Source organism: Amblyomma mixtum, chromosome 5 (assembly GCF_055824585.1).
Source record: "Amblyomma mixtum isolate Tamu chromosome 5, ASM5582458v1, whole genome shotgun sequence".
Lineage (NCBI taxonomy): Eukaryota > Metazoa > Arthropoda > Arachnida > Ixodida > Ixodidae > Amblyomma > Amblyomma mixtum.
Genome location: NC_143016.1, coordinates 159,697,555 through 159,985,912, shown reverse-complemented (window position 1 = coordinate 159,985,912; position 288,358 = coordinate 159,697,555). Strand labels below are relative to the sequence as shown.

At 45.8% G+C, this 288,358-nt stretch overlaps 2 protein-coding genes, 1 long non-coding RNA gene, 1 other non-coding gene and 2 pseudogenes across 4 annotated transcripts; 2 read left to right on the top strand and 4 right to left on the bottom strand.

The window, feature by feature from the left end:
• Positions 1-10,114: 10,114 nt before the first annotated feature.
• Positions 10,115-11,146, bottom strand: LOC149344298 (uncharacterized; annotated as a pseudogene).
• A 28,361-nt stretch (positions 11,147-39,507) lies between these two features.
• Positions 39,508-40,832, top strand: LOC149344297 (uncharacterized). Its single transcript, XR_016282763.1, has 3 exons — positions 39,508-39,684; positions 40,108-40,203; positions 40,599-40,832. It is a non-coding gene; the product is annotated as an uncharacterized LOC149344297 (long non-coding RNA).
• Positions 40,833-43,056: 2,224 nt separating this feature from the next.
• LOC149344296 (uncharacterized) lies at positions 43,057-45,546 on the bottom strand. The gene is made up of 2 exons (XM_089547203.1): positions 45,241-45,546; positions 43,057-44,229 (listed from the first exon to the last, which is right to left on the bottom strand). Exons 1-2 carry the CDS (start codon positions 45,445-45,447, stop codon positions 43,057-43,059), a joined length of 1,380 nt encoding a protein of 459 aa, XP_089403329.1. The 5' UTR covers positions 45,448-45,546.
• Positions 45,547-56,764: 11,218 nt separating this feature from the next.
• LOC149344293 (calcitonin gene-related peptide type 1 receptor-like) lies at positions 56,765-180,107 on the bottom strand. The gene is made up of 19 exons (XM_089542588.1): positions 179,651-180,107; positions 87,275-87,330; positions 81,760-81,898; positions 79,939-80,049; positions 77,841-77,926; positions 75,166-75,328; positions 74,028-74,147; positions 72,535-72,641; positions 66,685-66,776; positions 65,579-65,705; positions 65,295-65,448; positions 65,050-65,116; positions 63,083-63,149; positions 62,377-62,462; positions 61,879-62,011; positions 61,238-61,279; positions 60,461-60,550; positions 58,993-59,056; positions 56,765-57,340 (listed from the first exon to the last, which is right to left on the bottom strand). Exons 2-19 carry the CDS (start codon positions 87,305-87,307, stop codon positions 57,318-57,320), a joined length of 1,704 nt encoding a protein of 567 aa, XP_089398714.1. The 5' UTR covers positions 87,308-87,330; positions 179,651-180,107; the 3' UTR covers positions 56,765-57,317.
• TRNAQ-CUG (transfer RNA glutamine (anticodon CUG)) lies at positions 93,630-93,701 on the top strand. Its single transcript has one exon. It is a non-coding gene; the product is annotated as a tRNA-Gln (tRNA).
• On the bottom strand, positions 106,770-112,221 carry LOC149344294 (uncharacterized; annotated as a pseudogene).
• Positions 180,108-288,358: the final 108,251 nt, after the last annotated feature.

The following is a 288,358-nucleotide window of genomic DNA, read 5'->3' as shown; positions in this document are numbered from 1 at the left end:
GTGTTATGCACGCCTAGTTTGAGGAATTTGCTGGTGGGGGTTGAATTCGGGAGGTGAAGGGCAGCCTTATATATACCCCTGATCATTCTATCTATCTGCTCCTGCTCTGTCCGAGTGAGATACAGATAGGGGAGAGTATAAATGAGTTTGCTGATACAGAAGGCTTGAACGAGACGTCGCGTGTCTGCCTCCCTCATGCCTCGGTGTTTATTATTAATTCTACGAATGATCGCAGTCGTATTCTGTACAGTGTGGCGGAGTGATTTAATGGTGGTCGTGTTGGAGCCGTCATTCGTGATGAGCATACCCAAGACCCTAATGACGGGTTTAATTGGAATTGGAATGTCTTCAAGTTTGATAACAATTTGTGGCGGATCAGGATCCGGGTATCGGGGTCTGATTAGAAGGAGTTCTGATTTGGCAGGGGAACATGCCAGGCCTATACTTTGTGCATATTGTTGGACCGCGTTTGTTGCATTTTGTAATGTTTCCTCTATTTCACCGCAGTTTCCTGCGCTCGTCCAGACGGTGGTATCTGCATAGATGGAGTGATAGAGGTGGGGAATTTTAGACAAGATTTGAGCAAGAGGGATGAGCGTGATGTTGAACAAAAATGGTGAGAGAACTGCACCTTGTGGCGTACCACGGCTGCCTAGTGGGAAGGTAGGAGATGTGACTGATCCGATTTGGAACTCCGCGGTCCTGCCCGTAAGGAAAGCTCTCACATATGCATAGGTGCGTTCTCCCACGTGCAGGGAGCTCAAAGCTTGTAAAATGGCTGAATGTTGCACATTATCGAATGCTTTGGTTAAATCTAAAGCAAGAAGTGCTTTGGTGAGGTGAGGAATCGAAGGATCAAGTATGTCTTCCTTGATCTGTAGCATGACATCCTGTGTTGAAAGGTGGGATCTGAAACCGAACATGGTATGGGGGTAGATGTTGTTCTCTTCCATGTGTCGGATGAGACGGTTTAGGACAACATGCTCCATGAGCTTGCCCGCACATGAAGTTAGAGATATGGGCCGAAGATTTTGCAGGTCTAGCGGTTTGCCTGGTTTAGGTATAAAGGTAATTCTGGCATGCTTCCACTGTTCTGGGAGCGTGCCAGCTTCCCAATGCTGATTCATAAATTCTGTGAAGGCCGCGACAGTTTTGCCATCCAGATTTCTCAGAGCCTTATTGGTGACTTGATCTGCACCTGGTGCTGAAGTGGTCCTGAGCTGCTGTAAAGCTGCCCAAACCTCTGCCTCGGCTATAGGGGCATCGAGTTGAGAGTTACAAGATCCCTCATATTGTACAGGGGTTAGTTGAGGGGTGTCTGGGAAGTATTTATCTCTAAGGATTTGAATAATGTCCTGACCTTGTTGTTGTGCGGAATGAACTAAGCGTATAATTGCTTTGGAGGTCTCTGATCTAGGTGAGCTGGGGTCTAATAGAAATCTGAGGAAATGCCATGTGTTCTTAAATTTGAGATTGCCGTCCAGTCTATTACATATCTGAGACCATTGCTGAGTGGTTAACCAGGCAGCGTGTTCCGTAATTTGCTCTAGAATTTTGGCCAAGGTACGTTTAAGTTTGCGATTATGTTTTTGCCGCAACCATCGCTTTTTCACCCCTTGATAGGCTTGCCACAGATGTTGTAGTCGGCTATCTACTTGATTCGACTCCTGAGTAGTTGCTGCTTCCTTGGTAGAAGCTTCAATTTCTTTGTTTAATTGGGTAACCCAAGAGGAGTAGTCCTCTATTTTTTGAGTGGCAGTGGACTCTCGCCTTTTCCTGAAAAGGTCCCAGTCCACTATGCGTTTAATCTTGACTGGCAGGGTGAGGTTTTTCGCGTAACACGTGAGTGAAAGAATAAAGTGATCACTTCCGAGGTTTTGGCCTGTATTTGTCCAAGTAACATGCTTTAGATGTTTTCCAAGGGTGAGGTCTGGGCAGGTATTTCTGCTTACACTGTTGCCTATTCTAGTTGCCTGATTGGGATCTGTATAGAGAGTCATGTGATTTTGGTGGATGAATTCCCAGAGATGTTTCCCTTTGGGTTGAGTATATTTATATCCCCAGTCCGTGTGCGAGGCGTTAAAATCCCCGACAACAATTAGTGGTGAGTGCGCCGCAACAGAAAGGGCTTTTCGTAAGGCCCTGAGAAGCTGTGAATGTTTATCCTTCGGGTGGCTGTAGATATTCAGGACAAAGTATGTAGGTTGACCTGATTTGCGGGGGAGGATTTCAATGTACTGGCAGTCATGGAGCACGTCTGTCATGTCATGAATGATGTAGGTGATATTGCGATGCACGAATGTAGTGACACATTGGTGTGATGCATCAGAGGGGTGGATAGCTTGATAGCCTGGTAACTTATACGTATTGTTAGGTTCCTGGATTGCTATAATGTCTGGGATTTGAGAGGCTTGCTGAATATGAAGAAGTGGTGGTGGTGAAAAACATTTATGGGAAATTAAGTTTTTTACAGAAAGATGATTGGGGTAGGACCCTATTGGCCCTTTCCCCTTACAATACTGGGTGGAGCCCCTATTCCGGTGCCCCATTGGCAAGCAACGCCGCCCGCGTCCGTTGAACCAAAGCCTGTTGGCTTTTTAGGTCTTGACAGCCGAGCAGGGCCGCCTCCCAGTCCTCTCTGGTGGGGTTGAGGTTGGGGGGGATAGATGGGTTTGACTGACACGCCCAAACCATGTGGAAGGTGTCAGCCACCTCCCCACAGAACTGGCACGCGCCATCAAAGGATGTATTGAAGTGTTTAAGCACCGCCGGGCACAGCACAGTGTTAGTAAGAATTTTGATGAGGAGGCGCTCGTCAGCGCGATCCAGACCCTTACAAGGGGCCGGGTAGCGCCGGTGCTCCTCCTTGTAGTAATCGGTGATTTGTTTGAATGTAAGGGCCAGATTGTCTGATTGGGAGTACCCTTCTAAGGACAGGGAGATAGCCCGGGGAGAGAGTGCGCGGGCGGCCTGATCGGCCTGTTCGTTTCCCTGGAGTCCCTGGTGACCGGGGGCCCAAATCAGGTTGCGTGGAGTTGGATCTTCGCATCGACAGCTATATTCCAGTATGCGCCAGGCAAGCGGGGGAGCCCAGCCCAACTCGTAGTTCCGACAGGCCCCTCGCGAGTCGGTGATGATGTGTTTTGACTTGGGATTCGTGAGAGCCAGAGCAATGGCAATCTCCTCCGCATGTGTTGCGTTGTAGGCTTTGAAAGTGAGCCCGTTAACTGTGTTTGTGTTGTGTACGACTGCGGCCGTGTACCACCCCCCGTGGTGTGGGCCGGTAACGTCCACGTAATACACGTGTTCTTGGTTACCATAGTATCGCGCCAACGCTTCCGCGCGCGCCTGGCGACGACCGCTATGGTCTTCTCTGGACATGTTGCGGGGAAGGGGTCGGACCCGGAGGGCGCGTCTCCAGGGTTCTGGCACTCTCTCCCTTTCCTCAATGTGGTAGTCATGTTTGATGTGTAGCCGGTCCAAGAGGCGGCGACCGGACGTGGTCTGTGAAAGACGCGTGTATTGGTTGACTAAGTGGGCTTCTCGAAGCTCCCTAAATGTGTTCACCACGCCCAAAGCCAGAAGCCTCTGGTTGGACGTGGTGACCGGGAGATCGAGAGACCGCTTGATGACTTTCCGCAGGATGACCTCCAGTTGGTCATCATCGTGTTTGCGCAGGTGCAAGTAGGGAGTTGAGTAGAGGATTCTACTCGTTACGAAAGCATGGGCAAGCCGCAGTGCATCCTTGCTTCGTAATCCGCCCCGCTTGTTGGAGACCCGGCGGACCATGCGGCCCACCTGGTCTCCCACCGTGCGAAGTTTGGCTAGGGTGGTGTCGACTCTGCGTTGGTGGTGTATGAAGAGGCCAAGGACGCGGATCTCCTTGGCCTCCCGGATCGGTCCCGAGGGGAGACTGATGCGAAGCGGTGTTGTGTCCCGAGGGGAGGGACGTAAGTGCACAAATTCTGATTTAGCTGGGGCGCACTGGAGTCCGCAGTAGGCCGCGTAGTCGTCGACTAGGGTTGCCGCTGCTTGCAGGCAGGACTCCATGTGGCCCAGGTTACCTTGCGTGGCCCAGATTGTAATGTCATCCGCATAAAGAGCGTGATGTATCCCGGGCAGAGAAGACAATTTGGAGGGAAGACGAAGCATTGCCAAATTGAAGAGCAGGGGAGACAGGACCGCGCCTTGAGGTGTTCCCCTCGAGCCGATGGTGTATGGCCCGTGTTCCGCATCTTGTATGCGTATATAGGCTTGACGGTCTGTAAGAAATTGTCTTATGTAATGGAATGTTTTGTGGCCACAGTTGGTGTTACTGAGGTGGTCCAGGATTACTTCATGTTTGACGTTGTCGAATGCGCCTTTAAGATCCAAGGCCAGGACCACCTTGTCGTTGTGGGGACATTCTACAGGATCTAAAATGTCGTGGTGGAGCTGCAGAAGTATATCCTGTGCTGACTTGTGAGGACGAAAACCGAACATAGTGTCCGCGAAAATGTGCTGTGTTTCGAGATAATCGGAGAGTCTGTCACGCACCATCGTCTCCATCAGCTTGCCGACACAAGACGTGAGGGAGATGGGGCGAAGGTTCTCCACATCAATAGGTTTGCCGGCCTTCGGAATGAAGGTCACGAGAGCCGATTTCCAATCGAGAGGGAGAGGAGTCTCTCCGTCCCAAATGCTATTGATGTATTTGAGGAGCGCGGCGTAGGCTGCGTCGGGAAGGTTGGCCAAGAGCTTGACCGTAACCTTGTCGCGCCCGGGTGCAGTGCCCCGCTTCATCTTGCTTAAGGCCGCCCGGAGGTCGTGGAGCTGGAACGGAGTGTCCAGCTCCATGTTCTCTTCGCCTGCATAAGAGTACGCCGCCGGCCGGGGGTCCTTAGTGGTGCACAGGTATCGATCCCTGAGCGTGTGCGCTAGCTGTGTTGACGATCCTTTAAAGTTGTACAAGGCCCTATGTAAACTTTTTAAGGCCTCTGCAGTTCCATTGCCAAATATGGAGGGAAGGATTTTGACGGGGGGTTGGCGTGGAAGAGGTAGCCATTTCTATGCTGGTTGGGAGGAAGGGTTAGACGGCGGGCTGCTAAGTTTCTTAACAATATCATCAAGTACTTGCTCCAGGTGAGTAAATCGTTCAGCGATCTGAGTGAAGCCCACCTCGACTTTTTTTTCAGTGTTGTTGGCTTTTTCCTCGATCTCCCGAAGTTGTTGGATTGTTACTACTTGCGTTCCCTCATCAACCAGCGGACGTTTTTTACGAGGAGTGAGGTCTGACTGGTGAAAAGAGGTTTGCTCCAATTGCTGAGAGTTATCTGTAGGGTTGGATTCGTCTGTCTTAGGAGGAGGTGAATTGTGGGTTGTGGAGGGGGCGGTGGGACTCGTAAGGGTATTTAATCGAGCGAGAATCTGCGCCATCTGCTGTTTAAGGATTCGATTCTCTTCCATTAGGTTCTGTATGATTTTTTGCTCTTGGGATTTTTGAGACTCTGATCGATCATGCGAAAGATGGGAGGCCCTGTCCACCCAGCTCACCTGTTTGGATGTTCCGGCCCTGGACGAGGCGCTGGAGTCTCCGCTTCTTGTTGGACTTTTGCTGGAGGATCTGGAACCCTTCAGCCTGGGGAATGAGTCGGACCTGGAGCGTGTGGTCGAGTCGCTGCCCTTGGAGCTTGGTCTTGAAGGTCGGTCCTTGGCCCACGAGGATCCCGATGCTTTTTTGGTCGTGCGTTCGAAACGATGCCTGCATCTTGCGTCTCCCGTTCTGTGGTCGCCTCCACATATGATGCAGACTGGGGTGCAGACTTGCTCTGATGGATGCTGAACACCGCACCATTGACAGTGATCTTGTACTGGCATTGGGCACACGTCACGCCTGTGTCCAACTGTGCGACAGTTCGTGCATGATTCTACTTTCGGACGGAAGGGGTAAACCGCATGCAGGACTCCGAAGTACCTGATGGATTGGGGCAGCCTCTCCGCCGCGAAGTGGATTAGAAGGGATGTTGACGTCTTTCCTAGAGAACGTGCCTGCACTATGGGAAGGAGTGGATTTGCTCTTCTCAGTTCATCAAAGATTTCCGTTGGAGACTCATTCCCGTAGGCCTTGTATATGATTCCCTGGATTGCAGTGTCAGGGGGGGCAATGTAGGCCGACACTGCCACCTTGAGTCCTTGCACAGTGATGGATTTTAGTTTGACGTACTGAAGAGCGCGTTCCTTGCTGGGTGTCGCCATTGTGAGAATGTTTTTGACTGGGTTATTGCGCACTAGGTCCTCTTAAGCAGCCGCGACTGGTACCGCGCTGCCGTTCAGTATGGCTGCTCGAAGCTCACGCTCTGAGAACGCTGTGACATCAAAACCGCCGCCCGTTGGCCTAAAGACAATCTTGTAGTCGTCGCGCGGCAAGGGAGGTAAAGGCCGTGAATTTTTGTAGCGAGGTGAAGCGGGAGGCAATTTGTCTTGTTTTTTAGCTGAACCACATGCCGCGTCTCCGGTTTGGGATGTTGGCGTCTCTGCGTTGGCTGCTTGAGTTGAATGCGCTATGTGGGCTTCATTTTCTTTTCGAGAATGTCGATCTCGCACGGCGAGGACATGCTTCCAGTCGGGAGTTTGAACCTCGTGCGGTGAAATGGGCTCACCTTGCACGGTGTACTCCATGGCGAGAGATGTGGCAGATGCGAGCCAAGCCGCCGCTGTTGCTGCGGCGTTCGGCTGAACGCGGCCGCCGGCCGCCGGCCACGTTGGGTCTCGAACTTGCCGAAATGATGGTGAAGGGGACAAATACGGTGTCCAACGATGCGGAACAATCTTCTGTAAGTCTCGTGGGGCTGGAGTGCGATGTAAGCGGCAAAACTTTCTCAAAAACCGTGTAAAACACGGAGCCCATTCGGCGAGCGTCCGCTCCCGTTGGCCCCCTGGCGGTGGAATCCCTGGAGGATTGTGAAGGCAACGAGGATAGAGAGCGAGGCGATGGAGAGCACGCGGCAGCGGCGGCGGCCCCTGCACGCTAGCTATTTATTTATTTATTTATTTATTTCGCGTACCCTCAGGGCCAGAGGCATTATAGAGGGGAGTGGTTACAAAAATTTAAGAAAAAAAAATGTACAGTGCAGCAAACTAATTAGTAATACAAAAATGATTGCTCCTAGTTATACATTATTAGCTGTTGGATTCTTGGTGTGCTGGTTAATAGTATATAATGCACAAAATACACAAAATACAGCGCAGCAAAACAGTGAAAAACAAACAAACAAAACGCTCGTACAAAAAACAACAAGAATATAGAATTAAAAAAAAAGATGATGCTCCTACTTATACAAAGTTTTCTAATGCTGTTTTGAAGCGTTGGTTGTCAGTAATGGTAGCGGTAGATGCAGGAAGGTGATTCCACTCAGCAGCTGTGCGCGGAAGAAATCACTGAAACATGGCATTGGTTTTGCAAAATGGAATTCCGACTTTGTTATTGTGATCTAGCCTTGATGAAATGTATTGGGGACGGGAGATCAGTTCGTGGCAAAGTGAAGGATGATAAAATATCTTGTGAAAAAGTGAGAGTCTAAGGGCTTTACGGCGAGATGCTAAAGATGGCAGGCTGAGATTTAATTTCATTGCAGAGATGCTGGCAGTTCGGTTATAATTACATACAATAAAACGAGCAGAATTATTCTGGACAATTTCTAATGAGTGAATTAGGTTTTGTTGAAAGGGATCCCACACTGCTGCAGCATACTCTAGCTTTGAGCGGACCAGTGTCTTATATAGAAGTAGTTTTAGGGAAGAAGGTGCCTTAGAGAAATTACGTTTTAGATATCCCAGCATGCGATTAGCATTATTAATTACGTAAGAAGTGTGAATGGACCAAGTGAGGTTGCTAGTAATATGGATACCAAGATATTTGTAAGAAGAAACAGGATCTAGAGGGACATTATTAAGGTGATAGGAAGGTAGCTGGCCGAATGTTCTTGATACACGCAGAAATTTACATTTTTTGATGTTTAATTCCATTGACCATGATTGGCACCAAATACAGATAGCGTTAAGGTCTGATTGAAGAGAAGATATGTCATCGTCGCAAATTATTTCCCTGTAGATGACGCAATCATCGGCGAATAAATGAATGTTAGAGGAAACACAAGAGGGTAGATCATTAATGTAAATTAAAAAAAGTAGAGGACCAAGTACCGACCCTTGAGGTACGCCGGACTGTACTTTACTTGGCTGCGAGGTTGAGTCATTAGCAGAAACAAATTGCGAACGGTTAAAAAGAAAGCATTCGATCCAAGCAAGCAGTTTGGGATCAATGTTAAGTTGATGTAACTTAAACATTAGAAGGTTATGGCATACTTTATCAAATGCTTTCGAGAAATCTAAAAATATACAGTCGGCAAGTGAACAGCGGTCAAGGATGACGTTTAGCTGATGCGTGAATGATACTAGTTGTGTTTCACATGAATAAGTCTTGCGGAAGCCATGTTGCGATGGTGAGAAAAATGAATTAGATTCGAGAAAGCTAGCTAGATTTGAGGCAAGGACATGTTCTAGAATTTTACATGGCATGCAAGTGAGCGAGATAGGCCGGTAGTTAAAAGGACAATGCTTGTCACCTGATTTATGGAGTGGGATCACCTTCCCTACCTTCCATTCAGCCGGCAACGAACTTTTTTCGAGCGACTGCTGGAATATCTTTGTTAGAAAAATGGAAGAATAACAGCTAGTGTTTCTCAAAAATTTCGCGTTGATTAAATCGTGCCCAGGAGCGGAAGATGGTTTTAGAGATGAAATTATTGATTCGACGCCTTCTGCTTCAATGGTTATGGGAAACATTGCTGGATAAACATTGTTGTGCGTAGATTGGGGCGTAATATTGGTAGTTAAAGAAAAGTTGCGCAGGAAAACTTCGTTAAGTACAGACGCACATTCGTTAGCTGGAATAACATTGGAAGAGCTGTCAATCAAGGTTATCATGTCATCCGCTTTGGGGTTAATCACACGCCAGAATTTTTTTATGTCGGTTTTAAGCATTGATGGCAGGGTATTATGAAGAAAGTTATTCTTTGCTTGTTTAAGCGCGGTTAAATACTCATGGGCTGCCAGTTTGTATTTAGTCCACCATGTTATGCTAACAGAACCTTTCGCAGATTTGTAGAGACGCTTTTTTTTATTAGACAAGCGCTTGAGACAGGTGCTGTACCATGGAGCGTTATGGTTACAGACAAGGGTGCGAAGTGGGATGTATTTGTTTGTTAATTCAGCAATTTTGGAAGAAAACATATTCCAGTTAGACTGAACACTACGGCAGTCAAAGCCTTGTAGAAAGACGTCAAGGAAGACTGATAATTCAGTATTAATGGCTTCAAAATTAGCTTTTGCATAATTTCGAAACGGTTTGAATTTTTTAACGGTTTTTGGTCGCAAGATATTCAAGTTGAATGAAAGGGCCGAATGGTCGCTCAAGCCGGGTAAGTACGTGATGTCGGAAACAAGATCAGGTTGCGCTGTTAATACAAGGTCCAGTGTGTTTGCGACAGATTCCATAATTCTTGTAGGCTGCGTAACAAGTTGTGAAAACGAAAAAACAGAGCACATTTCTAAGAACTCATTGGCTAATGAAGAAAAAGGCTGTAAGGTTGGAGATCCAGTGTTCCATACTATATTTGGTAGGTTAAAATCGCCAAGCAGAAATAAAGGTAACGTGGGATAACGGCATGTAACGATGTTAATGATATCATGTAGCTCATTTACGAAGTTAGATGAATGGTTTGGGGGGCGGTAACAAACACCAATGATTATCTTCTGGTGGTTTAGTTCAACGATGGCCCAAACCATTTCTAAGTCAGTAGATACATGAATACACTGGGATGCAAGATCTTTCGAAATGGCTAAGAGCACGCCGCCTCCCTGTCGCATTGTTCGGTCACAACGATAGAGTGAAAAACGATGAGCGGTCGTGATCTTGAACCTGTGAATGCAGCCACGTTTCTGTAAGCACTAAAATATCGGTATTGCAAGTATCTAAGACAGAAGTTAAGGAAGCGCGTTTATTCATGATGCTACGAATATTAGTAAAAAAAATTGATACGTGGGACGCGTCTTGTCCACTTCCCCTCGCGCTTTCCTAACTTGGGACGTGTTCACAATCAACATGCTCGCCGCTATCTCGTGGTTCGTACGCGGCATTTTCGCTGATGGTGTCTGTTGTCGGGTCATAGACGAACTGTTTTTTATTCATGACTAGTTTAGTGTATCTTAACTGGAAAGTACATGGTTGGGGCTGGCTTTTAGCGTAATCAATGAGTTTTTTTCGGGCATGGCGTGTGGCGGGCGAAAAATCTTCGGAAATAGAGACATCATTTTCTTTTAGCTTTGCTCGCGCAGAAAGTGCTTTGTCTTTTGTTTTCGTGCTGGCGAACTTGACAACAATTGGGCGACACTTATCGGGCGTGTAGCGACCTATGCGATGGGCGCGTTCTATTGCTGTGTCGGGTAGGCTGTCGATTGCTTCGGCTAGTGCTGCCCTTACGTTCGACTCTGACTGTTCCCATGACTCGCGAGAATCAGGGATTCCATGAAAAATTAAATTATTGCGTCGAGATCTATCCTCAAGTTCGTCAACACGCAGTTTTAAAGAGTCGAGCCGATTTGTCTGGACTTGTGCTGACACTTGAATTCCAGCAATGTCATCATCGAGACGGTCTAATACCTTTGTTTTTTCTTCAAGATTGTCTAACCTCGTCTGGATTGCCTCAATTTTGGTCTCGATGTTCTTTTGACCAACCTTAATTGCCTTAACGTCGCTAACCAACTCGGCCTGGCCCTTAGCGGATTCTACAGATCGTGCCTGGAGGTCCTTTAATAGCCGAAAAAGAACTTCCATCTGCTCCGAAGGATTGGCGGGCAAATGTTGCAGTTCAAGTAATGCTTCAGTATTACGCGTGGTGGGCCCCGGATTAGTCTCTACATCACCGGAGCGCAGTATGAGCATCGCCATTGAGAAACAATCGCAGACAATTAACACAAAGCACTTGTTGGCACGGAAGCAATAGCAAGAACGGGTCGTCACTTTTCTTAGCATAAAGCGAAACGTTTTTACACACCTGCGAAGGGTAAAGATGCGCTGCATGAGCCATGGTGTTCCAAATGCTGCTTCCGTGCCAACTAAACGGACTGTCGCTCAGACAGCCGCTACTGCGCTACTGCGCGTGTGCAACTGGCGAGCGCGGTGGCGGCACCTCTTAGCCACTCTCGCAGCGACTGCGGCGGCGTGCGAGCTGTGCGCCGTGTGACGTCACTGCTCCTCGCGCATGCGCAGTATGGTCCGTCAGCTCCGCCAAATGGCTCGGCGACTCGGGTAGTGTTGCTTTCGCAACAAAACGCTTTCTTCCCCGCGGCGGTGGCTCAGTGGTTACGGCGCTCCGCTGCTGACCCAAAGGACTCGAGTTCGATCCCTGCCGCGGCGGCTGAATTTCGATTAAGGCGAAATTCTAGAGGCCTGTGCAATGTGCGATGACAGTGCACGTTAAAGGACCCCAAGCGGTCGAAATTTCAGGAGCCCTCCACTACGGCGTCCTTCATAGCCTGAGTTGCTTGGGACGTTAAACCCTAATAAAGCAATAAATCAACCAACAAAACACTTTCGCCTCTACACACCTAAGACAGTCAAAGTGCCCCTGAATTTAATTCAAAATATTTTCAGCTAAGAGGCACTTTTTGATTAGAATTCGTACTTGCGGTGCTAAATCAAACTGTATCCTTATTTTGCAATAAGATGTTGAGAGAAAAGAGACGAAAAGAACTGTAAATAAGAACTCACGATCTCTCAACCTGTTTAATTAACAGCACTGATGGTTTGGTTTGGTTTATGGGGTTTAACGTCCCAAAGCGACTAAGGCTATGAGAGACGCCATAGTGGAGGGCTCCGGAAATTTCGACCACCTGGGGTTCTTTAACGTGCACTGACATCGCACAGTACACGGGCCTCTAGAATTTCTCCTCCAAAGAAATTCAAACCCCGCGGCCGGGATCTAACCCGCGTCTTTCGGGTCAGCAGCCGAGCGCCGTAACCATTGAGCCACCGCGGCGGGGTTTACGGGGATTAACTTCCCAAATCGACTCAGGTCATGAGGGATGACGTAGTGAAGCGCTACGGAAAGGTAGACCAGCTGGGGTTAAAGCGGTAAATTGGTTTTTGAGTAAACAAAATGGCGCAAGATCTGTCTCATATCTCGATGGACGCCTGGGGTTCTTTAACGTGCACTGGCATCGCACAGTATACGGGCCTCTAGAATTTTTTGGCTGGTTGGGTTCACCTCCATCGGGGCCTCCATGGCCGGGATAGAACCCGCATCTTTTGAGTCAGCAGCCGAGCGCCATAACCACTGAGCCACCGTGGCGGCAGTTTTACAACTTGCGTCCTTGCAGCACCGCACAGGAGAAATTTTTCCTCGAATGTGCCGGCGCAGCTCACCTCGACTGATGACGCCACCGCTGTCTTCGGCACCGCTTCCATCGAGGGCGATCGGACGTCGACGCTCTTGGAGGGCTGCTTTTGCGTACCCGTCGTAGAGCCTGCCGCGGTGGACGCTTTCTTGAGCGAGGAGCGTCGCACCGTAGGAGAGGTGGCTGCCAGAACGGGGCCCGGTGCCTTGCCTTCAGATGCCGCTTGCTTGCTGCTAGCGACTGCGGCCTCGGATGTCGGTGAAGACTTGGCGGGAGCGTTGTCAAGGCTCTTGCTCGTGGTGCCGCTTTTGAAGTCGCCAGTCTTTCGGAAGAGGCGCATGATGCTGTTGCTACGTACGAACGGGATGCCGGCCTTGCCGTCATTTGCTTCAACCTGAGGTGAGGCTGCTGACAGTACGGGCGTGTGGGCTGAAAACAAATAAGTAGGCTTAGCTTGTGCGCCTGGGTAATGGTAATCTGGCGGGAACTGGGCAGATGAAAGTGGCGACTGAACTATTCCAAACTAGGATGCTTGGTTTTGATGCGGTAATGTTCGCAAACTACGTACAATTCTTTAGATAGGTCTGCAACCTGTCTTGTGCAGTCACTAAAGATATATGCGAATTTCAACCGTCCTCTCCAGTACCTTCATTTCCAAGCCAAGGATGACGCACAGCGAGAGATGTTACCCTCAAAAGAACGGCTTTCATGCTCTCACAAAGGCGATGAAGACGGCACCATGAGCGCACGACCGGTTCCTCATGTGTCCTGTCCTATCCATTGTTGCTAAACAAAGGTGTCGCAATGCTAACCCTAACTTCTCAGCAAAATGGTCAGTGCGCGTCACAAGACTCACCTTCCACCTCCTCGGAACTTCCAGCGCCACTGGAGATGGGCGAATCGACGGGAGGCGGCTGCTCACGGGTCAATCGCCGAGCAAGGCGGCGATGAGTACGCTTCTTGCCCGGAACACCGTTTTGGACGGTCCCTTTGCGCGCCGTCGGGGACGGAGCACGGGACGAGCGGGTGGACGCAGCACGCGACGAGCGCATAGACGAGCGGTTGGACGGAGTCTTCTTGCGTGGAGAATGCCCCGCGGACACCCTTTTCGCTAGCTCGCTGCCATCCTCCATGAGGAGACGCCTTAGAGTCGGTGGATTCCCTGCGAGAGAAAATTTCCTAATCTCCGAAGAACGCTAGAGCCGATCTGGAACGGTTAAGCTTGCAAGCGCAGCACGAGATTGCACGCACGATGGAGGCAGTTTCTTCTTCTACTGTTTCATTTCGTCGGTCAAGCGCGGTCAGCGTTTAATTTGCTTTAAATTGAAAAATAATGAAAGGTTGAATGTTGAAGAGTTCAGTTTTGTTTTGTGCTCGTGTTGGCGTGTAAAATATATTTGTTAGTATATTCATTGCGTACTTTAATGCAGTTCAGAAGAATCTGAACATTTCAAGCAGTGCTTTCCGCTGAATCGTTAATTCTTGGGATCATAGCTTTCTGTGAAACCTAACTGGGGCAGTGCCATCGGCATTCCGTTGCTTCTTGTGTGTTTGTCATGCTTGATTCCCCACGTTATTTTGTTTATAGCAGTAAAGAAAATGCGGTATGTATTACTTGCAAAGCACCTTCCTTTACGTATGAATATAGTCTGTACATATGCAAAAATTGTTAGTGATAATTCTTTGTTTTCGAAAATTAGCCCTTCTTGTAATAACTCATTTTTCATTATTCATTCCTTTTCAACTATACTGCATGGCTTTGGTATTGCAAACATGAATATGGACTTCACCATGTTAAACAGAATGCATATCCTCTCTTCGAACTTCGAAGCCAAAAACAATTCACTATCAAATCATAGTAGGAGACTGATGGCGAAGAAAATGACTGCCATTCTACTGGAGGGAAGCTTTGTGTAAAGTGTTAAGTACCGAAGAAAGCCAGGTGTGTTGTTGCTGGGTAAGGGAGAGGTAGGGGTTTTTGTGAAGTGCCTGCTGGCGTCGGACCAACTCAACGACCAGCGTGCCCTCGTGCTCCACTGCAAGGATCTTTTGAGTGTTTATTATGTCGCTCTTTAATAAAGTGTTCTCTCCCCCTCGTCTTATTGCGCCACAGTGTTTAAGAACAGTGATATGTCGTCGCTTGCACATCCTGCTGGCTCCTGATAGTGCGTAGTAGTGGCGGGTTGTGTCTAACAACGACGAGTCAGCAGTGAGTAAGTGAGTGAGTAAGTGAAAGACTTTATTGTCCAGAGAAGTTCACTTCATCCTATCCTCCAGCTCTCCCTCTCAGTCGAGAGACGAGGGCCAGGAGTGATTGGGGTGGAAAGGGTCGCCGCGTCAGGTGCTGTCCTGGGTTTCTTGAATCCCGGCGGCCTCTGTTGTTGTTGCGACTGAGAGAAGGATGAAAAGGAAATTGCACGGGCCTGCCAACTGGCTCCAGCCGAGCCACCACCGCTGCCACGTGCAGGTAGAGGAGAGTTAAAAGATCAGAGGAAAGAGAAAAAGAAAAGAAAAGACGCGCGCCGCAGCAACAACCGCGTCCGCTGAAGCGGACGCTTGCTAAAAAAAAACAGATAAGCGGCCGTAGCCGCGATTCGTCACAGCCAGTCGGATTGCTAGGAGCTGGTGCACAGGGTCCGGGCTGCGCAGCAAGGTCTCCTGGGCGTCTCGACCGTCTATTTTATTCACCCTGCCTGGAGATTGTATGGACTCCCAAATAATATTGTCTAGGGTCGCTCTCGCCCCACATTTCTTACATTTGTCATCCTCAATGTCCAGTATAATATGTTTAATATTGAGTGCGGGTAGACGCCTGATTGAAGACGTTATTATTGCTGATTATTAAGCGTCACAATAGGCGGGGGAAGTTGCCTGCGGTGTTGTCTGTAGTGCTGAGTTGCTTCTGGATATGATGCTATAGTCGCCCTTCTCTTCCGTGCTTCTCGAGGTGGGGCCCTTCTTGAGCTGCTCATGGGCAGCCTCGTTGCCACGGAGAGATTCGTGCGCGGGGTCCACATTTTGTTAATTGGCCTGTCCAATTTTCATTTTCTTATAATTCTGGCGGTGAGGGGAGAGACCCCCCCCCCTCCCCCCCGCTGCTGAAATTTTGGATTGCAGTTTTGCGGTCGCTTATAATATATTTGGCATTTGATCCGACGCAAGCCAACGCAATCGCAACTTCCTCTGCTGTTTCCATATTTCTCCCCCTTATGGTGGTGGCGGTGATAGGGTTTCCCCGGCCGTCCACCACCACGGCTGTCGTGTATTCAAGGCTCGTACTGTCGTGACCAAGACGTGTTAGCAACTGTGTCCGCGTTCCCGATTGGTTGAAATGGTCGTGACGTCACTGCGCGCGAATTTTGACGGTTGTCCACCGAAATATGTCAGACAGTTACTGCGCAATTTCCTTTCCTCAAATACTATTTTCGACTGGCGTCCACCGAGATATGTGAGACAATTACTGCGTAATTTCCTTTCCTCAAATACAATTTTCATTTTCTTCATTACGGTCCCTTTTTCTTCTTTCTCTCCACTTCCTTCCTTCCTGTACGGTGCGGTTCAGGTGTCCACCGTGATGACAGAGAATTACAGCGCCATCTCCTTTCGTCAAAAAGCGTTGCGTTCAAAGGGCAACGCATCGCGCCGAACGGGTGGCGGCGTTCCGTGGACTCCCTGGCAGCGCTGCAACGCGCTGTCGCGTTCCACTCCTAAAGGCAAAAATTAAGCGTCATTAATTGGCAGTTAATTAATGCACCAACAGAGTGTGAAGTACCCGGGTTCGAACCCGATCGTGGTGCCCCCATTTCGATGGAGGCGATACGCAAGAGGCGCCCGTGTGCTGTGCTATATGAGTGCACGTTAAAGATCCCTAGCCGGTCGAAATTATTCCGGAGACCTCCACTACGGCACCTCTTTCTCTATTTCTTCTTTCACTCCCACCTTCCTCCCTTTCCTTACGGCGCGGTTCAGGTGTCCACCGAGATATGTGAGACAGATACTGCGCCATTTCCATTCCTCAAAAACCAATTTTAATTTCAGTGCACAATCGCGTAGCAGAATGCAGCACTCAGGTATAGTGCCTAGAATATACTGGCGAGTATATTAAAAGTCAGGCTTTCGCCTTTCACCGCTTTAGCCGCTGGAATTCCTCGTAATTTGTTTTTATTTCCATCTCCTGCCACGCCTAAGTAGCTGACTTTTTCTTTTGGTTTTTCGCCTTATATGCGCTCCAGCACTTCGGCTCTCTTTGTCTCTTTTATTTGTCTAGTTCTGGGTGCATGTTTTTTGCGAAAGGGGGAATCCTAGTGCGGCTCCTGTTCTCCTTGTTAATTTCCTCCTTTTCTTCCATTCCCCTGTCTACTTTGAGTTCGATTTTGGCTAGAGCGACTCTGCGCGCTCTAGGCATATTGCCTAGAGCGCAATATGTCTTCTATGTCTTCTATGTCATGTCTTCTATGTCATATATGTCTTCTATGTAGAGAGGAGAATTTTTGTCTTCTATGTCATATATGTCTTCTATGTAGAGAGGAGAATTTTTCCCCCTCCAGACAAAAGACTTACTAAAGAACAAGAGGTTACGTGGCGTCGTCTACAGACGAGATCGATACGCACCCCATCACTCCTCACGCACATTTATCCAGATCTTTACAACCCCAACTGCAAACACTGTGGCCAACGTGCTACCTACGATCACATCCTGTGGGACTGCAAAATAGAGCCACCTCCGGGTGATCTAGTTACAGCTCCTTCTCTCGAGCGGTGGGAGACCGTGCTGGCTAGCTCTGACCCCAGAACGCAAGTTTTGGCGGTTGGGTGGGGCTGACAAAGTCGTCGAGGGCTATGTACTCTCGACCACTTAACGCGACCTCTTGCCAAGCTCTTCCGGGCGAATAAACTGTTTTACAATCAATCTGCGCGCACGTCTTATGCTTAGCCTCTCTACTTGTGATATCTTTACTGCCTCTCCTAGTTCTGCCTAAATATTGTGCTCCCCGAGGGCTAAGAGTTTCTGCGAATATGCGCATAGGGGTAGCCCTAATGCTTTCTTGATACATTTTCTTATGAGGTTGTCAATCTTGTTTCTCTCTGCTGCTCTTAAATTTAAGTATGATGTGGCGTAGCTGATTTTGCTGATTATGAAAGCCTGTATTAGCCTGAATAGGCTTTTCTCTTTTAGGCCTCCTCTCTTGCTTGTTACCCTTTTGATTAGATTGAGCGTCTGCATCGTATGTTCCTCCAGCTTTCTGATGGTGATTGTGTTATGCCCATTCCTCTGCCTGTGTAGGCCTAGGATTCTGATTGTTTCGAGTTCGGGTAACTTACTGTCCCCTACTACGATCTGGAATTTCGAAGGTGGCTTCTTCCTCACTTTCTTGTCGTTGTATGTGAAAATCTCCGATTTTTCCGGCGAGCATTTGAGCCCTCTTTCTGCCACGTAGTTTGCTATATTATCCGCTGCTGGCAACAGAGCTTGTTCTATCTTCGCATCGCTGCGCTGATTTTTTCACATTAATGTCGTCTGCATACATACTGAATTTCAGACTCGAGTTTCCTATGCTTTTTCGTTAATCTGGAAATTCTCTCATGCCCACGGTGAAGAGAAGGGGTGAGAGCACTGCCCCTTGTGAGGCACCCTTGCTTCCCAGTTGTATTCCGTCCGACTGGGTTTCCAGAAAGTTTATACCTGCTGTCCTCTCTGTGAGGAAGTTTTTTATGTAGCAGTAGGTCTTCTGTCCTACCCCAGCCCGGCTGATACATTCTATTACCGCTGCGTGCTTAATATTATCTAAGGCCTTTTTTTTTTAGTTCAAGCCCTAAGATTACCTTCGCGTCTTTGGTTTTAGATTCAATGATGTCATTATTTATTAGTAGCATGACACCCTGTGTGCTGGGGTGAGGGCGGAAACCATACATCTCGTCTAGCCACAGCCGGTTTTCTTCCATATAGTTCAATATTCTCGTTTGGGCGACGTATTTCATGAGTTTGCCTACGCAGGATGTTAGAGGTATGGTCTGGAGAGTTTCTATTTGCGGCTTCTTTCCAGGTTTGGGAATCAGGACCACTTTGGTCGTTTTCTATTAACGGGGAATTTCTCCTTTCTTCCAGTATTCATGCATATACCTCGTTAGGGCTCTTATGGAATTATCGTCTAGGTTTCTTAGTACCCTGTTCATGACCTCGTCCGGGCCGGGGGCTGATCTGGTTTTTAGTCTCACTATTTCCGCCCTCACGTCTGCCTCGGTGATTGGTGCGTCCAGGTTTACATTTGGCGCCCCTTCGCAGCCTGGGAGATCACTCTTACTCGTATCCCCTGTTTAGGTTTACGTCTATTTGCCCATGAAGCTTTCATCGCTAGCCTTTTCGCGTGCGTGCCTAGCATTTGTCATGTCAATCCTCGCCTTCGTCTTCAATTTTTCTGGGTTGATCAAGTGCCTAAGGATATTTGAGGTTTGCGGAGATTCATGTTCCTAGCCATTTCGCCACATTTTCGCCACGAGTCAGCAGAAATTCCCCCACCTGCAGGACAGGACACCAGTCACAAGGTTTCGCACGATAGCTATGATGAAAACTTCAACAGCATATGACTAAACCTCTCACTCTTGCATTTAGGAAATATAGGTTCGTCTGACAGCATCCACGTCAAGCGTAAAAGTATCTGATGAAAGCAGCGCCGCGAAGAAATATATTTGACCTTCGGTGGACAGGTCAGCTGTTCATTTCACCGTCGACAAATGCTCACTGCTGCACTGCCATTTGATGCACAATCCACATAATATGAGGGCAGTATTGCAGTACAACTTCCTTACCGCCAGGCTACTTATAGCGCTACTGTGGAACAGTAAGAATGCTAGAAGCTTGTAGTCGGTTTAAAAAGACAAGATGTGACACTGTTCTCTTCATGGGTAACAAACTAAAGCGAAGTCCTCCCGTTAAAAGCCAACTGGAATAAAATTTTCACCCCGTGAAAGGAATTTTTCTAACGGTGTCTCAAGAGAGAGTATTAACCCCAAAGGTGGTATTCATAATAGAAACGAATGTGTCATGAATCGGTAGCAAGAACTGTCGATTTACCGAACCTAAGTTAGAAATTATGTGAGCTGTTAGCTGTGACGTTTTCTAAGCTCAGTTCTGGCCGTAGAAACCGCGGTGCGGAATAGGCACACGCTACAATCGTGTGCTGTGAGCGACGTTGCCGCCAGTCACATTAATTTGCTGCGCTGCGAACAAACTGGTGCCAAAGGGGAACATTTTCCTCTTTGCGACATCTGCTTTCAGCGAAGAGAGATTTGGATGCTGGTGGACCTTTTGTGAGAATTGCGTTTTTGTCTTCAGTAGCCACAGCAGATGCGAAATTTACATTAATTCCGACCAACCAGATAAAGACATCACCATAAAACCACGTGACGGAAAACAGGTCCGTATGCCGCACTAAGCTCACTGTGGGCCGTACATAGGAAACGTAGGCGGCGTGCACGGTCATGCTCCTGACGACTACACAGCACTCGGACACGATGAGCTCGCCTAATAATTCAAAAAAGTTTTCCCCGGCATCACAACACGTCAGCCAGGCCGCATTTCGCCAACAATCCCTGAAGCACGCTTTCGTTCATTCGCAATGGAGCCGGCCTAAGAAGGGACTCGGTTGCCAATACCCAGTTCTTGTCTCGTAAATTTCATAACTCCGCAATACGGCGCCTGTGGACGCGGCATCTGCTGTGGAGCAATTTAAACGTTTATAAGAACAGAAAAGGCTTTCTAAGAAGATTAGATCATTGTCACGGTTAGTTTTATGATGTCAATACATATTATAAGCTATTCAATAGCTGAAGTAAGATTTCGTTGCAGTTGGCTTTAATAACCAATATCCTATTTCTGTTTAACTCACCCTGGCGCACGTTCCTACGGCTTTCTACACTTAGTCGTTGAGCATCGCACTTCACAGCTCTATCCTGGCATTGCAGAAATTGGGAAATATGGGATTTCTTCTTCATAAGCTACCGCACGTTGGCATAAAACATGGCCGGTACATGTGAAAGAACAGGCGGCTGCTGCTAAACTCACGAATCAACATCCCTTCTATGATCATTCGTCGCGTGACTATTTCATACGCCCTTCGGCAGAGAACAGATCGGTGCACAGTCAACGCTGCAAAATGTTCCAGTGCAAGCTTTACATCTTTCTCGGCTGGACTATGTGCGCGGTCAGGTGATCGAAGCTGCCGTTACCCTTCTGCGACTATTGATGCAAGGTACTTCACCGAGGATATGGCATGGCCCGATGCCTTCCAGGTGCACAAGCTTGAGTGCTGCCTTACGCACCAGCTATCTCGTGACCAACGGTCAGTCGTCTTTGTTCTGCTGCTGGCTGGCAACAGTCCGCTATAACCGCTGGAGCACCTCCGACTTGGCCACATACCGGGTGTTTTTTTTAGAAGGTCCAAAATTTTTTAAAAAAAAGGTAAATTGCTTTAGATTTATGTTAGCACTGGGGCTATACTGGAGGCTACGGCGGGCGCCAGGCAAGAGGAAAACTGCTTTAATTAGTTCGCTGATTAACTAAATATGTTAATTAACTTTTCTAATTTTTGTTTTAGGGGGTATGTTGTATTAGGAGAATTGGAGATCGTCCTCTAAACAGTCCAACCGAGAAAAAAAAATTTAATTAAAAATGTTTCACGCACGTTACGAGGCGCGAAAAAGTCACCCTGTTAGGCATCTTCACACCGTAACTCAGCGGCGGGAGCGCCTCTGACGAAGTTCACTCCGCCCTGCGCTTTGCGTCACGCGTCCCGGACTGGCGGCCTGCGCCATCGCTGCTTATCTCGCTTCGCTCCGCGGCCTCACGGAATGCCCCGTTGGAACAAAAACGCACTGGCACAAAGCGCAGGGCGGAGCGAACTACGTCACAGGCGCTCACAGACGCCGTGTGACAGTGTGAAGCTGCCTAGCAGGGTGACTTTTTCTCGCTTCGTAACGCGCGCAAAAAAATTTTTTCATGAAATTTTTTTTTCTTGGCTGGACTGTTTTTAAGACAATCTCCAATCCTGCAACTACAACATATTCCCTAAAATAAAAATTGTAAGAGTTAATTAACGTATTCAGTTAATCAGCGAACTAATTAAAGTAGTTTTCCTCTTACCTGGCGTCCGCCGTAGCCCTCAGTATAGCCCCAGGGTTAGAATAAATCTAAAAGAATTTACCTGTTATTAAAAATGTTGGACCTTCTAAAAAAAACACCCGGCATACGCGCAGCCTTCCTGGTGAGTGCCCGCTGGCAGCACGTAGGCATACAGCTAGCAGATGACTTTCCCGCCACCTTGTCCGCAATAATGAGCATGGCAGGCACGTGCACGTGTGTGTCGTCGGTGACGCGAAGCACAGCTCCGAGCAGAGCGCATTCGTGGAAACCCAATCCATCAGGTAAGCATCCTTAGAAACCTGTGGTCCCTGCACTTCCGGCGTCCTTGGTCGCCCGGTAATCTGCCTGCGGAGCAGCGTGACTACAGGAAGGGATCTTGGGGGCTAAACATCTGGTTTCAAGGAGTAAGGCTCAGGGGCTGTGTCGGCGTTCGTTATCTCTGATTTATTGCTCACAACGACATTTCAGGTAGCTTTTTGATTGAATACACCTTCCTTCGCCATCCTTGTAGTCGTACCTTACGTGGTGTGCAAGACGCGACTTTATTTAAAATGAATAGCATTAGCGGTTTCTTTCTAAGCCGTCTAATGGGGCTATTCTAGTATTTGCCGAAGTCCTAACTCTCGGAGCGGTGAGGGCTAGGGTTCATATCACCTCCAATAGACTTGGAGCGCTGGTGATAAGTAGCACCACAACATGGCCCAGAAGAAAATTCCTTGGGCTCTGAACTTTTGGCAAAAATTCTACTCATACACCAGGAAGAAGGCTGAAAGCCCGTTACTTGACAATGACCTTCCTCCTTATAGAAGGAGTGAAAAATTATGACAAAAAGAGAGAGATAAATAAATAAGAAAGCACAGTAAAACAGACATCTAATCCGTTTGTGTAATTGTGTCATCAACGACATAACCAACAATATCGATTCTAACATCAAACTCTTCGCCGATGACTGCATTATCTATAAAACAATTAACAGCTACGAATACCACATTTCACTCAGCGATTAATTGAACAAAATAACCGAATGGTGCAAAACATGGCAAATGACGATAAACACGACTAAATCTGTTTGCATGACGGTAACAAGAAAAAGGCAACCTTATGATTTTCCGTACTTTGTTAATGGCAGAATACTGACGAAAGTTCGCCAGCATAAGTACTTAGGCATCACACTAACTTCTGACCTCAGATGGGACGCGCACATTGCTAGCATAACCTCGAAAGCATTACGCAAACTATTTTTTCTTCGAAGATGTCTGCGCCTTGCACCCACATCGATGAAGCTTCTCGCATATACTACTTTCGTTCGACCAGTTTTAGAATACGCTAACACAGTTTGGTTCCCTTATTCAGTGACTGATGTAACAAAACTAGAAAAAGTACAGCGTAAAGCATTGCGGTTTATACACAACAAATATAAGCGCACAGATTCACCAACTAACCTCGCGGCTATTTCGGGTTTAGCGACGCTATCATCAAGAGCGCAACAAGCACGACTAAAATTTTTATTTCACCTGATGCACAACTACTACAACAAGATAGACGTATCAAAATACATATCTTTCTCACAATCACGCCCGTCGAGGCATAAACACGCAAGCGCGATAACAGAATACTCATGCCATAACCACACGTTCATGTATTCGTACTTTCCCCTCGTGATCAGAGAATGGAATCGCCTTGATCCCTCAATCATAACTGTAACCGCATTATCTCAGTTCACGTCACGGGTAGAATCCTTGTCAATTTACTAATAATGCAGTTTCACTGACATACTCAACCGCCTCTCATCACTTCATTAGATTGTTAATTAATCGTGAAGAAAGTCTCTTTTATTTTTTCCGCTGCTGTGTTCCTATGTGCTCTAATTGAATTCCTTATGGCAATACTCCACCCGACTCCTAGACATGTATTTTTCTTTTCCCTTGCTAATGTTTACCTTTTCTTTTATTTTGCTTGTTCCTTTCTGTTCACCTGTGTTTTATCTGTATTCACTTTTTTTTTTAATTCCAGAGTGCACTGCTCAAATTTTTATCATGTTTGTCATTTTTGTTCGCCCACCTGCTATGGTCCCTGATGGGACTGGCAGTATTGTAAATAAATAAATAAATAAATAAATAAATAAATAAATAAATAAATAAATAAATAAATAAATAAATAAATAAATAAATAAATAAATAAATAAATAAAATATTAAATAGGCCAAAAAATGGCCAGATACAATGTAAGAGTTCTTGGCCTTTTTTCTCGCATCCGAAATGAATACTAGGAGGCACAAGAAGCATCGATACTGTTCGAACTGCAGCTGTTTGATTCAAATGAGCTGCGTGCTGCAAGCACAGATATAAAACACTAGATGAAAAATTTCGCACAATCGTGAAAAAATAAATAACCACAAAAGGCAAACTCACACAAGCCGGCGTGTATTTGTGTTTCTGTGTGGTTTTTGAGCACGTCTGTTGATTTGAGCGAGTGCGTAAAAAGTTTATTGAACAAAATAGTAGAGTGGTGGTACGTAGATGATGTCCATACTATGAAGGTCTCGCACCGCATAGGCCCATTCGACTGCCTTGAGTGTCTTGGTCGTCGCTGGCCTTTACTGAAAGCCACGCCTCAGGTTTTGGAGCCGTCATGAGATCTAGGTGTAGAGGATGCGCTTCACAGTCCCAGATTATATGGTCGAAAGTAGCTTTTCCCACGAAAGATTGAGGGTCGAGGGGCATCTTTGTGAATCCATCCTACACATCGCACACATACCGTGAGGGAGAACTTTTCAGTTATGTTCTGAACTGATTGTACCGATAAGTCGGCGATCAGAAAACGCCACAAACTACGGATGGCGCCTGAGGAGTCTGTGAGGATGTCGAGGTGGCTTCGAGATGGCAAGTGGACAGAGGATTCTTAATGCATTCTGAATGGCCAAAAGCTCTGTCTGTGTCGAAGGCCAGGAAAGGTATCAAGCGTATGAGCATGCTGCAACTGTGGTAATCATTAAGGGAAAGCCAAAACCATGGTCACGTGGTCTGCACTCACACTAGCGTCGACATGCGCCACGTGCCGCCGCAGTGATGTTTCAATCGAAGACAAGACGCCATCCTTCCCCACACTAGACTCGCTCAGGTGGCCTCAGTCTATTGGAGACATAGGCTAATTGTCTGTAACTTGCTGGTAAAGTCACGGCGGTCGCAACGGGCAGGAAACGATAGGCAACACAGAGCCCTCTTCCATATACTTTTGAAAGGCTGCGGATTCAGGGATATTGTGGCATTTCCTGCACCGTGCTTAGGGACGTTGGTGGATCAGTTCGTCATTGACACCTTCGTCACTGCACGGTAACCGCCGTCCGAGTAGTTGTCATAGCAGCTCACCTACCGGTTGCGCCGATCACTACGACTGACAACGACATACTACTACGACGCGAAACCCAGGAACAGGTGCTTAACCGCTGTCGCTGCAAAACAGCTTCGTTTTAGTCATTTTTTCATCAACCTTTACACACCTCAGGTAAAAATATTCCGTCTTTTGTGGGAAAACGAATGCGAAAATTGGTCGAGGTGGTTGGAAATTAGCGACGAAAGAAGCAATGGTTTTGTTCGTTTCGGGATATGCCATGCAGACCTACCTACTTAGAAAACAGGAGATTATTTTCTATCCCACCGTCGAAATGCTGCAGTCTCAGTGCATTCTGTGTGATTGCCACTTCTAGCAACTGCACGCTGATCCGGACTGCACATTTTTCATAAAAGTGGTTCTCGGCTCTCGATGTCATACCCGCAGTTGAGGAATGCAGCCGTACCTCCTACTCTCGCATGTGCAAGAATGCAATTCGAAAAAGGGGATCGCTGAAGCAAAATCTATTGTGTCATCCATTAGACGCTACCAGAAAACGGAAGATTTTCTAACGTGAGCTAGCTAGTTGCAACATTTTACAGGGAAAGTGTCTCAGAACGAATTACCTCAGCCTCTTGTCGCCTAAGTGTGCGGCGTCTGCACTTTTAAGAAGCGCCTTTTGTTCTGACTGAATCAATTTCGGTACAGGTTCCTGGACATGTCATTCCATTCAGGGCTCTCTGTTGCTACATTTTCTGGACACGTAAAAACTGAATACAGCAAAGGTCAAACGAAGATTTTGCTCCTCGAGTCCCTCATATCGGAAGTGCAAGCTACTATGTGAAAAGCGTAAGTTATGAGGACATACATGGTCTGTTCTGAAAGTAGTAGGACTCATTTTTTTTAAACATTTATTCATGTTAATAGTACAAATGATTATTATTTTTCAAAGTAACACCCTTCCGCATCTACGCACTGCTGCCAGTGAGTTTTCCAGTTTTCGTACGCCTCTAGGAACGCCTGGACCGGAATGCTGTTTAGCTCCCTCGTCACGGCCTGTTGAACCCCCTCTACCGATCCGTGATGCTTCCCCTTGAGGGTCGATTTTATTCTTGGGAATAGAAAAAGGTCTGACAGGGCCAAGTCGGGGCTGTAGGGGAGCTGAGGCAGCATTGCCACCTTGTGCTGGGCAAGATACTCAACTACTCGGAACGCTGTGTGGCTCGGCGCGTTGTCATGGTGCAGCCGCCAATTGTTTGCGATGGCTGGGCGGACACAAACAATGAGTTTTGCAGACTTTTGAGGACTTTCACATAAAAAACTGCATTAATTATTTGTCCGAGTGGTACGAACTCTTTATGGATGACTCCATGTCGATCAAAAAAGAAAATGAGCACCGACTTTTGCTTGGATTTGCTCATTCGCGCTTTCTTGGGGCGTGGGAAAAAGCGGTGTGCCATTCTGAGCTCTACCACTTGCTCTCAGGGTCGTATTCATACACCCACGTCTCTTCACAAGTCACTACATTGTCCAAAAAATCGGGGTACTCATTCACATGATGAAGAAGATCCTGGCAGATCGCTTTCCGGTTGGCCTTCTGCTCCTTTGACAACACTCACGGCACCAACTTCGCGCACACTTTCCTCATGGCTAAGTTTTCTGTCACAATCTCAAAAACTTGGGTTTGTGGAATGCTCAAGTCACCCGAAATGATTCTGATACTCATCATACGATCACTGTTTAGTAAAATTTTCACTCGCGACACATTTTTGTTGGTCTTGCTGGTCGAAAGGCGTCCGAAGAGGTCGTCATCTTCCACTCTTTCTCTACCTTCTCGGAACAACTTGCGCCACTCAAAAGCATCTGATCTACCCATGGCAGCATCACCGTAGGCCTGCTTAATCATGTCGTGAGTCTCTTTGCCCGTTTTACCAAGTTTTACACAAAATTTTATCGCGTATCGCTGATCTAGTAAACGCTCCATGATTCTGCGTGACGAAGCGCTTCGACAGGGGTCCACACTACAAGCGACCTCCTCTCTTCAACGGCCGAGAGCTGACTGGCGATTTTCCCCAGCATTCCCAATATCCCCCTTCAGCGATCCTGCACGCGCAGACCGCCTTTCGCCCGCCCATTCGCCCAGGAAAAAACCAGTCCTACTACTTTCAAAACAGACCCTGTATTTCGCGCGACGACATGAAATAGCACATATCTCTTCCTTGACTTTGGGATCCCCAACCGATGCTTGAGGAGCTCATTGTGCTCGCAAACTTAAACTGAGCACAGCAGTTTGAAGGGAGGAAGGATTAACTCGGAGATCATTCTTTGCGCAGCCAGCAATCTGGAAGGTCCAATGCGGACTTGCATGCTTCCTAGACAAATTCGAGTTGCTTAAAGTCCACAGAAGAGGGTACGATCTGCAAAACTCCATACACATCTATACAGAGAAAAAGAAGATTCCGCAAGTATGGCAAGTTAAGATCATTGGCATGTGCATGCAGCGTAGCTGTCGTCTGCCAAACACCAAAGCGCAGATCACGAGGTCGATATCAAGAATTTCTTACAGAATACGAAATTTGAAGGGGGAGGACACATTTAGGCTGGTAGAAACTTTCGTGGTAAGTAGGATTCTATACAGTGTCCCCTACCGAACAGCGATCGAGCAGGAGAAGGAACAATTCGAGGCAGTCATTAGGAAAACCTAGAAATGGACTCTCGTACTGCCAGTGAATACTTGACGGAAAAATTTCTTAAATTGGGCATAAACAACACAGTGCAAGAACACATCGAGGCCCACCTCGCGCAGAATATGGCTTATGCAGAGATGAACACTCAAACGCGCAGGAATGCGCTTCGCGTATTGGGGATGAGGAATACTTGTAGTGAAATCAACAGCACGCAACAAGTGCCGAAGGAAATTAGGGTAATCGTTGAGGTCAGCCCGATTCCAAAAAACATGCACCCAAAAATACACAAGGTCAGAAGAAGGGCAAGATAGGAAGCCCACGAAAGTTGTTTCGAAGGGTTAAAAGACGTATTATAGGTCGGCACGGCGACATACAAAGAACAATACGGTGGTTGAAAAGAAGCTCAGGGAAATCAACTTCGCATCGATCAAAAGCAACAACATTCTAGAAGCTGAAGAAATGGTAGTCTCACTCATCACCCACGAGGGCGAGGACACCACTAAACAAATAATTACAGACTCGCAAGAAGCGTTCAGAACGTACAGCACTGGAGGCATATCCACTGCGCCCATGTGCACACCAAAAGCGAGAAATATGTCCTTTACGAGATGCTTTATCAAGTCATGTGGACACCAGGTCATGAAACTGTTAAAGGGAGCCAAAGTGCTAACGCCAACTCCCGAGCACTCACCAACCGGGATCACAACGAAGGGGAACTGGGCACAGTAACTACACGATATGGAACCACCTTAGAACATCAAAAAGCCCTCAGGAGGGCCTACCCCCCTCCCCACAAAGACCTTAGTAGAGAGCAGTCGGTTGCCTGGAGACAACTGCAGAGTGATGCTTAATCTGAGTATGCTCAGAAAAATCTATCCGACAAAATATAAGATGTAATGCCGGCTGTGGGGGGAACACCCAACGCTTTACCACGTTAAATTAGCCTGTCAGGAAACACAGGCAGCGCCAGTAAACACACCAACACCGGAGCAGTGGAAGACTGCACTGTCCAGCTCAAAGACTGAAGAGCAGCTCAAGCTGGTAGAAAGATACCGCAAGACGGCAAAGGCCACTGGAGCCCTGGCTCCACCTTCGCCAGAGAATCCCTTTGCGACAGTACAGTTTTTCTCTCTCTCAGCGTTTTTGGATGGGCTGAGAGCTCTGCTTGAATAAATAAATAGCAGCGCAAGGAGACAAGGACAAGAAGAGACAACAAGGACGGCGCCGTCCTTGTTGTCTCTTCTTGTCCTTGTCTCCTTGCGCTGCTATTTATTTATTCAAGTCATGTACCAACACGCCCAATTTTCCGCGTTAATAGAGCTCTGCTCTTTCGCTGCCATCTTTAGCTTCTGATCCCAAGGTCGCGTGTAAACCTCGGCTTAGGCGACCGTACTTCTATGGAGGCCAAGTACAAAATCTTTTCTGTGCTGCGCAATGTTAGCGCACGTTCGCGAAGCCTATTGTCTTAGAAACCTATTAAGTCTCAATTAACCCAGATCTTGCACTACAGCGTGCTTCATAGCCTGAGTCGCTTCGGGGTGTTCAAAACACCGCTATCCAACTCTTTACTGGTCCCTCCCAATTTTTTTTCCATGGCCGCTAACTGCCTCTTCTCCTATTTCAATTGAATGCTTTGAACAACTACGTAATATCACTTAGACAGGTAGAACATAGACGAGAAAGTCTCGCTACCTTCAGCTAGTTCTCCCCCTTAATTTATCGGATACCAGTACCCTATAAGGCGAGCCCAGAAACCGTTCCAACAAGATTTGATAGAATTCAAGCTGTCGTCAGTATGTGAAAATGGTTCAACAATCTGACGAGTAAAAACACGATGCCGATAATGAAACGTCTTGCTAATAACGGACGATTTTTGCAATGACATTTTCTAATGCAACACTTCCGTAGTGTTAGCGCTACTCGATATAGTGGTTAGCGCAACCAAGTCAGCATATTTCATGTATATTAATGGGATGCTGACAGGTCATGGGTCAACAATTTGACGCGTTAAAAAGCGAGGATAACAGGGAAGTCTCTCAATGAATGTGTCTTTGAATGTGGAGACGCGTTTTCTTAAGATACATTCGAATGCACCGCTGCGCTAGTATTGACGCTGATACAAATAATTGTTATTCCAGCCTCCGACCTTCATCTTTGAGCACTCTCCGTGTGACTGGGCCAGGCAGGAAATGGCTCACAGAGAGGAGATTTCAGGTTGGTGCAGCACATGGTTCATGCAGCACAGTCTTCTGAACTAAACGGGCATGTGCCGCAACACTAGGCATGTCATCGACATCTATGTGAGTGCTCATTTGCTTTACTTTTCCCTATTATTCGGTTACCTTAGTGAGAATATCTTGTTTTGAAATTGCAATTCTGCAATCGTATTCTATCGATAAATCGTTGCCTATCGGCAAAGTGCCTGCTTAGATAATACGCGGCTGAATTCTCAGTGAGTATTCCGTTAAAATACATGGCTTATGGGTATTTGATGGTTATATGATTGTGAAAAGATTGCCATAGGCTTTTTAAAACTGTTCTCGGGGCGAAGTAAGTTGCTGTAGTTGCCCCAATCAAAAATCGAACTAAAGGATACAAACATTTCTAACTCGGCGTTGCGGCCGCTCTAATATAAGTAAGTCTCTTTTTCCTTGAGGTATTTTAGTCGCAGTCAACTCAAGTTTGCTTAAAACTAAGTAAAGTGGGTTGCTTAACGCAGGCGCATGGGCGGAGGCATCGGGTGGGAACAGGGCTTTTCGCGATGGCGCCACAACGGTCCGTAAGCATAGTTAAGTCTCCCTGAGCATGTTATATACACTCCGTAAAAAAGTTATCGCTTTCAGAATGATAGGCGGAAGCAAGAGGCCGGCGTACATAGTAGCTGAAAAAAAGATAAGCTAAAAGCAATCTGTTTCTTCTTTTCCATCTGCTTTTCCTGAACAAAACCTGCACTTTTGCGCCACCTTGATTACATGTTTCAGGAATCGCTGGCTCTTACCGGAGCCGTGCCGAAAACAGGCGCCTGGAACAGCTTGATAGTCGCTAGATGTTTTCGCTGCCACGTTCAGAAACGCCATTGTTTTATTTTCCATTATACCAGCGCCAGCGTAAGCTCGCAATCGCATACCTCACGGTATGTGCTTCCGGCATGCTACTTAGGTTTGCTTTCTCCCAAAGTTTCACTGCGTTTTCAGCGTATAGAGCTCTCTCCGTCTCACTGTTACTTATCGTTGTTGAGGTAGATGAGGCAAGGTCATGTTCATGTTGTAATGCAAATCATTGGGGGGGGGGGGGGGGCATTTTTTCTTTGTTCATTTTGGTGTTGCGACTGAACGCGCGTTTCTTTATGAAGGCGCCGTTGGTAAAAGCGTGAATCTTTTTTGAGGCTGTGCTTCTACTGCTGCGGGGAACATAGTGAGATGGTGAAGCTTTTCGAGGTAAACAACGTTTCATTTCTAAGAAATAGGAGCCTGCTGCGAATGCTTTCCTGGAATTCCACGGGGTTCTCTCTCAATATAAAACGGGCGTTGTTATTTCTTGCGTGTTCTTGTGCGCACTGGCGCTCACCTTGAAGCAGTGCGCTGAGTTCATAAGCTGTTTTTCTTTTCTTCTCTTTTTTACTTCCAAAGCAACGCCTTCCTGTGAAATAGGACTGGAGGCATGCCTTACTAGACAAATTTAGTGTAGGGACTTACCCAGCAATTCTGGGCGAGAGCATTTTTCAACGGGAACGAGTCTATGACCGCAGTTTTTCGTATATTGATTAATGCCACTATCACGAACAATATAACTGCTTATCTCCCCTCGGCAGGTTCGCACTTTTGCTATTAACGTTTTTGCTGTCGGCAAAAACGTTCCCCATTGCTTTTCTATGCACTCTTTCCTACTCGATGGGAGCGACTGAAAAGTCTCTAAAAGGAAGATTTTGATACACAACGAAACAATCTACCATTGCATTTAATGTTTCCATAACAGTACTTGCAATATTCCAATATTCGAAATTTTTTTCCAAGAATGTTTGACTTGAGCTGCTCCTATATCAGATTTGTGTAGCATGAATTGTGAGAAATAGTTTTTAGCCCGTTTAGCTGTAGCTTTCTAAGCTTAATTATTCAGAATAATAAAAACCTTGGGAGGAAGTGTAACTAAACTTGTGCGTTCACACACTCGTGAAATCCGGTACTTCCGGCCACTACTTTCGACCAGATAAGAACGGGGCGGCTAAGGCCCAGGGTACACCAAAAAGCGTGCCTTACTTGAATAGTTACGGGAACGATTGATAATATATTTTAACGTATAGCAAGAAACCTGCAGCGTCGAAGTCTACAACGCTGCTGTGGGTAGGAGGTGGGCAGAGAGCGCGAGCTGGAGGCAACCAATCTGTTCTTTTACTAATTCATGAATCGACGCGATGCGGTGCAGTTCAGCTAGAATGGAAGTCATAGAAAGAGTAGGCACAGTTATGACAGCGCGAGACAGCTACTTTTAAAGATATGGTCAATCATGCAGTTTGTCGTAATATGGCTTGATCACAATCATATGTTCTATTTAAGTACGGGTCGACCGTTTTTATGAGCGATCAGGGCCTGCGAGAGCCTGTGCGTACAACACTTATGTGGCGGACAGCTTTGTATTTGTTGAAGTATCTGCGCAGCAACATTTCAGAAAGTCCGCGGCGGCGAACAAATGTCCAAACGCACATGAAGTCGCCTGGCACGTAGCTGACAGATTTAATTCTGTGGTCATATGAATTTGAACGATGAATTCTTTTCTCTGCCAGTTGCAGCGCCTCTCACCACGCTGAACAAAGGTGTGGACGTGAGGGCAATGCCAGTCTGAGAGAAGTGGTCAACGGGCAACATCGCGTCCAAGTGACTAGTCGCTTAGCGTCTGAAGACAAGCTGGAAGGGGTTCAGTCATGTCTCCCGAAGCGCGGTGTTGTATTCAAGCTTTACATACAAAACTAGATGTTTTATGTTCTATGTTTATCAACACTCATCGAAAGCATGTCAGTTTGCGGTCGGGTGAGTCACTCCCCCAACAAGACGCTCGGCAGGTGTTAAAGCGTCGCGCGTCCATGAGAGGCACCGCGGTCCAGATTATGCGGACCGTGAAACCAGTCCCATGTCTAGTAACAACGACAGGAGGCGCATGATAAGGGACACTGCGTTACGTGATCAGCAGTGCCTTCGACAAGTCACGTGTACGTGCTGTTAAGTGCTGGTCGCTACGATTACCAAGCGTTTGTCCGGCGAAGATGTCGGAAAAGGACCAAGTAGGTCCATGCTCACCGCGTCGAAAGGAGTCTTTGGCAGGTCGGCGGGCTGAACAAATCCGGTCGGATTCAATGCTGGGCACATCAGACATTGGCAGTGAAGTGTTCTTAAGCCGGCCCATAACGTCGGGACGAACCTGAACGAACAGTGCCTTTGCCTAATCCACAGGAGTCTAAGGTTGAATTTCTTGTGCCTGGCGGCCAGTGCATCGTGAGAGGCACTCAAGATATCTGGACGCAACTCTGATGACGAAACAGGTTGGCAAGCTCCTTTCTTGTTGGCAAGTTTTCGCCAGTAGAGGACGTTACATTGCAGAGTGCAGGCCTGAAGCCCATGATAAAAAACACGTTAAGTGAGCGCGTCGATGGATTACAGGTAATGTAGGGGCGGTGCTTACTACGGATGCGTCCTCTGGAGCTACGCCTCTGGGTTTCACTACCAGCACCAGGAAAAGGAAATCATCGCTGGTTTCTACAGGATGCATGGCAAAGGTTGCATGCTAGAAACAATACGCATCCTTAATTTTACGTCCCGATTTGTATACTACTTTACATCGTTTTCTTGCGAGTGAAAGCTCCACTAAACCAACCGTCCTGAAGGATCTTTGAGGCTCGCCATCGAGCATAAGTTGTAGTGGTTGCTTAGTGCGAGAGGGTCTTCCATTGAGCTGCGATCGGAACTTGCTGACGGCCCTTATTAGTGCAAGACATTCTTCACCAGTCATAGAGTAGTAAGTATCGGCGTGCGTAAGTGTTCGGCTGGGCGCAACTGATGACCCGATGCCACACTATCATTACCGCACCAGGTCAAACGCAGCTGGCAAAAGTGTAAACGTTAGTAGCAACGAGTTCATCGAAATGGCCGTATTCGGAGTACTTTGTCGATGGCTGCGAAGCTCGTGAAAAGCGCCCTCTCGTTCACTTCCCAGAGAGAGCGGCGTGTTGTGTATAGTCAGTAATAATAACGTTTCGGCGATTAGTTAGTCGCGGAAAACCACAAACGGCAGCGGTCTTTTCAGGGTCCAGACTAACGCCTTGTGCGTTGACAGTGTGACCTAGGAGACGCAGTTCCTCAAAGCCAAAATGATATTTCGTGGCTTTTATCTTGACTTGCGTATCTTGTAGGGCTTATGGCACACCACGCAAGCGTGTCAAGCGCTGGGGAAAGGTAGTTGAAAATATATGGACGTATTCCCTTTAAATCAGGCACGGCTGCTGCTTCAAATCGGATAGAACTCGGTCCATCACACGTTGAAACGTGGCTGGTACTAAGCACAGACCGAATTGGAGCAGGTTCATAAACTCACTGAAAACTTTGGCGTCTGAGAAGCCGTATTCTCCCTGTCTCTCTCATCTTCTTCTCTGTCGTCTTGTTCTCTCTCGCAGTAACTGCTCTTCATATCCAGTGGCAAGATCTGCCGTCCCGCAGTCATTCTAGTCCGTCATCAATCCTGGGAAGTGGGTCAACGTTCTTTGTGGTCATGTTTTTAAGTTTCCAGTAATCAACATTAACATAGCGTGGGGTCTTTCTTTTTGGCAAGGAACACTGGTGAACCCCATGCGCTGGTAGACTGCTGCATAACGTCATCTGCAAGCACTACGGTGATCTGAGTGTTAATGGCTTCTCGTTCCTTCGAGGAAACTGGGTATGGGCGAGGCAGACAGGTCGCGTAGCCTCATAGGTAATGATCGGTGCTTGGCTACTGGAGTTGGTCCGAACATCGAGTGAGTGGTGAAGCAATCTTCAAAATCTGTTAAGAGGTCGGAAAGGAGATTCTTCCCAACCAATGGCAAGTCTGAGTTTATTTTGAAGGACTGAAGAACGCGACGAGTCCCAGCGTCGTCTTCAAGGGATTGATACGCGGCTCATACACCTTGGAGCTCAGCTACGACTTGGAGGAAGTCTGCAATCGAGCCTTTCATAAGGTGCAGAGACGCGTTTTCAAAGTTTGTGATAAGGACAAGGGTGCGCTGGTCACGTAGTTCGACGACATCTGTGGCAACTGCAAGTCCCTTCTGAAGCAGCAGTGGATCGAATATCACCATTCGTCCTCCATACCATCGTAGTATTGGTATTTTAGTATGCGACACCATGATGCGACAGTGACGTCAATCTCGACGATAAACAGAAATCAATCACAGCGCCGCTCACTTGAAGAGGTCGATCTGCACGATCAATTCTCTCGAGCACTCAGTACGTACAAGTGCCCTGGTGTACGTGTAAGACACATGCTGACCTTAGCTCTGCCCGTGCACACAGGGGGACTTAGTGGCCTCCAGCAGTACGAATGCGGGCCCACTCTACCAGAACCTTCTTCAATTATCGTGTGAATGCACTGCTCAATCATTAAGGAATAATCAGCATCGATATCGAGTAAAACAGTCACCTGAGTTCAGTGTTCCCTTGCTAGGCTGTTGAACATTACTTTGGTTTTCTGCATGTTAATTCTTAGCCCCACCGTTCTGCTCTGCCTGTCTAACTGATTGATCATGTTTTGCAGTTCTTGTCCTGCAAAGCATGATCAACTGACAAAGGACAGGGTTAATTGGAGAGACATGGCAGAGGCCTTTTCCCTGCAGTGGGTGTAGTCAGGCTGATGATGATGATGAATTCAGTGAATGGTCACACCCGAACCGGGCGCAGCGTATCCCATACTCTCGCTACCTTATTCCGTCCAGGTATCGTCGGCTCGGTGATTTCGCTTTGGAAGACTTTGCCTGGTCCCGTGCTGGGCGTCCTTGTCTCGTGAGGTCGAGGATTTTAGTTTTCCGCGTGAGCGCTCGGTGAACGACGGCCAGGGGAGCTGGTCAGGTGGTGGGACCTTGGTGAGCTGTAGCGGATGGACGAAGGCGATCGGGATTCGCGGTTTCCGGAATGAAGGAGGCTCTGGCGCGCCCACGCACACTGTGCAATCTCATCTGGTCATTTGCTTCTCCGAGCACAGCGTGCGTTGGGTCCGAAACCGTGGAGAGCCACTCGGCGGTGCGGACATGCTCGGAGGCTGTGACCGGCCTCCTCACAGGGAACGCAGAGAGGACGGCTGTCCGGCTTACGCCAGAGATCAACCTTCTTATGGAGTGATATAGGTAGAGCAGATGTTTGATAAGGACCGATTTGGTTCACAGCAGACATCGGGTTAGTAGTCGCGTACCAAATAGCCGGATACAGTACAAATGCGTACTTATAACTGTCGTCGGACACCAGACATCGGGAAGAGGACGTTGTTAGGCAGCCTGGCGCACCTAGTTCCTAAAAACGTCGGTCAGTTGTGCAAGATACGGCGTACTCCGAGGCAGAGAGAACCGTTGGAGTTCTTTCCGGGCATTGCAACGAATAAGCTCGCACAAGGCGTCCGCAGTGCCGCCTAGTTGTGATGAAAAAGCATCAAGCGCTAGGCGGCTCACATCCCGATTGTATTACGGGGCCAGTTGGAGAGCTCCTGATTAACACCTCGTCGCGTCTCTTGCTCGCGCTCGTCCCGCCTACCATCTTTTTGTTGTGTCACTTGTGTAGCGCGATGAGGTTATTCAGTAGCCACTTCGCCGAGACAACTTGCTGAGGCTACCTAGGTGCCATGTATTGTACAGAAATGAACAGTATGGCATTAAAGAAACCACAAGAAGAAAGGCGTGGCATCGGTACGCACGCAATCCGAAATATACGTTGATGTTGCTTCGTTTGACGTTCTACATGTGGGCAGCTACAGCACTGCATGGCACACGCGACAGTGCAGTGCCGCTGCCAAAGCATTCGTTTATGAAGGAAAGGGGGCTTCATAATTATTCGGCGACTTCCTATCGAGATTTAATGACATGATTAGCACAAGGAAGCCATTTTTCAAGAATTCGCACTTACCCAGTTTCAGTTCGGCAGTATCACACCAACATGAGTGCTCCATGTCGACTTATGTATAGTGGAGTAATCTTGCGTGAACTTTTCTCAGCTTGGGCATAAACAAAATTGGGCCGAGTAATCTGCGACAAACAACTGAAGTCAAAATTGAAGGCGATAAACTTTATTACACGCTTTTGCTCTTTCTAACACGGCGGATGGCTTGTTTTTTTCTGAAGGTTACACTGGTAATACGCCCCGTCAAAAATAAAAAGCCCAGGTAGGTCGCTCCGTTTGGGTGCATGGCCGCGGAGCGGCTGCAGGGCCGAGTGGTGGCGTCCCTGCCCCGAGCGCGCTTGATGCTAGGGTATAGAGGGGGACGGGCAAAAACTGTGTCTTGCTCTAAGGAGGGCGACGGAGACACAGTCGCGCTGGCTGCGCTATAAGTGCAGCGTTCGTGTTACTTCTTTCTCGGCGCCTGTGCGGAGGCGCTTGCATCGGTCCAAAAGCCCGAGTCATCTTCGGCAGCTGCTCCGAAGCGGGGGTCCGCTGTGCGTGCGGCAAAGCTGCCGGAAGCGCTCGAAGATAAGCCGTGGCGGATCCTTAGACGGTTCAACTTGTTCGCGTAAGCGCGGACTGTGTGTTAAGAAACTGCAGTGGCCAAACAGATGCAGCGCATGCTTCGCCAGTGAAAAAAACAAAAACAAAAACGAAGAGAAGGCCTCATAAAGCCCGCATAGCGCTTGGCAACAAGCCATACGCTGTGTTCGATTTCTTTCGGGCTTGTTTTATGTGTTTGTTGCTAGTTCTTTCGTGACCGTTTCATTTCTATCCGTAACTTCAAGCAGCAGCTCTAAGTAACTTTCTCTGCTGCGCACCTAGTCCGCCGCGGTGGCTCCGTGGTTAGGGCTCACGGCTGATGACCCGAAAGATGGGTCGATCCCTGCCGCTACGGTCGCATTTCGATGAAGGCGAAATTATAGAGGCCCGTGAACTATGGGATGTCAGTGCACGTTGAAAAACCCCAGGTGGTCAAAATTATTCGGTGTGCTCAGCTACGACGTACCTTATAGCTGGAGTCGCTTTGGAACGTTAAACCCTATACGCTCTGAGCATTGCAGAGGTTGCGCCGCCTGTCGGCGGCGTCACGAAAGACAAGCGGGGCTTCCGCCGGGCCTTTCTCGTCTCGTTTTTACGCAGTCGAGGTTCTGGCGCATGAAAATCGCGTTCGTTCGGTGCATATGCTTCTCTTAGAGCCTGGACCATGTCTAAAAACAACTGTTGCGTAGTGGGGTGCTCGAACAGCTACAAAAGCTCCCCGGGAACGCGTTTCTACAAGTTTCCTGGCCGCCCTTACGAACAGGAGCGAAGAAAACAGTGGATCGTCGCCGTCCGGAGAAAAAAGTGAGTGCTAGCTACTCGCGTCTCGTTGCTTTTGTAATATTTACTGCAGCGCTTTCACGGTGCGGGTATGAAATGTTAATGGTGCTATTATGTATGCCCTGTCAAGCATCACCAGTTCATTTTGATTGCTGCTTTCATAGTTGTATGCGAAAGAAAGTTGCTCGCTTTTTCACGTGGCTCAACTGATCGTTTATGGCGCGTCTTGTGCACGGCGCTTTTCATCACAGCGAACGCAGCACGAATCGCATGATGTTTCACGCGTGGCTCTAGATCGTTTCCGAACTCATTATGCACCTGTGTGTTTAGCGACGCGCAAGCTATGAAGCGTTGCTACTGTGTGCATACTACTCGCTCTGGATTTTGCACAGCTGGCTCAAATTTTCGCTTTGTTACGGAATATCATTCGCTGCGTGTATTTGCGGAATTGGCATGCTGCGGCTTTTCGTATCTGCGCAAATATTGCGGTTTATAGCTGGCATGAATTCAGCATATTTGTGCTGTGTAACAGTGTTGTGGTGGTTTGATTCTTACGCGGAAAATATGTCATGATTGTGGCTCTTACTTCAGGCCACCTTGCTTTATCTTTGCATTTGTTTGTATGTAATCGGAAAGCAGCTGGTTGTAAGCTCTTGGACAGTTTTAAATATATAATCGCCTGTATTCGTTTTTGACTAACACTTCTTACAGCTTATTTGTTGACGCACGTTTGCTTTGCTTTCTTTCGAATTTAGCAAAGATGGGAGCCCTTGGGAGCCTACCAAAAACAGCAGGCTCTGCAGCCAGCATTTCGTGAATGGCGAAAAATCAAATGACCCGAGGAGCCCATCATACCTACCTACAGTATTTCCAACTGCTTACAGATGCTCGAACCCAGGGTCATCGGAGAGGTACCAAAGGTAATTCGCTTTCTGGTTGCCTTGCTGCTTTTCATTTCAACCTTGGTAATGCTAGTCAGGTAATTACATGACATAATGTTGTGAAACTTCTCGCATGATGACAGACGAGGCAAAAGTTCTGTGGTGCCAGCCTTTTAATTTAATTTGAGCTTATTGAACCACAGCTGGCTCATAAAGAGGTGAGCAATCAGGCTGGCAGGGTCTCCAGTCTTTACTCAGCTGCTTTGCATTTGTTTACTTGTCACTGAATGCTTCGCACAGGCTGCCGTGGCTCTACTGATAATGGTTTATAAATTTGTTTGGTCCACTTGAGAACGCTTTACACCAGTCTAATATCCCCAAAATCAAAAATTACCATATGTGAGGTTTCTTGTAAGTCGAGATGAAGAGTGAAACAAAGGGGCAACATTAACTACGTTGTGGCTCATTGTCAGTACGGACAAAGGTACACACTGAAATTTCTCCAAGTGTGCTTAAGAGCATGCCAAATTTGCAGGTTTGTCATGGCTAATTAGCTGCTTGCTTATATAAAAAACCCTTAGTAAGGGGCACCTACACCTTGAATCCAATATACCAACTGCAGGTTGCGGTCACGTGAGCTGCAAACAACCAGTGATCCTGCTCCAGCCGACCTTCCGGAGGAAGAATGCTCTGCACACAGTGGTTTGGAGCTCACAAAGAGGAGCGTATGTATCACTGCCCCAACTCTTACAAGCAATCTTTTGTTTTCAGCAAATTAAAAAAAGGGGAGGCATGCTGTCTATATATATTATTCTAATATTAATTGGCATTCCTTCCTCAAGGAAAGTGTTTCACCCATGCTGATCATCGTAACCCACGGCTATATACCTATCAATATTTCTCAGTATCCAGCCTGCTTTAAAGGGTTGTGTAGGGTTCAAGGCAGCTAGGACAGGCCAGAACAGAATGGAGCTCATAGACAGAGTATGAGGCAGTTTGTGAGGGGCGGAGCAGCCAGATCTTTTCTCTCTGTCTCAGTTTATTTTGTCGATGTGAAGCTTGGTTTCACTGCATTGCACTTTTGACTGCAAGTAGCAGGAAAGGTATAATTGTGTGGCAGCTTACACTACGCTCGTATATTTGTGCAGGTGGAAACACAAACAGACCCTTGCACATGGGCTTCAAGCAGTGACTTGCCAAGTATTTTTTTATGCTGTATGACAGGATGCGATGCTGAGACACAGGTAAGTGCCATTTATCTGCCACTGCAACTAATGTGCTTGATGCATTTTCCTCTCCCTGCCGTGCACACCGTGCATGGACAAAAGAGCATATATACGGAGCAATTGGACCAACCAACAGCTTCGTTTACATTGTGGTAGCATATTTATAGCTTCATTTGCATGTGCCAGTGGAGTGCATGCATGATACACCAAGCAAAATAAAATATAGTTTGCTAAATTCTATTATCTCTTTTTCCTGTCTTTCGCTGTCCTCTGTTATATGGTTTTTAAAGTAAATCCTGTTTAATTGCACATTTCTCACAAAAACAAGTACCCCCTTTTTATTTTATTGTTCTTGGTATTTGGAACATGCACGCAAGCAGCACTGAAAACTAATTTTCATCTGTTTCTAACAGGCTGTGCTTCCTTGGAAGAAAAGCTGCAGGGATGCAGCATCAGGCACATCTTTCGAAACTAGGGACTCTGCCTGTGACCCAATGAATGTGGTTGACACAGTGCCTACTTCTGGCTTCACTGGGTACCAGAGTGTGGCAGCTTGTAACCCCCCAAAAAGGGCAGAAGTTCTGACTTCCATTGCTGGCGTCTCTATTCCAGTATTTGACAAGCTGCAAAATATCCTGCTTGCTTCTGTGAATCATCAACGGCATGCTGAAGTTGTGAGCACATCAAACAAGCTTTTACTGTTTTTAATGAAGATTAAGTTAAACTTATCATACTCAGCTCTAGCAGTCTTTTTTAGTATTCATCGAACAACATGTTCCCGTCATTTCTTTCTCGTCCTGAATATTCTACACCAGAAAATGCGACCCCTCATATATTGGCCCTCAAAGGCAACAAATGAACTTGTGATGCCAGACTGCTTCAAGCCACACTACAGCCAGTGTCGAGTCATAATTGATTGCCCTGAGGTCCCTTGCTCTGCGCCAACTACAGTGCATGAAAAAGTTCTCATGTTTTCTAGTTACAAAGGCTGCTATACAGTGAAGTTTCTTGTTGGCATCACGCCAAGTGGAATAATTAGCTTTCTGTCTAGACCTTATGGTGGCCGTGCCACAGATTCCTTAATCACAACAGATAGTGGAATATTACATCTTTTGAACCCAGGTGACATTGTCTTGGCCGACAAGGGGTTTCCGCAAATAAGAAGTCAGCTGGCAGACCGTGGTGTTAAATTTCATATGCCAGTGTTTGCCCGTCCTAATGAACCATTTACTAGAGAAGAAGTTTTTGAAACTTACAAGGTTGCGACTGCTAGGATACATGTTGAGCGATGTATCCAAAGAATGAAGATTTATCGCATACTTTCTGAGAAACTCTCGGCAGACTTGGTTCCACATGCTGCAAAAATAATTGACATGTGTGGTGTGCTCACAAATCTTCAGAAGCCAATTATTAAGCTAAAAGAGCAGCCATAGATGGCAACTTTATGGGTCATCAATGCAGTGCATGTATCATATTGAGACAAGGAATTGAACACATATTTCCAGGGTCCATGCGGGTCCTTGAAAACCTTGAAAACCCTTGAATTTGGAAGAAGTGTTTTTAAGGGCCTTGAGAGTTCAGGAATTTTCATGGGGTCCTCGAAAACCCTTGAATTTTGGTGTGATGAGGGAGACGGCCGTTAAAAAATGCTAGTGTCCTTTAAATTTTTTTTTTTCACAAATTAACCCTTTGGAGATAACTTTACTGGAACTGCACCTCTGTGGCTTTGATCACCGTCCCTTCGGCAAGAGCTCTGCGTAAATGCAGATGAAGCCCCACTGTCTCCGCCCGACGCCACACATGGCTTCCGTCACCCCGTAACCTGCCCCAAGAGCAAGGTTTGGGCACAAAGCGAAAAGAGACACAATCTGAATGTGGTTCGGGCAGGAACCTGGTGCGGCGTAAGCGTAGGGAGCCTACACATGCGACATAAGCAGTTCACGAGCACACAGCAGGCACACGTGCGTCGCTCCGCTAACGCAACGCAGGATGCACCTAAAGCCATTGTGAAAAATTTGTCCACCATAAAAAAGCGAAGTTATAGTGGCTTCGGCGTCATTCACAGCTGCACCTCCATGCAGGGAGTATTCCTTCATGCAGGCAACAGTGATCAAGCACAGATTAGCTCGCTATACATGCATAAAGTTCGCACCAGAACAGTCAAAACAGCTTTGTTATTAGAATGATTTCGAGCAAAGACTGAGCATGCTGGCTCAGGTGCCAATCTTTTCAAAATGATGCCGTGCGCAGGCACGTCTGGCGATGGACTACGCTGCTGCTTGGCTGCCGTAGTCGTTGGTACGCCTAGCCTGTTTCGCACTGAAACCGCAGCCAACGGCACGTCTAAAGTGGCCAGAGCTGAGTGAAAGGTGTGCTTTTCATAAGGCTAGATGTCAAATGCATTAGCTTATAATAAAATAAAGGTGTGGTCAAGTTCCACGACATTTTCAACAGCGAAGCTTGCAGACGCGGGACAGATGTGAGGTACAGCTGCGGGTAGAAACGGCAGAAATTTGTTTTTATCGCAGTTGCCGCTCTTACTAGCAACTCTTTATTGGTAAACGGCCCTCAAGAGAGGTTTATTTGTTACGTTAAAAGTCTCTTGTGCAATAATTGCTAGATACATGAGATGTAAGAAATGTTTCTTTAATAAAATGCTGTGTTGCTAAGTCCTTGAAAGAAATAGTCGGGGGTCCTTGGAAGTCCTTGAAGATCCTTGAATTTCATGGCTGAAAACCAGCATGAACCCTGTATTTCTTGCTTGTAACGAAAAAAAAAAACGAAATCATTGATGTGAACTGTGAAAATGTGTTTATTTAATAAAGGTGATGATAAAACCTTTGACACTAAGCATGCTTCTTTGTGTCCGAATTAACATGCCCCATTGCTTGCTACCCTTGCTAAAACGGGCAGCAACTGTGAGAAATAGAATTTCTCAAGCTTGGGAATAGATGCGCACAGAAAGTCTTTGTCTACAGGAACTTGCACGGTGACTTGCTGATGTTTGGAGTACACATACAAGTAACATAGTTCGAGTCCCAGCACATACAGCGACACTTGAACTTGGGTGAAATACATGTGTGTTTTCTTCAGTTCCAGTATTGCACCACTGAACATCAAGTATGGCACATTGCAAACCTTTTTCTCAAAGTCCACAATCGATTTGTTTTTGCATGTATAAGGGCATTTTACCTCTAGTAAAAATTCCTTTGATTCTTTAGAGGCAATTCCATCAGGTGTGCAGCAGAGCCATGGCTGCTCCAACATTACAGATAGGCCGCACTTGTGAACCTCTGCGCCAGCCTCACTGGCAAATAATGTCACTGCTTCCGCTTCTAAGGCAATACCGTAGGCTGTAGCTGGTGACCAAAAACTTTTCTCTTTCAAAAGCCCTTCAGCCACTTGAGCAGGTTGCCGCCTGGACCTCAGAATGGTGTGTGCCTTGCTGCTAGCAGAAATGCGAGTGGCACGCATATTTTTCCAGAAGCTCACATCCCTTTTGGGTTCTCGTGTTTTCATTTCTATGTCTGCAATTTCTTGTCGTGTTGCCATTACATGCCCCATGTAAAACTCCATTTCGTTGTCAGTGTTGCTCCATGGTTCACTACAACGGTGCAGTGCTGAAGTGCGCACATTGCCTCGAGTGACACTTGGTGTCGGTGAAAGGGCTGCCACTTGCTCTTCAGGTTCTTCGCTCACTCTCACAGAGAGCTCGTGGCCAATTGCTGTAACCAGTGAGCAGTCTTCACCCCACAGTCCATCAAGTAGTGCAGCAACTGCCTTTGCATCCTGCACAGGTGGAGCAGCTGGTGGCAAAGAAACAACTTGCTCCACTGCTCGTCCAAGGAAGCTGTCCAGGCAGGCTCCTTTTTTATAAATGCCCAGACTTTTAACAGACGGCTTTCCCCAGCTTCTTGGGCCACTTGTACACGAGTTGTTTTGTGTGCAATTCACATAGTGCACAACTGCTGCTATATGCTTGCAGCGGCCTCCATTCCCTGCCTTGCAGGTGCACATTGCATCCTCGAGGGCAAGTTCTGGTACCTGTCAATAATAATAAAAAAAACATTTTAAGCTGAATTTGAATCAAAGCATGTTAACTTAGAGCGTTGGCTCTAATTACGCGAAAGCAAACAATCCTGTTGCTTGCAGGTTGAGTTCGTCAGTAACAAATCTATGGTTTATGGGGATTTAACGTGCCAAAGCGACTCTGGCTATGAGGGACGCCGTAGTGAAGGGCTCCGGAAATTTCGACCACCTGGGGTTCCTTAACGTGCACTGGCATCGCACAGTACACGGGCCTCTAGAATTTCGCCTCCATCGAATTTCGACCGCCGCGGACAGGATAGAACTAGCGCCTTTTCAAGTCAGCAGCCGAGCGCCACAACCACTGAGCCAGCGCGGCAGCAATTACTCGATACGATGAAGCGTTATTTTTACGACCAAGCTCGGCTTGTGATGTGACCTACGCGCGTAGGCAGCGCGAAAAAGCAAGGCGAGCAGCAGCTTCGGGAGACAGAATCCGACAACACAAGAAGCTACCTCTTGCAAAAACAATTGTTTACTGTTTACCATACTCATTTCTTCACATAATCCACACATAATGCAGAGAGCCCATCTACAGCATCTCTCAGCCCGTGCGCCGCTTCGAGACTTTGAAATCTACAATTTACAATTTTACTACTCTCAGAACGCAGATCGAGAGGAGACAGCGTGCAGTGAGGCGGGCTCCGCACAAACTAGCGTTACATCAAACATACTTGTAGCTATAAGTGATGCTCTGTCGCTAATTCAACCACACATCACAGCGTTGCCGAATTTAATAAAGGCGACGAAAAACCACTGCCGATCAGCATTATGCATGTTCGCCTGTTTACAAGCGTACCGCCGAAGCGTCTGTCGCGCGCGCCTTCATTGCTGGCCGCTCGATCGGGCGTGCGAGGCAGGCACCACGCAGTTGCAGAAAAATAAAGTGGATTTATGAGACCTTTCTGGAAACACATCGCTTAAGCGTAAACACTGATTTAAAACCAAAAAATGAGGCGATGTACTCACGATCAGCTCCACGTCGTAGCCGGGCTTCGTGACACTTGTTTGCGGCAAGCATTTTGCACGAATGCGGATCGGGTCGTCCCATACAGCTGCGACGTCGGACACATGTCCGCTTTCAAACAGTTTACTTCCTTTTCGGAGGCTGTCTCCGCAGAAATAGTCTTCACGCACCCGCACAAACGGCAAATCACATGCGCGAACTTCGGCCATGCTTGCTGCTTCAATGGGGAAGCCGGGGAAAGTGCCCCGTCTGTGTTTCCTGCGGCGGCCGCGAGGCGGCTTTCAGTGGCGCCCCTATAGGCGGTGCTCGGCGCGTATAGAACCAACAAATTCACTACTGGGCAAAAGAAACCAGAAACTGCTAGAAGTGAGATCTTAGCCACGTGTTACGCGAGCAGCTGGGAGTGCTGTTTTGTAGCGTGAACTACATTGGCCACAGTCTCGCCGTTTCGCGTGCTCCCTCCGTCGACCATACCGCGCATGCGCGAGGAGGGAGTGACGTCACTGCGCAGAGCTGGCGCGCCTCGCCGCGCGCATTTGCTGTCGCCTCGCCGCGCACGCTCTTCGCTGCCGCTCCTTAAAGCCCTGGGATAATTTATCGAGAGACTTTACCGCTGCTGCCGCCGGCGCAGAACCACGCGACATCATTGCGCACAGTTGGCGCGCCCCGCCGCGTGCTCTCGCCGCTGCGCGCTGCTGCGCATGCGCGAGGAGATTACGCCTCGTGTATAAATGTGGAAAATACACAGTCGATGCGCCGTGTTCTATGGAGGGTGAAGAGAGTGAAACCGCTGATAAGCGGCGCAGGAGACTTAAAAATCTCAACCCGTCGAACCCGGAGGTTGTCGCGTGGCAGTTGGCCGTTGAGCGTAGAAATACCGAACGGAAGAATGGGCGTAACAAGGCCCAACGTGCTGCGGAGACGCTATAGCAAAGGGAAGAACGGTTACGCAAGGTTTAACAGGGGGAAACCAAGCTAATAACAACAAGCTTAACCAAGATATGCCAATACCTCACGCGACGTATATCATGGCATAGAAGAGCTAAGCCACTGTCAAATTTTTAGTAAGCAACTAAAGAGAAGCTCAAGGCAATCATGATTGTCACAAAAGTATTCCTTTTAATGCGCGGTAAAGCATAGCAGTATGCGTGACAGTTTTAGCTTGTCTCAATTTAAATAAGCCCACAAGTCTTTCTGACAATACCAAAACATCCTAAAATCTACAGACATAAAAGTTAGTAGGTGGAAGATTCAAGCATTCGTTTCTTTGAAACAGATAGTTGAATACCGTACTCCTCATGCTGCAGCACAGAGTAACCATGGAAGCGTGCCGCGTAAGGAAGGAAGGGAAAACTCTATTTACACTAATGGTCTTTCCTGCGGTTTAGGGGATCTTCAGAGACGTCTTGGTTCTACCCCCAGGAGCCTTCTCTGTCGAAGTCGTCCGCCTCTAAACAATGGTTGGTTGCCCTCAGTCCAGGGCTACGCTGGCCACTGCCGCCCGTTGAGCTCGCTGTACCAGACCTTGTTGGTCTTCACAGCGGTCGCTGGACAGCAGTCTCCCATTGCTCCGCACTCGGGTTTTGTATTTTGGGGACCACGTCTATGTTTTGTGGCAGGCCCATGTGATGTGGTATATAGTAGGTTTTTCGTCGCACCAGGGACATTTGTCCGTGTATATCGTAGGGTGCATTTTGTTTAGTATATGTAGGCTTGGGAAAGAGCCTGTTTGTAATTGTCTCCAAGTGACAGCTTCCTCTCTGCTGAGAGATTTGTGCGGTGGGGGATATCGCATTCTTCTGCCTCTATAGATTTGTAGTATGGCCGAGTATTCCCTGGGTGCTGGCGCGAGTTCCGCGGTCTCGTCGGATGCTCGGAAAGTAATGTATCCTCGAGCTATCCTGTCGGCCTCTTGGTTCCCTGCCACCCCCGTGTGCCCCGGTACCCACACAATTTTGTGTGGAATCTTGTCGTTTTGTTCTGCCTGGTTTTTAATTCTGTCGCTCTCTGTGAGGAGTATACGGAACGCGTGACGACCTATCCTGCCATTCACTTCAATATAACAGTCACAGTTAGGGCACTTGATTAAAGTGTTCGTCATAGCGTAGCCTCTGTGGGGGCCGGGAGGTCCGAGTTGATCTTCTCACGGTGGGCGACGATGGGATGCTCGACGGAGAATTGTATCCACTTGCTGGTCGAGAAGATTCCTCACCGTTTGTAGCAGAGGCCACTCTAGAGGATTGTGCACCTGATTCAGCTGGTGTCGTAGGTTGCTGTGTACGGGGCTGAGAACCTGAACAACTGTCGTCGTCGCTTTCACTGGTGTACTGCTCCGCCGTCCTAAGCAGATGCCGGCGGTTCCGCCGCAGCATACGTTGATGTTTGGTTTGTACCAAGTAGGATCTTGGAGCGCTTTCAGCAACGACCTTCGCTTTACGCGACCAACCAGCAGCGTCCTGAAGTCGCACCGTTGAGCCTCTGTGTAGTGCCGCGCATCAGTGATTGGATCGCGCCGATGCGCAACAGTAATGCGCAGTAGGTACAGCGCTCTTGCTCGTGCCTATAAAAGCTGTGCCTTCAATAAACAGTGGTTCATTCTTGCACTGACCATGCTGCTGTAAGCGTCGTCCCTCCGGCTGGTTACAGCGTCCCGCTCGGCTCGCCCAGAACGCCGGCGCGCGTCCCACTCGGCTGGCCCAGAACGCCGGCAAGCGTCGTCCCTCCGGCTGGTTACATGGTGTCAGAAGTGGCCCTTTGAGGCCTATGGAAATCGACCCTGCGTCCGGCGTGCGATGGACCTGCTGAAGACACCAGAGCCATTGCGGCTGACTGGTAACGTAACAGAAAACTGGAAGCGTTTTAAGCAGAAATTCGAGTTATTTCTGCAGGCGACGGAGACTAAGGACCAGCCCAGATCGGATGCATTCAAGGCGGCACTCCTGTTGAGCATCGCTGGCGACGACGCTTTGGACGTCTTCAACAACTTCCAGTTTGGCGACAATGAAGACAAGACGAACTACAGCACCTTGGTGAGCAAGTTTGATGCTTATTGTGCCGAAGTTAGCAATGAAGTACATGAAAGATACGTATTCCGTTCAAGAAAGCAAGCGGAGGGAGAACCTTTTGAAAAATTTGTTCGTGACTTGAAAAAGCAAGCGGCACAGTGCAACTTTGGCACGCTGCAAGAATCGATGATAAGGGACCAGATTGTATTTGGCACGTGTAATCCTCGACTACGTGAGAAGATGCTGCGGGACAACCAGCTGACGTTGAAAAAAGCAGAGGAAATGTGCAGAGCAGCAGAGACGCTAGCACAGCGGAATGAAGTTTGGCACAGAGGGGACGACAGTGTCGACGCGATTTCGAGGCGCGCGGCTCCCTCGAAAGAGGGGAAAGAAGCAAAAAAACAGTTTCGTTGTCGTAAGTGCAACCGCTGGCACAAACCTAAGCAATGCCCAGCTTTTGGAAAGAAGTGTCGTTTGTGTCACAAGCTGAACCATTTCGCAAATTGCTGCGCGTCAGCCGGGGTCAGTGAAGTGCGAGAACAGCAAGACGCGGACTTTGCCATCCTAGAAGTCACCACGGCAAAGCGCGAGAGGGATTGGATGGTCAAGGCTCAAGTTCGTAACTGTGCGATCCGTTTTAAAGTGGACACCGGATCGCAAGCAAGCTTGTTTCCTATGTCGATTTACCAAAAACTGCGGGGAGCAGAAGAACTGAAGCCGACTAATTCGATCCTGCGGGCGTATAACGGAGGCATCATAACGTGTTTTGGAACGTGTACGCTTGAAGTCCGTCTTGGGAACACTTCTGCCACAGTGAAGTTCTTTGTGGTGAAAAATGGGCGTCAAGCCATACTTGGGCTAGAAGCGAGTGAAGCTCTGGGGCTAGTCCAGCGTAGGGTATGTGCCGTAGACAAGACCGCAACTGATGACCTTCTGAAAAATTTCGGGCACATATTCCAGGGCCTCGGGTGTTTGCAGCAGGCGTACAGTATGGTCTTGTCACCTGAAGCGATACCAGTAGTGCAACCAGCGCGACGAGTTCCGGTGGCGCTAGAAGAACCCCTTAAAAAAGAACTTGACCGAATGGTACGTGCTGGCATCATTGTGAGGGTGAACGAACCTACCGACTGGGTCAGCCCCCTAGTTTTGGCAAAGAAGAAAGATGGCACGCTAAGGGTGTGTATGGATCCCAGGGCTATAAACAAGTACATAAAGAGGCAGCATTTCCCGCTTCCTAGGCGAGAAGATTTGGAAGCCCGTTTAACAAATGCCCAGTACTTCAGCTGCCTTGATGCAAATTCGGGCTATCATCAGATACCGCTTGATGAGCGGACTTCGAGGATCTGCACTTTTTCTTCGCCGTTCGGGAGATACCGTTTTCTCCGGCTGCCCTTTGGCATTTCTTCCGCACCAGAGGTATTTCAACAGAGTATGAGCCAAGTCTTTGATGGCCTACCCGTCGTACTGGTATATATTGACGATATTTTAGTATGGGGTTCCAGTAGACAAGAACACGATGAGCGGTTGATAGCAGCGCTAAAAGCCGCCGAGAAAGCCGGCTTGACTTTCAACATCCAGAAGTGCAAGTTTAGGGTGAAAGAAGTCAGATTCCTTGGCGATATCATAGGCCGAACGGGCATATCGCCTGACCCCAAGCTGATCAAAAACTTGGTGAATATACCAACACCAACGTCCAAGAGTGACGTTCAGCGAATGCTGGGTGTACTTAATTACTTTGGTAAATTTGTCCCACGACTGTCCGAGCGAACAACGCTTCTACGTGAGCTTATCAAGACGCGCTCAGAATTCCAATGGACAGATAACCATGCGCAGGAGTGGAAAAAACTAACACAAATCCTGACCACCGCCCCCCTTCTTGCAATCTTTGATCCGCAACGAAAATCCAAGATTACCTGTGACGCATCAAAAGACGGCGTTGGTGCAGCATTACTGCAAGACTACAGTGGTGAGTGGAGGCCCGTAGCATACGCATCTCGTGTTTTAACGCAAGCCGAGAAGAATTATGCCCAAATTGAGAAGGAAGCACTTGGGATATGTTTTGGCTGCGAAAGGTTTCACGAGTTCGTGTACGGTAGAAACGTGCTTATCGAAACGGACCACAAACCGCTGGTAGCGATAGCACGGAAAGAAATTGCTGACATGCCACCACGAGTGCAACGATTCTTTTTGCGTTTGCTAAAGTACGACTTTGTCTTGCAGTACATTCCAGGAAAACATCTCGTTCTCGCTGACATGTTGTCACGGTCAACAAAGGATCAGGTCGAAGAAAAAGGTGGCACAACACACGACGTTGAGGTTCACGCCGTCCAGTCCTTGGGCTACATGGTCACCTCCGAAACGCTGCGGTCGCTACAGCTGGAAACTGCACGGGACTGCTACCTCCAGACTATGATAGCATGCTTGGTGGACGGGCAGCCAGTGACAGGTGAACTCAAGCCATTTTCGCACGAACTCTCTGTCGTTAATGGAGTAGTGCTGAAAGGCACTAAAGTCGTCATACCGAAAAGTATGCGACGAATCATGTTGGAAAGAATTCATGCGGGCCACCTTGGGATGCAAAAATGTAAGGAGAGGGCTCGGAAACTTATTTTTTGGCCTGGTCTGAATGGCGACATCACTGCCCGTGTGGAAAGCTGTGCAACGTGCAGAAAATACGCGTACAGGCAGCCAGAAGAACCCTTGCTAATGCGACCCGTTCCAAAATGTGCTTGGTACAGGGTTGGAGTAGATATCTTTTCCTATGCGGGCAAGTCGTACGTGGTTGCGTATGATGCATTTTCAAATTTTCCCGAGGTCGCCACGCTCGACAACACAACTGCGGAAACCACGATCGCAGCCCTTAGCGCCATGTTCGCCCGGTATGGTATACCAGTGGAAGTATGCACGGATAACGGACCCCAGTTCTCGAGCCATGAATTTGCCACGTTTGCCAGAGCATATGACTTTCATCATATAACATCGAGCCCCCGTTATCCGCAGTCGAACGGCTTGGCGGAAAAAGGAGTGCAGATCGTGAAGAGGATCCTGAAAAAGACCCTCGACGCCCGGGAGGACTTCTGGCTTGGTCTTCTTGCATATCGCTCTACACCGCTGGAAGATGGGCATTCTTCGGGTGAGCTTCTTCAGCGAAGGCGACTTCGTTCTAACCTTCCCGACTTCGGCAGGGTGACTCGTACTACAGTAAGGAAACGCCACCAAGCCAGGGCTGGACAGCCTTTGGCAGCACTACACAGAGGCTCAACGGTGCGACTTCAGGATGCTGCTGGTTGGTCGCGTAAAGCGAAGGTCGTTGCTGAAAGCGCTCCAAGATCCTACTTGGTACAAACCAAACATCAACGTATGCTGCGGCGGAACCGCCGGCATCTGCTTAGGACGGCGGAGCAGTACACCAGTGAAAGCGACGACGACACTTGTTCGGGTTCTCAGCCCCGTACACAGCAACCTACGACACCAGCTGAATCAGGCGCACAATCCTCTAGAGTGGCCTCTGCTACAAACGGTGAGGAATCTTCTCGACCAGCAAGTGGATACAATTCTCCGTCGAGCATCCCATCGTCGCCCACCGTGAGAAGATCAATTCGGACCTCCCGGCCCCCACAGAGGCTGCGCTATGACGAACACTTTAATCAAGTGCCCTAACTGTGACTGTTATATTGAAGTGTCTCATTGTGTTCTTTCCCGAGGGAGGATGTAACGGACACGTGTCGTGTTCGTATCAGTGCCGCGCATCAGTGATTGCATCGCGCCGATGCGCAACAGTAATGCGCAGTAGGTACAGCGCTCTTGCTCGTGCCTATAAAAGCTGTGCCTTCAATAAACAGTGGTTCATTCTTGCACTGACCATGCTGCTGTAAGCGTCGTCCCTCCGGCTGGTTACAGCGTCCCGCTCGGCTCGCCCAGAACGCCGGCAAGCGTCGTCCCTCCGGCTGGTTACAGTTTGATAGTCCGTGAGTATTGTTAGTGACCGCCCGGTTCTATAGCCCTCCGCCACCGCTAGAGCAACGGCTACTTCCTCGGACTCTGCAGCTGTGCAGCCTCGGAGAGACGCGCTGGTCATTTCGCGTAAAGACGAATCGACCACCGCCGCTACAGCGATTTTGGTATCTCCTCCTCTCCAAGACGCGTCTGCATACACGGTCGTGGCTTGAGGAGCGTATATTTTCTCGATGAATTCGGCCCTCGCTTCTCTTCTGCCTCGATGGAGGTTGGGATCCATGTTTTTTTGGTATTGGCGCCACCTTGAGGGTCTTGCGAAGGTTGTCGGGGACCGTTGCCGTCCTCGACATTTCTTGCATCTGCTCGCGGTATCCGAGCCTCTGCAGCAGCGCTCTTCCAGTCGTTGTTTGCAACAGCCTGAGTTTTTGCGACTCAAGCTGCGCCTCTCGTAGCTCCTCAAAGGTGTTATGTAATCCCAGGTTATGGTTCCCGAAGATTGGAAACACGCCGAAGTAATAATGATACCTAAACCTGGTAAAAAGCTACAAATTGAAAACCTCAGGCCCATATCACTCACGTCGTGTCTTGACAAGCTTTACGAACGGGTTGTAACTTTAAGACTGCAAAATTACATGGAAGATAACGACTGTGTACCACATACCATGTTCGGCTTCAGACCGAAGCTCAACGCGTGTAAAAATATCGTGCGGCCTAAGTTCAGCGTAGGCCTGCTTCCCATGTAATCGTTTGTGTCGAATTCCGCTTCGCTGGATAAATGATAATGGCATGCGACCACTGGATGCAGGATATGTGAAAGTAAGGAGTTTCAGCCTCATACGTTTCATCGAGTTGTCGGTAGTAATGGAGTTATTTTTTGCAACGCAGCAAGATGCACAGTAGTATAAGTTGCTTAGGTTTACTGGCTGAAGCTAAGGATGGAAATGTTGTTGTTGTTGCGACTGTCAGAAGGATGACATGGAAAGTGCACGGGCCTGCCGACTGGCTAAGCCGTTCCACCACCGCTGCCACGTGCAGATAGAGGAGAGTTGAAAGATAAGACTAAATAAAAAAGAGAAAAGACTCTTCACGAAAGGACTCCTAACGAACACATAAAAGGAGCCTGAAAGAAATCGACCACAGCGCATGGCTTGTTACCAAGCGCTATGTGGGCTTGAGGACTTTTATTGTTCGTTTTTTTTTTTCTCACTAAGCATCCGCGGAATCAGTTTTGCCACTAACCGCGAAAAGTCGCCACTGCTTAACCTCGACCACACCCGACAGCTTCGCTGCTGGCACCGCGTGCCGTTACTTCGGAGAAGCTTCTGAAGGTGACCCGGTGTTTTGCATCGATGCTAGCGCCCCCATACAAGCGCCGGGAAAGAAGTAATAACACGAACGCAGCACTTTTTATCTCGCAGCCAGCGCGACTCTGTCTCCCTCGCCCGCCTGAGAGCAAGGCAGCCTCTAACCCTCACCTTCTGTACCCTCACACCTAGCGCGCTTGGGAGACGGGGACACTACCACTTGGCCTTGCAGCCGTTCCCCAGCTATGCGCAGGTTGGCTATATATTTTTGGCGGGTGCTATACATGCCCAACAATTTTGGAAAAAAGAAGTTTTGAGAGGGAAACCGTGTACGGACACATTTTTTTCATATAAAGTAAGATTTCACTATGACAATCAATATATCCGCAGATCACACGGCGACAGTCTTGCATTTTTTTATTAATGTTTTCGCTATCGTCAAAAGCGTACCCGCTCTGATTTTTCATGGCAGTCTTAACTGTTCGATGCGATCGATGGAAACACTTCAAAAAATATTTTTTAACATATCAGAAGAATGCACCATTACCTTCAATAATCCCGCAACAGTATCTTGCACTTTTCAAAAATTTTAAGAATGCTGGACATGGGCGGCAACAAAAGAGGTATATATCTTACGGCTTAAAACGGCAGATAAAATTTTGAGTTTGATTGGGGAGTAGTTATTAGCAATATAAATGTTTTAACAAAATAAAAACAAGAAATGCGGCGCGTTTGTGTGAACGGCTGCCAGTTAACAAGAAACTCTTCGTTTTTAGGTCCCTGTGAGCATTCTATGAGAGAAATGTAAAACGGACTGAGATGCGGGCCATTTATAACCAAATGTTGCATATGCGGTGGGGCTCGAGAGCTGGGCTTTCGTGTTCTTTCTGACTGGACTGGATATAACTTGCGAGTATGTTTTTGCAGGCTAGTTGGTGTCTAAGCATTCTGGGTTTTTTTGCGCAAAAGACACGACACAAAAGAAACGAGGTAGACAGGACAAGCGCTTACTAACAACTCAGGTGTTTATTGACGGAACATTTGCTTAAATACAGCAGCTGCTCTTATCAAACATGAAGAGGGAAAGAAGAGACTTCGCATACATATATATCAGATCAGCACAGATCCCATCATCGCACGAGTGAATGCATGTTTTGAGCTCTAATTTTGCGCAAGATAACTGATTTCTTTTTTTGAGAGCAAAATTGAAGATGCTGCATGACTGCCTTCGCGACACTAACGTTTTAAAGGTTTTTAGATTTGTTGATGATTTCATTGTGTTCGTGGATTGTGACAAAGAATCTTTTTCGGCTAGTGTACATAAGCATCTAAAGACGTTTTCAGAGTGCCTAGCACCATTAGAATTGACGCACGAGTTACCGGAAGATAATTTCATCAGGTTTTTAGATATAGGGCTTCATTTTTCAAGTGAACACGTATGTTGAGCCTTTGAGCCCAGAGGCAACAAGCCCCTGCTTCCCTTCAGCTCGGCACACTCCAAAGCCGTAAAACGAGGCATTGTGAAATCGTGCCTTTCCAACGCTCTGAGCAAGTCCTGCCTGCATTTGGTAGGACGCAGCTTTGACAACCAGTTGCAGCGCCTTTCGAGCGCAGGCTGCCAGCCGGCCTTGCTGGCATCAACTGCCGAGAACCTGCTGAAGAAACCAGCCAGCATACCCGATCAAATTGAGCGGAAGAAAGTGGCGGTTATTCCGTACATTCACGGAATCTCGCATAATATTAAGAAGATTCGTGCTAGGGCTGGTGTTAGAGTGGTTTTTAACGCTCCTGAAAAACTCTCCAGAATATGCAAGAGAGTGAATGCGGAGGATGTGGCCGTCGCTTGTTCGAAGCGGCACCAGCAGCGATTCGTGGCCTGTAAAAAGAGCGTTGTGTACTCGATACCACTTGTCTGTGGTAAGCAGTACATTGGCCAAACTGGCAGGTGCCTTAATGAAAAGCTGAGGGAGCACGCAAGAGATGTCAAGAACAAGTCAGGTAGCAAAATGATTGACCATATTCGGAATTGCCGCAACTGCACTCCCGCGCTCGAAAAAACGTCAGTACTGCGCCGGTGCAAGACACAACTTGGAAGAGAGATAATTGAGGCTAATGAGATAGGAAAATCGGGTAACTCGTGTGTCAGCAATCCTTCAATTTTGCTCTCAAAAATAGAAATCAGTTATCTTGCGCAAAATTAAAGCTCAAAACATGCATTCACTCGTGCGATGATGGGATCTGTGCTGATCTGATTATATGTATGCGAAGTCTCTTCTTTCCCTCTTCATGTTTGATAAGGGCAGCTGCTGTATTTAAGCAAATGTTCCGTCAATAAACACCTGAGTTGTTAGTAAGCGCTTGTCCGGTCTACCTCGTTTCATTTGTGTCGTGTCTTTTGCGCAAAAAAAAAAAAAACCAGAATGAAAGGACTGGATATGTACGACAAAACATACCGAAGAAGTGGTGCGGCATGATAAGGCTGTGCCGAGAAACCAGTATAACGAAGAAAGAAGCATATTCATTTTCACACGGTCTCTAACAAAATATGTTCAAGTGCTCGTGTTGTCTCAGTGTGTCTCTCTTTGTCCCTTGTCTGTTTTTTTGCGCTGAATTCAATTTAACATGCTTCACCAACTAGCCCGGCAGCTTGCTCTCCTGATCACCATATATAGTTCACACAAGATTGCCTTTGAGGCAGAGCACTGCACAGTTCTCTAATTTCCTTCTACTGGGGTTGCCTAAAATGTTGTCACAATTCACGCAATTAATTATGATGGATATAATGAACCAGTCTCGAGAGTAGCACTGAAAAGGCGGCGTTGAAAGAGTGCGTTGCTCTCAAGTAATTGGTCTCGGTTCTGTGATATTGGTACGGCTGCTGACCAACGCACCGCCTTGATGGTTGCTTTCCCTACTTTCTTCTTCGTGAGAGTAACAACATGCTTCCTTTTTTAAAGTTCGCTGATCAGCACTGTATGCAAAAAGTATTGTGATTTATTACGCACAGCTCCATGCTTTTTTTCAAGTCCTCCTGTTGCCGTCAGTCTATAAGCCGATCACCGTCCCGCTGCTTCAAAAGGAGGGCTTGTGGCGCCACCACCATCAATGAAGCGTGCGAATGGTAGTGAAGAATGTACAGTGTTTGCATTTTGTCCATGAAATTTATTCAGAAATGATTCACGCACAACGCCTTCTCATCATCTTCGTCAAATGAGATGGTGGTGCTCCGACAGCTGTCTTCCATTGTCCTTGTTGTACACAACAATATTTCTAAATGCAAATTCAACGCAGCTGGTTTTTTCGTCTATACAGAACAATACATTTTTATATTGTGCTTCTGGCATAAAGTCACAAACTAGTTTCACTTTTTGCCAGACAGGGCCAACATGATGGAAGGGATACAGTTCATAGAACGAGAGCAGGGGATGTCCAGGGAGCGTAACTACATGTCATGCATACGGCTGAACTGATTGCTTTGCTATCAGCTTCTAGGTTACGAAAAGTGCACTCACACTCACTGGTTTCTGGTGCTAACATAGCAATAAAAAAATGGCACGTAGTTTTTGTTCGGAGACATGTAAAGATACTGCGCACAGCTGAAGGTGATATACAACACTTGCACAGGGTGGGTGGACTAGGTTGACGCGCGCATCCTTTCGATTCACACGAGTGTCCCGCACCTAAACGTATTTGAAAGCGACACTGAAGGAGCAACAAACAATAGATTGTTCGGCATCACAAACTTCGGCTTCCGTGTGTTTTTTTCAGAGCATCGTCTGCTGGTGCTTGGGTGAGGCCGAAGGGCTTCGGCCGTCAGGTGAATGCCTTGGCATGAACTGCGAAGAGAGCAGGTAAGGTGTTAGCTCTTGTAATATTGTGAGAAAAAAGTAACCAAATATATTGCCTAGCCACGCATTGTTAATATAGCAGCCGCACTTAATGACGGTCGTCGTATAGTCGTCATCGTCGAGATCTACGCCGGGACAAAGGTCTGTCCCGCGTATGCGGGTGCTTTCCTACTCCGGCCGAGGCTATCCTACCCCATGCAACCTCTTATAATCTCAGCTCGCCTTGTGTTGCTGCATCCCACGCCATTCAGAGTTAGTGGTGTTAACCTGACAGACCGTCGGTCATGGACTCTCCGCAATATATGCCTCGGGGAAATATACTACCTCTTCTTCCGCGCGACTTTCACTTCACTGAGTTGCGGAAGAACACTGTTAACTCCAATATGTTTTGTAATCTATGCTACCCTTTTCTAACTGCAACTGCAACTAATTAACTGCAATAACACTATCAAAATGCACTCTGCCAAAGCCCAAGTATGAAAGCAGTATTCAATACGACTCTATTCTATGTTAACAGAGTTACAACACAAAGTGGTGCGCCATGCAGAATTGAGGAATTGGCTGTTACCACTCCATATCCGCACCATACATTTTTCAAGAGACCACACTTCACAACATCGCCTTCGGTAAAGAATCACAATTAAAAACTGACCAAATTTCACAGACTGGGCAGTCATGCTGCAAGAAAATTCTGCCCCTTCTGAATAGAGACACGTGGAAACCATGCACACAACATATTTTTTTTGGGGGGGGGGCGGGGGGGGGGGCGATCAGAAACTCAAGTTGATGGGTATTTTTGTTTTTACGCAAAAACACATGTTTTCCTGACAGCATACAATCACATCAGATTTTGAGCATTTCCAGCAGGCCATCAGAGTAAATCTTTTGTAAACAGCTCCAGGCGAGGTTATAAAGAGTTACATTTATTGGAGTACCTAGCCGATATGTAAAATTCCAATGTGCAAAAAGGCATGTCATACGGATAATTTCATGTGCAGGCGCATAACAAATGAATTGTGGTCAGTGATACGAAAAGAGCCAATAAAGAGGTTTCGAAACCGGCGATATTGGAGAGCGATATAGCACAGACATTTCTGAAGCGCGATTTGCTTCCTCAAGGCATAAAAGGTAATGGCTCTGCATATCGACATAGGTCCACACCGAACGCAACAATTCTGAGCAGCTAGTTGTCGCCCTATCAAGTTTTTCGAAATTAATCCGTGGGGTAGAGTGTTCATGGTCAGAGAAACAATAGACAAGAACAAGGAATCCAAAGTGCATAACAGTATGTGGTAACGAAAAGAACACTGCAATGCAGCCTTCGAAACTTTCTGCAACGCTCAATTCAGGAAACTTTATAGAAAACCGTAAAACCGTAACCAAGTGAAAACCTGCGTGGCTGCTGTGAACAATTGGCTACAAACATGCTGTGCTTGACAACTGGTTTTTCCATTGAAGTCTACAAAACAAACAACAAAAAGTAATTAAGAAACGCGTTAGAAATATTTTACATTATTTTACACTATTTTACACGCTATTTTACACTATCATTGCGGCCTTGCTGTTGTAAGGCCACTAACAAAAACTTCGTATAAATGTGCTCTGCGCTGTAAATGCGCTTCAAAACGAATGCGCCTCACTTGAATGCGGAAGGGCCTGCACTGGATGTATGGAGAGACTGGAGCGCAAGCTGTGATAACGGCGCTGTAAGAGGAAGCGCCATGGTGATCACCATATTTTCTGTAGCACAGAACCCCACACAGGAATGCAATAAACAGAGTATCAGGATCCTGCGTTTAACCATTACTGTATAATGTCAGCAAAACAAAAAAAAAACGAATAAAATGGTCTCACGTGTACTCATATCTAGTCACTATAAAACAAGCGCACATTCTATAAACTATAAACGTAAGAGAGAAATAGAAGACATGAAAAGATTACTTCTTTTACTTAGTTTAGAACAGAACGACGTCAGCTAGAAAAAAGAGCTGTGCCTCAAAAAGATATCCAGAAACGTTTTATAGACTGTAAGGTCTGTATGAAACAGCAAACTGTTATTCTGCCTCATCAGATTTTTCATATTTGCGCCACCCACTTTCTAGCAAAATATGCGCACACTCTGCGCGCTATGTATGGAAGATGCCACATCTATAAATGTCTGTATTAAAAAGCTTAAATACATCGCCCTCCTCTCGGCTGTCGCTCTATTTCCGACGTTATGTTGATTGTACCATCATTACTTCAAGCAAATCGATGCGAAACATCGAGGAGCAGGTATATTGCTCCCATGCGAGAGATAAATGAAGTAACTTTTATTTAAACATGCAGTCTAGGCCTCCAAGTGTCCGTCTACATTCCGAACACGGCATGAGTTCGCCAGTGCGGGAGATGTACTGGATGCATTGGAGGCAAATTATTCTCTTAAATTCGTACTTCAATTTCAAAGCGCCACATTCACAGGAACGACGGAACACGACCAAGTGAATGTCGATGTCAATGTTGCTCTACGCATTCGGTCTAGCTTCGCACAGAAATTTTCTTTCAGGTTTTGATATAGCAACAATTTGACACACTTCGTTGGTAAAAAACAACGCATCAACTTAACTAGCTGACATCCGCTGCAGAGTATTACGTACTATCGTGGTCAAGATTTGCCGGGACACTCGAGTCGAACATGGGCTCATAGGTTCTACTTCCGACTATATCTCGCCTGTTTTACTACCACCCATTACACCAAGTGAATAAGACTTTCACCTCCGCAAGTGCGTCCCGAGTCATCAGATAATAGCTGTACTATCGGTTTTGAGATGTAGCACTGGCGTCCTGGAGAATTTTCTTGCAACAATATATACATAAATAATACCCGGACAGCGTATAAAGTACGTAGATATAACGTAGGCATGCTTGAAAGCGAGTTCACACATGGCACACCGCAGAATGCAACATTCATGCTCAAAGAGACATTATAGCATGCAAAAATGGCATGCCTTTTGCTCGTCAACGTATTTAGCCGCACATTTGACATTGCACAAACTTAGCTCAACAGGCAGGCATTTGCACACGAGGCAGTCACGATGCTGTGCTGTCAACTTTTTCCACGCAACTTACGCTTATGCTGGTGTTTGCATATGACATCCGCCGGCCCTCGTACGCAAACCATGGAGTTTGTGAAAGGGTTTTCCGAAGGACGCCAAGCACCTGCAAAATAGTGTAGGCACAAGCGGCAACTTTGCACAAGACTGCACTATATAATCGGTATTTGTCTGTGCGTCACTTTGTCATTGTCCTAAATTGCAGATGCGCGTTATATTACTGCAAAAAAGGGACTGAATGTCTTTCCTTTACACAAGCTGCAGATATCTTGTATGAAGAATGTGTTTTGCCTACTCACTTCACGTCGGAAAAACAATTTACATTGAAGAGGTAAAGATGATCACAGCCTCAAGGCCTTTTCCGTGTCGCTTTTCCAAGATCAGTGAAATCATTGAACTAGTAGACATCCTACACTCGTTAAACAGACTCCTTTTTTGAACTTAGAGAAACTCGTCTGCGCTTCTTTTTTATCTAGCGTTCTTGAACGACTGGCCGACAGTACCTTCTTAACATATGCCTAGTCACATACTTCTGGAATAAAAACAACCTGGCCGGTTTAGCTATACCCCAAAAATTTCAAAGGGTATGAAACGGCTCATTAGACGTGGTAAACGTTGCGTGGACAAAACACGCGCGACACAGGGTCAGACAATGAACGCTAAAAAAGGTGCACGTACTTTTGCTCATGCCACTATTCACAAACTGATTGCGGCGCTAAGTTGTTCGCCAAAAAGATAGTTAAGCCCAGTATCGTTCCTGCTAAGATCGAAGAGAATAAGTGCCCTGACTCACCTCTCCGTTGAAGAAGCAGAATAGAAGTGCAACGCAGAGACCCTGTGTGCAAAAATGAAAGCAGGGGCCAGAAAGATTTAGTTCTGAAACTAAATGGAGCGGCTCTTTTTTTACGTATATGGGTAAATCAGGCATGACGACAAGTAGTGACTGTTTAAGTAATATACGGGGACAAAATCCATTATTCAGTGCTTAGACAAAATGCTTTTCGGGCTACACTGACCATTTTATGAACTTTCTTCGTTGTACCTTACTACGCGCATGTCCTGTTTGTGCCGTTAATATCAAAGTAGTTTGCCAAAACGGGGGAAAAATAACTAGAGAAGTGTATGCTGGTAAGTTATGGCGCATTTTAGGCATTGAAAGCTGAACCCGCTAGTATCAAGCACGGAGTCTACCTCAAACTGCAATCGACACGATAACCTGCGAGCCTTATGAAGGTAATTTGCTTATAGACATGTTACCAAAAATGGCACCGAGCTGTTGTACTCCCCGCCATTCGAAATTAATATTGAAATTTCTTTCCGACTAGCAGTGTTACCAGGCTGCATTACCAGTGTTACTGACCGCTGCATTACCACCCATAAAGCAACGATATAATGTACACAACAATCTTCAGTGAAAAACATGAAATTTCGTACCTGTAAGGAAGTAACCAGCGCTGATATGATCTCGTATGCGAGAAATATGGAACCCTTGTCCGGCCTGAAAGGAGTCACAACGTAGTGCAAGCCCAGGAGTGGCAGCAAGATCACAGTGGCACGCACAGCTTTTCTGCAAAAAAAGAAAGGAAATTCTTCAGCAAGAGAGGCAGCCTGCTATTCAAAGGAAACAACATAGTGGTGACTGCTATCACAGTTTTCATGTCAACAACATCAGCGTACCCGTTGTCTTCAAGAAAATTTTATCCCCCTCGCCCCAAACTGTTCCGCCTGTTTACATGGCTTGCATGACAACAGTGTTCGAGAAGTAGTGTCGTTGCGATGTGATCAGCAAAAATGGGTTCAACCGCGCACTTCATTCAATACTGGCTCGTGACCACGAGCCCTAAACAGCCAAAGTATGTGCTTGGCTGTTTCGCATAACTGACGCAACGTAAAGTCTGAACATTCACTTTTAAAACCGATATGAAAGCTTACCGTGTGCTCTCATTGTCTGGAGAATTGACCGCCCGCAGTTTCGTGACCAGGACTCTCACAATGTTCACGAGAAATGCAAAACTGAGCTGCAAAAGTTAAAAGCAGAAAAGAAAAAGTTCTGTGGCACCTTGTGAAAATGCCACAATCATCATGCCTGCAATTTCAGTTTATATTTGTTTTTGATTTCTTTTTTCAAAGAAACCTAAACACGCACATATTTCTTGCCTCACTCGTTTCGTTTTGCCATTACGTCTCACTATAAACCGCCTGTGAGGTAAAAGTGCTTATAGAACACGTTAAAAAAGCAAGTTCTCTCCATATGCAGAAAATCAAATGTCATTTTCTGATATTGCGAACTGCGCAAACCCAGCAAAACGTTTTGTGCAAGATCTACCACCTAAACAAAAAAATTGAACCTAGTGGGCTAATTTTTTCTCCCCAGAAATGAATATTAAGAACGAATTGCCAGATAAAGAAGGCTCATTTCCTGATGATTATTGAACGAATAATTAAGAGCCCTGAAGAACTGGAAACAAATAGATAACAGACAGATTATTTCTACTTATTGTGTAAAAACTGCTTCTCTTTTGAGAAACGAAATTATTTACTCGTCAATGACAAGAATAAATAACATGCGGATATTAAAATTTCTCTGCAAGACATGTGAAAAAACACCTTTCCCATTAGGAAAAAAAAAGATACTTACCAATATTGAGATGCAAACTGGAACGCTGAGTATGTATGTATACCAGACGTCGTGCTCGACCCAGCACCTGGGGGAGTTAAAGTGCATAATTTTAGGTACACCACGACACAATTGCTGGGTTTAGTTGTCCAGCACATACATGTGTGCAGGTTTTCTAGAACAATGATATCTGCATATTCATAGATGTACACCTCGCGTCAAAAGTATACAGCCCAACGGGTTTACTTTCGAGACCTTCAGCGGGCCTCGTTATGCATACTCAGCGACGGTAATCTCTAAACGATAAATGGATTTGGCCCCGCCGCGGTGGCTCAGTGGTTACGGCGCTCGGCTTCTGGCCCGAAAGACGTGGGTTCGATCCCGGCCGCGGCGGCTGAATTTCGATGGAGGCGAAATTCTAGAGGCCCGTGTACTCTGCGCTGTCAATGCATGTTAAAGAACCCAGGTGGTCGAAATTTCCGGAGCCCTTCGCTACGGCGTCCCTCATAGCCTTAGTCCGTTTAGGACATTAAACGCCAGTATACCAATACAAATTCCAATAAATGGATTTGAGTCCTCAGTGCTCCCAACCTTTGGATTGCTGGATGTTCTACGGATCCCCGCTTAGTAGCTTAAAAGCGAATCACTTGGGTTATATACTTTTGCCGGAGACTGTGTGTAGTAAATGCGCGACTGAAGTCAACTATAAAGCAGGGTAATTAAATATTATTATTCGACACAGTAATAAATTTTGATACCCTCGGTATTGATTCAATATTTACATGTACTCACCACCGCCAATACCGCTAAAAAGAATTCATCACTACATTTGTATTGTAGCGCTGCCGCGGTGGCAAAGTGGTTGTTGTGCTCGGCTTCTGGCCAGAAAGACGTGGGTTTGATTCCGGCGGCGGCAGTCGCATTTTGATGAAAGCGAAATGCAAGAGAGCCGTGTACTGTATGATATCAGCGCGCGCTTAATGAACCCCAGGTGGTCGAAATTATCCGGACCTACACTGCGACGTCCCTCGTAGCCTAACTCGTTTTGGGACGATAAACACCGTAAACCATACAAGCAATTTGTGCTGATCTATCATTTTTGTGCACCCGCCAGAGTGACTATCTTGATCCACCGGAAGAAGAAGTGAAAATTTACTGCCGTTGCACAGCTTCTGCCCTGTGGATGGCGCATATAATGTCCGTCGGAAAAAATATGCCTTCAGTCACATTTATTACGGCGGTATGAGTAATTAGGCGAGATTCGCAGCTTACGATTATAAGTGCTGCTTTTCGCGCGCATTTTTATTTTATCGTAGTTGCCAATAAGTCATGAGCACTAATTCACGTTACACAGCATCGCTAGGCGGCATGTGCGCCTGAACCGTTATCTTCAAAGTTGGCATTCCACACTGCTCGCACGGCAACCGGTTGCTGAATGCTCTGCTATCAACGTAGCATAGGCAGTCAGCGCGCTAATGACCGTGCGCGACGCCGTATCTTGACGCGACAGTGCTGGAAAGGGCTTAATCTGCGAACAAGTTGAAAGGAAACAAAACTGGAGAAGCGCCGAGCGGCAAGTACGTGAAACTGAAATGGGCCTCCGGGTGAGCTGGCAGTTTCGATTTCGTAATCGCATCCGTTCAGCCAGTTTTCCGGCTGGTGATGAATACCCAGGCACTCGTTCACGTGGCGAGAACTTCTCGAAATGGACGTGTCTTGCGTAATGGCAGCACGCAACGAGTCAATTTCCACCGGTGCCTGAAACTTTACGACTAGAAAGCTAACTGAAGCATTCATTTTTCGTCGTCGTTACGAGGGTGCTGGAGTGGAACGGAGTATGCGCGTGGCCAATTAGTTAGCCAGAAGAATGAAAAAACAACCATCGCCTCAGTGGCGTTATAATACTCCGGCCCTGACAGATTCAAAATGCTGGTAAAGCAGGAAAAAGAGAGGAACACAACGAGTAAAACCCATATATGGGCGCTTACATTCTCGATGCTTCCCTGTCTAAGCCACGAGTGACTCCATAGCCAATGGTTGGAAGCAGTGGAAAACCTGCGAGAAAAGCAACCTCGTGGATCTCGGCACATGTGGAAAAAGTGATATACATGTAGCTAAATCAGCACGCAATCCCGTAGCAAATAGGATAAACTAGGCTTGGGAAAGCGATCGGATAAACTTTTTTTTTCTGTAAAAGCAGGGCTGGCCCTTGTCCTATACACGTATTACTCACCCCATCCAATAAGCAGGAACCACTTGATGATGTTGTCCTCGGCGATGAATGCCAAAACAAGCAGCGTGTGCAGGTACAACCCTTCACAGAACATCCACAGGTAGTTGCACAGCAAAAAGTACTGCGTCACCACGTGCAAAGCCTGGCACCAGCTCTGCAAAAAAAGGTACAAGTGAAAGCCACACATCTCTTTGTGCTGTCAAACATTAATCAAGATTATTTTTTTTTTTTTTTAAAAAGTAGCTTCGATCGCTATCCGTGGAAGAAAGCAATTAGTTCCTTACCGGATTTTCCTCGATAACATGCGGCTGTGCGATGACATTTATGTACCACATGATCCAACAGAAGTTGTTGATTATGAACGACGTGAACAAGTTCTTGTGGATGGTGATTCTTCTGCAGCGCAGTGATCTGCAACAGTAAAAAAAAAATATCGCTGCCTGAAAGTATCGAAAGATACAGAAACTCGTATGGGTATAATCTACCACCCGACCGCATTCTGGGAGATTGGGCTAAGATATTTAACATGGTATGTCATTTCTTACGGCCAACATAGTGTTGCTTTCTCACTTTCAGAGGAAAGAAAGTTATTTTCGCTTCCTCTTCTGAGACATTATATATTCGCGGAGGAAGGCAGTGGTGACGCAGCTGTTCCTTTTGATTGCTCTGCTTCAGTTCCATATATTTGATGCTGAGAACTTACAAGTTGTGGCGCAAAACACATTTCCTTTACAAAGTAAACTCAGAGCTGAATGAGCGCCAGTTATATATCATCCAGCTACCTAATACAGATTTACAGCTGAGACAACCATAGGCCACCTTGCATGACTTAAAAGATGTGAATGTTTTTAATGTAACTCCTATAACAGCGATCAAGAGCTCTTCTTAATTTGTGCAGGACTTGTTAAGTTCCAGATTAAAAGATCTATTCTGCATTTATACAAGAAGAGATAACCGTCAAACGACCGGAAGACCACGTGTTTCCAAAATGCAATACGATCAGAAAAGTTTGCGTCAGAAGCATAGTGGCGAGGTTCTTTATGACAATGTGAATGACAGCTGTTTGCTAAGCACATTTGCAACTCAATAACCCAGCTGTCTATACTATCTGCCGCACATAGAGATATCTACGTTTTCAATGAACCCTTCTGCATGCGATTTTACTGATGTGCACAATAAGTTACTTATTTACTATCTCTTCTCTCCATCACACCTTAAAACACAAAAAGCGGTCTCGGTCACATGGCCATTCGCCAACAGAGGAATTCGGGAGTACGTGGCTACTCTCTACAATGCCACAGTGTGTTAAACTCATTAGATGATCGGTGCTAAAAATAACTCTACGGGTCTCAGCTCTATACGTGGAACAAATACCCGATTGCCTACTCACCTGAAATAGCAAAATATGAAGAGTGACAGCAGGAGGGCAACCAGTGACACTGAGTATCCTGTCACGTACAGAGAATTCACCAAGTTCCTAAACTGGAATAGAAGAGTAATATATGGAAATTACCATTTCTGAAAAAAATCTCTCCATGAGGGGAACAACACCGAGTGGTTTTGTGGTGAAATATGCGAGAACTTCTTTTTTCATGAAATCAACAAGCGTTTGATCCACTGAAATCCCCCTAGAGTAGGAAGCACGAAGCAGGACCGGCTCAAAGGAGAGATGGAGACAGTGTTTTTTACAACTGAAGTCTTGTTGCGGAGAGGAAACAAGAAAAGGTCCTCTGCGCCCGTTCTATCGGACACGCACGGTGCATTTTCACATTCTCAGCTTATTGTGTTGGAGGCAGATAAAATTTTTCAGGATTGTCTTCGCACTGTCTGTGACCTTAACAGGCCGCTGCAACGTCACCAGTGCCTCTGTTCTGACTGCTGCCGTATTGCTCACTACACCACAAAGTTTCTTTGGGGAAATGAGAATGCTTTACATTTCTCAGGCCTGTTGCTTTGTTTTAGAAGGAGGCGTGTATGCTAGAGCTATCATCCCAGATCCACGCAGAATTTGCTTCATTGGGATTCCGTACACTCAAAAGAAGTAAACAATTTATTTTTTCGTGTCTTGGCTTAGTACTCACAAAATCATTTAAAGGTGGTTCAAATGCTAACTTCAGATCGAAAGAAAATAAACTGACGGCGGCTTGCAAAACGTTAGTTTATGAATTAATGGGCTCTTAACTGAACGTCGTCCGCTTGACAACAAGAAGCGTAACGTTTTGCCTTATGTACAACGGCAGTTTTCGCACGGCATTAGGAATGGGATAACACGCTACTATGTGAACTAAGTATTATCTGCTTTTATTAAGTTTTTGTTAGCGCTGATAGACGTGTTACTAGCAAACACAGAGACTAGGACGACAGAGCCACAAAAGATACAACAACAAGCACGAATGAAAGGGGGTGCGTTGTAAACGTGGATTCATTTATCAGATGACTTTGACGATTGTGACAAAAGTTACGCAGGTGAAGAGATGGTTTTCATTAATGCGAGATAAAGAGAAATCAAAGATAATTTGGGGCTCCCAGACTTATCAGCGCATTGTCGGGAATGCGAAGGGTATGGGACAAATATTCATCACACAATTAACCTATTTGGACAGGCATACATAGCAGTGCCCTCGTGGCATACCGGGAAATGTTGCACAATCGTACATTTCGGCTTTAAATTCTTTGTGAACGCAATTTTTCGCACATCCTAAGACTGCCTCTAACAACAATAACCCTTATATCTGCACATACACCCTCGGGGTACTTGTAGTTTTCTGCTATTTATTGTTTAAACACCCCCATATCTTTTTATGACATTCTTATCTGGTCAGTGCGAGCGCAGGAGATACATTGAAGCCAGGAGTTTGCTATGCACTTGAAGTTTAGGCCATTTGAATTAATATTCTCATAAAGTAAGTTACAATATTCCGCAGTTGCCTCAGATTTAAAACTTATGCTCAAGGAAGCTACATTTGAATCATCGAAGCGTTCTTCATAGCCAGGAAAGGCCCCGATTGGACCTGTCAGCCTTAGGTTATATTGCAAAAAAAAGAGCTTACGCACCTTTGCATTCGCAATCTTCTAGCATCCTGCAGGTTTTTTTCTGTTTTTGGGCTAGGTTACATCAACCTGGGCTTCTAGCACTGTTGTTTGTACTGTTTCTTTCTTCATGTAAAAAATTGTACGTATCCTAATAAAATAATTAAGCTTTGAGAAGCACTTCTGTAGTCGACTTTCTTACCTTTTTGTCCCGTTCTGCACTTCCTACTCAATATAAATACCGTCCGACTCACCCGACCCACTATTTTGCAGAACTCACTCAAACGCTGTCTTAGCTGAGGTGAGCGGTGTATTTCTGTTCAAAGCTAGACAACACTGCAGAATCGCGGATGCTTGCCATTGGCTCCTTCCTACCCGAACTACGCGAAATTAGGAAGTCGTGGTTTCGGATCCCACCGGCAGCTTTGTTGTTTTTCCTTATGCTTTATAATTAATTGTCTGTAAGTGAAAGATTAATCACCGTATTATTCCCTTGAGCAACACCACAAAAAAATAAACGTTCCCTATGCACCTTGGTTTCGGTGGCTGTTTGAAGCCTTCATGTGACTCTCATTGGGATATCCTGAGAATAAATACGTACGTATTTATTCACGTATGGAAGGCGCACGCATAATAAAAGCACGCCCTACTTTTGCTGTTAAAAAGTTCGATTTTTTTCTGCCTCGCGCAACGAACCTATCCTTTCATTTTGGCGTGCGTTCTGCTCATTATGATAGCAATGCTGGCATGCTCAGTATTTTCAACAGCAAAACTACTACTCAGTACTAAAAAGTTCCATCTGCCGAATGTCAAGACAACTATACATCATCCTGAGGAGGAACCGCCAATAAGAATGTTCCGCGAGGAATTCGAGTACCAGCAATAGCCACGCCTCATCAGAAAGTTTTTTTTTCTGATCTCCCGTATTATTGATTGTAGCAACTTGCTGCAGTATGAATCCCCTTTGCACATGTGAGGTCTGCTAGAGTGAATTAACTATTGTTTTGGTTCCTTAGAGCATGGCTTACGCACCACTACATCAGTTACATATGTAAGTTTAAGATGAAGGTTTTAGATTACGCTTTCGAGTGCGGAAATGATACTGAATGGTACGTTTAGTTTTAGAAGGCGGATAACGCTGGATTAAGTATTGATTTCTCAGTTAAGCTTTGGTGCCGTTTTAACCCCTTTAATTGTAATAATTGTTGTTGTTTTGCTAGTTCGTGAATATCTGTAAAAGGTTGAGAACTGTGCAATGAAACACGGCCGGAAAAAAACACGGTCAAGGACTGTCCTTGTTTCTTTCGCCCCCGTCACCTTGAAGTTATTTTAAAATAGTTTACCGCGCGTAATGAGCGCAACCACGAAGCTTTAAATATTTTGGGGGAAAAAGCGCACTCATTTTGCGAGTAAATGCCCCATGACAAATTTTTCGCTTGAAAGGTTTGGTTCGTATGTAGAGTTTAACGTTCTGAAGGTGCCCATGAAGTGAAGGCCTCCGGAATAATTTAGAACATCTGGGGTTCTTTAACATGGGATAATATTGCACATCGCAAGGAAGTTTTCACATTTCGCCTCCATTTAAATGCGGCCGCCGCAGCTGGAATTCGATCCCAGGGTCGATGGTATCCCGGGAACGTGAAGTCAGCAGCCGAACGACAAAGCCACTGAGCTACGGCGGTGGAGTTCCTAATAGGTAGAGGCAAGCTAGAAGGTTCAAAGCAGATGACGTGAGCAATTATCTAGGAGAAAAATCATCCAGTGTATCAGTGAACGAAATAATGTAATGGCCCGCCAACAGATGCTACTGAAGGATTATCTTGAATATCAATCTTGTACATGTGTGCATGGCTCTCTGAGCATTTGCGTATATGCATCCTGGTGTGAATAAGTGTGTGAGGTTTTTGTAAGTGTATGTGCGGGGCTCGAAGCGGGTCATTGAACTGCCTAGAAGTGAAATGAGATGGCGGATATGAAAACAACTCAGAGTCTAGAGTTCATGACAAAAACAAAAGAAAGGAGAAAGGAACGGGTGAAAGATGGGCTGACAGTGGCGTAATGCTATCGCGTACGGCGCCTTCGGCTGCTATGCCCACTTCTCATCTCATAACGGCGGACAGCGTTCGAAAAATTTCGGAGCAAGGATATTATTGCGCCAAGAGGGCACGAATTCTTGCGCCATCGTTCAACTCTATAACTTATGTTTGCTGTGAAAGCTTGAGAGAGCTACAGTAGCGAAGAAAAAGGTATGATATTTTCAATTTTAACGCATAAATTCTAAAATCACAGATATAAAAAACCTATTTGCGATTTCTGAATGTATTATGATGCAATAACTCTCTCTTCCGTCTGGAGTTTTTAGAGGCCTAACTGCTCGCCTTCAGTTCATTTTCTATTTCTGATCTTTCATGGGCGCTTCCTACTGCGTTCATTTTCCGCCTGTTCTAAATTATTATTAATTTGCTTTCACTTTCAGGTGACATATGGTGCGGTTACATGTATTACTGCATACTTTTATGAGCGATGGGTGGATTGTAATGTTAACGTGACGCCATCAGGAGTCCTCAAATAGCAGTTATCTGCGGCATCAACAATGTGATGAAACACCAACAGTTTTTATTAGATTTCAGAGTAGCGCAGTCCACGAGTTCACAAGTTTTAAGAGAGATAGGCTCAGAGTAGCAGGAGACACGCCAGAACAACCAACCAAGTTGACGAGAAAAACATTGTTCGCGCGAATCTAAAGTTATGACTGACTGTTACCGACATTTGAGAAGATATGACCTTGTTATCAGACTCTACAGTAACTGCATGAACTGTGAAAAGTCATGTGCAATGTGCTGAACTAAACGACAGCAGCCGAGCTCAAACTACGCACCACTGTGAAAATAATTGGGTTGCCAGGATGATGTAGGTAAAGGCACATCCGGGGTGGATAGGTCACGAATGGAATATAGTGGTTTAATTAGATCAATCGAAGTTCTTCTCGTCCGGGAATGGTGGGATTCCGATGAATACGCTACCCTAAACGCAATTTATATAGAGCTCGTTGTCTGCTTACCACGTTAAATCACAAAGGTGGGAATGTATTAACACAAGGATGATTCTCCGCTCGTGTAGTTTGTCACCTTGAGTGTAATCAAGGTACCACGAACCACGAGGTTGATAAGGCGTTCTTGAAAAGGTAGGCAAAAAAGTATCCGATATTTCAATATGTGTTTCAGAAGAATTACGACCTGAAGCACTTCTCTAGGCTTGCGAAAGACTGGGTGAAGAAGAAGACGGTGAAGGCTATGGAGTGGATAAGCCACCCTACGGGGTGGCGTCGTCCGTCGTCTGGGCGACAAAAAAGCCTGCAGCGCCTACCATAAAGTCGACAAGCTGCTGCAAGAGTGGGGACCATGGGCTAGACGTTCGCTGGTAGCTTTCTGGAATTCACGCTTCACCGGGATCAACAAGCGATCACCGGATAAGCCTTGTGTGTGAAGTATTGATGCATTAGGTTCTTTTGAAAACGATTCTTGAAACTGTTCCCTTATTCCATAATAAAAAAAAACTTACAATGACCAATGCCTTCACGCAGCGCAGAAATAATTTTTTTAATGACTTTGCTGTGGGCAGAAATTGTCGCCTAATATGATGATGAACATTGGTTGCTACTGTGTAAAAAGTCTTATATTGTCATGCCACCAATGTCCTGAGGAAATGTTACTGCGCTGAAAAATTCAAATTCGAAAAACTGAAATGTCACTTTCTTTTTGACCACTAGTGTATGTCCCGTCACTGCGCACTCATTTTGAAAAAAAAATGAACTCATCCACCTCCTCTCGTTATTTTAACATTTCGCGCATTGGTTAGAAGAAAAACATAATCTTCAAGGCTGATTTCTTGTCAAAAGCTGAGTTCTGACATATATGTCAGTGTCACCACTGTAACGGCTTTTTGGCACCCTAAAGCCGCTTTGACTGTTTAAAAATTCGCGAATACAGGCAACGGTAATCATACCGTTCGCGCTGGCCTCCTAACCCTGAAAAATTCAAAAACCCTTAAATACGTCCTCTTCTAGAAGCTAAATTTCTTCGTTTTACTATACGTGTCTTTTAAAGACGCATTTGTACGGCGAAGTTGTGAGCATGGAATACCCACTCGCGTATTGGGTGGTCTTGTCGTTCCGAGCACTGAGGCAGGCGTGAAAGTAATGTGCACGTACCTGCAGGTCGTGGGTGTCCACACATGCCGTATAGTTGGACCAAACGTGGCCAGTGATCGGGTGGCGGAACCATGTTCCGTTCGCTGTGCACACTTTGTGAGCTTTCCCTAAACGAGAAAATCGCACACGCACACACAAAAGAAAGTTTGATAATACTGCAGCCCAAACTCAAGCATTAGTTCCACGCCAGCCAAGTGAAGAAGTTTATCTTCTTCACTGGTTTCTCATTTTTAATCTAGATTAAGTTATGGAATGTTGGTCTGGGGAACGACCACAGCCTATAGTTATAATAAATTAATTTTCGCAAAAAAAGGTACTAAACTTGTGTGAGAACTATAGAGGCGATGCGAAACTTATGGACCGGGCCGCTTTTCGCTTAATACAAGAAGCTAAAAGCAAACCAGGTTTATTACTTTAAACTGCTGCAGTGTGTCCATCGAAAGAAACTACTTATCCATCCAAGAGAACATTGCAGTACATACCCAATCCGCGATCCTAAACGGATCTTCTGATTCGGTCGAAATTGTGGTCCTCAAATGCTAACTTTTCAGTCTACTAAACTGTTAAATAGCTCTGGAATGCACATGGATTTCAACAAATACTTTTGTGTTTTTAGATGTGAATGCAGACACTTCTTGGTTAATTTAGCAATTTCATACACAACTCAGCGATATGTGTTATTACTAGACAGTTACCAAATCGATTGAATCGCCAATACGTGTTTCGTGGTTTGCACATGAAATATGGTACGTAATGCTTGCCATTGGTTGCAAAATTGTTCTGGTGTTCTATTTTTGCTTTTTTGGTTCACGATGGGGAGATGGCACCGGGTGAGCGCGAAAACGTAAAGGGAATGACGCGTATTCCTTTTGCGCTATTCTTCCATCATGAACGCTATCCGACTCGCCCAACTTTCGGCTTTACTTCTCTTGTGTATTGGTTTTGATGTTTGTAGCGCCGGTTTCGCACTTGATGTTTCGTATTGCCTGTGCCCTTTGTGTGCAAACCGGCATGTGTTAACAGAAGCCGTGTTTTCTTACAACTTTGGATCAATTGAGACGGATTTGTAGGAGGGTAAATTTTTACCTTTTAAGAGTTGCTTACATTGTATAACTACTACTGACCGAAGTATTATGCCTGAGTTCTCTTTGTTGCTGTAAAACTTTGTACAAGAGGCCAAGGCCTCGTCAGGGTCTTAGCCTATAGCCTTGGCCTCCTCTTAGACACTGTCTGAGGAACAAATAAAAGGAAAAAATTGCTTTTTTTATTCAGCCTGATGTGTAAGATAAAAGGTGCACTTTTCTTCAAAACAGAAGAACGGGAAAAACCAACGTCTTCTACCAAGAACTTTATTCAAGAGTCAGCGTTCTCTCTCTTTTAGTTTCAGCCGCAGCTAAATGTCAAAACATTTGAGCGTAAACTACGGTCCCTTGACTGCTATTGGTATAAACGTACAAAAGAAGTGCTTGTGCCGACAGCGCAAATAAACTTACTTGTTGACAGGAATCCGGCCACGAACTGCGGGCAGGGAGCAAACGCAGTCTCGCCGGGAGTAGTATCGTCCCAGCAGCTCCAGCCATCCCATGTTCGGGGACAAAACGATCCGTTGGCTCCTGCGTTTAAAATGCATTGCACGGACTTCGCGGGTGTTCACAGAGACACAGCAGTACACCGCGAGAAGTGTTCAGGCGACACGGTTTGCTTTTCAGCCATTACTGGAGCTCTCAAGGCTTTCGTCCAACTGTAAGGCGAGGAGAACCCTTTTCTTAGCCTGTCGAAGACCTTCGGTATTTAAGATGCCGTGAACACTCCGCAGCGCGGCTCAAAAACAGACCTTGCGGCCCAAAGACATGCTACCAATCCTGCGCGTGGCCAGCCAAACGTGGCGCGCTGTCCAGTGATAACCACCTGCGTTAGCAGCGACGTTAAGTGCATGCATAACTCAAGTGCTGCAGAGGCTGTGGACTGGGTCCATCCGGCTTGTGATTAAAAGTGAGAATTATTCTCGCCGACATCATGGACAAAGCGGCCACCAGCATTAGTGCAAATGGGCGCCACTAATCACGAGGAATGGTTGCGCCCTCGACGCTTGCAGTTTTGGCTGCTCAGCTACGTGAGTGCGTGGGCGGCTACTAACTCAGCTTCCTTCATGGGTCGCGTGCTACTGCTCGTCCAGAACTTCCATCATAGAGACAGTGCTTTCCAAACTTTTAATCGCAAACCTTGACGCCTAATCACTACTTTCCTACCCGTCGACCTCAGAGAGGACCTTAGCGGCAACGCAGGAGCCTACACAAATAGCGCTACCGGTGCTGTTAGGACCGGACTTCGTGTGTTTGCGGGAACATCTCAGTGATCTCTACATACAGAGCTGCTGATAGATGACAAAAAAGACAATCATCGGGTTCCGTCAGCCGTACATTTAGTACGATGGAAACTTCGGTGATTATTCGGTATAGGCGCATATTCGGGGCAAGAGCGCAACCGAACTAAAGACAGTTGTTGGTATCGTTTCTTTCTTCTTTCTGAATTCTGTCGGGTTGCTGTTGTACGAAAGACAGTTTCTGTTCTTTCCTTGTTCTTTTTGTGTTTCGTCTAGTAGCGCTGTTCCACCCAACATGCAGCTCGTACCTTTGTCTGGGACCGGTTTCAGTAGAACGTGTTCGAGGCAGTGCTTGAAGTGGTCAATCTTCTGCTGCCACATCCAGTTCTCCCCTCGTGGCGAGCTTTGTTCCCACGGAACGTACTCTCCTACCTCGTCGGCAATGTCCCACAGAAGATCCAGCTCTGGGTCCTAGAGTGAATGGACAGGCAAGTCAAGACACCAAGTCCTATGCCACCTCAATAATTGCACGCAGCGAGAACTGAGGTAAGTATTATGACACCATCGCTTTCCTGAAGAAATGAGCAGCCAAGGGGAACAGGGATAAACAAACTATAGGTGTCTTGAAAAACTTGGGATTCCAGATCTCCGAAATGCGAGCTCATTACTCCCTCTTGAATAAAATATGGTGTCTGTCTTGTCTGGGAACATTTTAGCACTCGCTTTTAGCACTGTCTGCAACTACATGAGCAGAGAGAGGTTGGGAAATGAGGGGCTCGTTTTGACACACATATGAAGGCTTCAAGGCTGTTCGCTCTTTCTAACCACATATGTTTTTTTTTGTTCGGTGGGAAGTTTCTCTCAATTGAAATATTGGTGAGGAAATCAATTTACCGCGAACTGAAGTTTGACTACACAAATTCAAATTGTAGCCACAAAATTCAGAAGTCCTGAAACTGGAAGCTGCGTTCCTTGTGCATTGTGCAAAAGGTCGCCCTTGCCAGTTCTGCTACAGTGGCGGCGCTTTGATAATTAGATGATACGAAGAAGGACCCGGGTTCTATTTAAGATAGCTGGTGTGCTAATATTTCCACGAATGCTTCTCAAATTGAGTGCAGCGCTGGCAGCTTTGGAGCATGAACCACGTAATTGTCGAAATTAAAATAGCCCACTTTTCTTCTTCATTTATTTTCAAATGAACTAAACTGCAACGGCTTTGTTACATCGACCCGCCAATCATACCCCATTTTTGATAAGTTCTTACGACTTTGATTTTCGCGGTTCTCACTGCAAATAGCTAGTTACTTTAGCTGTGTAAAGTTCCCAACTAAACAGGTTTATGCATTGCAGTGTGCAGTCCTTTGTGAGCTAATCGCTCGCAGATAAATTAATTTGGCGTGTGGCGAGGCGCCCATGGTGACTCTGCCCCGTTAGAAAAAGGTTGGCCCTATGTCGGAAAAAGTTAAGTTCGGCGGACTAAGCTAGCATCCCCCTTTTTTTTCGTAGAACTGTTTCATTTCCAACTTTGTAAACACACTGTATAGACTTTCCAAGATCCTCTACTGAGCCACTCTAGTCCCACACATCCAACAAACACAGGAATAGAGTTGGTCTAAGCTGCCAAATAACTGTCGAAGTATAGCTTCAAAATCGAGACAATTCCCTGATCGCGCAGCATTTTAGACTTTTACTAGGTGGCCGTGTAGCTAAAATTCACAGCAGGATGGATAACTGGCGAGGTGGTAAATATTTAAGATTTAGAAGCCCCTGAACAACACCAGATGAGAAAGCGGAGTCTCCCGAAGTGCTGTTTTAAAACATAGCTTTTGTGGCAATAATTAGAGGAAAAATTAAATGACTAAACAGAGCGCTCGTCCAGCGCAACTTTCCATTATTTTATTCGTTTTCTTCACACTGAGGCCGAGAAATATTTTTTAAATCACGGATTTAGTCGTCCTGGCTCAACAGAATATGCAGCGCCTTCTGAATGGTTATAGCTATTAATTGTCCTCCATCCTAACCAATAGCTTAAATGGCGTCCTGCTCAAACAGGAGAATAACTTTCTCCGTGAGACTAGCGCCCTAGCGCTTCTATTTGCGTGATTAAACATTGAATGTGTTACTCCTGAGTTCGAGACACTGCCAGACACTGCGATACTCTCTTCTCATCCCTGAGTTATGAGGTTCTGCCGGGTTACCAAGCTGTTGAGTCATGTGCAAAAAGACCCCTGCACTGCCTCATCGAACTGCATCAGTCCGCCTTATAAACTACCTATTGAATGCTTGAGGCCCCGGTCTACATGTTCTCAACATTTTGTATTCAGCTAATTTAGTACATACATCATAAGAATTTCTTGTTCCGAACTACTATATGCTGCGACACTTAGTAGTAAGCGTTTAATCTGCTAATCAGGTTTGCAGCACACTGCCGCATATTCAACGCATTTACGAGTCCGTTTGGTGCATTCTTATCTCGTAGTCTGAGTCTCTGCTAGATGACTAATAAAGGTAGCGTTTCAATCACTAATGTGTATCATGGTGTGGTGCCGTAAAATATAGTAGCAAAGAAGGCTCGCACATAATATTACTATACATCAAGCACTGCAGGGTACTTCGTCGAGCGCAACAGGAATAGTGGAGGCTAAAATGCTGAAACAAGTAGCAAAAGTTTTTTTTTCAATTTCTTATGGAACAAGGTTGATACGCTTAGCACACTCATTATAATGTCATATTACCGACAGCGTCAGCAAAACGACCTGAAATGGCACTTACAGAGAGGACAAAAAAAGCGGCGATAGCTTAACTGCAATGAGGAAGCAGTCAAAACGCTCTGAAATGTGAACAAAACGGCGCAGAGCGCCGTGTGCTTTGACTAATTGTAGCCGTTGTAAAACTTCGGATTGCGAAGTCTTTTGAATGTTCTTAAAATCAGCAAAATGAAGTTGAGGCCCCAGTACTGGATGGCATCGAGGTCGAAGCTTACGTAATCTGCAGAGCTTGTGCAAGAGGCGTAATTTCCCAGGGGACCTTTCCAAGCTCCCCGCATGAGACAGTGGTACCACGCGGTTCCTGCAATGGGGCACACAGGACTTGTAAGCAAGAAAGTTGGAATGAATATGGACGATAAGAGCAACAACTAATTTCGTGTTGAGGCGATCAGCACTTGTTTTTACTAAATCCTGTGCAAGACTTAGTTCCTCGGCTGCTATTCTATTCCCTGCTGATTCGATAAAATAAAATTTCTGTAAACGGAATGCATTCAGAGAGGTGAAGCAAGTTTGGGATAGGAGCGTTTGTGTTGAATGCAATCCCACGTTAGTTCGCGAAAACAACGAAGTTTCGCAAAGCATGCTTCGAAACACCGGCGTCATTACGCATAATGAAATCCTCGCGCAGAGAAGTGCAATTTATTTTGCACAGCGACGGCTTCTTGAACCACATGCAAATGTCACAAAGATATACCGCTGTTAAGCGGCTGTTCCTGTTATTCTTTTAACGAAGCTTCGCTAGCGCATTCCCGGAACAGGGTCGAAGAGGATGGTGGGGGTGGGGACGGAACTAAATGCACCACGGGAACTAGAGCGCCACTGCTAATGCGCGCTCGGCAATTCTCTGGGCATCCTGATTCGGTTAGGGTCGTAACTGCCACTTATGGCGTAAATTATGTTTGCACTATGAGCGCCTTCTGCAGGGTAGAGAGGGCAAGGCGAAAACCGAGCGCAGCTTTGGAATACGCGAACAAAAGATCGGGCTTATTCTAATAAATGAGCTGAACGAAGTAATTTGCTGCCGTGGCGTCGGCGGCGAGGCCCCTGCAGCTGGTATCTCGAGCCCCAACACTTCATTTCAGCACTTCGCGGCTCGTTTTCGCACCTTCCAGCTAATGGGCGCGAAACGCATTGAGTGGGGCCCCCCGTGAATCAGAAATGCAAATGTCAGAAACACGTTCTCCTCCTGACGTGACTTCCAGAGACGATTGTTGTACACGCTTTGCTGAATGTTCTCTATTTATTTGTGCCCTTCATCGGTGGCTGGTAAATATGCCTCTTGTGTATGATTTTGTTTGTCGAAATACTTCAGACATGCTCGAATTAATTCAGACCTGGAATGGGAAGGACGAAGTTTCTTTCGTTCCCTCCCAGAATTTGGCTATCAGTGCCTAAAGCGCAGGTAAACAGAGCGTAATCCACGCCACAAGGGAGAAACGACAGCTCTACATTGCCAAACGCACTAGGAACCCTGACTGGTAGTCGCTTTCTGAACTGTAGAGTGATGCAAATTAAAAGAAAAAGTAAAACTTCAGTAATTCTAACAGTAAAGGCAGCAGCGTGATGTGGTGTCCATATAAATTCTCAGAAAAACGCGGCGTTTTTTTATTATTTATAAAAACTTTTCTTGCCATATTTATCACCGCAATGTGGTGGTGCAGTGCCATTGTACCGCAGCCCGCACACGTGTCTATACCGGTAGAATGGCGCACGCTGTTATGCATTTATAACAATCGTCGCCGCCTGCCGGGCCCGATACAGCTTTTAAGGACACGAAGAGTTAAACACGGTCCAGGGGAATGTTCAAGAGCGACACCGTCAGCTTTTGAGTCCTAGGGCACTCAAAGATTACAGAAGTGTACTCTCCTGTGAGCCATTCGAGCGCTCTACGCAGATGTATGGACGACTGTACAAACTGCTAATACAACGAAAAGGCTAAACTACCACCTTTCGGTAATAAATGCAACTATTCGGAAGATAATGTTTTTGCAATTGAGAGAGAAAACAAAACTGCCTACGATCTTTTGTGCACTTCTTCGGGAACAGCATCCCACTACTCTCTCTGCTTTTCGAATTCACCTTCTCTGTGACCTTTGGATCCCCTTCTCTGTGACTTTTGGACCACCCTCTTGCGAACATTCTGCAGCTGATTTGCTTTTAATATCCTGAATCATAAATCTAATAGTAAACTTGATGGAAGTTGATAAACGAAAGGGACTCTGTTGATCGGACTTTATTTTTTGGAATGAATTCCACCATGCTGAATTCATTATTTTCTTCTTTCGCCGAGTGCCACGATGAGCTTGCACTGACCTGTGGAATTCACGACACCCGGTAGGAGATTGGGGCATGGCGCCGAGGCCACGGCTCCCCGCTCTGTGGGTGGCCAGCAGTGCCAGCCGTCAAACCTCCAGTCACATCCCACTGCGTGTCAACAAGACGACGAGCAAGCACTGTAACGAACTGCACTGATTTTTTTAGTTTCATATACTATTTTTTACATCAGCCTTAAACGTAAACCAATGTAACTGGATCGCACTTCTTACTAGTTGGTATAAAAACACTGGCTTGCGTTGTGTTCATCCAAGACACAGAACGTTTACCCGTGGGCATGTATATACAGGCCGCCACAAACTACTGTGTATGTGTGTAATAAATTTACTTGATTCAGGCGTAATTTATTACACGAATCGAAGTATGTTTGAATTGTAGCCAAGCTTTAAAATACTAAAGGCAATGTCCTTACCCTTCGATTGTTGCGACTACGACATGATTGGGTCAAGTCAGAGCATTCTTGACATGGGATAGAGCTTCTGCGGGCATCACGGTGCCAGTTCTTCTGGCAACCTCACTGTTAAGTTTCTTTATGTAGCAGCCTTCACTAAATTGCAGACACCTATCTCTCTCTTCCTACTTCTCTGGTGTTTTGTATTAGAGCTTCGGTTTGCCACTGCGGCTTCATTGCATTAAGCTCATCCCCTTGTGCAGTCGAATGCTACTGTTCGGAGGAAGAAACGCTGGGTAATATCTCTCTTAGTGATGCCTGTGCTTCGCATTAGAGTCAATGGTAACGCGAACTGAACGGTTCCAAACTAGGTTTAGCTTTTATAACACTGGTAGTCTCATGGAACCCGTGTTTATACTTGGTGCAAGATGATAGCTCAATAACATGAAATTCTCTCTGATTATCACGCCAGTAGTTTGTCCTTAAAATGCGGTATCACATCTGGCCAACATGGAATAAGTTACCTATTTACAGAAATAACCGGAAAAAAAATGACGGTCGGTTTAGCCTGGTCAGGTCAAATGCAAATTAGGTGTTCTAACACTTCGGTTTGCACTTCGGCTTCGGTTCGAGGCTCGGTTTTCAAGGTCAAGCAGGCTTGACAGCGCGAGAAACTGGTTGTTCAGCACGAGGGAAGTTTGGCTGCTGCGATGGCGTAGTGGTCTAATGCAGTGGCCAAAGAAGCTAATCTGTTTCAAGCCAAGCAGGCTTCAGAAAAAAATGGGCGAAATCTGTGAGTGGTTACTTAGATCTGGCGCGCCACAAAAAGTGCATATATGAAGTTAGGACCACATTTGCGTGGGGCCACAATGGAATCACTCGCTTCACGGAAAAGAGGGCAGAAGTGCCACACCTTTCATTTCAAGACTTTGTTTAGCTACGTAGCCATCACTCATACAGGAAGGAGGCTTCTCGCCTTCTAAAATTTCTTCGACACTGTGACCTGGACTCCGGTTGGTGATTGCAGTAGTTGGTGGCTATTATGGGGATTGTGCGCATGCCGATGTTGATCGGCCAGGTCACAGATCTGTACCAAAAATTACCGAATTTAGCCACCATCTAAGTGTCGCTGTAGTGTAGCAGTTGCCGGAAGAGGAAATGCAAGTTAATCCCACCAGTATCTAACAACAACATCAACCTCCTCAGCAGTTTAATGCCTTTATTTCTTTTTATTCCAGCTGGCTGCGCCAGTGGAGATCTCGCATAAATCCTACCATATAATGTCGACTGTCGAGGTTCATGACGCATACCTTTATTCTATTTGCATACGTGCTCAGTCACTTACGCACTGCGTTTCATTCGTACAGTTAGTGCCATTTAGTTTAGATCCCGCCAGGGAGTCTTCTCACCAGTCGTATTTCTCTTCCTGGAGTCATAAAAAGCCGTCTGCTCGCAGTCGCGCAGAGCCTTGAGCTGCTCGAACACCCGCTCAGCGCGAGAGCCGTGCACTCCAGCTCTGCACCAGGGCAGCAGACACGTCCACAGCAGCTGCACCATTGCAAGAAACCGAATGTGCGGTCGTGATGGAGTTAGTGCTTTATGCGAAGAAAATATTATTAAAACTTTCGAGGAAGTGCTGCAATCACTTTTGTGCATATTAGCGGCTTGACAGAGGAGTCTTACTGTGCATTGTTCTTGCCCTGTGCAGAACAGTAGATTGTACATTAGTCACTGCTTAGGTCATGTGAATGAGCGTGAAAGCCCGTGGCTGAATTCCAAAAGATATGGATAAAAAGTTAAGGTTTCGATTTACCAGCCAAAGTCCAAGCCAGATGACCAATGAGATTGCAGCCAAGAAGACGGCTCACCTACGCGTGGCCAGAATGTGCGCGAAAATGTGCGTCAATCAGTTTCCAGCAAAATGTAAAACGTCCTGCGTTCAGGTGTGAGACATTTCAATACATACACTCTTAATCATCACGATACTCTAGTCGTTGCGCTGGTTCTTCTCTTCGCAACTTCACACACAACGCTGTTGATGATTTTATATCGGCTGGCATTGTCTATTCCGCCCTCTCATCAATGGCGTGCAACGGATGCTGCCGAGTCAACAAGCGATCCTAACGTCGAAAAGCTTTGGCCTAAAAACATTGCCGGCGGTTGCCACGCGTGTGTAACGCGATATTCTGCGACAGCAGCTTTCGGAACGCTCGCCGTTGCGCCTCAGCTATCAGGGCTAGGTCCTAAGCTTTCCTGCTCTCCTTCCCTCATACTACTCCGGTTTCCTAAGCCAATCCCGCCAGCGCCACAGAATCGACCAACGTGTCCTAAAAGGGTTTGGTTTGGTTTGGTTTGGTTTATTGGGGTTTAACGTCCCAAAGCAACTCAGGCTATGAGGACGCCGAAGTGAAGGGCTCCGGAAATTTCGACCACCTGGGGTTCGTTAACGTGCACTGACATCGCACAGTACACGGAACTCTAGAATTTCGCCTCCATCGAAATTTGACCGCCGCGGGCGGGATAGAACCCGCGCCTTTCGGGTCAGCAGCTGAGCGCCTTAACCACTGAGCCACCGCGGCGGCGCGGTCCAAAAAGGAGTACTGACACAAACTATTTGGGTGTCCGATGTTTGCTTTGAATGAGGCCTAAGGGCGTGATAATTATGAAAATGAGTTCAGAACACGTCGAGAGTGATAATAATTTATTACAAAGAATTTTGTACCGGCAATTTTGGTCTCGCTGAGAGCCAGTGCGTAAGTGCACTTCGACGTCACGGTCGACCGGGCAACCTGGACGTCTACAATTCTCCTGACCTCGGTATCTCCGGGAAGCACTGATTGTTCCTGATAGCAAGAGCTGAAGATCTGTGACGCCATAATTATTGAGGCAAATTCACATTGACTTCATTTGATGCCGGTGGAAATGTCAAGCGGCTCCTTCTCGGAAAACATTCAAAATTATGCTAAATTACGTTCCGCCCAACGCCTCCTACTGAAACTTGCTACAAGCCCTAATTGTTACACTCATGAAACAGATAATACAATTTTTTTTTGTTCGGAATTTTGTGTCTTAACCACTTTAAATGCTGTCGCATTAGATCATGCAGCATTTGGCAATGAACAGGCTGGAGCGTTCTTGAAACCAAAGCCAAATATTAAGTGAGTGCCTTTAAAAACGATGTATGCCCTTTGAAGAAAGCGTTCCGCTGGCCCATCACGTCGTCATAGAACCGCGCTTTGCTCACATCATGTTCTGGCGGGTTTTTGGGAAGCCACTCGACCACAGAGCATTCCAGCAAAATTGGAAGGTTCATAATATTGGTTCAATGCAGAAATGGCGTATCAAGACAATTATTTCTGTCTACAGACCATTACACTGATCTACTTCCTGCAAACTGCTGGAGCATATTATTCACAAGCACTTTATTTCATACTAACTAACAAGAACATCCTTTCACACCATCAGCAGGGTTCCCGCAAGAGTTTTTTTGCAGTTACACAGGTAATCGAATTCACGCACAATATTGCCGCATAGCAATTTTTAACAGGTCGATACCATTTTCAATTAGTATTCTAAAGCTTTCGACAAGGTATGCCACAAAAAGCTTCTCCTTAAACTTCGCACTTTCGTTGCGAGCCCCTATGGTAATTAATTATCTGTAACAAAGCTTGCTGTTGAACTAGCAGCGCAAATCCGTGTCAGCTTCTTACGGTCCTCGTTTTTGTAGCGAGAGCTGCATTGCGCGCAGTCTCGTCGTTTCGCTGTGGGCCTTCGGCGCCACTTGTGCGCATGCGCGAGGAGCCGAGTGACGTCACAGCCGCGCAGCTGGTGCGCAGCACACCGCGCCTCCGACCGAGAGAAGCCGCCGAGTGCTGTCACAGCTGCCGGCGCCGCGCGCCGCTCTCCTCCGACCGATACACCAACGAGGCGGCCGCGAGTTACTGTACGGATCACCGGGCCGTCTTTCTGGCAGTCAGTAAAGTTGAATAACACGTGGCGCCTTCACCACATATCACCTCTTTAATGTCTAACACGAAGCCATGACATTAAGCAAAACAGACGTAACCATGGATATACCGTACCTCTCGCTACGTATACCCTGGAACAGCAGAGCTAAGCCAATGCCAAATTTTTATGCGAAGCATACTACTTTAGCTACCACTTCAGCCCTTCACCGTGGTTATGCGCCTCCAAATCACGTGATACATGACGTCACACCACGTGACACGATGACGTCACGACAGTAGAGAAACGGGGGCCCACCTCGCGCCGTCGCTGTGGTTGTGCGCCTCCAAATCACGTGATACATGACGTCACACCACGTGACACGATGACGTCACGACAGTGGAGAAACCGGGGCCCACCTCGCGCCGTCGCTGTGGTTGTGTGCCCCCAAATTACGCGACACGATGATGCTTCGCATTCTCCAGGCTTAACCAAGTTAAACCTGACATTTTTTTTATTGGCTGTTTCCCACGTAAAGTGATTAATTACTTGGATGGATCACAGGTCACTTGCCACTCAGTACCCACTTTCATAGCTACAATCACGAACAGAGATCACCGGTTCACATTTTCTCGGGCGTTCCCCAAAGTTTTGTTCTGAGACCCCCCTCAGCCTACTTATCGCCGATATAAATGATGCCGTTCAAGTTCTTGCTGATGATCGTGTTCTGCATTCTGAAGTGTATAGTATTAATTATTGAGTTTTACTGAATTATGTGCCGCCACGGTGGCTCAGTGACCATGGCTCTCGGCTCCCGATCTGAAAGGCGCGGGTTCTATCTCGACGACAGCAGTCGAATTTCGATGGACGCCAAATTGTAGAGACCCGTGTGCTGTGCGATGTCAGTGCACGTTGAAGAGTCCAAGGTGGTCGAAATTTCCGAAGTACTTCACTACGGCGTCTCTCATAGCCTGAGTCGCTTTGGAGACGTCAAATCACCATAAAACACAAATCATTTCCTGAATGGTGTGGTTTTTGTTCTTTCTACGACTTGAGCAGAAGCTGGCACACAGAGATTAACATCAAATAGACAATAAAGGGGAATATTAAGACAGGCTATGCTGACAGGTTAGCGTCACGCGATAGCAGATGTGTCAATTTTATTGAAAACAAAACTTTTATAAGCCAGAGCATTGCGTAAAAAGAAAGTGCAAGTGGCACCACTCCTTCGGGATTCCCACAACCGGAGAACGTGACATATTTATTTGTCGACGAACACTATTTGGCCATCAATGGGCTATTGCAGTCAAAATGCCAAGAAATCAGCGCGGCGAGCGTAGCCAAGAATGCGAAGAATCTCACGATTCAAACAGCGCAGTACAGACGACAACAGAGAGAAAGGTTCAATGCAAACACGATTGCTGAAGTTTTCGCCTCATATTCTAAACTCAACGCACCACAATATTCGCAACCTCGCGTAACGCTACGCTTACCAACGGTCGCATTACTACACGCAACTCAGCGATGCTTATTACGCGATGCTTTGCTATTAAGGCCGGGCCGTGCATTATAAAACGTCGCAATGAACGATGAAAAGAAAAAAAAAATAACGTTCAGAATACACATCTTTTCGCAACACGACTGTTTCTTTGCAGGCAACGCCATCCGCTGTATGATGCGAATTCTGCCCTGTTCGACCCATCGTGCCTCGAGATTTCGTGCCTCACCAGAGATCGATCCGGAATGCGACGCATTGGAATGCGCTGCTCCATAGCAGCAGGTTCGTGTCTCCGTGTCTGCGCAACCTATGTGGACGCTCCGTTGAAGCTTGAAGATTCGCATCTATGGATTCCGGTAGCGGTTGTTGCAGCCGAGGGCGGCGTGCTATTGACCTGCACGTGCCCTTTCAAGCACTTGCAACACTCAGAAATTTGAAACTCCATGTCGGCAGCTCGATGCACCTGTTTGAAACGTCTAAGTACGAATTCGTGTAGCCACTTTGCCGCCTGCGAAAGCCAAGTACACGTTTCTATATTCTTCATTGATGACTACTATAGTAGAGCTAGGGCTCAAATAAAAACAAAGTTGCTATTCTATTGTTCATCCCTATGACCACGATTACTTTCCTTCTCCTGCTTTGTCGTTCTTAAGCCTCTCCTGATTGCAGCTTTAATACTGATTACAATGCTAAATAATAAAGAAGCAAATGAACTCAATATTTAGCTGTCTTGTTTTTTTGCGTATTTGTTATAATATCTCGGTAAGTGGATCGCAGCTCACTCTTTGAGCCTTCCTGCTTGCATACTCGAAATGCGGCCTGGAAATGTCATCCCATTGGTAGAAAAATTCAACACAGCAATTATATGAAGCCGGCATCAGTTAGTTATCATTTCCTTATCTAGTGCGAGCATTAGGTGACGACTGAAACTGCGTATGGTTTCGGTTCATTCACGCCGCACTGTCTTTTCCAAGGATGTCTTTCTCTACTCTACTGTCCAGTTAACCTGTTTCCATCATTTATAGCAATGTACGATTCATTTTAAAGCTCATGCAGTTTAGTTTGGATTGTGGAGTTTAACTTGCCAATATACAGCAGTATATTTGTGCATGCAGTGAATAACGTGACTATTTTTACGGTTGTGTGCACAACCAAAGTAAGTCTAATTTTAATTTCCACGAAACAATGGACCGAATGTCAATCAGCAGCGCGTAACTCGGAAGAATATAGTAAGTTTTTTTACCATGGTCCTGCCTGAAACTTAACAAGTGAAATATTCACCTTCGCTTTTCCTCAGCTATGTATTTGACAAATTAAACCGTAAACCGTGAACAGTGTATTAGCTTAGTGGGACACTGAATCGAAACTCCTTTCTTTGCACAAGTGCTACTGACATAAGACGACTGGGACTCCCAGCTTAGAACCGTAATACTGGCGTTATGAGATACCTTAAGGTGCTAAGCAATGGGCAATGAGCTTACCAGAGTGATGGAGACGAGGCAGCGCCTGGTCATAACGGCGGACCACCTTCAAGGACCTGCAGCAGTGGAACAAAATATGCAACACGTTTCCACAAAGTTCGCTGAACAGCAGGTCGTCGTGTCATAGTGCAAGAAAGTCGACACTCAGCCAGTTTTCAGCTTCCTTCGTGTGTCTGTGGTTAAAGTGTAAGAGTTGGTCTGCAAGAAACATTTTTCATTTGTGTATTTATTTATTTTTAATTTTAGGATACTGTGGACCGAAAGATCAGGCTGCTGGGGCATACAAAACGTATGCTAAAATAAATATACAGAAAATAAAAATAATGACAGACGATGCATGCGACAATGCAAGCATGCAATTGCAAAACGAAATAGTGATACCATATTGATTTGCACTTTTTTATCTCCGGAACCGTATGGCATGCCGTATGTTTCGTTGGTCCTGTCATAAGTAGCGGGGACTGTTTTCCACCACCAGACGAGAATACGATTCGGAGGCATCTATACTCTCACTGCCAGCGCACTACCGCGTCATGCTACGTTGTAGAATGGCTCCCATGAGCATGACTAAAATAAAACACTGCGCACACTACGTACAAACTCTATACACATTGCATTACGTCACTTGTGAAGCGTTGAGTCATACTATGTTGCATAAGTGATGGCTATGACTGCGCGTCGTGACTACGCATACTTTGTACAAACTCTGTACACCTTAAATTATGTTACTTGCGAAGTACTAAGTAACGATACATTGTAGAATGAGTATTAGTCATTCCTATGAACTGCCAGTCATGATCTTCATACCTAGTACGTTACTTTCATCGTTCATGACTATAGATATTCGAGGACGTGCGTTGTGACATCGTAAGCCCGCTTTCTGACAGCATTTGAATTTCGCGCCATAGACGGTGAGGGCGGACGCGGTTTTTCCGCCAATCAGACATAAAAGATTTCACTTTAAAAAATAGGTAAGAATCGCACGCGTACAGCAGGTACGGCGCCGGCTGGGCACTTTTATTTGTCCTTCTTTTCCTGGCCCATTCTAACGTATCTGAAATGCCCGCACCACACCAACGACTATAGCTCCTTTAGCGACGCGTCGCGACGCGCGCCTCAGACAGCAACCGGTTCAGCCGCTCCCCGGCCGACGAATGTCTCCGGCGTGGTCCAGTGGGAAGGATATCCGGCTTTCACCAAGGAGGCCCGGGTTCGATTCCCGCCATCGGAACATTTCTTCAGGTCTCATGGTGTAATGGTTAGCACTCTGGACTCTGAATCCAGCGATCGTAGTTCAAATCTCGGTGAGACCTGTCTTTTTTATTTATTTTACTTGGAAGCATTGCTTTGAGGAATGAGGTGTTCGCAATTATTGCAGGTTTTTACTGTCTTGCGAGAGGCCCTGCGTACACATAATCAAGCCATCAATGTTCAACTTTTAACTGTCCTGTTTTTTTTCTTTTTTATTACTGTTTTTTTATTATCTTCTAGACGTAGCGGAGAACACTTGCGCTTCCTATAATTCATGCTAGTTCTTTTTTTTTCATTTTCTCACCACCTGTATGGCACACAGCCACCGCATGCCGTTACTCGACATGAGAATGTTCTCTTTTCTCCATTTGTTATTCGAGAAGTAAAAAAACTTCGCATCGACTCCTAGACCACAGTGCGTGACTGGCAGTACACCGAATGCGCATATACTTCTGTTTTACTCGCTAGGGTTTTTCGAACGTGGAGCGCTGAAGGACACGAGCATTTCAAATACAGAATTTTTAAAGCTATTTACAACGCGCTTTGCACTGAATAAGAAGCTAAGCCTATGATGCTCCAAACGGGAGTTTGAATCGTGTTTTTTGTTAATATAAGTTTAAAAAGTTCGACAGATATTTTAAGACTGCTGACGTGTGACAGTGCAAAAGCATTACTGTTCTTGGGTGCACTGACACCCAGCCACACAGCCACTGCCGACACAAAAACTCGCGCGTATGGCGCAACCCGGAACACTGTACGACGAACGGTTGCATCACAGTTTTAATAAGAAAGCTGGTTTTGATAAAAGGATATGCACAGTAACTGTCTCATATGTTGTTGGAAACCTCAACCGCGCCTCAGGGAAGCCGCAAACAGTTTTGGAAGGCATAGAATTGAAGGTGGTATGTCGTCGGTGCGAATTCCTGTCGCAAGTATAGCCTCCAACTCAACTATCGCATGTATGCTATATGCAACGGGAAACCATATGCAAGGTTGTGTCACAAGTTTGATAAGAGTATTGTTGGGAAAACTGTCTCAACATAAAGTTCGGCCAGCGGGATCTGTATATAGACGAACGATATGTATATGCTTGTCTGAAAACGGTGCCCGGCTTGCTCTGTTCGTCATAAGGCTGCTTGATTATGTCACCGTATCTTTTGCCATGGCTGGGATTTTATGCACCATCTGCTAGCCCACATACTGCACACACCGCCGGCTTTTCTCCTAATGGGACTATAGTTGGATATCGTTTAAGACTGCAGTGAAGTTTTACTCACAGTCAAGACCGTCGCACAGAATTGCTCCACGACAAATTAGTAGCCCGTTGTCAAAACTTTTCTTGTTACTCATTAGGATGCTAATAACAAGAATAAAATTATGAGCTCTAAAATTCTGATACGCGGCTTTTTTAATAAAGTCAAACATTAAAAAGTTGATTTATTTTACTGCTCTGATTGGCTACCGGAGTAATACAGGAAGTCGCAGTCCGTGGCCTAGTGTTAACAACTGCTGTTTTTTTTTTCAAGTAGTATCCTACTATCTCAATGTTTTCGCATTAAAAAGACGGTGGCGCCGATCTTCTCAGTCTCATGCAGCTTAAAAGGTACTGTAAATCCGAACAACAGCTGGAGCTAGCGCCGTGAGGGCAAAAATTCGAATGAATGAAAACCTGCACACCCAGATCGTCTGTATCCCAACCTATGAGAGGCCTATCGTGGAGCCGATTACCTGGTGCCGTTCGTCCCGTTCTTTTGATACGAACACTGTAGCCTATAGCAATGAGAAAAGCGAAAACCTCAGGCTGTTCGATGGATGGAAAACTTTATTAAGCAAGTGAGTTTGGACCGTACAAGGTCTCAGGGCCACCGCACAGCACTCACATTACGCGCATGTGTCCAGGCCACGTAGGGCCATGGCACTGGCACCCCGGTTCACACAGCGAAGTTGCGCGTCCGGGTCCTGCGACGCAAGGAGGGCCTCCCATTCCTCCCATGTACCGATGGCGGGCTGTCCCTGCGGGGGAGGATCGGCAGGGCAGCCGAAGAGGATGTGGTCCAGGGTGGCGTGCGGTTCTCCGCAGAGAGTGCACTCTGGGGGCTGTTCGAGGGTCATTCTTTCCTTGGAAGAGACCCAACACATGCAGTGCGCGTTTCTGGCTGTAGCAGAAAGAAGACAAATGCACGAGGAAATAAAAATTATAGGTTGCTGCACCTGCAGCGGTGCTATTCATGCCTTATTTTCTGGTGGTCTGGTCTTAGAACGTGAGCTCGTCTGGCCGCTTCGTCATTGTATCCCAGTGGTTGCCATGGTAACCGAGATGGTTATAAAGTAGAATAAAATAACAATAGGTGGCCGCGTGATGCCCGACCATCACAACTCGAGGCAAAAACTGGGTCGATCCAGTATATAAATTCTAGTCTGGCAAGCGTCAATGTCAGGCCTCTCATTCCCGACATTCGTGCAAAATTTGTGGCCCGACCCTTTGCCGCAGAATGTTCCGGGTGGTGTAATGCGATTCAGCGTTTCGTACAGCATAAACTTTTAGTTAAGTTAGAGCCTAGCTCGTGGCAGTAGTTTTAACCGGCGACCTAGTTACCCCGAATTCTACGCCTTTGCGAATCTTCATATTAAAATTGCGGCTCAACCGTTCGTCGCAGATTGTTCGGGTTGGTGGCATACGATTTCACGGTACGTGCAGCATAAACTTATCAGTTAAGTTAGAGTCTATCTCACGGCAGGGATTTGAACCGATGACCTATGTTAGGTGGGTTGATATTCGATCACTGCCTCAGCGTCGGCTCATTTTTGTTGTTGTTGTTGTCTGCGTCCCTTTTTTTCTTTTAGCGCTGTAACCGTGATGCTTAGTGCGTAAAGACATTTTCCATCGTTCCATAGGTTACATCAATACTCGCCGTTGCATTCTTAGTACCCATTTCGTGGCAGCATTTTATCTTCGTTTTTTTTTAACCTTTTCCACACTGCTCTCCTTCTGTCTTTATCTCCCAAATTCACCTCCCTACGCAGTGTAGCATGGCAGCGATTTTTAAACGCCGGCTAGACTCTCTGTATTTCCACGGCCGCTTTGCATCAAGCGGCCGTGGTATTTCATTAAAGAGTTTCTCTCTCTCTCTCTCTTCGCGGAGCTTGCGCAGTGTTCACGCAGGCGGCCGTGCGCTATTGATTGTTGAGTTCAGTTGTCCACTAAATATACAATAGCCTCTGAATAGCTCCTTTCCATTGATAAGGCCTCGATCTGCGAATTGATGCAAAAACTATCCCCGTTTAAAAGGACAGACCTATTTTTCGCTTCGATGAACTGCGGTGGATGAGCCGCCGCTTTGCGATAGGCAGAGTGACTGCTGTACCTCTCTGACTGGCTTCGGTCGCACATACATGTCAAGTGTGCATATTATTCGAAGACGAAAGGGAATTTCGGGTTCTGCAAACTCGTACCGGGTAAGCCGATCAACAGTCCAGCCACGCGGCTTTTTAAAGAAACTACAACAAGTAGACAAGTGGAGGAAAGAGAGTGTTTTGGTTTTCATGATTATCTCACCTGATTATCGCCTAGGAGCTCGTTACGATAAATGTCGTGAATAAGCACATAATGCCACCAGTCAGAACGGCTGCCGCAATATTTAAACAAGGCACGGTTTCACCAGCATGGGAGTTTGCCAACCGGCTGCTTGTGCATGACTAACAGCAGGGCTGCCGCCGATTCGGCTTGGCGGTGGCGCCCATTTAGTTTTCTGGCGCGGGTCCAAAAAAGGGCGATATTCATGAACACAATTCTTCGGCACCGGGCTATATTCCATTATATATGCCTACAAGGCACGTTGATTAGCTGGCAGAGTGCTATTTGTGATGCTGATGCAGAGTGCCATGGCCACCGAAGGAGCCATTAATGAAGTGTGACTGCAAAGCTTACGGCCGGTTGCTTTTTTGCCAAACAAGTGTCGAGCACAGAACCATAAAAAACAAAATCGGCAGACACACTTAACACTGATTGCGTGTGAGAATGCAAAAGCACTGAAGTGCAGAGACATGCTGTCTTGCAGAATGACTATGATTCATGACTATGACCACGAAGCATACTTTGTGCAAACTCTATACACCTTACAGGACGTAACTTGTAAACTGCTGCGTCATGCTGCGTTGCAGAAGTAAAGTGTTGACTCATGCTACGTTGCAGAATGATTATAAGTGATGACTGTGACTACGATACTTTGTGCAAACTCTATGCACCTTACATGACGTTACTTGTAAAGTGCCGCTTCATGCTACGTTGCAGAATGGCTGTCATGAATATGACTACGAGGCTTGACTACGCATGCCTTGTACAAACTCTATTCACCTTACAATTACGTTACTTGTAAAGTGCTGAGTCGTGGTATGTTTAAGAATGATTATGAGTGATGACTATGACTGCGCCTCGTGACTACGCATACTTTGTACAAACTCTATACACCTTACATTACGTTACTTGTAAAGTGCTGATTAATGCTATGTTTCAGAATGATTATAACGTATGTCTATGACTGCGCGTCGGGACTGCGCATAATTTGCACAAACTATGTATACCTTAAATGATGTTACTTGCGAAGTACATAGTAATGATACATTGTAGAATGACTACTAATCGTGACTTGGAGCTACCAGTCCTGACTTTCGTGCCTTGTACATTACTTTCATCATTAATGAATATACATATTCGCTGATATGCGTTGTGACATCGTACACCGGCTTTCTGATATCATTCGAATTTCGTACTATAGACGACAAAGGGCGGACGCCGGTTTTTCTGCCAATGGGACATATAAAAATATAACTTAAAAAAAAATAGGGAACAATCGCACGCGCACGGCAGGTGCGGCGCCGGCTGGGCATATTTTCTTTTCCTGGCCCATTCTAACGTACGTCAAATGCCCGCGCCACACCAACGACCATAGCTGCTACAGCGACGCGTCGCGGCGCGCGCCTCAGACAGCAACCGGTTCCGCCGCTCCCCGACCGACGGACGTCTCCGGCGTGGTCTAGTGGGAAGGATATCCGCCTATAACCAAGGAGGCCCGGGTTCGATTCCCGGCGTCGGAACATTTGCTCAGGTCTCATGGTGTAATGGTTAGCACTCTGGACTCTGAATCCAGCGATCCGAGTTCAAATCTCGGTGAGACCTATCTTTTTTTACTTGTTTTACTTGAAAGCTTTGCTTCGAGGAGTGAGGTGTTCGCAATTATTGCAGGTTTTTACTATCTAGCGAGTATCCCCGTGAACCCAAAATCTAGGCATCAGTGCTCAACTCTTAATGAGCCCTGTCCTTTTTTTCTTTTTTATTGCTGTTCATCGAGCCTACCTGTTAGAAGTAGCGGATAATGCACGCGCTCCCTATTATTCGTGCTAGTTCTCTTTTTTTCCTTACCACAGTGTACGGCTTACAGCCACCGTGTGCCGTTACTCACTAGACATGAGAATGTTCTCTTTGCTTCATTTGTTAGACGTGAATAAAAATGGCTGAGGCTTAACTTGGTTAAGCCTGGAGAATGCGAAGCATCATCGTGTCGCGTAATTTGGAGGCGCACAACCACAGCGACGGCGCGAGGTGGGCCCCCGTTTCTCCGCTGTCGTGACGTCATCGTGTCACGTGATTTGGAGGCGCACAACCACAGCGACGGCGCGAGGTGGGCCCCCGCTTCTCCACTGTCGTGACGTCATCGTGTCACGTGGTGCGACGTCATGTATGACGTGATTTGGAGGCGCATAACCACGGTGAAGGGCTGAAGTGGTAGCTAAAGTAGTATGCTTCGCATAAAACTTTACAACGACTCTTAGACTACAGCGCATTCCTAGCAGAGTCCCGAATGCGCATAAACTTCTGTTTTACTCGCTAGGGACTGTCAAACGCACAGTGCTGAAGCACACGAACATTTGAAATACAGAATATTTAAAGTTGTTTATATCGCGTCTAGCAGTAAATAAGAAGCTAAGCCTATCATGCCCCAAACGGTAGTTTGAAACGTGTTTTTATTTTTAATATGGTGCAAGTTTTAAAAATTCTACAGAACTTAACACTGCTAACGTGTGCGAATGCGAAAGCTTTACTATTCCTGGGTGCACTGACACACACCCACACACACATCGTCGACATACACGTGCGCGTATGGCGCCTCCCGGAACTTTGTATGACGAACGGTTGCGTCGCAATTTTGATAAGAAAATGGGTTTTGAAGAAAGGATATGACACAGTAACAGTCTCATATAACGGTGGACACCTCAACCGCGCCTAACGGGAAGCCTTAAACAGCCTGGAAGGCATAGAATTGAAAGTTATATGTCGTGGGTTCGAATCCCTGTCGCCAGTATTGCCTCCAACTCAACTGGCGCATGTAAGCTATATGCAGCGAGAAACCACATGACACCAGCCGGAACACTGTACGACAAAAGGTTGGGTAACAAGTTTGATACGAATGCTGTAGGGAAAACTGGCGCCACATAAAGGTCGGCCAGCGTGGTCTGTATATAGACGAACGATATGTATATGATTGTCTGAAAATGATGCTCGGCTTGCTCTGTTCGTCATAAGGCCACTTGATGACGTCACCGTATTTTTTGCCATCGCTGGGACTTTATGTACCATCTACCAGTACACATACTGACACACACCGCCGGCTTTTCTCCTAATGGGACTATAGTTGGATACAACTTAGGACTGTATTGAAGTTTTACTCACAGTCAAGACCGTCGCACAGAATTGCTCCACGACAAATTAGTAGCCCGTTGTCATAACTTCTCTTGTTACCTCAGCAGGATGCTAATAACAGGAACAAAATTATGAGCTCTAAAATTTTGATACGCGGCTTGTTTAATAAAGTCAAACATTAAAAAGCTGATTTATTTTACTGCTCTGATTGGCTACCGGAGTAGTACAGTACGCCGCAGACCGTGGCCCAGTGCTAACAACTGCTGTTTTTTTTTTCAAGTATTATCCTATTATCTCAATGTTTTCGCATTAAAAAGACAGTGGCGCACATCATCTCAGTCTCATGCAGCTTAAAAGGTACTGTATATCCGAACAGAAGCCAGTAATAGCGCAGTGAGGCCAAAAATTGGAATGAATGAAAACCTGGGCACCTACAGATTGCCTATATCGCAACCTATCAGAGGCGTATCGAAGAGCGGAGTACCTGGCGCCACTCGTTGCGTTCTTTTGATACGATCACTGTAGCCTACAGTATTGAGAAGCCCGAAAACTTCAGGCAGTTTGAGGGTCATTCTTTCCTCAGAAGAGACCCAACACATGGGTTACTGGCTGTAATACCAAGAAGCCCAGTGCATGAGGAAATAAAAATTAGAGGTTGGTACACCTGCAGCGGTGCCATACCCTCCCAACTCTCTGCTCGTCTGGTTTTACAGCGTTAGCTCTACGGGTCGCTTTTCGAGCCTGCGAGTTATGCTGAATCCACGGATACAATCAAAGACGGCCGCCTTCATTAAGAAGACATTGCATCCCAGTGGTTGCCACGGTAATCAAGGTGGCTATAAAATTGAATAAAATAACAATAGGCGGCCGCGTGGTGCCCGAGCATCACAACTCAAGGCCAAAAACTATGTCCACCCAGTATATAATCCCTCTCCGGCAAGCGTCAATGTCAGGCCTCTCAGTACCGACATTCGTGCAAAATTTGTGGGTGAACCGTTTGCCGCAGAATGTTTAGGATGGTGTAAAATGATTCAGCGTTCCGTACAGCATAAAATTAATATTTAAGTGATAGAGCTTAGCTTGCGGCAGCGATTCGAACCGGTGACCTATGTAGCCCCCATTCCAACTTTTTACGAATCTTCATATGAACATTGCGGCTCAAACCATTTGTCGCAGGGTATTCGGGGTGGTGGCATACGATTTCGCGTTTCGTTCAGCACAGACTTGCTAGTTAAGTTAGATTCTAGCTCGCAGCAGGGATTCGAACTGACGACCTATGTTAGGTGTTTTAACGCTCGATATTCCATCACTGCCTCTGCGTCGGCTATTTTTTTGGTGTGGTTGTTTGCGTCCCTTTTCTTTGCGCATTGTAAACGAAGGCGGCCGTGAGCTATAGGTTATTGAGTTAAGTTTTCCACTGAATATGCAATTGCCTCTAAGTAATTCCTTTCCGCTGATAAGTCCTCGATCTCCTAAATGCTACAGAAACTACTTTCTTTTAAAAGGTTGGACCTATTTTTCGCTTCGGTGAACTGTGGCAGGAGAGCCCGCGCTTTGCGGAAGGCAGAGCGGCGTCTGTGCCACTCTGGCTTCGGTCGCACATGCCAAGTGTGCATAGATTTGAAGAGAAAAGGTAGCGTCGTGTTCTGCAAACTCGTACCGGGAAAGCCGATCACCAGTCAAGCACCGCGGCTTTCTAAATATAATACCATAAGTAGGCAAGTGGAGGATAGGAAGTGTTTTGGTTTGTATGATTACCTACCCCCCACCCGCCGTTTCCACAGAAGGGATCTGGTTTACGGAAGTTTAACATCCCAAAGCGCCTCACGCTATGAGGGACGCCGTAGTGATGGACTCCAGAAATTTCGACCACCTGGGGTTCTTTAACGTTTACTGGCATCAAGCAGTACACGGGCCTCTAGAATTTCACCTCCATCGAAATTCGATCGAGCCCGCGTCTTTCGGGTCAGCAGCCGAGCGACATAACCACTGAGACACCGCGGCGGCTCACACAAAAGTGAGAATGATACGTCAGTCGGCATATTTCGCCTAGAAAATTGTTTTTTGGCCAGAGCCTGCGGCGAGTTAGAGAAAACTTGCGCATTGTGCCGATGTCAAGTTTGTAACCGAGAGAGGTAGTGAGCAAAACCATGCATGTCACCGGTAGGAACAAGGTTACTATAATTATGGTTAAAAAAAAGGGTACATTTTGCTTTGGCAGTTCATAGACAGTTTTGAGGCAGTTTATGAGAGATCAATCTAATAGAAAGTGTTAAATCCCTGGAAAGCAGAGATAATAGAGGTTTATCTGCATTTTCTTGGTGCTGCAGATTGGACAGGACAAAGATACCCTTGAGCCTTCACTCTGACCGCCTTAAGGCAAGCAATTCTTTTTTAGTGCTCGTGAAAAGGTCAAGCTTTATTTATTTATTTATTTTACTTAGAAATACTGTCAACCCTCAGTTGAGGGTCATAACAGGGAAGGATGTTACATATTCGTTCATACAAGATACAGCCAGATACAAAAAGAAATATGCACATGTACTACAGTGTCCTACGGATACAACACAAGATACGATATACAGACTGTAAGACATGTATTCAAATGTTCAACCAGCTGCCGCACACACACAAACAGAAAAAAAGGAAAAGGAGAAAAAAATAGAAAGAAAAACACTTTACAATATCCCCATGGCACAGTTTTAGTAAAGAACCTTGATTGCATTTGTAAATAATGCAGTATTAGAACTGCGATCAATTTCTGCAGGCAGCTTATTCCACAGCTCTATTGACTGTGGGAAGAACGAACAACGAAAGGCATTGGTTCCGGAAAAGTACGGTTGAATAGCTTCACTATGATTTAAGCGGGAGCTCAGTCTGCCTGGAGGTTTTAAATACAAATCTTTATTAATTTTTAGTTCGCCGTGAATTATTTGAAATAACGCTTTTACTCTGTGCTTCTTGCATCGATCTTCCAATAATTCAAGACCGCAAGACTTTAACATCGCCGAAACTGAGTTTGTCCTTCTATATTTCGAAGAAATAAAGCGCGCCGCCCGGCGTTGCACCTTCTGTATCGGCTTTGGAGTTTGCCGACATATCAGTACCAGTTTCTTCACTCAGTCGACCCACATCTTAGATCAAGACTCTCACCCAGAATTCCTCAACATCTGGAAACACTTTATCATCGACTTCGTCTTAATGCTGCATATACAAACGGCTTACGATACCGTTTTAGACAAATGGACAGTCCGCACTGTGACAACTGTGCCGCGATAGAAACTGTGGAGCATATCTTGCTTGAGTGCCCTGCATATGCTAACGAGCGTGCGTACTATGAACATTGCATGCAGAAGCTCTGCTCAGTGCCCCTTACAATGGACAAAGTTTTAGGTCCCTTAGCCTGCCTTAGGCAACAGAGACTTGCAATGACTTTTCTATTCACATATTTAAAAGACATTGGACATCTCGATAAGCTTTAAATTCACTTGCACGTCACCTTCATGCATTCTTCATGCAGTGAACTTCGTCAGCCCATTTGACGGACTATGCACTCCATCACTCCATAGGTTACATCAATACTCGCCATTGCATCCTTAGTACCCATTTCATGGCCGCATTTTATCTTCGTTTTTTTTTACCTCTTCCACTCTGCTCTCCTTCTGTCTTTATCTCCCAAATTCCCCTCCCTACGCAGAGTAGCATGCCAGCGATTTTTAAACGCCGGCTAAATTCTCTGCTCTTCATTAAAGAGTCTCTCTCTCTCTCTCTCTCTCTCTCTCTCTCTCTCTCTATTTTGGCCCACATTACCTTTTGATGGGGCGCCCATGCTACTAACGCATATTCTAGGGATGGTCGAATAAGAGATCTGTAAGCCAGCAGTTTAACATCTTTTGTTGACCTCCCCAGTTTTGCTCTTAAAAAACCCAATTTCTTCTGTGCCGCAGAGCACTCTCTTTCTACTTGATTGTGCTATTTTAAATCATGCGAAATAGAAACACCAAGATATTTGAAACAAGACACATTAACTAGATTGTAGCCTTGAATATCGTACTGAAAAGCAAAAATATTCTTTTTTGCAGTGATGTGCGTGTATGTGGTCTTATCAAAATTAATTCGCATTTCCCACTTGTCGCACCAACTACCAAACGCCTGAAGGTTTCGATTGAGCTTAATCTGATCCTCTAAACAAGATACCGGCGCAAAAATCCGCAAAGAGTTTTATCTTAGCAGAACTATCTAAAGCGGTTGCTACATCATTGATGTAAAGCAGAAAAAGTGCTGCCCCTAACACGGACCCCTGTGGTACTCCTGAGTATACATCTACAAAACCAGACTCGAAACCATCAACGCGAACTGCCTGCTTGCGGTTAGTTAAATAATCTTCAATCCATTTTAGAACGTCGCCATTTATACCGGCTTTGTACAGTTCAAAAAGTAATTTATGTCCTCCGTGACTCAAATTTTATAATGAATGAAGACATGAGGCTTAGAAATTTCCGCAAATCTGCAGCGCGACCAGATTGTATTTTTGGATTTGGCCGCGTTGCACAAAACACTTCCAGTTTCACATATGGCCATTTCGCACGGGCCTAGTGAGCTCTAAGCGTTCCTGCCATGGTATTGGCTGCCCACTATAAATCATGCCTGGACAGAAAAGAGGGAGGGGAGGGGGGGCTGGGCTGCACAGAAGTCTTTCTTAGTGCTAGCAGGTTCAAACTGCACTATCTCTAGGACCTGCTAAGGCGCTTGTGAAAGTGCACCGAAATAGATCGCTTTTAGAGGAAGTGATCTCACGTACAAAAAAAAAAAAACTGCCAAGAAAAAGCTGCCTAGTTGGTGCTTAGAAACCAACAGACGCCATAGAAATAGCTAGTGGAGGCCTTTTTGCGTGGGCAAGCTCTTCCCGGCAGGTGGCCAGACTGGCAAAGAAATATTAGCGACATTCTCAGAAGCGTTCGGAAGCAGAATGAATAAAGATAAGTTTCGGGGGTGCTTTCAAAACACAAAGTGCACAGGCCGTTCCCAAGGTCTGCGCTGCGGAGCACGTACAGCGATACGCCTCCTGCAGGGAAAACATGGTACATATAATGACGCCATTGTGTTGCCGCACAGGCATCGGGCAGACTAATAGGTGTGTTAACGTGCGCCTCAGTGAGCACAAGGAAGCCGTCAAGAACAAACTGCCATATTAGATGGCCATTCATTGCAACCAGCTTGCGTGTGTCCCTTGTCTAAACGACGCTGTTCCTTTACTTAACGCATGCTGAGTACAACACAGGAAAGATCGCTGAAGCTTGCACTGCCGCCAAAGACCGCGACACTAGCGTAAGCCAACGAACCACACCGCTTTCGGGCAAAAAAAAAAAAAGTATTGCTCTCAAACGCGACCTGACCTGTAGTGATGTTTACGCTCTGCCGCTCTTCTTGCCCCGCTGGCTGCCGCCATCCTGGAAGGCTGGTTATATATTAGTTTTTCGCTTCAGTAAGCCGCAGCTTCTTGTCAGCGCTGCTTTGTGCATCTTTTATGTTGGGCCTTGTGTCTCGTTCTTTAGAGCTTTGTTGGTCGGCTTGCTTTCTGCTTCGTTCTCGAGAATGTGCCAGCGTGATCGGCGTGCACTTCATATACGACGTTCATTCCGAAAGTAACGTCACTTATATATTTTTTTGGTGACTAAACCAGATAAAAAAGAGAACACTAACAGAAAAATATAGAAAGATTTGCGGTACGTACAGTAAATGCTTGAGACAGTCATAACAGATTGCTTTGCACTTTTGCCAGAAGAGCCTATGTGCCGGGACCGTAAACACCTGTACTTCCAAACAAATACCATATTCTTGCAAACGGTGATGACAGCATCCAAGTCTGGAAAATGGTGCTCACATAACGCATCTTCCTTAGGACCAAACAGTTGGAAGCCTGAAGCACCCAAATCTGAGCTGTAGTGTGCGTCTTGTATGAGAGTTCAGCCAAATTTCACCATGTGCTCTATGGTCGCCCAACTTGTAAGCGATCTGAAGTGATCGTGTTCCGAGCAACATTTCGACCTTCTTCTCGGGCCTGCTTCTGAAAATTTCGCTCATAGGATTTGTGATTACCATACTTTCAAACATATTTTTTTAAGGTTCACCTGTGCACACAGCTCATTTTCGTTCATGAGGCCGTGTTCACTATGAAATACAAGAACATGCAAAAAAAGATGGCAAGTAAATTGCCTTCAAAACATGCACACGTTCATCCTTAGACTATGCTTGTGCTGTCTGGAGTCACCATCAAAAAGTATTAATAGACAAAATTAGAAAGAATTCAAAAAATGGCGGTACGTTATATTTCTTCAAGGTACAGAAAGACGGGCTCCATAATAACAATGCTACGTTCATGTTGGCTTGAATCATTACAAATATAAAAGCAAAAAGCCGTACTAGAACTTCTTTATGATATCCTTCAAGGGCAAGACAATATTTTCAAAAATGCAAGCTATGTTCGTTTCCCAGGAAACGAAGTGCGAAAAAAAATCATGAACAGGCAATAAAGCCATACGACATACATCTTCATGTTTTTCGTCATTCTTCTTTTCTTAGCATTGAGATATACAACATTGTCTTTAATTATATTCAGTATGTTTATGTGCAAAGCGTTAGACGACATGCATCAATCACAGAGAAGGCGATGCTGTTTGCTTGTATTCCTGCTTACCTGTCTCTCGCGTCTTGCAGTCTAGGACTGAAAACGACTTTAACTGGATTAGCGCGCACAGCCTTTTTACTGTAAATGGCGCCATGAGCGGAACAATGCGCCTTTTTCACAAGTTCTGGCACCCTGTGGAGAGTGCGCGGAAGTTTCTTTCGTACGCAGATAGCAGCTGAAAATTAGTTCGTACCAATGCCGAAGCTGCCATCCGCTGCAGTGCTGTGCTAATTGCGCATTTGAAGTGGTATAAGTGCGCGCTTGAAGCTGCAACTTGCCCTTGTCGTCAACAGTAGTTGTACATGGGCAGTGAAGACCGGCGGTTTCTTTTCAAGCAGGCGAGTTCGGAAGGCGAAAGGCAAGAGGTGCATACGCGCATAGCAGCCGCAAGGAAAATGTGGATTGAGCAGGTGTCTATTGATGACGACAAAGCGAAACTCGGTGAATACCCTAAGACCAACCGCGTACGTCCAGGTCTCCCGAAAGCTCACCATAAACGTTTTCCTAATGATGGAGACGTGTATAAAGTCCTCTCTGTTTGCCAAACGCGACCTGACGATGACGGTGGTGAGGGGAAGAGAATGCGGTTGTTGAAGCTTCACAGAGACGCTCACTTTGTCTCCTTGGATCCGGCGAGCCGAAGAGGAGAAGGAAGAGTGGAGGTTATGGGATTGGGATGCACTGATATATCCCGCGAATCTTCGGTTTAGACATCAAAAGTGTCTTTCAAAATGTAAATTAGGCGCTTATTTTAAGTAATTTAGCGATCTCGATATGTGGCCGCCCAAAACTCTACAATTACATTGCAGCCTTCAACTGGAATAGAAAATCGTTGTAACAGATATCAGACCCTACTCTTCCACCTCGCAAGGAAGGGAACAGCAAATGGGCCGGTTATCTCACACACGTTGTTCAACATGTGCACTCGTCCAGCATTAGAGTTAAGCACAGTCAGCAAACCAATGGCATGAATAGTTGTGGTAAAACTTTTTGATTATTTATCTTACTAAGGACGACGCACGTAATGATTACGTTCTTCTGTTCTCGTATATATTCATTTAAACTAAAATAGAAATTAAAACTGGCCATGTCAAGCCGTTCTATCACTCTGTAGTTTACTATCGCAATGAAGCCAATGCCTAGGGAAAGAATGAAGTAGCAAAGTAGCAAAAAAATACAGTACTCAAGTCTAGGCTGTGCATTTCGCGCCGCGATTGCATACCCTGCTAAATTTTCAGTAGGATGCGCCTGTCTTGCCGAGAACACAAGCGCTCTGAATTGACCACATTCACGGGCTCGATGCCTGGTTGAAGGTCTCGTGAGATGCGCCAGACCGATGGACTGCTGCTGTACTACAGACACTTGCCCCTGTTGCATCAACGCACAGAAGGAAGAGACAGCAAGCAATGGCGAAACATATTATAGTTACTGCGAAAGCGAATCAGCGACACTAGCTCCGCTCTTTGACCCTTGCATTATTGAGGCGCTATTCGAAGCGACGTCGAATGAGCGCGCTGTAATGAAGATAGATGTCTCTCGGCATTGCAAGTGAAGATCTATGTGCGCGTTTCAAATATTTCATAATTTAGAAGGGACCTCTTTCGCCTCAGCGTGATTTTTCACCACTTTTCGTTTTCCCTCGAGGCCCCCCTCCAACCGCTCTCCGCTACCTGCTTTCGCAGGAGGAGATGTTGAGTTGACTCCAGATGTGCTCAGGTCTCCCATCGACGTGCAACTCAGCATGTGGTATAAATGTTTGCTTTTTTAGTAACAGAACAGTCGCATCTGCGTCATTAGTGTTATTCAAATTTCTTGCGGATGAAATTGTTGCGTTTTTAGTAACATGCCTGTGGAATCTCCATCATTACTGCCATTCAAGTATCTTGGTGATGTTCCAAGCTTGCCAAATCTGGTGCATATACTATAATTCAGATGTTCAACTTACATGAACTGTACGTTTATGTACAATTTTCTGCGTTATCTTATCATTATCACAATACGCGTTTGCACTTGCATTTCTAAGCCATCTTTTGTGTCATGCCATCATACAAAAAAATTAAAGAAAGCTTCTTCTGCCTTGCTTACACTAGGGACATTTTACATTGCCCAAGTTCAATTTTGTTGTTTCTATCTCACTTGCTCAATAAATGGATGGTCACACTTTTCTGTGGAGACTCATGTAAGCGATTCAGTGATCCCGCAGAGAACATGTTGTGACGTCTACGCATCTACGCTGACAGAAAGCAGTAGCTCCTGAAGTTGTCGGGCAATAGACCACCCAAAAGAGAACAAAATATTGGACACCGCACTGAACGTCATCACAAATCCCAACTGGTGTTTGCTTCCACGCGAAATAAAAGCGAAATGCTTGCTCCGGGGGTTTCCCTGCCCGCTGTGTTTTACGAGTGCGGCAAACGAAAAAGTTTTTCCGCTGCACGTAGCGGCCGTCAGTCGGTCGTTGACTTTTACGACTCCCGCAGGAGCCATCGTCCACGAGCGGTGCTGGTTGCGCGGCCCAGGGGGCGCTGCCGTCGTACGCTGCCGCCATTGTGCCACTAAAGGGCACGACATGTGCACGCTGCCGCGAGAGCGATTCCCGCCCGGGATAATATAACGATTCTTTTCGCTTCATGTGTTGTTATCATGATGTGCAGCGAGTGGGCCAGTAAATGTTGCTTAGATATGCGGTGGAGGTACGAAATGAAAGAAAAACCTTTATATTGTCCAGACCGAGGAACGAGCTCCTCGTGTCAGTGTACCAGGAATGGTTGCTTAATTTATTCATGATTTTTTTATGCCTCTACCGACAGAAATAACCACAACTGAACTAGGATAGTAGGTTCAGCTGTTGTGTGGACTCTTTTTCTGCAGGCGTAGTTAACTATTATGCATTGAGAGCTTTAAGAAAACTTTGTGCCAGTGACAGCGGAAATCACAACTGCTTTAGCTCCTTGTCGATATGAGGAATGATTAATGTAGTTTCTTCAGTTATGTAAATTGTCAAAATGAACCCCTTTCGTATTCACCATAAAATATCCTTGAAAACTTGTTTTCTCGCAAGAACTTTCTTCTCGGAAAAATGATTTTCTAGCAAAGTATGGACTAACCGGGAAATACGGAGTGATCACGCTAGCAAGAAAGCAGGGAAGAATAAAAAAAATTATGGGAAGAGCAAGTAAGAATTTTAAAGATACACGTATTCCTCGGTTCCAAGATATGACGACAGCGACAGTTACCACGTAGCAAGCGCTGTATATGGATACATATATTTATTATGGAAAAAATCCAAGGTCGGCGTCATCTACAGAGCAGTGTTCTCAGAGACCGCTGACATGGAGTCCAACTTAGTTCGGCAGATAGTGTTCTTTTTGCTCATACTAGCTGAGTGCTCTTGAGTGCATCGGAGAGAGTTCAGTAAACTTGTGATGCTTTCCGTTTTCTAGCCGAGTGATAAACATCGGCCACGTGTGTTTTGCATGGCAATGGCTTTGGAGATTTGCGTTCTAGAATTCGAATAGAGCGTTTTTGAAGCAAGAACTAGTAAAGCAAGGCGTGTTCGTATGACAGTGTCTGCCCCATTCCTCGTAGAGCAACGCGCTTGCTTAGTCTCTTGATCCTGCAACTAACACAGATTTGTAGCTATATCGAATATGCCGTTACCCTGACCACACTTTACGCATAAAACGAAAACTTCTCTGCCTGAGCATATGATTATCCGGGATAAAAGAATTACGAGAAAACCTTTCGCTACTACCAGGGAACGTATTTGCGAAGAATCAACTTCCTATGTTACTGTGTATATTCCACTCACTCTCATCGTCATGTGCGTTCTGTGCTTTTGTTCATAGGGCGAAAAACCAAAATTAGTTTTTGCGATGTAAAAATTCGCTTCTATTGGGCTGCCGAAGTTTGCTGAACAAGCTGCGGCCAGCGCGCTTCTCTTGAAGTTGTAGAATGCATCTCTGATGCAGGAAGACCCAAAGGCTATAGGCACTCGATGCGAAGGAGAGCTTCTTTTATTGAAAGAATTCGAAAAACTGACCATTAAAGTGGTGGCAAACATTAAAGCTGGCTGCGAAGAAATTCCACTTTCTATTTGCGTGGACTGCCTAGGCACTTTATACATAAACCTCTGTCAGCCGTCACGATACGTAACGGAAATATAAGCTTGGAATTTCACAATTTGAACAGTTAATCCTCACGCTGCGGTATCGGCATAGCAATGCAGAGTGTCTGAATTCGTGATGTCCAACTGTTCAAAACAGGAAGCGGAAAAGTATAGGTTTTGCATGACACAAAATATAGGAGGCGCTGCTTGCGAGAGAAAGAACTTACTGGGCAACAGAACAAGCACTGTGCAACACGAGATCAACGGCAGTAATTTGCAGGGGTCAATACATTATAGTTTATTCATTGCTTTTGTCTTCACCGTAGAGCGCATGTAACGTCACTCTGCTGTAACTCGGGACGTCACTGAGCTTGCAGAGAGCGTGGCTCCTTCCCATGGCTGTTCCAGTGATGTCATTCTCGCCATAACCGCACGCTGTCCAATCAGTGTGGCATGGTTTCAAATTAAACGACCCCTCCCCTCCAAACCATAGAGACCCCCTCAGTCACGCGACCGAAGATTCGTTTTAAAAGTACAGGCGGCATAAGACCGATATCGCGTATATGAAAGGCTATGGAACGCGGTGGACAATTTCCCTCTACAAAACGAAAACGAAAAAAATTTGACCCGATCCATGAGACTGTTGCGGTGGTGGTGGTGGTGGTGTAAAACATTTATTTATACTATATAGAGAGGTATTGCTTGGACCGTGCCTGAAGGGCCCGGCCCTCACAATCACTAGGAGGAATTTCTAGTCCGGGACCCCTGTGGCCTCCGCGGCGGCCCGGGCTCTTGTGACCAGGGCTCGTTGGTCCTGGAGAGTTGAGCAGCCGAGCAGGGCAGCCTCCCAGTCCTCTCGGGTGGGGTGGGGGTGGGGTGGGAAAGCAGGATTGGCAGGGCATGCCCACATCATGTGATACGTGTCCGCAAACACTTCCCCACAGTGTGGACACTCGCCCGAAAAGGCCGAATTGAAATATTTGAGCACTGCCGGGCACAGTACCGTGTTGGTGTAGAGGCGAAGTAGCCAACACTCCTCTGCCTTATTGAGTCCTTTACAACGGGGTGGGTATCGGCCGTGAGCGTTTTGATACAGGAGAGAGATCTCCCGAAAAGTAATAGCCGGATTAAAATCAGTATCCGGATCAGGCGGCGAAAGAGGCGATGCCCGGTGGTTAAGCGCGCGGGCGGTAGTGTCCGCTACCTTATTTCCCTCTATCCCCGCATGTGCTGGGGCCCAGATGATGGTGCGCCGGGTTGGGAAATCCCGGCACTCACAACTGTGTAAAATTTGGAAAGCACGATCTGGAATTTGGCCCTGTTCAAAATTGCGGCAAGCTTCTCTTGAGTCGGTGATAATGACTCGGGACGCTGGATCCGCAGCTGCAAGTGCGATAGCAACTTCCTCCGCGAATGTAATGTTGGGGGCACGGCAGGTGAGGCCCTGAACTTGGTTGTTTTGGTGGACAACGGCAGCCGTGCACCAACCCCCATGGTGTGGACCTGCCGCGTCCGTGTAAAATACCCCTGGTCGAGCACCGTACTGCTTGGAAATGGCCTCCGCTCGCGCGAGGCGGCGGCCATCATGGGCATCTTTTGTCATGTTATTGGGGATGGGGCGAACCTTTAGTGCGAAGCGCCAGGCCTCGGGCATGGATACCCGCTTCTCCTCTTGGGTTGTGTAATTGATGTGGAGGCGGGTCAGTAGGCGGCTACCCGCACGTGTTTTGCTTAACCGCAAGTATTGATTGCTGAGATGAGCCTCGCGCAGCTTCCCAAAGGTGTTCGTCAACCCCAGGCCGAGGAGACGTTGGTTGGATGTTGCAATTGGGAGGTCGAGAGCTCTCTTATAGATTTTGCGGAGAATCACTTCGAAAGCGTTCTCATCGCATTTGCGCAGGTGGAGGTACGGTGCCGAATACAGGATTCGACTGGTTACGAATGCATTCGCCAGCCGCAGGGCGTCTTTGCATCGCAACCCCCCTCGTTTGTTTGATACCCGGCGGACCATACGGCCCACCTGATCCCCCACCTTGCGGAGTTTCTTCAGCGTGGTGTCAATCTTGCGGTTCTTTTGTATGTAGAGTCCCAATACTCTGATTTCATTGTGTTCAGGTATCGGGCCACTAAGCAGGGAGAGGGCAATTTTGGTTGTGCACCTTGGATTGGGACGTATGTGCACGAATTCCGATTTGTTCGGGGAGCACTCAACGCTTCAGCGGTGTGCATAATCGTCCACAATAGCCGCCGCTTGCTCCAGGTTGGCCTCGATTTCTCCAACCGAATCGTGTGTTGCCCAGAGGGTGATATCGTCCGCGTACAGGGCATGCTGCACACCCGGGACCTCACCCAGCAGGGTAGGGAGCTTCATCATGGCCAGATTGAAGAGAAGAGGCGAGAGGACTGTTCCCTGTGGAGTCCCTCGCGTACCAAGTTGGTACGGGCCATGTTCACTGTCTTGGAGCCGGATATATGTTTGCCGATCTTTGAGGAATTGCTTGATGTATTGGAATGTGTTGTATCCACAGTTCACTTGGGACAGGTGGGAGAGGATGATATCATGAGTAACATTGTCGAACGCCCCTCGCAAGTCTAATGCGAGGACCACCTTGTCATCGCTAGGGTGCTCAACGGGATCAAGAATCTCTCTATGAAGTTGCAGCAGCACATCTTGTGCGGACCGGTGTGGGCGGAACCCGTACATGGTGTCTGCAAAGGCGTTGTGCGTTTCTAGGTAGGTGGATAGTCTGTCACGGACCATGGTCTCCATCAACTTCCCCACACAAGAAGTGAGAGATATGATCCGGAGGTTGTCAGTGTTGAGAGGTTTGCCTGGTTTGGGTATGTATGTGACGAGAGCCGTCTTCCAATCCACTGGGAGAGGCGTACCTCCCGTCCAGATGGCATTGAAGTATTCGAGCAGCCGCTCGTAGGCCGGTTCGGGTAGGTTAGCGAGAAGTTTCACAGTTACCTTGTCCCTGCCCGGGGCTGTCCCTCGTTTCATTTTGGCCAGGGCCGCTTTGAGGTCGTGAAGCAGGAACGTTCGATCCAGCTCTGCGTTCTCAGAACCTGCATAAGAGTACGCCGGACCACGCGAATCCTGGTCTGTGTACAGGTATTTGTCTCGGAGCGCGTCAGCCAGTTTGGCTGTGTCTCCGTTGAAGTTGTGAATTTCTCGTTGAAGATGTTTTTGTGTTTCGGAGCGGGTTTGGGTCGGATCAATGAGGGCGCGGAAAAGGCGCCACGTGCTCTGGCTCGACATTTGCCGAGCAGCGGTGTTGCATCGGTCTACCCAGTTCGAGTCGGCGAGTTGGGCCGCATACTCTGCCGCTTGTTGGGTGAGTTCCGCGATGCGGATTTTGAGTTGCCGATTGTACTTCTGCCGGCGCCATCGGCGGACGTGGCTGTGCCGGGCCTCCCAGAGGTGAAGGAGGTGGTTGTCCACCGCCGGGTTCGCCTCTGAGAGCTGAACGTGGTGTTCGGTATCCTTGAGTTGGCAGATGAGGTGTTGTGACCAGGTAGTGTAACCTTGATCCGCTATAGGGGTAGGGTTAGTGTAGTTGGATCTGAATTTGGTCCAGTCTGGAAGGGTTGCTTTAGTGTGAGGTCTTGTAAGGGGTTTGGTGCGGATTGTGGTCGCAAGAATGCAGTAGTCGCTACCCAGGGTTTCCTCGGTGTTGTGCCATTCTGCATATCTAATTTTTTTGGTAAAGGTGAGATCTGGGCACGTATCGCGTGCCACGGAGTTCCCAATGCGAGTGGGTTGTGCAGGGTCCGTGTGAAGAGTAAGGCCCAACGTTGACGCAAGTTCCGCCAGCTTGCGTCCTCGTTTTTCTTCACGTATGTATCCCCATAAGGGGCTGGGGGCATTAAAGTCCCCAATGATTATGAGGGGGTCCCTGTTCGCCACCTTAAACGCCCGACTGAATAAGTCTGCAAATGTGACGTTTGGAAGTTTGGGAGAGCAGTAAACGTTGAGTACGTGTAATGGGGGGTCCTGTTTGCGTAGCGGAAGGATCGTCACCATCGCATACGAGAAAATCGCCTTGTAATCCAGGTCCACCGGGAAGGCCGTATAATTTTTATGTACGCAGAGGCAGCTCTGCGCATCCTGCTGATACACTGAGTAATTTGTGAGGGTGGCTGCGTCCCCCGGCTCTTAGAGGGCCACTACAGCAGGAGGACTGGGGAACGTTGTTAGGAAAAGCCGTAGGTCGGCCCGCTTAGTACGGGCCTTGAAACCTCTGCAGTTTCACTGTAAAATTTGGACAGGGGCCGAATTGCTGCGTCAGTACCATCGCGGTTTATGAATGTCCGCCATGATTATGATTAGAATTTATGCTTACTAGGAAGGTGCCCGCCTCTGAGCCGGGTGCCCCAATGACAGCAGGTTGCGTCACGCTGGGCAGGTTGAGGGCGGGCTCCTGTTCCTCATGTGCGACTTTTGGTCTACCAGCCTTAATATTGGGGCTCCTTATACGCTTGAGTTGGGCGGAGCGCCTGGCAGTTAGAGTTTGTTTCGTCATATGTGCGGCTATAATGGTAGGAATTTTGTCTAGAGGCGCCTTGATGGTGGTTGCGATTTGCATTTCTAAGGCGGAGAATGCGGAGTTCATCTGGGCCTCCAGTGCGCTAACCCTCGCCTCAAGCGGAGACTGCGCGGTTGCAGTCTGGGCGTTCGCCGGTGTGTCGCTATCCATCTCCTCCACCGCGGGGGGAGTGGGCCTCTGGGTTGGAAAATTTTGGCGCGCCTCAGTGAGGGCAAGACGCTTCTGTAGGTTAGCGATTTCCTCTTTGAGGGCGGAAATTTGGGATTGCTCGGCCGTTTTTGTCGGCGGTTTGGAAGGGGGGAGTATGAGGAGGGGCTGCCCTGCCCTTGCTGCTCACCTGGGATCCCTGGATGACAGCTTGCGCCCATGTCCCTGGATGACGGCTTGCGCCCATGTCCGCGAAAAACCTGGTGGGGGGGTACTCGTTCGTTTCTCCACGTCGGCTTGGGGTGGCGGTGGTACTGCCTTAGGCAACTCCGGCTTGTCGGTAGATGGACCGCCTGCCTTTCCGGGAGATGGTCCGCCTGGCTTGCCGGTAGATGTAACGCCTGGCTTGCCGGTAGACGGACCGCCTGGCTTGCTCGGGGGCTGGTTGGCTCCCTTGTCCTTGGCTTGGCGGGGCCGCCGTTTCCGGCGCTTACGGCGGCCCTTCTTGTGCGTCGGTCCCTGCTCCGGGCGCAGGGGCTGGGGGGTTCGATACTTTGCAACGCACCCGCGCGCCCCCGTGGTATGGGCTCCGCCGCACAGAGAGCATTTTGGAACACACTCGTGAGAGACCCGCACCCCCTCAACGAGCTCGGCTTCTTGGCCGCACACACCACATTTGTCCGGTCTTGGGCCGGGGCAGGCGTCCATACGGTGACCAACAACACCGCAGTGACCGCAGGCCGGGATGGTGCGCTGGTATTCACGGACTTGGATGAGCATGCACTCGTAATGTACGTAGTGCGGCTTCAGCTTTCCGGAAAATGTTATTCGCGCCTTGTATGACGTGCCGAATTTGCGTATCTCCAGAATCTCGCCATGGCGCCACTCGAGACTTGAGCGGAGGGATTCCGCTGTGTCTGTATTTCGTACTGTTACCACGCCGTAACAGACGTTACCACCGTCTTGCCTTAGGTGGCCTGTAAGTTGGACTTTCTTATTTTGCAGATTTATTTTGAAGTCCCCGATAATTTTATCTGCAATTTCAGCTTTTGAAGTGTAAATTAGAATTAAATTTTGGTCGCGTACCGGAAGAATTGTGAAAAATTGCGAGCAGTCCGGTCCGAGGTAGGCTATGAACGCCCGCCCGTATCCGTTCTCCTCGAATACCTCTTGCAATGATACTCGAGTTCGCGGCTTGAGGACTACCACGAAGTCTTCGGGTGTCGGTTTTAGTAATGGCTGCGGCCTCCAGGTCGTAAGAGGCCGGCCCGCTGTGCGTTGAGCGCAGTTGTCGGAGCTGGCGCCGGCGGCGGGAGCGGCAGGTGTGGCCGCGTCGACGGACGCCGCTTTTAGGGCACGGCCCTGCGCTCGGCGAGCTACCGCGGCAGCGAGCGCGGCGCTCTTGAAGCTTGCTGCTGTTGTCTCACCCAGGTTCTGGGGATGAACGGTGGTCCACGACATCGCCTCCGTGTCATATCCCTGGCTGGTGGCTTGTTGGAAGGCCATATTATCGCAGAGCAGGGGCTCCGCCGCGTCGGGCGTTGGCGCCGCTGTCAGGCCTAGCGGCGCCGTCCAGCGTGGTCGAAACTTCGCTTTGCCAGGATTTGTAAAAGGGGATCTCACCTCGGAAAAAAAGATATCCGCCGATCCCCTGTGACTTCCGGAGCACGGTGGTGCAGGTGTTGTTGGCCCGGGGTGGAAAAAATCCGGGGCTCCAGCCGAGAATCGGCAGAGCCGATGCGCACCTGCTGAACGCTCGGCGCGCCGTGGTGTTAAGACCTGTTGCGGAGTGTATACGATTCTTTCACCAGCAAATTTCTTCCGATCTGTCACTGCACAAGCAGGGGCCTGCTTTAAACACAGTCTCCGATGTGACTTGGGAGAACCAATTGCTCTTTAAAACAGTGCGTGAAGGAATCACTCCGGCAAGCCTCACTTTTTGCACAGATTGTTCTTCGGGAAGCTGTCAATTTTGCATGTAGGCCTGCTGTTGTCTGAATCATTTTCTTCCCAGTCATCCCTTAGCGAAAACTAATACGCTTGGAATATACGGTGGGCTATTTAAATTGTACATTAAACATATTTTGTATTCATGAATGCACTAAAAATATTGCAACGGATATTCACAGAAGACGATGAGAAGGAAGTGCCTGACTGGTGTGCGCGCGCTATTGTTCGGTGCCTCCTGTGTTGTTCGCTCTGCGCTCCGGTCGCCCTTGCTTGTGACTAGCCTTTCGGGCAACGTAACACCTTTGGTGGAGGTGCGGGGTATCGTTCCCAGTACCACGGAGCTCCGAAGCGGTCGTCAAACCGGTGCTACTACCATCATGGCCCCACCCAGCGAGTCGCCGACCACTTCTGCTGCTCCTTTCGTGGTCATGGCTTCGTCCCGTGACCCCGGTACATTTTCGGGAAACGACGGCACCGATGTCGACGACTGGTTAAGCCTTTACGAAAGAGTAAGCGCATATAACCGGTGGGATCAAACGTTAATGCTTGCTAACGTAATTTTCTATCTGAATGGAACGGCGAGGGTGTGGTTTGAAACCAACGAAGAAGAACTTACAAGTTGGGATATATTCAAAGAGAAATTGCGAGCACTCTTCGGAAGACCTGACGATAGGCAGATCACTGCGAAAAAACAGCTTGCTTCTCGTGCGCAGTCGTCGACGGAAAGTTACGTGGCCTATATACAGGACGTACTGGCACTTTGCCACAAAGTCGATGCCACCATGAGCGAGTCCGACAAGGTGGGCCACGTGCTGAAAGGCATTGCTGACGATGCCTTTCATCTGCTCGTTTGCAAAGACTGCACAACTGTTGACAGCATTATCAAGGAGTGCCGTCGCTTCGAACAAGTCAAAAGCCGTCGCATTTCTCAGCAGTTTTCCCGACTTCCAAACACAGCCGCTACATCTTCTTGCCAGGACCAACGACTTCAAACTCAAGTGCCCTCAGAGTCTCCTCCTGTCACCGACACTGTGACAAGAATTGTTCGCCGTGAACTCGAAGCCCTAGCCCCTGTGGTAACATCGTCGACCACACCTAATGACACACTGCCTTCCGTGTCGCTTATTCAGGCTGTCGTGCGGCAAGAACTCGCCCATCTCAACCTCCCTCCGGCTTTGTGCGCAATCGGAAACTCGTCCCCACAGCCACCACCTCCAGTCCCTTTCCGACCCACCTATTATTCACCACGGCGTTACCGCGATCCGAATGAGTGGCGCACGCCAGACGACCGCCCAATCTGTTTTCAATGCTCTCGGGTCGGCCACATTGCCCGCCACTGCCGCAGCCCCTGGTCGTCACCCCCGCGAGACACCTCCTACTACCGTCCAAATTACACACGCCGCTTTTCACCCCGCCGCCCATCCGCGACGTCTGAGGCCGCCGATCAACCTCCACGACAGTCCTCCCGTTCGCCTTCGCTGCTAGCCCGCCGCTCACGCTCACCGCAGTCGCCTCGTGTTTCGACTGCTGCGTACTACCGCCCCTCTCATCGGGAAAACTAAGTGATGCAGCTCCCGGAGGTGACGCTGCATCAACGACCCGGACCTCAAACCCTCTACTGACGACTCGACCCAATCTGCTAGACGTTACAGTTGACGGTGTTCCTGTGCAAGCCCTTATTGACACCGGTGCCCATATTTCCGTGATGAGTGCTGCCCTCCGCCGTCGCCTACGCAAAGTCCTTACGCCTGCAACGTCCTGTGTGCGCGTCGCGGACGGTGCTATGCCTGCTGTCGAGGGACTGTGCACCGCTCGCGTGACAATCGGTGACCACAGTACGCCGGTTCAGTTCACCGTCCTTACCACATGCGCCCATGACCTCATTCTCGGTTTAGACTTTTTGTCGGATCATTCTGCCCTCATTGACTGCTCGCAGGGTGTCCTTCACCTTGAGCTTCCCCAACTCAATCCTGACCCCATCGACTCGTCGCTCCGGTTGACCTGCCCCGACTATGCCCACCTGCCCCCTCAAGCCTTATCTTTCGTTTCCCTCACACCTTCTCGCCCTGTTCCCGATGGTGACTACATCGTTGCGCCAGTCCTTGACCTCGCACTGACCCGCAGTGTTGTCCTGCCCCATACCATCGCCACCGTCACAGCCAACAACCTGTCTCTACCTTTCTTGAACTACGGCTTCTCCTCACAGCTGCTTCCAGCCGGCATGTGCGTCGCTACGTTGTCCCCACTCGCCCAGTGCCCTGTGGCTCCATTAGATGCCTCTCCTAATCGCGACCCACCAGACCCACCGCGGTCCACTCCGCTGTCCTCGGACGCATTCACGACCATGATGCCCACCGATCTCCGCCCCGCCTAAACTTCTCAGCTTCGTGACCTTCTCCAGTCGTTCTCCGACATTTTTGACGTCTACAACACCTCATTGGGCCAAACTCTCGCTGTGACGCACCGCATTGACACCGGCGATGCCCCTCCCATTCGCCGCAGGCCCTACCGTGTCTCCCACGCCGAGCGCAAGGTCATAAACAACGAGGTCTCAAAAATGCTTTCCAAGAACATAATCGAACCATCCCACAGTCCCTGGGCCTCTCCAGTGGTACTAGTGAAGAAAAAGGACGGCTCATGGCGGTTTTGCATAGATTATCGACACCTCAACAAGATCACTAAAAAAGACGTCTATCCCCTGCCGCGTATTGACGACGCCCTTGACTGCCTACACGGAGCCAAATTCTTCTCCTCCATAGATCTTCGTTCCGGCTACTGGCAAATTGCCGTCGATGAGAAGGACCGTGAGAAAACCGCTTTTGTGACCCCTGATGGGCTATATCAGTTCAAAGTAATGCCTTTTGGCCTATGCAACGCGCCTGCCACATTTGAGCGCATGATGGACGCCCTTTTGCAGGGATTTAAGTGAACCACTTGTCTGTGTTATCTGGTAGAAAATACGTTCCTGAAATTTCATGCTTGGTATTCAAAATATATTCTTAAAAATGCCAAAAATACCTCACTTAAAGCATACTTCGAGGACCTTGCAAAGACTTGAAAAATTATGTATGCTGTTTTAGCATCTTGTCAATGTATTAAAAGTGTTGTTTCGTAAATTTAAAATTAATTCATCCGAAGTATACTTCAATTCTAACACACGGACAGTCCTTTCAAACGTATCTGCAGCACACTTCTAGCTGCCGTTGAACACTCGAGGCTCGAAATAGCGGTTCGGGAAATGACATTTTCATGTTGTCAATGTAAAGAATACTTAAATTCTAGCATATTTGCAGCACACTTCAAGCTGCCGTTGAACAATCTAATGCTCGAAATCGAGTTTCGAGAAATCGGATTTTGGAGAAATCGGACGCAATAATGGCCTCTTTTTGTCCGTCAAAGTTTGTTGGGTGCGTAACTGTCTCTCTTCAGCGTGCTTATTATTTTCCTCTTTTTATCAGCGCTTTCCATCGCGTTTGTTTCCTGTCTGGAGTAAATTATTATTTACTTGCTGCCATTTTCAAGTGATATATAGCGCGGATCATTATACCGTATTTTTGATAAGCACTGGGCGGAGTTTCAAGTTAACTTCATAAAAACTGCTGAAATGGCAATTATCTGCGGCCACAACTTCGGGATGAAATGCCACCAACTTCTATTGGATTTCAGAGCAGCGCGTGCCTCGGCATTACAAGTTTTGAAGAAATGTAGGTGCAGCTGAAGTTAGGCTTTTAAATCTTCGCAGCACACATGCCACAGCGACCAACCAAGTTGTTGAGAAAGATATTGTTTGCTCGAGCCTAAAAGAATCTAGACTGAGTGTTATGGACATTTGCGAAAATTTGGCCCTGTAATCACGCTCTATGGTAACTCCATGGATCGTGAGTCGCTATGTGCAATGTGCAGAACTAATCGGAAGGAGCCCAAATCCAACCTTGGTCATCTGTGAGAAGAATCGTTTTTCAAAGATGATCTATAGATGAAGGAAGACTTAGTGTGGATTGGTCACAAGTGGAAAATAGGGATTTCATTAGACGAACAGAAGTTTTCGTCGTGCGGGAATGATGAGATTTATTGCATACGTCGACCCCAAAACCAAATATGCAAATTTTAAGGACCTTATAGCGCCCGGCGACGCTATAAAGCGCAGGCGCTGAGATCGGCGGTACCAGCGCGCGCTAGAGGAAAATAAAGATGGACAGCGCGTGCTGGGGGCGCACGCCCGGCACGGGCAGTTCGGAACTAGAAGCCTGCCACGCTGGTCGTCTCTCTCTGGTGCTCCGCTGCGACCCCGCAAATCCTCAACAGTGGTGACTCCGGCCTAGGACATGACCGACCCCAGCAACCTACCGCCCTCAGGCGACCTTCCACCTGACGCTACCTTGCGCCCACGGGACGTCGCAGTTCTCCAGCTCCGCCTCCCAACATTCTGTTCCAAATGCCCGCAGACCTGGTTCGCCCAAGTGGAAGCCATCTTCCATCTGCAGCACGTCACCTCGGAGGCATCTCGGTTTCATCATTTACTCTCCAACCTGCCTCCTGAGGTGGCTCTAGAGGTAGCGGACATCATCGCTGCACCCTTGGGCGATACCCAGTACCAACGACTAAAGCAGGGCATTCTGGACCGCACCACGGCGTCAGAGAGTGTGCGCCTCCAGCAGCTGCTCACCTACGAAGAGCTTGGAGCCCGTCGCCCCTCTCAGCTGCTCAACAGCATGCGGCAGCTCCTGGGCGAAAGCAATGCAGACTCGAACGGCGCACTATTGCGGCAGCTCTTCCTGCAACGCTTGCCGCAGTCCACCCGCCTCGTCTTGGCTGCTGCGGGTGACTTGACCCTTGACCGCCTCGCCCAGCTCGCTGATCGAGTCCACGACGCGACTTCTCCTTGCGTCGCCGCCCTCTCTTCTCTACCGGAGACCTCCGTCATTTCACGTTTAGAGGCCCGGATCGATCAGCTGGCTGCTTCTATCGATGCCCTTCGGACATCCTCTCATGCCCCGCACGGTTTATCCTCAACACCTCGCCGCCGTTCGTCTTCGCCGAGTGGTCCGCAATCAACCAGTCCTCGCCGTCGGCGTCTCTGCTGATATCACCGAGCTTTCCAGCACAACGCTCGCCACTGCACTCCACCATGCAACTGGTCGGGAAACGCGCAGCGAGATCACTGACGGCGGCGTGTGACCTCGCTCTTCAACCTGGCCGCCTTTTCGTAGTCATGGATCGCATTTCTGGACTGCGCTTCCTCGTCGACACTGGTGCCGAAGTCAGCGTACTGCCGTCCTCCCAGGCAGACCGTGCTTCCAAGTCACATGGACCTACTCTTCGTGCGGCCAACTCAACCTCCATCGCAACGTATGGTCTCCGATCCCTCACTCTGGACATTGGCCTGCGGCGCACGTTTCGATGGGTCTTCATCGTCGCCGATGTAAATCAACCCATCCTCGGTTCCGACTTCCTGACGCATTTTGATCTGGACGTCAGCATGCGTCACCATCGTCTCATCGACAGCAAGACGCGCCTTTCCATCACTGGCGTTATATCAGCTGCCGCTTCCACTGGCATCCGAACTCTGCTTCCGTCATGCCCATATGCTCAAGTCCTCGCAGACTTTCCCGAGGTCACGAAGCCTTGTAATCTACATCAGCCACCCAAGCACGGTATCACCCACCACATTGTCACGAGTGGTCCACCTGTCGCAGCTCGCCCGCGCCGGCTCTTCGGTGAGCGTCTGGCTATTGCAAAACGGGAATTCGGCCACATGCTCCAGTTGGGTATTTTTCGCCCTTATACCAACCTCATTATCAACCTCTTAAGTTAAACAACACGAGTTGGAAAAATGGCGTGGGGCTGAATCTCCACTCGTGGCGTTTGTACCCTTCACTGAATTCAAGGGACCACATAGACAGCGCTCTCTGAATGCGTGAGAATGAATTATGTAGCCATATCTTGAACGTTACATACACCGGTGAAAGAGAGAAACTTGGCGAAAGCAGACTTCACTCGACTGGTGTAAGATTCTTGGTCATCCTTTTAATTTTCTTGCAAGCAAACTGCCATAAGAAGATATTAATCATTTGTAACGAACATGTTCCGAACTCTCCACTCAGAATCACTCCTGACTTACCAGAAAACGAGAAATAAAGGTGCACACGTGCTGGATGAGGTCTTGCACAACGGAGTGCCGCTACGTGAGCTGTATCAGGCAGGCAGCGTAGTGGTGATGCCCAGCAAATGACCTTCGCAGAGCAGGGCGGACGCTGGCTGCCGACATCGAAGAGGATAGAATTCCTGCGCAAAGGCAATCACAATTTCGGCTTAATAAACGAGGCGATTTCTTCCCAAAATTATATACGTTCTTTGACGTAACAACATGTGCTGCTTGGTAAGGATTCAGCTTTGCAAAACGGCGCAAACATAAGCACAAAAGCAAAATATACGGAGGCCTGCTTGCGTGGTGTGAATGATAATGACTCATCGTCAGTTTATATGTCCTCGGTTGCAATCCCTGTCCCAAGCTAGCCTCCAACTTGACTAGCAGCTGTATGCTATGTGCAACGAGAAATCGTATGACACCACCTGGAACGCTGAACGTCGAACGGCTGTGTCACAAATACCTCTAAAGGTACCAATGTCGTCGGTTATAATCCCTGTCACAAGGTAACATGCAACTTTACGAAGAGTCGTATGCTATGTGCAAGGAGAAACCGTATGAAATTACCCGGAAAGCTGCACGACGAAGAGATGCGCAACAATATTGATACAAAAGTCGGGAAAACTGGTGCCAGCAAAAGAAGAGCGAGCGCTTCGCGGTTCCTCTTCGGTCGGAGTTTTCCATCCGTTTTGCCGAGATAGAAAATGTTGTGCAGATAGAACAATTGAGTGATTTGTGAACGACACTCTTCCGCCTGCTTAAAGATGTCCGATCAAGGAAATTGAAAGAAGTAATATGAGCATACCTTACAGGTAAACTAAGCTGTACGAGAAAGCTTGTGCAACAGAGCGAGGTCTGTATATCCATGCACAAAATACGACAGTAGGGTAACACTGGTACATTAGAGAATACGCCTGTGGAAGAGCCCGGAACTAGAGAGGAACATCGACCCTGCAGAAAAGAATCAATAGAGCTGGATTATTCTTTGCACGTGTTATTTCTTGCTATTGAAAAAGTGCACCGTTTTAGGGCGGTTGCACTCAGCTGATAACATGCTGCGCCACTTTCTTCAATGGGCTATCTTTCCCAGTGCGGTGCAGGCAGCCGTCGCAAACACACACAAACAAAAATACCGGCACTAACTCTCGACATTTTCGTACAGAAGGAAAGATGCTTGCTCAAAGCGCAGAGATATCTCTCCATGCGAGGATCCTATATACGAATCACAAAACAAGTACCAAATCCAGAGAAAGACGTTTACCATCCTTCTGATTAAAGCGCTCTGCTGCCAAGATGCATGCTCATTGCGATCACATGAAAGCGCCGTCCAACCCTCAGAAGATAGGGAGAAGAAGACGGACAAAAAAGACGGAGCACTTGTGTCGGTATTGCCATACCCTTAGGCGGTGTCTGGTTTTCCGCCGAAGTCATATCGTGAGCTATCATGCTAATTGTGCTACACGAACCATTAATCACGAAGTCTCCGAGGAAGCTTGAAAGAGCTAAGAATGCAGCTAGGCGTTAGGGCACACCGCATTCTCGAATGGAGGAAACCTGAACGGAGCGCATGACTCGGATATGTGTGCGCTAAACTAGGGCTTAATATTATTACGTTGGCGCAGTCTTTGAAGGGAAGCTGGAAGGATTTTTTGAGAATTCAACGAGATACAAAATTCGGAAATATGAAGGTTGTAGATTAAGGTTACCAAGTTGTGTTGAGCTAGCCTATAAAAGAATTAGAGTTGTACGTAGCTGATTACTTATAATCGATTACTTATAATCGATCACAAGTAGTCAGAACAAACAGCTCTATTCGCGGCTCGTCTAATAGAAAATGCGACCACCGCGTCTCTGATTCGATTCCATGTTCTCCTCGCCATCCGAGCGCCATAGAAACACGACAGGACAGCGCGGATATTGAAAGCAGACTGTTGTCATTCTTAAGCTAAAGAAAGAATGCGTAAGGGGAGCAGCGCGGAGGCAACGAGAGAGAAAGAGTGAGCGCCGACGGCTGGGCGTTTGATGATGCCGGCGTAAAGGTGCGAGACAGACCGCTCAGGTGAACGACGAGCGCACATCCAGTGACCGACGTACCACGGCCACCAAAGCGATGGCGTATCGCGTCGCCTTCTCGCATCCTGCACAGGTTATTGCGTAAGAGATGGAGTAGAAAGCGGAATGATGAAAAAGGAGACAAGTATTTGCGAGATCAGAGTTGCAAAGGCAGCAGACTGAAAAGTTAGACACCAAATTGTTCTTTAAGTTTTTGTTTCTTTTAATGATGCCTAAGATCTTAGTACACATGGATCACCATTTGGTGTGCGCCTATGACCGACAAATAATTTTATTAGAATTTATTTTCAAGATGAAAAGTTGATAATTACTTGCCAGAGCAAAACTGCAAAGCCTGCAAGTTACGGGAGTATAGACAGCAAATTTTTTTAGTCCATGTTTTCTTTATTGTTAGCGTGGGTACAGACAGATCACCGTGGGCTGTGCTTCTATGACCACTAAATATTGATAAAAAGCAATTCTTCTCTCATGCCATTTCTGTTTCGGTTTCAATAGGCGAACGTGACATAAGAAGAGAATACTGGTCACGGCAGGAATGAAAAAAAAAAAACTTTATAGCGCACCGAGACTGCTTACGTGCTGTAAAGGCGAAAGCGTTATTACGTCATTGTGAGCGTTCGATTTCGACGCAGGTTGCATAGTGAGAAATGAAACGAAGGCGCATCTCCGAACACTGATTCGACAAGCTCTGAATCCCCAAATGTCGGAGTTAAGCACTCAGGCACTAGGTTCGAAAGCATGTCGCGAGCTAGCCTCCAACCTGAATAAGTGACATATGCTATACACGACGAGAAATCGTATGACACCATCCGCAATGGTGCACAAAGAATGATTGTCTCACTGGATACGAAAATTGGTTTTTGATGAAAGGAAATGCGCAGTGATTGTCACATCTCGGTGGACACCTCAACAGCGGCCTTAAAGAAAGAGGTTAAGAGTCTGGGAAGGCATGCAATTGAAAGTGCATTGGTCGTCGGTTCCAAACCCTGTCGCAAGCTAGCCTTCAACTTGACTGCCACATGTAGGCCACACGAGAAATATTGTGCCACCACCGCAACGCTGTACGACAAACGATTGCGTCACAATTTGATACGAAAGTCGGGAAAACTGCGCCCCATGGAGGTCAGTCAGTGGCGAGTATATAAGACGAACGACAAGTATATGACTGTCGGAAGTGGCAGTGCTAGGCTTGCTGTGCGCGTCATACGGCAGCTGATGACGTCACGTTATTTTTTTTGCTATCGCTGTGATTTTCTGTACCATCTGCGATTACACACACTCTAACGCCACCGGCTTTTCTCATAATGGAACTAGTAATATACTTTCGCATAAAAATCAATGACACAATGTCATGTGCACGGCATATGAAGACAAAAAGGAATATTAAGGCCGAAGCCCTTAATGTCTCATCGTTGTAAGCAGCAGTTGTCGACAGAAAATGTCACGCTTTTCAATTGGTGGAAACGGTCGTGACGTCACAGTGCGCGAATTTCAAACGGGGCCAATTGTACTTTGGCTAGTAACCATGCAACCAATTGAAGGGATCGTATAGTGATGCTCCAAGTAAGTGGGACTGAGCTTAGTTAATTGCTTAATTACCCAATTAGCCTAGTTAGCTTTACTAGTCAGGCCATATAAATAAATAAAACCGATTAAGAAATTGGTCGAGCTCAGGAATCGAACCCCGGTCTTCGGCGTGAGAGACGAGCATGCTATCCACTCCGCCATGCCGGCTTTTTTTTCTTTATTTTCGAGATTGACATGAAAACAATAAGACCACTTCAGCTACACTTGAGCTGATACGGGTGAGGTTAAAATTTCTTAAGTTTCACTAGATCATCTAGTAGTGTTACCCACTGGGGTGGGTCACGCTGCGCCTGGTAACATTCCCGCAGATAAACAGCACTTTCAACAAAGTTCTCACGTGTACTACGAGTGTTTATATCAGCATGCCTTACTTGCATACGCGTTTTCCACAAGCTGTGGAGGCCAAGAAGCATTAATAAGTCATAGGGTACCTCTTTGCGATCAACTGGTAGAAATCTGATCCCATAAGGGTGCAGTGGTAGTTCTTTCTTGATGGTTCTCTGCAGGACATCCCAGAAAAGTATGGCGTCCCAGCAGTCTAGGAAAACATGTTCAATTGTCTCCGGCTGCTTACATAACAGGCAATTTGTTGCCCATGGGACAAAGATTCCTTTTTCATGGAGCCAGATTTTAACGGGTAGTGTATTAGAGTGCAAGTTGAAAAAGAATGTTTTCACTGTCGGCCGGACCGGCATCATTTTCACCCGTTTTAAAATATCCTGCCCTGGGCCTCCACGGTAAGGCGCACGATACAAAGGTGGCGGCAGCATAATGTCAACTCTTCGTCGATCATCTTCAAGATGGTCCGGCAGCGGCGATGTGTGTGTTTGAAAAAAAAAAATCGAGGTTGCTCCTCCGACGTGCTTCCAATCGCCACCGGACGTTACTTTGGGAAGCCGCATGGTCATGCGGACGCTGCGGACCTTCCACCGACGAAAGCCACACCGACCACGGAGGTAGGAACGCGACGGCCAGAAGCGTGTTTTCTCTCTCTATAACACATGGTATTTAAGCTGGACACACCACTTCGTGTAGCCACACTGAATGTCAGAGGGCTTGGAGCAAGAAGGCGGCAGTACTAGCTTCACCGCCTCCTTTTAGACAATGATCTAGACCTGATAGCAGTCCAAGAGCCTAAGATAGAGTCAGAGGAACATGCCGGCCGCATGGTGGTTCCTTTTCAGGCAAATTTTCATGTGTGCGTTTGCCATTCTGTAGGTGCATCTGGTGGATGCCTCTTATTTATACGCAACACTTTGGGTATAGGCGTGGATTCGGTTTTTTCTTGTGAAAGTGGCCGTCTTTTGGTTGTTGATTTCACCTTTTCGAAATTATGTTGGCGTGTTATTTGTGTATATGCTCCGAATGTGGAAAGAGAGCGTCAGAATTTTTTTGAATCCTTGGAGTCATGGTTCAAGTGCGACAAAATTTTGGTTCTTCTTGGGGACTTCAATTGCGTGTGCATGGCTGTTGACAGAGCTAAGTGCAGAAAATTTAGAGATAAGAGTGCTGAAATGCTGACCGCATTTGTTAGTGACTACAGCTTAGAGGATATTGGCAGTGTGTTCTCCACTGGGAGCTGTCCGGAATACACGCACTTTCAGCGCGATAGTCATGCGCGATTGGACAGAGTATATGTGTCAGTTGATCTTGTTCCCTTATTTATTTATTTATTTAACAATACTGTCAACCCTCGTGTGAGGGTCCTTACAGAGAGGGTGTAAACATTTCATAGAAGAACAGCACTATTCACAAGCATTGAATACATCAGCACGAAACGGTACATCATTCAGTCAAACATCAAATGGCACTTTCAAGCAAGTGGTTATCCAGAGATCGTTCGAATTCATGCACATCACTCTGTTCCACAACACTCATTGGCAAATCATTCCACATTTCAACTGCATGAGAGAAGAAGGAATGTTTGAAAGTTTCACTACGGGCGTTGTAAGGCTGGATTATCCGACCATGATTTGTTCTAGAACTGCGTTTGCCTGGTGCTTGTATGTATGTTTCCTTCTGAATATTTATCTGTCCTTGGAGCATCTGGAACAATAACTTCAGCCGATTTTTTTGTCGTCGTGTTTCTAATAAATCCAGTTTACAGGAAGAGAGCATATCCGCAACTGAGTCTGTCCTTCGATATCGGCAGCAAATAAAGCGTACTGCGTACCTCTGAACTCTTTCTAATTGTTTCTTTAAATAATTCTGTTTAGGACTCCATACTACTGACGCATACTCAAGGACTGGCCTCACAAAAGCTTTATATGCAATTAGTCTTACATCCCGTGTAGCAGGCTCCATTTTTTTTCTCAGAAAGTATAACTTCTGGTATGCTTTAGAACAAACCTCTTCTATATGTATGCTCTAGTTATCATGTACAACCAGTGACTTTCAGTGATCATTGTCTTCTGAGTGCCACTTTTGGAAAAAAGAGCAGGAAAGCACGCTTTAACTGGCACTTGTGGAAACTGAATGCCAAACTTTTGGAGGATGAAGAGTTCGTGATGAAAATTAAGGCTGATTTTGAGAACATTCTTATTGCCCAACCAGTTTCTTTTGCAATGGAATGGGAAAGAGTCAAAGAGCAGGTGAAGATTAAAGCAATAGAAAGGAGCAGTGTGATTAGGTAGAAAGAGAAAGAAAAAGAAAGAACCCTGCACGCTGAACTGGAATGCTTGCTGAACATGGAAAGCACAGCCCCTGGAATGTTCACAAAAGAAATCAGAGATGTGAAATGCGAACTGGAACGCAATGACATAGAAAAATATAAAGCTGCTGTCGTACGTGCAAGGTCCGAAAAATTGTGGGCAGGCGAAACGCCTACAAAGCGAGCGCTCGCGGACGAAAAACGGTACGCTTGCCAGAAAGAAATCAGAAAGATAAGATACGGAGACGCAATTACCAGCGATCCAGGAGATATTCAGAACGGCTTTGTGGACCACTTCACAGAACTTTTCAGTAACAAGCGCCAGACTGTAGAAGGTTTTCATGTAAACTTCTTACAATTGATGCCAACACTTGACGATGAAATCAAGCAGCGCCTAGAGCTGCCAATTACCTTGCAGGAGATAGAAAAAGCAATAGACGACCTACCATCTGGGAAAACCCCTGGGCCAGATGGGTTGAGTGCTATATTCTTCAAAACATTCAAACACTACGTCGCTCAACTGATGTTCAAAGTATTAACAGAAGCTTATGGAAATAATCAAGTTCCATTGTCTTTTACTACCTCCCACATTGTTTTAATTCCGAATACTGATGACACGGAGAAACGTATGTTGGTGGGGTCCTATAGACCAATCAGCCTCACAAATGTGGATTACAAGGTGTTCATGAAGATTTTAGCCAGCAGATTGCAAAGTGTAATCACCAAGTTAGTTGGGCCGCATCAAACCTGTGGCATCAAAGGTCGCAGCATTGCCACAAATATACATGTTGCACGAAGCGTATTAGAATGCGTTGACGCGCTTGGCAGTCAAGTAGCTATGATGCAGCTAGATTTAGCAAAAGCTTTCGACCGTGTTTCTCATGACATTCTTTTCTCCATTCTAGAGCATGCCAACCTGGGTAACGTAATAGTAGAAGGGGTAAAAATGGCTTACGCAAATTGTACGACGAGAATTATAGTTAACGGCGAACTTACCAACAGCCTCATAGTACGCTCGTCGGTGAGACAAGGATGCCCGCTCTCTCCCCTGCTTTTTGCAGTATATCTTGAGCCGTTGTGCTTGGCCATTCTTAACAGTGACTGCATTTCTGGATTCAAGCTTCAGGCAGCCGAAGTGAAAATCCTTGCATACGCGGACGACATAGCGGTATTTTGCACAAACAGAGACAGCATTCGTGAAGCTACGAATGTGGTCGAAAAGTTCTGCGACCAAACTGGATGTCAGATAAACTGGGGAAAAAGCTCAGGATATTGGCATGGGGAATGGGATATTTCACCAGATTTTTTTTCTCGACTGCAATGGACTGACTTACCGACGCGGTACCTTGGGGTGCCCCTAAAAAGTTATCGCGATCCCAGCACACACTGGAACGAGGAGACGTTAAAGGCAAGAGAGAAAGCGGATGCGTGGCAAGGAAGGCAGCTGTCAATCTTTTCACGTGCCTTTGTGTGCAATGTTTTCTTGATTTCTAAGATATGGTACGTGATGAATGTGCTCTGTGCGTCGCGCAGCAATATTCAAAAAATCCATCGAGTGTTTGCAGTTTTTCTTTGGGCGTCGACCTGGGGAAAACCAGGCGAACAAACTTGTTTATTTCAGTCAAAAGCGGTGGCGTTGGACTGGTTCATTTGTTTTTGCGTCAAGTGGTGTCGCGCTTTATTTTCCTTCGTGATCAAAATGACATATTTTTGAGAACTGTTATGCAAATGCGGTTGCAAAGGCTGCTCCCCGCAATCACAGTGTCATCGTGTGAAAACATGTGTGGTGCTGTAAAGGGATATTTGCGTGAGGTTGTCCTTTCCTTCAGGTTGTTGGAAGTGCGTTTTTCACTAGAATACCTGTATAACGTTCCCAAAAAGAAGCTGTGTAAGGACTCCGCCATGCCAGCTCGATGGTTTGGAATGAACAAAGGCGCGTCTAGTGAATACGGTGTCTTCACTCACTCTCATCCTCCTCCATTCCCTTCCGGCGAGGTTTAGGTGTCCACCGACAAATAAGAGACAGATACATTTCCTTTCCTGAAAAACCAATTTACCGACGAGCGAGGCGTAGAACCGAATGGGCGATGGCGTTCTATGGACTCCTTGGCAGCGTTGCAAGACGCTGTCGCGTTCCACTCTTAGGGGCGAAGCCTAACATCTTAACCACACATCACTGACCACACTTTAGGTCAAAAAAGTGCCCCCCTGAAGTTTGTGACACAGTTACTGCGTAATTTCCTTTCCTCAAATACAATTTTCATTTTCTTCATGAAAATTTTCACACATTCACACATCAGTGAAAGGCGGATATTATTTTTCCGAATGTATAGCATGCATTATTACAGAAATATATATAACATCATCGGCATCATTCTAACTACGCCTACTACAGGGCGGTCATTTTTCATATCTATCCAATTTATCCTGTGCACGCATAATAGTGTATTAAACATATCCGAAGGGTACATCTCTATACGTTACTACATCTTCTGCGGTTTACATGCCCCATCAAGAAGAGAGCTCTATGAAATGTTTCTTTTTTTTGCCGCAAGCATTCGGTAAGAAAGATATAACCGTGGTCTTGCCTGCTTGCACCGAAGCAATCAGAGTAATACGTGTTCAATGAAATAGCTATCCTCCTACACTCTGGGTGAGCATCGATTTGGGAGAAAACCGCTATGAACGCTGCCATAAAGACGCTCACAACGACACCAGCACAAACACCATTGCAAAAAAAAAACAAAGATTTTACTGAGATCGAAGAGGAGCGCGCTGCATTTTTTCCAGACAGGCATGAAAGAAAAACAGCCCACCACAGACGTTAATGTTCAAGTGGCTGTGTTCTTCAGAAATTCAGTAATCGTTAAAACACTTTTAGCATATATAAAAATCTCTGCCTCTCCCGTAAACGAGAGTAGAGTAAGCATGAAATGTTTACGGGCCTAATGTCATCTCGGTGGATACCCGAACCGCACCGTACAGGAAGGGAGGAACGCCACCACCCGTTCAGCGCGATGCCTTGCCATTTGAACGCAAGGTTTCTTGAGGAAAGGAAATGGCGCAGTAATTCTCTGCCATCTCGGTGGACACCCGACCGCACCGTAAAGGAAGGGAGGAACGCCACCACCCGTTCGGCGCGATGCCTTGCCCTTTGAACGCAGCGCTTCTCCCCCGGATCACGTATGACAACGAAGTGTAACGTGGCATTTATGTGCTTTTTGCACGCCTTATTAGAAATCGGAAATTATAATTCCGTGCATTATCGAACCCACAGCTCCACTGATATCTTGATAAACATTGAGAAGGCACTGGCAGCAGTTATTTTTTGTCTCGTTTGGAGACCAACCGATGCTTGCATGCCGGTCGCGTAGGAGGGCTTAGAGAATCTCGTTAAATCTCGTTAAGTCTCGTACGGTGCCCGGATGTTCTCGTTTCAGAGCCCGGATGACTGGAATTCAGTGCCCGGATGAGTGGATTTCAGTGCCCGGATGAGTGGATTTCAGTGCCCGGATGACTGGAATTCAGTGCCCGGATGACTGGAATTCAGTGCCCGGATGAGTGGATTTCAGTGCCCGGATGAGTGGATTTCAGTGCCCGGATGATGGCTCTCGGTCTCGGCGTGACGTCACCACACTGCCGACAACGGGGGCTAAAAGCATTCCATGCTTAAAAACTGCATTGTGCTTATTCGTTCTGAAGTGTCTAAAGGAATATGTAACCGTGCTAGGTATTGCCGTTTTAAATTAAGTCCTCAAGCAAATGTTAGCATTAACAACCGTTCGAAGACAACACAGCCACGAACCAACAGACTAGCCAGTCTGAGAGCGGCGGAACGAGCTTCACGAAGGCATGCAGTATTAGAGGAGTGGAACGAAACTAAAGGAGCGTTCTGCGCCTTAGGCTATCGACAGAAAAACGATAAGCGAGGGATTTCAAGACTAGCCCTTATTACAACAGGCAGTCGAGAAAGGCGGAGGGGCTAGGAAGGCAGCGGTTAGGGCAAACTTTTTTTGGCAGAATTTCCAATGTGCCCAGCGACAGGGCTAAGATCATCATCATTTTATTCCGACATCAATATTACAGATGCTGAGGACCGTGAACAAAAAGCCTCTAGCTGGCCTTGACGGGGTTCACGGCCCCTAAAAACATGGCATTGGCAACAAAACTAGAATACAAACACAAGGCATCAGACATGGCAGTATGTGGCACAAAATCAAGACATAAGCAGACAGTTACAAAATTACGAGTGTGTTTAATGAAGTATACAATGTACGGTGCAATACAGAAAAAGCTAGAAAGTGCAATTATTGTGGCTATGATATATTTACAAAAAAACTATTGTGGCTATGAAACAATTCGCTTGTTTAGAAGCCACGGGAGAATATTACGTAGCATCTGGTAGCCATAGTTAGTGCGTGCTTGAGGTATTTCCCACAGTTCAGTACTGCGGGTATTCCGTGTTTTTCGTTTAGGTGCGAGGTTTGCTATGCCGCCTAAAATGTTTTTATTCTGTTTAGTTCCGGAGCGAGCCTCCTCCGCCTAAGAGTGGGCAGGAAAGCTTCCGGGAAGGTGAAGTAAGGAAGAATATGAACAGGCTGCAGGACTTGGTAAGAGCGATAGCCTGCAGTGAGCGTTGCCCAAACTGGTGTTCTTTGCACCACCGAAATATTGGATACCGTACGGTCATCTTCAAACGGCTGTCGGGAGCCCATATGGACCATCATAATTCCGAAAATTTCCGCCGGAAGTGGCCATTAAGGAACTGCCAGGAACTAACACCGAGGTCAGCGCAGCGAAATTCAGAATACGACTGCCTTCGCCGGCCTGGACACTTCGCAGCATCGACAGCCTACTGTGTTCGTTGTCTAAACAACTGTTATTTGCACCGCTGGTTGGTGTGACATTTTTTTTTCTGCACTGCGTATTTTTTTTTCTTCAGCTGTCGTTGCGACTGCTTTCTATGTACATGTATGTGTGCATGCTTTTGAAGTACTAAATTGTTGTAAGGCGCTCAATCTCGAACTGGCTCTTGAATGCGCTGCTTTTCACGTTATGCAGCCTAATGCTAGATAGGGATGACCCGCACGAGCTGCGTGACGTTAAAAGAGCTGAAGAAGAGTATACACTTTATCAACACAGATTGTGAAGATATGAAGAAGCTTGAGGAAGCAAGACAATAAAGGGATAGCTTCGAAAAAGAGAATCACTTATGCTCTTCCAAAATAATCTCTTCCGGTGTGCCTTAAGGTAGTGTATTGGGATCCTTTGTGCTTAACATATACTAGAATGACTAGGTTACCCGCGAGGTCATTGAAGCCTTTTCTAACAGCGAACCTTTTCTGGCCTTTTCCGGCAGGGAATTCTGCTATTTGGACAATCGGCTGCACTCTGTTCGTGTTTAATTACCTCTTTCTTGCCACGCGCATCAACTTGTTCTCACGTAGTTTTTTATGTGTGCAGTTTCACATGGTTGCTGTATATATACTTGTTGGTTTCTTCCGTTAAACTTCTGTTCTCTGGTGGTGACTTCCTTCTTATTATTTGTGTTCCGTCAAAGTGTGCGCTATTCTTGTCATGATGAATCAATACCAACTTGCCTAAACCGTGCTCTACTCCAGCAGTACTCTGAAAGGAGCAAGCAATATGGATGTGAATAGGATACTACAATAAAGCATGAAATAAACACAAAAGCATAATACATCCACGCATTCACTAGATGGTTACTCATCTCCGAGCCAATGCTAATATAGCGACAATAGTAGGCTTGAAATTTTTTGTTTGTGATAAATTACTGCTAAGAAAAGTTTTGTAAACAAATTTGGCGCCATATACGCAGCATATGGCAGGCACAAACCAAGAGGTGTAGCTCCAATGATATGTTAACTGGACATCCTTAGTGCATGGGCAGTGCTGAAAACACGTCTGGTACAGCTAGTAGTTTAAATGAGAGTTTCAGAAGGCTTGTCATTTTATATAGCGTCTTTTTGCGGTTCAAATGGCGTTAATCGTTAATTAAATGGCAAATTAAATTTGCCCACGCATCCTAAATTTGCCTCGACAATTCTTTGACAATAAATCGAGCTGCTGTAAATATTTGCAGTGCGACAAACTGAATATTAGAATAGAATAAAATAATTTTATCTCCCACCAAAAACGTTCGAGGAGGCTGCAAGTAAAAGCTCCCCGAAAAAGGCATCTTGACAAAGCCCGCAGCCCCCTCTACAAGGTGACAGCATGCAGGGCGAGAGGAAACTAAATTACCAGTGAAATACATAGACTGTCAAAAATGGACACAAGGTTAACATGGAAAAAGCAATATCAATGAAACTGGGTAGTACGCAGTACGCAGTACGGTCATATGTCATTTCTAGTTGTGTGCAGTGAAGTGAAATTAACAGTGAATACATCGATCGGCATAAAAAAAGACGCATAGAAAGAAAAGGTAAAAACAATGTCAATGAAACATTTCGGTGTGCAGTGCGTAGTATTGCCGCATTTCATTTTTAGTTGTTTTTACTATGTCAATACTACTTTTATTGCAATAATTAAGTAGTGTTGACAGGATGAAAGACAGCATTTCTCTTAATTAATTAGCATGAAGGGTTACGACATTTCATTTTTTGTTGTGACGGGTGTTAGATGCAGGGACATGTCTCGCGAAAAGACATTCTGTTTTCAATTATTTCACGCTTGATGGCTTGAGGTAATTTATAGTTATATAGATTGGGCACCGATATGTTTTTTTTAAACAACTACGCGTATGACAGTTATATGATGTCATAATATATTCGTACAATTTTTTCGTGAAGTACAAAAAATGGCTGAGGCTTAACTTGGTTAAGCCTGGAAAATGCGAAGCATCATCGTGTCGCGTAATTTGGAGGCGCACAACCACAGCGACGGCGCGAGGTGGGCCCCCGTTTCTCCACTGTCGTGACGTCATCGTGTCACGTGGTGTGACGTCATGTATCACGTGATTTGGAGGCGCACAACCACCGCGACAGCGCGAAGTGGGCCCCCGTTTCTCCACTGCCGTGACGTCATCGTGTCACGTGGTGTGACGTCATGTATCACGTGATTTGAAGGCGCATAACCACGGTGAAGGGCTGAAGTGGTAGCTAAAGTAGTATGCTTCGCATAAAAGTTTTTGCAAGTTTGTGTGTGCATTTGAACCCTAAACCAGTAGACAGTAATTTAGGTCTTAGTAGAAAAGAGAATTATAAAAAAAGTTTCACCTGGAATGGCAGATATCTTCTAAGGCGGAATATGCTACCAATTAGACGATATAAATGTGTTGAAACAGTGTCAATGTGGTCCTTCCAAATCATATGTCGCGTGGAAGTTACTCCAAGAATTTTAATCTGATCAGCTATTTTTAGTTTTTCTCATCCACACGTTAAGCTTCTTGGTGTGTTTGTTTTGATTTCGGCCTAAATATTGCCACGCGCCTAACGCGCCGCGCGGCCTCCGCGCTGAATCGAAGACGACGACGAAGCCGCGGTGGACTCTCGCGGCGCGCTTGTTCTGTTTGGTGTCGTGGAAGCTGGCTCTATAATTAAAAGAAGGCTCCCGCTCCCAGTCTTGGGTTCTTGCCGACGCCTACCTTCGCGGCTCCTCTGGTCGTGACACTGGTGGAGGTGACGTGACAGAGTCCTGCGCCGCCTGAACAGCGTCAACTACGAAGTTGTACCCCATGGAACTGTGATCGTCGGCCCTCAGCGTCAACGGCCTGAAATTGTGCATGTAGTGCGCTTAAAGCCGTACTTTTCGCGTGACTGAGCACTGCGTTCACGCTGTGTTTCTTACCTTTTTCCCCTTACCCCACGTGTGACCTTGACTCTCGCCGCATTTCATTTAGCGCACGTTGTATAGTTCACCTCACCCCTATTCTTCTTGTTTTTGCTCCTCCTCCTCTCACTGTACATACCCCATTCCACATCGAGACGATGTTTGCTTTCGCGGGGGGGAATAATGCCACGCGCCTAACGCGCCGCGCGGCCTCCGCGCTGAATCGAAGACGACGACGAAGCGGCGGTGGACTCTCGCGGCGCGCTTGTTCGGTTTGGTGTCGTGGAAGCTGGCTCTATAATTAAAAGAAGGCTCCCGCTCCCAGTCTTGGGTTCTTGCCGACGCCTACCTTCGCGGCTCCTCTGGTTGTGACAATATAAGAGCTTTTGTTTTGTCAACGGTCATTGCGAGCTGGTTTGCTGTTGACCACTTTTAGAGATCTATAAGGAGAGAGCTTGCCACATTTTTGAGTTCATTAAAGTCTAAAGCTGCTAAAAAATACTGGCATCATCCGCATATCGAAGATATTGTGACGGACTAGAAGACGACGAAGCGGGCAGTGGCATGGGCAGGAGCGCTCGTGCTAGGCTCGCAGACATTAAAATCATGTCATCGCCATCGGTCATGCAGTCCTTTCTTCATCGCTTGCCGTCACGTAACAATAATTTAGTTTGGTAAGGATATTTATACGGTCGCTGATATAAATATTAAACAGTAGTGGGCCAGAATAATCACCTGCGGAACCCCTGTTATAATAGGTTTTAATTTAGATTGCTATGAACCGATCTCTACGAACTGCTGCCGGTAATTAAGATATGATTGATTGAGTTCGGGCAAATGTCCACGAATCTATAAATTTCCAGTTTTGTAAGTGATGTACAATGATGAATACAGTCAAAGGCTTTAGAGAAATCGACATGGATGCTAAGTGCCAACATTTGTTTTTCACACTGAGATAAAATGAATTCTTTGCGCCCAAGTAGAGCCAATTCTACAAATTTGTTTTCTAAACCCAAGCTGCGCGTTTGAGAATAGATGGTGTTTATCTAAGAAGTTTTGAAATTCGATTATGAATGAGTTTTTCTAATCTCTTAGAGATTATAGGCAGGACAGAGATAGGCCGATAATTACGCATGCCGTTCAGATAATCCTTCTTAAATAATACAGTCACTTTTGCAATCTGCATTTTTTTCGGAAATGAGGCTGTTGATAAACAGATTTTAGAAATCAAAGTTCGGTAGGGACACAGAATGTTGAGGACGTATCTAATGGGCCGAATTTGCGTAAGTTCATCATCACAGCTTCAAGTATTATTAAAAAAGAAAAAACTTATGCCACCTCAGACTCGGTTACAGGATTAAGAAAGGCGCAAGACTGGTTACAAACAGGCATGAAGTCGACGAACTCATTAAGTACTCCCTAGTGACAGTGTTGAAGAAAATGATCATTAAAAGAGTTTACAATTGTGTTGCCGCGTATTTCCGTGTCATTTGGAAATAGTTTCGAGATGGCTTGTGGCGACATGCTAGGCTTTAAAACGGTATTTAATTTTTCTCCGGTATATCACTTTTATTTAAGCAACTCTCAAATTTAGAGTAAACGTAATTTGATCCGCTTGTTTTAATATCTTTATTTAGCCTATTGTGATATGTTTTATAAATTCACTTTTAGTCAACTGCATCTCAGTTTATGCCTAGTAAACTTGCTTAACAATACGTTTTGCTAAGCAAGTTGGAAGTAATTCATATTGTGGACCAGCGCAAAACGGACAAGGGACCAAGGAAAGAGAACACGACACGGGCGCTGTCTAGCAACTGAAATTTTATTGAAAAACCACGTGAAATATATAGGGAACCAAAGAAAACAAAAACAACAAAGAAAAATCAAAACCACATCGAAGATTACACAGAGTATGTCCGACAGTTATCAAGGAAGGCTATCTCGTTCGACTGCAACGCCACAGAAGGTTTCGCAACACACGTGTCAGTGTTCTTGGCGATGCAATAGGCTTCAAAGATCTCCCTGCCTACCTGATTTCTGTTGTAGTACTGGATCTCAGTATTGTGCAATAAAATTCAGTTGCTAGACAGCGCCCGTGTCATGTTCTCTTTCCTTGGTCCCTTGTCCGTTTTGCGCTGGTCCACAATATGAACTTACTTCAATTAATTTAAACAATGGTAGCCTGTTGAATAGTATCACAGATAACGTTTTAGTACTTTATTGAACAAATAGTAAAATTTACATTAGAAACCATATGAAATCGTTACCGAAACTAAACGTTTACTGTTTGCGTTTAGGTTAAATTTGGCTTTATTACGTAAGAATTGAAAAAAGACAAAATTAACTTTGAGTATGCATTTTTATAAAGATCAGTGCAGCTTGGGATGGGAAGTTAGCGGGAATAGGAGGCTAAACGCGTATTCAGAAACCAACTGTGTGTAGAAGTTAGCCTAAAAAAAAACAGCAAGTAGCCGCTTACGTGGGCGTGCCTGTTAATATTCACAGGCCTAATAAATGCCTCTGTAAAAATATTCGTCTTCCGAACAAGAGAAAAAACGACTGCGATAGCAGATATTGCAGGAACAGAAACTAAAAAAAAAATAAATTCACGCCACAGCTTCACGCCACCGTGCGGGTTTGATCTGATCACTAATGCACTCTACAGAATGACGCTTCGTTTCGGTAGTTTTTCGTCGCAGGAAGGCTCTATGTTTAATTTTGACATTTTTTATCTCCTCTTTGAATAATCAAGTCTAACGAGAAGCGTTAATGCGAGCAAAAGGAGAGAATGTTTATTTAACAAACAACCAAGCAGTGAGTTTTCATTTAGATAAGTGCGGCAGAAAACTCAGCAGTGACCAGGGGTCACTGGCAGCGGAGGCAGTGGACCGGCAACAACGCTTATTCTTTCATCTTGAATCGCAGACGCCTACTGCCCCGAGCGATATCACCTGATAGTGTGGACCACCGGACTGCCTGGGCTGATTTCCGGCCAACAAAAGGACCCCTGCATACCTGCGACATCACGTGGTGGACATCACGTGGTACTGCATCACAGCACTGCTACGTCGCCTGGATATAAAAGGACTGCAACATCGCCATCCTGGTCATTTGGCAGCGGAGGCAGTGGACCGGCAACAACGCTTATTCTTTCATCTTGAATCGCAGACGCCTACTGCCCCGAGCGATATCACCTGATAGTGTGGACCACCGGACTGCCTGGGCTGATTTCCGGCCAACAAAAGGACCCCTGCATACCTGCGACATCACGTGGTGGACATCACGTGGTACTGCATCACAGCACTGCTACGTCGCCTGGATATAAAAGGACTGCAACATCGCCATCCTGGTCATTTGGCAGCGGAGGCAGTGGACCGGCAACAACGCTTATTCTTTCATCTTGAATCGCAGGTTTGAGCTGTCATTTTTGTATCTTTTATTTTGCACTGCCCTCTGCCCTGCCTCTGCTGCCGGTGACGTTTTTGATACGTGTAGTGCTTTGCGTGCTGCTTGCGACATGACAGAAATTGCTGACCTAAAGCGTGAATTCCGAAAGGAACTGAGGGAGCTAAAAAGTAGCCTAGAGTACATCAACAAAGACTACGAAGAAATGAAGCAAGAGTGTGCCGAAATAAAAAAGGAAAATGCTGCACTAAAAGAATCTCATGAAGAATTGCTACAGGAGCTTGAAAATCTGAGAAAACAGGTGCACGACAACTCTGTTAGAGTAACTGAACAAGATCAGTATTCTAGGATCAAGAATATTGAAATAAAGGGTGTACCGTGTGAGGATAATGAAAACCTAGAAGAGCTGCTTGCTAAAGTGGGCGACGCAGTGGGTGAGCCTATAGATAGGCAGGATATCGAGGTGTGTCATCGTGTTCCTGTTTGGAACGACGCCGAAAGCAAGAACATTGTTGCCGTTTTCAACAGCCGTGCGAAACGAAACCAAGTGATTGACAAGGCACGCAGCAAGAAACTAAACACCGAAGACCTAGGATTTTCAACCAAGGCATCGGTGTTTGTGAACGAACACCTTTGCCCTCAGCTTAAGTTTCTGCTAGGAAAGACTATCGCAAAAAAGAAGGCAATGAGCTGGCGTTTTGCATGGGCGAAAGGCGGCAAAGTTTTCGCGCGGAAAACGGAGACATCTCGTGTCATCCGGATTTCATGCGAAGCTGATTTGGAAAAGATTGTGTAAGCACATCTTGCGCTACTCAGTGCATCTTCTTTCCCCGTGCTGATGAACACACCGAAAAATATCGCTTGCCCGAAAGACAGTACGCACCTTGCCTTTCTACATTTTAATGCGCAGTCTGCAAGGAACAAATACGATGAAGTAACAACATTTTTTGATGAATTTAGATTCAAGTTTCATATCATAATGATAACCGAAACATGGTATAAAACGCAAGAAGAAGTGCTTTGTCTACCAGGCTACAGGAGTTTCTACCTAAACAGACCCTGCAGGCGTGGTGGGGGAGTAATGCAGTTGATATCAGAACAGTTGCCATGCGTAGTGCTCCCCGACTTCACAGCTATTACTCCCGATTACGAGACTCTGACGCTCCAATGCAAGCAATCTATATTTGTCGTTACTTATAGGCCACCAGATGGGAATACTGATCAATTTCTTGCCTACTTAGAAAGGCTGCTGAATTTCGCGTGTTTGAATAAACTGCACATTACCATCGGTGGTGACTGCAACATTAACATGCTTCAGCCTACTCTAAACTCGCAACGTATGTGTCTGCTTCTGGACACTTTTCATTGTTCAACCGTAATAACAGAGCCTACACGCATCACTTGTCATTCTGAAAGTCTTCTTGACATATTCATCACAAATAACCCGGAAGGCTGTATCAAAGCCGGCGTTATAACGGCAGCTCTGGGTGATCATTTGCCTATTTTTATGTTTTGCAAGCCCGGTGAGCTATGTAAAAACTTCGAAAAGCCTTGTGAATCATTTTTAGTTCAAGAAATTAATGAAAAAACGCTTGAACGTTTCCGAACTGCAGTTGAGGAAATTGACTTTACATCTGCGCTTGAGTGTACTACTGCTGATGATGCCTACGACATTTTCTTGGGTTTGCTTAAACGTGCTTACACAGATTGTTTTAAGTACAAATCTGTCAAAAAGCGCAAAAAATGTCGGAAACTATGGCTCACTGACGAATGTATTAGAATGATTAGTGAAAAAAATGCGATGTATTTTCAGTTCTTGAAAACAAAAGACCCCAATGACTTCATATCATTTAAGAAATACAGAAACAGTGTAACAAAAGTGTTACGCAACTCTAAACACGCTTATTTTGAAAATCTTTTTGGTCGCGTTGCAACTCGGGGAGACGCTCTTTGGCGTGAATTACATAAACTTTTAAATCGCAATACGCACGAAAGTGGAGACCTCGAAATTAGTGTCAATAATCAAAGTTTTAAAGGAAGAGAACTAGCAAATAAGTTTAATGAATACTTTACGACTTTAGCGAACAGTAACCATGATGATAAAGCATCGTCCTACTTGGGTCTACCGAATGCCCACACTGCTTTTTTTGATCCAGTTACTCCAGATGAAGTGTATTCCATTTTTATGTCTTTGAAGAATAGCAAAGCGCGTGATATTGATGGCCTTCTTATCCGCCCCATAAAGTTTGTGCTCGAGCTCCTGGTACCTGCTCTCACACATATTTTCAATACCTGTTTGACTACTGGTGTTTTCCCACAAAAAATGCAGCTAGCCAGAGTCACTGTTCTGTTTAAGTCGGGAGACAAAAATGAGTTTTCGAATTATAGGCCTATTTCTGTGCTGCCTGTCATATCAAAAGGATTGGAAAAAGTCATCTGCAAAAGAGTTGTATCGTTCTGTGATAAGCATTCTATAATATCCATCCAGCAGTTTGGTTTCCGGCAGGGTATGTCAACAGAACTGGCCCTTCTCACACAAAAGGAATTTATTATTAAAGGTTTCGAACAACGAAAATTAACACTACGCGGCTTTGTAGATTTCTCCAAGGCATTTGACAGAATTAACCACACAACCCTATATTCTAAGCTTGAACATTACGGATTCCGTGGAATACCTCTTGCCCTTTTACAATCATATCTGTCCGCGAGACAACAAAGCGTTTCACTAAAAGAGGAGTCGTCAGCTCTACGCAATATATCTTGTGGAGTGCCCCAAGGTAGTATATTAGGACCCATTCTTTTTACTATCTATATAAATGACATAGTAACAATAAGCAACCAGGCATTATTTGTAGTCTATGCCGATGACACAAGTTTCTTTATTCAGTCAGAGGACATTAGTGAATTATCGTCTTTAGGTAATATTACATTTAGTAAACTGTTAGAATGGGGTAAAGTAAATTCATTAGAAATAAATACGAAAAAAACCAAGGCTGTCCTATTTCGACCTGTGCAAAAAATTCTTGATTACAGTATTTGTTTAAAGATAGGCCAAGAAAAAATAGATACTGTACATGAGGTGAAAACCTTAGGTGTAGTATTTAATGAACATCTAAATTGGGATGCACATGTAACAAATGTGCTTCGCAACTTGGCCAAGGCCTGTGGTGTTCTGTGCAGACTTCGTTACATTGTCCCACCTAAGATAAAGCTAATGTTATATAATGCCTTATTTACCCCACACATCAATTACTGTAGCCTTGTTTGGGCAACGACATCAAAGGCGAACATACACCGGCTATTTTTAATGCAGAAGAAAGCAATCCGTCACATTGCAGGCTTACCGTATGATGGCCATACAACAGAGCTTTTCTCAACATATAATATAGTCCCTGCTGTACATCTGTACAATTTAAACTTAAGTATGAAGTATAAAATCTCGTTGGCAAAATCCAATACATGCTTTCTCTCGCTGTGCAATCTTAGACAATCTTTGGATGTTCCTTACAACATAAGACACAGAAACATTTGGCTAGTCCCCTTTTCGCGCACAAATAACGGTTTTAATAGATTGGAACATCGCTTGCCAGTATTATTAAACACACTTCAAGACAAAGACATGGACATACGAACATCGTCAAGACCCGCACTCGTTAAATATTTTAGGAATTTAACTGTATGAAGCAATAGATTAAGGACTGGCATTTCCATGTTGTAATTAGAGAAACATTTCTGCATAAATACATTTGTCTGTGTTTCAGATTTCATTTTTGAAGTATGTACATGTTGTATAAATTTTTGTGTATAGAGTTTATATATATATGTATATATATATATATATATATATATATATATATATATATATATATATATATAATGTGTGTGTGTTGACTCGGTATAATGCTTTCTGGTGTACGCGCGTAAAATATTCTTTGATCGTATTTTGTGCTGTAGTGCAAGAATTTCTGCAGAAACTAATCTAATCATTGTGTGTAATTTTTTGTGTGATTTTAAACCCCTGTACGCTGCCATCAAAGGGGGCAAGGGCCTTAGTCAAGCTGCTTAACTAGCAGCTTTTAGTCCTTGCCCTCACATTTTTTCTGTACCAGGATAAATGTGGAATAAATGAATGTGAATGTGAATGTAATTTAGTGGAATCGAGAAAACCAGCAACTTAGGTTTTTAACATTTCTATGCAGTTCACTTTAGTCATGGTTGCTTCCGTGCTCATAGTTATTCGTGATTTCTGCCATACACGCTTTTGATTCTGGAAGGTCTAATATGCCATTACTTTTTACTTTATTCACCCCACTGCCAACGTACTGTGCTCTGTATGATATCGAATGTTATTTGAAGATCTCAGCTGGTCCACTACAATGAGTACCAAGTGTTCTCAGATTTTTCGTTGTGTTCCTGGAAGGTCCGCCTATAAGTGCGCCCATTTACAAGCCCATTTGGCGCGGCCAAAGATAGCACGATTTGTATGTAGCTGTTCTCTCGCCCATATCAGCGTTATGGTCGAGGCCTTCCTAGGGAACATTCCCACCAGTGCGCGGTGAAACGCTAGTTTCCGGTCACGACATAGGATTGAGGCCTAGAGAATATGCATGAGATTATTCATTAGGCTTAGAGAATATACGTTAGAATATCTATTAGGCTTACAGTATATACCGTTTATTACTGTCAGTAACAAATGCTCAAAATGGCACCTCTCCGTGATTAATCGCAGCGACCCGAGATAACCCAAAACATCAAAACAAGTAGAACTTGGCTTGTAAAAAAGTGCGCTGATGCAATTCGCTAGAAACTCTCACAAATATGCCCCATGCAATTCGTCGTTCGAGAATCGTGATGAAGATACACACTGCGAGTTGAGCAAACATTCGCGGGAGCGCAAGGAGCTTGCGCGATTTCACATATATCCCAACGGGGAGCAATCACATCGTGAAGCGCTGAAACGGTTGGATGGTAGCAAACAGCCCAATCGGTCACTGACATTTTGTACCGGCTGCTCAGATAATAGGGCCAATGCTGCTGCATTTGTAAGAACGTGTAGAACGGGGCAAAGTTGAACAAACGCAAAAAGAATCACCTCTTCGGAGAAAAAGCGTCAGAATTCTTCCAGTTCTCTGGCCACTTTACTTCAAAAGATTGCTTTCATAGCTAGCTAAGACAACGTTTAAAACAAAAACTAACTTCTAGTACCATTGTCAGCACACTCGACAGGCTACTTCGAACTAAACTGAGCAAACTCTGTTTATGGAGCTTTATGGAGCTTAACCTTGCAGCCTGCACTCCCCTCGAGGCACATAGCTCATTATAAACTGATCTATAGAATGCCAACAAGGTTTCCTGGAATAGGACGTGGGCGAAACGTAATGTTCCGAAAACTATAGGGGGCTTGGGCGAAAGACGAACGCAACGACAATCCTGTTATGAGGCACGGTCAGGCGATCAAAGCGAGCTGGGTCACGTTCGCAAGCCGCACGTTACCATTAGTCTGCAGCCTGAGACTTTACCCCCCCCCCCCCCACTCCCCCCTTCCGACTAAGTTAGTGATCGCCGAGTTTGGTGTGGTCTCCATGGCTCGCAGTGGATGTGTGGTAACTCCCAGCTCCTGAGTGCCGAGGCAGCGGCAACGTCCGCTGGTCGAGTGGTAAGCTCGGCACGTAGTCAATTTCCGCGCAGCTTCGACTTTTGTTACCCGTCGGGTGGAACGTCCGCTTTGTGGCACAGCAGTGGCGACGCTGTCTGACCCGACGGCGCGACCTTTGGCTACATGCTGCCTTGTGTCTCTCGAACGTCGAGCACGTTCTTGGAAATCGTAATCTTGTCAGGAGCGTCCAGAAGAGGAGACACAGGGCCCGCTTTAAAAGTGCGAAGTGCGAACGTCAATAATCCTGCGATACGCAAGCGGTGTTGACTCCGCATAATCTTTACAGACTCTCAGCAAACCGTGCACATCAGCGCAATGTGCGGAGGTCAGATGTAAAATAGTTGTCACCAACACAACAACGATAACCGATAGAGCTGTCTGAATGGAATAAATTTCGGCATGTTAGTGCACCAAGTGCAATTCAACCTAATAGTTGCTTTGAAAATGTTCTACTCCTTTAGAACGTTCTGGGAAAAATTTCTGATGCAGTAAATTGGGTCACTTAGAAATACATTATAAAACGTAGTGGTACGAAAATGGGCGGGGGAACGTGGGTACATCATTTTTGGAGGCAAAATAAAACCAGCTAATATAGTTCGACTATATAACTAATAACAACTAACTCGCGCGAAATTCAAAGTCTTTAATTCTTGACACGAAAACAAAAATGGGGTCTTCCGATGCATTCTCTACCGCAGCGCAACATCACCGTCGTGCCAATCACTTCTCTCACTCTTTCGTCACTCTTAGTGTGCACAGCTTATTTTGCACTGGCTTTGAAAGAACATATTTTTGATGTACACTTATAATCCATTTAAGTGGTTTAAATGGCTCCTCTAGAAGTGCTTCGTAGTATACTTCAGATAGGTTTAGAAAAGGCGGGAACTATACAAATTGGAAAATAAGTAATGTTGGCGTATGCCGCTGAAAAAGTAAACTCGTGATGAAGAAATGTGCGACAAACTTTCTTCGGCGTGCTCTTTTTTTATATTATAAACATATTTCTGATATGCTAGTAGCACGTCATTGAAATTGTCGGATTTAGCTTCTTTGGTGCAGGATTTCTGCACATATTCCCTTCTTTATAAGAGCCTCTAGAGATTTACGCACTCCAGTATAGCGGCCTTCTACAAGTCCTCCACTGGTTCCATGGGCATGAAACGCGGCTGTGAATTTGTTTAAGGCATAGAAAAATCACAGCTGAGGACTGACGAGAAATCACTGTTGATGTCTCCCTTTCTTTACGATGCCTGCGATATTAGGAAACAATTCTAGGAATACTACTCTGTCATAAATGGAGCTTCGTGAGGCGTCCACGCGGAGTGAGATCACTCAGTGCCTACCAGTAAAGGAAATAATAGCGGGCCCAATGGAAGTAATCAATGTTTTGCCTTTACTCTTAAGTGACGCGTTTTCAAAAGCAACAGATGGAAGAATAGGTGATCAAGCAGTTGCAATCACCCAAGACGGCACCATCTCTCTAAGCCTCGCTAGTCCTAATTGCACGTCTTTCTGCTTGCGCTCACACCATTCTCATTAGTAGACCTCCAGGGATAGCATCACCGAAGTACCAATATTGACAGTGTGAACGTTTGAGCTTATTTATTTACCCAGACGCCCACAGCGTTACCCGGCGCTTCTGTGGTTTCCTGTCCGCCGCGACCTTTAGCTAGGGCCCAGGAAAGCCGCTACAGCTCATTAGTCGGATCCTTCAGTCGATCGGCAGATTCGCTCTCACGCAAACTCGGCACAAGGCTGCCATTAGCTCAAGCTAAGAGAAGAAAATCTCGCCGAGATAGCCAGCACACGGGGACGCAAGCAGCACTCTGACAAGGTAAACAAGCCGATGTGGAGCACTGGGGTGTCTCTGGAGCATGCATTTATGGATTGACTAGAATGGCGGGCTGCCTCTCGAGCTCTACAACATCGCGCCGCCGAAGTCCTGTCCTAAGTTAGGACCGGTGAGTTGTGCTTCATTTTTTCCCCTGTCATGGGCCATATGTCAAGCCGGTATATAAAGTCTACGCTGACAAGCATTGCTGAAAAAAAAATAATGAAAAACTCGCAGGACGATTTGTAGCCCAAGTGTTGGCCGTTCAGATTTTCCTTTTTGCGATTTTTAACGTGCCGTGCTGCTCAGAAAAAGAAGAGAGACAGGTATAAAAAAAATTGGCAGTGGTTAAGTTCTGGTTAGACCTGGAGGATTGCGAAACCAACGAGGAGAGAGAGAGAGGCGATTGAGAGACCTCGGCAGCGGCGCCGGCCCCGGCACGCTAGCTATGCGCCCCTACTGCGCATGCTCAACTGGCGAGCGCGGCGACGGCACCTCCGAGTCACCCGCGCAGCGACGGCGGCGGCGCGCCAGCTGTGCTCCGTGTGACGTCACTGCTCCCCGCGCATGCGCACTATGGCCTTGTCTCAGCTCCGCGAAATTGCTGGGCGACTAGCGTAGCGTTGCTTTCGCAACAAAAATTGACAGACGAATGCGATAGGTGCTAGTGCGAAATTTGAGTCCAGCTCTTCTCGGCTGGCAGGTGGCGTGTTACGGTGCCATCCACCCTCCGGGATCTTCCCGTGGCAGCCACCTTCCAGGTGGCGGTCCGGTCCGCTAGTTGGACAAGGCTTAGGCCGACAATGCCAGTGACAGCGACGACTCCGACGCGGAAGCCAGCAACAGGCAACAATGTTGCTGACGGCAACAGTCGAACGCCTTATTTGCGGGCTAGCAGCTGTGTTGTGCTTGAACCTTAAATGACGTGGTTAAATAGACGAACGCAATACACACACAATAATATACGCACACAGGCACTAATGTATTTTGATCTTTGCTTGGGGTGCTTCATGGGATCATTTTGGTATCATTTTCGTACGGCATGGTCTTCTCTCCGTGTCTTTATTTACACTATTTTAAACTTCAAGCTTATAGTAGGTCTGTGCATGCTAGCTCTGGTCCGTTGGCATTGTTGTAAACGTCTTCGAGCATTTCGGTACGCTCGAAGCGGGCGTCACTGCTTCGACGCAAGTGTCAGCACTGTCAAACTCTTCGCACTCAGACCAAGACTGTTGATTACGGTAGTAGCGTCGGTCCAGATGTTAGATAGCCGAAGCTCAGTAGCCCTTTGTATGAGTGCCTGTTCTGCCCCAGAAAAAATTATCTGTGGTTCAACCTGGCACAATCTTACTAGGTTCTGCCCGGCTTCTATGGAGAGCGAAAGATCCGTTAAAGGTAAGCACACGCCACACACTTTTATATAGCGAGCGACGCGTCACGTGATTTCTAGCACTCGCGAGAGTGCCGTCGGCTCCGCATACGCAGCTGTGGCGAGGCGCAGCGAGTCACGTGATTTGATAGTTGCGAGGTGAGGGAGTTCCGTCGGCTTAATTCCTGCAGCTGCGGCGATACGTGGCCAGTCACGTGGCATGACGTCAGAGGCAAGCCTCCGCACCTTCTGGTTTGAAGGTCAAATTTCATTGCCACATGACCTTCAGATTTGTATACGAAGCTTTCGCTCTAAAATCGATCGCAGGGCCGACTTTTGCCACTTTATATGCAATCATTGAGACGCTGATCCCCATGCAGGCAAGAACAGCTGAAGTAGTCCTTCGGGCAGCACATAATACCAGGGAACGGAAAGCTAGCGCCGCTGAAGTCCCGGCTAATTCGAGGACCCTCATCACCTTTGCAGGACGGTGAAGAGAACGAGAACGTTCTGAAATGAGGGAAGGTCTCCCTTTCTCTCGATTAATGGCTTTCTAATTTTCGACCCGCGCGGGCGTTGCAACCGCCACTCGTCTCCTGTTATTGTGTCGTGAGCTGCGCAGGCCGCGTTGCGTTTGGTGATCTCGCCGGCTTTGCGCAACCGGTCGCTTTGCCGTCGCGTGCCTTCACGCGGTGTGGCCTCGGCGCTGCGACAGCTACGGTGGTGTTCATTTTCGCTTCGCTACCTTCGAAATGCCGAAGAGTGCAGCGAGCATGCACCGACGAGCACCGCTACCTGCGAACGCTTTCTCGGGCGCCGCCGGTCACTTTGACGCCATGGGTCATGAATTCTGACTTAGTCCCTGATGTTGACGAATCAGTCATCGTGTTTGGTACGCAGGAGAGCCGCGCAACGTGGGAACCGATTATGCAACTTTATATTAACTGAATTATATGCGTGTCGCATATGCTCGCATCGGCAGTGAGGGAAATTCGGTGATAGCGGTTTGTTTTCGTGTGTTGACATAAATACTAAACGATTTTTGCATTTTGCATTTAACTCAGATTTTAAGGTATATCGTGCATGTATTTATTTGGGTGCGCTCAGTACGCACAGAATGATCATGTATGCATTGCGTGAACTAAGTATGCACGAAGTGATGTACTGGAACCATCAGCTACGCCGTTTAAGCTCAATTTAAGTCGTCCCATGCGTCGAGAGACATCTGCAGTTGTACTGTACGAAGTGCCCCAACACAAATCTGTAGTGCCGCCGCGGTGGCTCAGCGGTTATGGTGCTCGGCTGCTGACCCGAAAGACGCGGGTTCGATCCCGGCCGCGGCGGTTGAATTTCTTTGGAGGAGAAATTCTAGAGGCCCGTGTACTGTGCGATGTCAGTGCACGTTAAAGAACCCCAGGAGGTCGAAATTTCCGGAGCCCTCCACTACGGCGTCTCCATAGCCTTAGTCGCTTTGGGACGTTAAAACCCCATAAACCAAACCAAACCAAACAAATCTGTAGTGTATAGTGAGATCGAATCTATCTTTTCCGACTGAAAGCAACTTTTATATGGAAAAGGATGTCGATAAACATATGCAAAATATGTTTGTGAACATTGGCCCAGCGCGACGGTTACCATTTCTAAGCAGAATCGCGACCAATTAGAGTCACCTGTCACATTGGCTGTTATATTAATTGTTTAAAATGTTCTCCATAATGAGTAGTAATCTAGTGTGTAATGCTGAAGTAGTTCCGTCCCCTCACTTACGTGAAAAAGGCGAGTGATTCGAAACGCATACATTTTGTTCGGTTTTTATTGAATGTTTTGCTGTTTAGAATTTGTGCGCTTAGGATGTTACTCTTATTTGATTCGGCGTCAGCAGAAGTAACATTGCAGTCCAGTTCCACCAAGTGCAGGAGCATTCGCAAGCGAACTATATGTTACCGCCTAATTATCTGCATTCATAATGCATACAATGACTCAACGTCAGCCAGAAAACCTAGTGCAATATAATGACTACTGTAGTATAACACCTACTGTGGCTATGTATGGTATATCGTCGTGTTTTTCCTTTTTACCCGAGACAACGCGAAAACTGCGTGAGTTTAATTAGGACGACTATCACGTTCTTCTTTTTCTTTTTAAGGTTACTATTCACGCAAAACAGGTTAATAAAAGGAACCTAATGAATGTCGTCTGTTCTTTGTGAAATTTCTTAACGCTGCGCTAAATACTGTTCGCTTGCAGCGCGACCAGCTCGCAGCAGCAAAGGCAAGGTGGGCAAAATAAATCGCAGAGAAAGCGTGGTCGCGAATGCGCTGACTGCATTCGACTTCCTAAAGGTATCCAGCTCCTAAATGTGTGGTGTAAGGTTGTAATCAATTTTAATTGAAAGTGAGAGCTCGAGTTGTTTGGTTTTTCGTTCGTCCTCGTCTTCCGGTCTGTTGTATTATGGATAGTAACCAACTTGACCAGCTTTCTGTTGGTCTGTGCAGAACGTAGCCTTGTTACGAGCATAGTCTCCTTTCGACGAAAAAGCCATTGCCAGTGTGTCTCTGCATGCGTGCGCACGTGCGTGAGGCGGACCGCAACATATTTCGCCGAACATCATCCAACCCTAGAAGCAGCCCATGCGGTCCTTGCATGCTGTCGCGGCGGCCACGACAGTGATGGCCTGGCTCACCGCGAAATACCGACCGGTGACGGGGTAGACCTGCTCGCTAGCAGATGACGCTGAATTAGTAGGGGTTTGCTATAGTGCCGCGCCGCATCTTGCACATAGGTGAATGTGGCAGTGGAGTCAACAGAGAATACAAGTTCGTGTTCGCAGTCACAGATGGAGCCAGGCTAAGTGATAGCTGGACCAGTTATCTTCAAACTCCCGAACTTAAAAAAAAAACATGCATTTAGCTCAGTACAGTTACTTATGTAAAAGGATAAAAGAAAATCAGGGAGTCACTCCTCTGGAGTTCAGTCTTATAAACACTGATCATTTGCGACGCCAACAGCTCCGAAGCCTAGAATTTCCTTCTAAATGCAATTTTAGCACACTTTGGGGGAACTGTGGTGTCTGCATGAAAACCAGCGCGAAGGCATTTCGTGTAAGGGGCATAGCGGTTCTGGAACGCGATCAGTATCACAGACAGAGATTGCCTTCCGACAACCGTTTACAGGTAACTGCAGTCATCGCTTGCATCGTGATCGGTGAGCGCTAAGCTTTTATAGGAGATTGCATTCAGCGGAGTTAAAGCAAGAACACATTATGGTTTGTATTCAAGTATTTCCCACATTCTTCTTAGCATCGGTGGCAAGATTTACGTATATAAATACTGAGTTTCATAGGGATGAAAATAAGCTGCTCAGCGGAAGGCGCCCTAAATGAGTCATGTGTGCCTGCCGGTCTTGATTTGCTTGTGCACCTAGCGGACGGAACATGCAGGCGCCTAAAGCATTCAGAAAGACGAACCTAAGTGGCGGAGGTCCTTTCGTCGTTTGTGATACGTACGTCTACAGAACTATTCTAGTATGCTCAGTACTGAGATAGACAGAACCTGCATTTCGTCCAGAAGACCACGCAGGCTTGCGGAAAGCTGACTTAACATTAACTAATGGACATCATTGAGTAATGTCGTTTAAGTCACATTTCTCATTCAGGCTCGTGGAAGTCGTCTCTTATGCACTGGAGAACCGGGGTTGCAGTGATGCGGTTGGAATTAGTAAGAGGTATCGACCGCATTCCACCTAAGACGTATTTTGTTATTTATGGAGAAGAAGTTATGCTGTAAACATGAATTAGTCCTTATATCTATAAAAAGAGAGGAAGCTCTCCTCTAGTGCATTCCCATGTAAGGGCAGGGAAGATTTTCTTCACAAAATATACATAACACTCACTGTTCGCAGCGGAAACAAATTTCCTGTTGAAAACATGCGAAGTTCCCGCAGTTACGATTCAACCTCTTCTATTTGCTAAACCTCAAGACCTCTGGTGCCGTGTTGAAAAGCCTTCTCCACTTGCTAACTGCATCAAGCTAGTATGCTTTGATGTGGGGATATTCCTCCGCTGCTAAGAGTAAGCTTTCAGCATATTTAATTATTGAAAACTATCCCGAGACTTAGGTGGCAAACCCTGCCCTTAGAAGGGAGTGAGCTAGAGGACAGCTCACTCACTCTTTATTCCCATATTGGCTAATTCGTGTACGAGCGTTGGGCAAGACCTTCATCAAATGTGCTGCTCTCACTTCCTAGCGGTACAGTCACGCAGGCCTGGAAATCGTCGCCCCTGTACTACGTGCAAACATTGTCGCAAATAGTTCATGCTTAAAATTGTGCTCCCCATATGCAAGACCGCACAAAAAATGAAATAGCTTGTTAACTTCATGAACCCTAGAAAATGTGCCTCTGCGCGCCTCAGCTATATTCGCAACTGCCTATTGCTGCAGTAGCTTTTTTTTCAGTTTCTCAGGAAGACCAAAGAAATTGAAGCTTATTAACACCTGGGATATGGTTTAAGTTTTTTTTTCTTGTGACTCGTAAAAAAAATACGATAATCATGCGGCCAATGATCAGTACAGCCATTCTTATACATAACAGCTGCGTACATGTGGAGAGCCATGCGTTACCTTTCGTGTTTGAAGCCATTCGAGGAACGCATTGCCGATAACATGCGAGCGCTTATTCATTGCGCAGTTTTCGTTCTCCTTGCTGCTAAAGATATAGAAATGCCGCATTGAGTACGGTTCGTTAAACAGCCCTCGGTGATTGTAGGATGACTGCGGTAACACACTACATTTTTCCCTTTAAACTCAGATCGAATAGCAGGCTTTATTTCGTATTTAACCATTTCGAATTCACAGCCGAAGTCAGTTCCACGGGAATGCACCTGCAAATTATTAACCAGTTCACCGCAGCCTAACATTTCGTTGCTTTAGGAGGACGAGCGTTTGAAGCCGTAATGAGAGAGTGCTAAGCAGACCTGCGCAATTTCCACGGGCTATATTCACTAGTCAGCTAATACATATACTAACTGTACTTTCACAGATGAGTAAACTATTATGCTTAGATTTCACATGCCACCGTATGTTTGCAGCGGAAGCTTCTATAGGAAAAGAGTGCTGTTTTTAAAGCCAAATCTAGGCATGCCATAGGTATGAATTCAGCATTCTAAGCTGTGGCAGCAGGTGGCTTCACATAGGGGACGAAAGTGTTGCCCCTTTCGCAGTAAAGGTACCCAGTTGCAGGTCAGCGCTTGTGTTCGCCGGTTCTAATTCTGGCCCCGTTTTATTATACTGTTTTCTTTCACAATGTCCTGAGACAACTCCCCAGTACTCCAATAACTTCTAGAATTATTTTACCGAGGACATCCTGCTATTCGCAGTTGCTGTGCTGAGGTGCATCTATGATAACACGGTGTAGTGCATGATAATGATCGAAAGGAAACTGCCTCTGCGTTCATAGAATATGTGTTCACCGCACGAAATTCATTAACAGTGCAGGAGCAGGAGCGCACTTTCAAGCATTCACAAAAGCACTGGCTGGAAGGCAAGAGATTCTAATCGCTCGTTCGCGGACATCATGAGAAACGGGGCAAGAACAGGCGGCGAAAGAGGCGAACGGGACGCGTCTTTTCATGTGTGCCCCATCAACACGGTGTTTTCTAATCATCTGTGATCAGCACCGACTGGCCTCTCTATACGCTACAGTCAAGCGGCTATGACTCAAAGGTCAATACAACAATTTTGACTTAGTGCAGGCTATGGCCGTGTCGAATTCAACGCCTTTTTTTGTTTATTAGCACACCAGGACTTTTAATAGGTATTGCAATATCGGAGTGACAAATGTTACGTGAATTCTGGATTCAGCTTTGATTAAAAAAGCGCCAAACAAAAAGGGTGGAACAGCACAGGAGCTTTGTCCTGACGTCTCCCTTCGTGCTCCGGCCCTTTTTTTAAAGCCAACTATAGAAACAGCAATTTCTTTAATTTTAGATGCAGCTTTACACATGAAATCCGTTAAGCTAATTTTCTTAACTTCGAAATTTGAGCTTGTTGGTTCATACTTCTGACAAGTAGCCCAACAAGACGAGGGACTGGCGAACGAGTAGATACACACAGCGCTAACTTCCAACAAGTTCAGTAGAAAAGATGCACAGCAATTTATACATGCAGCATTCCCGTAAAATCACAAGATATGCAAAAAATCAGCGCGAACGTAGGTGGGCAATTTCTTTTTCAGAAAGTCTGACAGAAGGTGCGCTTGCACAATAACTTCATAATCTGGCAGTTGAGTTGAGTTGAGTTGTATGCTACAGTTGGAATTATCCTTGCTTATTCCGCTGGCAATTGCTCCACCGTAGCGTCACTTATATATTAATAATGTCCCAAACTGGCTATCTTTTCTGCTTCGATGATCTGTGTGCGTCTACTCCTTCAGCAGTCTCTTGTCTTGTTGCGCTACAGGTCCGAAGCTAATTTTCTCTTTTGGTAATTGGAATGTGATCTCCTACCGCATATTAATTAGGATAATCATTTTAAGCATACTTTCTGACTTAGGCTTGCAATACGCTTGAACGTGTTTAATTAATTACATAATTTTAGAACCTATAAGACCGAAACCCAAATCTTTTTTCTTATTACACACCAAAGTAGTGCAGGGTACTTGAAGTGCGCTTGGCAGGCTGTCAGCCACTGTATTCACCACAGCTGAAGGCAAAAGCTAATCCTAATCCTGCAGTAAACACGCAGACATGCACGTGCGTATTCCCGGGAAGCCCAAAAAACCGTCACTGCGAGGAAACTGGGCAGTGTCGGCCCAAGATCGGCCACGCTGCTTGGCTAGCCCTGTCGTACTGATGCAAGGCCGTGTTGATTAATGGGCCGCACGCGCTATCGTGACAGTTGCCGCAGGCGGTGGCGGTTCGTTAGATCTACGGCTTTCGGGGCTGCTGCGGTACCTCCACTCATTCTGGATGAAGCTTAATGGGCCTTAATATGGAAACTCTGTGGACTGGTGTCTAGGGACGACGCTACCCTCGCTCCATCGCCATCCTTTCAGAAGCAATATTAAAGGAAAATGCTTTTTTTTGCCCATCATAACCGTCAATGTCGAACCTGGCATATATACAGCAAGCTTCTTATATCCCTGCGTACTTCTGTCTATATGCTTGCAGGAAAACGTGACACGAGATAATTTTTTTTATGTTACATATTTTCTAAGCACTCCAAGAATCGTTCGAAGCAGCAGCGCATTGAGAGTGATTGCGCAGTGTGTGTGTGTTTGTGTGCGTGTGCGCGTGTGTGTGTGGGGGGGGAGGGGGGGATTAGGGCGGGAGGGCTTAAATAAACAGCAACGTAATATAAATAAAGGAAGCGATGGTACAACGCGAACATCTATGGAGGCTATGACCAGCTAAGAGCAATGGAAATATATTTAACGTTGATTAACTAAAAACACAGGCCAGTGCATACGTGAACATTTTCTTCCCATGCATAAAATAACTGCGTGCCACGAACACTGTGCAAAGACCTTCCGAAGCAACATTCGCTGCAATTAGTTTTAGTACCTCCTTGGCAGTAGGTTGGGGTTATGGGCACAACCGTGTTGTGAAAATTCTGAAAATTTGTTTCTTAAAGTTTCACCAGCTGTCGGACTGGACGAATGAGAAAATCTCTGTAAGGGAATCGTAGGACCTGCAAGCGTCGAAGCCATGGCAATTGAAAAAAAAAAAGTTTCACATTAACACGCCTGAAAAAATTGGAACCGCCGAACAGACGAGATCACTAGAAGAAAGAGCACACTGGACGGCACTGGTACTCCTCCTTTTGATGATGCCGTCTGTTCGCTGGTTCCAATATGTTTGATTCACACCAACTAGCCCACATGGTCACCTTGTTAACATGTCCGAATTTCAAACATGCATTGTGGGAGGAAATTTCAGCAGCATCTGCGTTAGAATTACCCACGATACGTACACAGAAGAGACCACATAGCAATGCTATTGGCACCTCGAATAACGGGAACGGTTTCATTACGTCAGTGCTTCTTTTTTTTAACAAAGGTGACTGTTTGCTCCTTTCGACGATATTATGTGGAGTTTTGAAGTTTGCTTGCTTATTGCGCCAACCATTTTTCGTGCCGCAGTGGAAGAACAATGGATGCTTAGTATAGCAGAAGGTTGAGCCAGTTGGTGTAGAGATTTATTCAGGAAAACCTTGCACACATTAACACAAGACTGGAGTGAGAAACACGCACACACACACGAGCGCAAGTACACAGTAATTTGCGCTCGAGTGTGTGTGCGTGTCTCTCCCTCCCGTCTTGTGTTATTCTGCGCAAAGATTTCCTGAGTATAAAGCACAATAGATAACTATAAAAGTAATTTTCAGCGGGTGTAATAGTGTTGATTCCTCAAACAGTTTCCTTGTGATGGTTTTCAACACACAGTTAAATCGCAGGTTCTAACCAATCGAGTGTGTAGTGTAGCGTCTGAATGCACTACTGCTGGGCGTAAAGCCTCTGAAGTCAGTGAAACTTCCATTTAAGGACCACCTCTGAAGAATCATACATAATGAATGGTCAAAGGTTGTTCGCTTCGGAGGTTTCTAGTCTCGCCGTAGCCGTATTCTATTACCAACATTAAGCTTCGTCTATTTAAGAGATTGTTCTTGTCTCACTTACACCATCAATCTACATACTCTTTAACTTCAGCAAAAAAATTCTCATCGTATTATTTTCAATTTGTCTAGAAATGATCGCACTTAAGAGTTGAATAAAAGACAACCTACTTAAAGCATTTTCTGAACAACTTGCGGCAAGTCTGCGCTACAAGAACGAGCTCTTGTATACATGTCTTTTTTATGTAACTTTACTGAACTGACTTGCATATCGTGTGCCTGTGCATTCTTTGCAGCGGTTATCCTGTTCTTTGCAGCCCGTAGTCTTCCAAGTCTTCTGAACATCGTTTCGGTGAACAACCTGAGCATTTCCTCCTGTACAAAATTCCAGCTTGAAATCGCGATTGAAATGCATTCATTGTGACGTGCAATTTTCTGTTCTGATTAGCAGTTTGCTTGCCCTATTTCTGTTTTTTCCTCGGATTAACCTTTACTAGATTGCCTTGGTTGCACTTTTTAGTAAATAATTCATTTATTGTAAAAAAGCTCTGGTATCGTAAGGCTCGGGAGCTCATTAAGCTTCTAGATTTTTCTACGGGCGAGTTCTTTTCTATAGAATTTGAAATCGACATTAAACTGAAATAAATCCGAATTTGCTCAGCCTCATTATACATTTGTTTCTGTAGTCGTGTGTAGCAAATAATGTGGATAAGCATGCCCTCTTGCGCCCTGCTGTTGCGATGAGAGGAAAATCTTTCCTTAAAGTTTGAATAAAGTTTTGAGCAGACATTTACACACAGTGTGCTTAAAAAAGCTTCGAAGAAACAACTAGTCAGTTGAAAAGCGTAAAGAAACTGTGACCTTAGCCTCTTATCCACCAAAGCGATGCAATCCTGCTGTAATAATTGTCCATGTGCGGTATGTAATGTCGTTTGTGTGTGTCATGTAGCATTCTCTTTATTTCTTTCAGACCGTCTAAGTTTCCATTGCCTCGTTTATGGAAATTGACTTTCTGAGTAAAAGCTATTGGAACGTATTTTGTTTGCATTCTCGAACAAGAAAGTTGGGCAAGTTGGTGCTGGGACACTGGCTGCGACATGTTAGCTAGCGTTCCTATTCCTGTGGTAAATATATAGCCCAGACGAGCCAGTGCCGCAATGAAAGACTGAGGAAGTACAAGACAACAATTTCTGCTCTAATGGCCACAGGCCACTTGGGTGCCCATTGCCGCAAGTGAACAATCATCAAAAAGGAAAAAAAAGAAAAGTGCACCCCTATTTTTATCCCCACTCGAGTGCTGAAGTGCCTCCGCAAACGAGGCTAGAGGGAAATTTTTGAAGCTTTTTACATTGATAATGTAGCAGAAAAGTGCGTAAGCACCCCTTCAATTGCCTTCACTGGAAAAGAGTTGTCCTACATAGCAAAAAACGCGAGGATCACTTTGCTGTAAATTTTGTGATTGCTTTCTATTCCGTAATGAAAGGAAATCTTCTCAAATTTGAGTCTCTTCAGCAAGCGCAGATGTGATTTAGCGAATGAAAAATCTTTTCTTGAATGTGTATTAAACTTCAGCTTATGTCTAATGTGTGTCCCATGTGTTTCTGTCTCTGTCCGCTGTTTTATTCGCGCTAGCTAACATGTCGTAGCCAGTGTTCTCTATGAATATTCCACCTGTTGCTCGTTTGATGCATGGCACTACATCTGAAATAGTTTCTTGATTATGAAAACGACCGGTTTAGTCGTCCCTATTTTGTTTGTTTTGCAAGGTAGTGGGAACAGCTGACATATAGTAAGTATACTTGCAAAGCACAATAAAGCTAAAGTTTACGCATGACACCGGTGTATCGGATGTAGTACAACAGCGCATACCTTTCAAGAGATCGCTAAGACGTCAGCAACTGAGATACACTATGCTTCGCTACTTCTGAAGAGATTCTTCGCAGATTTTCTACGCACGTGCACGTAAATAGCTGCTAAAAACATTTTTACGACAAAGAAAAGAAGTTTTATCTGAGAGAAATAATTTAGGCCTACAGTGAACAAGTGTACTAATGGCTCGCCATTCTAGATTATAGCATACGATTCATGACTGATTCTGAGCAGTTGTGGACAGGCCTGGAAAGCCGGCTTCAGAAATCGCTTTAGCACGGAAGGTTAAAGACTACCGTCGTATCCTGCATTGCCCTCATATGTTGGTTTGGAAGAAGCAAGATAGCGAGGCCCGGAAGCTACCCCAACGAGTTACCAAGTGGATTGTTTATTTATGCGAAACGTTAGTACTTTCTCGCGCCATATGCTCGTTTCTTCTCCTCCTTACGTTGCTCCTTGTTTTATACCTTATGTGCTCAGGCAAGGCGTTTCTGCTACATTTTCACACAGCATTCATTTCACACTCCCTCATTATGGAATAATATTGCCGTTCGGCACGTACTCTCAGCCTGTAGTACGTTGCCCTTCTGCATTCCGGAGACCGTGGACTAGGTCCTCGAGCGTTGATCGCCAAGCCAGAACACTATTGTTGGCTTCTTATTTATTCCCAGCAGCGTACAGGCCTCTTCACTGCCATCTGGGCACGTTACTTTCCGCCTGCGGAAACCCCGAGCGGAAGTCCACACAGGCGACTTCCTATACTGGGAGGAGTGTGCGACTTCCTCAGAACGAGCGCTCATTCCAAGGCTCATTGTAAACATGCCTACAGAATCTCTTCAAATTTTCTTTGCTTTCCTTAAAAGCTTGCCTTTTTTTTCTCGCTCATTGCTCGGATTCTACTGCCTGATTAGGCAAAGTTGTTGTTCCCTAAATCACAAGCGAGGCCTACACATCTGCATCTTTAGGTCCTGGAGTACGCCTTGAGCTTAGCTAGTGCCTTAACCCCCGTTGCTGGACCTATCCTTCATTATGCATTTGCGAAGTTAGATATGCCGATAACAACTACTTAATTTACGCAGTCTTGAGTAGTTAATTATTCAGTTTACTTCAAATGCTTCCCCTTCTCACCACACCCCTAGCCTTCTTATCCAGCAGCAGTCAAGTCCCAATGAAGCGCCAGCACCTCGTAGAAACAAAAACGTGTTCATTCCTTGACAATGAGTTGCAGCTGGTAGAATGATGAGCAGTTTCATACTATTGTTCCTGCGCGGTATAACAGTCATCAACAAACCTATTAAACAGCTAGTCGCGGCTCAGACTAGAACAAAGATTTAATAACGTCTTGCGTTAGAATCCAGCATGGTAGCACGTTGGCAGGCCTCTTCTTCATTTATCACGTCTCACTTAATAAAATTCCATAATACACCGACCGTAGACTTGAGTGCTTCGAAGAAACAGTTTATGTCATAATTTTTTCCAGTTTTTTCAGTATTTACCGTGTAAGAAGTACAGAAATATTGTATTTCGTGCCTTGAAGTTCAAAGAAGCCAGCAGCGGTTATCCTGTGCAAAAAGAAACACGGAAAATCACATCCAATGAAACTATACATCAGAAGTGAAATCGGACCATATCAGATGCATGTCGGTGAGGATTAATGGCGCGGAATACTGATCAAATCGCGCTAAAAGGCGCACAAAGACGAAAACACAGACGGATGAAGCGCGTATGAAGCACCAACTAGCCCCCGCTCTTGTATTTTTAATGGCGCGGGCTCATTGACATTCAGCAGGCAGCAGCGCCGATCCAGGCAGCCAGCAAGAAAGGGATAGATAAGTGTTGGCAGAATTTATTCTATCAAGCAAATATAGCTACTCATTGCGAACATCTCTTCAGCGTGTATTATATACTCCCAACATACCTAATCAAAAAGTGTGCTACTCTTACTAGAGCCATCGTTCTGCCCTCTCCTCTTGCAAGCTGCCGTTTGAACAGTAGTGTTACGTTCTACCAGCCAAAAGCCGGCAGCTAAGTGATGAAAACTAGGCCGATTCGCCGAGCAGAAAAGACGCCCCTTTATTTCCAACTCGGAAATATTTAGAGAAACGAAAAGAGAGAAAGAAGGACCATCGACGCATGCGCGGAGAGGCGCACGTGGCCCCGATTGTGTTATCTGCAGCAAGTAGGTATAACCAATTGAGAGCAGCTGCAAAGGCCAGGGATTCCATGCTACGGTCTGGGAGTATCTTGAAGCCTTTTGTGACAGAGGCAGTGGAACGTGTACCTCAGTTAAACCTCAGAATTACTGCGCTAACAACAGCGCAAAGGAAACCTCTGCGGTCTTTTCAGGAATTGACGAATATACCTGGGCTTTTGTAAAAAAACAAACTGTCAACACGCCAAATTCTCTCCCCGAGTGGAAGACATTAGATCACTAGACCTTCACCATTGATACTGCAAAGTGCCACGTAAAATTTTCCACTCGGCCGCAATTAGTGTGCGCCTGTAAACGAATGCTAATGTTTAAAATCATGCTCAGTTTTAGTGCAACTCTACTTTAGACGTGAAGAAACGGTATCCAACTAAATATAAATCTAAATAAACAAGTGCACATCATTTTCAAGTGTGATACAGTATAAAGGAAGATCAAGGTGGCTATCAGCAAACATTCCAATGCTGGAAAATTGCTTTAAGCATTTCTACTTTCACACCAGACAGATGAATAGAACAGACATAAACGAAGTCTGAGAAAACCGTCCTGACAGTTGTATGCGCTCTCACGCGATAGGGACGAACGAGCCTTTGAATGTGCTCTTGTTCAGCTCTTGTTCAGGTAACAGAGCTCCCATTCTGATGTTTTTCTGACAACTGTCTTAATGTGATAGCTTTAAAAGCACCATCGGTAAAAATACCAGCTATGAGAGAGACATAGCCTCTTTGGAATCTTCATGGATCCCGAGTCCCTCGTCCAGGACTCCTGCGGTCCTGGTCCGTTCGACCACTGAGAGCTGATCTCTGGATTTCCAGCTGGACAGCGCTATCTCCCACTGCTCCGGCGTGGCATTGTGTATGACTGGGACTGCAGGGTGTTGTTGGCATCCCCGTGCAGGTGTGGTATAGTGTGGCTGCGTCTCCGCACAATCGGCATGGGGGTCTCTAAGTAGTGGGGTGTATTCGCTCATTAGCTAGAGGGATGTGACGTCACCACACCCGACAATTTCCATTGCTTGGAGGGATCGGACGCCACCATACTGAATAATTCCCATTGTCTAAATGAACGGACGCGACATAACGAGAACGGAAGGGACGTTGCTTCAGGTAAAGCCATCTTCTGATGCTATCACACTATAAAGTAAATGGATGTCCATGTGAATTTTAGTGCAAGGGAAATGGCGCCCCCAATGCACTGTTGTGAATTTTTAGTCCAATGGAAATGTCGCCCCCAACGCACTGTTTAGCCTTCTGCTACAAGAGCGGGAGATTGTGTGCTGTCATAACTTTTTTATTAGCACTAAACTACCGTTTGTATCCATCATACAGAGCCAGCAACTTGTTTCCAGCGCATCACTTAGGCGCTGTTGATGATGTTTACCTTGTTCTCTCTAGCCTAGCTGATGCGATCGATCTGTCATGAGTAAGCTATTGTAACTGTTTTGTCTCTGTAGGCGCTTATTACCAAGGTGGCTATGGTTAAAATCGATAGCGAAATTACCAAATCATCTGGCACACGTTTTTTTTTGAGGACCTCAAAGACCACGTTACATAGGGGGGCTTCCGACGATTAGTTCGCTTCTCCACCTCACTAAAAATGCCGCAACAGCCTCTTCGAAGAAATGTAATTCCTTCAGCTCCTTTCTTCGGAGAACATTTAGCTGCAGCGCTCGCTCCGAATTTTTGTTCACGGACAGGCACTGAAGCGCAAGCGCATGATTAAGATGCCATGGATAGCCTGTGGAGAATGGAAAAGTTTTTTTTTTTCAGGGAGCCGACTATTTGAAATGAAATATAATTTGTTTTTTACTCCTGTCTTGAGAGTGCTGAGATCTCTTATTAAGTAAACGGCGTAAAATGTAGATTCCTACAAAAAGTATTTCACGGCCAGTATATTTTCGCATGCATAAATATTACAATCAGGAAGGGACTGATGAATGTGAGTTTTGATCTTCGATTGTTATGAACTCAGTAGGAGTACGTTTGATGAGAATAACTTCATTCACTGAGGCTTCTTGCATTCGATAAGAGATTTGCTGTACGAACGTGAAGAGCGCTTCTCACCCAGACTGGTACAGGAAAACAGAAATCAAGTAGCGCACATAGATGTAGGCAACTGCCTCAGCATCGGCGTATGTTTGCCGAGTACATGTGCTTAAATTTCTCCTTCTACAATTATTTTTATCTAGTGACATCTGCGCCCTTTTTTGTCATCGCTTTTATGGCATGCATTTTTTTACTTGCCTTTTATTGAAGTTGCAATTTCCTGTACTGGCTATTAGTGGTTAACATTCCGAATTTTTTTCAATTTTGAAGGCGTCACACCATTTCGACCAGTCCGGAGTTTTTTAAAGCAGGCGCTTTTTTAGGCGACGCCGCGTTTTCGTGACGATGGGTCATCTAATGCTTTCACAATAAATTTAACGGGCGCAACCCGTGATTTCAGAGATATTCTCTAATACTGCGTCATAAGCACAAAATAAATGAAAGAGTGCTGCTCGTATAGCGCATTGGCATTCTACATTGATGGACAGAAAATACAGGGCGACACCCGAAAAAAAGCACTAAAAATCAATTACTCCAGCATATGTAACAGTGTCAGGGTACGACGGACTTAGAACGGCAGAGAGATACTACGACAAGGCCGAAATAAAAAGGCCTCTACCTCCCCCCCCCCCCCCCCCCACTGGTATATCGCGGGCACTTCGACGGATAATCTAAAGGAAAGTATTAAGGTCCGAAAAGTAACGAGTCCGTCAAGAGACTCTTAGCGTTACACTACTCCCAGATCCTCAATGGAATCAAACTCATTGCTCGTTCACATCAATGACGCCATCGCAAACGCGCACAGCCGCTAAAGCGCATGCAACGAATGGTAATATCATTTTTATAACTGAAACGTGGCTAACATGGCACTGTCGCGCGATCAGAACTCTACCGTGAAGAGCCTTAATAAAAGGGTTCAACGAAAATTACGCATTTTGGAGGGCTTTCATAAGAAAAAAACAAAAACTCAACAAAACTCAGAAAAACTCACCATAAGAAAAACTCAACTTAGCGCCGTATGCTACCTCCGATTAGTCCTTCATATCTCACGATAACAACGCCGATCTACCACTGGGAGCTACCTATACCGACTCGCAAAAAACGGTCATTTGCATCTGTTATTAACCACCGGATATGAAAAATGTAATTCCATGATCTGATTCTCAAGCTCTAATCCACACAAAACAATACCTTCTTTGCGCGACAGTGTTTTTTCATGCTGACAGATTACTGCAGAAAAAGCGGGCTTTTATATTCAGTGCACAGCAAATCAGGCCTTCACTCGAGGAAGTGAAAAAATCCTTTGCAATACTCAGTTTCATAAGACCCCACCAAAACCAAATCCCTCATTGACCTCCAGCTAAGATCTAACGATGCAAACGGAGTAACAGAGAGACCATGGCTCAGCACACTTACCTTCTGCACAATGGCATATCGTTGCCGATGAAACAGGCATCTGCTAGTATTAACCTAGCTCTAAAGCTCAAGAAAGGTTACGAGTATACAATCAAGTGCACACTTACGTAATTCCTCGGGACCTTTTCCCAATTCTTATATAACGCGCTCCTCAGCAGACTAATTAGCACTTACACAAGACCAACCTTCTAATTTCAGGAACATCCATGGTGCGCAACTTCTCGCTAAGTAGGAGACTGGAAGCGCTTAATTTGCAGAGGATCTGAAACCCTCTACTCGTTTCATGCCGTAAGGAGAGCCTGAACAAGAAGCCATCACGCAATTTACCTGGAAGAGATACCATAATTGTCTTATACTGTATTAGAAAGAAGTAAAAGTAGTAGACGGAAATTTCCTGTCAAGTAATTTCAGTGCTTTTCATGCAGCAAAGTAGCAAGATTCTTGCGATTGAACTTGATTAAATCGCGAAATGTTGTGCCGTGAGGCGCTGAATCTATCGGTTAACCTATTTAATAATGGAAAGGGCCTTTTCAGTCTGAATATTTTCGCCCCGTCTTCACCCACGCAGGTAGCACCGATTGCGAGCCTAAAACTATGTTACAGTGGGATGAGTGAGGTTCACAATAATATTGTTATGAAGGAGAAGAAGAGGGCCGTGGCGCGGGACGGAGCGCTCGTGCTAGGCCCACAGCCATTAAATCATATTATCATCTGTCAGCATGTCGTCCTCTTCCTAGGCTTGCCACTTCGTAACATTATGGAAGGAAATGGAATATCTCTTAACTTTCCTAAGTTACCAGTACCTTCCTGGCGCGATGTATAAACAAAGCGCTAGAAGGGTGAGTGGCTATCTTTTTAATTCTCGCTTTATTCCTTAAACATTTCTTCGAGTTTGGACACTGGAATACACCGAAAGTCTCACCTATATTTGAAAGTACCGCTAACAATTGCCCCGTTTCTTTTACAAACGAGCCGCCGCGGTGGCTTGGTGTTGTGGCGCCTGGCTGCAGACCTAAAAGGCACGTGTTCGATTCCGGCCGTGGCGGTGGCATTTCGGTGGAGACGAAATGCTACAGGCTCGTGTATACTGTGATGTCAGTGCACGTTACAGAATCCCCAGTGGTCGAAATTAACAGGAGCCCTCCACAACGGCTTCCGTCATACCCTGAGTCGCTTTTCAGCTTTAGACCTCTAAACACCCAACCGTCACTTACTAACGTGCCATCCGACTACAACGACACGGTAAAAACTGACGTTATGTAGGTTGTTTACTCGTCCTCAAAGAAACGTGCATTTCCTAACTTCCTGCTCATAAGCAACAGGCTGAGAATTCACAGTTGAGATTTTGCAGTACAACAACAATAAAATACATCAGCAATCATGGCAAGCGGATGATGTTTCCTCCGATTTCTCCACAGTCGTCGATCACCTGGTCTACAACGTTCTTCTCAAGCAGTTCTCTCCTCTTGGCATTAGTTCCAGAAGTGTTTGGTAAAGTGCAGGTAGTTAACTACTGATGATATCAGTCGTCTTTAGTCACTGAAACCACTGTAACCTTCAGTAGGAGGACCAACTGCCGTTTCTATTCAATGCAAAACTCACATGTAGCTAATCTTCGACATGCCTACTTCCTTTAGCCTCTAGTCGTCAACGAAGAGCAGGGCTATCATCCTTTTCGTTTTTACATGGAGGGAACACTCACCACCTACTAGTACTACAAAACTCAGCCTTTTTCTGACCACAACTGCGTAATATAAAACAGTATATTTTAAAAGCTACAGGTAACATCCAGGCCGACTTAAGGCTCTCACTGCTGCCTATTACTGAAAACAGTAAAGTCTACGGCACGCTAAGTGCAAATATATGTTCGCAAACGCAGCCTTGTTTGTAACTTCTACACAGTTAATTCTACCACCATGCAAACCAAATGACTCGGAGCGCCGCTGATAGTGGCGCTAACGTTAATGATGTACGCTCAAGCCATTTGCTCTAAAGCTCCAAGTTCACAAAGCTGCCTACTCCGCATTACAAGCAGTGCATCTCGATGCATAAAACCTCCTTAAGTTTCCATTCATCCACTCTAGACCTGAAACATGCTTCGTGCATTTAGCACCACAGCCAGCATTCCTTAACTCAGACCTGCGCGCTCCGCGCCACTCGCTTCATTACGCCATAGTCGGCGAACTACATTAGGGTCCCAGCTTTACAGCGCTCACTTCGCCTGCCGTCAGTCTTGTAGCTCTGTGTCACGTCGCTTCGTTGCCTGCTACGCCCATTTTCTCGGCGCCCACTGTGACGTCATATACATTTAAAGAAACTAACGAGATCACTTTCATGGCTTGAACCGCATTAGGCAATAACACACAAAGTGGCCGAACATCAGCTTCAGCTATGAATGTCTCCTTTTCCTAATCCAGCTAGAGTACAGTGCAATTTCCAGCTGAAGAAAGAATCTCATGGAATGACCGCAGAAACCCTTCCCGCTTAACTAATGTACAGTACTTTCTTCAGAATAAAGAAGTCACTACCCTTTTATTGCACAATTTATCGCTACCCTTTTGTCGTGAACTGTACTTATGTGTGCCGCTTTCTTTCCTTTTGCGCTTTTTTTAATGCTCTTTCTATTTTTAATCTTTATATGTTACTTCGCTTCGTGCTACTATGCTGCTTGCACTTAAACATACTTAAAACATATTCCGTATGCGCTAACGCACACTTGTTATGGCTTAACAGCGTGCATTTATATTAAGAGACGGACTCCGGAAGCTAGTTTCTCTGATCATTTAATTAAATACTCTAGACATGTCTACATGTCTACTAGTTAAAGAGGTAAAGAGTGACTAAGTGGTGCAACGTATTCCCCTGCTTTTCCATTAGCGTTAGAGAAGCGGTACTTTTATCATACTTATTTTCGCGACGGTAATGCTTTCATTCGTGTTACTTAGTCCTCGGGTGCAAAGCTTGCAAGCAAGTCGGAATGCTGAAATTACTAAAGAGTTTTGCCACAATCACCCACTGAAGAGATCAGCAAGTGGAAGGAACGGCACGGGTGGATAGCACAATACGCCTCATAAATATCGCATACCCTCTAGCAGCAAGACACGGTGTCAGATTCTAGGAGCGGAAAACTACAAAGCGGAGCAATAGTGTTCTTGCCCCCACAATGTCCGTTACTGCCCGAAAACTGAGCACTGAGAAGAGTTTTCACGAGCAACGTTGTGCGCTAAACAGGGGCGGTGGAGGTCGCACTTTATCTAAAGACGCCCTACAACATCTTTCGATCATCGTAAATAAATATACCCATTTGCTTTATTGTGTCGTCATGAACATCTGAGCTAAATAATACACTTCTGCACGCAGTATACAGAACCATATATACGGCGACTTTTTGAAATTCGCGCCTTCTACCGTGTCGCGTACTTGCGTATATAAGTCAAGAAGTGGCTGTTGGTTAGATCCTTTCCGTACCCATGCAGCTTTCGTGGCCGAGGCTAATCTTCCCTGTCAAGCCGGCGCCCCTGAGAGAATTCTCGCGTGCTTTGATAGCTCTGCGTGAGGCTGAGTGTGCGGGGCCAGCGGAGTGGCGCCGGCTTTTTAGCGCGCAAGTAGTGAACAGAGGAAGGAGAAAGGCGCGAAGGCGCTGAAATTCAAAATTTTAACGGCAGGGTAACCGGCTTCTACGAAACGAATTTAAAAAAAAACTGCCCACGATTACGTTACTCCCTAAGGTGAAATTTGAGCGCAGCTCATCAGCTGTTCCAGCTTTTCGATAGATTGAGGCAAAGAATTCGACGGCGGCCGCGGTAAGCTTCTGCTTCGGTGGCATGCACCACTGGATTCTGGCAGCGACGGCGCTGGACCTCTGCTCTGACAGCTCATTTAGCAGCCGCGGTATACGGAGGACTTCCACCAGTTGCCTCGCTCGTGGCTCAGAAAGAACTGGCAGAGAATAAACATATCGAGATCCGCCGCCACCGCTCCGACGCCCTGATTGCCGCCGCACTGGGGTGGCATTGGAGGATGAGCGAAGAGAGCAATTAAGTTATCGGGAGGTCGCGTGAGATCGCGCCAGGAGCGCGCGCAACTAGAGCAGCGCGCTGCCCCGGCTTTGGAGCTGGTTACAACGGACTCTAGGGGCTTTACAACGGTGACGGCGACGCAGCGAAACACAGGAAAAAGCTGCGCTCTAAAAAATTTTTGCTTGAGGATTTTCATAAAATGGTGTCCTTTGTTATCCCAGGCATGTCGCAACTTTATTGAATAGTGTTCAAGGGCCTCTTTAAACCCAACGTTTTGAAAAACTACGCGCAGCGTTACCTAACGTGTTCTGGGTTCGTCGAGCAACACACGACAGCATGGCCGTCGACTGAGAGCCTCAAACTAAATCAGTTTAGAGGCTTCTCTTTTTTTAGGAGATGTCATGGTAACCACGAACTTTGTGTGCTAGTATAGTGGAAAGGCAGATGCTTGGCCATCAATTTTAGTTAGGCAACTGTGAGGTATTGTGAGGTACTTTTATAGAACTATTGAATGCAGTGGGCTATTCTTTCGATGTGTAGCAAAATATCTCTTTCAAAGTTTGTCCATCGCTTGCATCAAGTAGTTAAGACTGCTATAGATAATACATACAAGATTTTGCACACAAGCAAATACAATATGCAAACAAGTAGAAACCACCAACTAGCCGTATTTCTCTTCTATTTCTAGAAAACGAACGAGAAGCATTTTTGACGCTAGCAAAAACGTCAACAGCAAAAGAATACAAGCCTGCCGAGAAGAGTTTGGCGGATATATCGACTATTATGGTAATATCTTACCTTATGTGAAAAAATTGCGTTCATAAACAACTTCCCTTTGAAAATTGCGCTTGTCTGGAAATTTTGTGTATGCGTCACACAAAAAGGTAAGTGCGGAAGGCAAGGTTTGTGGCGTCAGCCATTGGGGCTACTCAGTGGGAAGGCGTAGACAGAGCTTTATACTAGGGCGACGTGACGTAACGACGGAACTGCAGTATCGTTGCCTGCTAATTGACCAGCTCATATGTGCCGACCAACTGCGTAATTCTTACGAACTGCTTAATCCACGGGGCCAATCGTCACAGTTGTTGGCTGAAACACGTTCTTTCTTTAAAGGGACACTGAGGAGAAATTGAAGTTGGCTTGTATCGACAGGATATGAGCTCCTGATTACAAAAATGCCACTCATACTGACAACAAAGCTCTTGTAACGTAGAAAAGAGCACGAACCAAAATACAGGTATCGCCGCCACAGGCCAAACTCGCAAGTACAAGCGTGATGACGTCATAGGACAAAGCAGTGTTGCTAGAACCATTGGTTCTAGCAACTCTAGGACCGGAGAAGCCACGAATCACTGAGGCGCAGCCAATGCATGCGCAAATCTCCTTGACGTCGCCAGACGGCGCCACGTACTCGGCAGCTAGCGCGCGCCTGCAGCATCAGGACCAACCAGCGCCTGCTCACCCGCGGTAGGCGGGCTCCCGGTATTCCGCTAACGGTAACGAGGTACACGATATGCTATAGGTGTCTATTTGAGAGAACTTCGTTGACGACTTCGAGAACGGGATCCATCGTAACACTGGCAAAACGCCGGTGCAAACGTAAACGAAGCGACGGTAGCGACGGCCGCAATAGCCGATAGATGCCTTCAACGTGCGGCCGGCGGTAGCGTTTTTTTCGGCTGCTGATAGGCCGCACTGCTGGCCGCCAGAAATCACGGAGTCTGCGTTACGTCATCTGCACGTCATGTTTCCCGTCACTTAGTCCTGTGTCGTCATAGGAGAATCCCAAGTTTGAATCAGAGCGGCGGGAAAAACTTTTTCAACTTGGAATCCAAATTTCTGGGAAATAAATGCATCTTTCGCTGCCGGCCAAGTGGCAACACAGCCATGAAATGCCGAACTACCGGATTTCGCTATAAATAAAATATTAATAGAGCTCTCCTCACTGTCCCTTTAAAGCCCTTCATGAGTCCATTGCTTCGGACAGCTTGTGTGCAGCCTCGAGGCCCCACGTTGTCTCAGTGGCCGACGCGAATGTTGGATGGCCCGTCAGCCGTAAATCATGTTCCTCGGGCCTTCTTTCACGAATTTCCCGAGCTTTCCCAGAGCAGAACGACGCCCATGCTGTTGTGTGTTGCTGCAAGAACTCACAGCACGTTAGATAGAGCTACACGTAGTAGTTCCCAACGCTGGCATTAAAGAGGCCCTGGAACACAGTTGCGTCTCTGTGTGAGCAACTTATTGAACTCAGACCTCGATTAGGTCATGCCGGCTCTATCTTTCACAACATTACAAGATTATCATGAAATAAAGTCATAATATTAAGAAGCAAACTCTGTGCATCTGCACGGAAGACGAAGCAGTCACAGTTGCAAATAATGCGGTAAAGTTTAAAGCGTCATAAAAAAATAAAGCTGCGCTTCGGGTTTCTATTACACTAGTAGCTTTACACCTAGATGGGTAATAACATGTTATAGGCGTGGTCACCAAGAGTGTCAAACTGCAAAATGAGATCTTTTGTATGGAAGCGTACTCTCTTCATCGGTCGTCTGCCAGCGGTGCATATTTGAGTATGTCAAACCAGCGTTCCCAGCAATACACCCTGCTCAGCGCATTTTTGATTATTTTCCCGCCTTTCTTTCGTCGAAAATTATTCTCCACCTGTACTCACCCCCGAATCAACCTGCGTTGTAAATATATCTTCACAGCGTGAAAACCGCATTCCTACCGTTGAGTACTACATATGCCTGATTGTCGTAGCTTATAAGACGAAACAATTGCTATTGTGTTTTGCGTCACAAGAAATAGTTCTATTTAGAATGAATTTATGGCACTAATTTTTCCTCGCGTTTTTGAAGAAGATTGGGGACTGGTGTGAACGCAAAAATTCACAGGGAACTTACGGCAGCTTACGTGCTGTGAAGGCGAAAGCATATGTGTCAACGATGCCGACCGCGGCGATCGAATTTCAGTGGAGGCGAAATTCTAGAGGCCCGTGTACTGTGCGATGTCAGTGCAGGTTAACGAAGCCCAGGTGGTCGATATTTCCGAGCCCTTCACTACGCCTGAGTCATTTTGGGACGTTAAACTCCATAAACTAAACTAAACTAATCGCGAGCGTTCGACCTCTACGCAGTCTCCTTCGAACGCTAATGCCACAAACGCTGAATCCACAGAATTCCGAGAAACTCTCGGTTCGAATACACCTCACGAGCTAGCCTCCAAGATTTATATGAAACGAATGCTATGCGGTAATGGAAACTGTATGACACTACCCCCAACCTGGTAGGACGAAAGACAGCGGCACAATTTTACGTGACAGCGTACAGGGTCTGTTCTGAAAGTAGTAGGACTGGTTTTTTCCTGGGCGAACGGGCGGACGAGAGGTGATCTGCGCATGCAGGATCGTTGAAGGGGGATATTGGGAATGCTGGGGAAAATCGGCAGTCGGCTATCGGCCGTTGAAGAGAGGAGGTCGAATGTACTGTGATTGTGAACCCCTGTCGAAACGTCTCGTCACGCAGAATCATCGAGCGTTTACTGGATCAGCGATACGCGATCAAATTTTGAGTAAATCTTGGTAAAACGGGCAAAGAGACTCACAGAATGATTAAGGAGGCCTACGGTGACGTTTCCATGGGTAGATCGGGTGTTTTTTGAGTGGCACAAGCTGTTCCGAGAAGGTAAGGAAAGAGTGGAGGAAGACGACCTCTCCAGACGCCCTTCGACCAGCAAGACCAACGAAAATGTGTGGCGAGTGAGACATTTACTTAACGGTGATCGTAGAATAAATATCAGAATGATGGCTGATGACTTGAGCATTCCTCAAACACAAGTTTTTGAGATCGTGACGGAAAGTTATCCATGAGGAAAGCGTGCGCGAAGTTGGTGCCGGGAGTGTTGTCAGAGGAGGAATAGGCCAACCGGTAGGATCTTCTTCATCATGCGTAGAGACGGATTTTAGGCAAATGCCTATTTTTTTCAACGCTTCGTAGGCGCACCATTTTTACATATGAGCACGAATTAGGTGTTGACAATATGTGTAATACTCATTTTATAGTGCCTATAAATGCCTATTTTGGGTGTCAGTGCCTATAAATGCCTATTTCCGACGTGACAGAAGCCAACAGCCACTGACACCAAGGGGCACAGGGGATTTTTTTTTTAATTTATTTATTTATTTTGTGGTGTTGATCAATTTAGAATATTACTGAATATGTTATCGCTTAAAGCTAATTGATTAGAAAAGCAGAAGAAAAAACAACCACATGCCGCCGGTGGGATCCGAACCCACGACCTCCGACGTCGGTGCCTAAAAATGCCCTATTTTAGAGAAAAGGGGCCTGAAATACGCTGTGGTTTTGCTTTCAGATTCTGTTCGCTTTCGAATCAATTTCGGTTTTGAGTAGAACACACACGTGGCAACATTAGATGACCTCGTCAGTTGGCTGTGGTGAACACTGCACCTACGCCGGCTGTGTGCACAATGCCAACCACGTCAGCCGAAAATATCGAAGGAACCTTTTTCCTATTTTCTGCCATTTTATCGTGGCAGCTTGTTGATGATTTTGGCTGTTAAAGTGGTAGTTGACCACATGGCACCACATTTCGGAAAGTATACGGAGTAAGTTATAAGTTCGTCCAAATGAGTCCAGTTGGTTCCAATTGAAACCAACTTTAAAATGTTAAATAAACCTGCTGGAAACAGTTTAACTGATTAAAATTTCCACCTGGGTAACCTGCCTTATTTTCGTTCCTTGTGCCCCAGATGGTGCTTGTCTGCTACTGCTTCCATAGCTTTAACAGTGATTTCTAGATGGATGATGTTTATTTTATCATGAATCCTCGCGGATGTACGTAGGCCCGTGCAGAACTATGATTCTTTTCGGCATATTCCGCATCAAGCAGCGCTGTGTGTAACATTTTCTAGCATCTCGTATTTATGGTTTCCAGACCATATGGCAAGCACCATTTGATAGTCGCTTGGCTCCAGACACGTGAAGCCACAAACTATAAAACACTGTTTACACAAATGACACCATATTTATTAATGTTGTAATAAGGGAGTAATTACTCTTTGACGTCCACCCAAGCGCAGCTATACGGCTACAAAGGAAAGCTCTACAGCTTTCTCAGAAACTTCGCAGTTAAAGAAAAATTCGTCCTGGTCCGGGTTTCGAACCCGGGACCACCGCTTCACCGGAGCAGTCGCTCTGCCAATTGAGCTAACCGGGACGGCAAGTTCATGGTAGGGCGAGAGCGAATTGATCAATAACTCGAAGTGGGAACAGTGTTGACCAAATGTTTTGTTCAAAACATTTGGTCAACATTTATTAATGTTGAAGCATCGGGTATGCCTACAATAAATAAGTTCAATTCCTGTGTGAGCGAAGACTGAACTCATTTGTCAGATGCTCTGAATTGACAATGTTTCTATCAGTTTCTAAATGCATGGCCTCCTGCTAAGGTGTTCATTGTTTCTACTTTTGTGCACGACAAGCGAATTGTTTGTTTCGAGGTATACCAAAGTGTTTTAAAAGGGTTGGTAACCGTCCCTTTTGCTCTGCTGAAGCATATGTATTGTACGAAAAGTTGCGCGACAGCCTTAAAAAAAACGGCTTCTAATGTTCGCACTTTGCTTAAGGTCCCAAATCATTCCTGCTGTGTTTTTGTTTTATTTTACGGCAGATATTGCGCGGTAAAGTTCGGAACTGTGTGCACTTTTGATAAAGTTTATAGTGCCTATTTTTCTCCGTTAGGTGCCTAAAATGCAATTTTAGGCACCTATTTATGGCGCCTAAAACGTGCTTTTTAGTGCCTAAAAATCCGGCCTCTAATCATGTGAATGAGGACCCCGATTTTTTGCCCAGCACATGGCGGCAACGCTGCCTCAGCCCCCCGACAGCCTCGACTTGGCCCCGGCAGACTTTTTTCTATTCCCGAGAATAAAATCGACGCTCAAGGGGGAACATCACGGATCGGTAGAGGTGGTTCAACAGGCCGTGACGAGGTAGCTAAACAGCATTCCGGTTCAGGCGTTCCTGGAGATGTACGAAACCTGTAAAACTCATTGGCAGCATCGTGTAGGCGCGGAAGGGTGCTACCTTAAAAAATTGTAATCGTTTGTACTATTCTCTCCAAGAGAATTTTATTGGACCCCATGGTTACACGATAAGGGACCACAGTCCCTCAAAAAATACAAGAGTACAGTTCGCGACTAGTGTCGCTCGATTACGGAAAAGCGATCACTCAAGACACGACGTCGACTCCTGTCGCCCTGTATTCTCTTGAATAAATTTTGATTAAAAAAATGAGTCCTACTACTTTCAGAACAGACCATGTATACAGCTCGTTCCCTCGAAAAGCCGTCGGCGTAGCAGCACTAGGCACCGGTAGTCGGAAATAATCGAGGGCTGCGTAAAAATTGCCCTAGAATGTTCCGCATGGTGTCATATGATTTAGCAGTTTGTTCTGCATAAACGTATTAGTTAAGTTAGAACCTTGCTCACGGCAGGGATTCGAACCGGCGACCTATAATAGGGAACTGCGTAAAAAAAAATTATCATGCGCGGTTCGGGTGTCCACCAAGCTAAGCGACACTCTACGTCATTTCCTTTCCTAAAAAAAAACAGCTTTCGATTTGTCCAACGGGTAAGGACTCGCGCTGAACCAACACCACCTTCTGAGTGGTGTTGGCTGAACGGGCAATGGCGTTCCGTGGACTCCATGGCAGCGCGTTGCTCTCTTAAAGGCGACGCTTAAGCGTCCTCTAAATACGAAAATCGGATTTGGAGACAAGAAGTAGCGCAATAACTTTCTCACATTTTGGTAGACACCACAGCATTGCGTTAAGGGAAGTCCGGGAAGGCATACAGGTACCGCCTTTGTCAAAAGTTTGGAGCCCAGGGGGTTTTCTTTTGAGCCGCACTGTGTCGTTCTTAATGAATATCTAGCGCTCCAAATTTCCTCGACATGAGAAGATTTCTGGTACTGCCTCCTGCAATAGGTAGGACTTCCATGAGTGCTCCTGGAGTCCCACTATAAAGCTTGGAAGTGAACCCCCTGGGCTCTTAAACTTTTGACAAAGACTGTACGTCGTTGACTAGAAACCCTTTTCCCAGTTAGCCTCCAAATAGAATACATCTAAGCTACATGAAAAGACAAATCGTATGAGGCCACCGGGAGATAGAGAGAGAAAAAGGCTTTATTTGAAGAGGAATTCAGGGCACGCCCCAGGGTTCCCGCACGACCCCACTGCACTAAAGTGTTTATGTTCCTGAGGTCCATAACACGTGCAGACCATCGCCACCGGCCGGGCTGCCAGTGTCACCACCGGGAGCGCTGTGCGTGAATTGGTTGCTGCCATTTTTGGTACAACTTTAGTCCGGAATACTGGCACAACATTGAGGTCGGCCTGTGGAGGCTATATTAGACTATCAAATTTGTACGATTGCCGCAAAATGCGGTGCTCGGCTTGCTATGTGCGTCCTAAAGCCGCATATGACGTCACCCTGTTTTAAGGCAAAAGCCTCGACCGTGGAACGGACTTGAGACATTCTGACGAAGTCCATTCAACTTTAATGTCTCGTACTGTCGTTAGCAGCCGTGTCAGCAGATGTGTCCGCGTTTCGGCGTCACTACTTTAAGAAAAAATTGGCGGGGGCTTAGCTTTGGTTAAGCCTGGTATGTTGTGAAAGCAGGTGTTTTATACTGCATATGCAGCGCCTCTAGCGGGAGGAGCGCGGCGCGCCGTGGCAAGCGGCCGCCGTTACCCGACGAGCCGAGGTGGCAGCCCGTCTCTCACTCCTGGTATGACGTCACGCTATAACGTCACTAGCACCTGTACGTAATTTCCTTTCTAGTTCATTTAAAGGCAAAAGGCTTTAATGGCTCATGCTCGCGGTGTCCGTCCATACTAGCGGTGTCCGTCCATGCTCGCGGCGTTCGTTCATGCTCGCGGTGTCCGTCTGTGCGCTGGAATCGTGCCAACTGTGGCCTCTCCTCCGCGCAGCAGCGCAACCTCCTGCGTGATTTCCTTTCCTCTAATTCATTTTATTCACTACGGGCCCTCTTTGTGTTCCTTCTTTCACTCACACTTCCTCCTTTCCTCTGCAAACGGATGACGGGTGTCCACCGAGAGATGCGAGACAGTTACTGCGAATTTCCTTTCCTCAAATAGAATTTTCATTTTCTTCACTACGGCTCCTCTTTGTCTTTCTTCTTTCACTGCCACTGCCTTCCTTCTTGTACAGTGCGGTTCAGGTGTCCACCGCGACGGTTGCTACGTCAGAGGTCATTCTAAAGTTCAAACGTGGCTACCGGCCGTCGCTACGCGAAAGGCCGTTAGTGAGCGTAGTATTGCTTTCGCAATAAAACTGTGTCGAGGCTGGGAATCGAACCAGGGCCTGTGGCACAGTGGAACCAGTTTTTCACCACCACCACCACCACCACTGTGGCAAGTGGAGGCGCTACCACTCCGCCACGAAGGCTCAGGTTTTGAGCATAAATAAAGGCGCACCTAGTGAATGAATGGCTTTCATAAATAAAATAGAATAAATAAAACAAATAAAGATAAGAAAAGAAACAAAACCAAAAATAAAGAAATAAAAATAAAAATAAAATAGAAATAAAATATAAAAAAAATAAAAAAATCAGTGCGCCAGGAAACGCTTTCGTCTTGCAGCACATTAGAGAGCCAAAGAGCCCCCTGAATCTTTTTTCTTGCCGTCACTGGTATCTGTGCATGCACACACTAGCACACGCCGTCGGCTTCCGCCGGTTTTTTCGTAATGGTGCTAGTAAGGCTTGCGCCTTAACAACCGCTCCTATGCAATGCACTATCAAGTTCACCTGTTACTGCCATGAAGGGTTGGGCATTCTAACGCCTCTTGGTAACTTGAACAGACCTTCAAGGAAAAAAACGCTTACGATTAGGCATTCATTTTTTTATCAGCACAAAGCGTCCAACACTACCTTTCAACCATGAAATGAGCACGATACAAAATCCGTCAAGTTATCATTCTTTTGCCTTGGGTATAAGTAGTGGTTTAGCATTAGGTTCCTTTTTTAGCCGTTGCTTTCCTGTCAACCGATGATGAAGAACACAATTTGGACCGTGGTGCTTCATGGGCGCCGTGCGTGACAGTACTCAGTATGGAAGAAACTAGCGTAAAACGCAAGCCTTCAAAACACTGGCCGTTCCCATATGACATTCATTCTGAGGCACTTCAATTTATTGCTTTCTTACCAAATTTCTGGTAATACTTCATCAACCTCAGTCTTTCAGAACTGCACCTCTTCATAACTCTTGTAGATACGTAGCATCACGGTATGCGCAATATCTCCATGTTACTAAGCGTATCTGCCCGGTTTAAGCGAGGTTGCTGCTTCGTTAAGCGTGCCTGCGCTTCCTGGGAATCGAATTTGTTGGCATAGCCGAATAACACAATGAGCCTACCGCGAGAGCTAGAGCGTCGTTTCTCGCGTAACGCGCGAGATGCAGTGCCCATGATATAACTGCAAGGCACTGAAGGGAAACGAAGCGCCTTGTTCATGCACCGCTGCCCAATGTTTAGTTCTGGTTTCTTGTGCGTTTCTTTGGTCAACGCGCGTTTTTTTTTTTTCTTATCCCCGTACTGGCGCTCTACTTGAGCCCGCACGAGATTATGCGTGGTACAGGACGCGAAGGAGACCCGTTAATCGATGAGTTTGCTTGGTTAACAAGGAAGTTCGGGTGGGCGGAGTCTGGTACTGTTCTCCATCCTCGGGCGCCAGACGTGACCTAGAACCGGCGAACGAGTTTCGTTTATTGGCTATTATTGCTCAGAACACGTCTTTCGCGCTGCATAAGGGCTGCATTCAGTAAGCGTCTTTGAAATTTATCCACTGAATGTATGGTGTGTTTGATGGCCATCTTTTGAGAACGAAACACGATGTATGTGTAATACATGTACAGGAAAGTAAAAAAAAAAAAGGTTGAACACTATGCTCACTTCTCCGAAATAATAAGTAAAAGAAAAGAGCTGTTCGTCTGGAATGTATAAGTTTTGCATTTCTCAATATGTATAGATGCCTTCGCGAAGGCAGGTTTCAAATTGAAGGTTTCGACAATTCGAGTTCACGCAACCGGTCGAAAGCAACAGTTGTTTCGTGTGACTAAAACATTGCAAGAGAGAAATGCGCATTTCGTTTCCTCTAGCGCTTTCTTCCAGCGGTTTTAAACAGCTTGTGGGAGTGAGCCTACTACGGAAGAAGCTATTTTCTATTTCAAAAGAAATACGAAAATTAATCTAAAGCGACATTTGCAGAACATGGTCGCCTATTTCACACTGTTATCCTATAAGCCAATGTGCCTTTTCGAATCGTGTATGTCGGTGTGTAGTTTTGTGCCCTATCGCTACACCGAAGTAATGACAATGTCCTGCTGATCCAAGTGTCACTACACACATATCTATTTTTCTTTCAGACAAATTACCACCGCTAGTTTCCCTTCGTGCTCTACATGATGGAAAAAGAACTAAGTCCACGTTCCACATTCTATTCAAAGGTAGAAACCAAATGTGAATAAAAGAAAACGGAAATTCAGCGAGATGAGGATTTTATTCGCGCTGGCGCGTTTTTTTATTGCCCATTTTTAAGGACACGACGACAAGTCTTTCAGAATACTTCAAAGACGCTTCCTGAATGCAGCCCTTACGCAGAGTGACAGACGTGCTCTGAGAAACAGTCCATAAACTAATCCCCGTTCGTTGGTTCTGGATCACGCCTGGCGCCTGGAGGGTGGAGAACACTACCGCTCTCCTCCCACCCGAACTTCCTTGTTATCCGCGCAAACCCATCGACGGATGGGTCTCCTCCGCGGCCTGTACCACGCATAATCTCGTACGGGCACAAGTTCGGTGCCAGGACGGGAATAAGAGAAGAATTCGCGCAGACTAAAGGCGCACAGAAAAACTAGAACTAAACCCTTAACCGTGGTGCATGAACAAGGCGCGTCGTTACACTTGACTGCCTTGCAGCTCGGTCGTGAGCACTGCATGTTGCGTGTTAGGCGAAAAACGGCGCTGCAGCTTTCGTGGTAGGCTCATTCCGTTATTCGTCTGCGCCAAGAAATGCGATTCCCGGGAAGGACGAATAGGCCTTAACGAAGCAGTAACCTCGCTGGAGTCGGGCTGATGCGCTTAGTAAGTTGGAGATATTGCGGGTGCCGTGTCGTGAGGTTGCGTCTCTCGAAGAGTTATGAGCAAATGCAGTTCTGCAAGACTCTCGTTGATGAAGTACTTAGAGAAAGTTGATATTTTGGTACTGCAAAAGAAGTCAAACTTCAAGCGCCTTAGACTGATTATCTTATGAAAACAGCTAGTCTTCTCAAAGCTTGCGTTTTACGGGAACTAATGGCTTCCAATAGTGAGTATTTTCACGTATGGCACCCATGATTCATCAGTGCCTGAAGTATGTTCTTCCTGATCGGTTCACAGGACAAGAAACGGCTCAAAAGTAACCTACGGCTAACCAGAATGAATTCTTTAGAAAAAAAAAAGAATAATTTCAAGAGTTTTTTTTTACCTTATTTCGTGGTTGAAATCTAGTGCTTAAGGCATCGTTCTGGGTAGAAAAACAAATAAGGAATATATAAAGGCAAGCATTGTGGTCCTTGAAAGTCTGTTCAAGTAGCCTTTTCGCAAGGGCCTTCTCAAGGGCCAGCTCTACACGGGAGTAACAGGTGCACTCGATGCTGCATTACATTTATTTGTTCACGCCAGTCCCCATACTCGTCCAAAAATTTGAAAAAAAAAACTGCCATAACTTCGTTCTAAATAGAACTCTTTCTTCTCACACGAACCACATTAGCAGTCGCTTCCTTTTTTCTGCTACGATAATCGTAGGTTCTCAGTGGCAGCAATGCGTTTTTTAGCGCTCTGGAGATATATCCAAAACGCTGGTTGATTCGGTGTTAAGTATAGGAGAAGAAAAATTTGAGCCGATAGAAAGCTGGAAAAATAAAGACTGAAAGACACGCTCAAGAGCAAAAGAGCCTATCTTGCAATTTAAGCTTCTTATAGAAGGAACGATGCGCTCACCGTTAACAGTGCTTAAAAAATGAAATTGTCTATCGAGGTGGAAAGCTACAAATGCAGTTGAAAGTGGAAGGGCGGCTTTATTTTTTATGACGCATTAAACTTTACCGCATTCTTTGCAACGGCGACTGTTTCGTCTTACATGCTGCACTGGGGTAGCTTTGTCATCTTCGTACCCTCTTTCACGAAAATCCTGTGCTGTTGTCAAAGTTAAAGCTGGCGACGCCTAGTCGGGTACCAACTTCAATAAGTTACTCGCACGGAGACAAAACTTTGTTTTTCCTTGGCCAGCGTTGTATTTTGTATCACCTGCTGCAATCGCCCTGCAACGTACAAGCAGTGCAAGACTACAAGGAGTTCTAGCATTCGATCACAGTAGTAAATTCTGAGCTGGACTATCACAGCTGCTGTGCTAGCTTATCAAGCATTAAATGGCGTTAATGAGACCTAGTGTAGTTTATATATGCATCGAAATAGAGCAAAGGCAAATATTTTGGTTAGAGAAACATATGTTTAGTTCTTTGCTTGTTTCTTCAATTATTTATTGAATTTTTCTTCTTACTTAACTCTTCATATTAAACCAATGTCTGAGCAAGACCGGAGGAGGAATATTTAAATGCAATCATAAAATGCAGTTGGTTTAGACCCCGTAATCGCGTTCGAAGAAGACAAACCTTCCTAACGAGGTGTCTATTCGTCACCGTGCTCCAAACAAAATGTCAGATGATAAGCGCATCATAATGGAGTACTCGCCTCATTACAGATCGGAAGCTACGACTGTTCCGAACATCACGAGGAAGGGGTATACGCTTTCTCACATATATTTGTTTTACGCTAATTTTCTTGTTCTTGCCGTCCATTCCGACAGCGTCTGCAATGTTTTAGAGGATGCCGCTAATAGAAATGAAATTAAACACTCCCATGTGCTGTGGCATAGAGAAAACCGAAACGGCGTTGTCTCGGGGAACACATTCCAGCGGTGATCTTTTGTAGAGTGTGTTGCACAGTTTTTCTTTCCGATTCCAAATCTTCCTGTTCCACTCATCTTTACAGAAACTGGAGAGTATTCACGGGCGCACGCTAGTAAGTTGCCTTCGCTAGCATATTTCAACAAGTTTTAACTACTTCCCGTTTCCGACAACCCCACCTTCGATTAGACAAACATGGCGAAGCGCTTGAATTGAGCACCCACGGAAGTGGCAGTGGGCATTTAAGCTCCGCCTTAGGGATATGACGCTATAGCGTAATGGGCTAATTCTCATATATGCAGAATTGGTAATTGTCCAATTTATGTTCATACATTCCTGGGAGTCCTCATACCCCTCCACGTGCAGTGGTGCAGCAGTTAAGCGATGCGCCACTGCCCTTCTATGGTAGGTGCTGCCATTGGTGGGGATTGTGCAAGCTGGGTTGCTGTTCGTGGGCAACCTCCTTAACTGCCACCTGCCACGGTGCGCAGTTGGCTCATGATCCGGAGGGCAGGCTGCAATGACGCCAAAAGGTCACGTGACGTAGCTGGCCCACCTGCCTCTATGGTTGCTTCTCTGGGAATTTTTTCACGGATTTTTTCTCACTCTTAACTACGCCCACGGTGACGCCGGATTTTCTGCGACACAAGCTCTTAACGCTGTCACTAAAAAAAAATTACGAAGATTGTCACTTCGAAATATCATAACTTCATTAAACGCTGTTAAACCTCCGAACGTTCTGCTAAGGCAAGTATGGAGAACGGAAGAGAAAAGAAAATCACAGTTCAGTAAAAGTTCGCGCAATGCGAGGCTCTCATGTTGAAAATCTGGAAGCAGCTGGCTAAATTTTAAGCAGATAGTGAGCGAAAAGAAAAATCCATCCTCAGTTTGAGCTTGTCCCGGATGAAAGCGAACAGGTGGGTCACGGGCAAGAGCAACGGCGCAGCTCGACATTCTCTGCACGAAAGGGCTTCTCACTTCGCCACCACGTCACGTACAAGCGAAAAATGCTCAAGTAATAGAAGGTCGCATTTTAATTCCCTCTGAGCCGAAGTAGGAAAGTTTGGCTCTCTTTCTGATTTTTTAAAAGTGAGACGACAAGAGCGTAATATTTGGCTCGTTTTTCATCTGCAGCGCAGAAGAAAAGAAGGATTTATCGGCCTTTATGCAGTGCCTGCAAATTTTCATTTTCATGAAGTAAAAAACAAGGCTACACATTCATAAAAAAAAGTACCAGAGAGAAATTTACTGAAGATAACTTACTGGGGGAGCAGTTATCCAGCGCTGTGCGAGTCAACCCGGCTTGTGATCCAACCACGTCGAAACTTACGGAATGATTCACTGCCCAGAAAAGTCACTGTTCAAACATTCCGCGTTCGCACCTTTTTAGCTTCGAAAACAAGCCAGCTCGAAAGTTTTTCTTGTGCGAAAGGCGGCGCGTTCTTAAAGTTCCCTGGCGCACCATTTGCATTTCAAACAGGCGAATAAGGTGGCTTTTCAGCAACGCAAATCCACATGGCTCGAGGCAAAAAAATTATTATGCAACTTCTTCAGTGTTCCGCAATAACTTCTTGGTAACAAAGAGTCTCAGCGCAGGAAAGAGGACCCTCGCTTTTGAGAGCGGAAGCCGAGCGAAGAGGTCTATATTTCCACTGCGACCGGCGCTGTCCTGAGCGACTAGGCACAGAGCGAGACCTAACCGCACTGCTGTCCGGACGCCGGTGCGGTACCGACTGAGCGTTCCGGGCTGCCACCGGCGAACATCGACGGTCGGGGGGAAAAGAACCGCCCCTCTCATCCTGCGCTCCCCTGGCGGCGCAGCAGCGTGACCGGAAAGCGGCCGCTGGCGCCTCCCGCGTCGGCGGTGGCGGGAACATGCTCTCCGGAAGAGCGGGGACGTCAACAAACGGCGCGTTTGCTTCTCGGGGAGCAGTGTAGGGTCGCACCCCATCTACGGTCGCCGAGAACTGCGGATATGCATCGGACGTCCACGAGAAGTTGAAGGATTTGTTTTTTTGGGTACTTTCTGGACGTGAGCGCAACACCATTTATTACAGGATATTAAATAAGATATCTACAAGTGTCCGTTCCTAGATAAGTGAGAGATTTTCATTCATGACCCCACAATCAAAATTTGCTTCTCAATGAGTGCCTGAAAATTTAAGCACAAGTGGATTCCTATTCCCACTCCTGATCATCAAAGGGCCTCAATAAAACAAGACCAGAATGATGTTCGGCGCGCGCCTATGTTTCTTTTATAAATTTAAGATGGGCGAAATAAACAAAATGCAAAAATTAACTAACAGGTGCCTCGGTTAAACGCTAAAGATTATTCTGTGTGGCAGTTTTTTTTTTTTTGCATGAGAGTTTGCTTGACTCTTTTTCAGCAACTGGCAAGAACAGGTGGCAGAAACAGGCACTCTTTTAGGGGCACCGCACCGCTCAATGAGGCACTGCTATGAGGTGCTTGCTCGGACGAATGTTATTATCCTATGCTTCCACCATGCCAGGATGTCGGTCCTGACTTTGAATTGAGTGAGGTAAGTAATGTTGAGTTTAATGTTTGCTAATAAAACTAATGTCAGCAGCGGGCTTCCATTGGTGCATACGCAGATAATACGTATCAATTTTCTGCTGAGGGGGAATTATTATTAGACCTCAGTAGATATCCGAAAAGGCATCGCCAGTTTCGGAGCCGCAGGAAGATAACTACTTTCGGAGCCGGAGCCGGAGCAGGATGTTGCAACGCAGCCGCGCTGAGATTTCGTTAGTTGTCTTTCCCTGCGCTGGAAACCACCTACAGTGATGCTTTTACGCCTAAGGTGCCGGCAGTATTAGTTAAATGAACCACGGAGAGTGACAGTAATTTCGCTTTGATAGCTCTCTGATGCTGAACGAGAAGAAATAAATGATTAAAGACTGCAGTTGGGTACTACTTATAAATATTCTTTGCTTCGCAAAGGAGAGGCAGTCTGTTCTGTTTTCTCTGCTCATATCCTTACTTAATTTTCTTCATGAAATTTCACTCGAGATCCAACGCGCATATGATAAGAACACATTAGAGTGTCCTGCGCTGCACCCGATATGCTTATTTAACCCTTATAATATTTTAGCACCTCCTGATAGCCACTCTTCATTTTTTTCGAACGGATGTTGTGACCTAACAATTCCTCTTGCCACTATTACCCTTTCAGCCTAATTTTACAAGGACTTGTGCTCTGAGTGAAGGAAGTTTAGGTGAGTCGCATGTTCAGGGGTGTATGTTAAGTTTCTTTTTTTTTGCATAAGAAAAAGCAGTCTGCTGGTTTCTGCATTGCGACCAGCGACAGGCTACTAGCACGCCATAGTTGTCTAATGCAAAAACATGCTTAGTATCAGGGCTTGTAAAGCTGTGACATGCTTTCGAAATGGCGTTTTCAGAGGCAAAATGTTGAGACCGTAGTGAACTTGCAGCAGAATTTGATAATGAGGGACAGGTTTTCTTGAGGCAATCAAAATCCAGAAAATAAGCGTAAAGGTAACAGATAGCGGACACAATTTTTTGCTAGACCTCCATAAAAAAATGAACTAAGTTTATATAAAACGCCCCTTTCTTGTCCTTCTCTTCTCGTTCAACCTGTCTTCCTTTGTGCGCTACCATTTTTTTTTTAGCCGTCGCGGTGGCTCAGTGGCTACGGTGCTCGGCTGCTGACCCAAAAGACGCGGGTTCGATCCCGGCCGCGGCGGCTAGAATTTCTTTGGAGGAGAAATTCTAGAGGCCCGTGTACTGTGCGATGTCAGTGCACGTTAAAGAACCCCAGGTGGTCGAAATTTCCGGAGCCCTCCACTACGGCGTCTCTCATAGCCTTAGTCGCTTTGGGACGTTAAACCCCATAAACCAACCAACCAACCAACCAACCAACCATTTATTTTTAAATATGGAGAACCAACATGCCCAAACTTATTCTCCTCTTATAGAAGCTTACTGAGACCGCAGTTGGCTGACGCAACTACATACTACATAAACACCGAAAAGCCTCTGGTCGTGCAGTCGCGAGTAAGAAAGATTTGGACTAGTGACGTGCAAAGTAGCAATGCTAGGCCTTGCGGTTGCGAACACGCCGATAACTAAAGTTCTAGGTGTGTTTGCAAAGCACGGCGCCATGCCAGCCACGCCGTGCGATTTTCGCCGCTCCGGTGACGTCACTGCGCTAACTTTTTTTACTCGGGACTGTACTTCGCCTAAGTGTTACGCATAATGCAGTCGATATGCGTAACGTGCTGCTATGGTTTCCTGCTGTTATGCTGCAGACATCAGTAACTAGGCATCTTCGCGCTTTAGGGCTGAAAGCAAGTTGTGTTTGGAAAATAATCCGCTAAATTATTGTTTTGTGATTTAAACGAAAATTCCAAATGCTGTTCACGGATCGCTTCACCAGAAATGTACAATATTCCAACGGCCTGTGAATAACGAGGTGGCATTTACAGAGAGGAAAATGTTCCTTACACTGGGCAAAGCGCGTGACCATTGCTGCCACTGAAGAATCATAATTAGTTAATAACTAAAAACCAGTCTTCACAAGACTCCCAATATATGGTACAGCGGCTATAGTGATGAGATGTTCGCATTTTTAGAGCGGAGCTCTATTACTGCCGTTCTTCAAGGTCATGTGTGTATGCAAAATGACCTGGGGAGCCAGAGGAGCGCAAAGTAAAAACAAAAGGTAAAACAATAAAATAAAACAAAACAAAAGCAAGAAACAAAAATAAAACAAAAAATTAAAAACACAAATAAATATAGCATAAATAAAAGTAAAGAATTGCAGAAGGTATTCCAGAAAGAAGTGTGTAAGGAATTGCCGAAACATGTAAGGAAGTGCAGAAAGAATTGCACAAAAGCAGCTTTTGCTTTGCATTGAGGTTCGACGGATTTCCGAATAACCTGCCTAAATTTTTTGATCGATAAAAAGTGCACATCAGTGAAGTGCCTACTGGACCGATATAAGCCTGCGTTAAATATATTATTTAATGTGATGCTATCATTTGACAACTGGGCTTGTATATTACGGTATCGCTACACGATGAACACAGATACGATTAGCGAAATTCATGTAATACGTTAGGATTTTCATTAGGCGTTGCTCTGTGGCACACCACTAGGACAATGATAACAAAAGGCTAAAGAGACAACAGATGCATGTACAAATCCAGCTTCAACTAGCAATTCAGTGATGAAGGTTTCTTTTGGGACTATGGCTGCAGACACCGTCGAATAAGATCTCCCGTTAATAGCACCAAGGCCAGAGAAAAACGCTGCCGCATGTTTGCACTGGTCTCATGGGCGTCAAGCGAGGCGAACGCACGCGATATTGACAGAAACCGTGCTCACGTTCGAACTCCTTTGTGCGAGATCGCGCCATTGAATATCATCAGACGACATGGTTTTTAGGGACAAACTGGAAGTCCCCATTGGCCGCTAAATCTCAGGCGCGAACTATGGCTTCATACTTGTGCGAACAAAATGCGACAAGAAGCAAAGGCTCATTACATTCCAGGCGATGGACAAACTCACAGGTGTGGCTCACGCTGAGGCCTGTTTCATATCTACACCGCTTTCGGAATAGCTTCAAGTTCCTTTCATTCGCAGTATGAAAATAAACCCACTGGTGGGTTTTTCCGAACTTGACCATATGGGAGGTTATGTTAGCACTCTTTGGTTATGTTAGCACTCCTTATTCTCTTCAATCAACTATCTTTTCGCAGGTTGAATCATACAAGTACTTAGGTGTCACAATCAGCAGCAAACTGACGTGGAAAAAACACATCACTCAACTCGTTGCTGATACATCAAAAACACTGGATTTTTTTAGAAGGTCACTTTCACTGTCTCCGCAATCAATCCGTAAACTAGCATACGAGACTTTCATTCGCACTAAACTTGAGTACGCATCAGCAATTTGGTCTCCTCACCAGGCTTACTTAATTAACACCATTGAATCCATTCAGAATCGTGCGGCACGCTTTATTACTTCAGATTACGATTTTCACCACAGCATTACCGCTATCAAGTCATCCATCGCTATCAGCCCACTAGCCCTTAGACGCAAAGTTTCTCGCTTATGTTTATTGCACAAATTATATCACGATTTTCATAACCTACGCGAGTCCCTTCTAGTCCCTCCTGTGCGCACGTCATCCCGTTTATTCAACTCTATGAGCATCCAACGTTTACACGGATCAACTAATGCCTTTAACAAATCTTTTTTGCCAGCCGCTATTCAAGACTGGAATCGGCTTCCAGAATCGGTTGTCATTGAACGCGATCCAGTAAGGTTTAAAGAACGACTGATGTGTTATCTTGCTGTATAAATTGTTTCATTTAACTTTCGTGACTTTATTTCTCTTTATGCTATTGTTCTGTGTTTTTTTTCTTCTTTTTATTTCTTTTTTTTCTCCCCACCAATGTAAGTCATGTTGAATGTACTACTCCCCCCCTTATGTAATGCCCCCCCCCCCCCCCAGGAGCCTTTAAAGGTCAAATAAATGATGATGAATGATGAAATGATGACAACGTGGCTATTTGCGGTGAATTTGATCGAACAGCGTGCTTCTCCCAATAATATTTTCAAAAAGGCAGAATTCGGAAAAGAAGTTCATACTCTCTAGGCCTGGAGAATTCTCACAACGTACAACGCAGTCTACTAAATGGGGCGCAAGAACTACGCAGCATACATAGCATTTTTCTTCTCGCCCATGTCAACACTGGATGGGTTTGTGAACAAACGGCCCGAAACGTGTTTTCTTTGTCCCCTCTGGCTTGGCAGGAGGAAACCCGGAAGTCAGCACTAAAAGCAAAAAAGTTGCTTCACCGCGGCCGCGTTTTATGGAGCTTCTGCTGCAGGCTACGCTGGCAAGCAAGAGCAAGAGTAAATAAATCAGGAGCAAAAAAAAAAGGCTAAGTGCAGAATAATGCCCCAGCGCAACCGAGAAAGGGTGAAACTGCTGGAAGCAGAAAGCATGAAGATGAAAGGAGCCGGCGTCCATGCTTTGCGAGCCTCCACACGCTTCTGCTTGAATCATGCAGTGCTTGAGTGCTCGCCCATTTCTATATATTATGGGGCTGCCAAGCAGCTCGCTGCTAGGTTCCCCGTGCATAGAAAACTAGATAAAAGCAGCTCTCATTTTTTTACGAAGGAAAATATAAATGCGGTTGGCCACGCACCTGTAAACAAGAACGAAGACATCACCGAAAGTATGTAGTCGCACTGGCCAGAAGGCAGTAAGCAAAACGATAAAAGAAATGCATCAAGGCAAAGGCAAACAACGGATCCGTGATTTCCTGTGCTTTCTGGTTAGGTTCGCGAGACTTCTTGTTCAAGACTGTCGTGTTTAAAGTGTTTTTATATACCAGGTTTTTTTTAAAAAACCTGCACAGCGTTTTTCTTAAAAAGTGGTTAAAGAGTTACTACAATGCGGTCTGTGCAGGTACATAGCACGGTATGACCGACATTATGTCCCCGGCAGCGAGTAGTTAGAATACATTCATTTAAGCGTTAATATTCAATTAACTGTTTACTTTTTCTTTTACGGCTCGAGATTATATCGCATAATTGAAAACGTACGACATCCTAGCCGAACCAGCTTAATATTTCTATGTATGCAGACTTTGTAGGTCGAAATACTGAATGGCAAATTTTGCGCACAAAGCGAACCGACATTAAGGAACAATAGTGCGCACTGAGAATTATTGGTAACAATCAGATAATTTTAGTTATTGGCATGAAATTTGAATATGGCACGTCGCAGTTTTCTTCGGCGATTATTTCAAAAGTAAGGCCTACTCTTAAGCAACACAGCACCAACAACGATTAGTCGGCGTGGAATGCATGGTAGACATCCATGACACGCTCCATTTGAGTCGCAGCGTGCATAATGCCCACCCATGGCCTCCGAGATTAGGAGCCGCGGCAAGGCTCAGGCAGCTTCAGCAAACACTGCTTTGATGCCCGATATTGGAGGCTGTGGATCATACGCAGCTCTCGCCCATATCCTGAGATGTAGCGCTAGACAATTTTCTGTCGTCACCACTAACAAAAGGTAGTTTCACTTTACGCGTAACATGACGGTCATACTGGCATCGTGTTGAGTGCTTGCTTCATTGTGAGAATAGTGTTCTGTTATAATGGGAACGCACTCATATGCTCACCAACACCGCCCAAATATCTTGTCACCGTACGTACGTACGATCTTGTGCGACTAGCAACCCGAGTTACTACCCGAGCTTACTCGAGTTTCGGGTAAGCTCGGGTAGTAACTCGGGTAAGTTCAGGTAAGTTCGGAAGAGCGTCGCGCCAGCTCCGCGAGAGTTTGCTCAGGAAGAGCAACAGAAGTCGCACAAACACTACTCGTGGGTGGGACAGAAACCGCCGCAGATAGCGGCGCATCTCTAAACCGCTGCGCCACTGCACTGGTAGTGGTATGAGGACTTGCCGCCGTCTATGAATGTGAAGTAGAGAATTACCAATTCTGGATACAAGGGCATTAACCGAAGAAAGGTATTACGACAAAGCCTTAATGAGGAGCTTAAGTACCCCATACAATTGAAGAATAAAAACCTGCTTTCAAAGGTCTGCTCGGCTTAACTGCTTTAAACTCCAGACAATTTTTCTGACAGCCCTTCGACGTTTCACTCGAATATTGCTTTAGTAGACAGGTTCGCACCATGTAGCGAAAATAATACAAAAAAATATTCGATTCGAATTCGATTCGGATTTTAGCGGCACTATTCTTATTCGACTCTGCATCTAATCTGTGTTATTCTTTTAGATTTGGTTTCAAAAAACACTATTCGCTCACCCCACCCCGATGCCAAAACAAACACATCACATGAGCAGAAAATTTCTTATTCCAACTTTAAGCCAGGGGCTCTCCGCAGCTCCCCCTATACGTCTCGGTCACGAAAAATGCACGCTCACCTTCCATATCCTTAGAGACGCGCACTTCAGTGGCGATTCTCGTTGGATGCTGACACTCGGCCATTTGACACGGCGTATTGAGGCAGACGTATGCTACTTGAGGTTTCCTTTGCTTTCCTGGGGATGCGAGAAGGCAGTAACAGCTGCCAATCTCTCTCGTCGCTTTATCTGGTAGGACACGCTTATGTAATCTCCCCTGATCCGCTGCCACACTGAACTCGGCTGTGTCAGTGTTGCAGTTTATTGCCGAAGTACAGCAGGGTTTCCTTGGCGTTGCGGATCTGCGCTCGGAGCCTCTCCTCCCTCCTAAGGTTGACGATCTGTTGCCGGCGGAGCAAAGAGGAATTGCGCCGGTCGGGTTGATGCCCAAAGAACGCTGCTTTAATTTTCTGTCTTTAAACTTGTCTCCACCTTGTCAAGTGTTGGTATACTACTTCCATCGCATCCCGAACTTGTTTCCGTACCTGGCGAGCATAATCCCACTATAGCCAAACGGGCGAGTTGGTAGTACATATACTGAAGGCAAACAGCGCAACGACGCAGACAGAGTGGAAGAAAACACAGGACAGCGCTTGTCCTGTGTTTTCTTCCACTCTCTCTGCGTCGTTGCGCAGTTTGCCTTCAATATAATCCCACGTTCCATATCTAGAACCACAATATCAATTTAGAAATATCAAAACCTGTGCTCGCTTGTGATGTTCAATGGCTATGATTGCGCTGTATGATCCTGTTCTAAAGAGGAGAAGACAAACGTTAATTATTTAATAATGGTTAACTGCTTTCCACTACAGCGTCTCTCAAAGTAGTGCCGGTGGTGTATAGCCTCTGTGGAGCTTCGGGATGTTAAACCGCGCAATATTTTATCAGTGTTTTAGCTAACTAACACCACTGACCTAATTTTCGCCATGACAAACAAATCACTTGCGCAAACAGCATTGTAGTATCTTTCACAGCTTTTTAAACAAACACCTGTAGATATTAAAATAAAACACTCGGTACACACCGCCACTGCGAACATTAAGTGTAAGCTAAGTGTAAGTTCATAGTCTTAGTGGTGCACTAAAAAACCCTGAACTCGGCCTTAGTGTTACAGCTTAAGTTATGGCACTTTGAGGGCAGTTCAACTGAGTAAGGGTCAATATGAGCAGCTCGATAGCTGAGATTATCTTGTTCTTCAATAAAAAGGCTTTTGCTGTCTGCAAGTGCTTTCCACGCCACTTCTGGGCCTTATCGCACAGTGATTATTTTAGTGTCAGAAGAACTAACCTTACGCTACTGGTTAGCGTCATCTTGCCTTGTCGGGTACACATGATCACTACTTGGCACTGCAGAGAGACCATTATTGATACGACAGGATTTAGGTTGTCGTCTTGCAAAAATCTCCCAGTTTGTTCGCAACTAAATTTCCTGATTAGCCGACAGAGTTGGGACGTCATCAGTACCACAAAATTTGAAAATCTGCGTACAAGAATCTTCGAGTATCTTCCAATGGATTATCATTTGAGGTCATACTAACTCGACCTACTCTTCCGCCTTAGTCGAACCCCTAATTGCCATTAATCCAGCCGCCGCAGTGGCTCAGTGGCTATGGTGCTCGGCTGCTGACCCGAAGGACGCGGGTTCAATCCCGGCCGCGGCGGCTAGAATTTCTTTGGAGGAGAAATTCTTGAGGCTCGTGTACTGTGCGATGTCAGTGCACGTTAAAGAACCCCAGGTGGTCGAAATTTCCGGAGCCCTTCACTACGGCGTCTCTCATAGCCTTAGTCGCTTTGGGACGTTAAACCCCATAAACCAAACCAAACCAAACCTTTAATCCACGAAGAAATCCCCACTAACTGCCGCTATTCCAACCACACATTATTACTAATTCACTTTAATTCACTCAATAATCTCCAGTACTCCACCTCATTCATTTTCTGAGATGGGTTCACTTTTAAAATATTGGAGGTCCTGTAGAATTTTTCGGGGTAGGCCAACGGCAAATTGTTATCGTATTTTCTGCTTAAATAAGGTGGTTAGAAAACCCCATGGTTTTATATTGTTTGTTTTTCCCTTCGTGTTTAGTTTCCGAAGCGCTTATTATCTGTACCGCAAAAGCGGACCGAGCTGCGCTCCATGTCTGGGAGAAAATAAAAACATTATGCTGCAGCCACAGTCCAGCGAAGCGCTTCTGTCCTCGGCAAGCAACACAACGCAAGATGTATATTATTGTTTATATGGCCTTGCATGAAATATAAAGTAGTTTCATATAAAAGGGAAATAAACAGGTCGGGATTTGTATGGGGACGGCGAAATATCGAATCATTGAGGGACACAAGGGGTTCTGGGTGACTGTGAGCCAGGCGTGAAAGTAGAAACACGACCCGCTGGCACGAAAACAAGATTGTTTATTTGTTGTTTGCTGGTAGCTTTTATTGATCGTTGCGCGTTTTTCGATATCGGCCTTTACTTGCCTGTTAGTGTCTAATGTAATCTCGGGACCCACAAGCACGGAAGGCGGTCACAATCTGAAGAAAAGGAACCGCGGCCGAGAGAAGATGAAACATCCGCTTCATTGTGCCTTCACAAATGGACTCCGGCCGCGATTCAGAGCTGTGTTGACATATACGAAGTTCCCTTTCAGATGTAATCAAGCTTGTAGATTACAGCATCTAGGCGCCTTGCCTCAATTTTTTTTTTGCCTTCCGCTTGCAGCTTCCGCAGAAAGGTGCTTGCTTCTTGTTTTTTTTTTAGCCTCTGTAGTTGGCCGTGGCTGCCTGTAATTCTGTTTCTGTAGCGTCAGATTTTAAGCGAATTCCATCCCATACATTTTGCTATTACATTAAGCAATCTTGCTCCTCTGGATTCGTGTTAGCATTCGTATTCTTCTTCGGCGAATAATTCATGAGGACAGGAGAAAGCAAGAATGCAGTTGAATATATTAAGTATCGCAAGACGTGCGAGCAGACAAGAGTGGGTAAATGAGGGCCTCGTTATTACAAACAAGTGCAAGATGCCAAGAGTGCTGAAGCGTTCCCCTATGCTTTCCTTGGTTCCAGTCACTGTTGGCTTCCCTCATTTATTTATTTATTTATTTATTTATTTATTTATTATTGATACCCTCAGGGCCAAAGGCATTTCAGAGGGGAGTGGTTACAAATTACAGAAAGTGAACAAAAACAAAAATTCAACATACAAGCGTCATGTTCCTGGTTATACAATTCAGTAAAAGAAGTAAGCATAATATGTAAGTGCAAGGTAAGAGAACAAACAAAGGAAACTAAAGTAAACAAAGGAAATGGAAAATGATAAGTACATTTGTTGTGAGCCTTAATGTAAGATTAATGAGGCGTATATATGTTAATTTCACTACCACATGCCATATTTCCATTGTGACGTTTTTGCTGCTGCCCTGTCAATGTAATTCCCCTTACAGGGCAGGGCTCTCACTTCTATAAGCGCTTCCCGCTTCCAGCCAAAGTTTGGCCTCCCTGCCTAAATAATCATTTGTGGTGGGTTGGATCAGGTAACAAGCAGCAACAATAACATCAACAAAACATGTACAGGCTGCAATGAAATGCGATTAAACAAGTAACCGTTAGCAATATTGGTCTATATTTTGCTATTTCACTGATTGCCTTTCCAATGCATCTTTCAATTGAATTTCGCCTTCGCTTTTGACGCGGTTCAGTTAAGTGTCCCGTTCTGCGGAAAACCCGGTGTGGCGCTTTAACTCGAAAATCCTCACTGGTCGAGAGGGTCTTGACGTCAGGGTCATCTCAATTAACTTAAAACAAATATAAGTTGGCGAAATTCTGGAATTGAACCTCTGTCCCCTGAGTCGCCAGCTGAGCACCGGCCACTACGCTGCCAAAGAACGATCGATCAGTGAGGAAAAACAAAGGCCTGGCTCAAGCACTTCACCTCAGACGGTGAAGCAACGCGGTGTTATGCAACGTGCAATTAATCAGTGCCGCTAATTAACGGCACTAATTAATGTCACTTTCTAACGCTATCACAAAATACTCTTAAAGGTGGACTTAAGTGTCCCCAAGCTCGGATTTCCCGCCTACGTCTAGAGCTCGAGAAGCGTTTAGAAACGTTTGGCAGCGTCTGAGGGGCTTGCATCCCGCCTGATGACGGCGATGGTTGAGCGAAGTATGAGGCATGGGCTAAGCGATGAGTGGCAGGGGGAGGGGGGGTGGGGGGGGGGGGGTGAAAGGCGTAGAAGGGGTGGATATTAGGTTGTAAAGAAGCAGCAGTCGGCTTTCGATGAACAGTATGTCGAGGGGCAGCCTACGGAAAAGGATGACGCCTTAATAAACGCTCTCCCAGCATATCAAAACTATAGCGTTAGCCTTTCTCTGGAGATTTAAAAAGCTAAACCTCTTTTTAGAACTGCCTATCGGAAGCTTCATTCAAGCTAGAAGATTCCAGTTCTACAAATAACTCGCATGGTACGGCTGAAGTTGGTGGGGGAAACAACCTTCGGAATCTCCATGCGGGATAGCACCTTGTGTACGGTACTCTGCGTGTAGTGTGGCAGCTGTGGCTGCAAACAAAACTACATTTATTTTTCAACATTTCAATCCGCGCGGCTCTAAATCGAGATTTTGTCTTGAGAAATAAAAATAACGCTTTTGAATGTGCAGTACCAAACAAATACTGCGTTCAGTATTCGCTTTTGTAATGGCCGTTATGATACATCATCAGTTGTCTCCAGTGGGAACTGGTGTAAGGAACATCGGTTTGGTATGGTTTGGTTTATGGGGGTTTAACGTCCCAAAGCGACTAAGGTTATGAGGACCCCGTAGTGGAGGGCTACGGAAATTTCGACCACCTGGACTTTTTTTATGTGCGCGCACATCACACAGTACACAGGCCTCCAGAATTTCGCCTCCATCGAAATTCGACTGCCGCGGCAGAGACCGAACCCGCGTCTTTCGGGTCAGAAGCCGGGCGGCATTAACCACTGAGATGCCGCAGCTTTTTTTATGGTATGGTAGAGGCCAAGGAGAAAATGTTTTTAAAAAAATAAGGAAAATAGTGGTCCCAGCGGGTGTGAAGTCATTGTACACTGGTACATTGCCTGTTAAAACATGGATGTAGAAGAAGGGATTGTTGTTGCCATCGGGAGGTGCGAGCTTGTTGTGTCACAAACCATAGTCAATAGAACACGTCTTTATTGCTTGCTGGGGTGCGCTGCTCTTTTGGGATGTGCTCCAGCGGGCAATGAAGACTTACCATTGATGCCATATCGGGTACGATTCCTGGACGTTGAGCCGGATCTTTATATATACGATGTATCCTTCCTTCTTGGCCTGCACAGTAGTTGGCTCAGCAGGATGGCTGTGCGATACTGCGATGAAGATGCGCCGTTTGTCCGAAATTACTTCAAATAAAACGTATTTAAGCTGCGTGAAGTGTACAAGGAGCTATGTTTTGAAGACGAAGTTATCAATTTGAAGGGAGAGTTGGGTTGCTTGAAACGCCTCTAATTTTTTCATGTGAGTGAAACGCATGTCCGCTCCTGATATTCGCGAGTGCAGTGCAGAACATAATATGTTCGTGAACTATTGTAAACTGTCGAAAGCGGCAAAAACGTTAGAGACCAATGCGGCACCCGCATTGGAGAAATGCGCAAGCAAGAATTTTAAAACTTCGCGTAAAGCTTCGTTTTAAAATTTGGCGCTACGCTTTGGCTCAGCCCACACTTCCGGTCACGTGGTGCCACAGTTCCGGCGTTCTCAAATTTTGCGGCTATGCTCCGGACCCGCCCACTTTTTTGACACTACTGGCTCTAATTAATTAATTAACCCACCTCAACTGCCCGATTTCTAGTACGAAATTTTTGGATGCTCTGCCTGATGGTAACATTCTTTTTTCCCATAAACCCATCCATTCGCACGTAATTGTGCGGACAAGCTCGTGATCACACGAAGCTGCCCACTTTTTCGAGGTTTTTGGCTCTAATTAATTAACTATTGAACCCACCTCAGCCCCCCGATTTCCCTTACGAGGTTTTTTGATGCTCTATCTGATGGTACCATTTTTTCTGCGTAAACCCATTCCTTCGGACGTAATCGTGCGGACAATCTCCGCAAACAAAGCCATACAATGCTTACGCATTAATAAAGAAAAAAAACACTGAGACACCGCGGTGGCTGTAAGGAAGATCAATCAATGTTATTATGGCTCCAGTTACTTAGATGAAAGAAGCATGTTTGGGTAGCGACGAAGCACTGATTTCTACACTTGTAAAATGAGTCTTATACAACTTTTCTGTCTTGAGTTCTTCGTCTAATGAAGCAAAGCTGACGACATTCACTGTCGTAGGCTAATGAAATGGGCAGACCGATGTTGCAGGTGTCACATAGAAAAAAGAGTGGGAATTGAACCGTTTGTCGCTTATCAGAAAAGAATTAGAGCGAAACTCAAGCAACGCACTCGATATAATGTACATGCACTCGGGACACCCTCTTACAATGTGTAAATTAAGGCTCTGAGAAAGTGGCTCCTGCGGCAAAAAAAAAAAAGAGGAAAACTTCTGTTTTCCAACCAGATACTGCATCTATCTTAAAAGTTTACTGCCTAACTGTGTTCTTGGTCATTAGCACCGTAAGCGCGTGCTGCGTTCAGGAAATCATTAGGAGGAAGTAAACTCCGTGGCGTGATAGCAATTAATGAACCTGCGCACCTGTCCAGCTGGCAACATGAAAAAGCTTTCTCCGCTAAAAGGTGATTCCTCTTGGTTTCTGCTTGGACACAACAGGCTTTCTCTCTGTCTCTTGGTTACAGACGCGTGATGCGAAACCTCTGCTTGCCGGATGGAGCGAAAACCATCTCGTTCGAACGGTGGTATGTACTACACTGCCGCACTAAAAAAAATGCCCTATTCGTATCTTTCAGCGAGCGCTTGAACAGGTAGCTCTTGTTTACAGCAGCCAGGAACAATTCCGCCCTGTGCCAGAAATGAGCTGTATCGACTGAAGGCCTTCAGTTTACAAATTTTGATTAGAAGGGGTGCCGTGAGCGGTAAGACTCTTGCAGTGAAATGTGAAACACTTTTAAACTTTCGAAAATGTGACCTTGCTCAATCTAGCCATTTTCAGGCATACTTAGAGCATAGGCTAGCCGGCAGATTGTTCTGATGTCCAACAAGTGCCGGAGAAATCTGCAGCCTAATATGATTCAAGGAACAACTGCTCCCATGGTTATTATGGTATTAGAGAATCGCCAAAAGTCGGAGTTACTGATTTAATATCTCTCGTGCTTTGCACATAGAAAGGTTAACAACCGGCTTTTTTCCTGACATAATAAACATAGCGAGGGTGGGTGTTTTCTATAAACGTAGCACGGAGGACGAACCCCGGTTATTACATGTCATTTTTAGTAATTCGCGGTTTTTTGGAAAGGTTTTAAGCTACACAATTATTATTCATCTTCAGAAACTTAACCTAATATGTAGCAGTCAATATGAACTACAGAGAATGGAATCAACTGAATCTGCTTCATCATCATCCTAAGCCTGACTGCGCACATTGCAGGTCAAAGGACTCTCCTATGACTCTCCAGTTAACCCTGTTCTTTTCAAGCTGTGCCCACTGTGTCCCTTCAAACCTTTTATTTCATCCGGCCACCTAAGATTTTACCGCCCAATGCCACGCTTGCTCTCTATGGGAATCCACTCCGTTACCCTTATGGACCAGCGGTTACCTTGCCTTCACACTACGTGCTCTACCCAAGCTCATTTCTTCCTCTTGATTTCGAGTAGAATGTCAGTAACCCACGTTTGTTCCCTCACCCACTCCGCCCGCTTGCGATCTCTTAGCGTCACACCTATCACCTATCACTTAGGTATTCTCCATTAACTCTTATCCCCAACTGTTCCCGAGTCAGGTTTCGGAATACCGCCAGTAAACAGGCGGGGAAGAGCATTGCCGGGATCGTGTCCCTCGCCTGACGCTCTTCTTCTCTGGAATTTTATTGCTGACATTATGGATGACTATGGTAGCTGAGCAGTTGCTATTTGCTTAACTTACGGCAAAAGAAACACTCCTCCAAAACACAGAAAATTGAATCTACACATTGGGCATATTCTCAGACATAAGCAAAGCGTTCGATACCGTTAAACATGACGTTGCTATGACCAGACCCCCGTACGGCGGAATAAGAGATATTTTGCTCAGAAGACAGCAACGTTATCTGTCGAATCGTTCCCCCTACATCGTTCTCAACATTATATAATTTGAATTTGAACACATGAAATATGATGCTCCGCAAGGCTCGATCTTGGGTCCTTTGCTGTTTCTTCTCTATAGACCAGATTTTTTTACCCTCGCACGCAGGCTGCGGACGCGCGCCTACTCTCGACGCCAGTCGCCATCTGTCGGCGCGCGCGGCCCGAGGGACTGCGGGTCGCGCCGGCGCCGCGCATAGAACGCATGTTTACGTGTTCGCTTCTGCCGTTTTGTGCTCCATCAGCTAACGTATGAGGGTGTGTGCTGTGCGTCACTACTCACATTTGCCCTCTTCCAGACATTGCTGCGGTTATCTTGTGCGCAGTTACTCGTTAACGTGACATCCGAGTGTAGTCGACCAAGTAGTGTACGGACTGGAAACCGGCACTTCTAAGCAGATTTCTGCGCTGTCGTGTCGTTTGTCGTCGCCTTTTACGTGCGATATCATCTATGATAATTTTATGCATCAGAATGTAGATCTATTGATTTGACTCAGTGGAGTAGTAACTGGATAGGCGAGCTGCAGACTGAAGGTTGTCCCGACGGAGCGCGAGTTTTCGATCACCATGTACGTGTTCGGCACCCTTGCGCTGAGCTTGCTCTTGTTCCCATTAAACACATTTCATGCAGAGGATTGTAAGCACGACCGCTACCGATTTCAGCTGCTTTTTCCGCACGCATGTTAGAGGTATCTGGGGAAAGGTTTATCTATAGTATCTTTCTGCTGTTGGTATCTACCTTAGCTTGGTTTGGTTTATTAAGGTTTTACGTCCCAAAGCGACTCAGGCTATGAGGGACGCCGTAGTGAAGGGCTCCGGAAATTTCGACCACCTGGGGTTCTTTAACGTGCGCTGACATCGCACAGTACACGGGCCTCTAGAATTTCGCCTCCTTCGAAATTCGGCCGCCGCGGCCGGGATCGAACCCGCGTCTTTTGGGCCAGAGCAGAGAGCCGTAACCACTGAGCCACCGCAGCGGTGCGGTATCTACATTATTCATAGGAAAATATGCGCGATTTCATTACATTTTCCACACTTAGCCAAACGCCTACGCAACGCTCTCACACGCGGCGAGAGCTCCTGAATAAAATAACGCGACTTCGGACCTCAGAATTAGTGAAAGCTGGATTAGCTGCTCATATCTATTCAAGCTTTTATAAATTAAGCGGAAGTACGTTTTTATGCACCAGGTTGCATAAACCATGACAAAATTTGTTTTCTGTTGGCGCTGCGACTCAGTTGAGCTCACAGCGGTAATTTGTTGATAAACTGGCGCGGCGACAAGAAAGCCGTTTGTGGAAGGGGGGGGGGGGGGGGGCTTTATGGCCGGCAGGAAGGAATAAGAGTGCATGGGAATTGGAACTGCATACTAGCCGCACACCTAATTCTTGATATTGAATAAAAAGTTTCTTTGCGGTGGAGCACCAAGACGGAATTCGATTAAGCACGAGCGCGTTCTAAGCGCCGGCACAATTAACTTGAATGTCAAACTAAATCTCATTAAAACGCGTCAATGTTATCGCTTTGATAACGTAAATACTTCCTGCAACACAGCCACGCAGCGGAAGTATGCTCGACAATGTTTTTTTAGCGCCCGAAGCGCGGCTATATGCAGGCGCGGCCGCGGAACTGCCGCAGCCCCGCAGTCCCCAACGAAACGCCCGCACCGCGGCGCGCCAGTCGGTGCAAAATGGCCGCGCCCAGGAGAGGCTCAAAAATCTGGTCTATAACAATGACATTTTGTCCATACTAGGCACTCCAGAAATGATCATTAAGTAAATGACATCAACGTTTTTTTTTCTGTTCACGTTTTGGCAATTGCAATATTAATGATATTGTGAAGATACCTGAATCACCAGAGATCATTATGTATGCAGATGACACTAATATTTTTTCACATCGCATGAGATAACAGCGCTCGAAACCAAAGTAAATAACTACCTAGTGCACCTGTCCAGCTGGCTGAAGGAAAATATGCTAGAACTGAATTCAAAAAAGACAACATTTATCGTATTTTGCCCAGTTAACAAACCACTGCACAATACAATAACACTTAAGTTTGATGACCAATGTCTTTCCTCGGTTAAAGAACAAAAATTCCTTGGCGTATGGTTCCAGGAAGAATTGTCATGGACGCCACATGTGAATCATCTAACAATTGAACTAGCACGAACCGTAGGATGTTTATACAAAGTAGGGCACATAATTCCTCTATGGCTAAAACAACTGTTGTACAACTCCCTGTTCTATTCAAAACTAATATATGGGATGATGGTGTGGGGAACCACAACAAAAGGTAATTACAATAAGTTCATAATACTGTAGAAAAAGATATTACGTTGTTATGAAAATTATTATGGACGTTATCAGCTCCTACAAACTTCTCCTTTGTTCTTAAAATATAAAATGCTGAGGGCCGACCATCTATACTACTATAAACTACTTCAGTTCGTACAACTCCGGAAGCTGCACATTTGCGACAGGGAAGAAAACTTTACATATCCTTTCCGACACAATAAAAGACGCATGCCAAAAACTAGAACCAATTACGCTAAACAAACAGTTCCTTATCAAATCGCTTCAATTCTTAATAAACTTGAAGGTAACTTGAATTTCGCATCTAATATTAGCACATTCAAAAAGCACATTAAAAATGTCCTAATAATATCAGGTGTTTTGTACGGGGAGTGACGACTGCCTATGACATGGATACACAGGATGTATCCTTCTCTTGTACCATGGTTTTTCACTTTATTTTTGTTATAAGTGTCCTTCAATGTATTGTATACTGAAAAAAATCTGTATAATATCCTTGCATATTTTTGGACTTATCATACTGTGTTAATGTTGTGATTATAATGGCATATTTTACCCATATTTGTTTTAATTATGTGACTTACTTTCTTGTTATGCTGAAATTTGTATTGCGCTTCCGTCGACTGCAGAGGGACAGAGGCCTCGTCAGGCGCCACAGCCTTTAGCCTCTGCCCCTGCAGCAGATGCTGTAACTGCTCTGCTCAAATAAATCTCTTTTCAATTTCAATTTCAATTTCAATTACTGCTACAAACGTATGGCTCAAGAATCTATCTCAATGGCTTACGGACAGTCAACTTTTGCTCACTGCTAATAAAACACGAATGCCCTATCTTCATCTAGCAACAGATCGATTCATCTGGCTTATCCGATATCTCTTCATTTTCGACTTTGTAGCGTGTTATGGATATACGTAAAACTCTTAGGTACCATTATACGAAGACCTCCGCTAGACACAGCTATGCTCATCTACACCACTCTGCATATCTAGTTCGTGAACGAGGGCCTCTGTTTTACCGATTTTTTGCTTGTTCTATAGCTGAGTCTGATTTGTGCGTTCCGTTGCACTGTACGTTTTTTGTGAACTCTTGGTCTATATTTCAGTAATGAGGAAGTACTGCAGGCTTAATTGGGAAAGTTGTAGGTCGGAAGCATTCACAGTGTGGTCATCAGAATCTTTTTTTTGTATGTATATGGAAGTGCTCCTTGCTGCTGTGTTCGGGTGGTGCTTAGGACCCAGTCAGGCGAAGTTTACTTCCGCCTTGTACACTCCGCACGAAGACTCTGAGATGTCTCAGTTTTCCGAATAAATAAATAAACACCATCTCATGTAAGTCGTTAGTTGCCCACAGCGGCTTTGAGCCCCTCTTGGCGACAGCGGCATCAAGTTATCCTGAAGCGGGGTGTTAACTGTGGCACCTAATACATGGTACTGCTGGTAGAGAAAATTTTTTTTAATGGCCTTCCATTTTCGAAACCATGGTATCAATCGGTACCTAAAGGCTACGCGAAGTAAACGTCTACAACGTAGTTGTAGAACTTGCTAACTCACTTCCCTGCTGAAAAAAGTTGTATGATGCAATAAACTCATACAGTTTATCATACAAATATCATAGACTTATCATACAAATCATAAAAAATTATCATACAAATGTCATACATTTCTGTAAAATCATACAGTCATCATATAGATGTCATACAATATCATACAAATTGTATGATATATCATTCAGATTGTACGATATTCTATGATGAAGCCGCTATGAGGGTATTGCATCATAGAATTTTTTTTCAGCAAGGTTATGTTTCAAAATATATTAAGACCAGCTTTAATTGAGGCCATAATTCATTGCAACAACTACTAACGCCAAACGGGGCATGAGTCCGGTCTTCTTACTCTTGCGCGCTAACGGGAGGCGCATAGTCACCGGCTGCGTTTGCACGTGCGCCAGCAAGAGTGATGTCATCTCACAAAACCACGAAGATGAAACAAATACCAAGCACACAACGTTGAAACTACAAGAACCCTTGTGCTCACTAAGCCAAAAAACAACCAACAGAGGTGTAACATTACTCGGAAGATATATTTCAGCTGCCCCAAAAAAGAAAGGCGGATCTGCATTTTTCCTGTATAGGAAACCTATCTGGGCGCCTGTGAACTGGCAATCGACCTCTGTTGCTCTCAGACGCACTACCTCTTGCACCTCTCTGGTTTTATGCAAATAACCCAACCGATTGCTATCCTAACCTAAAAGCATGCGCTGTGCTCGGCGCGTGCCTGACATGTTGTCCGTAGCTAATGAGACCCGATTTAGAAACAGGAAAACGCACATCCATTCGAACCCTAGGTGAATACAAAGACGATAAGAAGAAATTGTGTGCGGTGAGGAGCTGACTTAATTTATCGCCAGGTTCGCGCCGCTAGTTCACTCTGCCAGTGGCTTCCACGTTGAGCAGGTTCATAAATATCATGTGGTAGATTGCGGCGGAAAGCAGCTTACTGGCAAAGTTGTACAGCTGCTAATTAGTCTCGGCTTAGTTTTCCCAGCACCGGCTGAATTTTAATAGCACTGGTTGGTCAAAGGCGCATGCGCACCAAGTCCCAGGTACTAAAAAAAAACGCAATTAATATTTGATACCGCAGACATGAGATCAGCTTGAGCAGTAGAGGGAAGTAGGGTATAAACGTCAGTGAACATGTGGTGAACGAAACATGAAGCAATGAGTATAACAATACAGGAATACGAAATCGATATTTTGCTCCCTAAAAAATCTCTTGGGAAGCACAATGACAGTGCACAAGAAGTGTCAGTACGGCTACCGTGAAGGGGAGAAAAAAGAACAAAACAGTAAGGCCTCATTGAAGAGACAATGGAGAGGCCTTTGCCCTGGAATGGGAGTAGTCAGGCTGATGATTATGATGATGATGATGAATCAAATGGTGCGCAAAAACTTTAGTTTTATTCGTCACCGCATTCAATTCACAAATGGGGATGGTGAAAATAGAAAACACTTATTGCGCGCACAAATAGACGTAACTCTGCATCTGTGTTAATAGCACGGATTTTTGGGCACTACCTTGAGTAATAAATTGTTAGCGGATGCGAAGCTAGAAGCTATATTACGAAAAATACTACCACGGCTGCCGTTCCACGAGTCGTTACAGGTCTGCAAGCGGAGACACGGCGAAATGAGATCCCTTGCGCGCATGCCGGATACATCTGGGCAAAAGGTACTAGTAGTTGTAAGTGTGTGACACTTATGATTTCAGCTTGACCACTATTCGTGTAGTATACTCCACCTACACTGCCGCTTCAGTGCAACACAGTAACAGGAGCACCTAACTGATTCTACCTGACCCGAGGTTAGTCGGCTAACACAGGTGCGGTAAAGGGACGAAGACTCCATCCAAATCTTGCTCTTTGTAATAATTTTGGTTTCGTTCTTTGTGGTTCTGTATACGTTTGCTTGGAGAGCAGGACGAACAAATGAAGAAGAAATTGGATTAAATAAAGCAGAATTATTTTCTCGCAACTCGCTTAGCATTAGTGATATCAATGATAAAAGTAATTCTGTGTTCGCCAGTTGAGTGAAGGGCGGTGTGGCTTAGATTCAGGAATCGCCTCAAAAAATGTTTTCAAGTTTTTGCACATGGCCGCGGGAAAGGTTAGCTGGCGGCAATATCTTTATTTTGTTTTTGTAGCTTTTCTAGCTAATAAAATTAATAAATCAATCAGTAAAAAATAAATAAATAAATAAAACATTCACTCACGCCATCAAGAAACTGCTGGTTTACCTATCCTCTTGGTCAGTTTGTCCCCAGTGAACCCACATTCAGGTTGTCCCTCCTGTGCCTCTATAATACGAAAGAAGAAAAGCAAAGAGCAAGAAATTTTAATGTGGCACTACCTGCCTGCCTTTGAAGAATGCGACACGCTTGTTTGTGAGCAAAGAAACATCGACATAGAGGGGTCATGTGAAAGGCGATAAAGAAAATATTGGCCGTGAGGGCTTTCTTTGGACACGGCCGCCTTGTGAATAACCCATGGTATGCGCAGACGGTTAGGTGTAAGGCGACAACGGCGCTGGGCCGTCAGAGTAGCCTTCTGGCTCGCTGAGAGACCTACTGGACGGGCTGCTTTTACTGGCGAGAAATCCTAATTAAGGGGGGGGGGAAGGGGGGGGGGGCAAAACAAAATGATTTTCAACGATATAACTGATGAGGTGCCCACAATACAAAAACCATGAAATACCCACAGTTGCTGAACACAAATATCTCGCAATATGGATGAACGAAGGGCAGATATGTACGGAAAAGCACGAACAGTCTCCTAGGGCAAAAAGGCGAAGAGATGCCGGGATAATGAAACATAGGGCATTATGGGGGTACAACAAATATGAAGCACTGAGAGGTATTTGGAAAGGAATAATGGTGCCGGGGCTTACTTTCGGTAATGCGGTTCTGTGCTTAAAGGTGCACTGAAGAGGAATCTGAACTCGCCTTTTTGCCGCGGGAACTCGATCTTCACACTCCGAGCATTCTTAGAAACTTCGATTTATTGCCCGGTATGGCCGATTTCCCAAATTAAATCGAATTAACGGCCGGCTCCCGCCCTTTTTTTTGAATTCTGCCTCGTACGGTGGGCGGAGTCGACCAACGCGTGGAGTGCCTTTCACCCAGTCCCGTGGCGGCTTGCCGCTCTGCCATCGGCGGAGTAATACGTAGTAGTCCGTAGTAGCAAATAGTCCGCGCGTATTTTTATTTCTGCGGGCTTATTTTGCGGCTATATTATCTGCGAATGAAACTATTTATTCACAGAAACCTAAAAAACAAAATAAAGCGAAAGCAAAGCCTCCACGGAGCTGGCTGAAAGGAACTTCACGCGTTGGTCGACTCCACCCATCGTACGAGGCAGAATTCAAAAAAAAGGGCGGGAGCCGGACGTTAATTCGATTTAATTAGGGAAATCGGCGATACAGGGCAATAAGTCGCAGTTTCGAAGAATGCTCGGAACGTGTAGATCGAGTTCCCGCGGCAAAAAGACAAGTTCAGAATTCTCTTCAGTGCACCTTTAAGGGCAAAAGCTCAGTCGAGATTAGACGTAAATCAGAGAGATGTTGGAAGATTAGCACGAGGTGCCCACGGCAAAGCCACAAACGAGGCAGCACAAAGGGACTTGGGCTGGGCATCTTTCGAAGCACGGGAAGCTGGAGTAAAATAATATATGAAGAAAGCCTGAGAAAATTTGACGATAACAGGTGGGCAGCTAAGGTATTTAAATACTTATACAGAAAGAGCGTTGACTCACAGTGGCGGAAAAGAACTAGAAAACTAACCAGTAAGTATGACAGACACGTGGACGGAGAAAGAAAGAGCATTAAACGAGAGGTTAAAAAAGCGGAAGTGAAAAATTGGATTAATTCATTTGAAAAGAGGCATTGTGCAGAATTATATCAATACTAGAGAAGCAGATTAGGAAGGAATTGAGAGAGAAAGAGAAAGGAATTTTAATGAGGAAAAGGTGGAGAGGTCGGCCAGTGTTCTATGATAACTCAAGAGGCAGTGCCCTACTCTTTGAAGCTAGGTCAAGGCGTTTTAGAACGGGCAGGTACAAGGAAAATACTAACGAAGATGACACAAGTGCTGTGTATGGTAGATCTGCCGAAACAACTGAACACTTCATACTCAGATAGAATGGTATCGATCTGGATGTCGATGCAGGCTCAGCCACTCTTCCTGAGGCCCTAGAATTTAGAGATAACAAAGATCATGTAAATAAATCTGTGGTGGAAAATACCAAAAAGCGATTGGAAGATTGATGGCTCGAAAGAAGAGAGGTGACATAAGGTTAGAAGTGTAGGAAACCGTATTGAAAAAAATGGCGAATTTTAATGACAATTTAAAACAGAGTTCAGCAAAAAAAAAGCCGAGAACGGTGGCACTTGCCACCACGCCGTTTTAAAGGGGACGTTCCTGTCTTCCATCCTTCCATCCATGCTACCAGTAGTACTTTGAAATGTGGTGTTTAATATCCAGAAGAGAAACACAGGTTTTGGGTGACGCTGAATTCACCGGCTTCATATCACTTAGACCATCTGCGGTTTTCTAACGTGCTCTCTCATAACACAGCACACGGGCTGCTTTTTTGTATTTCGCCACAATAAAACAAGTTCGTCGCGGCGGGGATCGAACCTGAAACCATCGGATCAGCAGCCGGCCGCTAAAAGCACCAAGCCATCGTGGCGGGTTGATTTGGTGGTGAGATAAACACAGAGTGCTTTTTTTTCGTTTTTTTCTTCTAAGAAAGAATGCTCTTTGCATTGAATTATGCAGTTAGTCACGTCTCACCAGAAAATTTTGTCAGTTCTCAGTTCAGAAGCATTCATTTTATAATTGAACAGTGTACAGTCGGTCATCTAAGCGGACTCCGATTGTTTCATTCAAATTTATTATCGCTGGCGGCTGGAAAGCCACAGCTTTTATACTCTCGCTATCGCGGCCACTTACTATGGCACTCTTTTGGGTCTATTTTCTGCAAACTTGATGGTTATATTTAACTAGAGCGCACCTGCGAACTACATTCACACTAACTCTTTTGCACTTGCTATATCCACCTTGCTGTCTTGCCTATTTTTCGGCCATATTTGCGTTCGCGTCTATTCGCACAGCTACATTACACGCCTCACGTCGGGAAGCGTGCAGGTGGCTCAAAGCTTTAATGGCTTAAGTGGCCATCGCTCGATGTCGTTCCTCAGGGGATTCAGCACATGTTTCACATTTAAGAACAGTCCGGACAGAGGTTTAGGAAGTCGCTACAGCTACTAGCGGTAGCCATATGCTAACAACTGATTTACCCTAGCAATACTTGAAAAAAAAAAAGGCTGAATCAGTCGTTTAAACTCTATATCATGCCATTTCAGCCTTGCTGTTTGGCCCAGCTGGAAATTCTGAATGGCTTGGAAGCGTACATTCGGGCAGCTTTGTGGAGATTGTGCTTTTTATTATCAGAGAAATGTGAGACATCTGCACTATTATGTCTTGTCATGTTGTTGATTAAAGCCATAATCATGTCAATAATAAAGCCACAGAAAATATTAGGATGCGCTAAGAGTACAAGACGCATTAAAACAGCCTTCCGGTTTGAAACAAAATATTCCTATGAGCTGGTGACTACAGGCATATCAATAGGATTACGGGGACAAGGAACAGGCTCGCGTGTATCTTAGAACGTATGATAATATTGTACCTGCAGGAAAAAGGAAATAACTCCGTCAAGGAGGAGAGCAAAAAACTTGGCTAATCCAAAGATATTAAAACCAAGACTTCAATAACCGCTAATATCTCTAATGCTAGAGAACAGTCCAGCAGAATACCATGAAGAGGCGTCATAAAACATGAAAAAAATGACAGTATGCGAGCTGCTGGCGATCAAGCAAATATACTTTCTCAAAATTACGCATAACATAACTCGATGCATATTGCCACAAATTATATTAGCTTCAGCTGTATTAAAGTTGACTGCAAGTAGCTAAAAAAAAAGAATCTGTAACCAGTTCAGCTGCTAGATCTAGAACTAGTAGAAAATTTACAATGTTTACACTTCTTAACGCGTGAGTTGCTCTCCGTAGCTATTTAAATAAGTACTATCACGCAAGGCAAATGTACTTTGCGTAATTTCGAAGGTTAGTGTTTTGCCTAACCGATATCTTAAACCTGTTTTAGAGGATCTTGTAATGATGTGACTTTGTGGTTTCCCTCAAATCACCCAAACATAATATCGCCGGTAACTTCAGTGCACTCAAAACGTTTTTTCTTTAAACACGGGGGCAGTAGCGACAAAGCCTCGTAAGCACACAAAATTTCCCACAGAAGGAATCTCTCCTCGAGTAGTGGAACGATAAGCAGCGCAAACATCCCATCAAAGGCTCATAGCAGCTCAATATGAAATAGTTACGTTCCCGTTCCTCAACTGCTACCTAAAAAGGAAAAAAAAATGTGCACCACGGTTGCTTTTAGAACTGCATATACCACGTTTATTCCACTGTTCTTGCTGTGTACTCCACGCTAAAAGCAAGAGAGAGCTATTTGGGGCATGAATATGTGCGCGTTTCTTCTTGCCAAAACTGCACTGAAGCAGAGGTGTTTTTAGAAATGCTGAAAATATTTTTTTTTCTTGTACCCACTCCAGTTACAATCCCTCTGAGGATTATACAATATTTTTAAATAATGATAATAATAATCGCAAGAGACGGGAACATAACGTGAAGTTGACCCGTTGCAGCCCCTCGCTGAGCACCGTTAACAAAATCCATAATGCCGGAAGAAGAAAATTACGACAATTCACTTTAAGCACATACAGGTTATGTTCCTGTAAGGAAAAGGCAGGCTGAGCAGAAAAGTAAGCGAAGCACAGCAGCTCTCAAGTTTCGGAAGGCAAACCCTGGGAGAGAAAAGTTTGTTCAGCAAAGACGAACGACCGCTGAGGGAACAAACACACAGGTGAAGGGTTGAGTGCCGGCCAGCGCTCTTCGCGCTAGTGGATGGCGCGCGTCAGCAGTACGAAATTGCCGGCCGCTGCAGAAAGAGCCAACAAAATGCGAGCTGTCTGCTGAGACCCACTACCGCTTTCGGAAAATTTGCGGCACCTGCAGCGCGTTTTCCGCCAATTTCTGGTCTTCGGAGCATGACTGGTGGCCGAGGCCACGCACTCCGTTGTACGGAACACTAACATTACGTTTCTTTTCGACTTCCAAGGGAGCACATGTAGAGATGGGGTTTCGCGCAGTTCTGTGAAAAGTGCGGGCTTTCCTTCGCACATCTGAACTATCCGCTACTGCAGTGTTCTCGTAAAAAGACGGCTCCCCATTTTCAAAGTACTCCGGCTCAGAATCGCTGCGCAACATGAGCCGCCGGACTTTTGCTGTTGACAGATATATCTGTTTGTTGGGTGCACATTTTTCGTCTCTTTTGCAAGCCGTTGGGGCCAGAAACGTGTAGGCGACTTGCCACCCTCCAATGAATTTTCCCCAAAGGTAAATCGTGTACTCATGGTGCACGGGAGCGATGGAAATCTATCCTTTTTTATTTGTATGCAATGTACTAAAATCAGCACCAGCACCCCTCCTATTCTATTCCTATTCCACCAGCAGCATGTAATAATTCTTAGCTTTGAAGATTTGTAATTGCATTTTAGAGTTCTTTGCAACTAACAGGCAGAGTTAGGAAACCTGAGAATGAAAGCAAAATTTTTGTTGGTCTGATAAAGTTTACTTTATAAGCAGCTTTTAGCTTTTTCATTATCCTTCTAACATAAATTTTGCTTGGCTGTCACGAAATTTTTAACTCAAAGACAAATAAACTTGATAAAAATTCTGGTGGCAAACAATAATGCGAAGAAAGCCTGAAAAACTGAATAGAACAAAAGACAATACTTCGTACAGGGCAGACAAGCTCAAGCTAGAAATTAACCCGAGAATACCATCCCTGTGGCCGCAACTGCCAGACCTAGAAGTTTGAAATTCTGCTTTAGTGACAAAATTTTCACCATTTGGCATCGTTGTAGCCAGTCTGACATGTATAGCCCTCTTTACCGTTTAGAGAGAGCTTTCTACCAACTTCCGGCTCCATCCGCTGACGTAGTCGAAGGATCATCAAGGTTTTAGTGTTGCTGGTTATTAATTACCCTTTATTTTATTAACTTATGAACACAAGAAGACTTTTTTGACACAGCAGCGTTAAGTGTCCCGTTAAGCCGAACACCTGCGTTTGCGGTGGCGGCATGAGCGAACGATGCCCAGAGAAGCACACTATTTGGGCCCCCTAAGTCACGTCACCTTGTGACGTCATCCAACCTGGCTATCGAATCGCCAGCAAAATGCGAACAGTGACAGGCGGCAGTTTAATGATCGGACGTGCCTCGTTGCTCGGGAGGCGCAAGGTCGGCCTGAGAAGCACTACCGGTGGCTGTGTTTGAAAGAGCCACCTGTCGGAGCAGTGGAGTATCGCTTAACCGCTGCTCCACTGCTCAATAAGTGACGTATGAGAACTCCCAGGCATCTGTGAATGTAAAATAGGGAATAACCAAATTCAGAATGTGGGGATTAACCTACCACACTATAGCGTCCTACCCTTAAGGCGGGGCTTAAGTGTCCCCTCCACTTTTTCTTTTATCCATGCAAATCGCCCACGCCTGGTTTGAGGTGTCTGCCCGAATTTCTCTTAGTAATCTCCTCGTCTGTGTATACACATGCCTCAGTCCTTGGGTGTGACGTTAAAAACATGACACCGCTTCACTTCGAACAGCGCTGCCCGGATAAAATCATAGCGCTTCATGTGTGACTCTAAATTCCTTGCTTTGCATACTGACGAAAATGGTTGTTATTCAGGTAAGCCTTGCAGTCGGCGCTCTCAGTTATTAGCCGTATTTAGGCACGCTATCCTGCTTACCCTTGAGTGCCCAGCTGTATCCCGCCGGGCTTATATGGGACGCTGTCAAAATAGGGAGATATGGGAGATAGGAGAGGAGCAGTCTTGCACAAGTATCAATATCACTTTTTAGTCCCTACAAGAGTGAGAATTTTTGTTTTGTCATTTTGTCAGCGCATCAGTATGGATGAACAAATTTCTTCACAAATAATGCGCGGTGAGAAGCATGGACGTAGACAGTAACAGGACACCCGGCACTCTCTCCTCAGTGAACAGTGAGAGTACTTCCAGACACCTGATACCTTTCATTTTTATTCCCTGCGAAAGTGATAGAGGGGACATCTGACTACAAGCTATATTGGTGGGCTACCATTAAGTAAGAGGAAAAAGTACCCCAACAAAGTTTCGGAAAGGATAGCTAAGCGGGCGAGTTGGCGATACGTTATGCAAAAAACAGCGCGAACAAACGGGGACGAACGGAAGAATACACAGGAACAAGCGCTGACTCTCAACTAAAGTTTAATCACAGGAAACACGCTTATACACGCTTATATTATAAATTCAATTATAATTTTCAATTTATAATGTAAAAATTTTATAAGCGTGTTTCCTGTGAATAAACTTTAGATGAGAGTCAGCGCTTGTTCCTGTGCATTCTTCCTTTCGTCCCCGCTTGTTCGCGCTGTTTTGTGCATGAAGTTCCGGACATCCTGGGAGGTGGCTCCCAGGAGGATCAAGCAACTGTACCAGACCGAGCATGAGCGCAAGCGGAAGAAGAATGGTTCGAACGAAACATGCTACGGGTACACTAACACAAAGCACAATGAAGTATAAAGAAGGACTAGAAGTGAGCTATGAGGAAAGTACAATGATCTCTATCGTCCAGTCCAGCGGGGAGAACGTGGTGCGTCTGTGGTGTAAAAGTAGCGCGGCAGATGACCGATGTGTAGTCCAGGCGGTAATCGCAGCTGTTCGTTGCTGGAGACGTGTCAGTGTCAATCACCGCCGCAGGCGTGACCTAGCGACGGCAGGCTGCCGGGCGCGGAGCGGCCGCAGCAGTGGCTGCACCATTCCTCAAGCCTGGTCGCGCCAGGAGGGAGACGGCCGCCTACGTCTGGTCACCCGGGAACGGCAGGCGAGACACCTTGCCCTGCTGCAGCAGGCCTCGAACACGGGTCGACAGGCATGATGAGCCTGCAGCGCCGGCAGGATCCGGCAACTGCCTGTGCCCAACACGGCACCCACCGTCCGAAGCAGCAGGAGCGGACGGCAGGCCTCTGGTTGCGCTAAACCGGGCGAAGACGGCTTCCTAGGTTTGGTCAACCGGGTGCACAGGAGCTCCTGATTCAGAACCCTTCTCGTTATCGTTTTGTGCTTTGCTCCTCACATCGTTCGAGCTGCCACGCTTCGTGTTTGCTCTTTCCTCCTCGTTTTTGCCAAGCGTAATACAGCCGCCAGTAAGGCAGGGGACGCTGGTGTCTTCACACATACCGCATGCCTTCGAAGCTAGGAGGAATTAAAAGCAACGTCTTAGTTACTTCTTTCTTCTGTTCGAGTGGATACCGCAAAGTTTCTCCATTTCATGGTCTCACTGCGGAAGCGAGTCGGCTAATTGATGGGCTCTCTTCTGTAGGTGTGTTTAACGGCGAAATAAAAGTTCATTCCTTCCGCATACCTTTAAGGGCCTAATTCATGCTCTCGTTTCAGGCTTCACATACTGAGAGTGTGACCGATGGGCTAGACATCCTCTTTCCATCGAAAGCGTTTAAACACAGAAAGCATATAAAATATAAAGCGTTTAATATGTTCATGACACGCGCACTCCACAGTTGTCATAATGTAGATACACCCAACATTAGGTGCGTTTGCAGAGGATCGTGTGGCCAGTTTTGCCGTAGCAAAGATTAATACAGAGAAGAAAAAATCATTCGCACAAATGTTGCAGCATACAAAAAAAGTGTAAGGATGACGCCTATTCTTTATTTTTTCGTTCGCAGTGGCTTTATCGTGCACACATCAACCCTAATAACTTTTATAGTTCGATACAACACTTTAAAGTGAACTTTCTATAACAGAGCCACGTACTCGTTATGTTTCCTTTCATAATGCTTGTACGCTTTCATAATGCTTGTACAGAGAATGAATGGGTACAACAGTTATTGAGCTGTTCTTAGAGCAACAGCGGTAGGATCAGACGTCTAGCGGCTCTCTGTCGTAGTATGCGTGAGTAGAATTACTCACTAATGCTATGTTATCTTAAATATGCGGATTGAAGGTGAGAAAATGCAATTATTATTTCGGGAACACGTGTTAAAGCACAGGCTATCACCGGGAATTGTTGTCGGCCTAGAAGAGCACCCCGGAAATAGAGGCCGTCAACTAAGCGGTAATTATTAAAGTCACGTCCACTTCAGAATTGAAGGACCGCCCTTCAGGGGAATAGGTGGATTGGTTTGTGCTGACGCACCCGAGGAAATACATTCTGGCTGCAGAATCAAGCGCGGAGCTCGCCCAATGCCTCGTCCGCAAAATAAACTGCAACAAACATAAGCAAAACGTTCCACTGAAGGTGTCCAACCAGAAAAACAACTTCGCAAAAGCATTCGGAAAACAGTTCAAAAACACTTTCAAACGACGCTTGGAACAACGCTGTCGGTCGGTGCAACGGCACTTTCCCCCTCCTGCTGGTCTCTTCCTTTTGTTGTCTTGGCCCTTGCTAGCATACGGCGCTTTGTACTTGTGCGCCTGACACATACACGACACTGGTCCAGCACGTTCCGACGCCCAGTTTAAACTGTTCATCAACGGAGGGCGTTTATGGCAACAAGCCTGCCAAAAAAACAAACTTATTGTTTCACTTGCGGAAAGCGGATGAACCATTCAAGAAAAGCTACAGGCATGTAGCAGGAAGGGGGCTTGTGGCCTAGTAGAAACAGTCGAAGACATCCAAAGAAATAATCGAAAAAAAATAACAGCAGTATATTGGTCAGTACGCGGATATACACGCTTTACAACCTAAAAAATCAGCGCTAGCTGCAGAATTTGCATGAAAGCAAAGGAACATTACAATTCTGCGATTACTGTAAGTTGTGCTTACGGCTACAAGGGAGTAACAACTATCCTTATGGTTAACGGAAAACGCTAAGTACCGGAGCCTGCTAAGGTTTCTTGAAGAGATTAGGCTCTACGAGCTACTTTAGCTTATCGTCAGCGTTTTCTTATGTCACATGGGAAGTGTTCGAATTAAAAAAAACTCTGGAAACGCACCTGCGGAACAGAGGACACAAATTACAAGGGAGAAAGATCCAGAACATTCATACAAACTAAAGTATAGTTCGGCTCGGCCTTTCCGCATTGCTCTAATAACATGCTTACTACAGTGTTGTACTCTGCTAGATGCTGCAGATATCATAGGTTTGAACCAAGCCACCCACACCCCAGGTGTGCCTTGCCCTACTGTGTTCTGTACAAAGCCTGCGTGGGTTGACAAATCCGCTGTCAATCGCAGTAACACATTTAGTCTCATTCTGTTCGCTTTCTTTGGCTTTGTGCCCGAACCCGCTCAATAATGCAATTGTCAGCTGCCTCTGCTAGCAGCCTCTCTCACACCCGGAAGTGGGGGCAAGGAGGGAGGGGCTAAATGGGCATGACTACATGTGGATAAGGTACGATGGACCATCTGACAATTCGGTGACAGGCGGACCATCCCTTCAGTCCGTCCCCCATTTTCTTTAGATGAAGAGTAGACAGAAACCACTGCACTAAACACGAAAAAAACGGGTCTGTGACGACCGAAAAGAGTAAACCCTGTTACCTTGCTACCTTGTGTATGAGGGTCGATCATGATTCGATGTTCCTAAGAGAAAGCTTGAGCGGGGTGGGCATCCCACACCCTACAGTCCACGTCGTAAAACGGGGATTGTAAACGAAATTGACGAAACATTGCCTTTGGCAAGACTTTCTTCTCATACTACAAATCCATACATTGTAGACAACAAGCTACAGATAGCATACTCTAAAACAAGTGCTACGTTTAGGCTATGACAGCTTTGCCACCAACGACTGAAATACCATCTGGTAGTTGTTTTAGGGATAATAGCGGCCTTATTTTGCGATTGCGGGAATAATACGAAGATACTTCAGCCAAAACTAACTGCAGAGAAAAATGGATAAAACGTGCCTAGGCAACCGAGCACACCGATAGGACAAGAAAAACATTCTGTATTTCATAGTGCCATCCTTCAGCTGCTCACTGAAAACGGTGTCTTTTTTTTCCGCATAGAAAGAACCCACTCAAGGCACCGTTCCTGCCACGCGAATAAGAGGCGTTTTATGTACCAATGATTTCCGCTGGTCTCATTTAGCCCTTGTGTGCTGTCATCATTCCTTTTTTACGAGGTTGTCTTCCCATAATAACAATGCGGTCTGCGATGGAGTCTCTTGAAGCATGGCAGTCATTGCGAATGGTAAGAAGTGCGTTGTGCGGTGATTATGAGATCTGTGACCTACTATTAAACTGATTTTTTTTTAATACAAAAGGTTTCTGTAGGGTGCAAGCGTGAAATCCTATGTCCGAAAGACAAAAATTAAGACGCGCAACTTTTTCAACTTAAGAGCTTAAATTTCCTCTTTTTTATTCAGTTCCAAAAGAGGAAACTACTAGGTAAACGTACCTAAAAGCGTGCTTTGGTCCGCAACGTGACGACAAAATAGGACGCTTATTATACTTTTCATTTGATTCTTACATAGCATCTATCACGATGGCAACAAAGCAGATTTGTAGTCATGAAAAGAGCGGGTACTAGAGCTTTCTGGCTGGTTCTTTACGCACTTAAAAATCGACGGGGCCAGCATAGTGTGCGACATAACGTAGTTACATTTAAAACTGAATTCCCCCTTGAGCACTGTAGACGTACTGCAAATTTGACGTTTGCTTGAAGTGCCGTGCTGAAAACCGGAAACGCTACACAACGAAACGCAAAGAAAAAGAACGGTCCACTCTGCCATGGTAAGGGACTGCTCGAAGAAAAGAGGCGAAAAAAAAACACTGTCTTCCGATCGAATGTTACTAAAAAAACCACGTCCGACTTTAAATCTGGGTCACCTTTGAGTACGTACACCAGAATAAGTCACAAAGCCGACACGTGGTGCGCTATGCCACGAAAAGCATCAATTCATCTTTTGTCAGGACTGGAAGAAGAGGCGAAGACGTTGCGTTGAGTGCATCACGGAACGTCTGAAGTCAGTGCAGAGTACGCTTCAGGTTCCTGTGTAGGTCAGTTTGCGATTTCCCGATCGGCGGTTCCCCTTTCAGAAAGACAAACCAACTGGAAGCATGAACCTCTGAGTGAAACGTAACAGGTGCCTTTGCGGTCCAACCACTTGAAGCTAACAAAGGCAGGTACTGCCCGTTCGAAGCAAAATAATGTTATTAAACAACCATCTAGTTATTTAAAAGAAAACCATCCTACCATGAACAGGTAGCCCGCCTTAAGGGCGATGCACAGGCTCTAGTCAAAGTGATGCTAGCTTTCGAATGCTTGTTGAAGCGGGAAAAACCAGAAGCCGTAGGCGGCAGCTGAAAGCGTGGAAAGCAAAAGCTTCAGAAAAGACGAAGACTAGTGATCCTGGTGAAGCTGTTTTGGCGCATAAACGAAGAGGATGATGACTGCAGGTGATGACAAAAGCAGCGACAAACATTTTGGGAGGCATGGACTGAGGTCGTCTTTTTTTCTCTTCTCCATTCCGGCGGCAAAGCTTTCTCAACACAATAGCGAAACTGCAAAGGAGGACGCCTGCCGCCCAAGTCCCTTAAAAATAGAGTTCGCCTGCTCTTTGCTCTCAGCGAACACTCTGAGGAGATACTAACAGAGACCATGAAAACAGCGGAAAAAAAATTAGAGGTGTCGCTTTTGTTGGCGCTACGGTACCGTTTCCAGTTTTTGTGGCTCTGTTTTCTCGTTTTACGCAACCAGAAGGTTATCGAGTTCATTGGGCTAGTTATGGGCTAATTATGTAATTATCGCATGCGTAATCGCGATTGTTTGAAAATTTCACGACATACGTACACTTGTTTATGGATTTTGGTACCTTCGTGGGATCCTGTCTTTTATACAGGGCATATAAAGGTATGAACAAGAAACACCAAAGAAATTGCTCTCTGAAGTTTGAATATAGCCAATGTTAAAGAGGAGTGGAAGGCGTTCGACACGCGGGCAGGAGAGTTTAGAATGAATTAAATCGATGATGAACACGCTATTACAACGGGTGAAGAAGAAACCACAAGATCAGGTATGCAAACGCAAGCTGTTGTTCGTTTCGCATGCTGCTTCGAAGGAAACAGGATGGAGCGGATTTCCAGTTACTTTCGCTTGAAATTTCTCCGATAAGGCATTTATGCTCCCATATTTTATTAACCATATATTTACTACTCCAAATATGAACATGGTTTTTTTTTCCTATGTACAAGTGGAAAACAAGAACAATGATCCCGCCTTTTTCCATGCAGTGTCTTCGCGGAGACACAATTAAGACGGAAGTTACGCAATAAATGTAAAACCGCTGTGTGCATTTTTTTTCGTGCGTCTCTATTCGTTTATTCCCAACCGCCTGGTTGCCTGAGTCATTGTAGCAACAATGAGGGCACGGGGCAACAAAAGTCCAGGAAGAACCAGAATGGAATGGAATTCGAATGGATTGATATCACCACAAACGCATGCCCTAATAAAAACTTCATGTTGAGAGGAAATCATGGTCAAAACTTTGCGTACTTTAAATGTGCTCGGTAGTCATGTGTGTTACGCGATATATTTTATAAAAAAAGCGCATCGCTTTTACGAAAGTTTTAGTTCATACGAATCATGTTTTTACAAAGATAGTCTGGGTGTCTGATAAAAGCTGCGCTGTCATGGCCAGAGGGTGGAGCAATTATTGTGGCAAAGATGTATTTCTTCGCAGACAGTTGAACCGACATTACCGATTCTACGGGTGAGGACCGAAAATCGTGGAAGACAGGATCAGAGGCCTTCGCAAGGTCAATTCGAAGCATTGCCATTTGCTCGTGAGAGTTGGTACAAAACTTTAAAACTGGTCGGGCAGTATGCAGGTTAGTTTGAAAGGAATGGCCCCCGAAACCACACATCTGATGAGGTTCAATGACAGTCGACGCCGCAGATTCCACGCGGATGCCGCCAAGAATTTTTACCGAACTCTTGTACTCCATTTCAGATAGCGGAATGGGCCTGTGGCCCTCTACATATTGCAATTCTTTTCTTCTTCATACTTTTCGGTAAAGGTACAATGTGGCGTTTTTTAAACCTCTGGTGTAGAACAGAGATATTCAGCCTAATGGTGAAACTCTCAGGTAGATTCGGGCTTTAGAGGGCTTTAAATGCCTTGTAAACTTCTCCAGAAACGTCATCAGGCCCAGATGTCTTTGAAAGTGGCTAGTGATCAATGGCTTTCATTGGTTCTGCTTAAGTTAGACGGCCACGAATTGTAGAGTATTTACGCTCTGAGAGGGGCTCCACAGGGAGACGAAGCGCGCCACATCCTTATCAGCTGAGACGCGGGAGAAAGCGGAAAACTGAAATGCGTAGTATTTCTGGAACTCCGATATTAAATCCTTTCTATTGACCAAGACACCACCACAATAAAGTGGTGACATTCTCTTCGCAATCACTCAACGGTGCTCAGCAAGCAAATCCTTACCATTCGGCTCAGCAGAGTGCAACGGCTAATTAGTGCGGGACCAAATACGATCAACCCTGTACCGTCCTGCGTCAAACTGCTGATGCTGGCATTTGACACCACCGATTTTCTCCTAGAACAAGCCAGAAGCGTCAAACTCACGATCATAAAGGTAATGAAGTTTTTTCACCAAATGCTCCTTGTCAGCTTTTTTAAAATAGGGTCTTACCTAACAAGTTTCAGTTATTACTCTTCGCACTTCCTACTTAAACATCTCATAAGCTGTATGAACATGCATTCTCCTTGAGAAACAAGACTGGAAAGCTGAATTTGCGCGCACTCTAAAGTCGTCATCGCAAATCAGTGGAGCATTGAGCTTCTAAAGAGCCCAACAAGGTTGGAACTACCGCTTTAACTAGCCTGCTGCATTCGCCACTAGACACAATAACCTTGTTGTGGTCAAAGAAAGGCACTGGCATTATGCAACACGAGATGCATCGGGTAAGAACCGAAGATACGCATATGCGGTCAAGACGGGCACGTGATTTTTCTTGCATACGTGTTTAGGAGCAGGATGCCGGCCCAGATAGCCCAGTGTCTAGTAGGCCCGTGTTTCCAGTGATGCTAGACACCAGCGCAGAACTTTTATCGCTATATGTGTTCGGTCCAAAGTGATCATCAGGGTTACACATGTAGTTAAAGTCCCTCATCAAAACAATGTGATGCTCATATTCAAGAAGAGCGTTTATGTTTTCAAGTAGAGCTACTATCTTTGCCTGATCACTGGAAGCGTTAACGTTGATCAACGACCACAACACCCCATACATCCAAAAGCCGCAATACATGGACCGCCCTTCCGTATCTAGTCGGTACACAAGGTCTGAATAGGGTATACTCTTCTTTCGGAAACATGAGACAACCCGCCGAAAAGCCACAGAGTTTGAGTCCCCAAAACTGCAATCCGCTGGAAAGGCTTGAGGTCTATTTCTGTCATTTCATCACTCTCTGTCTTGCTCTCTCGCACAGCGACAAAGTCGAGCCGACATCCTGAAAAACACATCCAAAATGAGTAATTGCTCCCTTATTGGAAATCTACTCCACCTTGGGGGATTCCCCTAAACATTTGACCAACACTGTTCCCACTTCGAGTTATTGATCAATTCGCTCTCGCCCTACCATAAGCTTGCCGTCCCGGTTAGTGCAATTGGTAGAGCGACTGCTCCGGTGAAGCGGTGGTCCCGGGTTCGAACCCCGGACCAGGACGAATTTTTCTTTAACTACGAAGTTTCTGAGAAAGCTGTATAGCTTTCATTTGTAGCCGTATGGCTGTGCTCGGGTGGATGTCAATGAGTAATTACTCCCTTATTGGAAATCTACTCCACCTTGGGGGATTCCCCTAAACATTTGACCAGCAGTTGTACCTGCTTTTGCTCAGTACGGTGTCCGTAAACATTTCGAGCTGCAAAGTTGAATTCCTGGGTGGTCGCCATGACGAACTACTAGCGCTGAAATTACGCATCCATGAGGTCAGGCAAGGAGTGAGAGGGCGAGACCTATCTTGAGGCAGCACCCTTTCTCCTTGATCTCGAGCGAAGTGACGGAGTACACTTAGACGGTTTACAGCGGAGCTTGTCTTTTAGGAAGAACGTTTTAGGAGGCCAGCTTTTATCATTATCTTGAGCATCCGTATTTTTCTTTTTTACTTTTTGAGTGTTCGCATATAACAAAAGAAGTTGTGTACCTTCACGTAGAAACACGGCCGTTTGGCTTGGTTCTTTGTGTGCCTGCGCTTGCCTTATATTACTAGATTTCCTGTTAATAAGCGTCAGTTGTCAGTCAGCACTCGTCCTGTGTTTCCTCGCTTTGTCCCCTGGTAATACTTCCTTCAAACCCCTAACTGGAGGATAAAACATAATTATACAGAGCCGCCTCTGAGCCCAGTAGCTGAGAGCAAAGTTCCTGAATCGCAGTTGTCTGTCGAACTAGAACAAATAAGGCGGCCTTTGAGGAGCTACGCTGTCGGTTCCGGTACTTTACTTTTCCCTATGTGTTAGTTGCAGCCATAGACAGCGCAGAGGTAAGTTCACTACATATGTAGAACGTGATTAAATCATCTTTTACGCCTCTTCTACATCACCTGGCATAAACGAGCCCGCATTTAGTACGTCGAGATGTCATATTGGCCCCGATGCTGGAAAAACAGTGAACGATGTCATTTCTTCCGTTATATAATTGGCTGTTGTGTTTAAAAAATACCTAAGATTTGTGTGACGAGCAAACTAAGCTAAGTGCCTCATAATACAAAAACAAAAGAAGACTACGGTTTAAAAGGGATGCGGTCAGAATGTGCGTTCTATTAAAGCCCGGAAAAAGATTATTCTAGAGTTTTAGCAAACGAGATATATCAGAAAAGGTTCTAGGCTATGCGCGAGGGGCAATTTTTATCGACCGTTGCTCCTGTTTTTTCGTGCTGACAGCACGCAGCATGTCCGCTGCAATTTGTTTCGTGCGAAATTTGGCGAAAACGGTTTGAGACCTTTCGGCTGCCCTAAAAACACGTTTATGGTATTTTTACACAGCTGCTCATCCCAACAGAAGGTATTCCATTAGGTTGAATAAGAACGAGAGGAAAAAGTGCAACCGGAAGTGTCTTAACTTTTAAGGCATTTCTCTACACGAATACTTCCTGCCCCTGGGCCTTATTCTTCCTCAAGCACTGCGAGACAGAAATCTGAGTAATCGATTGTCAGTGTATCCGTCCCAATAGTACGGCGATATAGCGGTGGTTAGCTGGAAATGTTAGATTTGGTGGGAAGAGACGAATACCATGTGCTATGAATTTTCATCCGCCATGTGCTTGGCAGCTCTTCTGCAAACAAACCCTTTATTTCCAGGAGGATCCCAACTAGCAAAGTCAATTTCATGAAAGTGAAACACACAGGGAGAACACGCATCGACAATGACCGTCCTGCGTTTTGTGGCTTCACTCTTGTCATCGTTCCTTTACCCTGTGTCAAAATGTTGGCAGTAAATTTGCATCGTCAAAGTTTCCTCGGCGTTTTTAAGAAGCATGGCTTATCAAAGGCGCATGTCCAAAAACATTTCGGCGCAGGCTGTGTTATACACCCTTGTTCAAGATAGCCCTTTCTCACTCTTACCTGTGACCTTCTCGATGATGTCTGGTATTTCGATTCTTATCGTTTTGAGGATATATTCCAAGTTAAATTTCTTTTTCATATTCGACCTGCTCAAGCAACTGTCCGAGCTTGATTAAAGATTAAAAGTTTTAGCTATCTTTTACCTTTCTACGCAGCGGGTGGCCATAGATGTCTTCATTTAGGTGCCCCCATATTTTAGCAAAAACCCAGCGAAAACCAAGGCACAGGACCAGCAGAAAGCACACACACACACACTATCGCCAGTGACAGTGTGCCTGTATGCCTTCTTCTAGTCCCGTATCGTGGTTTTCGCTGATATTTTTGCAATAACCTGAATATTCACCTCGCCCAGCAGTTCACGCTTTTAAACCAGTGTATTTACAACTTTTATTTCTATTTTTTCTATCCACCATTCTAATGGCTAGAAAACAAGACCACACCATCAAGTAAATTAAAAATGCAACGCGTCAAGCTTATATATAGAAGTGTGGCTCTTTGAAGTAAAAATTTCCTTCTGGGCATGCAAGGCCTCCCGGTGAACTGAAGCTGTTTCTTTTATCGTGAAATCATACTCATAATCCGTCTATCTAATTTATGGCCGTCGATTTTTCATAATTTCACTCCTGCTGTCAAGGAGAGCGCCTCTAGCTCGTTGGCTCTGGAATATGAATATCTGGACAACAAATCAGCCAGGTGTCTTGAGCGCAGGCTAGCCGGTCAAAAAGGGACCTAGAACGGGTGGCAGTGTCAGAGAGACAAACTGCACCTATATCTCGGTGCAAGCAAGGGCATATCGCCAACTTCTATCTGAACCACGCGGGCGAAGGAACAACATACTGCGCAAACCCGCCCTGATCTGATAAAATTGAGGAGAAATGTGATTCTCCTGAAATCAGCTGGCTGGCAACTAAAAGAGAGAGAGAAGACGAAGTGAGACATTGGCTTTCTACATATTCTTCAATAAGCGGTGTTCATATTTCTGTGGAAAGTGTTCTTAATTTGAACTTAGGTTTGCGCTCTAAAAGGATCTGCGGACCTTTAATCCATTTCTTGCAGGATATGCAGCTGGGACTAGCAGACCCTTCACCATTATTTTACTTGAATCTCTCTTGAACAACATGGGCTTTTTCTTGTAGAATTTAGCAAAATATCTTCCCCCGCACGCATCCAACAAGCAGATATTTTGTAACTACAGACCTGTTTCCAGCAGAGCCCGTTGGGCTAATGTGCTAGAACATAACATTTTCAGACATATCACATATTTCCTCCGGTCCAACAATATCCTGAGTAAACTCCTACGTTGCTTTCTTTATGAATTCAGAACCATCATACAATTTCCTGAATGATCTTGTGATATCCCCCTTTATATCGATATTGCTGAACAGGTTGACTGCATATTTACAGACTTATCGAGTTCATGTGACACAGTCTCTCCCTGGAAACTTTGTAAATACCGAGTTCTATGTTTAAAGACACTAATAATAAAACTGGATGGATCATTTTCTGTTCCAATTGTCACAAAACGGATACTTCAGTTCCACTAGATCATTGATCATTGACATTTCATCATGTGTCGGTTACACACGATTCTCTTCTGGAGACGCATCTTTTCTTCTTATACATCAGTAATCGACTGCTTCATACATTAACGAACTTACTCATGTACGCTGGCAATTGTGAACTTCATTACGATCTAATTATTAAAAACTAAAATGAAAAAAAAACGGCGGTTGCTACAGACGCCGAAGAGTATGTTTAAAGCTCAGCAAGCAAAAGTGCACAGAATTCTTTAACTAGCTGAGAGATACCCTAAACACGGCCAAAATATTCTTGATATTAAGATGCTTCACGGGCCTCTCCAAAGCCAAACTTTTCCCAAGCATAACCCGCCTACTATAGTCCAAATATACCCGAGAACGGACGCAGACTTAATCACAGCCATGCACAAGCGATATACGGGCCCCACCCCGGCTCCCACGTAGCACTCACACAGGTCTACGGTGCATCCCGTATATCCATAAGAAACACTGCCCCGGAAGGAGACAAGATTAGCAATGCCATAATCAGGAACAACCGCCTGCAGGACGTAAGCCAGTACATCAAAGAAAAATTGTAGAAGAAAGGCCATCTCCCGTCAGCTTGGAAACACGTGGACATCATCACTGTAGCGAAGGCTGAAAAGCTAGCCCCTATAGTGTCCGTCCCATCTCCCTTACTTCTTGCGCGGGAGTACTTTATGAAATCAGTCTCAGGCACCAATATTACATAAACAAAAAGAACGTATTTCCTTCCCGCGTCCGGGGCTTCCGCAGGGGTCTCTGCACGCAAGCTGTCTTCCTCCGGACTAGAGAAGAATTCGTAAACACCATTCGAAATGTAGCAAGAACTTCCTGTTGACACTTTACCTAAAGGAAGCAATCGATAATATCGGCCAGAGAACCATTTTTTATTTCTTTTTTTATTTGAGAATACTGTGAGCCTGATTTCTAGCCTCATACAGGAGCAGGTCGTACAGTTTTGTCCGAGCAGACAGTTCTTTGTGAGGCGACGTAATGTGCATTGCTACAATAAAAACTGGCGATAAATAATTATGCGCATTTATTGATACAGGCGACAATATCATACATTATACACTGCTCCTAAATTGCCGCAAACAACAAATAAGAGGTTTAATAATTATTTCAAAGGGCTTCCCTGACTGACCAGACTCTTAATTTGTTGAAAAAAAACAACAGTGCAAGTGTACCCGCATTGATGCATTCATGTGGCAACCTACTCGATTCATCGGTGGTCAACGGGAAAAAATGAATATTTGAACGTGCCACAGCAGGATGCAAATGGTCTGACATAATTTCCGCGATCAGTTCTGCGCGAGTGATGATAAGGTATCTTCAGATATGTTGTTTTATTTATGTTAATGCGACTGTAATTCAGAAGAAAAAGAAATTTCAAAGCTGAAGCACGACGACGATTAGGCAGTCATTGGATGCTAGGTCGGATGCGCATGTCACTTACCCTGTTATGCCGTGAGCATTTCGAGTAGATGAAACGAAGGGCCATCCGCTGTATTTTTTCTAATTGATCAGTGACATATTCTTGTTAGGGATTCCAAACAGGACTTGGACATTCCAGGAACGATTGTACGATGGATTTATGTGTTGTAAACTTAACGTTAGGCGGTGCTTATTAGTTTTCTACGCAGAAACTCTAATTGTCTGTGGGCCTTGGTGCACGTGTTAGTGATATGTACTCCTCACTTCAACTCCCTCGTAAATGTGAAGCCCAAATATTTAACTGTGCCTGCCTTGCTGATGTTAATTCCCTTGATATTATAAGTGAAACTAAGACGCCCCCTTTTCCTAGTTAAACTTGTTGTCTTCGCAATATTTATGCCCATTCGCCCTTTGTCTCGGCAGTGAGCGATGTTATCACGTGATGCAGAGAAGGGGTGGACACCCCAAATTTTTCGCTGGCATGTTCTTTGCTTCAAATGCTGCGTATTGGCCCAGGGAGATACGCGCTCTGCGATTCATGTATACACGGTAAATTATATATTATTGCATCATTTGTACTGAGCGACTTCCGTCTCGGCTTCTGAGCATTGTGGTGAGCGATGATGTCAGGATCGGGGAAGAGCAGCAACCCTGGTTACATGGGTCCCAAAAGTTTTGACACATGTACTGCTGCGTCGTCTGCTCTCGAACACATGCTCTGCATACAAGCGCCTTTAGAAATGCCTGGAAACTTTGTCGCTACTGAGATACGCTGAGAAAAGACAACTGCGTTCGAAGCCAAGCTGCTCACCTGGGCCGATCTCAGTCGGCACACCTCGTGTGGCAACGCGGTTTGTGCCTTGTATTTTGCTTTGCCACACTATGCCAACGTCGATGCTCAGAGCACGTCTGTGTCGGTGGCCCGTAGCTGACAGCGCGTCAGTCTGCCGATCCCCTGGTCACATGCAGGGACGGGATGCCTAACTATATTCGTACCGACGAGCACCCGTCGCTGTCCTCACGTCACTCCGCCTGCGCAGCTGCTCTGCGAGATTGCTCAGAATCCCGTGGCTGCTGATTACGATGTCTGCTGATCGCTCTTTTCTGCTACTCGTATAGCAAACAGTCCGTGTATTCGCTAAATCATGGTTCAAGGTGATTGTGCAGGATTTCACATTTACCACGCGAGTGCGTACTTCCCCAAGGAATGCGCCGTGACGATATGAAATGTCGCTCGTTCCACTTATTCGTATTGCGGAGAGAGGGTTGATGAGATGAATTAATCGTCGTCTCATCGACGTGAACGTTTGCTTCGGCCGCCGATGCTGACGCTGGCTGGTGCGTCAGCGAAGGCGTATTTGCTGATCATCACTCTGACCGCCGAGTCGCCTACAAAGCGCCTCGCCGATGTCGCGTGTCGGCGTTCATAGTACATCACGTTACTGTGCTGTGATGTCCCCAATATTGAACTTATATCGTTCCAATGGTTATACGTCACCAACTACCACGATAGCGATGGGTCCAGATCGTGAGAAACAGCATTTCAGGACTTTTCGGAGCTGATTTAAAATATATTTAAGAGTTGGTTGGCCATGGGTGGCCTTACATAGAGAGAAAACCCATGACAAGCTTTTATATCCTCAAAATATGTCTTTAACCTTGAAGTCTTTATTGCTCATAATAATGTACAGTATGACAACACCATCGCCGAACAATCTAATGCTTACTCCGAGAGCTACAAAGCCTAAATTTCGTTGACGTGTGCTAGAAAAAGAGTAGGACTCAAAACAGACCTCTATGGTATTCCTGAAAAAACTGCCAAATGGGATGACCTGACTTTCTTTACTCGAAAGTATTTGCTGCACGAGTCGCGTAAGCACGAGGATAGACACAAGCACATGAAAGGCGAAGCAAAACGCTGACACTATCAAGAACTTTATTGACGGGGAAGGTAAAATATATAAGGACGACATGACATTCTCTTGTTTCTGTTGTTCCTTAGGTGTTGTTAAGCATAACTTCTGCGTCTGTACTCTGCGCAAGAATTCTTTTGTTTTGGTTGTGCGATCCATTGAAGCTTTACTGGCGCATGTTTGTTTACGATGGTTTATCGTCAGTGCATCTTTATTCTCGCGCTCCAGCTTGTCTCTACTCTTTCGAATTACCTTATCTGCCTTTCTCTTTGCATTTATGGTCCCGATGGCTCAGAGCAAGGTTGCTAGGTGGGGCCCCTTTAAGTGATGCCACTTGTTCTGGAGCTCTGTCATTAGTACATCGGCAAGTTTAGCCACAAGATAACGGTATCTAGGAGATAACGCCCCCATGGCATGTGCAGAATCATTCTGTTTTTTCGAGCAAGCGCGACGAACGTTGCTCCCGTTGAATTGGTGGCACATCTAGTAACCCCTGTTAGGGGTAGAGCACAGCAATTCGACGCCGACTTTTCAGGACATTTTTTTTTAATGTCCGTCATCTATCAGGTCGGTCGAGTAACCAGCAAAAAAAGAACTGCGCAAACGAGACACGTACGACGAAGAGGCAAAGACGCACACAAACGCAGTCTCTTCGCCGTCCGTGTCTCGTTTGCGCAGTTAATTCTTTCTTTGCATCTATAATGGGGCAACTGGCCTCGCAAGTGGCCAGCATCTTTCAGTTTGCTTAGCTGTTTGTTGTAGCTCACGAATACCTTGTGCACACTAATGTCCTTGCGCCCTCTAATTCCCGACCACAGAACCATGGCTGCTAGGGCCCATTTCACTGACTTGGAGTGGCCAGAGTCACTGAAAGCAGACCTTTGCCACACCTCGTTTCATAGTGTCAAGTCACATACGAGCTGTTAAACTTACTTGCCAGGTCAAGGTACTTGATCGACCGGTTTTGCGAAACCTCGAACATGGAAGTAATTTCGGGGCATTCTGCCTCGATAGTCCTCAACGCACCTTCTATGCAGTTGTCGTTAGGGCTGTTCAGCTCGGACTTCGTAAGGACCAGGAAATCACCGACGTGCTTATATATGCCAAAAGCGGGGTCGTCATTCAAAGCATCCTTGGCTGCGGTTAATGCAGAGCGTCGTTTTCCATGATATTATAGTGGGGCTAATAGCAAGAGATTTTAACTAATTAATTACTTCGCAAAGAGGCACGCGATCGAAAGCCTTCGAAAAATACATGAAAATATCGTCGACTTTCAGTTAGAGGTTCATTAGAGTGACGAAAACACTATTTCGAGGAGGTGAGTGAGAGTCGAGAGGTTCTTGCGAAATCTATGCTTATTTCAGTGCTCTAAGTGGTTATCCTTCAAATTGCTGATGATTGTATTATTGATTATGTGTTCCATAATTTACCACAATTCGAGAGTGATATTGACAGTTTCTTAGAAACAAGCAGTCAATCCGCAGCTTTATGGATAGGAATCGCGTTTGCACTCGGCCAGTTTGCAGGTAGGGCGGCAGTATCAAGTGAATTTGTATAAATTGCGTGTAGGAATGGGGATATCTGTCGTCTATAGAGTCCATGAAATGTATCAGAAATAATTTCGTGGCCTACTGATTTTTTATGTCAGTGTCAAAGCTATACTGGACCAAACTTTTGGAGCTGCTCATTTACATGTAAACAGGAGCTTGACTGCTAAAATTGATAAATGAGGCAAGCATTTTAGTGAACAAAGCGGATACGAGTAGCCCGTTTTTTTTCGTGATTTATTGCCATACCGTTGCACCTGACGGCCGCCTGTGGAAGCTGCAACTAGACGTCATAACACCCGCGCGCCCACTGTTTCCGCAGAAGCACCATTGCCATCGCTACTCGCGGGTTTTGCCAGTTTTTCGTCGGCAGCGTCGGAGGTTGGGATCCTTATCGCTTGGTCTACGTAAACTGCAGTGACGTCGTGCGTGACGCAACCGGTTGCCTCTCGGAGACGGTGGAAGATATATAGGTGAGTACACAGCGGCCAGCACCGCTCTCAGACGAAGTCTCCTAGTTTCCAGAAGTGCCACGAGATGACTGTTCGCTCGGCGGCGCGGGCCGTTCTGAGAGGCAATGCTTTTCTATGGGGAATGCGCCTTGTGAATGCCATTTTCCCGGAACCTTTTGCCGATGAAAAGAAGAAAGCGCATTTGCCGCTTTGTTTTTGTACCGCTTCGATGCCAAATGCAGTTTTATGAAGCGGCGGCTTCTAGCTGGTTTAGTTGAAGGCGAAGAAGGCGATGAGTTCTGGCGGGTTTTTTGAGCCTGCTACACGAATAAGTGCCGGCGCCCTGATAACCGAGCATGTAACCATCGCTCGTCTTTTTTGTTCTCTTGACCTTTGGCTCGTTGGTTCGTGCGTTAGTTGGCCCGTTCATTCGTTCGCCTGCTGCGCACCCTGCTCGTTCCTTCGCATGTTAGCTGGTTAGTTCGTTCTTTAAATCACTGTAGCCATTGCTATAGCTTTCGTACGCGCCGCTCGTTCGTACTTTCATGCAGTTTCTTATTATACCGTTCGTTTACTCAGTCGTTTGCTTGCTCTTGGTTTTTCCGCTCATCTGGATGTGTGTTTTTTTACTTCCTCTCCATAGCGCACTCAAGCACGCACATGTTTTACGGCATGTTTTTAGCACTCCCCTGGCTTTAATTTACGCTAACTAAAAGTGCAACAGCTATGTTTCCAGAGCGCCTACTGTAAAATGATTATGACTCAATTGTCCGGTGGCCGCCGCGGTGGCTCAGCGGTTATGGTGCTCGGCTGCTGACCCGAAAGACGCGGGTTCGATCCCGGCCGCGGCGGCTGCAATTTCTTTGGAGAAATTCTAGAGGCCCGTGTACTGTGCGATGTCAGTGCACGTTAAAGAACCCCAGGTTGTCGAAATTTCCGGAGCCCTTCACTACGGCGTCTCTCATAGCCTTAGTCGCTTTGGGACGTTAAACCCCATAAACCAAACCAATCAATTGTCGGGTGATATGCTCCTCACTCCACCACATTGCAACATCAAGCGCAAGATTAAACTTCTACTCGCTGTGCTGTAAGGCCTAAGGAATACATTAACAGTATTAACACGCCAATAACAAATTATTCTGGTCTTCGCTTCTGCCACTGATGCAAGGCTGCTCTCACACTTTGACTGAAACGAGACGAATGTAACGATTTTTATTTACTTTTTGCTGCACATTTCATTCGAACCATACTTTATTCCGAGCCACTTTTTCTTTACTGAATTTAGCTGGCCTTTCCTTTCCAACCCATGCCACTAACTCGTCGCACTGCATATAAGTATTTTTTCTTATACTTACAAAGGCAATAAAATCGCTCACATCGTAATGGCCGATACTTGGGAACGGAAACCCCGAAATGCTTTTTTTCGTAATCAGGAGCTATTGCTCGTAATGTATGCGATCAGAACAGTTACATTGTACAGTTCACCAAAGCGTTTGCTCTTGTAGCTCCGTCGGTAGCGGTTTCAGTGAGTTTAAGCAAAACATTGAAAATAAAACCCCGTGATTGCACAGAAAGCCACGTGCGGTTTTCGACAAAGTACTTGCGGCCCATTGCTGCAGTTTACCGAACACCACCGTGCCGCTGGGGAAGCACGTGCGTAAAACCGCACCGCCGTGGACAGCACTCAGGTTGCTTAGTGTCACGACGATATTGCTGATGACAGCGCAAGGAACAGTTGATGCCATGCGAACGGCTTTTGTGACGTAAACGAGCCGTGTGATATCTGCATGGTTGCTATCGTAACGAGATAGTTCATTTATGTTTTCTTTCTCCGGGCGAAGTTTGACCGCTTCATCGGCACTGGCGCTGCGATCAGCGGCCCAGTTCGGTTGACGCGGCTGGTACTTTATCTGGTCGCTTGCTGCCAGTGCGCCGCCCGCACAGTGCCCTCACCTATATATCTTACACTGTGCTCTCGGACGAGGATGTCATGACGTCACGCTCTTCACTACGCGCCGGCCGAGACGGCTTGGCGCGCGTTCATGAAACATCAAAAATAAAACCATCCGCCGAAAAATATGTGACGACTAGATTTTGGTTTGGTTTATTGGGGTATAACGTCCAAAGCAACTAAGCTATGAGGGACGCCGTAGTGAAGGGCTCCGGAAATTTCAACCACCTGGGGTTCTTTAACGTGCACTGACATCGCACAGCACATGGGCCTCTAGAATTTCGCCTTCATCGAAATTCAGCCGCCGTGGCCGGGACTAGATTTTTGTGTAATCACATTCCCACAATCTATTTTCGGTGTTTTCCTGCAATTTTAAGATTTTGCTTTCGCATCCCTTTAAGCAGCAAGTTTAGGATCCCGCGTTCCGTTATCCCGAAGTCAGACTTTGATAAGGCCGGCTCCAGAGCCGACTCAGACGAAGCACTTGCTCTTGAAAAAACAGATTGAAAGTATAAGTCGAAGGGGTTTGCTGCAGTGTGGTCATTGTCAATAATGCAGTCATGTTTTTTTTTTTAATGCTTCCAGGCTTTAAAAGGTAGCGCCAAAATTTCTGCGGCGTGATGTTAAGATATGTTAGCGCTGGGGGAAAAAAGCGTCTTTCTTTCGAATCTAATCTCCGCCTTAAGGTTCTGAGATAGCTGGCTATTGCTAGCTGTATCAGTTCTGCGCTAAGACATTCTTTGTAATTTCCTACTAAGGCGAATAATTTTACTCGTTACCATAGAGATTTACGCTTCGTTTTCATTAATTTTTGTTGGCAGAATGTTGTCATCGTAGTGTTGGACTGCTCCTTTGAATTTTAACACTTGGTCAAGAATGCCTAAAGAGGAGCGAAAAAACAAATAATCGTAAGCTGTCTCCAGTTGATCTATAATACTGACACTATCTGCTTGTCTGAAATTTTTCAGAGTGAGACGTTGAGTACTGTTCGCAGCTTTACGACCTGAGCGTTTGAATCCTATAAATAAGAGTAGCATTTAGCAGTCTGAATTACTTTCATCTAAGTTATCATGACCCGTTAAATTTTCTGAAACGATGGCAAGGTCTAGTATTTAAGATGTTTCTCCTTTAACTCCAGTTCGCTTTGTAAATATTTGGGAAAGTGAAAAGCTAAACATACTGGTTAATAGCAGTTCACAGTTAGCAGTGTTTATTACTTGTAGTTAAATTGTTACAATCTATTACAGGCAAATTAAAATCTCCAGTTCATACGAGCTTAGTACTAGCAGTCATCTTGCGAAAAATGAACATGAAGCTGTAAAGGTAATCAGCGGAGTATTAGGTTTCCTATATAATCCTCCCATCAGTAAAACCGTGCTGTGAACTTTTGTAGTACAGCAGACAATCTCATGATCTGCTCATGGTAAGCCTTCTTTTACTGCGACTACCGAGCCTCCACTTCGGTCGTCTCCATCAGACCGAACTAGAGAGTGTGAAGGCGGTACTGCTTCAGAATTGTGCACATCTGAATAAAGCTATCTTTCAGAAAAAACTGCAATATCAAGACTGTAAAGTATTAAGAGTAGACCTAAGTCATCAGTTTTGTTCACAATACTTCGAGCACTGTATTATTTATTCCTTTGGAACGAATGATTTATTTTTTTCTAAATTTCGTCTTGTAAAAAGACTAGAACAAGCTGATAAGATGTTCATCTTATCTACAAAAAGAAAACACTGTGACCGTCTAGCCCAATTTCAGAAAATAAGCAATAAATTAGGCTGTGATATCAAATGAGCGCGTCCTGCTTGCACTGGGACTTTCTGGAAACAAGCAGCGAAAGGCTGAGAAATTTTCACTTCGCACTGTGACATGTCACAGTTGAGGACTTCTCAATGTGGCCTGTCTGCTCTCTCATGGAAATGGCCTCGCGTCCCGATTCTTCTCTGCACCAATGCTTTCCAGTACTGCTTTTACTTTGCGAACAAATAGGCTATATCGTGGCCTCAAAAATGTTAATTCTTAAATTTTCTTTAGTTGAGTGTACGCTGAGGTGCTGATTGTATAAATGTCAACTGTTGTCAAAATGCTGTAAAATGGCTGCTTCATTCTGAGGATTGTCTTCCTTTTCTAAAAAAAAAAGCGAAACCTCCTTAGGGCCCGGTACTTAAAGTGTCCGCGAACGCTTCCATTACCCAGTATAAAAACACGCCGAGGTGTGGGGCATCAAATACACGTCGCTGAAAAGGCTGGGCCTCACGATATAGAATGCAAGTTGTAGTTTGGTTTAGGTTCGTTGGCTCATAACTAGCATTGATACTGAGCATGGTGCGAAAGAGACAGGGACAAGGAAATCGCACGTAAACAACAAGACAGGCGCCAACTTACAGCCGAGACTAATTCACCCAAACCCTCCCCTTATATATTATGCCACCGAGCTTATCACGGAAGCTTTTCGGAACATCTTAAAATGCGCCAAAAAACTGTACAGATGCAGATTCTTACCAAAGCTGCTGACGGGCAAAAAGGAAAAGCTCAGCAAAAGAAGCACACCGCTCAAAATAGAAAAAAAGCGAAATATCCTGCTTAATCCCAAGATTATACAAAATTAACAGCTACAGTAACACGACACCAACTACACATCGCACAAGCACACTTGTCCAAGGTGAACAAGGCGCTAAAAAAAAATCTCACTTTCCTACAAGAACTAAACATGCAGCAATGAATTAACGACCGACAAGAACACGGAAAAAAGGCACACGTGCGAACTTAAAACCTGCAAAGATACGTCTCAGCATCAAAGAAATAAAAGGAGCTTAATGTATATAAAAGACTGAATAATCGATAAAACAGCAAAAGGCAAGGAAAAGAGCACATAATGTTTTACAAGTTCAAAACACATCGAAACCCCACGAAAAAAGTGGTCTCCACATGGCAAGGTTTTTGGCGAGTTTGTGACAATATCCTATGACTACAGCGAGACGAACAGAACACAGAAGGAGGAAACACTCAGGGACACAACACAGCCCTGAATCACAACTGAAATCTTAAGTGGCTGACCAGCCGGAATACGTACTCAACTGGCCGCCGGAAATAAAAAGTGATGCACACAAGTCATGCAGAGGAAGCAAAAAGTATAAAAAAATGTATCCAACGCGAGCTAATCACGTCCTAGTCGAAATCAAGAGGAAGGAATAGGCTTGGGCACGGCATGTAATGCGAAAGCAAGATAACCGTTGGTCCTTGAGTGTAACGGAGTAGATTCCAAGAGAAGGCAAGCGTGCCAGGGCGCGGCAGTAAGTTAGGTGGGCGGATGTAATTAAGAAGTAAGCGGGGATACGGTGGCCGCAGCTGGCAAATGACAGGGCTAATTGTAGAGAAATAGGAGAGGCCTTTGCTGTGCCGTGGGCGTAGTCACGCTGATGATGACGATGATGCTGATGCAGACACGTGTCAACATTGGCAGTAGAGGTAATGTTGTTCTTTTTCTGACAGCGATAGAGGGTTCGCGAATACATTCTTCCTGGTGCCTTACCATTTGTACTTGTATAATTTTCCATGCCAGCGAGATGCGATTCCTACCTACCACTATGCGCTAGCACACTGGCTCATAGGCATTGACGTCATCTTCAGTTTCATCTCCTTTGCAGTTTCTGCGTTGTTTCGCTACGTGACTTGCGAGGTGGGCGCGTGTGAAATAATAATCATGCTATTTTAATCTTCCGTTGATACATCGGCCGAACTGGCCGATGTATTGCTTCCCACACGACAGCGTTCCCACAAGACAATATTACTCACAAGAACGGGGACCGTTTTTCGGTGGGGAACTACCGTCCTATCTCCTTAACTTGTTCTTCATGTAAGCTCATTGAACACATGGTTGCAAATCATATAATGCAGATTCTAAATACAAATTCAGCGCTTAGTCCATGTCAGCATGGTTTTCGAAAGGGATTTTCAACTGTTACGCAATTAGTCACAGCTATCCATACCTTTAGTGCCGTATTAGATAAGTCCGGACAAGTAGACGTCATTTACCTCGATTTTAGTAAAGCATTTGATAAGGTTGTGCACAATGAACTACTACTGAAACTTAAAATAATAGGAGTACCTCCACCACTCATAAAATGGATTCCTGCTTACTTACGGCATAGAAAACAGTATGTGGAGTTTGACGGTTTCAGTTCCCCTCCTCTCGAGGTCACCTCAGGTGTTCCGCAAGGGAGTGTGTTGGGTCCCCTACTGTTTTTGGTTTATATAAATGATTTAGTTTCTGACATTGATGAAAATGTAAAGGTTAATCTGTTTGCTGATGACTGTATGCTATTTAAAGAAATACGTTCGGTTTCGGACCAAGCCCTGCTTAATACTGCTTTAAATGATGTTTCATCCTGGTGTACGAAATGGGGAATATCACTAAACCCTAAAAAGCTGTATTTATGCGTATCACAAGGAATAAGGTGCCTCAAATGTTTTACTACACCCTCAATTCTACAACTGTAACTCAGGTAACCAAGTACAAGTACTTAGGCGTAATCATTAATGACCAGCTCACATGGAGTGACCACATTAGTCATATAACTTCTTCTGCAATGAAAAACTGGGATATTTAAGACATAAGTTAAGGGGAACACCAAGCAATGCAAAGAAATTAGCTTACGAATCCATTATTAGGCCGAAACTCGAGTACGCTGCCGTGGTATGGGACCCTCACACGAAAAAGGACATTGCGCAGGCAGAAAAAGTTCAAAGGCGTGCTGTGCGCTTCATTTACAATAAATATAAAACCTCCGAATCTCCATCTCTCCTTATGCAAACAAACCAGATAAAACCTCTCAGCATTCGAAGGAAGATAGCTAGAATAGAATTTTTGTACTGCTTAATTCAGGGAAAGTTTGGCATCTCGGCAAGTCCTTATGTTACTCCATCATCAGCTCGAAAAACGCGACACACAAACAACTACAGTTAACTCCTCACTTCGCAAAAACAAACTCCCATAAGTTTTCATTTTTTCCGAAAACAATCAGTGATTGGAACTCACTACCGGAAGAGGTTTTTACGTGTCCTAACTTCAAAGAGGCCATCACAAATGTCTTTTAACAAATGAAAATGCCCTTCTGAAACTTGCATTTGTGACTATTTTATATATGACGAAGATGTATATCGGAGTGCTTTTATATCTGCATGCATCAATTTTAAACATATATATGTACGTAAGATGTTCTGTAACCATTTCTTGTGCAATTTGCTTTTGCCCTTCCTGCTTGGACCAAAAAGGTCTGTAGTATCATGTAAATAAATAAAATAAAATAAAATTACTCCCTCCTGGCAGGGGACAAATTGTTTTGCATGCCTTTTCAAGCAGTTGCGTAGGTGACTGTTTGCCGAAGTAACTTTCTTCACAAGGCTGGAGAATTGGTAAAGCTCCGAAAACACGTCGACGCCCGCATGCTATCCAATCTGCATATCTCTTCAGGTTATGCGAGAACCGAGGTAAATATTGCACGACGGCAACCTACGGCACTATACGGCGAAGTGTGACACCAATGGTGGGGTCGGTGACATTGGGCTGTTATGTTATCCCGTAAAAAAATGAAGTTGGATAATCTCAATGTTATTTACACGAACCTGCAACGTGGAAAGTGGCAGCTTGGCAGGGGACTGCCAAGACCTCGGAAGAGCCAGCTGCTAGCTGCCTCGGTTGGTATGTGGTAGAGGGGAAAAGAGGCACCCCTCTCTCCTCTTCGATGGGAGAGGAGGGAGGAAGCGGAAGCTGGCTGCATCAAGAATAACCATCACCTGCCAAGGTTGGTAGAAAAGCGAGCCAGCTGCGACCTCGGGTGGCAGGCGGCAAATTGGAAAAATAGTTTGGTTTGGTTTATAGGGTTTAACGTCCCAAAGCGACTAAGGCTATGAGAGACGCCGTAGTGGAGGGCTTCGGAAATTTCGACCACCTGGGGTCGTGTACTGACATCGCACAGTACACGGGCCTCTAGAATTTCTCCTCCAAAGAAATTCAACGGCCGCGGCGGGGATCGAACCCGCATCTTTCGGGTCAGCAGCCGAGCACCATAACCACTGAGCCACCGCGACGGCTCAGTTGGAAAGAGGGAACTCACTCTCTCCCTTTGTGTGTGTGCAGCTAATGATAATTTGGTTTACTCCTAATTTTTTCGCTGCAGTAGTGTAAATCTTAGCATAACTAAATAGCTTATACTTTATTTATTCACTTATTTCGAATCCCTCATGCCTGCCTTTATTTTTTCGTATAAACCGCCATTCCTTTAACTGCCACATATATTTCCCTCAGTCCAGCCACTCCTCCATAATAATACAAAGAAAATTTACCATAATACAGCGCAAATCGAAAACTTACGTTCTCAAAATTGTATACTGAAAGACGTGCAGTAAGGTGAGAAAAATCCTCGGCTGCGAAGAACGCATGAGACAAACACTTCTTCCGGCGCACCCGCTTAGTAGCTCTTCTTAGAACGCGCCACAGTTGCCGAGGCGTCTAAGGCGGCTGATTCTTCGCTTTCAGGCCGGGACAACTCCGATCGATTCTACAAATACCTCTCGCTGTGCTCTGAAGGCGCGCGTCTCGTGTCAACAAAGCTTTACCTAAGCCCCTGCACACAAACCCTCGAGTATAATCTGTGCTTTTTCCATTCTCACCTACCGGTAGGAAATGCGTGTTCTCCAAGGTATCAGTAAGTGCTCGCAGAGACGGTCTTCGCTCCTGCCCAACAGTAGGTACGAAGCAAATACGACTGACGCATACGCTGTGCAAACAGTGCCCCTGCATGGTGACTAGTGAGTGAAGCGTGAATCCAGACTAGAAGAAGCATCAAAAGACGGCGCTCGATGAGCCTTCGTCCTTTTTCCGCAGCCATGTAAACTCCTCGGTGGCTTCAACGTTTCGCTAGTACGAAATTGAACGCGAAACTTGTAAGGCGAATTGTTGGAACGAAAACTCGGTTTTCACAACAGGGAACTCAGAAATTGCATCCTATAGACGCGATGCATTTTCTCTTTCCTCCATGACCTCCGAAAAGCTAGGTTTTTCAAGAATCGTACGGATAATACAGCTGAGAGTTTTAAACTGGCGAGCAGACAGCGTGACGCTTTTAGGACCATCAAATGGTCCAAAACGTAAAAAGTAAATGTGAAGGGCACAACGATGACATCTATGGCTCTAGTGAAGACAGAACATGACAGGAGAAACGTGGATGAATAAAACGAACAGAAAAAGCTCTGAGATAGGAGGAAAAAGTTGATTTGTCGTATGCCCTGAATTCTGTCTGAGGGGTAATGACACGGACCCAGTTTGACAGGAATGGTTATTCTTGGGGATCCGCCCCAAGTTAAGTACTCTGGGTGAGCGGGAGAGGATAAATGTCCCGGGGTAGTTCAAACTATGCTCCTTGTGGTACTAATATTTTCAGCCAGCTTTGTGTTGGTCCAAAATGCTGACACCAGTTGGACTATTTAGTGATCAATCTGGATGGAACAGCGTGAAACAGACGAGGACATAAAAGAAAGTGACACCACCAACGAGCGTTAACTCGCAACTTAAGTTTTTATTGAAAAGAACACGAAATTTATACATCAAAGTCATGTGACATTACAGAGCCGAGAGCACTTGCACAAACACTTTCAAGGGGGTGATTCTTTAACAAATCATTTGACACGCGGTGAAGTTTTATCAAAAGGAGACTCCCCCTCCCCCTTGCTTAATTTATATCAAGTTAAGATCATGAATTGTGTAGAAACCTCTTTGTCAACTAGCAACATGGAAGGCTGAATTATACATTGTGACGATTTTTTCCGAATAAAATGTGCTTCCATTAGTTCTCGGGGTGTCTTATCTAGGTGGAGCAACAAAAACAATATTTGGTGACTCTAGGCTGGCGTGGAAATGTGTTTTACATTTATGCTGCTGTAGTCGGGGCACACCTATGAGCTCTATAGAATGCTTTTCTCATATAATGCCGGAGTAACAAGTTGCACTCCGTCATGGTTGCACTAAGTTGCACTCAGTCATGGGGCATGGGGTACGGGAGCTTTCATGGGGGCGTGCCACTGCTATCCACACCGACGACAACGGCGCCGTGGTTCATCCGAACGTGCCATATACGGATATCTGCGGTCCACTTCGGTCCATGGCTGCCACCGACTCTTCTATGCCACTGCCGTAGCCGCGGGTTGAGATCTGAGGCCGCCGCTGCCCCTGACCGGTCACTATAAATCCTATGTACCGTGGGTGACGAAAGCCGTGCAGCAGCGAGGTCGGCAAAGGAAGGGGATGGACCTTAAACTGCCATCTCGGAAGAGGTCGTGCTACACTCTGAGCACGAATACGCCTATACAGGAGTACAAAGAAGTAAGCTATCCTCCAGCGCTAGAGGGCAGATTGCTACATTTTTACTCTTTCTGTTTACAATAGAAAGGCCCTCAAACACTAAGAGTGTGGGAAGCGTCAGCGCGAAGCAGCAGGCGCCCCCGCGTGAGGTCTACGACCAATGAGGACTCTAGTTTAATCTTTTAACTAAGCCGTAGCCTAGTTTTCACGATAATAAACCCTTCTTTTGACACCAATTATTTATTCATCCTGAGTCCTGTGTTCCTTGTGTCATCTCAAAGAAATGTCAAACTCCCTCCGTGCTGTCGGCACGCAGTCTTTAATTATTGATAATGAATATTGGCACATGACTCACCCCCTTCACATTAATAGCCCTGTAACCTTATAGATAAGTATCGGAGAAACTTGGTTCTTTGGGACAGGGAACGGGACGCAGGTAAGGAGCTGCCTTTTGAAGCTGTTTGCCGATTTGTGAGAAACGGGATTTCAATTTGCAAAGCGGGCGGTAATAGCCTTTCACATGAAAGGGCGTTGCGTGCGCTGGATTCGCCCTGGCTGACATTCATCACAGATTGATTATGATACGAGATCCGCTACCATGTATCATTTTCAGGCGGAGAATTACTCCAGATTTATGACTTGCCCGCGGCCATCGCAATCGAATGGAAGCGCTGTTGGCGAAAGGCTCTGCTATATCACAGGGCACTGATGAACTTTCAGGCGTAACATAGCGAAGCTCCTCTTTCTCCATTCATATTCCTTTGTTGTCCTTGAAGCGGTTTTTCAGCGCACACTATCCCCCGACCAAAATACCGCATTAGATTAGCGGTCTTCACTACGCAAAGAAAAATTGATTAATGGGATTAAAGCTTGATGTCCTTTCTTCTGATGCTAGTGGCGTATAAGGGTGATTGCAGCAGATGTGTTAAAATACTGATATTCAAAAAATAATTGAAGAAGCTGTCTCGAATATCACCCTCAATGAAGGTTGGTGCTCCATTCTCCTCTATTCTCTTCACTAATTCGAGTCTAAGCCTACAAAGAGCTTCTTCTTTATGCAATGAAGATGTATAAGCGATTATTAATTTGCACTTGCTGCTCTTATAACATGGCGGCGCCGGTGCCTGCGTAGGGGAAAAATACGCGCAAAGAAGCTAAAAAAAAACCCTGGTGATGCTGAAGTAGACTTGAGAGATTAAAGCGATAGCGTTGCTAACTATGCGGTTTGAGGTGGTTGCAAAAAGCTCCTAAACTGTAGATCTTAAAGAACATTCCTCTTCGTGGAATTTATAACGTCTAGATCACGAAGTTTCTAGATAAGCAACCATCTCCTTGCTCCCTGAGATTGAAAAGAGGACTGCTTTGCGAAGCTAATGTTGGAAATTGTATATGAAGGATGCACACACAGCGATGCACATGATATTCTTGGTCCTTTCATTGGCTACTAATACAAGCTTTTTAAGAGTTTTAAGGCCGAAACGGGGATCTGGTTAGAGTAAAATAGTTGAAGACTTTCGTTGATTTGACGATGAGCAGCGTGCTCTATTGAAGGGGCCGACCACTTTGGACGAAATTGAATCTGCCATTTCTGAGTTGCAGGATCATAAATCTCCTTGGCCGGATGGTATTATCAGCGCGTTTTATAAGACATGCGCTATGTGTGTCTCTCTTGATGTCCTATCCTGTCCTGTGCGTGCTCAATTATTTTCAAAGGCGTATAAAATATTTCGCCTTACCTTGCGCTTGTTTTGATTGAAATTTTTCAAGCTTCTCATGACCTTCGCTTGCTGTTTCCAACTTTCACCTCTGGGCGCACTGTAATAATTCCCAAAAGCACAGATACTAATGTGTTGACAACGTTTGAAGGATACCGTCCAATTTCCCACTTTAATATATAGAGGGAAAGTTATTTAATGAAAAAAAAGGTGGAGAGGTCGGCCGGCGGTAAGGTGACCTTGGCCTGCTACTCCACACTGGGTTCAGGGGAGAGGCAAAGTAAAAAAGAGTGAGGGTGCGAATGGAGGGTGATGACGTCATAATAAAATGAATCACGTGATCTGGTCTTGGTTAGAGAAGACTACGCACCGACTGGGTGGCACTTATCTCGCGAGACGACATGGAGCGCATGAAGCGCATGAAGCGCATGTCTTCCTCGCGCAGCATGTCTTGCACACACACACGCCACGCATAGACGCACAACTGCTTTCTCGGCAGTTTCGCCATACAGTGAGGAAAACAAAAATTTCCTCGGTGTCCACGGGGTAGTGCACTCGGCACCCTACAAAAGGGGCAGCGGTTCGAGTCCAGGAAGGACCATTTTTCTTCTCAGTGCAATTGCCTTTCTTTCTTCAGAGGCGCTACGTAATTGTAGTGGAGCGACATCACGGCCCTGTAGACCTATGAGGAATTGTGTAGTGGCGTTACCACTTTTGTGATGCGTGAACGTTGTAAGGTGTTTGAATTACCCCCGCGAGGTCATGCGGTTGTGACGTCATGGCCATCTCGACCAATCCCGGTTTTCTCGACAGGCCAACGACGCAGGATTCTCCGCTTAATGGTATCCGTAACGCTGTCGCGTTAATATCTTATCTAGGGTATTGAATACAGTTCACTCACCAGTGCTTATGGGCCCGCCTGACTATGCTCAACCACACGTGTTACCGTCTGCGTTTTAATTTCTTCTCGTAAAAATCGTGCTCCGGTACTTCTTATTAGCCTCCCGAAGACTTCGTTGGCCCTTAAGAGTGGGGATCCGCGACTAGATTGCTGCAGAACAGCACCTGACGATGACGCCCAAGGGCCCTCTACTCAACGTCTGCAACGTTCTATTGTTTAGCGCCGTGAGGCGAGCGATGAGGCGAGGCTCCATGTAAAGAAGAGAGCAATACGCTCAATGAGCCACGGGCACTGTGGATACTATTGGCTGATTCTGAATGTAAAGGATTCTATTTTTTAGTCTGTTGACGTAGAAGCTCCGAGCAGAATATTGGTGACCTTGTAGTAAAGGTTGAACCCTCGTCTTATTATCTTGTTATCTCGTTTTCGTTCAGCAGATAGCAGCACTAGTCTAAAACGGTGCCTGACACACCAGTTCGTCGGAAACAGAGGTCTGTGACCTAGTAACTCACTGCTGAATAACTAGAACCCATCAACATTCATCAATGCATGTTGAAGGTCTACGTAGGAGTACAGTGCATGTGTGCACAATGAGGCGTTGGGTGGTGCATTTCAGAAAACAGAAACGTAAACAGAACTTGCACGTAGTGCTACGCTCAGGACATATTTGCACAGTGGTTACACCTAACAACGAGCACCGCTTCGATGGCCTCATACACACTGATTGGTGATCTACAACCAACAAATTTTGTGCACACCTGAATGTTTTATCTTTAATGCGCTGGAAAAGACGTTGTAAGAAGTTGGTTATATTAAAGTTTGTTCGAGGTGGGTGACGCGAGCGCTTGCGCAAGAAGAAAAAAATAATCCCATAGAGATCTGATGCTTCGTGCTTGGCCAATACTAGGCTCAAAGTGACAATTTCCTGAACGCCGTCTAGACCGGTGATAAAACGTGCTGTCGCTTCGAAAATCCGGAATTGAAGAGACCATCCAGAGAGTGGTGACATGCGAAATCTCCAACAGAAAAACAGTTGAAGGCAGGGCCATCGTCATGGAAAGCGAGGAACACGGTATTTTGAGATAGAGAGCATGCGATTATTTTGGATATCCTGAGCCCCCAAGAAATTCCAAGCTCAAAATGCTACGAGAAAACATTGATCTAGCTGAAAGCCACACTTCCGGAGTCAGAACAGAGTAAACTGAATTTTGGTTGCAACACGATAACGCCTGGCCTTATACCTGCTTTGCGACCCTGCGTCCTGGCGCAAAATTTGGCTGGACTCTCTTAGAACATCCATCGGGCGGTAGAGATTTAGTTCCCGCAGACTTCCTTCTTTTAGGGGCTTTGAAAGATGGTCTATGTGGGCGTAATTTTTCAGACACGGGTGCTATCATGGCCGCTTTAAAACTGATCTGTCTGCTTTTTTATATTTTTTAAAAGTACAGCGTGCAGCCGCTGTTAGTCGCTGCCCACAGAGTACAACGAATGGAGGTGAGTATATTGAATAGGACCTGCATGCAGCTGTGACCTTGATTTATTTTGTTCCTTACGTTTTCAGCGTGACTTGTAGTTGTAAGGAGAAAAAATTGAAGGCATTACTTTCTAAGTCACCGTATGACGGTCGGTTCACTTTCTTCGAGTTTGCTGTGCGCCGCGCTGCTTTAAAATGGCTACAATGAGCACTTAATCATTTCTTTTCTTCCTTGATCTTTTACTTCTATCTATTCACACATTATGTGTCTGCGCACTTTATATGCGGCAGTGATAATCATCAAATCGCGACAGTCGAAAGTGCCACCGCGAACTGAGGCTACTAATGCACCCACGCTCTTTTTCCTAGGTTTATCATAGAACTTTTTATACGACCTATACAGCGCAACGACCACGTTAGTGCTATTGAAATGCCCGCACTTTTTTTTCTTTAACGTCTAAAAGTCACGTATTAGTAGTATGGCGCGGTCCAGAAGCCAGCGTCTCCTTAATAGTTCCACGCCGTCATTCTTGGTCAGTGCGCATTGCATTTCTTCTATTCACTGAATGACACTGTCAACGCGTCTACAAGAAATTCCTTTCGCAGATGTCCTAAAGCTGTTCTCCCAGCTCAACGTGAGCCAATAGGCTTCACGTATGAGCATATTGTTTCTTTGTTTCCTCACCCATTCTTCGCTTTCAAATTTTTACATGTGTCAATGATTACCGTTATGGCAGGACACTCGTGCCCATCGTATACTGAGGCAAAAAAGAAAAGAAAATGAGTGTGTTACGTTGTGAGCTTTCTAACATGGTCAGCATGTATAGGACCTCTAAAAAAACGCTCCCTGCACGTCTCCATATTGCTCGCCTGAGTTTGCATGGAAGCGCAAGAAGCACGGATCGAGCAGTAACGCGAGGGCTCCAGAAATTCGCACAGGCGTTTGAAAATCACCTGTTTTGATTGGTGTGGGAACACTAAACAGGTATAGAGGAGCCACCCACAGAACTTTCCTGACAGATCATCAATAGTGTGAATAGCGGATCTAGTTGGCACGTTCTTTAGAAGTAAAATGAGGATCAAACAAACGGAGATGATGCTGGACAGACAACTGGAATTTTGTTTGGAACTCTCACGCTTCTACAGCCAATAATTTTATAGCGAAAACAACCAGACAGAAAGGAAAGCAATATAGGTATAGTTCACACAGAAAGTACATGGATGATTGGCCAAAGGAGCTCGCTTCACCGCTAACAGAGGCCCTATGCACGAACCTAGCGATGCACTGCGAAAAATGCAAACGCCTGTGCACAGCCAGTGTTCATAATGCGCTAGGCCTGAAAAGGAATAGAGGCGGACGCTTAAAGAGGGGACAGAAACCAGAGGCCCAGTCACGAGATCTGTGAAGCATGGGCCATCCAAGAATAGTAAGCGGTCTGTAGTGAAGGCATGTGGCCTCATCTAAGAAAGAAGTGGCTTTTAGGCACATATGAAGTGGGATGCAGATAATCTTCCGTTCTTGTTTTTGACAGCGCTAAACACCAATAAATTCCTGATCGCAGCGCAGCTCCCTACTGCGCTGTATCGTGCCCAGCTGTTTCTGACAGCTGTCGGCCGCGACCTGTATAATTCTGCAAAGAAAGAACTCGACAGACGCATACATGGCATGATGCGACGAACTAGTAAGTAGAATATGAGTTTAGTGTGATGATTTTTTCTATTTTATGCATTATTTTTTGTACTTTTGCAATTGGTGTTTTTACATTCTATACTTTTCTCATTGGCCGCATCCTATTTTGTGGAAATAGCACCGATACATTTTGCTGTTCTTTGGGTGGCATTTATGGCTCGATAATAATTTGACGCTTTACGCTTTCTGCACTTCGCTTTAATTTGGCTGGCTATATGCCTCACAGATAATTTTTTTTTGTTGCACTACACGCATTTCGCCTTACTTGCTTCGCTTCTTAGGATCAGCTCATAAAACCTGTTTGCTGAATGTGATCCGCCCACACGCGCTCGCTTTCGGCGCCACTTTTCCTCTCTTTTCTCTCTCATATCACTATAGGCTATCGCTACGCCCCGCCTTCGTGAATGCGGATTTTTCCCTTCCCTTCCTGCCGGGCGCCGGTTCTAATGCAGGGATCGTTAGCGCTCAGCTCACCCTCCACTTGCTGCCGACGCCAGACGCTTCACTAGGCGGCTACGCAGAGACACACGCCGGCAATTCGGCATTGTGGTGCTCATGCTACTTTCGCAGTAAAAACCCTCTAGCCCATAACGTCATCGAGAGTGCGGTCGAGGACAGAAGAACATGCACCACGTTTTCGTAGTCATTTTCTGACACGCTATATAAGAAAAGCCCCACCGCGGTGGCTCAGTGGTTACAGCGCTCGGCTGCTGACCCGAAAAACGCGGGTTCGATCCCGGCCGCGGCGGCTGAATTTCGAGGAAGGCGAAATTCCACAGGCCCGTGTACTGTGCAATGTCAGTGCACGTTAAAGAACCCCAGGTGGTCGAAATTTCCGGAGCCCTTCACTACGGCGTCTCTCATAGCCAGAGTTGCTTTGGACATTAAACCCCAATAACCATTGTAAAAGTAAAGGCGCCAAAAAACCACACACACACACAAGACAAGAGAACGGGACAGAGCGCCACTCACAACTAGTTTATTTTTCACACCAGGATGCATATATACACAACGCCAGCGCCTGCGCAAAGAACAAAATTACGCATCAATCCGAGCTTCAGCCCCCCTGAAGCTCGGAAGTATTTGTCCTCGAATCGACAGAAGAAAAGAAAAAGAACAAGAAAGAGGCTGTGGTATTAAGCATGGGCGACCTTTCATGAACTGTTCCGAAGGGGTAGTTTACGAAATTCCCCTCTCGTGCGGTCGTTCCTATATAGGACAGACAGGGCGCTGCGTGAATGAGCGAATCAGGGAACATGAACGAAACGTTGAACAAAATAAAGAGGGCCCAAATTTGCCGAAGCATATAAGACCTTGCCCTTCACGCTCTTGTGAGCCATGCTTTTCATCCGTGCAGATTCTTGCCAGAAGCAGCAACATTAAAGCCCGAGAACTGATTGAAGCGTTTTATATCTGTAAAAAAGGCAGTGCGTGTGTGAGTGAAACTTCCATATCTCTCTATCAGGCGGAAAGAAAGTTTTTTGAGCAGTCGTTATCGTATTGATGCGTAATTTTGTTATTTGCGCAGGCGCTGGCGTTGTGTATATATGTATCCGTGGTGTGAAAAATAAACTAGTTGTGAGTGGCGCTCTGTCCCGTTCTCTTGTCTTGTGTGTGTGTGTGGTTTTTTGGCGCCTTTACTTTTACAATGAATTACCAACTAGCCCCGCAAGAAGTTCTCTTAAGCCCAATAACCATAGCCGTTATATACGAAAAGCAATGGTATATGCAAGTAATATTTACTTTTTCTCTACCACATCAAGGCAGCAGACGTCTGTGTATCGGTTACCGAAAGTGACCGAAGAGTTCGGACGTGGAATCCCGGTCCATAATTTTCTGTCCGCACTGCACGTTGTGACCCGCGGCCCCCATATGACTCGGCGCGCAACACTGCGAAGCCAGAGCACACATTGTCCTGCTTCAATCGGCTGGGAATGGCTGCATCCGAGTACAATATCGGTAGGCAGGTCCGGCAAGTTCTTCGCTGGCAGCGCGGTGAGCAAGCTCATGATCTGGCTAGCGGCTAGATAACGACCGAGCTAGCAGCGCATGGGGGAGATCAGCGCCGAAGCGCTCCATTAGCACTTCGTGGTCTGGCGGCTTAGACCAGCCGCCGGCCAGGCATTCTTGGATCGTACTCTGCTGGAAAGGCCTCCTTCGTGGATCTTGCATGGCCGGGCGTGAGTAGCTGCAACACCGTCAGCCTGTCATTTGTGTAGCGTTGAGACTCGAGTATCTTTACGAGGTTTGTTCGAGCGGACAGCGCCCCTGTGTTTCATCTTAAGTGTCTTAGCACTGGACGTTTTTGGCAGAGCAGCCAGGTTCCCTGTCCTCATTGTAGCGCGGGCATGTGAAGGTAGCTACGTCGCTAGCAGTGTCTCTTGTGCCACGGGTAGCGGAGCGTACGCTGGATTTGCTAGAACCGCCGGGATTTCCCCTCCGTTGTAGTGCTGAGAAATTCAGACCCTACCGCTGTTTTACGCTGTACTGTGTTTGGACAGCGGTGCAGGTGCATTAGATTTCTACATTTCTGTGCTCTTCTGCAGGCCCGTAATGAACGGTGTTGTCCTCCGCGTGGGGAGCGTTACTCGTCGCGCGATACAATGGCTCACGGACCCCTCTGAAGAGGGAGGTTCCGAGCCATGACACGTATTGCACAAAAGGCGCACAGTGTATTCTAGGTCGGCGTATAGATTGTAGTTGCTAGGACCACGATAATGGCCAGAGAAAATAGCTGCCGAATGTACCCCCGACTTTACCCGCTTCTGTTCTTCGAGCTAAATTTAGATCCCACGTAGTCGCCCTGATTACTTTCGTGGGTGGAAGGCCTTCAGTAGCTAGCTAATTTTCATGCCTTGAAACCACGTACGCTAGCCTTCCATCACCCTTTTCGGTGCTTCAAATGCTGCCCCGTTCGCAGGATTACCTTTTTGGGATAGACAGTGCGTCAGCGTCTCTCCATGCTACCATTGCTTGACGCGCTATAGTGCTTGTCCGCTCCTCTTCAAACTAAATGATGCTTTAGGCAGCTTTGTGCAGCCGCACACAATGGCTACGTAGGCCGCCTTCTGACCTTTATGTGCGGCTACACAAAGTGGCCATTGGTGCCATAGGCCAGTCTTTCTATGCATTTCTACATCTTAACTAAACCGGCTCCTTTGCACAAACACGCCTGCAGTGCTGCTGTTTCCGAAGATTATAAAGCGCAGAGCAAACAGATCAAAGGCGACATGAAGACGGTGACTTCTTGAACGTGAGGAGCGCGAGAGCATGCGGCAATGGCCTCGTAGTCTAAGTCATTGGGAATAGATGCAGCTCTCTTTGGAGTGTGTAAAATTACTGTCAGTTAACACCTATATACAGTTTGCATTGCATGTGGAAGTCGCAGTGATCTTCTAAGTGCAAGTAATGAACAACGCGTTTGGAAGGCGCCAAAGGGTCGGGTATTTTTGTTTCTTCTTTTCTTAGCGCAAACTACTTTTACATAACTATTTCATATGGAGGTCTTTCGATGAAAGCTGCTTGAAGCAATTCGCTTTTGAGCCCCTGTGCGGGATCTTTGGTATGAACTGGCTATGGCGCGTTGGTCATGGAGCGTTTCGTTGTTTTTTAACGCGCTTCTGTTTTTCTGTTCATTCTTTGAGACGCCCTTGGGGAGGTGCTTAAGTAATTACTGCTAACGTAGGTGAAGGTGCAGTTTTTACTACGCCGTCTCAACATTGCTCCGGTGGATGCCACCAGTGAACAATGTTTCCGGAACAAAATTTTAGTCCGCGTTTACTGCATCGTTCACAGTTCAAACCTCTGTCCCTTTAAAGTTGAAAGGTAAGAAAGCGGAAGTGAAAAGCTTATCAGTAGACGCGCTTGAAATACTCGATTACCCATAATTCTGCGCAGAACAAAATCAGAATAGCCGAACTGCACAAAGTGAAAAAAGGAAAGACGTAAAATTTCTCCCAACGATCGCTTAGTGCCACTGTCTTACAGACTTGAAAGCTATGACAACGCAATAGAGCGTAGTAACTTCTGGTTTAGTTACGTTGCAGATAGGCTGCACCAAAACACCAAAGTGCAACATACTGTTTCATGACAAGCTAGTCTGCAGACCCATGATTCTACAGTGAAGACCTTACCCGGCAAGAAATAAGATACTGTGCCTGAACCTATCGTATTGCTAAAATAATAAAAATGAATTCACAGGCATCCAATGCTGACATTACTGTGTTGCTTAAAACATGGACACATTCTGTTTCATTTATAGTTAAAAGAATACGAATGCGGATTTGCAAAAATATGAAAAATTACGGAAAATCAACTTGGGACGTTCGAATATCTTATGTTTCAGCTTGCACGCAAAGCCACGCACACATGCACGCGCGCGCACACAGACACAGACTTGCACACTCACTCGCACACTCACACACTCGCCCAAACACGCACTCGCATACTGGTTCACTCACTCGCACTATCACACACTCACTCACTCGCACTCGAACACGCACACTCACTCACTCAATCACTCGCACTATGACTCACTCACTCACTCACTCACTCACTCACTCCCTCACTCACTCAGTCACTCACTCACTCACTCACTCACTCGCACACTCTCGCATTCACAATCTGACTCACTCGCACACTCACTTACACACCAGCTCACACATTAATTCGCACACTAGCTCACCCACTCACTCAAACATGCCGCTCACACACTCGCACACTCCCTCGCACCATCACACACTCACTCGCACACCCACTCGCTTATTCACTTGCACAATAGCCCACACACTCACTCGCACATGCTGGTATCTTCATTTTAATTGTGTTATTCCGCCGTACTAACGGCGTTCTTCCGCTGCTTACCAATCCGACAAGTGGAAAATACGTACCTGCAGCAGACTGAAGCTCCAGCTTCAAACCTACGCCAAGTGCGCCGCGAGCTCAGTGAGTGTTGCTACGCTTCGTTGTTCGATGGTCAACATGTTCAACGGAATCGGTTTGTCCCCATTGCCGAGCCGGTTCTGCAATCACGTATGGGTCTGGCATGCTTGAGTGTTTGGCGAGTGTCCTGCGTACTTGTAAAGTGCATGTGGCTCTCGTCCCTGCGTGCAAGTTTCGTCACGATTTGGTGGCCGGTAAGGAAAACTGAAGAGAAATATGCGGACCTAATCTGCAAAGTTCCTTCCAAAGACTGCCTCTGTCCTTATATAGAAGAGAGCGGAAACTTGGTTAGACGATTGAGGGCATACAAGACAGATCTTAAAAAAACGAAAGTCGCTTGTAACACTTGCGGAGCACGGGGTCAGCGGGGGATGAGGCATCCATTGTAGCAAGGGAAAAGAATTGGTTCTCAAGTCCATATCTGGAGATCCTGACTTTTCAAAAAACAGAAAGAACTCTTACGCAGCACCGGTAATCTTGCTCTTTCTTCAATCTGCATAGCACGTAATTTTCTATGATTGTATCAGTTTTGTTTGTCGGCTACAGTTTGTCCGTACCAGCGCTTCCAAAGTGCTAGTACACTGCGATGTGTAAAGCGCCTAACACGGCCTAGGCAACGTTCAGGGGTTGTTCATCCCAATATGGCTGCCTACCTGGTCGACGACGACAATGTTGGCCGTGAAAATACCGTTGCCGACCCTGGCTACTAGAATTAAACCCTTATACATAGCTGGCGCCGCGAACTGGGGACAGGCTCAGTTCGCGACTCAGTCATGACAGCATCGAGCACAAGACCGCGGAGGGGAGCGATTATTTGTTGAGAATGAAAGTAGAAAGTTTTACATACTTAAGAATTGCTTACAAAAATCCCAACTAATCCACAGAAGTGTCATTGAGACCTGGACACGTCTCCTTTAGACTGCCTCTGCAACAATAGGTAAAACATTGCGTGCGCACTATTGGTCAGAGTTATGCATTTCAAGCCAGGCACTTTTGGGTGGTATGACACCCCGTCGCAAAAGTAAAGCATCCAAAATTATTCGGAGCTTTTGTGCACTACAATCTACGTTAGGCGATCCTCACATGCACCTTCCATTGCCAGTAATTAACAACTTTGTGAGTTAGAAACGCAAGACGAATTTTTGTATTGTTCTCATCTTGTGGGCGCAAACGTCTGCCTTTAGCAAGGATTATATCCGGAGGTCTTTAGGAGAAATAAACTTTAAGCACAGTTCGCGTTTGCGGGCCCATGTGTGGCCTGCGGGATCGGTGAACGCCCGCATGCTTTCTTTGGAGCGTTTCGGTGTTTTTGCTGACGGTTGTGTTGCTCAGAGAAAGAAAAAAAAATATTTTCCACCAAAACGCCAGCTTATTCGCGAAGCGGAAAGCTGAGAACGGTTGATAACGGTTTTTAACTGATCTTCCACAGCGATGAGTGGCGCCTGATGCTTCAATTTCAATTTTTTCCTCTGACTTGGTTTTTCGAGGAGGGACTGTTTGTGGTTGTTTTTGTTTTATGTTTTTTAAAGTGACCAGCTTATATTGCGCGCGTCAGCAATAAACCTCAGTTGCGAGATAGCGCTTGTCTGCGTCGTTTACTTTCCGTCCCTTGTGTTCCCTGTGCGCTATTTTTACATCATGAGCTTATTCGCGCACCAATTTCACGCATATGCGGCATTTTGGAGGTATATTTCGTTTGTTAGTGTGTTTGAGTTCGGTAATTTCCTGAATACGTGAGAATGCGTCGAACGAACTGATCGTATGCGGCGGTGAGGGACCAAAATACACGGCTTCTCAACAAGTCTACTGGTAGCGCCATTTATTGTCGGCGGCAGATACAAAAAAGAGACTTGAGGGGACACTTGAGCTCCGCCTTAAGGACATGACGCCTTAAGAGTTTCGCAGACGCGGTCATTCTCTACTTTGCATTCATAGATCACGGGAAGTCCTCATAACCACTCGTGGAGCAGTGGCGCAGCCGCGCAGAGGTTAAGCGATGCGGCAGTGTCACGGCAGGTGGACGTTTCAAACAAAGCTACTGGTGGGGCTTTTGAGATCCTGGCTGGTCTTCCCAAGCAATCTGTCACAACCAAGCTTTAATTTAGCTATCATTTTTCACGATAGGCATTTTGCTCGCAATCCGGTGGGCAGTTGCCACCTGCCACGAGGGGCAGGTTGTAATGACGTCACAATATCATTGGACCGGGGCGGCAGGGGCCCACTGGCGTTCTCGCTCACAATCCCACGCCGTATTTTCTGCAAAATGGGAGCCTTACCTCTATCACGTCAATAAAAAAAAACGAGACACGCGAAGCAAAGACCGCTCCCTAAACCTTTCAAGGTCGAGAGATGGCGCTGCTGAATTGCGAAAACTTTCAATTCTTGTCCGGCATCGTTGCTAACGATGCTAGCATTCGATTATCCCTGATTCATCCTAGTTCCCGGTCTAAACGAAGTACAAAACATAACTTATCACCGAATATTACCTCGGTGCAAAATTTGAGACCGAACACGCAAGCTGTTAAGCCGAGAGAATTTTTTTTTTTACTTTTTATAACGCTGCGACACTTCGAATAGCGCACTTCTAATGTCCTCCATATACTTCCCAGGCAACCCCAAGGGCTGGGGTATAAAAGCTTGCAGTTAATGCTGGTGCAGCTGTAGATTTTACTATACCGTCATCTAGACAATACATGTGGATGCCAGCAATGAGCACTTTCCTCGTAAACAAAATTTTAGTACCCGTTAGCGTCACAATACCGCAGTTAAAGCCGGTCGCACTCTCATGGTTGGTTACAAAACGGGAATGAAAGAAATACTCGATCCCGAATTTCTCGTGGAGAGCGCTCAGAATTGATCATGGCCAAAATTGTTAATTTGCTCAGTTTCATGCGTTAGCGTTGATGGAAAGAGAGAAGTTCTATATTTTCTGGCAAGCATTGGGTTACCAGCCTGCTCATGCAGGCTTTGAAGACACCGGAAACAAATAGAGCAGATCAAGCGGTGACATCCTAGAACGCGACAAATAGTTGTATGCAAGTTAGGAGAATATCGAGATGAAAAGGAAGGCTGACCAAAGATTTTTGTTTAAAAAAAATTATGTCGTACTGGTTTCTGCCCTCCTTCACTAGCGAACAAGGCTTCCGTGCAGAAGCCGAACCATTGATCAGCGTTTCTTTTCGTTTCAAAAATGTACCTACTAGCCGACCAGATAATATGTCTTTTTTCTTCAAATAATCTTATTAAGACTTATTAGACTTCTCCAAATTAGGATAATCTAAAGACCCTCCCTCCTACAGCGCAGGCTTTTTAAAGAAAGAATGACGAAAGACAAAGATGTGTGCTTTCTACTCCAGTAATAGTGCTGAACAAACGTGACTGGACTCGAGGCCGGCTTTTTGTTCACTTTATCAACGCTGCTGGAGGCATGAACAAAGCGAGCAGCATTTCTAGCTGAACGACTATGGATGCCTAATTCGAAAGAAGTGGTTAACCCCTAAAACTGGGCTTTGGAGGTACGGTTATTCAAGTGCCAGTTATTATTGCGCGTAATTATACGATAACGACATCACTTATGATCATTACCTTTTGTGGACGCTGCTCTCTGCCAGCGCTGACGGGAAGCTAGAGTCACGTTACTTGTAAAGCGGTCACCACAGCCATATAGCGTGCACGTGCTGGGCGCTTCAGTTCCGCGGTTTGGCTTGTATCGAAGGATCACTTTGTCCGTCAAATATAGTGTCATCTACACCGGATACTTTAAATAGCAAACGTTATGGAGAGCAGGAGCTAAATACTCAGAGAGACGAGAGTTGTGCCCCTTCTTATTCACGTCAGTCAGAGTACACTGAACCAGCATAGTGACGCAGCAGTGCCAGCTGAGCGTCAATATATAATTTTTTTAAAAACAATAATCTACATTTCTTTAAATTAGGGCAATTATTTTCTTCTCAGACTGTAATCTGCCTAGAACATTTATCTCTAAACACGATTAATGCCTTACATTACGCCTAAACGAAAAACTCCAGAAGTTATTAATGGTCACGTTATTGAACCGAGAAACTCTGTTAACAGAAGTTCTGGTAAGTAAGATGAGCTTAAGATATTTATTTACTGCCTTTTCCCGAACACACGTCTAACATTCTGTACAGCGCTCGTGCGTGTGCTTACACTGGGAAAAAAGAATATCGCTATAAGTTCAATAAAAGGCTGATATATTCACCCATGTGTCAAATGCCAATTATCCGAACTTACTGGGAGTTCGCTACTCAAGCACCTCAACGGTCGCGTTGTTTGCTTTATGCTTTGTTGTCGGGGAGTTTTTGCTCCCGTATATTTGGTGTTCGTGAAAATGGCATCCAGCTGAGATTTGGCTCTACTGATCGACACCCATTGTGTTTGCAGACAATCATCCTTCAGTTTTCAGAGGCCAATGTCATTCTGTGTGACACCTAAATTTTCTCCTGTCAGACGGCGCACAGAACCAGAAGGCCTCTTAGATGTTATAAGCTTATTTCTGGTTTGCGTTCTCCCTGCATCGTCCTTGGTAAAACACTCTCTCTTTCTTCGTCTTATGTGCATATACCGCGCGCTCTGTGTAACGCATGGAACGTCGGAGTACTGGCAGCGTATGAAGGACACTGCTGCGACACAGCCGTCTACACCTTAGCAGCAGGGATTAGCCGGGTTCTGGATACCTAGAACTGCAAATACAGAGCGAAGAAAACAAGATACGATTGCTTCGTCGGTGACAAGTTAGGCTGCATGTTGTAGCCACCCACGGACGGCTCTATCCATGGAAGCTTCCTGCATCGCAGACTCTCTCAAGCACTCACGCCAAGCGACATATGTCCGTTGGAGTGGCGTCTGTCGGCTGGCGATATCGAATTAGGAGAAATGTGCACTCCCGGACCCACTGCATGCACGGCGCCAATGTTTGCACAGTTGCTTTGCATATTGATCTTGTCTTCGCCGGAGAGCTGGTCTGGTCGCATTATTCCCCAGATGAGTCACGTCACCTTTCTGACGCACTACATGCCCACTCGCCCAGCGACGTTTGTACCGCTTACCTCGCTTCCGCCGATGCACATCCCGTTGCACTCGCACCTACACTGCACTGCACCTCCGCTTCAAAAGCCGTATTGGCACGTTCCACGAATGCCGTACGGTGTGCGCTATGGCGTATAAGGTGTGCTTACAGAAACGAAAGCTATACAAAAAAAAGTTGCTTATTTATGGTGCTTACTTTTTGAAGCACTTCGTTGGTGCACGATTGGAGGAGGCCATTATCAAAACGGTGTCTACTATTTCGTTCTCAGTTTATGATGAGCGCTGTTTCAAGTATTCTGTGGTCGGGAACGCACATTCAAAATGAGTCGGTTCTGGTATTTTGTGTTTTTATTGCGTACGCTTAAATCTGAAAAAGTCCACATCGGCCGCTGCAAGTATCCACTGCGGGATAGAAACGACGTGCGCAAGGAAAAGTTTTCGCTGGTCGTGGAGCAATCCTTTTTTCCTTGTGCTAATATTCTTAAAGATTCATGCTTTCGGTTGCGTTATTTAGTCCTTTCGTAGTTATTTTTCGATGGAGTTGCACTGTTTCCACCGATAATTTTGTGCCTTATGAAGTTCGTAAATTCAAAGGCTATCCGGAAACATGCCCCAAAATTTCCTCCTCAATCACTGTCTAAAGGGGAGTTTTTATTTATTTCATTTCGTAGTTGCACAACGATTTATAGCGGCGTGCGAATATTCGAAATTTCAAATATGAATCATTCGGTTCATATCCGGTTCATATTCGTATTAAAAAAATTGATATTGGCCCATTTCCGAATAAGTGAAAATTTCCCAATATCCGCCAGTGATCGTATACTACACCTGATTATACAAATTCGGCCGTGGCAACATTATGCTGTCTGTGCAAATTATCCGACTGTGGAGTTTAATGTGTCAGAAAAAAAAACTGACCGCTGTTTAGCATAGCTAAGCACTAAATAATATGTGAACGCAGGTTTTTGTAGGCGGACACCACCGCCATCTGTTGTCGATCCGAAGAACTAAGGGCGCTATCCATGCCGGAGCAATCCGAGTGTTCCCTGATCAACCACACCACTCGTCTGCTCTAAATCAACTAAGCCGAACTTTTTCTGCGTAATTACTATAACAAAGCGGGGCTTAGGAGTTACTCCGGATCTCCTATTGATGAAAAAAGTACAAATTTTAAAGAACAGATCGCCTATGCTCCTTGATTTCGGTGGGTGTTGACTTCCGTCATGCATGCCATAATGGATACCTCTTTTACCTTCGCTTTTAAGCCTAACAGTTTAACGAGGGCCTCGAACCTGACAGCCTTGATGCCATCGGTAGCAGAAGAGTGTTCTCGCACAGCTTCCGCCCTCAGTGTTTGACCATGTAACAAAATGAAAACAAAACACAAAAAACTGCGTCGGCGTCTGTGAAGTAATGTTCCCCGATGCCGCTGAAGGGACCCATTAGCACTATCGCGTCACTTCGTTAATGTAGAATTCAGCCCCCCCCCCCCCCCTCTCCGTCCAGATTTTCATCTTCGTCGTCTGCTATTGCTTCACGCTTCGATAGATTCGCCGCACGTCCTTAGTAAATTACGCTTACAGCATCTTTGTGTGCGCAATTCTTTTTGTGCTGCACTTAGACTTTACCTTTCCAGAGAATTCTGCTCCCTCGGTACAATTTTTGAATTGTTTCCGGTTGATGTCTGCTGATCACTGTACAATCTCTCTGCCCAATCGCTTTTTTTTTGTCTCCTTTTGGGATACGAAGTGTATTGGTAGGGTTTCGGGAGCCCTGCAGTACTGCAAAGAAATGCACAAAGAGAAAATGGCCCAATGCAATAATAGGCAATGCACAAGCAGCTGTTGCAATAAATGCACAAGAGGACCGGCTCGCAGAAATAGGGGCACTGGACTTCGGCGCCAATGTCCAGTGTACATTCGTCACTTCTGCTTGTGTATTCTTCGCTTCCCCAACCAATCGGTGCCTGTATTCTTGCAGTAAAAAGAACAAAGGGAGGACATGGCTACTTAGCAGAGCCGCGCTTGATGGACGCAGTAATTAAATTTGCACCAAGACAACGCCTTCTGCACTTACAAAGGTGCGGCGCACACTTACGGCTTTTTTTTTTAAAGCAACACAATCTAAGCGGTCGCAGGCGTACATTAATGTCAATCTGTTAAAACTATAACTTCGCAAACAGCAACAGAAATAAAGCAAGGTATTTTAATATAAAAAATGGCATATTGAGACGCAAAAGGAGAAAGGAATCAAGCTAAGCAATTTTTTTATTTGACAGATATAGTACCTAGCGGCTTTCAAATAGTGATGTATACAGGTTTTATGCCATTAAAGGGCAACTGCATAGGTTTTAGAAATCGAAGTGTTTAAAACGGTCGAATGTATGAAATTTGCAGGTAAAGCACGCGAATCCCTTTTGGCCTAGCATGTGAAATGGTTACGAAATAACCGATTAGAAACGCGACGGTGTTCAAGCTTCTCCGCGGCTCGCAACTCCAAGATAGAGCGGGGGGAGGGGGGGGTGTATATTTCCGGTATCGGTATATTTCCAAGGTATAAGCGCTTTCTTTGAAGGAAAATAAATCAACGCCACAGAAGGCACAGCCCGCCGCGCGTTCTTTGGCAACATCCAACAAGGCACGGCAGGATGTGGCTGACGGCAGCGGTATTTTGAAATCACATCTTCCGTTACGTCACACTGAACTTCCCCACTCTCCTCGGTTGCTTTGATGACAAGCGAAAAAGTCCATCATTGATCGCGTCACTATTTTAAATGCTAATGCAAAAATACTTGCCATACTTCACCTACAGCCTATAAAGATATGAATCCTTCAATATTGTGAAATTCTGAATGAGTGGTGCAATTGACCTTTAAACATAAGCTGTAGCTGCACAAAAAAAGTGATTAAAATCAATACTAATATAGGTCTCAAAGTGTGACCTTGCTAAAATTTACTCTGTTAATGGTTCGGGCTTTCGTATAAGGAGACGTGAATTGAAGAGAGGGAAAGTTGAAGTAAAACATCAAGTTGAAGAGAGTGAACGTAATCGCCTACTGAGTAAAAAAAAGAACATAGGACGGTTACCGCTGTCTAATGCGAGATTAAGTGAAAGCTGTTAAGGTATGATACATATTTTAGGATATGTTGAAGTACAGAATATCAGAGTGACTTCTTATCTGAATATTTTTAGAGCACTGTGTGTTTTTTCACACATGCTCGCTTTTCAACTAGCCCTCCACCTAGACAGCCGCTCTGGGCGCGCCGCGCCACCGATGAACCTCTCCTCAGCCAGTGTTTTTTTGCAGCAGCTGCCGCAAATGGATCAGGGAGCATCCTTCCCGGGTGGTTCTCGCGGCAACCAACTTCCGCCGGTGGTGGTGAAAAACATTTATCGTCTATTAAAGTTTACAGAAAGGTGATTGGGGTAGGACCCTATTGGCCCTTTCCTCTCAAAATACTAGGTAGAGCCCCTACTCCGGGGCCCCATTGGCAAGCAACACCGCCAGCGTCCGTCGAACCAAGGCCTTTTGGGTCTTTAGGTCGTGACAGCCGAGCAGGGCCGCCTCACAGTCCTCTTTGGTGGGGTTGGGGTTGGGGGGATAGATGGGTTTGATTGACACGCCCAAATCATGTGGAAGGTGTCAACCACCTCCCCACAGAACTGGCACGCGCCATCAAAGTATGTGTTGAAATGTTTAAGCACCGCCGGCCACAGTACAGTGTTAGTGAACATTTTGATGAGGAGGCACTCGTCAGCGTGAACCAGACCCTTACGAAGGGCCGGGTAGCGCCGGTGCTCCTCCTTGTTGCAATCGGTGATGTGTCTGAATGTAAGGGCGAGATTGTCTGATTGGGAGAACCCTTCCAAGGACAGGGAGATAGCCCGGGAAGACAGTGCGCGGGCGGCCTGATCGGCCTGTTCGTTTCTCTGGAGCCCCTGGTGACCAGGGGCCCAAATCATGTTGCGTGGTGTTGGATCTCGCATCGACAGCTATATTCCAGCATGCGCCAGGCAAGCGGGGGAGCCCAGCCCAACTCGTAGTTCCGACAGGCCCCTCGCGAGTCGGTGATGATGTGTTTTGACTTGGGATTCGTGAGAGCCAGAGCAATGGCAATCTCCTCCGCGTGTGTTGCGCTGTAGGCTTTGAAAGTGAGCCCGTTAACTGTGTTTGTGTTGTGTACAACTGCGGCCGTGTACCACCCCCCGTGGTGTGGGCCGGCAACGTGCATGTAATACACTAGTTGTTGGTTACCATAGCGTCGCGCCAACGCTTCCGCGCGCGCTTGGCGACGACCGCTATGGTCTTCTCTGGACACGTTGCGGGGAAGGGGTCGGATCCTGAGGGCGCATCTCCACGGTTCTGGCACTCTCTCCCTTTCCTTAATATGGTAGTCGTGTTTGATGTGTAGCCGATGTGAGCGGGTGGTCATCAGTGCGGCATGGAAGCATGGCATCCAGCATCGTCTGAACGTCCCGTCTGTAGAACAGACGAAAAGGTGTAAAGCGGGTCGTCTCTTGGGTGGCCGTGTTGTAGGCGTATGTGACGTATGGGCAAATCTCGTCCAACGTTTTGTGCTTCGAGTCTATGTACATTGCGATCATGTCAGCGATTGTTCTGTTGAGTCTCTTTGTGAGCCCGCTCGTCTGTGGGTGATAGGCAGTGGTTTTGCGATGGCTCGTATGACTGAGCTCTAACACGTCACGCATGAGCTGTGCCGTAAACGCCGTACCTCAATCCATGAATATGTGGGACGGTGCGAAATGACGCAACACGATTTGTTGCATAAAAAACTGAGCGATCTAAGATGACGTGCGGCACTGCACCGCCGTAGTTTCCGCATTCCTTGTTAAATAGTCGGTCGCGACTATAATCCGTTTATGACCGGCCGATAACACAGAAAATGGACCGAGAAGATCGATGCCTACTTGGTCAAACGGCATCCGAGGCGGTTCAATAGGTTGGAGCAATCCCGCCGGCTTGATAGAGGGCGCCTTACGACACCAGGCGGCAATATTAAAATTCTGTTACGGGTTCGATCTCTGCGCTTCGTAACAGAACAGTAAGATTTTGTTCCTTGAATTTAGTGCTCTGGTTATCCGCTGTGAGGTTAGTGAGTTTTCCTTTTATGCTGGTGTTGTGTGTACGTAGTGGTCATGCCTCTCTGCTGTATATTTGGCCTATCTTCTTTCCTGCCTTTTTTTTTTACGCGCAGTTCAGGTGCCTAAGATATTAGCAGGTGCCGCGGCCAGCGCACTCTTTTTCCTTCCGTATTTTTAAAATTTAATCAGTAAACCAGCGCTACGACTCCGTCGCTGCAATGCTCCTAGCAATTGACGCTTGGGAGTTTACACAAGCAGTGAGAATTTTGTTGCCAAGTACAAGGTGCCAAAAAAAATCATGGTATCCAGGTATTCCATGTAAAAGACGGCGACTAAAAAACGCGGCTGTACCTTTAAAAGTCCTTCCCAAGTCGTCCGCCTACGATGAAAGGAAACAAGCTCGCTTGCACGAACTCTAAGAAGAGAAGCCAATGACAGGTGCTCGACGCTCAGCTAACGCCTCTACTACTATGTGTGCTTAGAAATGCTTGCCGTGTGTGATGGTATATGCAATCAACAGAAACTCTTCTAAAAAATGTACTCAGATTGAACACAGAGCACCATCCGTGCGCTCACCCGGCAACGTTGCCAAGTTCAGCCCGCATTGTCGATCATCACTGGGCATCATCATGGCGACCTTATCGACCTCTAGAGTGTTGAACAATTGGCTCTTAACTTCCGCTAATATTGCAGAACCATTCGCTGCCCTCAGACAGCAGCTTGGGCTCCCTGAACATGTACAGAGAAGGCACAAAAAATATGGTAATTATTTTCTTGAGACCTTGCTTTCCATTGTAATCAGTGTACAGTAATCTCTCAGTGCATGCATTAACGTGACCGCTGCGAATTCTCATTCCCTGTTAAAAAGCTCTGAGCTGCCTACATTTTCATGTATGTCCACAGTACGCTAGCATTAATCGTGGAAAAAGGCTGTTTGTTCTCTGCATACACAAAATTTACACGCTAGTCTATGAATCATGGAATTTGAATCGGCGTAAAAATAGACGACAACGTAATCAACACGCTCACATAACCATGCCATGAATGAAATAACCGCACCACAATTTTTTTTTAGTTGATAAAAAAGAAAAAGTGCGAAGGTGTGATGTAAAACACCAAAAATACCACGTAGCCTGCAAGAAAGGAGCAGTATGCGAGTTGCTGCTTACATGCGGCAAGGTATAAGTTGGACAAACCGAACGTTCTCTTAGTGACGGCTGCGTGAGCACAAGAGCTCGCTAGCAAAAAAAAAAAAAAGGTTCTCATCTTCCAGTCCACTGCCGAACTTGCATGAAGAAGAATCGTGTCACCTGCGGTCCTCACTTATCGGCCGCGACGCCCGGCCTTACAACCGCAGCCACAGACTGGTACGGTCCACGCCGGACGACAGTGTGTGGGAATGAATCCCCATTAGACGCAGCGATCTTTTCGAAAAACTGTTAAAGCAGTACTTCTGTCCGTACATAGTTATCCGTCAGCTAAGCGATGTAACAAACGAAATTCTTCCGGAAAAAACCTCAGAGACCTGAGAACGTCCATGTCGTATGAATAAAGGTCTACTTTTCGCGAGACATTTAATGGGTAAGCGCCGCAAGTTACTCAGTTTTGTTTTTTTTTTTCTTTTGCACATTTTCTTGTTAAGATAGGGCCGATGCTTCCTCGGAGAGGGACGGTGATGCCGCGTCTGCAACCATAGCCGCTCGGCAGCTGCTCTTCACGCAACTCGCGCGCCACGCTGGTGACTGCTGTGAAGAAACTGACGTTCCGCTCCGGCCGCCTCTCAGCGCTGTTGCAGCTTCCAAGAGCTTCTTGGTGTCGGAGTTTCTCTTCCGTCTAGGCCCGAGTTATCGACACGAAATGCTACTTTACAATATGCAGTTCCCAAGCGTTGCGCGTGCAACCCAGCAACTGCTTTAAACTTCCGCCTCGTTTCGTCAGCAGACGAGCGCTGTAGCGAAGCCTGCTTACGTCTTTACACAATTCTGCAAAATTAGGGTGACAGGGGCAAACGATGAAACTGGGGATATGCAGAGGCGTGAGTTAAGCTTTTACAATCCTCCAAGCAGTCACAAACACAATCTCAATGTTCTCTGTTTGCGTTACTATACCGATTTCCGCAACGTCCAGTAAGAACTACGTTCCACAACAGGGCGGCTCATGTACACAACACAACAAATTCAAAGAACAATTATTCGGAAATTAGTGCATTGTCAGTTACTGCACGCAAGAAAGAGAAATGGGAACTAACTTGGTATACCTGGCCTATTTCTAGCATTATCGCGCGACCATCGACCTGCCGGCTTGGCTGCAGGGCGATGGTCGCGCGATACTGTTAAAATATTAGCTGGCCGGCTGTACATCAACCTTCCCAGCCAAACAGTAAAGAACTGCACAGAAGGCGTAAATGTGCCTCGGCCGCCGTACATTTCCCCGCTCGACGATGTATTTAGTGACAACGCGGTGGTTCTAACCTGTAGCAGTGTACAAGCGCAGCAGAGATATGTTTTCACTTTTCAGAGAAACTGGCGGTAAAAAAACACTTCGCTTCGACCCGTTTCGACCCGTTTGACGGCTATCTCATATGGTGCCGCGGTCACGCCGGACGTCTGCACGCAAAGGGCTGCAATTTAGTTTTGATTTGTTAGGTTTTCTTTCACACCAACCGTAATCAGGTGTCCGACCTCAACTACGCGTTGTATTTTAATTAAACAACAATATATTACGTAGCACGGGAGGAAATCTAATACATTCCCTGGCAGCATTTGGCGGGGAACCCTCCCTTCATAGAGGAAGGAAAACTGAGAACAGGCCCTTACTATCCGAGCTGCACGGCAAAAAGAGTGCAAAAGTCACGCGCTTTCGCAAGGACTACGGTGAGACTTTGGCCGAAGGCATATCCAATAGTAACGCTGAGAGCAGCAGCGTCGTCTGTCGCAAAGCCTGGTGCACACGCGCGAGCACGCTGAGATGGCGACCAAGTAGAGGGGGAGGGGAGCAGGAGGGAGCCGGCTTCAAAAATGTTACGTAACATCCTCTCCTGAGTTCTTTTTTTTCTCCACCTCTTCCGAAGTGTGCCACGTTCCCCGATGTTGCCAGACTTCCTAGTGCCCCCTGTCGTTTATTTTACTCCTGAATATTAAACTAATGGAGCTCGCTGGAAAGTTCAGATTACGAATTCCGCTTTCAAACTATTCGGTATGTGGATATCTTGTTTTTGTCACCAGGATTTATTATCCGCTGGACATATCGGCAGCGAGCCTTTGGTTTGTCGCTCTGTTATTATGTCATTGAAGAGAAAAGTAATGGCAAAAGAATGGTCATGATCACATTGAAATGCTGAAATGTACAAAATCAGAGTTTGCTATTTTAGAAAGCGGTTTCATCTTGTGGTATATTTGTTTCCGCAGCCAATTTCTGAACTGTTTTTTTTTTTTCGCATACAGTGGTCGAAGCTGCACTGCAATCCGGGCCGGAAGGAAAATGGAAATATTGTGCAGCGAGCATATTACAGCGACTGCATTTTTCCGTAGCCCCAAACATTACTGAAGATCGATGTTACTACTTACACTGGCTCGCGTCAAAAATAAAGGAACTCTTAATAAACTCAGGGTAAACAAGTTCGGGAGTGCATTGAGCCGCTGAAAAATTGAATCGGCTACGGACGCGTGGAGTTTTTGGCGGCTGCGGGCAGGCGTGAAGATCAAGTCGCAAAAAAAAAAATGCCTTAGATAAACTAGCGAAATAAGCACCGCACCGGTAAAAAAATTGTGAATTTTTTTTAGGTAGCTTCTATGGACCTGCTCATTTTTCGCTACGTGCCCTTTCTTTTCCTTGCTTGTTAATATTTACTGTAATCTTGGGGGATCAGAAGTTCTCAAGACTGTCACAAGCTGAATAAAAAACTGCGTCTGACATAAGACGAAATATTCGCCCCAGTGTGCTTCAACAAATGGATTCCGGCCGTGATTCATAGCTCGGTTGACATATACAAAGTTCGATGTAATCATGCTTGTAGATTACTGCATCCTGGAGACTAGCATGAGGTTTTCCTTTTCGGTTCAGGTGGAAAAAAAATACCTCTGCTGCCTGTGAGTGTTTTTAAAGCAATATTATCCAATGCATCCCTTCAAGTATGATTTTGTAGCGTGAAGTCTTCCTCGAATTGTGTTCCGAATCCCTAAGAATTCTAGAAAGAATCTTGATGTTCTGAATTCTGTGAGCTATATTTTTGCGTTCATGTTTTAATAAGACAGCATGGGAGGGTTACAAAGGACAAAAATGCCCGGTGGCGTCGGCGTCAGCGTCTGTGGGATACCTGCACTGCTAGGCGGTGTTTAGGGAGATTCGCTTCTCTCCACCTGCAACCTGTCAGCCGTCCCCCTGACCTCTTGACCTTGTCTCCTTCCCCCTCTCCTACTATAGGGGAGAAGAGGGAAACGCTGCCCCAATAATGACTGAAATCAAATGAACTAAGGAGAAAATGACTAAGACAACAGCAGGCCTACATGCAAAATATGCAGCCTCTCAAAGAACTGTCCGTGCAAAAATAAAACTTGTGGGACCTACTCCTTCTAGTAATGCTCGGAAAGAGCAACCTGCGTCCAGCAAGCCCTATTGGTGGTTCTGTTTGGAAGAGACACCGGCCTGTCCAGTGGTGCACTGCTTATCCGCTGCGCCATTGCGCTGGTAGCGGTATGGGGACTCGCCGCGATCTATAAATGGAACAAGTTTTGCCTAGTTGCGTAGTAACAATTCGAGGACAACCAGAATAGGAGTATTTGGGAGGTGAAAGAAAATGAGCTCACAATCGGAATAGGATCATAAATGGAATTGACCGCCGAGAGAAACAAGCATGCTATTAAATTTCTTCCGCATGAATCAAATTGATCGCACCTAATTTTTTGTTCCCTTTGCGTTTGTCTCTTCGCTTCTTTAATTATCAAATAATTTCTTGGCAACTGAAACATCAGTGCAATTATGTGTATCTAGCAGTACTCTGCGAATGAGGCGCCTAGACTCTGTTTTGTGGCGGTCTACTCCTTCATACCAGGTGAGCACGTCCAGAACCATAAATTTAACAAAACTCTTCATTGCATGCTTCTGTTAGCATTTTGAAAGCTTCTCCTCCCTTTCAAGCTTGAGCTCCAAAAGTCAGTTGGCTGGAAATGAGTTACCTGCCAGAGTGACTAACCAGCCGTAACCATACAAAAAATTCAAGAAAGACATCCAAGACTTCTTTATATTTTACTCCTCAAAGAAGTAGCCGCAGTACCTTCACCGCCTCACAGCACTGCCCTCCATCACTGCTTCTCATCGTTCCCACTCCTACGCTCCCCGGAGAGGCGCCTTGATTGCGCATCTACCTCGTATGGCGTGGATGTTAAGCTCGAATCTATGGGTCCCCGGAAAGCTTTAAGTTTTTTTAACTGCTACAAACGTCAAACAACCAGATGGTCGCATTTTAATATGGTGAAACGCATAAAAAATGCGCGACCCGATGTCTTTCTTACTTCCGCGTGCTCATGGAAGAGCAGACGAGGAAGACAAAATGGGCCTGTGGGCTAGTCGGGCATCTTCTGCAGCCTCCTCTGCTGGGACTGTGCGACGGTGGCAAGTCTTCGTTACAATATAAACAGTTGTGCGGTTCAAGGCTGAGTCACCTTTTGCTATGGCAAATGATGTTGGTGACCTAGATCGCGCTATCATAAGCAGCACGTTCTCATTCTCCAGCACTTTCAATACATTCCTGTAATCTCGTACGTTAAAAGTATAATGTCGGGGCTACATTCTGAATGGCGGCAAAGGATAAGGTGAGCCAGGAATGGTGGTGTCATCAAGTCTAGGTTAGAGATATGCCCAGGTTGTCTGGCCATAACCAACTGCCCCTATTTGTTGGCTACCAGCTGTCAGAACTGCCTAACAGATCAGGAATATTTTCATTTGTAGTTGAGAGAGTGTGAGCCCCCCACGAAATGAGGTGCGAAGATGTTGATACCGATGTCTTACTCTTGTGTCGCGTGGCAGAATGTGTCTTAAAATAATTCTTGCGCTCACACCGAAGCTTTGATGGCTCAAGGAAATCAGTCGGGTGTGCAAAATGTTCATAATTCTCTAGTGATTTTTGATGCTCACTGCCATGCAGCACCCGGTCACAGCCGCACATACTAGAAGCGCTTCATCAGCTCTCCTGAGCTCGAAAAAAAACCATATCAACGTACACACACTAAACTCCAAAAAAAATCTCCCTCATACCGACAAGTCACGCATTCTGTAGACTAAAACGACAAATGTCAGAAGTCGTTTGCAGCGTTGTGAAGGCTGCGGCAATCTGAGCCAGTCAGAGTGGCCTGCGCTGCAAAACGTGTTCTTCCATTCTTCTTACGACGTGTCTGGTGGTTCTATCCCCAGAAAGGAGAGAGCACTAGAGTGCAGCTGCTGCGCGCAGGACACACCGCCCATTCGTCAGACGTCATGTTTACCAATGGCGGCGTACCACTTCAAAGGAGGCCTCCGCAGTGCTGTGTTCGTGCAGAACATCACTGCTAATTTAACCAGTGAATGAAACATTTGCTGCTCTTTGAAAATACCGTTCTGACCTACATTTTCAGTTACTGTTATAACTGTGTAAAAAATAGAACACTGCTCAAGTATTTGAGGGACTACATGTTGCCTTTCTTGACCCTGATTGGGCGAGACAGCTCCACCGTTCACAGTGTTCCAAACGATTTGTGAGGTAAAGTATAGTGCTCTGTGCTGGTTCACTATTGAGTCCTGCAATTTCTCTCACTATGTTTGAATTTATACAGAGCTGAAGTTCACACTGAATTTAGAAAGGTGTGCAAAACCAAAGCAACAGTTTTCTCCTAGTGCCTGCAAGTGTGCTGAAGGAAATGCACTGAGAATGTACAAACGAAAGTCGACCGAGTGTTCTTCAGACCTGTGGTTCGGCTTTAAGGGTGGAATTATATATGGCGGGTGAAGGGGAAAATCGGGAAAGTTATTTATATCAGGTCTACTATACACCTTTCTATGGCTATATTTCTCCGGCGTGTGCCCGAGTTCGCATCTTGTTATAGTCACGTAGCTTCTCAAGCCTTCTTATTCAATCCGCGATAGTAAATCCGTACAGATATCTGGACGCAAATAATTTAATTAAGACGAAAAAAACAACTTTTTGCCTTTGAATAAGTTTAGAACCTATTCCATTTAGAGGCGCCGCTCTGACTCGCTTAGACCGCCGCAGCTTTCAGAACGCTACAAACGACTTGCGAGATGGAGTGTATATTTGAGGTCTTGGTCCGTGGACTGCGCGATTGTGGCTATGCTGACAGCATGCAGTAATCGCTTTCTTATTATTTTTACAAAATTCTCAAATGTCACTGCTTTTGTGACGCATTGCGCTCCGTGGCGCAATCTCTGCAACGATGTAAGGATTACTTCTAATCAACTTCTCGTCTGAGCGTATGCTACGGTAGTTATTTCTATTTGGCGTTCTTTTAGAGCGAAACAACGACCGTATAATCACTTTCGCCTATACGAGGGGGGACCCAAAATAAACCGAACTGAGAGCGCGCTGCCATTCGTAGACGTAGTAGAGTTCTACCGGTAGATGGGGTTAGTAGAGACCTTCACGAAAAAGCTGTGCAAACGACATAAGTTTGTAGTTAAACATTTGAGCGTAGTGTTGTGTTTCGCTTGCAGTTGTTTTGTTCCGCCTGCGAAATCTTCATGGAAAATTTAAAAGAACAAAGATGTGTTTGAAGTTTTCTTTCCTGCTTGAAAAATCGGCAACGGAAGCTTACCAAATGTTGCAACAGGCTTTTAAAGAGGATGCTATGACCCGCACACAAGTTTTCGAGTGGTTTGGGCGCTTCAAACGTGGTGAGATGAGTTTCAAAGGCCATGCTCGTTCTGGGCTTCCTTCAACGTCTAGAAACGATTAAAACGTTGAAAAAATCCGTCAAAAAATTAATGAAGACCGTCGTTTCACGATCGACCAAATTTCAGAAGAGGCAGGTGTGAGTGTGGAGTTCGTGTCAGTGAATTTTGACTGAACAGTTGCAAATGAGACCAGTTTCCGCTATATTTGTTCCTCGCATTCTCACACAGGATCAAAAGAACATTCGATTGAATTTGAGCCGGGATTTAAAAGAAGAGATTGAAAGTGATCCAAAATTCTTGACCAAAGTCATTACAGGTGATGAGAGTTGGTGTTACGGGTATGACCCAGAAACTAAGCAAGCGTCAAGCCAATGGAAGTCTCCCAACTCTCCGAGACCAAAAAGAAGCAAGACAGTTGAAGTCGAATGTGACAATGATCATTCTCTTTTTTGATGTTCGCGGAATTGTGCACCCCGAATTCGTTCCCCCTGGCCAGACTGTTAACCAGCACTTTTATTTGGAAGTCTTAAGACGTCTGCGAGAATATATGCGGAGGAAACGCCCGGAACTTTGGCGATCAGGTGACTGGTTCCTTCATCACGACAACGCCCCCGCACACACGGTCTTACGAGTGACCCACTGTTTGGCATCTCGGGGATGGACTGTCGTTCCTCACCCTCCATATTCACCAGACCTAGCCCCGTGCGACTTTATTCTCTTTCCGAGAATGAAGAAAAGTCTAAAAGGGAAGCGTTTTGGTGATGTGGAGACCGTTCAAACAGCTTCGCAAAGGGCACTGGACGATATCAAAGTTGAAGAGTTCCAGAGATGCTTCAAACAGTGGGAAAAAAGACTTGACAAGTGCATCGCATTTCATGGAGAGTACTTTGAAGGTGACTGATGAAATTTTGTGCAAGAGTTAATAATAAAAATTTTATACAAAAAACCCGGGTTTTTTTTGGGTCCCCCCTCGTACATGAAAAAGATACGCTGCTGGACGAAATTCATTCGAAATATGTCCGTAGCTCAAACAGAACACGGAGCAGCCGTCTTTAGTGCTCACGGATACGGAGGCAGACTGCTATCACTGCGGCTGCGGGCAGGCACCACAGAAGCGCATGGTAGCCCATAACGAACACTGGGGCCATCTCCGTGCAATTATTGCATTGAGAAAATTTGATCTGATTCTTCTCGGCTATATTAACATTTGTCCAGCAGTATAAGACACTCATTGGCGAGAAAAATAGAGTAAAAGATCTTCCTCTTACTCGTTTCAAACTCATGTCCTCTCTACCGAAAAGGATGAATTGACCCCGTTTTGAGGTCAGTGGCGGTGTACGTAGTCTTTGGGATCCATTGAAGAAAATGCACCGACGAGCGCATTTTAGTTGGGAAATCGCTATGTGGTGGCGACATCTCTATATCGTTTTTTCTAGCTTATCAAAGCGCCATTTGCTATGGCAGTCCTCTATCCCTGATTAAGACGCGGTACCTTACCTGTAGAGCCCAGATTCTAGCTCTCCTTTAATGCAAGTGCGCTTTCTACGTCTTTTCGACAATGCTTCGCGTCAGTGTACGCGTGTGGCTAGATCCATGTGGAAGATCACAAGCGATTGCTTGGTATACAGCGGCACAGCGTTTCGTGCTCTCAGAAAATTTGGAGCTATAACTCATGCTATACCTGGGCTACTTTTCTGCGCATCGCCTATGTAATATGAACCTCACTCGTATATGCCCAGTTTTGCCCAAGCACTGGTTTTTCTAGGAGTCTGTTCCGTCATCAGTAATATTTACGTCACAATGTCTTGGAACGCGAACAGTCAAGAATTTTATGTGTCTATGCTCAGACAAGTAGGGACAAGCAACTTGTTTCTTGTTGCAGAACCAAAGAGTAAATAGTCGCAGACTTTTCACAAACATGTAAGTAACGAGAATTTGGGTGCGAAGGCATACCGAAAATTTATTTTGTGGAATTCCAATTTTTTTTTGCGCAGGCTGGTGGACGACGTCCAGCTCATTGCAAATTTTAACTTTTCTGAACCACTTCGGAAAATTGAATCCTTCGTCATCTATGCATTTCTATGTGAGTTCGCAACCTGTAAAACGTGTCACTGTAAAACGCACCCGCGATCCCTCCCGCCACCTTGACAGCTTCTCAAAAGGCGGGAAACAATGTGCCTTTAATCTTACTTCCCTCATGAAAGTACACTTTATGGTGTAGTTACGGCGCCGCTCAGTGGTTACGTCACTCTGCTGCTGACCCGAAAGACGCGGGTTCGATCCCGACAGCTGCAGTCGAATTTCGATGGAGGTGGAATTCTAGAGGTCCGTGTACTCTGCAATGTCAGTGCACGTTAAAGAACCGCAGGTTGTCGAAATTTCCGAAGCCGTTCACTACGGGCCCCATAGGCTTAGTCGCTTTGGGACGTTTGGGACGACCATAAAACGAACCAAACCAAAACAAACCTAAGTAGTTACGAAAGAGCTTTCTGCGGAACAAAACATCGTTTAATAGCTACTGGCCCTACGATTCAGTTTTCAAATATAATAGAAAAATTTCCCATTCTCGGATCTCGAGAGGATTGTTTTATCACAATGACACGCTTCGAGGCAAGTTTTAAGTTTTCATATTGGTCATCTGTTTCTTTGCAGCTGTTATTCTGTCGACCCTACCGAGAGCGCCTTTTAAACTGACGTCAGACGCAGCAGTCTGAACATTGTATGTGTGAGCTGTCGGCAGCCTTGCCGTTGGTGGATACTTTGAGCCAAATTGCCTATTTTGCGACCCCATCTGGCGATCAGAATTTCAGGTTGGCTGTCTGCCTACTTTCTGACTACACTTATTTTTATTTTGACGAATTTGCTAGTCATTTTTTTTTAATTTCACATACAAGCAAGCATACCATTATTTCTCAATTTTGATGTCGTGGTGGCCGACGCGAGCGCGCGTCCTTTTCGCCGACCGGGATGCATGGTGCGCATCGAGGCACCCGTAGCCATGTGCGAAAGTGCAGCCATAGGTGCCGACATGTAGGTGGTGTAGCGGTACGTAACTCTAGAACATTTGACGCACATTAGCGGTGAGAAAACACTGGTGCAGTTCACGGCAGCAGAGCTCCTGTTTTATGACTTCAGCGTGCCGAGACCATCACCTTCCAGGGGAAATGACGGTGGTACAAAGCGTAAGTTCTAGGAATGTCGAAAGGACAAGAAACTTGGGTGTATGCTATTGAGTTATCACTGCCTTTTTGAAATCTATTCCGCCTTGGGGGATTCCCTCAAACACTGGATGAGCAGTGTTTCCACTTTTAGCTTTTAATGAGCTCACTCTCGCCCTACAATCTGCTAGCCGTTTTGGTTAACGCTGTTGGTAGAGCGACGGTCCCAGACAGGCAATGGTACCAGTTTAGAACCCTGGAGCAGGACCAAATTTTTTCAACTACGAAGTTTCTGTGAAAGCTCTGTGGCTTTCATTTGCAGCCGTTGCGCAGCGCTTGGGTGGATGCTAATGATTAATTACCCTTTTATTGCAGATCTACTCCACTTTAAGATTGCCTTAAACGCTGACCAAAAACACTGCCTTTTGTATATAGGCTATGTGCAGACGTACTAAACTTTTAATAAATTAAATGTTCATTCGAACGTAACTGTGCCTTGAAGACGGACCTGAAGGGTGAAATTGTTATGTTGTTATTCTGTTTCTCGTATTGATTTAAAATACTGGTAGTTTTTGTTCATTAATAAAAAGTGTATTCATAATATTGCTTCTCTTTCCTACCGGACTACAAATTAGACACTAAGACTAAACGGCATAGCTACTTTTGGCCTAATTTAGTTTGATTTCTGGCTCGCTGAACGGCAACTCTGAACCTGGACGTGTAGGGTGAGTTGATCAGCTCCTCATAAGAAATAACGACGCAGATGCGACTCAAACATATTTAAACTACAGACTACCCTTTTCCCGCCGTACTCAATTGCTGACAATGTTTCATTATTGCTCTTCGAAGGCAACACTAAAGCTAGCACGATTAAAGCTACCAAAATTGCTTGCCCTACAGATTAAAGCTAGAAGGAGAAAACGCCAGTGAAATCGTCATTGTCGATACGGCCTCAAGGACGCCTGGTTCGCGTATACTTTATATGCAAACCCAAACTTTCTGTGTTGCTGTCAACTGAGCTTTGTTCTTGAACTTTAGAAATAAAAAAGTATGCGTGACAAAGAGCACCCATAAAAAATTCGTGTTGACTGTGTGCTTTCAGAAAGGCGTAGTGACCGACCACGAATTTTTCACTCCGTGCACTGCAACGAAAATGGTTTATGGTTTATGGTGTTCAACATCTCAAAGCGACTCAGGCTATAAGGGTGGTCGTAGTGAAGGGCTCCGGAAATTTCGACCGCCTGAGGTTCTTTAACGTGCACTGGAATCGCACAGTACACGGACCTCTAGCATTTCGGCTCCATCGAAACGCGATTGCCGCGGCCGGGACAAAACCCGCGTATTTCGGGTCTGCAACTAACCCCCATAACCACTCAGCCACTGAGGCGGCTGGCACAGCAACTAAGAATTGTTCACGTATTTGTGGTTCTAGTTATTGTGACAAAATTATAATAACCAGGTAACGGCGGTAATTCCAATGCTTTCAAAATGCATCGTACACAAGCCTTGTAGTACCTTTTAGTTCCTGGTTTAAAAAAGCAAAGTTCGCTGCACCTTACTATGACTATTAAATGGGCAAAAGGATGCGGTGGGTACCAAGATAAGTAAAAAGAAGTGGCAGCTTTGAGATTTTTGCCTGTCGTAAGGAAATTATTTACCTGCACCTTAACCACCAGTGTGCTGTATTAAATGTACTTGAGCTCATGGGACCATTTTTGTGGGGAACATGTTTTAAAACCTTAGAATAAAGTGAGCCTTGCCACGTAAACAAGTAAATATTTTTCAAACCGGACTCTACATTTGGTTTAATGAGGAATCGCGGGGCAGCATTCGTGTCCATTTGGACCGTACGCGTGCGCTGCCCGCTGGTAATCATTAGCAGGAAGTACTCTTGCACGTGATAATAATTAGCCAGTCAGCTACATGGAAAACCTCTCTCTCGGCTGAAAGGTTATCGCTCATTGCTGCTGTTTGTACGAAAGAGGTTTGCTGCCTGGATACAGGAAGCAGCTGCCTGATGCGATGTTCATGTTTTCCAGGTGGAGCGCAAACCATTTCGTCGAACGGTGGATAGCGGCATTGCTTCAATTAATAACACTCCCAAATACCCAGCTTGAATGCAACTCATCATCCAGCAAGCGCTTAAACAGGTGGAAGTTCTTTGTGGCAGCATGACACAAGCTGTCCTAGAGGCGGAAATCACAATTTTTGATTCCAGGTTTTCAGTCTATCGTTTTCGAGGCATATATGTGCGAGACACCTGACGACAAAGAATCGACGGTTTCCTACCGAAGAATTATATCTGAGAATTCATCACCAGACTGCCTCAGGAAAGCTTATAAGCATGGGAGTGTTTTTCTAGCTTTTCTATTAGGATCTCCCGTTTATCCTTTACAAACCATCGCATCAGAATTAATCGCACTCCTAAAAACCTGGTTCTACAGCGGCCAGTGTACACCAGTGTACAGCCAACTAACACGCTGGTTAGCTTTCCACGTGCGAAATCGTTGTTTCTAAATGGCATCCGGAAGTCTTTAATTGCAGATGTACGCACTGCAAAACATTGCGAATCCAGCCCACATGCTCTGGACCTGCCCTTCCTATAACGACCCGCATAGAAATGTAGAATTCTGTGAGACTTTATTACTGAATTAACAAGCAGAAGCACAACGCAAAGTCATCAGTGTCGCCCTGACAGCCGCCGAGTCCCATGTGATTCCGGCCGACAGTTAGGAGAATGTAGAGGGGTTTAGGCTAATGCCTTCTCCCCCGTCATTTTTGACTGGTGCGAATAAAAGGTATTCTTCTCTCTGCCTCTTGATCGAAATCTGACTCATACGGTGGACTTCCAAACAGAGAGGCAGGAGCCGTTCAGCGACCGTATTGGCGAGAGCTTGAAGTAGAGAGCTCCGACGCAAATAGTTGAGACTTAAATTAGAAAAACGATCAATGGATGCTCATATCTGGACCAAGAATCAAGTTGTAGAATTACGTTCCTATTTTTTGGTCTATTCGTACATTCTGTTCTTTGAAAAGGAATGCCACTTGGCACACATTTTGTTATTAAGGGGGCTTTCGAAGGAGGCCCTTCGCTTACGACCGCACCTTGCACAACATTATATGCCGCTTAAAACCTTCCTCTCGATGTCAGTTCCCGGTGCAATCCTTCATCTATTGAGAAACGCACCAGCATCCGGGTTGCCATAGAAGAGAAGGTGGCGCGCTCAAAGATTCCTTCGGCGTTTAAGGTTTGTCATCAGGTGCAAGCATATCCAGTGCAATGTGTAAGTTCATAGATAACATCAGTCTATACTTAACACAGGAATATGATTCGTGCAAACTTTCCACATTATTAGCATCATACGGCATTACATTAAAGTAACATTACTGAGACCAAATTTAATGCTTGCCTTTGCAGTCTGATAATTTCTTGTATCTGCCAGGGTTCTTACAAAAGACATTTCGGCACGCTTAAGGTGCATATATCTGCAGCACTTCATGCGCATGTGTTTTCAGGCCAGTTTTATGTCAACAGTTCAATCAGAATAAGCACCTAACCCAACACCGACGATAACTTGTTGTCAGTGGCGTACCCAGAAATTTTGTTCGGGGTGGGGGTTCATGTTGCAGCGTGGCAGAATAATAGAGGAACTATGCAGAAATCAATGCGAAAGTACGTATTTTTTAATTGTCTAAAAAGGAAAAGAGAAAGACGAACGAAAGCCTCGAATGATGCCGCAAGTTGAAATAACCAATATCCGAGTGTGTATAACGGGAAACGCCGCGTGGGCAGGGCTTTCAATAAGCGAGGTCAATCAAGATCAGTTATTGGTGTCCTCAAAACTTTCGTTTTCGCATGGTAATTTTGATCATGATGCTAACTGATGCTTACGTTACATCACTCCATGTGTATGGGTGTTGCCACGGAATCCAACACGAGTTAGCAATGTTCGCGCCAAAATGTATTTTCTAGTCTGAAAAAGACATTCCAGGTGACAAAATCCAAAATGACTTGCGGCGCCAGTGGTTGTTTTGGTCAGCGGTGCGTTACAGTTCAAAAACAATCGGTAGGGAATAAAGCCCGATAAGCCCCCCCCCCCCTCCCCCCTCCACCGGCTACGCCCCTGCTTGTTGCGACTGTTTGTTATCATGCTAGTAGAGGCATCTTTTACTGCAGCCCGGCCTGGCAGCACAAGTTCCACCCCTCAGCATTAGTGCTTACGTAATACACGCCATTACGTAATAGACGTGCTTACGTCATAAAACGCCGTGCATACGGCAACGAACGTTTCTTTCGAGCTCATGCTTGTCTTGGGTGAGTCTGTCATCGGAGCACAAGTTCAACGTGCGACTGCGATGTAGTTTTATCCTAGCTGAAAACCCGTGCAGTGTCAATGTACTGCTGCCAGAGTACTTTTTGTGTGTGTCCTCAGCGATACCAATTTTGTCAAAACAAAGCACACTATCAGTACTGTCAGTTATGGAGAGAATTTTTGTCACACCTGCTTAGTGGCGTCATGCGAAGGAATACCCGCCTCGGCAGACGAGTGGTGGTAACGTTTGAATGGCAGTAATTTAACTGACCGATCAGTTTACTTCGATTGCGTCATCCGTCTTCCCACTGTGTGCACTCTGTTTTATCACCCAGTCTCCAACTTGTCCTAATAAGGAAGCAATTATTCATTGCTATTGATTGCAAGCAAGCACAACCATACAATTACAAGGGAAAAATGTACAGCTTTCAGAGAAACTCTATAATTGTGGAAACATTCCTCCTGGCCTGCTGCTCGAACCCGGCTCGACCACCTGTCGGGGAAAGTCGCTCTAGCGACTGAGCTAACCGGGCCGCTAGTCTTTGGCAAGGAGAGAGCAAATCAATTAACAACAAATGGAAGCGATGTTGATCCTATTTTTAGGGGAATCCCCGGTGGTGGAGATAGTTTGCATGAAAGGAGCATTTACTAATTAACATGCGCCCAAGCGCAGCCGTATGGCTATACATTGTGGCCTATAACGAGGTTCCGCGTTCAAACCCGTCACTAGAAAGAAGTGTCTGTACAAGCTGTTTAGCTGCCCAATGTATCCGCATTGCTGCGCTTGGGTGGATGCTAATTACCAATTACTTCCTCATTACAAATCAATGCTACCATTGTTTTTCTACCTGAGATAATGTTGTCAGTTAATGGTAGCGTGGCATGGAACTGATGCATTAGTTGAACGGTAACAGCACTGCAGTCATAGAAAGCATGCTACCAGCTGATAACGTGAATAAATCGATCATTGGAACTCAGCACAAAATATAGTGCACAGTACCGCTACGGTCAAAAAACAGAGCTATCACACCCTGCAACATTTTCACATGGTATTCTTATAAAGAAATTACCAAACCCAAATTTTATTTCGCGAAGTTCGCGGTGGTCGAACGTATTAAATGGGTGCTGCACGATTGGCCTCTAACACAAAATGCGAGAAATGTAAAGCACATATGGGGAATGGAAAAAATATGCATTCAAACTAGGGAAAAGGTTCGGAAAGAATGAAATCAAGCCAGTGCAGCAAAAAGGATGAATTTATTATTCACAAACCATCAGCGTCTACTGACGACCTCAAAATGTGTATGCTAACGGCGCCTCACCTTGTGCTACACTGTATACGTGATGTATCAGAAATATAAGAGAACGGTCGTCGCACTTGAAAACCGAGGTAAGACTCTGTGCTAGTAAAGAGTGCTCTTTGTCCCCCACGTTCTCCTGGTGTTTCACCTTCTTCTTGGACTAACACTCACCGACAGTAGTTACTTTCAGAGAATTCAGGGCAAGTTGATACGTCACCTCTTCTCACAGCTCGGCGTTTTGAAGGCGTTAGAGCGTTTTGAGGCATAGCTTTAAAAGAGTTTGCTGCTCGGCTAGTTGGTTGTCAGATAAAATAAAAGGATACCAGCGTTAAGACATACAGCACACAAGAAAGGCAGAAGACTACACGAGCGTTCTTATTATGTTTTATCCGTCAATTACATTTTCGCGTTTTTTCCGTGATTGAAAAAAAAAACCACTAACAGGCAAATCAGAATAGTACTGTTCGTCTTGTTTTTACTAACCACACTACAGAGTATGCTGCGCTTGCAAGAAATTGTCTCGGCAAGGTAAATGCTGTCAAATGCGCTACATAGCGCACTCTGTGTGTGGCCAGGATTAAATTTATCTTCTGAATGTTCGACTGTCTAGCTATAATTGTGTTCGAAATTTACCAACTGAAATATTCTCTAGGTGTTGTCGGCAACAAGGTTCTAGTTGAGATGTCGTCTATTTTTCCTCTTTCATAAACTTCACCTCACTTCTGCACTCAGTAACATCCGTATAACATAACATCCGTATTTACCATGCAGCTGAAAGCCACAAAACAGAAATCGAGGGCCAAAAAGAGAAAGAGATGCAGTATATTATGTCTTACTGTCTTGTATTGTTCCTGCAAATAGATGCTTCCCCCTTGCCGCCGCGGAGGTGGTCGAAATTTCCGGAGCCCTCCACTACGGCATCCCTCATAGCGTGAGTCGCTTCGGGACGTTAAACCCCATAAACCAAACCAAACCAGATGCTTCCCCCGAGCCTTACGAGGACGCAAGTAAAGGTTGTGGTCTAAGCTTTGGAAGCAGGTGCCATCGCTGTACTGGGTACACTTTCGATCGTTCAGGTGGGAAATCCTGAACGAAAGCATTTCTGAACGTTATACAATTTTAGCGCCATTTTTTCATTTGTTGCAAGTTTTCACTATACAAGTTTATATATCCTCAGATATCTCCTCGGCAGGCTTGCATGTTTTGTTACTAACGTTATAGTATAATTCAAACCGTCCCCCATTGGATTTCTGTGCCAGTCTCAGCTCTTGATGCGGGTTATGAAAAAACATCTTAAATGGAAACAGTGCGCCATTACCTTCTAATACCTTACAATATTCTAATATTCAAAACTTTTGTCCAAGTATCCTGGACTTGAGATACGCCAAGGCATTGCGTTGGCGAATGAAAATGTTTAGAGCGCTCTTAGCCTAAAATAATGAACGCAACCTGCATCTTTCTGTGGTTCGAACACAAAAGCGGTGCTCACCGCTTGCTTAGTCTCACACCCTTTTTTTCGTTTACTTTTTTTTTTGCCTCTTCCAACGAAATTTTTTGCACCTTCGCCTGAGAGCAAGCGCTTCATGAAATTTTTTATCATTGCAAACGAAATTTTCTCTTTGCACCTAAAAGAGATTCACATAAACATCACAGATATCATGACAGTATATAGATTAAAAGCACTAGAAAAAAACAATGAAAGTTTGTTTTTCGCTCATATTAAGAAAAAACTCTTCATTTAATGCCAGCGCAGTAACATTAAATACTTCTTCCACAACAACAGCTAGCGCTTATTCCGCAGTTGCGCCAGGATATGAGTAGGCGTTATGCGCGCTTGACGATTTTGTAGTACTGTCATTACTCTATTAACCCTTTGGTATCCTTTCTCAGACACAAGCACGGCTCGTCGTACTCTTTCTAATTTCCTGCTGAACACTACTGTTGCGCAACTACTTCGATATTACCTGCAAAAAAGTAATAACTACAGTTTGCATAAATAATGACTGCTTTAGAGGCTGAATAGAGCCGTTGTATGTTCAGAACCTTGCACTCAAACTGTAGGCAATGATTGCCTACTTGATCTGGTTACTTTTTGCAATTCAAGCTGCTGTTTATTTGCACTTCCCCGACAAGGTGTAAAACATTCTTGGAGAATGAATATTTGTAAATGGGTGGTGTAGTGTAAGGGGTTTAACGTCCCAAAGCCACATGGGTCATAAGGGATGCTTCTAGACATGTATACGGACGCTTACAGAGCTTTTATTGATAAGTATTGTGTGCTACGGGAAAAGCAAAATGAAGGCTTTTTTGGTAATTTGAATTTTTAGAGTTGTCTAGCGGACACGGACGCTGTTGCCACATAGGAGAAAAAAAAGAGGGGGGGGGGGGGGGCGAAACTTTAACACAAGTAGCGTGAGTTAAGTGGCAGGTTTTGAAACGAGATTTTCATTTTGAAGATTTCTTGAACAGCGAGAAAGTAGGAGCGCGAACACACTTTTCGTCAGGACGGTTTGCACACAGGAATATTTTTTAAATTTAGATTATTATCGCTGGATGCGCTGTGGAGGGCTTTTTTTCGTGTATCATCTAAACAAGGGTCCTGCAATAAAAACCTAATTCTGATAAACGACGAGGCAACTCAGAAGAGGCAGGTTCATACGCGTAAACATTCATTTTAGCAAGACTTGTGGACATTCTGTTAGCACGCTTAGCTCCCGGGGTCAAAGACTATGAAATGGTGCGGGAAAATTTATCGCGGAATGCCACTGAATTTGGAAATATTTCTCTAAATATAGGAAACGTAGGATTTTCTGCAGTCCGCTCCCGACAAGCCCATCCACACCTTTTGCTTGCCCCTAGCCCATGCGAGTGTCATATTTAACTGCTGAAACCACGCTAGAATACATTTCACGATGTTCCCGCTTAAAGGCACGTAACAAAAGCCAATAGGGGAAGAAATTACATTTGAATGCGTCCTTAATTACATTGGGGTGCCACCGCATAAGCAATGTAGATGTACTCATACGTTAAAAGAGTTAGATGTTGGACTAGTTGGATTTGTGACAAATTACACATATTTTTAGCGCCAGCAGGACAGAAACACAAAGAAATGAAGACAAACACGAGCGCTCGTGTTTGTCTTTCTTTCTTTGTGTTCCTGTCCTCGTTGCGCTACAAATATCTATAAGATCTGCTCATAACTTCTCGATAGGTCGTTCTAAAAGAAAATTGGCGAAAGATATTGGTGAAACGGAAGTAATAAAAGCAAAATTTTCTTTAATTATCTGAGCAGAAATTACTTTCTCTCCGCACAGCTTGCTTCAGACGTAATGCACACCATGGAGATTTGCAATAGTCTTAAACCACCTATTCATGAAATAAATGAAAACACTTTGTTCTGGTGTCAGCTGTGAAGTGTAGCGTGGAATGCGTGTTGGTCAAATGTTTACTGTAATCCTCATAGGTAGAGTACATTTCTAATAACAGAATAATTACTCACTGGCTTCCAAAAAAGCCAGCCATAAGGCTAGAAAGGAAAGCTATGCAGCTTTCGCAGCGTGTTTTACTGCCGGCGCAGGAAGTCTTATCTGCCCTTTCCAGCTTGCTGCGATACCGAGAGGTAACAAAAAATAATGTACAGAGCGTTATTATCAGACTTGCGCAGCCACCTGAGCATCAAAACTTGTGCCAGCTAGCTTGAAGGGAAGCAACAAATCATCGGCATGGAAACGAAAACCAAATGGGCGCACGAAAGAGGTCTCATGTGGCCTGTGAGATAACCTTCGGCGTCTACTCGGCGGCTGCGTTTTCATGTACGCCTTCATAAGTGATACCATCGCATGGAACCACGGAGACGAAACTCATACGAATCATCCATCTGTAAAACAACTCGCACGCTTGCTCTCACCATGCCATAATCACCAGCCGAGGTGCAATATGACTCTGAAGATATATCTCTGCCGTCCCCAAAAAGCAAACTGAAATGTTTTTTGTCGATATTTGCAATCTCTCCTGGCATCTCTAAACTGCCAAGCAACCCGTGTTGCTTCGAAACGTCTTTATTTTTGCGCCCCCCCCCCCCCTTCCCTCTGGTTTTATGCAAATAATCTTGCCGATTGCCTTACCTAGGCGACCGGTGAACAGATGTGTACGTGTTCTGAGTGCGCTGCATTCTTAATGAGCTGCGATTTAGAAAGAGGAAAAGTCAGGTATCTTGGGATCACACGCACAGAACACAAAAGAAAAAAAACGTGGTGCTGGAGGCCAGCTCGTGATTTATCGGCAGGTTCTCGCCTTCGGTCGCTGTGCCGGTACCTCTCACATTACACCTCTGCAAGATGCTTCTTTACGTACGTACAGACTCGATTACTGTTATATGTAGGAAAGCTATGTGATCGATACCGGCGCTAATAAGAGCGTTGGTTAGGTTACACAAATATTAATTATCCTCGAGCTAGGTTGTTTCCTGCAGTGCGCCGTGCCGGCTGAATTCTATGGGGCCGGAATGTGAGAGGTGTTCCGCACCATATCGTTGGCGCTCAAAATATAAACGCAAGTCATCAGTAAAACCCAGGACCATGTGCTGCGCTTCCTCACCCACTCTAGGCCAGCTTTCTGAGCATCTGGAACAAGTAAACTCAGGAGGCGGCGCTGGGCAATCGGGAATAAAACTGTGCAGCCACTATTTGGAACCGCATGGCAGCGTTTCGCACACTTCTGCACGCTTTAGGTCTTTCAGCCGCCGCAGTGGCTCAGTGGTTATGGTGCTCCGCTGCTGACCCAAAAGACGCGGGTTCGATCCCAGCCGCGGCGGCCGAATTTCGATGGAGTTGAAATTAAATAGGCCGGTGTGCTGTGCGATGTCGGTGCACGTTAAAGAACCCTAGGTGGTCGAAATTTTCGGAGCCCGTCACTACGGCGTCCCTCATAGCCTCCGTCGCTTTGGACGTTAAACCCCCCTAAAGCCAAACCAAAACTAAAATTTTGTGCTTTATTATATTGTTTTGCTATTTTTCTTCGCAATACTCCATACATAACTTTATTTCTGCCTGCAGATGTACTGCAGACAGAAATAAAAACTTCGAATTCCAGGCAAGGTTGCTGTTCTGTGGCCCATCCATGAATCCGTGCTTGCCGTCATAGCCACGTGAAATTATACCACGCGTAGTTAGGCACGAAAGTGGCTTCAGAACGATTCAAATCTATATAGAACTCATCTGAACTCCAAGGCGGAAGACAGATCCTGGTGCGGCTAAAAAAATACGGCGGAAACTTTGCCGCTTTAACTTTTCTTTGATGTTCTGTAGAGAGGATATGAAGGTTTCTTTTGGTTGTGAGAGAGCGCAGCAGCGGCATTATCTTGCATATGGATTATTAACGTGATATCTTTTGCTATGTTAGGGGTAAGAGCCGATTAAGTGCCAAGTGGTGCTCCTATCTATCAGGGTCGTGACTATGGACCTCACATTCACCACGTCCTTAAGAAGAATCGCCTATGCTTCTAATAAAAGGTTTTGTTTAGTTTGGTTTATTGGGGTTTAACGTCCCGAAGCAACTCAGGCTATGAGGGACGCCGTAGCGAAGGACTCCGGAAATTTCGACCACCCGGAGTTCTTCAACGTGCACTGACATCGCACAGCACGCGGGCCTCTAGAATTTTGCCTCCATCGAAATTCGGCTGCCGTGGCCGGGATCGAACCCACGTCTTTCGGGTCAGCAGCCGAGCGCCGGATTCGATTAAAAGGATACGTTCTGTACAAAGGAGAAAGGAAATTTCTTTCCAGCTATGTAACTAAAGCGCCGAGCATACCAATGCTTTGGATATGAGACATTCAGATGAACCCCGATGTGGCTTTATTTAATGCATGCTTACATGACATTGTCTGAATAAAGCGACCACGCCATCAAACCAGCAAACCTGCCAGAGCTAGCCTCGTGAAACTTGAGTTGTTTTTTTTTCTTACAACCTGAGTAGGTGAACCATATTCTTGCCGCAGACCCATTTGGTACATTTCTACGCTATAGAAGGTTATTGTTTTGTTAAAATGTGTTGTAAGTACAAGAAAACCGGTTTTTAAGCCTGGCGCAGCGTTGGCAGAGCCTGACGCTTGTCCACCACATAAACTAGCCAGACGAAAAAAGGTTCTCCTCCCTTAACCCCGGCCACTTTTCACCTCACTTGTGGAAACGGTCTGTAGGTAATGACTCGACCCGCTATTAGTTTAGTGCCGGCAGCTGCTCCTCCGTGGCGACATACGATAAATGTTTAACTGAAGTCGGAAAAATCCAACACGTTACCGTCAGTCATTATTTTGGACCAGCCGAAAATACGATGTAGCTTGGAAGCTTACACTAAAACCCCTTTGTTAGGACTATGTATTTCCTTATTTACATGATTTTTTGAGATATCAGACCAGCAAAGTGATGGAAAAAAGAAAATGATCTTATCGTCACATGCCTCATTCAAACAAAATAGTTTCAACTAAGATAAAGGGATAGAATACCACGATTTGCTAAGATAGAAAACTCCGAAGAACAGCGACACGAAAGCAGCCGGTGGCTGCGGAGATTATAAGACTTCCTGATCGTCCGGTTCAGGAAGGCCGTGTATTTCGGGAGCGCTATGTTGTAGCATGGCTCAGAACATCTTGAAAAATGGGTTTGCATCTTTGTGACAAGGACATAATGAACAGTATCCCCCCCGATAATGATAACCACCGAGAACAGTTACGCTATCGAAGACATATAGGCGGCATTAAAGGCTTCGCGCGCACGCAGTAATTGCGATATTAAAAAAAAGGCAGAATGCAGTTGAGACGTATTGCCGCGAGTTATATTAGTTGCAGTAATTCTAATGATGAATTCGGCCCAGAAGCGCGAAACAATCTGACCACTTGGTTGAGAATTCATTAAAAAGAAAACAGTATAGCTTTCCGCCTCTTTCTCGCACTATCACAGCAAAAACATGAAATGATTCTCTTTTCCTCTTCTTCTCATTAACTGAAACGGACAATCCTGGTGCGTGCACGTCGCATCAGGTATATCAATTACTGGCTTTTGGCTAACTGATATTTTCTACCGCTTCAAGTTCTAGAGAAAGCACGTTTTTGGTTATTCCCAAGCAACCGAGACATATTACCGGCAGCAATTCTGCCGCAATTCTGCAGCAAGAGCTCTCCCTATGAACATGAAAACGGTGGCGCGGTAGACTTGTAACTGACCCGACTTTTCCACTGAAGCAATTTCCTGGAGGTTCATCTCAGAGCACCTCGAGACTCATAGCAGGTCAGCATCAAATACTTAAATTTTGGCTGCTCAAGTGCTACCTAAAAAAATTGCAAAAGCTGGGAAGGATCATTTATGAAACTTAATATGCTGTGGCTATGGAGAAATTTTGCCTGCGTAGCCCACGCCAAAGGCACGGAATATCGATTCTGGAGAAGATTTTCCCCGTGTTTTTCGTTTTGTGTAACCTGTGATGAAGCAGAAGTGCACAAAAAAATGAGCGAAACTTCCATACAAATACAAACGTATCGATAACGTATACACATGACCCGCAATAGACCCTCGCTGAGCCCTGTTCTAGGAATCAATAATACCGGAAGAAGAAATCATACACTCGCAATACATAAAAGAAATGTTAATCAAATAAAAAAGGTTGGGCATCAGGAAAAGACTGAGCACCGCACAGCGGCTCTGAAGTTTCCAATGCAGCCGCTAGGTGTAGACAGCGCTGCTCAGATAAAGGCAGACGATCAAGGAGGGAACAAGCGCCGAGGCGAAGAGATGAACGCAGGCCAGCTCTCTTCGCGCGAGCGAGCGGCGCATGTCAGCAGTGCGAAATTGCCGACCACTGCAGAAAGAGTCGACGAAATACAAGCGCTCAGAGGGGCAGCTCTGCCTTTTTCGGAAAAGTTGCGGTATTTCTCGAGGTTCTAGCTCCAAGCTCTCCTCCTCACGGTATAACTGATGACCAAGTGCACGCGCTGTGCCCTACGGAGCTCTAAGATTACGGCACGTTTCGACTTCCCCACAAGCACAGATGTAAAGGGGAGAGAGGGGGGGGGGGGGGGTTGGCGCAGTTCTGTATAATGTCCGTGCTCTCGCTCGTCTTCCCACACATACAGCTACCACTGCGTTTTTTAAAAGGAACGCGGAGAATTTTCCGTGGAATCCGCGGCTGCATAGCTGTGTCTCACACTCGCTGCGCAACTTCAGCTGCCAAGTTCTGCTGTTGAGATCATGCGCCTTTGTTTTCTGGTTCTGAATTTTTCTGTCCTGTGAAGAGCGGCAGAGCAAGAAACGTTTAGATTGCTTTCCGTCCGCAAATGACTTTTCCTAGAAGGTCTACCAGGCACACGTTCCAGGCGGCAGCGATGAAGGAGCGTTGTTTCTAATTTTTATACATTCCACTGAAATAAGCGAATTGACTGACTCCCTGAATGAATACTATGGAAATTAATCAAGAACCGAGCTTGCCTGCGTCCTTCTGTCTCGTGTGGCTGTGTTTTTCGGTGCGCAGTTCTACGCTATTATATCCCTCTATCAAACGACACTCCTTCCCTCTTTCATGTAATTCCAGACGGTAGGGAGATAATAGTTCATCGCTGTATAGTTGCGGTTCAGAGTGGCCAGGATCAAAATGCTCAGTGGTAAAACGTGACCACACAACTATCTTTTTTTTTCTGCTTCTGAGAAAAGCTGTATGATGAGCAGTTTTTCGTGGTGATCCACTATCAGCCTGTTCTTAAGTTAGTGCTCCAGAATCATAATGAAATTAAGGTAGATAGCAAAAGTCCCTAGGAAAGGCAAAGCAAAAATTGAAAGAAAAACAATACAAACAGCGCGACAGCTTTACAGCGCGACAAGCTGGTGTTAGAATGAAGCAGCAGAGTTTTTTTCCGTCGGGAGTAGCTTATTTCGTTTAAAAGCAGAAATTTTTCTTTATTTCCGGCAATACTATCAACATTTACCTTAAATTTATCGAATATGACATCTTCTTCCATTTTGATTTATTCAAGTGTGCTATTTACAAGCTGCTTCCGTTGGCTACGTAGCCAAAGAAGACAAAGATGTGAGTGCAAGCAGCACCACGGTGCACTGTAGGCTTTCACTAACGCAAATCACATATATCATGCGCCAGGAATCTGGCCAGAATGTTCTAAGTAATCATATCATGTCCGCATCTCTGCATGTGTCCATTGGTGGCACTGTGGCGTGAACATCAGACAGGTTTTCACTACGGAGTAGACGGTGGTCTACACAGGTATCACCACTGCTATCGCTACCGCTGCTCTACGTCGTGACTTTGATCATGATAATGATTTCGTTTCAGTGATGGAGGGCTGTTTTGCCCCAGCGGACCACCACGAGCAGGTTTTTCGTCAGCTCCAGCAGGGTAATAAATCTTGCTTTCTGCGCCGCGGTGGCTCAGTGGTTGCGGTACTCGGCTGCTGACCCAAAAGACGCTGGTTCCATCCCGGCCGCGGCGGCCGAATTTCGACGGAGGCGAAATTCTAGAGGCTCGTGTACTGTGCGATGTCAGTGCACGTTGAAGAACCCCAGGTGGTCGAAATTTCCAGAGCCCTCCACTACGGCGTCTCTCATAGCCTTAGTCGCTTTGGGACGCTAAACCCCATAAACCAACCAACTAACCAAGTCCTGCTTTCCAAAACATTTCATTCGAGAGAATCCTACCACCAAATAAGGGGAAGCTAATACCCGCATTAGTACGAGCCCCTCCGGTATGAGAGCAATGCGTATTGCATTTTACCATACGGAAACACTTTTTGCGGTCTTTTGTCCTCATTGGAGCACGTTCAAAATCAAGCCATCCCAGTCAAAACTTTCACTTCATACTGCAGTAATGGAGTTACACTTTCTCATGACCATCATGTGTCAAAATCAGCTCCTTAGTTCCATATAAACTGTTGACATACTCCGTGGACCTCTCAGGAATCCCTTATCAATCTTTTTCACACTCGGGATCTCATTACTGCGAATTCAGCTACAGTCATCGCTAATAATAGTTATTTCCTCCTAATAACGATGTTACTGCAAACACACATCTCTTTATCGCATTAGCGATTTCACAACCAGCTTTCTGAAAATATTGCATGTCCTTAATATTCAGGTATGTTTAAACGCGGTTGATTATGTGTGTTGCATTGCTTACCATGACTCATTTTAATGATATTTCGTTGCGTAAGCAACAGTCGCTAGTCGCCGAGCCATTTCGCGGAGCCGAGGAAAGGCCTTTTATACCCTTTTATTGGTCCTCTCAAAAAAGAGGTAAAAAAACATCAAAGAAAGAGAGAGGATGCCTGGACCAGCAATGCTTTGCCAGGCTTAACGCCAATTCAAAATAAATGAAAAATAACTAAATATTCCAAAGAAAAAAAAATAAGCGAAAACAGAGCATAAAAAAAACTCAAAAGCCGCACTGCGCATTGGCGAGGAGCAGTGACGTCACACGGAGCACAGCTGGCGGGCCGCCGCCGTCGCTGCGCGGGTGATTCAGAGGTGCCGTCGTAGCGCTCAGCAGTTGCGCATGCGCAGTAGCGGTGCATAGCTAGCGTGCCGGGACCGCCACCGCTACCGCGCGCTCTCCGTTCCCTCTCTCTCTCTCCTCTCTGATGCGCAGTACGAGCCATGTTACTTTACTGACCATCGGGCTGTCTTTGTATCGATCGTGCCGCACAACCAAGACGAAGAGATGTGAATAAACGATACTGTAGATATATAATCACCATGTCTAGCCTCTTCCATGAAACCATAGCGAAACAACAATTAGGCTCAGCCAGAGTTCAACAACAGAAGTAGCCATGCAGATGTTGCTTTCGCAATCCTCCAGGTTTAGCCAGAGCCAAACCACTGCCAATTTTTTTCTTATTTCTTCAAGTTGCTTGTCACCTATATTTGCTCGTTATTAAGTACTTTCACTGTGAACAGCTTTTGTTCTGGAGTTTGTTTGTAATTTAATACAGTGCCGGCGATTACAAACAGCAGGTGCCCACGCACCATTTCCTGCTCTGAAACATTGTCTGTATATTCCGCAATGAAGTACAGTTGGTACCAAATGAAGCCACTTCTCTGCTTTCCGTTTCTCGTCGTGCACAGAAGCACATTAACTCAAAAGTTATTGGCGCATTCCATCAGCGCAGGTGTCGCCTTTCATGGCATTGGTTTCGGACGCCACCATTTCATAAAACTGTTCCAATTTGTCTTCAGTGTCTCGCCTTTCCTATTGACTTTCTAAGTCTACACATTCTTTCCGGGCGTCGCGAGAGCTAGGAGGCGCTCTTCAAACTCAGCGCTTAACGGATTCTGGGGTTTTTCCACAGCAGGGCCGCATTCACAGCATGTCTGTTTCTTTTGAGTTACGCCGCCTTGCTTGTTCGTTGAATGTGAGACGCATTATGATTGTCGTAATGCTTATTTTGAGGGAAGCACCACTCTCGTTCGTAACAAACGCGCGTTCGTTATAACTGAGGCCATCATAAGTGGGCACTACTGTGATCTAATATGATACTCCAATCTGGGGTACTCGACCATTCTAGTCCTCGCATTTTCAAATGTGATAGTGCTTCTGACATCACGACCCTCTAGACCAGTAATGGAATTTTCTTGCACGGATATCAGAGATTTTTTAATGCATAATCACTAATCCAATGGGTATTAACTCCGAGCAAAATAGTCTGTTGTCTGCTCTGTTGTTTGCTCGCAACTGGCCTAGCGCGATGACTCCGTCCCGCGGCAAATACCCTCTCATCGTCGTCTTCTACGTAGCAGAAATTCGTGCTTTCCCACTCATTCTAATCTTGTAAACATTTTCTGTTTTTTTTTCATGACGACCACCTAAATGCTATCGCACTGATATCGTCTCTCTTTTTGCACAAATTGTGACGCGGGTTTAGATAAGAGCTTATGCGGCAGCAAAACCACGCTGGCAAAACGCAGTCCCTGGTCTCTCATTGTCAGCAGGCTCTCACTCTGTGCGTTGGCAGTGCGGCCAGGGCCTTTCTTTTTTTTTTGCAATATCCGAATTTAAGACCAGATTAAAAAAAATTACGAAGAGCATTTTTCATAACGCTTTTACTCAGCACAGATGTCCACAATGGCAAAGGTGCAATTTGAAAGCTCAGCTAACTGAACAGCCTAATGTTACTGTTCATTTTATAAGTTTAGGAAGAGCATGACAAATGAAGGCACAGTCTGTTGCATAACCGTACACGGCGATCAAAAGAAGTAAAAGCCTACCGAGAAGGCATACTTCATCGCCCGAATATCAGCACCTTCTGCAGCCTTGGAGTAGCAAAGACTGGCGCTCGCGCAGGCTAGAGGTCTCTTTCCCGCGTTTGCGATGCCGAGTTCCTCTGCTGAATTTCTACCTTCACAGATATGGTCTGGCGGTTTCTCCACTGTGCCCATTTTGTGCCGAGCCTGAGACAGTGGATCACCACCTGCTGTTCTGCCGCCGATTCTCTTCTTTGAGGAGGCGCCTATTAGAAATTCCGTTTCACCAGCCGGGTCTGCTTGTGTCCACTGCGGTTGTTCTTTCCTTTGGCGCTACTTCTCTTGGACGAAGCAACAGGAGGAGTGCGCGCTGTGCTGTTCAAAAGTTTCGTCTAGAAACACAGCGTCTCCCATGCTAATATGAATTTTATTTGTTTATTTTTCTATTCGTTTTCATTTTCTTGAATATAAAACTGTTCATTTATAATTTTTTTATCTTTTTTCTCTCTTTCAGTCAATACAAAATTGAACCATTCCATGTGTTGCATTCGAATTTGCACATAAAGCCATCGACACAGTATCGGTAGAACGAGTGCGCGCGCATCGGCGGTGGCAGTTGCCCGCTCTCGTTGCAGTCGAGTGAGTGAGACGCATGGCTCCGAAGCGGCCCAGTGATTCCCTCGTTTACTACAAGGGTCTTTTCCCGGATCGTCTAGCGCTGCTCGGCTCCATCGGACGCGGCGGGCTGCCTGGATTTTCCTGCCACTCGTCACCTTGCCCTACCGCACTACCGGCTTCGCACGAAATCACTGCTGCTATCACCGCTGCAAGCAACAAGTGCGCGTGCGCGCCTAACGGAGCCATCGACCGGATATAAATCAGAAGCAGCTGGCGAAGCGGTCATTTGGCAGCGGCGGCAGCACCCTGCGAGCATCACCACTTACACTGCTATCGAAACTGTGCAGATACGACGGAGAGCAGTCTTTTCCCGGATCGTCTAGCGCTGCTCGGCTCCATCGGACGCGGCGGGCTGCCTGGATTTTCCTGCCACTCGTCACCTTGCCCTACCGCACTACCGGCTTCGCACGAAATCACTGCTGCTATCACCGCTGCAAGCAACAAGTGCGCGTGCGCGCCTAACGGAGCCATCGACCGGATATAAATCAGAAGCAGCTGGCGAAGCGGTCATTTGGCAGCGGCGGCAACACCCTGCGAGCATCACCACTTACACTGCTATCGAAACTGTGCAGGTTAGTTTGTACTCATGTTCTTCTATTTTATGGTGCTTGTGCTGCGGTCGCTGCCAAAGACCTGTAGTGTAGTGTTTTTTCCTGTGTTGGTTCTGGCGACATCTTGTCGCAGGGAAGGCCATGTCTGACGTCTGCTACACTTGTAATGTGGTCCTTCTTGAGAGCGAGGGACGCGTGGCTTGTTCAGAGTGCGCACGGGAGTACCATTTCGGAAAATGTGCTGGGATAGCGGAAAAGTCTTTCAAGGGAAAATCTGACGCTGCTAAGAAAGCGTGGCGATGCCAAGATTGTCGGAGTTCGACGTCACATGGTAGCTGCAGTGATGAAAGTAAGACCGATGGAGATATAAGGGCTATCCTTACATCTATTAATCTGAAGCTTGAAAGCCTACCAGCCCTCGTAACTCGAGTGGAAGCCATAGAGGAATCTGTCACGCACATGTCTGCCATTTTTGAAGATTTGAAAAAAACAATCGGTGTGCAAGACAATGAGATAAAAGTGCTCAGAAAGAAGGTGCAAGAACTGGAGGAAAGGGAAGAAAACAACCTATTAGCTCAGGTTCAGCTTCAACGACAAGTAAATGAGCTTGAGTTTAGAAATAGGCAACTTAATCTTGAAGTTCATGGTGTTCCTTTTCGGAAAGATGAAAATTTGCTCACCATATTGAATGAGGTTGCAGATAAGCTCGACACGCCTCATCTCGTCGAACAAGACATTGTCTCGGCACACAGGCTGCCCGCTCAGAAAGATAAGACACCCGGCATAATCGTGCGCTTCACACGACAGGCGATCAGGGAATCGTGGTTGAGTAAGAAGAACAACCTAAAAGACAGTAAGCCAAAAATCTTCATCCAAGAAAACCTAACCAGGCACAACCGCGAACTGCTTCTAGCAACAAAAAATTGGGCGAAAGAGGCTGAGTTCAAATATGTATGGTACACCCATGGAAAGGTTCTTGTGCGGATGATGGATGGGGCAAACGCAAT

Bases quoted from the DNA above. Each gene is read 5' to 3' on its own strand.
- LOC149344293 (XM_089542588.1), bottom strand. From the start codon at position 87,307: ATGACCAGGCGCTGCCTCGTCTCCATCACTCTG. The intron at 80,050-81,759 runs GTGAGAAGACTC...GTTGACACGCAG, and splicing joins CAGGAAGAGAAATACGACTG to TGGGATGTGACTGGAGGTTT. The intron at 62,463-63,082 runs GTAAGTATCTTT...TAACTTTTGCAG, and splicing joins CAGTTTGCATCTCAATATTG to CTCAGTTTTGCATTTCTCGT.
- LOC149344296 (XM_089547203.1), bottom strand. From the start codon at position 45,447: ATGGCCGAAGTTCGCGCATGTGATTTGCCGTTTGTGCGGGTGCGTGAA. The intron at 44,230-45,240 runs GTGAGTACATCG...TATTATTGACAG, and splicing joins GCTACGACGTGGAGCTGATC to GTACCAGAACTTGCCCTCGA.